The following is a 216,518-nucleotide window of genomic DNA, read 5'->3' on the forward strand; positions in this document are numbered from 1 at the left end:
TGTACATGTTTAATTAGACTAAGGTGAAAATAACATACAAATAAAAATATTTATTTAATATTTAATTGGATATTCTATTCCGACTTTGTCAACCAGGTTTTAGATCATAGTGAATTCTTTGAAAAGTTATCGTCTCCAAAATGTTTTCCTTTGGAACGCCTACGACAACTGCATCAGGGACGGCTTCAACAGGGTTTTCCTTTGGCACACCTGCTACCGCAGCAAGTACGGGATTTTCCTTTGGCACCCCCACAGCGGCCCCGACAGCTCCAGCCACAGGGTTTGGTTTGGGGACTCCAACTGCGGCAGCAGCCACAAACCCAGCAGTAGCCTCTCCCGCCAGAGGATTTGGTTTTGGGACGCCCACAGGAGGAGGAGTAGCAGCCGCTTCAACAGCAGCGGCCACAGGTTTCTCTTTTGGAACACCACAGACGACTGCCGCCGCAGGGGTGGACCCCTGGATTTATGGGTGGAGGGCCGCCAGCTAAAGCTAAGACGCCCACAACTGCAGCAGGGATTCTGGGTACTCCCGTCCAAGCCCAAGGGACGACGTCTTCCTCCTTTTCCTTTAGTCTCGGTGGAACACCTACTGCTACATCAACGACAATGCCTCCAGCATCTACAGCAGCACCCTCTTCTGCCTTTAGCTTTGGTCTTCAGAGCGCCACACCCACAACCACAGCAACTGCTCCTGGGTTATCTTTTGGCGCTCCAGCTACCACGAAGCCTCCTGCATTTGGTGTAGCCTCGGCGGCAACCACAGCAGCTCCATCTGGATTTGGTATTACGACAGCATCAACAACGACGGCTCCAGCCGGATTTGGTATCACGACAGCATCAACAACGACGGCTCCAGCCGGATTTGGTATCACGACAGCATCAACAACGACGCCTACAGTCGGATTTGGTATTGCGACAGCGGCGACAACAACTCCCTCTTCAAAAAGAGGACTCTCATTTGGTACAACGGTCACAGCCACTACAGCTGCAGCATCTCCTTCTGGGTTCGCTTTTGGAACAACCCCCGCAACTACGGCTACTACAGGACTTAATTTTGGAAAACCCGCAATAAGTGCATCTTCCACAGCCCCTGGAACCACAACCTCTGCCTCCACGCTTGCAGCCACTGCCCCTAATGCAACTCTCTCGACGACCACAACGTAATTAAATACTTTTCCATTTTAATATCTAAACTAATGTACGTTTATCATGTTTAGGACTACAGCGGCTTCGGCAGCCAGTGTTTCTATGAATTATCGTCAGTTAGAGGAAGCGATCAATAAGTGGACCTTAGAGTTGGAGGAGCAAGAAAAGGTGTTTCTCAATCAAGCCACACAAGTCAATGCCTGGGATCGTCTCCTGATATCAAATGGAGAGAATATTGTCACTCTCAATGAGCAAGTAGAGAAAGTGAAGCTTGATCAACAAGTAAACATTATTTTTAAATTAAGACTTGTTAACTGATTAAAGTATATTTTTCTTCATATAGAGGTTGGAGCACGAATTAGATTTTATTAAAGGGCAACAAAGCGAATTAGAAGAAATTTTACGCCCACTGGAATCTTCATTAAACACATCTGATACGTCTGGGCCACCTCCAGACACTGAAAGAGAGCGAACATATCATTTGGCTGAAACAATGGATGCTCAACTCCAAAGGATGTCCGAGGATTTGAAAGAAATTATTGAGCATCTAAACTCTGCAAACCGTCATCAAGACTCAAATGATCCAATCGTACAAATTGGACGTGTTCTTAACGCACATATGGATTCTCTTCAATGGATTGATCAAAGTACTTCTCAAGTGCAAAGAAAATTAGATGAAGTTACGAAGATTTATGAGATTCGTAAGAAGGATAATGAGCGGACCACAGGGATTGTGAATTATTAAAAATATTATGTCGTTTCTCAAGTTTTAAATCATATACATACATTAGTATGAGAAATTAAAAGAATAAAAAGAAAATTTAAAAAATTATTCGCGTCTTTTTTTTTATTTTAAATAAAGCAAATGTGAACTCATTTATTAACTAAAGTCTGAAGGCATCCATTTGCAAATTCATACCTAATATTTAGAATCCAAATATATCTACATGTATATGTTTGACAATAAAACCTATGAGATAAATAGGTCAGCACTAATACCAAGCTCATGTTGGCTTTTTTTTGTTGTTCATGGGTTAAAAACCATAACCCACTCATATTCATAGAGGAATTTATGTTGTAGCATGTTACAATTAAATCTAAATTTTAATTTGTTAAAAAAAATACTCAATATCTATATATATATTAATTAAATAATCAAATCTACCCCATTTTTGTTACTTCAGTTTGAAATCCTTTTGGCTCAACATCAAAATTTTTTAAGTGATTTTATCCCTATAAGGTAAATTGTGATTAGGACTAGGTAATTGCCTATTGCTAAAAAAAAAGTAACTCTTCATACATACATATAGTCAATACTTTTTAATTTGTGTGTTATTGACTTGTTCGACTAAGAATTAATGAGAATGTCAGGCAACAATTCAACTGGACTAAAAATTCATAGCTCGTTGGCTGTTCTTGGCCCACATCACAAAACTGTGGAAGAGCTTCTTGATGGAAGCGGTGAGGTAGATGACGCCCCAAAAACATACATTCAAGGAAGGTGTCCTGAAATTATCACGAATGGAATGGAGGATATGCACGCTAAAGTTAGCGAATTTATGCTAGGATTTGAAAATCTTCAAAAGGGGAATAATATTTTGTTGAGTCAATGGGAAGATACATTGGAAGAGGTTGAAGTTTATAGTAAAAAGTTAAGAGCGATGAAAGAGACGTTGGATTGTAGAGTAACTCAGTTAAATTCCACTCTTAAAAAACGATAAACCATATACTTTCAACGAGACTCAAATGACATAAATTGCTTAATTTTTTGTAACTAAACACTTTGTATCCTAAACATATTGTATAAAATACATGAATACTACCAAGTTTTTATTTGTACTCGTAAATTTATAAAATAAGAGTTATTGTGTGTGTGTCCTTTATGGGGGGGCCTTTTGAACCTAGTAAGACTAAGATGGGGGTGCAGGGTCATTTAAAGAGGCTTATTCTAAAACACAAAAACTGTTTTTGTAGGTCAAGGAGACTAGATAGGGGGTTGATTTATAAATCAATATCTGACTGATCCTTAAAAAACAACTAAAGGGAGAAGGATTTTCAATGGAATATTACATTCGTAGATAAAATAAAGTTTGTTGAAATTTGTGTGGTGATTCGTTTGCATATGAATTTGACACATAATTGATGTTTATGAAATATCTGTCATACTCTGAATAATTTTTCCATTTTTTTTCTTTTTTTCATCAAACGTCAATTTTCAAATTTGCTGAACTTTCTGAAGATTTGGTCGGTATCGTCAACCAAGTGGTGGTAATTATTATATTAGCTTTCGGAAAAAATTAAAAACAGAATTTCTTTTTAGAGTATTATCATTTCTAAAATTCTCCAATATAGGCATTTCCAGTATAAAAAAAAGTTCTAGAGGATAATGTCAGTTCTCCTATATATATATTTGATACGAAATGACTCTCAATTGGTAGACTAATGCAAGGTTAATAGATAATACATTTCTATTAACCTTGGACTAATGTATATATATTTTGAACTTCCTATTTGTGTCCCTTAAATATGTATTTCATGATAATAAAATTATTTATATTTGATTATTTCGTAAAACTCATTTTATTCATATAATTTGTTCTAATCAAGGTTAATAGAAATACTAATCTAAATAATAATAGATATTGTAAATGATATAAGTGAAATGATTTGTTTGAAAAGTTTACCTCTCATTGGACGCGTAAGCTTTTTCTTCCACTTATAGATATTTTAGTATTTTTTGGTTACACAAGGAACATTGAAATGAGTATGGAATGAGTATGGAATGAAATCTTCTTTTGGCGTGCACCTTTTTTTTTACTAGAGTGCAAATTGATTTATCATTTTCATTTATCATATTAAAAAGTAAATGCTGTAAATTGAAACTTTAACTGACCATAAGTCATAACTTAACCTTTTTAAACTACTATAAATTAATTTTGTTTATTGAAAAGTTAACACATAATTTTAATTGAACTTAATTTTATAATGAAACAAATATACTATGTACAAGATAGAAATGGCACTGAAGAAAAAAAAGGAGCTATTCAATCTGACTTCAGCTTTAAAATTTTTTTATTATTAGAATAATTTTTTCAAGCACTTTTCCTTATTTTATTTACATGAAGATGGCTGTTTGCTTCAGGAACAATTTTTTTTTACAAACATATTAAATATTTTTGATGCAATTTAATTGAACATTACAGCATAAATATTTTTTAAACCATGCTTTAGTTTTATTAGAAGTAAAAAATCTTCGTGCACCTTTTATAAAAACCCTTCTTGGAGTAGCCATAGATAAAATAACATTTTTCCTTTCTTTATTTGAAAAAAATATGTTGTAACAGTTCATAGAGATGTCCTCCAAGAAGATAGATTACATCACTGGTCTTTTTTAGACCACCTCTATTAATTTCATTAACCAAGGAGTCTAATTCTTGATATTTTCCTAATTAATTCATTGAGAAAATAATATCTCCATCCAAAGATAAGAACCATAGAGAATGCATTTCTTTCTCTATGATAAGAACTTGGTCCCAATTTAACGTTTTAAAAATAGAATGGGTTATGAGCGGCTCCAGACCTTAAAGTACATCTAATTCCATGGCAGAATTGGAAGATATAAGGCGATAAATGTAGCAACATCTTCTTCACTTGTATAATTAGAATCTTTTGTATCGACTAAAATTGATGCAATTGATGATATTGATTTTAAAAGTAGGCTAACACGATTTTTTTTTTCAGCATAAAAAAACTATCGACAACTGATATACTATTTTCCACCAGCAAGTTGTCTATACCATCCAAAACGCCCTTTATTAGGTCCTAATTAATTTTACAAAGAAAAATAAACTTAACTTTATTTTTATTTAGTAAATATATAGCTAAATGGCTAGTCCTATGGATGTCAGAAAGATCAACATTATACTTTATGATTACCCTTGTGAGCTAATTTCAATCCCTGGCCTAGCTCCATGTAGTAGATTTGGCTCACATGCCCAAATTCGGCTTCAAGAATAATATCCTCATTTTAAAAAAAGATGGACATGATAATTTTCATCTTCTAATTTTTGAAGATATGTACCGAATCGAATAACATAAATATTTTTCTTTCGGAAGTGGAAAAAGGATTCAGTATATCTCTAGGAAAAGTTCAATTTCCTAGTTCATCCACAAATAATTTTCTGTTTGAGGCATAAGTATCCGTAATGGTTGTAACGGGTTCTAGACCAACTTTGGTAACAACTTCAAGAACTTTCATATAATATTGTTTTATAATGGAAGATTTAATATCTGTGATTGAAACCATAGCTACCATGCCCCTGTATTTCCCAAGTAAACTCTTCACCATAAAACAAAGTATGGTTTTAGAATAGTTTCCATTCCTACCACATCCAAAAAAAATGCCACCACTAAATTCAACTCTCTGTGAGGAATAGACTTCGTCTATTATTATAGACACATATGTACTTTTTTTTATTCATCCAATAATTTAACTCTAGATTTTAAATAATCAATTGTTGAGACTGACACTCCTTCTTGAACTGAGAACACACTTGTTATTCTTCTTATACGTGATTCAGATGGCAAGTAAGTAATTCCAGATTCTCTAATTTGATTATATAAAACTGGGCTTGTATTGTGCCAATGTATTGAAATTCTTAAAATTAGGAGAGTATCTTCGTCCTTTTGCACTAACAGAGTGAAGATGAAGTTGTTCTATAATAAAGCTGATATGATTTTTCGAATTAAAGTCTTGATGATGTACTGCTTCTTCCAATATCTCAATGGCACACTTTATGCTTCAAGCTAGTAAGTATTCATACTGTTTATTTTTTATATATGCTAAAATATTATTGATATCAGAATAACGGCCCAGACTCTTAGATGAACATATATGATTTACTTCGAGAATAATTATAGGATATAGAATTATTCCGTCTATCTCTATATTTATATTCTTTTCTTCCACCCATTCAATAAGGGTACAATGTATTGTCAAATCTTCTTTTTTGATAGATAATGCATCTTTTCAAAGACGCCTGCCCTGAATATGGTTTGGGTGCACCCCGTATCGATGAGGCCCCAGACCATCATACCCTCAGCTTTCAAAAGTATTTTTGGGATTAAAGCACCTTGTGCACCATTTGGGACTTTGCTGGAGCTGACAACGTCCCCAGTTCGTTTCTCTGCGCTGCACTGTTCCTTTCAGACTTCCAGCAGCTTTGCGACATTTACCCTCCTTCTCCTCGCAAGACATTCTCTGCGCAGATGAGGGCTATTGCACTCGAAACCTGTCAAAGGTTTTGCCCTTGCTAGTAGACAGATATCTGTAGTCCGTTTCTTGTAACTCAGGCATCGTATTTCGCTCATCAGAGCCCTTGTCCTCTCTGTTCGATGGGTTTCAGCCATCTGCAATTTTCCAGGTGTCTACTTCATCCTCGTGCTTACGTCTTGGGGAAGTCCCGAAATAATGACAAGCTGTACCAGTTTGGACGTGTCTGATAGACCCATTAGGTTCTTCGTCTTCGCTAGGAAGACCTCAATCGACTCTCTTGTACTACATTTTCCATCTGTAGTTGTATCCTAGGCGGAAAATGGGTTGTGCGAGAAAGGACCCTTGAGTACACGAAAGATTCCCCTTTCTCCTTCATAGTCAGTTGATCGTATACAGAAAATGGATACAGAAGTACCCCTCCTTGATTTATCACTTATTTATTAATTTTTAGATTTTGGGACTATATATAAAGCAATTCAAATACTTACAGGTTTGGGGATTAACTTTCCGTCTGGAAAGTTTTTCCAACCATCCACAGAGTCTGAAACTATGTTAACATAATTGGGCAATTTTAACTAAAAGTAAATCTGTACTTGATATCTTTGAATGTATAGTAGAAGGTTGTCGGTCTGAGACCGTCAACAAATAACTGTGCAAAAGATTCGAGATCTTCCTATTTAATTCCTCATGAGACGATGGTTGTTGGTCCAAGACCTTCAACAAATACCTACGCAAAAAATTCGACCCCTTTTTGCTAAATTTCAACAGAGGCAAGGGTTATCGGTCCGAGACCTTAAAAAAATAACAGCACAAAAGATCCGAGATCTTGTCGCTAAATACCGCCGAAGACGAGGGTTGTCGGGCCGATACCTTCAACAAATAACTAGAAAAATTGGAAGTTTGAGACCAGCGTTTTTCGTTAATATATAAGGATCCTTCCTTACCAGGTTAGCATTTCATTCTCAGACGGCTCCTTTAAACAGCCAATGATCGAGATCTTCATATTAACGAGCTCGAAATGTTAGCTGCCGAGAAAGTGTTAAGTTCGATTTCATATCACTCACATATATTAATAAATGTAGATAATACAACTTTTCTTTTGTATTTATATTTAAAAAAAAGGTGGTACTAATATGAAACACCTAAACTATATCGCAGCGAAAACGTGGAAACGCTTGATGAAAAGAGGAATTTGAGCAGATTTTATCTGAATCCCGTCAAAAAGTAACACGGAAGCAGACTTTCGATCAAGGGAGTCTCTTCTGACATGGGAGTTCGGGTTAAAGGAAGAAGTATTCAACCAAATAACACCCCATTGGTTCCAAGGTGGATTTCTTCGCGTCATAGGATTTGCACGAAATTTTAAATTGCGTATCTTGGATGAGACAATCAAGTGGATGCCTTAGATGCGTTCTCCATCACGTGGAAGAAGAAGGGTTACTTCATCCCTCCAGTTCCTACAGTTACAGGAGATATCGAGGGAGTCTCTAAGATTGGAGGTAGCTAAGGGAACTCCCTTGGGCCTAGAAACTCATAACCTTGTAGAATTTGGGATTCTGATTGCATGGTTTATTTAGAATGGGCCTTTATTAAATCAAGATGTCTATTCCAAAGCAATTAATATTATTTTTTCTGATTTCGTTCCTCAACTAAGAGGACTTACACATCGGTGTTTTAAACATTTTTATAAGTTTTATTTAGAAGACGGCTACTCTCTCTTTAACAGGTTAGGGAATATGGTATTGAATTACTTAGCATCACATCCCACGTCTTCCTATAGCGCCATTGCAACAACAAAAGCGGCTTTAGTAAAAATTAAATTAATGCCAGAGGTGTTATCAACAGATAAGTTGTTGACCAGATTCAGGTAAGGTTAATTCAATTTAAATCCTCCATTACCCAAATATCTAGATACACGGAATGTTAAAATGTTCTTTAATAAATTAAATGATTCAGGGTGTCTGGATAGTTTTATGAAATAAAATACTGACAAAAAAAAAAACCTTACTTACATAACTTTAGCCATTAAAGCTGGAGCTAGTTCTTTAACTTTCCTTAGTTCAAACTATAGAATAAATAGAGGTTAATCTATTTATTCCCCTTTTTGGGTCTGGAAAGATTCAAGTTTAGACAATATTAGAAATGGAATTAATTTCGCAATTTTTCTCAAACGAAAGACTAGATTCAGTGCGACATATCATTGAATATGTAAATAAGACTAGAATACAAAGATTAATTGTGTATGACTTTGATCCGGAATTGTCACCCCTTTGCAACTCAGGCGGCTAGCAGATGGTTGAGAGAGGTCCTACAAATGACAAGTATAAACATCGAAGCTTTTAAAGCTCATAACTTAAGAGCAGCTGTTAGAGCTTTAAAAAAAGCTCATAACAGTTTAGCTCAGAAATGTATTAAGCAAGGTTTATGGTGTGAGGAATTACGAGTTTTTCATTGGTTTTAAAATGTTCCTATAAAGAGATAGTTAATTTATAATTCATAGAATATTATTTTATTCTTTAGATGCTGATATTAAGATTCAAAGTTTACGACGTATCGCGAATGGATTTAGAAATATTTAGTAAAGTATACAATAATTGTGTTTCAATTTGTATTCCTTCTTTCCAACTGGTTTGGAGTAGAACAACATTGTAGGATTAAAAATGTATAGCTACGCCATGACATACAATAGTAGATATTAACTAAGTTTACGGTATTAATGTCATATTTTATTACTAGCGTACATTTGTCAATAGTCCTCCCACTATCTCTTCTACAAATCGTCATTATCTGTTCACTGTTCATAATTCAAAATTTTGTTCAGATTAACTGAATATTAATTTCAATGTCGTCAAATTCGTAGCTAGTATTTGTGAAATATACAGACACTATTCGCTTAGAATCAAGCAAACATTATTATAATTATGTTTACATACCTTCTGAGGATAGTTTTTATGGACAAGTTTTCGTGGACAAATAATGATTGATAATTAGAAAAGAGCCATTTCACCAGGTATAATACTTGTAGTACCAGTTACATCGAAACTCATTAATTAAATTGGCATAAATATGATTATTACTTAATAATATTTATTGAGTTTAACCAAGTTACATATAATAAATCTATTAGTATAATATTATTCTGCCATGTGTTAGTTATTTTCTCCAACGACTAATATTTTCATCTAGGACAAGTGTATATTATCATTTTTGGAGTTTAGATACCCGCTGTTATTGATAAAGCCTTTGTTTATTTTGTGATGATTTTTTGTTTATTATTATACTGTCATTTGGCCATTTTCTAATATCTGATAATGTACTATTGCATTAAAGAGATCATTATGAATTTGTACAAATATTAAATCAAGTGCTGGCAATATTGACATCAACGACACTGATAAAGATGTCAAGGAGTCGTATTTTACATATCAGAAAAAATATATAGCAAGGTCCATTATATATGTCACACAATATATTTTATTATACGTTATTTATCCAATGATGTGCACCACCATTTAAAAGAAAATTGATAAAATATGAATTATATAGATTGATTAGTTTCACCTTCTTTATTTAATTTATTACCCTTCAATTTATTTATCTCGTGTCTTCACTGTAAAAATGCGTATGGAAATTATGAATGATGATGAAACAAGGGCATGATTTTCTTCTTTCAATCAGTCAAATGACTTATCTTTAAAAATATATATATATAAGTCGAATTCAAGAGCAAACAGAGTTCATTTCTATATTAACAATTTTATTTGATAAGGATAATTCTTTTGTCAAATTCTTAATATTTTCTTCTTATTTACGACATATATCAAATAGAAGCACAATGTTACGAGTATATCGTAAATGGAGCTGTTCACAAATATTTTTTTACGACCAGCCGTAGAATTTCATTTATTGAGAGTTAAGTTCGAGTGAAGTCTCAAAAGTAAACTCCAATATAATACGACTCTAAGTCAAGCCAAGAGTTTTTAGGTACGTGAGTTAGGCAATTTCAAGCCTTGAGTCTTATTAAAATCTGAACCTTGTTGATCTGACGATAAATGCTAGTCGAGTTCCGAGACTTTCCTATTGAGTCCTAGTCAAATCTGAAATTTCTTTTTTCTAGTACAAAGTGAGTCCTCCAGGAGTTCGAAGTCCCAATTTAATAAGAATTGACTAAAACCCGTGTCCGAGTCTCGAATTCTGATAAGTGAGTTATAATTATAATTAATTGAGGAATAAATAAATTGAATAATCTTTTCTTCACTTCACACATATATATATATATATTGAATGTACTAAAGAAAAGAGCATGCATGCACTTTGAATAGGTTGCGTAACACATTCAAGTCTTGAAGTAAAATATGTCTTGTCACCTCTGATTTCCTGCTCCCTCCTTGGCCCGAGTAACGCCGGTCACCCTTTGCATGTATTTTTCATCAATCCTAGTGTATTAATTAATAAGATTATTTAAATAAACAAATCTACATATTATCCTGCTCATTTGTCAAGATGTCTACGCAATGACGTTTTATCTTATTTTTTGTTTAATTATTACTTTATCTTATAGTAAAATGTTCTTGTAAAAGTAAATATTATGTAGCTTTACCATATAAGTATACTGATTAGAGCTGTTACTTAAGACAGTGAGGGTGAAAATCATTTGATTGCCATACTACTCTTGTTCTAAGAGGTAGTGAATTAAAATATTATGCAAGATTAAGTATTGTACATTTATTTAGTGTTTGTGAGTCTTTTAAGTTTATACAAAAATTATATGGAAGATTGAAAGTAAGTAAAGCTACATCTTAAGCTCATAGATTTAATCCGTAAATTGAGGAAATTGCTATTCTATAAAATTATCGGTTTGTCAAAAAAAATAAAAAAAAATTACAAAAATGTCCAAATTCCTTCCAATTTTGTCTCTTCCAAAAAAATAAAAAATAATAATACTAATGACTAAAATATTTTATCAAAAAAGCATGTGAACTAAATTTAAATATATATGTAATTTAATAAGAAATGAAAATATATATATATATATATATGATGTGATAGTTAGCTTGCAAACACTTCAAGTTAAACTACTAAATATATTGTTGCTTTCTCAAATTGTATTTATAGACTGTGATTATTGCAACCTAATAAATTTTAGTCAACTCTTCTTTTGAAGGAATCATGGTGTTGAGTAGGGATATTGGATTGATTTTTCTATTTGTCATTTTCTCATCTCAAGTACATGGGGGGAAAGTCCTATTTTTTTTCCCTATTTTACCAAAATCCATGCTTATAACGTTCACTCCTCTCGCTGGTAAATTACGTGATAATGGGCACGAGGTCACAATTGTAGCTCCCTTCATCTCCGGGTTAAAAAATGTCACGGAAATTCAATGTGATAAAGAAGGCAGATTGAAGAGTTTAATGGATAAAATTTCAGAAATTAATCTCCAATCCGGTACGTACATATCTAAAGTCATAAATCTGTCATGTTTGTAATTATTTAACGACTTATTACATTAATGCAACAAACTTTAGGCAGTTACGCAATTTCCGGATTTTTTGAGGCCCCTTCCGTATTTTATAAAGTTGCTCATGATTGTATGAAGAGTAAGGAAATTCAAGCTCTCTTGGAGGACAAATCCACGGAATTTGATGCTGTTGTGAGCGCACCTATTTATGCGGACGCTGCAGGGATTTACTTAGCTCATAGATTTAAGGCTAGGTACTACTCTAGCAGTCAGTGGCGTCCTCAAAATTATTTATGTATATAGATGAAATTCCTTGTGTTGATGAATTTTTTGTAGAACTATCAAAAATTAAACTTCAAATATGAAATTTTTGGCAACAAAATTTTATAGATCCATAGCTATTTAAAAAAAGGAATTTTTTTCCCAAAAATTCAAAAATCTATAGCTGTTTGTTAAAAAAAAATTCAATTGAGTAATTCAAAATATTACATTTTTTCGAAAAAAATGTAAAAAATCCACAGCTATTCAGAAAAAAATTATTTTCTGTGATGCCCCTGAGCAGTATCAATTATTATACTACATTCTGAAACTTAGTCTGTGTCTTTTTTAGCTCTGTTATGTATCTTTCCATTCAAGCATCATTACCTACCTTGGATCATTTCATGAATCAACCTCATAACCCATCTTACATGCAGAGTATTTTTTCACCCTATCAAACCGATATGAATTTCATTCAAAGAACTGGAAATGTGTTTCTTTCGTATCTAACTAGATGTCTTTTCGAATGGGGTTTTATAGCTTATACCGAATCCTTATTGGATGATACTTTGCCGGAGCCAAAAGATATCTATCGACCAAAAATAATTGACTTAATGAAAAATACAAGGTAGTTGATATTATTTATGAGAGAGCCCCACTTGAATACCTATCCTTTTAAAAAAATCCATAGTTTGACTTTTCATTTTGGACATCCCTTACTTTTAGACGGGAACAAGGCCATAGCTCAAAATACCATTTACTTAGGCATGATGAATTGTCAGGAGCCGGATTTTAATAAAAACATGGATCCAGATATTAAAAAATTCATAGACGAAGCCGAATATGGTGTTGTATATGTTTCCTTTGGCACTTTTCTTCAGAGTTCACTAGTGAGTTACAAGTCGAAACACTGACCCAAAAACCCATGGTTCATTCATTTTTTAAATCTTTTTTTTTTCAAATACATTTGTTGATTACTTCAAAATGAAAAGATGTCTGAGGAGTATCGACAAATTTTTATCAAAGCATTCTCAAAGCTCAAACAAAGAGTAATTTGGAAATGGGAAACAGAGGTCATGGAAGATACTCCTACAAATTTACTTCTCAAAAAAGTGGCTTCCACAAAAGGAAATCCTTGCACATCCCAATTTAAAGTTGTTTGTTAGTCATGCGGGCCAATCCAGCTTTCAAGAGACTCTTTGCTTCCAAAAACCTGCAGTAAGTTTTGATTTTACGCACAATTAACTAAAATATCTACATATGTAAGCTATAAACCAGGGTGACCGATCTCACTTTTCTTTTGAGGTCTCGTGGGCATATTATTTTGAAAAATAGATTTATAAATGTTCAGTTTTAAATACTATCAACACAAACTATTGAAAATAGGGCATAAATAGTCAAAAGAAAGATTTCACAAAATCCAAAATTATCTATAAAAAAATATCAAGAATTACAAGTTATTAGTGTTGAATCGGTTGGATCTTTTTTACCGTTCAACGGTCCTACGTTCTTAACAAAAAAGAAAAAAGGTTATGATGAAACTTCTCCAACTGAATTAATGGAGTTAGTAACTACGTTATTTCAGCTGTTGTAGTTACCATAAAAGACCAATAAAACTGGCTCTAGGACTGATACATTTTATTAGGACCTGACTGATAGGATTGTACTCTTTTTAATTTTTTTTAGAACAATCCTATAGTACAATTTTATATAATTTATTCTTATACCTATTTATTAATTTCAAAGGAATTAAACAACTCCCTCCCCTAAAACTAATGTTGTGTAGACTCCAGTCAAAAAATTAGAAATGAACAAAAAGGAAATTTTTGAGGAGTTGTATAATTTATCACATTTACTCATGATAAGGACAATTTCTACGATCTTTTTTTTTTTTAACTTTCAAAACATATGAAAATAAGACCCATTTCATCTTTTTATCATGAAATATCCCAAATTATCGACAGCAACAGCTGTCTTTTGCTCAGAATATTATCAATTTTCCGAGGGATATCCTATTTTTGGGCATGAGAAATAAGATAGCGCATACTCAGATGAATTTTGACTGCGCTCACTATTCATAAAATACTAGAAACATGTAAGCGAAGGCTCAAACGCTACAAAGGGGCAGAATAATTGAGAAATTACTTCATAACAATATACAGTATGTCCAAAAATTGATGGTGGTTTAAAAAAAAAATAATTATGAAATAACCAAAACAAGTGATTTTTTGGGCGAAAAACTTTATTTACTTCCCAATATGAGGACCTTTCAGCTTAATAAATATTTTTATGCGTTTTGACATCCCTTTATACAGATTATTTAAAGTATCTGGTGAAATTTTTTCCCAAGCTTTTGTCAGTTTAAAAAAAAAATCATCCTTTGAAGTTGCTGGCGCATTTTCATTGAGTTCCCTCTGGACCAAGGCTCACAAATTTCCAATAGGAGACAAATCAGGACTGTTTGCAGGCAAGGTGCCTTTGCCCCAGAAATAATCCAAGTTTTTTGAACACTACTTTTGTGCCTTTTTGGAGTTGTAAAATGGCTCTAGATGTGTCAGACAACATTTTCCTCTTCAAAGGATGTCCAGTTTTTGTAAGCTATGAGACAAAGCTTACATCAGAGACTTGTTGAGGATTTCCGTTACTTAGTACTCGGTAGTCTCAGTTTGATTTCGTGGAATCAGATGAAGATCTGACACTGCCTGCTGGCTGATAACGGCCCAAACCTGAAATTTCATTTTATTCCGATCAAAAATATTTTTTTTTAAACTATAAGAAGGATATTTTTAATACCGCCATCAATTTTTAGACTTACTGTATATTCATAAGACCATTTGTCATATTTTTATAAAAAAATACCAATTTATTACTTTCAAATATTCTTCTTAATGTATATGTTTGACTGTTTGCATCTAATAATTACTTTTTCCCCCATATAAATATGACAAATGGCCTTATAAACTTATGTTATGTCATTGTTGTAATTTCTAGGTCCTTCTTTCCACTTTGTAGTGGATGGGCTTGAGCCTTCGCTGACTGGTTTCTAGTATTATATGCTCTATGTGAGGAACATTCGTACATCTTATTTTATATTAGATAGGAAGGTGCCACTCTCTGTTGCACATTTGGAATAATTGACAAATAGCCAAAAAATATAATATCGATCGAATTTTGAAATAAAATTCTGGGGGACCAAGTAAAAATTTAATTTGTCATTAGTATTGTCATTATTTGTTGAGGTTGAGTGATTACAACCGAAATGACTAAAAAAAGTATTTAGCCGACATATGATTTTTTCAATTGAATAAATTGTCTCACAATTTTGATTCGAGTCCAAAATTAAACAATCCAAGTCGAGTGGACAATTTGTCTATTCAACATAACACTACCTAAAAACCGATATGAAACCAACTCAAAAGAGAACGCTTGAGTCAAATGACCTCCGTTTTGGAGAACTAAAATATGTTCACCCTATTATAATATAGGTACTTTGTTTTCATATTAATAATATCCTACCTCGCCATTCCTCAGCTCTTTATACCCGTACAAGGTGATCAAAGACAAAATGCGTATGAAGGCGTTAAAAAAGGAATGGGACTCGTTATTCCGTATCAAGAATTAAGGGAGGACAACTTCTTATCCTCCATGGAGTCACTCCTACAGAACTCAAATTATACTCAAAATGCTCAGCACTGGGGTATTATAGTTATAGATACATACATAGTATAGTATAGTAACACTTAATGCTATTTCTTTTTAAATCCATTCCATAGGCGCTTTAGTCATGGATCAAATCAATCGACCTTTGGATCGCGCAGTTTGGTGGATGGAGTATGTCATAAGACATAAGCCCTGTCATCACTTTGTACAGCCATTCCACAAGTTGAATTTTATTCAAAGAAACCTAATCGATGTCTATGGATTTTTGACATTGATTTTAGGATTGATCATCTACGTGAATTTCAAGATAATTCAATGTTGTATTCACCGTTGCTCACGTCGAAGACAAAAGAGTGTCAATACTAAAGTTAAAGCACAATAAAGAGGAAATATCATGTCCTCAGTCTATAATAATAAGGAAATGTTCTCCACATTTATGTAGTTTCTCGTTTGAAAACCCTTTGCCATTCTTAGTGCTCGATTCTATACATATACACATACCTTTAAATATTTTCAAAAATAAATTATTTTAATCATAGAGACTGTATTTATGTTTTGCACAGATATAATTTTTTATTCTTTTAAAAACAAAAATAACTATCAGAAAATAAGAAAGAAAATGGGGAAAAAGGTTATTTGAAAGAAGGTTACTGTCATTTTCAAGAACATAAATAAAATTAGGTACATAGAGGAACTTGCTTGTAAATGCTTCAATAATAGATTAATATTGTATACCATGCAAAGAATCAATTTAAATTTCAAAGTAAATCAAGGGTGTCCCAGGTTTATATATACATATGTATATATATTTTGCAAGGGAGGAGGGGCTGGCTTTTTCGATTTTTTTTTTGAAAAAGGAAAAAAATTTCAAAAATCCATAGCTATTCACAAATAATTAAAAAAATATGTAGTAATTCAGAAAAAAATGATATTTTTAATTTTAAAATAAATTAAAATTAAATTGAATATATTAAATTTTCAGGGAAAAAATTTCAAAAATCAATAGATTTTGACAAAAATTTCAAAAATCCTCAGCTTTCACAAAAAATTAAATTTTTTTGGAAAAAAAATTCAAAATTTAATTTATAAGTATTACATTTTTCAAATATTTTTTTTTTGTTCTACTTCATAATTTACCCGAATGAAGAAATTTTTTTCTAGTAGACAGCAAAAATTCCTTAATTTGGGAGTTGGCTCTATGGGGCTTCTTTCCACACGTCGTGTTATAATGCATCGTATATAGGGCATTAAATCATGTTCATTTTTGGTATGTAGAAATAAGAAACTGAAAATATTTAAGAAGAGATCAGCTTAGCTGTCGTGACGTTTCATTAGATTAGCTACAAGGAGATAAGGTACAGAAGGGTTGACCCCCCCCCCGATTAAACTGATATAACTTAGAACACTGATTTTTTTTGTTAGTCTGCCCGTCCCTACTGGGTTTGGAGGCCTTCCGTATCTTATGGGGTGAAATCTTCCGTGGCAGGCTCTCGGACAATAATAGAGGAAGGACATAAACAAAAATCTTATTCCGTATCTTGCAGGATCATAGATAGCGATGTCGATCCTTAATTATACTCCAAGTCCAACGAGGATCCTCAAGATTACTCTTCGTATTTTCACGCATTAGTGATTAGGGTAGAGTAGGGTCAAATGAGATCTTGCATTGGAGGCTTGTCCTAAGAAACTTAGCTAACTTTTTCTAATGTTCCATGTTTCTATGTAATTGTTGCATGTCTTATCTATCAATTTCATATAGATAACATTCCTTAGTAATTGGAAAATAATCTAGAAAAATTTCAATTAAAAAAATTGACGGTATGTTTGGGTCAAATAGGTGTATATCTAATACACCTATTATCGTTTATAATCGTTTATAACTAAAATAAACAAGATTGTGCCCTTAACGGTCTGCAGTTCAAGTGGTTACGGTTCTTGAACCGCTAGATCCGGAGCCGACAATGTCGAATCGAGACTGCAGTCGAGACTGCAATGTATTACTTATCAGTCTCGGTTCCTGTGCTTTTTTTCCCATATAGAAAATAATATATATTCATAAAAAATATATTAGCTTTAATCAATAAGACCATTTTCTGAGTTTTTTTGTGCAATTGCAGAAGGCCGTTTTCCAACGATTTTTTGTATATTGCCAGTGTGATAAAGTTTTATCTGAGTTCCAAATAGTTAAGGGTTTCTTATGGATATGGAAAAGGTGTTTTAGGCACCAGACAGTGTAAATACAAGAGGGAAGGTGTGGTCTAGATTATGGATCCAGGTCTTCTACTAAGCTTGTCAGGGCCCTATAATATGGTAACTATAACATTTCTTAAGCCAGTGTTTCCCAAACTTCACTATGTAAAACTCCCCCTGCACTAATACATTTTAAACTGAGGTCCCCATTATACAAGTTTACAGGCCCCTGTGGGAACTTGGGATACTACACACTCTGCGTATAAGGTAGCCGCTGCCCTGTTTGTATGGAATATCATTTCTTGGGCCCCAATTTTTTAGTGACGCCCCTTGTTTTAAGTGCTTGTACCAACCTGATCATGCATTAAAAAGAACTGAGAACGAACACCGGAAATTGGTTTTTGGAATTTTTGGAATTATAAAAGTCCAAAAATTAAACTTGAAATATGATATTTTTAGAAAAAAATATCAAAAATCCATAGGTATTCTCACAATTTAGGAATTTATTTAAAAAATCTATAGCTTTTCACAACAGCTGTATACATAAAACCATTATTACTATTTTTGTACCTCGGTTTTTAACATACATATATCAAATACAATATTCTTCAATATTATCATAAAATCTTAAGGGAACGTTGTTTTTACTTCTACTTTTGCAGTTATGTAATTTATTTCCACACTTGATAGTAGCCGGTATACAAATGCAGAAGGCTCAACTTAAAATTTGAAAAAAACAAACAAAAAAACTCAATCAGCTAGTTCATTATTCTAGTTATATGAGCAAACTCGAATAAAAACTGATGGGATGTCTCCATTGACTGTTTACAAAAGAAACATGTTCTCTCTCTCTAGGTTCTACCATATATACTACCCAAAGTTAGTAAATTGGTAACCACTCCGTACTTGATCCAAAATAATAAATTGTCTGTCAGCCCTCTGATTATCTCGCCGACCGAGACAATAAAGACAACCCTATCTTTCTTCTTCTTTATTTGATCTAAAAATTGATTTCTTTTTGATTTGTCCACTAAAAGCATAATCAGCCTATTGTTTCCTATTGATGGCCGGTATCTCCCTATTTTAATATTGTTTTGTTCACACATTAAGATCTTAAGAATTAACGTGTCTTCTAGAGACTCACACGTACACATGTGTCTTATATAATAAAGCTTCCTATCGACTCCTCATTTTAATCAATTCCATTTAACAGGTAATAGTTTATGGTGCAGTCGAAAATCAAGTGGGTCTGGTTAGATCTGTGATGGATTTGATGTCGTTTGAGTAATTTTTTTTTATTATAGAGCACTACATGCTAAGTTTTTCAACGCAACTTTTAAAAAAATAGCTTTGACACAACCTATTTTCATCATTTCTCTTATCTTTGCTTTTTTACTCATACTCTGAAGCTGAACATAATTCCTACTGATCCGAGTAAATCGATAAATATGTTGAGGGGTCACTTCGATAAACAGCTTTATGGATACCTTTAGTTTAAACTAATTTCAATGACTCGAAAGAAGAAGTACAGTTCAATGAGAAAACAGAAGATTTCAGGCTTCAATGGAAACGTTATAATACTGCTTAAATGTGTATATTCTCGATGGAGGATATTACAAGTGAGGGTTTCAATAGTTGAATTTGCTTCATTAAAATACTGAAATAGAGTTCTGCGACGCATTACTCAATAAAGATTAATTTCATATTAAAGAAGATCATTCAATATTTGATGATAAAGCATTACTGGATAAAAGTAATCACAAATCTGTTAGTGAATCTCGTATGGGCAATACATTAAAGCCAAAGGAGATTCCTCAGAGGTTGTTCACTCTTGAAGAATTCAATTTGTGGACAGACAAATTTTTTGCTCATTATAATCATAATGAGAAGCATCTTTCCGGACAAAATGCTATAGTGAAGCGACAACTTTTTAACAATTTGATTGAACCTAATTTGATTAGTGATCTTCAAACAAGAGATGATTTCACAGATAAATGATCAATTTGAGAAAATGGTGGATGCTTAGAGAAGCTTCTAGAAATATTTCTTCAAGATAACCCTCTTTTTTGTCGTTGTTATCATTATCAACGTTATAGACATAAACACGGACAAAAAAATTCCGAGTGTTCGGCTGTAAAGTTGTCAAAGATCAGAGAACGTGAACTTGATAAAATCAATAGAGAATATATTCTTTTACTGGAATTGATTCGATGCCTTGCAGGCGATAATTTCAGAGCTGAATTTTTAAAACAAAAGGATTTGACTGTATACGACTTTGTTTCCATTGCGAAAAAGATGCCAAACTGCTGTATCGGCTTCCAAATCAATTGGATTAGATTGAGTCCCAATAGCCAAGACTGCAGGTTCTTCCTACAAAACGGCAAGAATAAATTATTAAAAGACCAAGAATAAGGAGTAACAAAATGGATCAAGAAAGTGCTGCGGATGTTGTAGTTATGGGATCTGTCAAAGAAGAAGATGCCCTGCATTTGGGAAGAAATGTACAAAGTGTTGATGATTTAATCATCTGGTCAAAGTTTGTGGCATGCTTGCCAAGGAGAAAAGTGCTCGTTCTAAGAGTAAGAATCGTCAATGTGGGAACTATTGCTACTGGAACACCACAAATAAACTTGTAAGGATCAACAAAGTGCCTTCTGATTCTCAAAATATTGCGAGATATTATTGCCATGAATGTTGTTAGGACTTATTGAATGCTAATCGAACTCAATGATAAAAAACGAATTTTTGCTGCAAATAACAGCTCTTTAAATTGTGTTAGGACCTTAACATTTCAAATTAATCAACTCTTGCAAGTTATCTGTCTCGACGTCTCTAAATAATGAGATACTACTCGGATGGTAGATACTTCGAAGTTTAAGGGGGATTCCAAAGAGTTTTCTGTGCACCCCAAAGGTTTTCCTTAAAGCTATTGGAGTTGATAAAGATGTTACATCCCAACCTAGAGAGAGAATCCGTGAAGCTACTGATACTTTTAAAATTGGGATTGAACATGAAGCTAAAGGACAACTCAAGGTTATGAAAGGTTGTCCTATGAAAATTCATCTGAAACCAGTTCCAATCAAATCATTACACGTTTACCATGCTCGCAAAACTCCACATGCATTTAAAGGTGCTTCATAAATAGCAAGTTGGAAGGAAAGAGTGGTGTTCTCCGATATCCTTCGATCCAAAAAATAAAGGCAAGCTAAGGAAAGTGATATACCTTGTCGAACTTAACAAATATTTTGTTTATCCTACACATCCATTTCCTGCTCCCATGTACATAATTGTATCTATTCCTTCTGATACAAAGTGTTTTGCTGTATTTAACTGTTTACATGGCTTTGACAAATTCTCCTAGATGAAGAATCAAAATCTTTAACTACTTTTATTACTGAATTTGGCAGGTATCGTTAAAATCGAGCTCTTATGGGCTTCGCCAGTAGTGGGGATGAATTCTGTAGTGGAACTGATAAGGTACTATCAGGCATAGGAGGTGCCAAAAAAATTAGTTGATAACATTCTCATATTTGGAAGAGTCTCTGATGAACTTCTTTCAAGGATTTGTAATGTTTTTGCTAGATGTGAAATTTGGGTCATTGTATTATCAAAAGAAGTTTCAACTTTGTGAAACTTTGAAATTTGCTGAATATATTCTTTCGCCAGAGGGTACAATACCTGATCCAACTAAAGTTAGTGCTATCAAGAATAAATAAATACTGGCTATGGTTCCTCTTCAAGGTATTTTATCTAAAAAGAATGCGTTTTTGTGGACTGATGAGCAAGATCGAGCAATGGAATAAGTCAAAAATGTTCATATTAATCCTAATGGGACTGTTCTTAGTCATTTTAATCCAAGTTTACCCCTTCAGCTATTGACTGATGCATCTTGTACTAACTTTGGTTATATGATTCTTTAGCAAAGTTCAAATAATTTATATAAAAATAACAAATTTAATCGAATAATCACTTGCGGTTCACCATTTTTAAGTACTGTTAATTTTTTTTTGTGCTGTTATCGAACTGGAGTGACTTGCTAATCAATAGCACACACTCTTTCTCGTGCTCCTGTTTTTCAACCAAAAGATAATTCTGATATACTTATCCGTTTTACAAAACTACTAACAGAACAACTGGATCCTGCTCTCAAATCAATAACTGATGCCGCATATCAAAATGTTATTCAAGTGTTGAAGGACTGTAAAGACTTGAATAGTTAACCGAATAATCATAGTGTTCTGAATTACTGATGGCAATGGGATGAATTATCTATCGATGAAGATTATGGTCTTCTCCTTCATCACTCAAGAATTTTTCTCCTCACTGAAGCGAGAAAAAGGGTTTTACAAATACTACAATTGCAGCAGACGGAAATAGAAAAAAACCTTTAGGAATCTACGACAACTTTACTTTTGGCTGAATATGAAAAATGATATCGAATTGTTTCATTTTGTCTTGAATGTGTCACAAACACTTGAGCCACAAATTCAAACAATTTCTTCTCGCCCGTTTGAATATGTCTCTTTTGACTTAGGGAAACAGGATGGGGCTAATTATCTAATTCTCGCAGATCGATACTCTGGATGGCTATCTCTGCTCTAGAAGATTGGTTTTTAGATTATGGGAAGCCTCTTAATATAAGGTCTCGTGGAAGGGATGGAATCAAGTCAAAAAAAATATCAAAACGTAATGAAAGTTTGTACGTGGATTCTCATAATGGGAGAAGTTATATACGAAATAGAAAAATTCTTACGTACATTACCTAGTCAATCAAAAGGTAAAGTTACTTTTAATAACAATAATCAGTTTCTGTTTTATTAACTTAAAATTCATTTATATATGTTTTTTTATCACCTGTAAATTTGGGGGAAGTGATGGGATCTCCCTATTTTATTAATGTTTTATTTACACGTTAAGATCTGATGAATTAGTTATCTTCTAGAGACTCATGCTTACTAGACCTATTCAAATTATAACTTTTTTTTCAAAACCTTTTAATATTTGACTTTTTCCCGTTTTCCAAGGTCTATAAAAACTAAATATATCATTCATTTAAATATTGGGCTGCAGATATGCCTGCCGCATGGGCCTTGATAATTTATTGTTGGTGGCTCAAGAAACAAAAAATTGTTATTAACCCTTTATTTGTGTTATTATCTTGATGTACACAAAAATAGAATATAATAAAATAAAATACATTTTTTCCTTGAACAAAGCTAATAACTATATACAAAAAAACAATGGAATATAACATTCTAGAATTACATAGACTCTTAATGGTTTAAATTAGATTTCTTGAAACTAATATATTTATTTCTGTGGTATTCCACAACTTGCAGCAAACAGTTTCTCTGCTCTTGGTCGGTGGTAATCCTAGTTGCAAAGTCACTTATGAGTTTTACAACTCTTTCAGCAACATCATTGGTCACTTTTACTTACTTTACAAACTCCCATGCTGCTCTATAGTTTTCATTATTTTCCCATGTACGAATCGGTGTAATAAGCCAGTTACTTTTCAATCCAAAGGCGTCAAAAGAAAATGTCACTTAGGTCCTACCAAGTCTGTGAGAAAGTTAGCTTGAGTGACGACTGGAAACACCGGCTTATCTTTTCAATAACACTCAGGCTTTTCAATTTTTGATAGCTTGATTTCCAGGTTTTGTTTTATAGGCGTTGTCATGCTCTCATGTGATCTTAGTAAGGTGAATACACTAATTCCTAAGTCATATACCAACCATGATTTCTTATTTTCTTCAGAACAGAGATTGCGAGTTCATTATCATTATGTTGATAGTGAAGCATGTTTTTAATCAATTGTAAATCGTGGGTAGGAGTATCCGCGGCAAAATTTACTGTTATCTAGTGTTTTTTATAAAATAAAGCCAGATATTTATTTATTATCTCTATTTAATGATGGCGTCCTTTTTGTATTTTAGTCCACTTGAAAATATTAACATTTTCATACCATATATATTATTGGTCATGAAACAGGCTTGATAAATTGTACTGGACTTGGCCCAATGAACACCTCGACTAGGTTTCTTACGGAGAACAATGCTAATTCTATGAAAACTGCCCTTGGAGATGTCTTTTCTAGAAATTTTTTTATGGCATTAGTTGTTTTTTCTTCATGGGGTCCAAATCTTTTTCAACATTGATAAAATTCTTGGATTGTCCTTATCTAACATGGACTAAATTTCTTTTAATTTACTAAACATTGTATTGTTGGGACGCTGACTCTTCCCAGAAATAGCCTCCCATGGTCCTCCAATTATCACCTCTGATATATTATGTCTGCAAGCGAAGTAGAAAACTGTTCTCCCAAGTTTGTCTTACATCATTATTGCTGCACCTTTCTTGATACCACTATTGCTAGCTGTTGTGTCAAATCCTACATCAACAAATAATAAGTGTGGAACGACGTAGCTCAATGGACAACGTGCTGGGCAGAATTTATTCTCTTGAACTCAATGTGTGTAGGTTCGTGCCCTTGTCGTTCCTATAGATGGAAAGAAATGTAATATAATTTTATATGGACTTCAAAGAAGATTCCAAGGTCAGATGGAGTAAATGTAATACTATGATGTTTAATTATACTTATCAGTGCAAATCTATCTGACCTGATGTGCTAAATGAGTTCGTAAGCACTTCAGTGAACCTACTTTTATTTTTTTTAAAGCAAAGTTTGTCTGTACGTCCCAGCAATCCCAGGTACTTCCGTTTGTATATAATATTAAATAACCTTTATTTTATGCGATTAAACCTCTGGATTTCCTTTTATATTTTCTTGAGTATTTTAACATCACAAGGATAAATTTACAAAAAATTGATTTTTCATTCTTGTACATAGTATACCTCATTCACAAAACAATACGAAATTCATCAAATAATTTTCCTTTTATTATGAAATTGATTTCTATTTTAGTAAATGTAGAATCCACATTGAATCAAAAAAAAAAAAAAGGAGTAGTCAATGGTAATATAATAGTAGGCGATTAAACTTTATTTCCCATAGGTTACTCTAAGCCTCGGTTACAGCAACTCGACTTAAATTTAAGTCAGTCTAACTGTTATGACGTCATATTTTCTATTTTTGATTAATGTTGAATCCTGTAGAGCATTGGTTTCTTGGTCCTTATTTGTTTGATCTAGTTCAGTCTTAGGACCAGTCTTATGAGTTGTTAGGAGTATTGGTCCTTGGAACCGGTCTTTAAATGTGGGTCCTTGAAATTTTCATAAAAATATCTACATATTCCACCCTTTCTTAGACCCATTAACCCTTTATGCAATCCCACTTGGCATCAAGGATATGATTGAATATCATTATAAATAGGTTAATAGCTATACAGTTTGGAACTGGTCCTTAGGCCAGTCGATTATTTGGATTTTCATAAAAATATTGATATTTATTCAGCCAAATAAGATAATACCTTATAGAAAAAATAATTATGCATTTTTTGCTTGATTTCAATGCTTTATAAGAAGTGTTACAATCATCCGATTTAAGCCAAGTATGCCTTGTTCTGTTCAATTACTTGTTGCTAACGATTATCCAACTTAATAATGCCCTTTTTGTAGAAACCCTTGTCCCTATTAGTAGAAAAAATATGATAATTTTTTTTCACAGGCTCTATTGAGGATACATTCATACCCCCAAGCGCGTTGGCCATTAATAGGAACACTCAGTGCCAGGTACTGACTGTAAGGTAGATGCATAAGAGCTTCCCATACAAGCTTCAGACCTTCTTTGCGTCATGAGAGATGTGTGTGGCCTGGCGTTGTCTTGATGAAACACGATTCCTCTCCTATTCATCAATCTTGACCGCTTCTGTTCGATCGCCAACCCCAAAAGGTGGAGTTTTTCACAGTAGAGGCAGAGTTGAGCGTTTGGCCATAGGGTTCAGCTCATAATAGATGATTCCTTTCGAATTCCACCAAGCATATAGCAACACCTTCCTGGCAGGCAATCCGGGTTTGCCATAGTCTGTACCCTTCGTTGGCTTTCGACTTGGATATCTGTTGCTTGACATTAACGTAAGTGATCCATTTGTCATCACTAGTCACAATCCGCTTGGGAAATGTAAGATAATAAGAATGTAAAATATGGCAAATTTCTTCCTTTGAGACCTCCATACTCGACGCATGATAATTCACGACTAAACCGTTCAAGCCCATTAATATCGGATCGAATACTACAATCATGACCCATGCACCTGATATGACGTATTGCGCCAGTACCTAAGAAGTTGAAACAAATACAAAAATATAAGTTCTTACAACGTGGTGTCAAGAAGGAATATGTTAAAAGACAACTTTTTTAGTGAAAATAAAGAACTATAATTTCAAATGATGGAAAATATCGCTGTTTCTGTTATGTTGTTTCCTTTTTGGACAAAATGGTCCCACAATGATTCATACAACCAGAAACACAATTTCAACTCATCAATAGACCAAATTCTTCCATGTTATATCGCCCAAGATTAATACAAATAAAAGGTTAACCATAATATTAATCGGGCTTGGCATAATTTTCAATTTGATGTATCGTAACGACTGCTGGGTAAAAAAGACAAATATTGACGTCATAGAGTATAACAACGGTATATTAATAGCATATAAGTACAAGGAAGACGATTATAAATTATATGATTAACTCATTGACATCACTATTAAAAAATATGGTGAAAGTCAAATATCAGTCAGAAAAGTATTATGGTATTTATAACCTTGTATTTCTATGAACCTTGGCATTGCATTCAGATTTGTGGAATGAATTATAATACTCAATAATTTTATTTACACTTTAAAATCTTTAAATAGTTTAAAGGGATTAATTTTTACTATCTTATGTGGAGTTTGCCACAACTCTAAAGGGATAATTAATTTGTTGGTCAATTTTGACGATAATTCGTTGAAGAATACAAATGTTAAGTTAAGAAAATATACAAAAATCTAATTTTATTTTCTGCCTTGCTTTGGAAAATAATTGAATAAAAATTAAGGGAATTTTGGATGTTGTAATGAGAGCGTAGTTAAATTTAGGCGCCTTTGTGAGAAAATGTACATTTAAACGTCTATATATCTAGAATGAATAAACTACCTTATTGCTCTCAAACTTTCTCAATTATCACTATGTTCTATTGGTGCTTAATTAAGAGTTATATAAGAGCAAAACATGTATCTATATTAATAAAGCAAAGTCTGTATGATCATAACGGGGGGAGCAAAAGTCCTGCTACCATTTTGATTGCCTATAAAATTTTTCAAGGAAAAGATAAATAAGTGTGGTTTTCATAAAAAGTTTAATGGTTTTTTTTTTTGTTATGATTGGAAAATTATATTTCCTAAATGGTTACTGGGATCCGAAAATAGAAAAGAGAAATCTTCAATTTTACGAGGCAATCTTAGGATTGCATTACTGTACTCAACTCGTTGATCATGATCCCTCAGTAGCAATTTATGCACTAATTGAATTTTGTACGGGAACGTTTTAAATCCTTTTTCAAAATTGCGTGCAGAAATGTGTAACTGGGAAACACATCTCCGAATGGATGTTTCTGGAGACTCTGCAACACTGCCGCGTACCAGAACCACATTTTCAGCGTTACGAGACGTCCTTTGTCTTCCAGAATGAGGTTTGTCTGCTGTTGTACCGTACTGTTGAAAATACATTATTATCCAATGCTTCCCTTTCCATAGTTATCAGATTTTCATGGTTTTTAAACAGATACCTATTTCATCTGTTCTTATGTATTACGTCTATTGTCGAGTTCGAGTCAAAAAACCACATCGTTCAACCATAAGTTCTAAGAGCCCAATAAAAGAAGAGAATTGGACAATCTGCGAACTTGTCGTTTTGTTAAAAAAAATCCATTTCAAAATCCTGCTACAGGAAATAATACCAACATTCAGGTTCACTATTAAATGATAAAAATCTTCTTGTAAATTTTAGGCTAGATAGTAGAAATCGTGCCAAGTCCGCCTCCAAGTTGTTCCTTGCTTCTTTTTAATGATGGAATGTATGATTGATAAAATAACATTTTCTACCATCTTTTTTCCTCCTTAGTCGAATGCTCTCCCATTATCGGAGACGAAGTAGCTTTATATAATATCAATGGAATTACTTGTGTATTATGTATATAAGTCGATACTTTTTTGTAATTTAAAATTTCTCCACTCTGCTAATTTTTTATAGGTCAAACTGTTAAGGAAGTTAAGTTTCTTAACGTTACTCTGTATCTGCCCCACTTAATTGATAGAACTTCTAAACTTTCTCGTATTATGTAACCTCAAACTTCAGTGTAAGATATCGGAGTCCACTTACAAATTGATAGTATTACCGTTTTATACTGATTGACTGCAAGGACGGACTTTGTCTAAGCAACCCAAGAGACTTTCAACCCTTTTAATAAGCTGTTTCTCCAATTTAGCATCTACCATAAGAGTCATATCATCAGGATACATATCAATTATTTTCCTACTGATCCTAGTTGAATAACAAATCCGCCATGTTTCCCTTTGATAATATTACTGAGTTCTTCAATTGCTGCAACGAAAAATAAAGGAGAAATCGGGCATCCTTCTCGGCAACTTAGTTCCAATTCAATTGATTTACACTTCAACCCACCTATAGATATTGTCGAAGCTCCATTAAAAAATTAAGCTCTAATCGGATAATAAAATTTCTTACGGAAGATTTTTATAACAGTCTTCATACTAAAAATGTGCCTGATGTAGTCAAAATCTTTTGAAAAATCAATAGCTATACCTGCGACATACATTTGACGTCCATTTACCGATTCTATTGCCGCCTGAATGTTCTAGGAAACATCAGTGATTCTCCTCCCACGAAGAAAACCTTTTGCTCTGGACCGGACTTCATGTTTAAAAATGACTCAATTTACTGCCTAAAACTCCAACAATAATTATATATGATTCATTAAGCACAGTTATGGTTCTCCAATGACTGAAGTCCGTTCCATTACCTTTTTTTTTTTGGAGTAAGATCAATTCTTTCCTTAGTTGGAAGACGGCCGTGTTCCTCCATAAATTTACCAATACACTTTAAATAAGGCACAATTACATTCTTCACCACGACTTAAAATTCTCCAATTATTCCATCAGGTCCACTAGCTTTATCAGATTTAAATTTCTAGTCTATTAAATTTCCAATAATGTCTTCGAAGAAGATTGCTCCCTGTGTCTCCTTATAGGGGGGAAGTTTTTCTATCCCCTCCTACAATATTTTGAACGCACTCATGAAAATAGTTCAAGATATCCTCCTTTTTTACCAGTCTTTTTCCATCCACCATTACTAACTAAACTCCTGTTGTTGGTGCAACAAATTTTCTTCCCAGCTTTTTAGCCGAAGACTAAACTTACATTACTTTTCAATTTTCCTTTTCTTCTCTTCATCAGCTATAAGATGAATTCTAAAAGTATTGATTGTACCTAACGCATATTCATTGACAGAAGGAGAACCGTGTATCATAATAACGTCCAAGTTATCATTGAATTTTCTGTTTGTTTCTTTTTTTTCGTTTGAGAAAATTTCTGGTAGTGACTTGAATAGTATTACTAAGTCGCAAAGCTATCCTCGAAGCAGATAATGTGTGATCAAAATGTATTGTCAGCCTTCGTTGAAGACTTTGTTGAAAATATTCATCCTCCAGTGAAGTATTTTGAATTGTTTCGTTTTATAATCATGCGTGAAATCCTATTGTAAGATCTTGTGGCCAGATGGGAGCTCTGGGAGGTATTTTGCGATCCTTGTATTATCAATAAAACTAGATAAAGTCAAAACTAAATCTATTCTTACAGTTTGTTTCCTGTTCTCTATGAAATCTTTTCATTCGGTGAAATTTTCCTTAATAGATCAACCATATTCGTCTCTAACATTAACTTCTTCAAAATTTTCAAATTTGGACTACTAAACTTATTTAAATCCACATTTATATCACCAACAATAGCAATAGGATTTACCTTATAAAATTTATAGTTTGAAAAAATGTCGACTCTCTCTCACTCGGACCATACGCGTTGATTAAAAAGAATTCTGGTAAACACCAGTAGTTTAGATCTAATGTCATTCACTTTTTCCGTAAAATTCTTGGACACAAATTGAACAATCTTGAAACCAAAGTAAGGATCCTACGTTTTACACCAGAGTCAGTGTAGAAAGACTAAGGAGGCAAGAAGTACATGTTTTTCTATATGAAAGGAAACTAGGGTCTTACGCAGGCTGCTATATATATATTTCTGCCCTAATAATGAAAATGGGAATATTTATCATCAAACATGGTTTTATTGTTTTTCAAAATATTCTCCAGCATGATTCTTTTGCATGCGCTCAAACCAATTGTCAATGCTCTTTTTCCACTCCGATTGAGACACCTCCAAAACATACGCATAGATTCATGATTCATCACCTGTGACGTTCTTAAAAACGTCTTTGAAGCACCTGGAACGTATTTTTCAACATCTCTTTGCACTAATCGACACGAGCCTTCTTTTGAGCGATTGTCAAATGGTGCGGAATTCAACGAGAACAAATCTTTTTTACGGCCAGGCGTATATATAGTATCGAACGTATGCTGGTGGAAGAAATGCCAAAGGATGCCTCTATCTCACGGTATGTCACATGACGATCTTGTATTATCACTTCATGCACGGCAGTAATTTTCTCTGGTACAACGGCCGTTTTTGGACGACTTTCACGGAATTATCATGATAATCCACGTCGAAAGTTGTGAAAAATGATCGCACGAAAATGTTTACGACTTAATTCCATTCTTTTGCCAAATTAATTTTTTCAAGTATCCATAAACAATATAAATGATGGTTGTACGTCAAAACTTTCTGAGTACGAATATGCTATAAAAATGTCAAACTTACTAAAGGAATTGTCCAATTGCATCTGGCAACATTTAATTTAGCCTAGGTCATAAATATATATAGCAACCTACGTCATGTCTTGCAGACAGATAATATCTGGATTTAAGGTCAATGGTCTTTTCACATACAAGTATCAATATTCGCATTTACAAAGTGGTCGGTACATAGAAAAGCCTGTCTCTCCTGTATAACTATTATTCAGATAAACTATTCTCTTTTGATATCTTCTCGAGGACTGGAAGATCATTTGGCAATATTTGGAGCATTCTGGGGTCTACGAATAGGAGAAGGCTTCTCACACACATCTTGACGTTTCCTTAACACCACTTGCCAATCAGACGAACAGATTATGAGGCTTCTGAAGAAAAGCCTCTCTCCTCGTTCAACCTATTCCTATCATTTTGTCCATCAATATAATCCTCTCCTGAGAAGGGGATTGATGATATTTCGTAAATTTCAGTCCTTTCCTTTGAAGTAGATCTTTTGAACTTTCTCGTCACTGCTTTTTAGTTCATTTGTATTATGACCTTCATCATTTTCTTGTAGAACTTCCTTTTCTAGAATTTTTAGGTAATCCGACCAGCCTTTAGCAAAATGACCCTTTTCATAACATTTTGCACATATCTTAGGTTGACCTAAATAACTGATTCTGGTTTTGAAACCTTTGAATGGAAGAAATACTGGTAATGAACAAATAAGGATTATGTGTTGAGCGAAATTATCATTATTTAAACCCTTTAATCTCCCTTCATGAAAAACACATGGTTTTGAGCGATTGATAATAGTTCCATATTCCTCTAGTAATAAATTAATTTCTTCATTTTCATCATCTTCATATGGAGAGTGAATTATAACTTTCTTTTCAAAAATAATGGGATTTCCAGAAAAATATTTCATCTACTACGTGAGCAAAGGCAATGCCAATGTTCAAATCTTTGTTAATAAAAATAATATTTATAGCACCAGGACAAACATGGAAACCATTAAGTATAGAAACATCAAGTGAAAGAGTCCCAATGATTAGGTGTTTTACTTCTTCATACGTTGGATGGATGCTTAAGTGAACGATCACCATCAATCGTCTTAAAGGGCTATTATGATCTTGCTTTTCATAGCCTTTGCGGCTAGATTTTTTTTCAACGCATTTAGATAATTATATTGTGGTTGAGACACACTTGAAGATTAATTCACTTTCAGCTATTAATTTCAGAATAAATTAGCTGGCATAATTATAAGCAAAGGTAAAAATCCAGTGTGGAATGAACATGTTAAAAAAAGAAACCAAAAATCAATATGGTAACCCTAGCGACTTGAAGAATGTTTTGAAGGAGATAAATAATCATGCCCATGACGTTTCATTAGACCAGCTACAACCAGCTGTGACAAGAGAGGTAGGAAAAAAAAGGGTATAAACATGGACAACCCCTAGTATTAATTCGATTTCGATCCCCAATTCTACTTTGAGTCCAAAAGTCTTTTATGAGCACATATGAATGTTCAAACAGATTTTGTATACATGTAGGAAAGGATTTTCACTACTCAGGAATAACATAATTATGACAACTGCTAAGAAAACTAAAAGTCGTCCTTTAATCTACCAATTACAAATAACAGGCCTGTTAAAAAAACACACCCGATTTACACGTATGTTTATAAGTAAAGTTAAAATCCATTGTAGAATGGGTATGTTCAAAAAAGAAACCGAAAATCAACATGGTAACCCTGACAATTTGAAGAATGCCTTTAAGGGTTGAAAGAATAATGCTCATGACATCCCATTAGATCAGTTGTGACAAGTGAGGAAGGAAACAGGATATAAACAATGAAATTCGCTAGTATTTATTCGATTTCGATCTCCAATTCTACTCTGAGTCCAACAAGGATTTACAATTATATCTCTGTTACAAATCCTCAGAGTTACGTTCCGTCTTTTATGAGCACACACGAACGTTCAATCAGGTTTTGAATATGGTTGAATTTATTTAGGAAAGTATGTTCACTACTCAGGAATTAAATAATAATGACAAATGCTAAGGAAAAGAAAATTAGTTCTTTATACTACCCTTTACAAATTAAAGGCCAGCTAAAAAACACACCCGATTTACGTGTATGGTTATAAGGAATCACTAAAACAAATCTGTTTCTCCCGTAATTCAAGAGGAAACAAATAAAATAATATCTTCGCTTCTGAGGTACATGTAAGGGGGCTCTTTCCTTATTTCTTATAACAACAAACAAACAAACACATTGTTTAATATGTGTACACTATGACTTATGAGTGAACAAACAACAACATCAATAAACAACGTGTATTATCTCAGGTGTAGAGTCAAAAGAAGAAAAAAAAAATCTTATTCAAGGATATCCTTATTTCTGCTCTTAAAAAACAAATAATATACGATCTTACTAGAATTCTTGAAGAACACTGTATCCTATGATATCACAAAACCCCAGAATGTCAATTATTTCCAGATTAAACTATGATTATTTCACGGAGAAATAAGTAACACGTCCCCTCTCTTAAGGTTGATTCATTATTAGGCAGTTCCCTCTCAAAAAACTTAGAATCAACATATTTCTTACGGTTAGTTCTAGTTTTTCTTTAAGGTAAAAATTGCTCACCCTATCATCTGCGTAAATAAATAGTAATACATTTACCTGTAATTATAAAGAACCGAAATTTGCCTAAAATATTAAATACTTACATTAATTTACTACTGGTAACTTAAATAATTAATTGTAATTAAATGAAGTCAATAATATATACATGTGTTGCACAATTTCATGCTTACTAACCCTTTACTTGATCAAAAAAAATCCTAATTCGTGTCTTTGAATAAATTTTTGTGTGCACTTTAACACGAACTTTGTAAAACTTTTGAATATTTTTTGTCTTCACATTATGACTCTTGAGTATGGATATATTTCCTGTTTCTTTTTTATGAAGATCTTGGCCGATTTTAGTTACATTTTTTGAAGCATTAAAATTTTGGGCTCGAACAAGGATGCGAAATGGTGTTCCGGCTATAATTGAATTATTTTCGAAGACTTGCTTGATAATTTATATAAACCCTTATTTTTAGTGCTTTTTTTGACTGTGGGACTTGATAGTTGTAGAGTTATTTCCATTCTTGGAACAAAAATCTTATTTTTCCCCATTCAAAACATTCTATGTAGGTCTTGCTAGAAGACAAAGGATAAAAAGTAATATCATAGCCTTTGTTGTATTATTTACAGATATTCCCTTTTTTGATATTCATTTACAGTTTACAGTTTATTTAAAGGATATTCTTTATGTTTAGTTCCTGTTAAGTTTATATTGAAGATGTTGAATTTTTGCTGACAGATATATATATATATATGCTGCTACTAAATTGACACAATTAGAACATGGGACATATTTTAAAACTTTGATCTTAGAGACTTCTTGGATAAAAAATTCTGATGAGATAGGCCTTTGAACTTTATGATCAAGGTAAAGATCATCTGACTTATTTGGTGACCAATGAATTGCAGTATACGAATTCTCTAACAATAGAATTATTTGCTTTCTTGGAAGTTCTTCTGCGTCCCCATTTGGCTCATTGGAATTTTGTTTGTTATTTATTTTCGAATGTTCAAATAAAGTATACTTTATGTTCAAAAAGCCACCGAACTGAGTCTAAAGCAAATATTTCAATTACGAAAAATTATAAAAATTATTCAAATGAATTGAAGTCAATGATTATTTTCTTCATTTTAACACATTTCATAATTGCAAGCATTTGGCCATTTTCTTCCTCTTCTTGTATAGTTTCAATCCTCTTATATGATCTATTTATAAGATGATCTGCACTCTGAGTCTCTTCCTTGCAGATATTGCAGAGTGCACTTGTGTTCTTCCATTTACTGAGATGAGCGGGAAATGGTCCATGTCCTGTGTAGGCTTGAACAAGTAGCTTCAGGCATTCATGTCGAAGTTTAACTGGTTTTGATCTGGGCTCTTTCATCATCACATGTGTATGTTTCATGCTCTGATTGTTTTTAAAACGACTACGCCACATTTTGTAAAAGAAGTCATCAAATGTTTTCTTAATATAACTGGGAGGTATACCAACACACTCACGGTTCCACTTTTTGCAAGATAGTCAGCGAGTTTATTACCTGCGATGTCATTGTGACCTCTGCACCATTCAATGAATATTTCTTTATTTTCTTCCCTAAGGTTGATGGTTTCTTTACACTTTTTGACTTCATCACTTGCGATAAGTGGATTTATTAGAGCGGTAACTGCTGATTGAGAGTCAGTTGTGATCATAACTTTCTTCGATGTTTTTTCTTGTTTTAGAAGGTCTTCTACTGATTGCTTTATGGAGAAAATCTTACCTACGAAGACGGATGCTTCTTTATTCAAAGTTACCATCGAGTGATGATTTACAACATCTCCTTGATAATGGCCCATCCAGCACCTGTATTGCCTTTTTCATCCTTTGATCCGTCTGTGTATATGATTATTTACGGATTATCAAGCTTAGGGTTATCCATCCAAATTAGCTTTCCATTAATGTAATCACTATTTTGTTTATGTGAGCTTGGTTGAGTATTTTGTCACAGGAAAAGCGGTGTCCACGACGTTTTGGAAGGATGTCAATGCCGTTCCAGGTATCCAGTAAGAAATATCTTGTTCTTTATCTTGATTTTGTTGCTTGTCTTATTATATAAAGATCAAGAGGGACTATTCCCATAACTTATTCCATCCCCGCTGTCGGAGTGGACCGAAGTGTGTGGGTCATTGCAAGAAGTGCTTTTCTTTGAATGCCAATTAAAATGTTTACTACACTCTTTTTTGCTATAATAGGTCATATAAGGTTTCCGCAGGAAACTACTGGTCTTATCATCGCTTCATGGAACCATAAAACTTTGTCTGAGGTTAACCCCCACTTTTGACCAATGACTACTTTGGCCATTTTCCAGAGACAACCACATTTAGCAGCTTTTTCTTTTAGGTGTTCCGTCCAAGAAAGTCCTTGATCAAATATAACACCACGGTATTTTATTTGTGATGAAAAATTTATGAGTTTTATGAATTTATGGCCTGTTATGCCACTTGAAATATTTTAATAGATCGTAAAACCTATCAAGTTAAATTCCATGAAAAATTGCTGCTTAGAACCTAGTAAGTCCTAGATCAAATATAACACCAAGGTATTCTATTTGAGATGAAGAATTTATGAATTTCCCACCCATTTCTAGTCGTGGGAAGTATTTAGATTGCAGTTTATCTACCTTTGAGGAAACAACTGATTTAGATTTGTCTGGATTAAAGGTCAAACCATTCCTTCTTCCCCGTTTTAGAACAGTATTGATCGCTTCTTGCATTTTGCTAACGAGGGTACGCGGATGCTTTCCACTCATTAGTAGAAGGATGTCATCGGCATAGCCAATGACATGCCTTGACTCCGTTTTTATTAAATTTTGTAGGTAGGGTGTCCATGATCATGTTCCATATCATAGGTGAAAGCACACATCCTTGGGGACTACCCCGTGTTGGGTTTATGGTAACTTTTTGTCCCTTAAGTTCAGCCGTCACTGTTCACATTTTAAGGACTTCTCTGTATCAAGATCTGATACTATCTGGTATTCCCATTTTTTCCATTGCACATTCCACTTGATTGAATTGAAAACAGTCAAATGCACCAATACAAACAAAGCTGTCTGCGAGTGTACATTGATTTTGATAGATCGATTCCTCAATGGTATCCGTAACCTGTGACAAAGCCGATTTTGGCAAAAATAAAACCTTCATTTCTCTCCAGCTGTGGGGTATGTAACCTGTACTGAGAATCGCTTTATAAAGTTTCTAAATATATTTAATTATTTAATCGCCTACCTGATGTAGGATAATTGGCTTTAGTCGTCTGGTCCAGAGCTCTTTTAAGCCTCAAAGGATCTAAATGATTCTCGTACTTTGTTATTGTCCACAAAGTCAATATTTAAGGCGGTGGATCGCAATGGGCTTACATTTATTGAATTGATTTTACATCCTTGGAAATGGGTTATTTCAAGAGATTCAGTTAGCGATTTAGCGTATCCCTGTTCGGTTCTAAGTATGCCAATTGATTCAGAGATTGGTTTTTGAATTCTAGTAAGTCTTGAAATGTCTTTTGGGCCTTTTGTACGGCTACGAAAATACCTCCAGGAGTATTTTTGCTCTTTTCTGAGTGCTACACGATATTCAGTTTTGGCCATCAGATACTCTTCTCTCTGAGAGAATTTTTATTACCTTATTCCATTCTACAAAGGAAATGTGTCCGCCGTGCCTTCCAACGATTATGACTTCATTCGACAATTTTGTTTGTCCTTTATGCCTTTTTCAGGTTCTTGGGGGTTTTGAGGTCTCCTTGGAGTGACTCTCTCTCCCTCGTTTTGCCCCTTGACACGTTTCATGTTGCTCATTAACTACTTTGGTTTGCATTGTGAGTGTTTTTCTTTTTTCATTTTTGGAGGGCTTTTCACCTTCCATTTTGGGGCTCTTTTTGGGATCCCAATTTGATTGTTTATTAGTGTTTAGTTGAACAACTTTAATAGAAAAAAGTTCCGCTAAGTTATACTTATGATGAAACACTCTTTACGAGGTAAAGAGGAAGGACAGAGAAACAAAATAAAAATAAAGAACTTGTCTTTAGTGAGTATCCAGTTTTCAATCTGCAAAAATTCGACCCACGACGCCTTAAGAAAGATCCTTGTGCTGATGCTGGAACATTCTTACAACAATGTTTAATTGAATAAACAGGTCAAAAATCACAATAACCTTTTAAAAAATTAAATTCCTAAGACAATACATTGACGTATGTTCACTGTACGAAAGTAAGAAGGTAACTTCCCTTAAAGAAAGTTGGCCGTGGAAAATTACCCTAGGGAAAACTGCCCTGGACAAAATTGGTATTTATGAAAACTACCTGTATTTTGTTCAAACTTCATGATATTATTTAACATAAATATCTAAGCATATTTGTTTGTTCCCTCCTCAAGGGAGTACCTTCAAGTGTGAGTAATATTATTGCAATACAATTTCCTTTGCAATTTTTTAAATTCAATCCAATCTCCTAAGAAATGGATCGAGAGGATTGATGTGACTGGGGAGGCGGAAAAAGCTAAGACACAATTGAAATATGGCTGAATATCATACGCCCTTGGATTGTCCCGGGGATACTTTGGGATTGCTAAAAACCACCGCCAATACCTCCAAGGAAGCCTTCTAATACCAAAAAATAGCTGAGGTTGATGATGGGTTCGTTCTTGAGAACGTTCCCGACACCACAAGTACTCGTACCGATTCGTGCCAACGTTAGAAAAGCCGTTGCGCTGCGGCCATTTTCGAACTTAGGATACATTTTACTTGACAATCAAAAAACTTAACAAATAATATCATCACAACACAATCGTCATAAAATAAACATTAGAAAATATACACGTACTGTTAATTAATAATTTGGTAGAATTTTTTTTTGAAAAAATGGTTGAAATTAAAATAGGTGAATTTTTTTATTAAAAATTCCAAAAAAAACAAGCCCTACCCAAAATATAATCATACGGACGCCCTTGTTGCCTCTTAACCTTTCCTTCATAGAGATATCTAAGTATCACACAAAATTAAACTGTATTTTGATGTCCGCTGTCGATTTTTCTGTTTCTTTTCCCATGATAAATGTTCTGAACAACGTTGATTAGTCAAATGCAAATTCAAGGGTTGAGCAATTTCCATCAGTTAAATTGAATAATAAATTTAAAAATGGAAATAATTGTCAAACTAAAAATGACTGAATTTGGCGAGTTTTTTGTTTTCCTTTTGATGGAAATGTTGTACGATACAATAAAAATAACAACGACCACTATGATCCGTACTATAATTTTCCTTATTTCATTAGTTAATTTATCTTTGTAATAAATTAAAAAGATTAAGAGTATTAAAAAAAATATATATATTTTTCTCCCTATGTAATATCGTTTCTTTCAATTTTTTATATATTTTTCGAGGCATGTTTACGATTATATAAGTACATTAATAGACATGAAGCACAAACCAAACCAAAAAAAAAAAAAAGCATAAGAGATAGTCAGCAACACCAAGGATGGTTTTTTATTTATTTAAAAAACCATTAGTGTAATTGTTGTTTATTTCAATATAAACATACACCTTCCTTGCACGTAGGTAAACTTTCAAAATACCTTTGTTGATCTAAGTAGTTATACATATGCATATAAAAAATAAAATAAAAAACTGCAAAAATATGCTCATAAATTTAATAATTTTATTACTTATTTATGACAGCAATTGAATGCAAATAGTTTCTTTTACTTTTATTATTTCATTGTGTTCCAACTAAAATGAAAGAGGTGAATGGGTATTGTTTTATGGTATACAGTTAAAGTTGTAAAACTTAAGCATTTTCGGTATATATATATAACCAAAAATTAAACTAATAACCCTAACAATTTAAAGAATGTTTAAGATTGTAACAGCTTAGCTGTTATGAAGTTTTATTTGATTAGCTGCTAGTAGCTATTAGAGGAAGGAACTAAAGACAAATCCCACACTGTATCAATCAAGGACATAGGTACAAATTAATCTATGATCAATTAAAAACGATCCTAATATCGATCCTCAATTCTACTTTGAGTCCAACTCCGCAAAGAAATCCTTAGTGTGACTCCGTCATTTATATCCAAACGTGCATTGTATTTAAATGTTTCTTTCACAATAATGAAAGAATAGCGATAACAACTGTAAAAAAAAAAAACTGTTCAGGCTGTCAACAACAAAATAACTTGTCCGCTAAAAATTACCTAGGACTTTTAATTCTTTCCTCCCATATGTGTTTCTCATACCCCGTTAGGATAAACATGAATAAAAAAAGTGTACCTCAAACATGTTGAATCATCCCCTCCCCCAATCAAAACGACAAGGAATGGGGCATTTAGAGAGTTGAAGACAATAAAATTGTAATATTCATCTACAAAAATCTTTTTGAAAAAGAGGTATGCCTATTTCATCAAATCTGCAATATAATATTATCTGGACCACACTAATAGGAAGAAGTTGCTGTTTAAAGTATATGGAGGTATATGAATAGAATTTCAAAAAATGTGATCACAAACTTTTTGTAGTTGGAAATTTGAGGAGTGCTTTTTATTACCTTTACTTATGTTTTATTGATGAGAGAAGATCTAAGAACAAAGTAATCGTTTGTGTGTGTTTTTATAAACGACTAAAAGTAAAACTGTATATCTTCATTGGGTTCAGAGCTGAATTGAGGAAACGTCATGAAAGCTAAGCTGCTCTCCTAAGAAAAAAAAATCTTCAAATTGAACCAAATTGTTACCAGATTAATTTTCAGTTTCTTCAGGCTTTGTTTTTACTACTCCATGTATGAAATAGGGAAAGAGGCTGAGGAAGAATAAAAACAACCACAAACTTTCATAAACACAAACAAAATAAAAAGTCTGATTAAATGAAGTGGAAAAACGATACCTACAAATAAATAGAAAAAAATATCAATATCAATTCGGGAAATGATGTTACAAACTAAATTTCATATATAAATATATTTATTTTACTGCTCTAGAGTTTAGAAACAGTAATAAATACTTTACATCACTGAAAGATAATCGTTGTATCTCTGAACCTTTTCTTTCAAAAAAAAGAAGATATGACTTAAATTAAGTGGTAGTTGGCCAGTGTCCTCCTTTTTTTAATTCTCTTTTGGAGACTATTTAATGGTAGATATATTCATAGTTCAAGCTCAACAAATCAGAGACCAGAAGACTAATTAACATTTCGTTATCACATTAACAATTAAGTTTGCATGATATTACGGTGCAAAATATCCGTTGGATGAAAAAATGTCTTAAAAGACATATATTATGGAGAATGGCTAGGGATGTTAATGCTCGAAATCCGTGTGTGCCTAAATTAAGTTTGATAGACAGCATATCTGCTGACAGAGATCTCTAATCGCCGATACGATTGAATTTTCAAAAAAAGGAGGAACAAAGCTATCAACCAAGTTGAAAAACTTTGCTTGTTAGCTTGAGTAGATTACTTTTCTCATTAATTCTTTTTTTTGTGACACAACATGTCGCTATTTAATGACGCAGATAACGTCACTTTATCATTTCCCCTCATGACGTATGCATTTTTTTCTTCCCTTCCTAGAACTCACCTCGTTAATTCAACTAAAATGGTGCATTTATGAAATGTGTATAGTGGTGATAATTTCAAGTATACTCAACACCCTTAACGGACAAAAAAGTTTTTGTCCAGGCTACTTTATTTGGGGTGTAGCTTCAGTGAAGAATAATAAGTAGTAGGCCTAACATTTTGTAGTTTACAATTATAAAAAAAAATCAACAGTTTTCACATCTCTATACTACATAATTCGTTTTCGGGCCAATACCTTTAATATTGAATGTAGAAAGATAGAATATTATCTCTCTGGTCATTAGTGGTAGCCTGATCCGACATTAATAGGGGGGAGCAATGTGTAAATATCAACACTTAATCTTACTATGACCAAGAATTTGAGGAATTAAGAGTGAGGCAAGAACCATATTTCCGTTGCCACCAAATGCTGTAAGATTAACAAAAAAGTCTGGTAATTTTTTTGATCTTGATCTAAAAAATGTGGCCGGATTTAGCAATAGGCCATTATCAGATTATCATACACTTATTTATGCAATATTTGAAAGATTGGTCTTAGTAGGTGCACAAAACAGATTTTAGTACTAGCCAATGGGACCGGCTGAGTGATATACAGTGTACATATGTATTTATTAGGGGGGGTGAGGGAGGTAAAGGAATGCCGCGAGACATGGACAAAAAATGAAGGTAGATGAATTAAATTCATGTGGCCTCCTTATGTCTTGCATTCAATATTCTGTCCACGTACATTTAAAAATAAAAACGACATTTTTTATTTTTATACAGTCCCATCCTTGAATACTGAATACAAAGGATTATATTTCGATTTATGGTTATGTGTACTTGTATATAGATATACATACGTATATGTCTTCTTTTATGACCATAGAGCTTCGAAGCAAGAATAAGAACAATAAAACTACAAGGCAAAGGCCTAAAAGCTTCCATTAATCGCCTTGTCATTAAATATATTGTGCCTATACATATAATCAGTAGTACTACAAATAATTTACAATGGTAAATAAATATTCTACTATCTAGCTCCTTTAATCTCATTTGTACAATCGGGAATCCATTTTGTTTTATCTCAATAGGTGGGAAATTTATTTAGTAACGAATAAAGTAAAATATATTTCCTAAAATTGGAGATCTTTCAACTAGAAAAGAATAATAACTACCAAGCTTTTAACTAATAAAAAATATCAAATTTATTTTTGCAAATAAACAAGCAAATTTTCCCATTGATTTGAATTGCAACTGATGCAAATAGTACAACTATGAGTTACTCCATAATAATTTTTTAACAAAAAAGAAATATTTTACACCCAATGTTACAGATTTGGATGTAATTAAAACAAGGGTTAGATATGTAATATCTTATTAATAAAGCAAAGTTTATCTGTATGAATGTATGAAAAACAACCAAAGAGTGAACTGTGTATAATACTCCCTGATGTATATCATAAACCTATTTTGATCTAAGAAATACCCGGTAAATATATTGGCGGATTTAAATGGTCATCGAGCTTAAAATAGAATGCCACTTCCCGAATGTCAAGCTCTTGTACGTCTATGGACTCGACTACAACACACTATATTACATTCAAATGAGTTTTTATTTAAAAGTACATCGTCATCGTCTCCATTCTTGTTGTAATTTAACAGATACTTTAGTATTTATGTGATATCATTAGCCATATATTTACTGGATTAACGAAAATGTAAGCAATTATCAAGCAAACAACTATAATGAAATGTTTATATATTTATTCATCATACATATTAATATTTTAAATTAAATATTTTAAAGATATCAGATACCGACTATTTATTCAAGAGTATTTTGGTCTTGTATCAATTTGATTTCTTTGACTTCCTTATTGCTAAATCTTTGAAGATATTAAATTAAACCTTCTAGGAACAGTGTTGTATTCTAATTTCCTTCAGATTCTCACTGTATTCTTGGGTGTTTAAATGCTCCTTCTGCAAATTGATCAGAACATAATACAAAATGAAAGGGTGGCCTTTTATGTATTTATTCGGATTCTCAGTCAAAACTATTTTTTCCCCCCGTCATTTATTTCACACCAATGCCAATGGTAAATTGATTTAGCTAGAAAAATAAAGTACATACATTAATAATGAACTCACACAATAAATTAATTAAAGTTTGTTAAAACAAATAAAAACCACATTAGGAATAATAAAATAGTTGTAAATACAATTCATAGACTTGAGGTTTCGTAAATTTATAACAAATACAGAAAAATGAGACTTGTCGATTGACAATCTGTAATCCCAACTGGGGAAAGTATATTCAAATCTGATCACATATTAAAAAGTTGAACAATCAACTTCTTTACTTTGGCCGATGTTGGCAGTAACAACGGCCGCCTCCCTCAAACAGCAGTTCATTAAAGCAGACTGAAGATTTTAATCTACCACTGCCTTGGTATACCAAACTGGTAATAAAAATTCATTATCCCTTCCATGGTGTAGAACCATGCCTTTTTAAAATCAGGCAATTACGGCCTTAGAATTTTGAATTGTATGAATGTACAAATTTTTAGTTTCCACACGGTACATAAAGAACCAGGAGCTTTCTTGCTTTAATCATTTAGAGGGCTTAGCCGCAGAAATGATCAACACCGTTATACAATTACTTATATTGGTAGGTTCATTTTATATATATGTTACGAGGAATTAGGAAACTCGGGCATTTTGCACAATAATCGTTGGAGTGGGCAATGTGCAAAATGCCACAGCAACCTATAAAATTTCCAATATTCATTTATTACATAGGTTGCGCCATTTTAAGGTAAAATGATTCTGGATAATTTGTTTGTTAAAAAATTCTTGCAAGCAGTTTGATCATTAACGATTTGATTATGATACAATTTCATGATAAGTAATTTGATAATCGTGTGCACTTTACTTGAAATTTTAATTGTATTCAAACAATCAAACTATTGTATAATAAGAAATTGTCGTCACGAGGGACCCCATTATATTTTGCAAGATATACTTCGCCCATCAGGTTTTGAAGGTGGGCAGCTAGTCCCTAAGGGGATCAAAACTAATCGCAGGTGCTATCCTGAGTATTAAAGACCCCTTATAATATAGTATAATACACCCGCCCACGGGTTATGCTTCGGAAACCCTCCTCCCAAAAAGGAGCAAGCGAAACCAGTGTTGGGAAGGATTTATTACGTTAGATATGATTGAGTCATCTTTCTTAAGAATGGAGGTTTTGTTTGGAGAAACTTGTGTCTCATCTGTTTTACAGAATGCACATTCATGAAGAAATATAATTATTACAACAAGCAACATGTTTTATCTACAGCTTTCATTCTTTTAACAATAACTACTAATTCAATAAATTAAAAATTTAGAATGAATAAAAAAAATATATATGCATAAATAATAAAGTAAAATCTCCATTCTCCATTGACTATAATATCCGAATGAATCATTATTTCATCCCTCTTCAAGGTCTTGGAACCGATTACGAACTGGAAATTAGTGTATATCGTACAAAAAACAAAAAAAAAATCCCTTTTTGTTGATCATTGTGCTTCATCTTGCCAACAAATCCTAAATACTATCAAGTAAGAGATGCTACTATTATTCCTAAACCAGTGGTTCTCAAACTTTAAAATTGGCATACCACTCAGATGCAGTGTGATGTGATTTTTACAGGAAATTTTATATATTTAAAAAACTCTATTTTTACAAATTCTTTGTTAAGGGGAATTTCGGATCTTTTATTTTTATTTGGTGCCTCTTTCACAATTTATTATTTCTTTTCTTTTTTATAAAATAAAGTTCAATTTCTTTTTTTGACTTTTTTGAGACGAGTTAAAGTTAAAGGACTTTTTCAAAAAATGGTGTTAATATTTTTTGAAAAACATGTCAATCCTTTTTTTTTATTGAACTTCTTTTATAAAAGGCAGCTCAAGAAAATACTTAAAAAAAACAACAACAATTTTTAAATACCTTTTACCTTCTAACTTCCCCCAATTTGGCCAAAAAAACTCCATCCATTTTTGGTGCCCTTTGAATTATTCTTTGCTGAGGAAAGGGCCATGGATCCGGTGCCCCCTACCCCACCATATTTAAAATTAGAAATTACATGTTGTTAATAATCAACTTGTGAATGTTTTATATATCAGTCCGTCCCCATTTCCTCGTAATACTTATTGTGTACAAGAGTTTAAGAATTACTGTTCAAAACTATTCATTTCGTTCTTTGTATTAAATTATTATGTATTCTATTATTATTATTTTTTTATTAGGGAATTGAATTTAATGGATAATTCATGTACATTAGATTGTTTTTATAACTTTTATTTTGCTTCAAATTGTTGAAAGAAGATATTCCTAAAATTTTACTTTTTTAAAAAATATGAAAAAATTATAAGTTTGAATTGCTGCGTTGTGACGTCGAAAGAGAGATAATCAATAATACGTCATATCTCATACTAAATGCTGTATTTGAGGAAACAAAAAGATGGAGCAAGGAGTCTACACGCCTTCAAAAAAGATATTTATCTTTTTTTTTTTTGTGTTGAATTTTCAATAATGTCATATTTACGCTCTTGGACTGAATAAATCAATATTCACTCAGAAAAAAATATAAAAGTAAATACGAAATAAGAACTATATCGATCAATGTTTATATGTTGCGCAGGGCCCTAAAAGTTCATATTTTACAATTTTATATATTATATATTCCATTATTCAAGATTGATTCTATCTTATTGTAGTATCACCACTAACTACAAAGACTATGAGCAAAGGAAGAATAATTTATACGCAATAATAAGTATTACGCAATATAATTATTAAATGAAGAGAAATTGAAAAAAAGATGACCTCCTCATAAATATGCAAAACATTTAATGCATATATCAAACGTCGTGAAATAAGAAGATAATAACTTTTAATTTTTAATAGGCTTAAAATAGGAGATCTGATTCCTTCAACGAATATACATCCTATATTATCAGGGGCGTCCGCAGAATTATATATATATATAATTTTTTTTTTTTTTTTTTTTTGGGGGAGAAAGACTTTGTTTTTAAAACTTTTTTTCAATAAAAACAAATTTTTATTCTTTTTAAATTAAATACACGAGCATTGATGTATTAAAAACCCTAACTATTTTCTTATAACAATATTTTATAGAAGGCTATACTAAAATTATAAAATTGTTGGACTTATAGCAGGAAATACTATTTTTTCGATTATTTTGGTCAACTATCTTTTTGTTTGTGGTCCGCTGTTGCGACGTCAAAGTTTTTGATCTCTATGGTTTGTACACTTATTTGTTTATTATGAGAAGCTAGTTGATCTGCACCATGTTCATGTTTGTTTGTTTTCTCAGTGTTCCTGTCTTATTAATAAATATATAAATTCTCATTCAATTATTATTATTGAAATAATAATAATTTTCTTGTCAATGTAAGCAAAAAGTTGCGCAATCTAGAATCATGGGATATAAATATATTTATTGAACATTTATTTATTTAATATATTTATCGATTTGACATGAATAAAATATTGACAAGAAAATAATTCATTTATTTTTCTTTCTGACTTTCTGATTTGGTTCTATGTTTTTTTATATATTTTCAATTCTTTATATCCTACTAAACCATATATATATGTCAGTTGATTGAAGGTCGATTATATATTTATTTTACTGCTTAACTGACCTGAACTTACTTACATACTTCCACGTCTTTATTGCAGATATATAATAGTGTGTATAGGTGGGCACTTTGGAGAGCTACTTGAACGCACTTGGTGGATTTTCCCAGAAAGCTGTTGCTACTGAACTTGGGGTTAGTTTAAGGTCCTTTCAGAGATTGTGGGCAGCTCAAAAGGGAGGAGAGAGCCAAGAAGACAAGCCAACAATTCCAGGTCGTCCACTTTAATATCCCCAATTGCCAAGCAAGTCGTTTCATTGAGTCTTGGCAAAAGCGCCCATCCACAAGAAAAATATCAGCTATGCTGACTGCAAAGGGTTACCAGGTGTCTAAAGAGACTGTGAGAAAATATTTAAAGACATCTGTTGGTGCTAAGGCCTACAAGCAGGCTCCCAAGCCCATATTGAGAGACAAGATGAAGAAAAAGAGGATTGTCTTAGCCAAGAACAGGCTTGGAGGGACTCTGGATGACTGGAAACATATTTTCTGTTCAGATGAAAGCTTCTTTCAAATCATAGGCTCAAACAATTTGCAAAACGTTTTGTGTATGGGCCTAGAAAAAGGATGATATCCCGTACGTGTCAACTGTGAAGTACCCTCTAAAATTCATGGGTTGGGAGCTTTTGGGGCTCTGGGAGTGAGCGATTTTCATGTAGTGGACTGCAAAAAGAATATTGAGAGTGGCTACTATTAGACTAAGATTTTTGAGGAGTTTACTCTGCCTCCCATGACTTGTTCGAACTCCAGGGGAACAATTCTGTCCCGAAAAATTGTTCCAGCCTTCCAAGGCTATCTTCATACAAGGACAATGCCCATCATCTGCTCCAAATTCTACTCAAAAATGGTATTTTGAGCATCTACCTGGCTTTGGGGAGAAATACCAATGGTCTGAGAACAGTGTAGACTTGAATTCAATCGAAAGTCAGAGGGATATCATGAAAGATAAGGGTAAGAGTCTGCCCCCATGTACATCAAAAGAAAAGCTAATCAAACAGGTTAAATCTGTATAGGAAACTTTGGATCCTAAAGTCCTGGAGAATTTTGCTACCGACATGCACAGGAGGATGAAGGAAGTACTCAATTAATGTAACACCTTTCCATGTTTTGTTGTGAATGAAATACACTGCTTTTTCCAACCCGACAATCTTTAATTGGCACCCTCTATTTAAAAAAAAAGTCTCTGAATATGTTACTGCATTACTTATGATGTCATTTTGTTTTGGGCGAAAATACACTGGACACTTTCTGGACACCAAAAAGGACTCTATACCAAACTATCCTTACGTAGAGTTTAAATATGGATTATGCAATGATTCAACGATCATCTTGACATTACAATTTTTAATTCCCCTTCTATTTGCATCCCTTTGAAAGATCAATAATTGGGCGGCTGTCAAACAATTACTTTTAACACCTTTAAAAGTCAGCAATGTAAAATATATTTGAAATGGGATCCCTGGTAAATGAATATTTGTATACTTTGGTTTATACTTTTTGGTTATATTTTTAAATGTTGTTCACTATACAAAACGTCACTAATAGTACATATATCATTTATTCTATGAATAGGCATGATTTCAAGCTTATTCACAGAATCTTTTACAAAGATGATTGCCTAAAAACTTGGAACCTCGTCGTAACTTCATACATTTTTATCACTATTATCAATGATCCAGGATCTAATATCAATAGTCAATACTTTAACTTAAACTTCATCACTATACAGTGTTACACGTGTCTAAAACTTATTAAAATGCATAGTTATTAAATATAGGTTCATTATTTAAATGTAATTAATGATTATGAATTATGATATGTTTTCTCCTCCAGAAAGAAAAATGATGATGACAGTTTTTGTAGTATTATATGGAATGACAAGTAAATAAAGCTGATCCCGCTTATTAGGACGTATAATATGTATCATTGGATATTTGTATACAAAAGAGTACACGATTCGTCTGTTTTAGGTGTCTCTTTTCTAGTGAAATTAAGGATGGGACTTTTGCTACATTATCATACTGTTTTCAGAGTGTATGTATAAATTCCCTTGCATCTTCAGTATCCGCAAGTCTATTGCTCCTTGAATGCTAAACGAAATTTTGTTTCCTTCTGTTGATCTCAATACCCCATACTTTTTTATTCCCTCTTTACAATTTCAAAGGAGTCTTAACATGGCTAAGAAAGGTTAAGCCCCTAGCTCTAGCTTCTGTTTCGATACATCAATCTCTTCTGCTATTTGTCCATCATGTAGAGGGTAATTCTGAGCCCAGCCTTGAATAAATTCCAATTTATTAACAAATATCAATTCTTGATGACAATTAATAATGTGTATGCTCAAAGTAGTTTTTACCTTCTGTACAATAGTAAAATTAAAATATTTTTATCATCTCCTTTAAAATTAAAGTTGTCTACTGCCTCTTTTAACCCCGCTTTTGTTCAGCTTAAAATTCAAATCACCATCCATGATTGGACACTACAATTGTGTAAATTCTTTATTATTTATACCACAAGCAATTGCTCTTTTTGAACTAATATTATCTTGCAAAAGATAATGTTTATTAGGTTTCCTGAGATTTCTAATGTGATTTCTAATCAAATATCATCATTTGCACATTTTTTACTTATTTTGACCAGCTTCTATAGTAAAAGCCTTTAAAGGCTGATTTATAGTTAGCCCAAGTAATATATCAAAATATTATGTGTGTAAAAGGAAACAAATACGGTAAAAATATAAAGATTTACAAAGAAAAGCACAGAGAATATGTATCAAAAACAAAAAAAAAAAAAAAATTGTAAAATGCAAATAATATGTAATATAAAAAAAGAGTTAACTATAAATTGTATGAGGTTACTTTCATTTCTCTGATGAAATCATAGAGTTATGGAATTTTAGAAATGAGCCTATCTATAATATAACTATGCTTATTTTTGGGAGGTAGATGGTTTTATGATCAGAAAGTCTCCTTTCCTGGAAGAAGTAGCCATTGTTTAGTATCTAGGGTGGGAAGATCAGTTGTTTCTCTTTTGATTTAAAATTCTACAGAGCGAAAGTAAATCTTTCATGGCACGTCTATGGTATAAAGTGATGAGACCAAGTGATTGATTTGATTTTACATTTCGACATAAATTTTGACCAAGTTTATGGCCGTCAAGAGCACACCAACAAGATTCAAGATCTCAGATCCGTACATTAAGATTGAAAGGACATCAATCCTGACAATTTGAAGAATGTTTTGAAGGAGAACAGCTTTGCCCTTATGACGTTTTGTCAGATCAGCTACAATCAGCTGTGAGAAGGGAGGAGGGGGAGAAGGCAATACACATAATGATAAAGAACAATCCTCAAATGGCCTACAAGAAAAAAAAAATGCGTGCGTTCTGGGTCATATTTTATACAACTCTATATAGTATAATTGTAAATCAGCAAAGATATTTATAAGAAACTACAAAATATGTAGTAGGTTTTTTTTTTTCATAGATACTTTTCTAAAATAATTTCGTGTTTTTTTTTATTTGTTTCTGTGATATTTACCTTTGTCAACAAATATGTAAGCATTGCATTGCATGTCATAAAGGCATAGCATGAACTACCACAAACCACTCATGGAATCCCTACCTTGCAATTACCACACCTTTCGTCTAATGCGTCTCAAATATTTATTATACTCGTCGCTGTTGTTAATACCATGGCATGTCTAAGGGCTTTTGAGCATGCTATTATAATATGCACTAGACTAGCTTAAAAATGTATTGTTGCAAATGTTAATTATGACCTGGCCAACTGATATTATTTTCTCATATCTATTATGCAAATTTTGAGAGATTAAGAGTCATTTTTTTAACTTATGTTCCGATAAGCAATGCTGTAAAACACATAATGAGCTGCCGTTTGGCCAATAAAAACATTGTCCTAGTCTCTAACATGAGTACACACTACAAGAATAGGATTGAGATCGCAGCACTCCTTCACGTGGGATTGTCCCAGCCATTTGGGAGCAGACTGGGGACTCAAGGAAGATAATTTAAAATGATCTCATACGGTTGACGATTGGAGAGGACCTGAGACACTCTCCAGGAGTAGGTAGGAAACCCTCCGTGTCTGTCAACCACCTAAAGTCGACTTTCAAGACAAAGCCGAATTCTTCCAAAGCTATAAAAAGGCAAGAAGAAAGTCTCAGCAGGAGTATTTTGCAGCATGTGTTGATAGAACAGTAGAGATTAGTCCTTGTGGAGCGTGTAAAGAAAGATCCTGAACCACCTCAAGGGAACCTGTGGACTCATTGCGATCGTTTTTGATGAGAAAGCTTTTATTTTTGAACTTCACTGATTATGTTAGGTCTGGTTGCATCCAACTGGAAGGCCATAAATCCCGTGTGGTTCCCTTTAGGATAAAGGCGGAAGGCTGATGAGTACGTCAAAATTCTGGATACCAAAGTTCTCCCATGGATAAAATCCAGTGTTGGTAATTCTCCCGGGGAGCAACTGCTACACCGCTTAGAAAATTCAAGAGTGGCTCCAGGGCAAAATGCACTTCTGAGCAATGGTCTTTTAGCCGCTGTAGAGCCCAGACCTCAACTATACTATTCTATCTAGGTGTAAGTGGAGTGTAGGGCCCACAGAAGACACCACAAGAGCACCGTCGCCCTGAAGACCTCCATCAACAAGATGGTTTTAATTAATAATTAATAGAGAATAAACTTGTTTACTAATTCACCCAGGATCCTGCCATTGGCTTAATATTTTGTGTACTAAAATGGGTAAATAATAACGGTTGGCCCGGTTTAGTCATTGAATGGATAACTTAGTTAATATATATACGACAAGAACCAATGCCTGAGTATGAAATGTATTAATTTTACATTAATATTCATATAAAAATCTCTTTTGAGTTCATAATACATATAGTCAGCTGTTTTTACTCTTAGAAGAGTCAACTCATGAATACAACAAAATGAAAATACATTGATTTTTTATTATTTCAAAAAGCTAGTTATGATCACGATTAGTTTTTGATGAGTTGACTCTTGTATGAATTAAAGCAGCTGATTCTACGTATTATTAGCATAAAAAGGGTCTTTCATAGCATTTTGATTTTTATGACAATTTCTTTCAATCAAGGGCCTTCTTTTAGAATTCGCGGCTTTTGATAATTAGTCATTGATCAAATTATCAATTCAATGCAAATGATGATTACCTTTTATACCCTAAATAATAATGAACAGTTGGCAAGAAGAAAAATACAGAAGGCTCGATACCATACGCCAATTAAAATTTAGAATTTATATAAATAAATAATTGCAGTATATTGTTTCTTCTCTCGCAACACCTTATGATGTGAGACTAAAATAAATGGCCGTCTACATAGAAGCAAGCTAGAATGATTATTCAAAAAATTGAGCGAGGATTAGATTTGTATCCTTCGACGAATTATCTTCAATGTCTATATACAAATTATTCTTATTATCCTATCGGAGGTGCCGCAAATTGCCCCCTTAAAGTATCCAAAATGAATCGTCACAATAAGTAATAAGAAATTGAATGATTTCATTTGAAAGGGTGTATGTATATCAGAGTAAGTACCTTTAATCAAATAAATATTATAATCTTGTTGTTTCTTGACAAGAAAACTATTTATAACAGGAATCCAGGACGAGCTAGAGAAAGAGGAGGAACGTGGAGGAATATGATGATGATATATTTATAAGGAACACGTATATATTATCTTAAATACATAATATAGATTACTCTGACAACATAGATAATGTCAGGCTATTTACGCCATAAGATGGACGCGTAGTACTTTACATATAGATATAGAACATATCAAATAATAATAAGAACAAGGAGAAGAGGGGAAGGAGGAAGGACAGAAGAAGAATATACCACAATCTACATATATCTAAAATTCTTGGGGATCTTAAATCATCCAACAAATTGGAATAATTAGCCTATAATTGACTCAAACAGATATATCAAATATTGGGCTGTATGTATGTCAAGAAATATATTGGGGATTTCTCCTTTCTTGATTTTTGTTCAAGATTGTTTTAATACTGATGCACCACAAGATTAAAATCACGTATCATAATTCGAATTAAAATAATTACTATAAATATATGGGGTGGTCCAGATAAATCGTGAAAAGGCTTATAACGAACAAAAAAGATGGGGTAGACTCATATTTTTTTTAGCTATCTGAAAGCTACATTTAATGACATGCAATCATTAAATAATGAGACCTCTCTTGATAACCTCGACCACGCGACGCTAGAAGCTTTGGTAGGTCCAGGCGACTTCGTACGGATCCAGAATTGTCATTGTACTGGTTCTGCAGTTTTAATTTACAATAACTGGATGGATGGAACAGCCCATAGAAGAAATTACAGCTTCCAACAAGACAGTGCACCGGCCCACAAGCCCTAAAAAGTGCAGGGTATATTGGCCACGAAATGTCCTCACTTTTGAAAGTCAGATTTTTGGCCTGCAAGCAGCTCAGATCATGTGATTTCTATTTCTGGGGGACGGTAGAATATGAGGTCTTTGCCTAGTATAATTCGTCTGTGGAGGCCCTGAAGAAGTCCATTAACCGTACTAGACCTGCACGAGGTTCCCCGGGCATGCCAAAGCCTCTGGCGCTATGTGGTTGAAGTTTTCAAGTGAGACGGATCTCATTAATAATTACTTCATGCCATTCAATGTAGCTTTCAAATAATAATTATGGTGCATTTAGTTCGTACATTATAGGCCCTTGATGATTTTCCCAATTTATCTGGAGAACCCTGTATATATACAAAAGTCAAAATACAGGTCTTCTAGTTGGTAAAAGGAGTGAAAAGAAAAATATTGCCATGAGTTCTTCATACTTCTTCTCTGCAACCTCCCTTCTTCTCCTGGCTATTTTTATATTTAGAACAACATTTTAAAAAGCACGCCGTAAACTCTCTCGTCCGTAGATAGATATATTTTTTTAATAACTTATTTACTTATTAATGGATTGATTGTTGTAGTTTCTCTAACTGGATTTGACAAAGTTTATTTATATTTTTGATTGTTTTTATAACTTTTCAAAATACTCTAGGTAGGACGATATTATTGTCCATGTATTTTAAAAAGAAGACAGCTTTATTGATGAGTGAACACGCAATGCTAAGGCTCTTCTTTTTACGGGACTTTTTTAGTAGTAGTAGTAGTTGTAAGAGCAAAAGGGAAAGAAAAGGAAAAGGTCTTTCCAAGAAAGGTTTTACCTCAAGAAAAAGAAAAAGAAGGGGGAAGGAAAGAAAAAGAAAAAAAACCGCACAGTTGAATTTTGAATCTCATTCTGAAAACAAACATTAAAAAAAAAAAAGAAGGAAAATTGTCAACATTTTTTCCTTTCGGCGGCTACTTTTAATTCACATTTTTACAAAATCCTCATTAATTGAATGTGTTGAAGTTGAGTGATTTGGTTTTTTCATCATTTTTAGACGATTTTTGTCGTTTTTTTTTTTAATTTTTAAGTTTTAACATGGACATCAAATAGTGAATAAACCCATCGACAATTTCTATAAAAATAAAAGGTAAAAAAAAAAAAAAACACACACACAAAATATATTTTTTAATGATTTGTCAGTTTCATTTTTTTAAATGGACCCTAGCTTTTCCAAGATTTTTGTCTTTTTTTAAATATACATATTTATTTTTAGATTTAAAAAGGAAAAGAATAAGTCTGCCAATTTTTTTAATGTATTTTTTTCAAATGTACGTTTTTACAGTTATTTTTAATATTGTATTATCGCATTTTGATGGTTTTTTTATATCTAAAATGCACATTTATTTATTGTCTTTCTTACTTAGTAGGTATATGAAAATGTCATGGAGACCCTCTTTAGAATTTACACCCCTCCCCCCCTTTTGCTCACAATATAAACGAATTTATGCCTAGAAAAATAAAACAAAAACCCTGATTTTTAGAGTTGCACTTTGTTTTGCTTTTTTTTTGTAACTTAACTAAAGTTAATACGCAAGAAATTCTGTCCAGTAGTTTCAATAGAATTCATCATCAAACTACTGAGTTTTTTCAACCATAGGCAATAAATCATACAAATGGCGTAGATAGAATATACAGTATACACAAATATATACATATATTGTATCTCATTCAGTGAGAATATCTTTGTAAACAGTCCTATGGAGGATACATTTGAATAAGAAAGGGATTCGAAAAGAACTAGCGTCGATTTTATGTGGGATGAGAGGACTTTGCAGAAAGTGACTTGGCTTACCGTTCTTTTTTAGTTTATCAGAAAAAAATGAACAAAGTGAAATAAAAGATATCGACTCTTTTTAAATTTAAAAACATGGATATTTTTAACCCATTCATCGTTTACTGACCAGGCTCCGTATATTCTACTATCCGCCCAACAAAATACCCTTTATATAAACAATACATTAAAAACTGCGGGAAAATTTATCTTCCCAAGAAAATTAGTCATTTCTTCCAAATCTAAAGACCTACAGTGCCAAATCCTTCTTCATTTAAAAGAACCCAAATAGTTATTTCAAATGATTGCAAATTAGATGGGATCAGGATAAGGTTTATGTTCTATGTTTATTGGATTCAAAATTCCATTGCACAATATACTAGGATCTAGCTATAATTTTGGTATAATTGCACCATTCTCGGCTACTGGGGTATGTCAACGATGGCACTTGAGCTAAAAAAGTATTTTTCCCCTAATACAATTAAAACGCCCCGAGCTTTATTGCGACTGAGTCCTTTTTTTAACGCCACAAGTTTTTCAACTTTTATAAAAGGCTCCTACCAATGTCTTTAGCCTTGTAAATGTCCTTAACTTTGAGACCATTGGGAATGAAAACTGCAACACGTGGATTTTTTATTTCCATTTTGTTCGTAAAATACCTAAGTTAATTCCGATTTCCACGTCAACCTCCTCAGTGAAAGCCTTGTTATGATTATATTCGATGAATTATGACTTAAATAGTTAGATTCAACGCAACTTTTGATAAATGGTGTTTAATGACTCATAGGGTTTTCAAAAAATCGTCAATTTTCTAAGGGAAGTAAGTTTTCATCGTTTTTTAACCCCCCTAGTAATTGTGAGTTCTTTTGTGTATATTTTGGTCCTTATTAAACTGTTTTTGATGATGAGACTATAATTGACAGAGATTATAAATCAATACCAAAGGTCGAAGTCTCTTTCTCAACATAGTCCAGAGATTGTTAAGCTGTCGTGGTGGACTCCCTAAAGGGAAAGTCATCTAGAAACTATCTTCATAAAATGTAATAGGGCTATTCAGAGACGTCTGCACGAATATAGTATATATATATATATTTTTAAGGTCTTAGAATATCGACCAAAAACTTTAAAACTTCAATTTTTCTGAAAAAAAAAATGAAGAATACATTCATGGAATTTTCAGTCTATTCACAGAGGTTGTATATTTAGTTTAGGGGTAATATTCAAATTTCCTCAATGCTCTAAGTGGTTTGGAAAATTATGCATATCTAATATTCGAGTATCGTTTGAAAAGTATGGGCAAATTCCGAGAGATGCCATTGTTGTTTTAGTTAGTCACATATCTTGGAAGAAAACACTCCAACTTCAGCCAGATCGGCCCATTTTTTTCTGTTGGCATTCGTTTACATCGAGGAAGCGGAGTGATTTTCAAAAAAATGGATAAAAAGTTTTTTTGTTTGTGAATTAAATATTACTTTATGAAAGGAAACTAAAAAGAAGCTTAATAAACATTATGGGGACTCTAGACCTTAAATTATATTATTACTTAGTAGTGTCCACGGGACACAAGTGAAATTGAACTTTCTGGACAGCCTGCTGAGGTTACTACTCCAGAAATCATTGATAAAATTTATGATATGGTGATGTATGACAGAAGAGTTCTTGTCATGTTGACATCTCGACTTGAAAACCTATTTCCATTAATTTTGCAACCCCAATCGCTGAGGTGTGAGCTGATGCATTGTCGTAATGAAAAAGTAATTTTTTTGTTGGACAATCGTAAGGATTTTTCTTGTAGCTCAGTTTTCAAAGGATCCAATACTGATGAATAATATGCACCTGTAATAGGTTACCCTTTTCCCGATAGTCGATGAGGATTATTCCTTGCGAAACCCTAATACATTTGCCATAATTCTCCATTCAAACGAATGCCAAACAGAAAAAAATAGACCAATCTGGCTGAAAGTTGATGGTTGTTCTTCCAAGAGATGTTACTAACTAAACATAATATCCATAGCGCCATCTCTCGGACTTTGCACGGACTTTTTAAACGACTCTCATATTTGTACAAATATTAATCACATGGTCGACGTTTCGTCTTTGTTTTTAGTTCAAGATGGAAAAAGAGCGGTGTTTTATTTTTTGGAGGATTGCTTTTCTGGAAGGATTATATTCCGAACCTAAATAGCTTGTTCCTCCCTCCCAAGTGTCTCGTACACATGGGTCTTACTGAATGTATGTATTTAAAACTCTACTATTAGGTACCATTCTTATAATATCCTTCTAGAAATAATAAAATGAAGAAGGGAAGATAGGTAAACTAAGAGCCATTAATAAAAATAAAATGAAGAATAAATGGTTCTTTTAAACAAAAAAAAATCAATTAATATATGTATTTATATTCATGGATCACCATAAAACAAGTAAATAAATATGTACAAAGTACATAAAGATTCAGTTTGGAGGAAAGGGGAGGGGGTGTTTAGGTAGGGAATGACACTTTGTGTCCTTGTGTTTTCATAGCATCATCAGTACAAATCCTAAGAAATAAATTATCTTTTGTTTATGGGAGTTTAATGGGTTGTATACGAAATGTTATTCATGTGAAAATAATAATTTATAGGACACACACTTCTCGCCCCCTCTTCTTTTTTTTTCTTTTCTCTTAAGAGTCCATGATAATCATCGCTAGGTGTAGTAGCATTTGATAGGTACTTTCTACAAACAGTTAGCCCTCGGATTACGAGTGATTTGGACATGTTGAAGACTGAATGATGATGGAGTTTCTAGTTGATGGCCTCTATTTAGTCTCACACTTCTAAAAAGGCTCATCACCCTTACTTTAGACAAGAAATTGAACACAACAACATTTTTGCCACTTGTGACTATGATTTTGAGACCTTTTGTAGTTTTTAGAATTGCTCTAAAAAAGAAGGACTATCGGCAAGCGTTGAACACTTCAAAATCTTGTCAATATCTGTATACGACTTTGTATGTTATAAAGAAGATAAATACTTATGTTCTAAGGTTCAAATGTCATCTGCAGACAGGCTATTCCCCACAAGGTTAGCATGATAGACAAGGTCTTGGCGGTAAAAAAGGCAACAGTTACTAGAATGATGTCACTGGAGATTAAAGTGTGGAATATATTTGGAATGAAATGATGTGGAATGTTGATAAGGAATGTATTAAACAAAATATTCCTCTTGGAAGATTTGGTACCTTTCAACACATTTTTCCAACTCATAATACTAAAAATTGAAACTTTATTCCAATTAAATCTGGCACTCTCAATGTGTCTTGTGTATTTTTACCCCAAACAATGTGAGGTTTCTCATGAGAGACGAGAGAATAGTCTTATGTGGGAATATCCGAAAATATATTCGAACTACTGAGTGTATTATAACACAGCAAAATACATTGCTCTACGGGTAAGTATGTACTCTGGGGGAAAATAGGATGGAAATTGGGGCTATTACTACAAAAAATAGGCCAAATGAATTAAAAAAGATTTGTAATAAATGATTAATAATTCAATATTGTATGTTTGCAAAGATTATGATAAACTAAACTAATATATATTTCCTTTCTGTCCAATTTGAAATGGAAACGAAATTACATAAATGAACTAAAGTTAACTCGCTAATATATCCAATAAAATTATAATCAAGAATTAATTCCATTGATATTTAGCTAACTTAAATTACAACTACAACAAATTATCAATTATACTTAAAGCCTAATACCCTTAAATTATAATTTAAGAACATTAGCATATCTCCAGTGCCAGTTGTCAGTCTATTTCTTTTGAAAGAATAGATGGATTTGCCAACAGTGAAGAGTATTTCACTCTCAACTGAAGAAGGAGGTGGTGCACAGAGTTACTTTTTTACTAGGAAGGTCATTTGTGGGAAACTGGATTGATTAATTTTCCACCACAAATTTGTCCATCTCAAGCTTTATTTGAGCATTGATTTTCTCATTTTCTTTTACTTGAATATTTTTTCCCTATTTCATTAAAAGTCTGACTTTCTTTTTCATCTTTTTTAGAATACTTTTCTTTAATTTCTACAATCCATAAAAAAAGTTATGATTTACATTTTTCCCTAGATTAATATCATCATATGCAGAGATATTTCAAGTTTCTTTACCGTCTGAAATATCCCTTTTTTGGCGAGTACCTAGCTCTTTTTTCCTGGATGATATAACCTTTTCAACAATCAACTACCAAATTGTTTTCTTCTCACTGTTCTTGGTTAGAAGTGTTATCGAGAAATGTACATTTATATTGCGGATCTAGATATGTGTCATTAATTTGATTCTTATCATTAAAATAAGAATCAAATGTAGTTTTAACTGAGGCTTTCCATACAAATAATATAAATTCAAGCCCAGCCTAGAGAATTTCAAAGAAATAACAAATTGTTTTAATATTTGGAATACTTATTGAAGCTGTTCCAACGAAAACTTTCCATAGGCAAATTTTCCAAAGGCGAGCTATCTTAGATCCTATGAGACAACATGCATCACATTTACAAAACTTATTCCCCTTAAAAAAAACAATTGCTGCACGTACTGCATCTGTTAAGAACACGTTGGTTCACGTTCAGTTTATGTTAAATCGGTATCTTCTTAGTTTTTGAGCATTTTTGTATCTTAAATTACTTTGAAAATTAAAAAGATTTCCCAATTATTTCATTATATTGTAACAGGTCTAGGAGTCCCTGTTTGCTTTTCTGTTTTTTAGGCCTTAATATATAGACATTCCTTCCCTATTCTTATTATTTTCGTTTTTTTAACATAATTGAGAGTGTGATTTCTTTACATGCTTAGAGTCCCTCTTCTTCGACAACTATACACATATATAAGCATTGATCTAGCTATGAGCTCGTTATGGCTAATGAATAACACTTTTTCCACAAGGGTGTTGTTCATAATTTAGGATATGTCTGTGGATTGTACATTGAGGGGATCCTGTTGCTCTATTCATAAACATTTGTACATCGGTTTTATTTAATATCAGTAATACAATCTATAGGTTTTAAATTGAATATTTCCCCCTATTCTGATAATTGATTGATGATGACAGTTTATATATAGCTTGTAGGGACATATAGATAGCATAGTTTGTAATATACTTTGATGATTGTAATATTTTATGATTTCATTTCATCCTGCATTTCTAATTAGTTTAACAAATATTTAACACCAAAATATTGAGTTTATTTAATATCTTTTTTTTTACTACCATCTAATTCAAAAATCGGCAAACACGGATTCAGGATACAAAGATGGGATTTTAGTAGCCATCTAATTTTATTTGCGAGTGGATTAATTTTACATATGTGTATATAAGTACGTCATCCTTTTTTCTCAACGTATGTAAATCATTTTCTCTTCCCTACACACAATGTAGGAATGTTAACAAAAAATCATAATTTGGTATTTTTTAAATAATAACTGTTATAAAATTTTAGCTGAAAATGCAATGATGCAAAAATTACCTTAGCTGGTTGGATATAAATGGAGCTATTGTAATTTTTTTGGCAAATAATTAAAAACATATCCCCCACGTTTGTCAAATTTTCATGAGTATTTGTTTTCCTTAGCCTATTTGAATACTAGATGGCGCATCGAATTTCAAAACATCATCATAACAAACATAAAAATGCATGTTTATTAATACTAAATAATTTATCTTGCAGTTGATATTAGATTATTGCATTTCAGTATACCGAGATGAAATTTTGCCTCTTGATAGATAAAAGACTATAGTTTACCTCAAATATATTTAAATATTCTTCAAATCAACCAAAGAGACTCGGAACTCGGAAAAAATAAAACGTATCGGGTACAAGATTTTGAAAACGGGTCGTTTTGTCGGGTCGGGCAATGGTGACATTATGACTATTGCAGTTCAGTATAGCATGATAAAATTTGGTCACTTAATAGATGAAAGACTATAGTTTCTTTAGATATATTCAAATCAACCTTCAGGGCTCGGAAGTTGAAAAATATAAACATATTCGAATAAATAATAAAACATTCTCTGAATAACTAGTTTGAAAAAGAATCATATGGTGGAGCTATTTAATCCGACTGTGGATTCTTTTTTCATACTTACACAATGAAGCCGACAGATCCACTCACGGAGTTGAACTGTTAATTGTTAGAGTTGCATAAAATATAAATAGCCGAAAAATGACAACGAAAATGTACATATTAATCCTGACAATCTGAATGAAGTTTTAGAGTAGAGCAGACGTATTGCATAATTTTTTTAATGCTCCTTTAATTGGTCAGATGGAGTTGCATTGATTAAGTATAAGTAAACCTAAAAGTATTACAATTACTCAATCTGTCCTAGGAATTGTAGTATCGTTAATGTAGGAGGGCGTTCTGAAAAGTTTCGTACCTTAACGTAAAGATGGCAGCACACGTATCTTAGCCTAGCCACATATATTTAGCATCTCTTGAGACATTTTAGAGGCACAGTTGTTATGCAAAATCGAGTATCGAGCTGTCATTAAATATTGGTTTTCAAAGTGTAACCTTAAATTGATTCAAACAATAGCAGATAAACAAAGGCTTGTTGTGTTAAAATTTGACGCATCAAAGTCAATCCAACTCGGAGTAATTGAGTCAAAAATAAAAAGTGTCTCATGAAAAGTTAATTTGCAGAGAAAAACTCGGATGACTATTTGGATGCGTTACGGTTATAGGAGCAAGAACCATTTGCTGGCAGATGTTTTTAGATTTACATCTTCATATGGATGTAAATTTTACACACATTTCAAGGTGTGTTTTTAAGTTAGGGCTTCCGAAGGGAAGGGATTCCATAAGGGAGCAATTTCAGTTGAAGTGTGCGAAAAGATTTTCAACAAGTATATTTATAGAAAAATTGTAGGGAAGGATACGCAAATCAAAAGTTTGAAAAACACTGGTAAAAGTAAATATTTTATAAAGTTTCTAGATACTAAAAACATTACTAGGTGGGTATTGAAACTTGAACACTTACTCATTTAATAATTAATTACATAAGCTTGAGGTATTAAAATGAATTCTTATTTCGATATATTATAGCACTTACAATTAATTAGAAAAGCAAAACAATTTTGAGGTCTTTAGCTTTCGTACAAGTCGAGAAAATGACACTCTAACATGATTGCCAAATGTTCATTCGTACACTCCAAGCAGTTAGGTGTCTTCTGGACCACCAGCTACAGCGTCAGCAAGTTCGAAATATTGGAGAGGAAGAACGGCTCTGTCAAAAAGGCCAAACTGGACTCGGAGTAATAGGTTAGGGTAATATCCCAATCAAATCCACTCAAGTCGATGAGGGCCCTTGCAAGAGTCTCAGGGTTTCACTACAGACTGTCCAGAGAGTTATCATAAAAGTGTGTGGAAAAAACATTGTGAAGGTGAGACCACTTTTAACACCAACAATGAAAGAAACCCATGTCCTCCGTTTCAAGACACTCTCAAATTCTTTAGAACTGTTTTTTTTTTTTTTGCACTTTTGGCCTCCCTACAACCCTGATGCCAAACACCTTTGACTACACTCTTTGGGTGCATTCGAGGAGAAGCCCTGCAGTGACCTCATTCATTCATTCAGCGAGCACTGCATCATATTAGAAGATGAATACATATGCAGTAGGTGCCAGGCCTTCCGCCACTGCCTGGAAGCTATCATTGCCGCTAAGGGCGACTACATTAACGTTTAAGAGAGCTCAGACACACATCCATTTATAGAATTAATTTTGTTGAAATTCTATTGTTCATTAATCAGTTATATCTTGTTGAAGTTTAAAATCAAAGTAGTCAGCTTTTAATGGACCACATGGTATCCAGTATCACATTAATACACTTAAGGAATCCTAAGTGATGAACACTCCAAGAATCTGTCTACAAATCTTTGAGCACCAGTTCAAGTAGAGTAGTAAGCTTTTATATTTTGAGTCTGAATTTGTAGTTTTATAAGAATTAAGTGTGAATCAAAGAAGAGTCTCCCGCCTTGCGCTGTTCTATTTTTCTTTTCTTTTGATAACTCAAAAAAGTCCTCACGAATGAAAAGGAAAGTGTGATGTGTGGGTAAAAATGCTTGGGGTACAATATATAATATGTTGCAGAGAGGTTGAGTATGTTTTAAGACTGTAAAATGAAATGATCGTATGTCAAATGCTCCCCTTTCTTTTCTTCATTGTTACTTATAGGTATATGAATGTATTTTCATAATATTCTCATTTGAAAATTTACATAAGAAAAGACAGAAGGATGAGTTGTGCCCTACAGAAGAGGGAGAAAAGGGGGCGAGGTGAGGTGGGGGGAGGGAAAAAGAATCTCAACATAATCATCCTTGTTAGTCATTCTTTTTTTTTTTTTTTTTTTGTGAAATATGTACATTGACACAATCAATCCCGGAAAAATCGATTTTTCTTCTTTCTAAACAAAGAGAAAGGTAGGAATTATTAGTTTGTTATATGTATAGATACAAATGCACATATACTTATTATGTAGGTATATAAACACACTATGTACTCAGAGCCCTTCTTTGTTAAGATATATTTGTAGTAGTCGTATATTATACATATGCATTGCCAACCCCTTAATTCTCCCCTTTCGTCCGCCATGTTCATTAATAAAAATGAAAAAAAAAAAAAGGAGAATTAACAAGTACATTATTCATATACGCACTATTCCTCCTTTTTCTTCTTCCCCTCCTTCTTTTTTCTCCCTTTTTATTTTATTTATTCATTTCAATTTTAAATTTCCCGCCATTTTTACCTCTTCCTCTTTAACTCACTGTGACAAAAATGAACTCTGTATTTTGTTGTGATTCTTCAATTATTCAGCTTCTTTTCCCTCGATCCGTTTCCAGAACGTTGATCGGTTGAATACGATTGAGCTCTTGTTAAGGGGTTGTGGCCAATTCCCGACAATTTTTGAATAATTGTTTCATAGTTTGGAAGGATTGGCTAACTAACAACTGAGTTTTGGCATGTTTCTATATTATTTAGGAATGGTTAAGAGATATAGCATAGGGTGCGACGTGTCAACTGTAGATATTTCTGCTCTTTTTCTAAAATATTCTCTTCGTTCAACAAGTCTTAGCCTTACTCCGCAACATATTTCACTGTGTTTTTATGAGTACACACGAATTCTCAATCAGGTTTGGCATATAATTGAATGTACTAAAAAAAGGAAGTTGAATAATAAGAACAACAGCTGAGGAATAAAATTCATTCTTCAGATTACCAATTCAAAAAAATGGGGGAACTATAAAAAACACTGGATGGGCATCTAACAATCATGTTCCAATGGTTTTGGGCCTTTGTATTGTAGGGAGAAAGGTTGAGAGATACACTAAAGATGACAAGGTGTTCTCCTCTTCTGCTTCCCTTCCCTTTCCCTCCCCCTCCTTCCTTCTTTTTTTAAATAATAATTTCCATATTTCACAAATTTATTTAATTTTAAATTTCCCGCTGTTTTCCCTTGTTCTTTTTTTTTTTTGCTCTAGACAACAGAAACAAAACATACAATGTATTGTTCCTAGTATCTACATATGTTTTTTTCCTGGCATGCAAGGAAAAATGCTGTTTCTTGTATGTTAATATTTATTTTTTTAATTACAAAAGTTTTTTTGTTTTTTTTTTTGTAAAAAAAAGTATTTTTAACAACATAGAAAATAAAATAAGGACAATTAAGAAAGTTATGTTCTTTTTCTTTTTATTATTATCAATGCAGGTTTTGCCCCCTATCTGACGAAGTATGTCTATATAAATTTATACATATATATGAATGTACAATCTACTTAAAGTTAATGAAGTGACTCCTCAAAACTTAGGGTTTTTGTTTTTTGTGTTTCTTTTGGTTGTTTGTGTATTTTTGAATGATTCTGCTTAATCGACAGGATTTACTATGCACCTTGTTCACTCATTCCTCTTCTGCTTTAGAACGCTCTAATCATTTGAAGCAAGTACGTTTATACAGGGTGTGGATTTTATGTGCAGAAAATTTAAGGAAACTGTTTATAACAATGAATTTCCCGAAATAATTTCAGCAATTCACAAATCTTTTGCTCTTACCCCTATGAAGACCTATAGTTAAGTCAATCAGTATAACCAACCAACTCCATCTTCAACCACGACCTCCAACCTGGCCCTGAATCTGGCACAAACTTGATGAGGAAATCCTTATCCATGCGGCCACTGCCTCGAAAAAGTAAGCCTCCAAGGAGTCAACTGTGTTATACCCACATTTATTAGACTCTCTTTCCATGATGGGGCATCTAGTACTCTTAGGGGTTCAGATCCGCAAAGCTAGGGAACATATTTCCTTGTCCTGCAAGGCCTTAAGGAAGTGCATTTTTTTGCTTTCAAAACAATCATGGGTCTTTCTTGCATTTATATTTATATGATTTACTATGTAGAGATATAAAAATATGAACTATTATTTTTGTAGAACGATAATCGAATATTTTTCGAAGGATAATCAGCCTAGACAAATAATTTTAGAAAGAATGTAGACGTTACTCTAAATTCAAACAAGTCAGATCACATTTAGTCGTTCTTTTATCTTTGTGACGAAGAAAATAATAGTAAGTTTCCTTCTAATTCATCTCATTGTGATGATCTGTTGACACACTAAGGGCATCATCACAAAAAGAAGGACTATAAATTAAACAAAAAATGTGTTTTTGTACGAAATCACAATAGGATAATAACTTTTTCCTTTATCTCAACCTTTTATTCAAATTATCTGAAATATTAAATTCTATATTTGCAGATCGAATATTATAAATTGAGAAAAATATCAATATTCTTTTGACATATTTACTAATTGTGTTGTATCGTCTCTTAATTCAAGACTAATGAATGGTTCTGTCTAATCTATGTAATCAGTCTTTTAAATGGTCCTAAACTTCAAAGCACTCTCTGGCATTATTATAGAAAAATTGAGGGGAATTATCCAATCGAATTTGTGCAATAAAACATTTAGTATTTCTTATAGTTTTTCATGGTTAGTTGAGATAGGATGATGATGATGTCACTGGTTCATTTAACAAAAATTGTTTCATATTTTACGTCTTATTTGGTCGTGTTCTTAAGATTTAAATTGGGACTATATAATCTTGGGATTGATAAATTCCTAATATCTCTAGATATATATAAGATTGGAAATCCTTAGCATTTTTTATCGTACAAGTTTTTGCTGTTCTTGGCAACTTGAACTGTGTAATTAACTAAAGCTTTTGTTGGTATTGTTTCATTTTTGAAGAGTTACCATCTAATTATTAAGTGTAACTATAACTATGTGTCTTGATAAATAGCCAAGAGTAAGGCTTATGATTTTTGGGAGAGTTATACGTGTAAGTTACTTTTGTACTCGGGATATAGTTAAAGATTTGAAACGGAGTCACTCCTGCTTATGTCCTTACTTGATACGAATTAGAACCTGTAATTATTTCCTTCATCTTACTGCTACTTGCAACTAGTTTAATGAAACGTCATAACAGCTAAGCTTTTCTTCTTTAAAACATTTTTCAAACAGTCTGGGTTATCATATTTATTTTCTTTTTTTTACATACCCAAAATGCTTATGATTTACAATCCTAGGTATATGATAATTAATTAAAAAGGTTAAAAAGACTAATCCAAGTTATTTAATTAGTTGCTCGAATATATATGATCAATAGGATCAAAAAAGTGTTAGAAAGAACATTGTGATGATGGAGAGTCCACTTTTGACAACAGCAATGAAAGAAACCTATATCTTCCGTTGAATTTTGAATGAGTCTTTTGAGTTCTTTCTTGATACTTTTGGCCTCCATACATCCCTGATGTCAACATTTTGGGTGCTCTCCATGTAAAGTCCAGAGGGTTGAGGCTGCCAGGAGATGATGGCCTAAAAGTCCAAGGTCTGCAAATTTTTAATTAGGATAGGCCTGATTCTTTGCGTTTGCAGGGAGCTCCATCTTGCTGCCACAAATAATTCCCATTGGGGATATTGACCTTCAACTAGGGCAAGGCATGTTACCTAGGCACCATGATAGAGGGATGATTCTTTGTGTGGCTAATCCTCCGACCTCTCCATAACTCTTAACAATACAGCGATCCTTCCTACGGTTGGAAAGCTTGTCTACTATGAAGTTCTTCTTGTCGGAGAATAAATTGAGTTTGAAGGTGAGTGGCAATGATTTTCTGACTTTTTTAAAGTGAACTCATTTTTCAAGCTATATGAACAAAAAATGGTGAATAGAAATAAAAATATCAATTCTCTATTTACTTTCTTTAAAAAAGGGTTGCCAGATATCCAAAAATAACGTAAAAGTAATTTTTTTAAGGCCATCCTGTACAATCACAACAACTCCACAATAGGACCACAGCGTTATTCTAGTAAATGACGTGAATTTTTTTTTACCCTCTGTGGATTTGGCTTCTACTCTTATTCCTCATATACGAGGAGTTTTTTTTTTTGTCTAATCCAAACCTCTACTTTCAAAAGAAAAAATAAAGTATCTTCCAGACAATAAATTTATGTAAGCACTATTTAGTAGAGAGTATGTTCAAATAATCCACTCCTGGATATATTATGGCGTAATTGGCTAATTATAATTCATAAGTTTTCTGCTCTTTTTCTAATTCTTTTTAAAGAAAAGGTAGAGATTTGGGAGCCCCCCCGAATGTTTGGGGGAAAAGTAGCTGAGCTTGTTATGACGTTTAATTAGATAAGCCACATGAAATCAGCACAAATATTACTGTGTATCTATTCTATGTCGAACCTCAATTCTACTATGAGTTCAACAGAGACTGACACTTATTAATCCCTAACAGCAACTCAGCTTTACTTTTCGTCATTCATGATAACATACAGCCGTGGTCACATTTTATACTTAGATCTTCTCTCCTCAAGAATGTAGATATTCAATTCCACTATGCGTCTAATTTCTGTAACTCGCCAACCAATCTTCAATTGTTGTGTTTCAGTCCTTATTTTTTTTGTTCCGTCCCATATTAGGACAAGTCCTTAGGATAGTTGATCTCCCTAGAAATTGTGATGAATATTTAACCAAAATAAGATATATGAGACATATATTAAGATCATTGTACATATCTAGCAAAAATATTGATGCTTTCATGTTAATGGAATATAATATGAACAATGAACGTACAATAGTTATTTTTCATTTTATATTTTATTTTATTATTAAACTGAATAATTGAAAAAAGACAACGATAACGTCACGAGGGATCGATTTTACCTTTACTTTCTTTAAGGACCAACAAGTGGTACTGGACTGGATGTAACCAGAGTGGACTGGATCAAGGCCCTCAGTCCGAAATGAGGACTGACACAACACTAAATCCTTAAACACATGTTAGTTACTTAGATGTTTTCTTTTATAGAATAAAATGATGAGGACTACAGATTTGAATTTTTTTTGAACACTACTCAGATTGTCAATTAGAATTATTTACTCGCGAATGAATGCTTAAATTTACAACTCTATAGGTGTACGTATAATTTATTTCCTTAGTAGAATACGCAAACGGAACAAGGAAAATGTATCCAGAAGGATAGGAATTTTCTGGGGTTGAATCACAAAAATTAAAATGACAATGTAGGGCTTTTAAAATAATCCTTTTATAGAAGGATTATTCTATGAGTTTCCATCATATTACAATTGAATTGTACCTTTACACAATAGGTAAAAAAATTTCTACCCCTCTCTCACTTTCTATCATCAATGCGTCAAAAAGAGAAAAGATATTTAGTTACCCTATAAGACAAACAGGGTGAGGATTTTAAATCCGGAAAATTTAATGTTATTACCATTTTTGAAATTTTTTTCATAAAAAATTTAATTTTTTATCAATAGCTGTAGATTTTGGAATTTTTTTGTGAACTTAACAATATATTTAATCCTGCGGACGCCCCTTCATATTGCATATAAGATAACAGTGATGTATAGGTACAAATGTAGAAATGTATGTAATTAAAAGTGTTGGCAATTGGATTGTAGGAGTTTAGCTTGTTTTTGTTTATTTAGCTCAACAGCAGCAATACTCCTTGGGCCTCAACCAGACACAGACCTTGATGAGGAACTAATTGTCTTTGATACTCATTGCCTCAAGAGTTGAAGCCTGTAAGTAGTCTACAGTGCAGGTTTATCGGATTTTCTCTCTTCTGGACGCTCCACACATAGTATTACAAAGGGTTTAAATCCGCAAAGAGACCACATGTCCTTTGCTCAAAACATAAAGGTCTAAAAAAAGTTTGTTTTCCCGGAAATATTACCCAATTTGAACGGTAACAAAATAATGACGGCACGGGGTTCATATTCGGAGGATATCTAAAGGATTTTATTTTTTCTCGTATACAGTTTTGCCAGCTAAATATGATGAGCACACTTGTATAAACATATATTTTAGGGTGCCGAGATATTGAGGTCTAAACTTGTTCCAGATTGAAAATTCCTACCCTGTATAATCACCGAATCTTACATTACCCTAAAAAATGCAGTTGACTGAAAGGGGAAGGAGAGAGAGAGAGAGAGAGAGAAAGGAAGTGAAAAGGTCGTGATTTGAGTCCTTTGAGATAGATTTTTGTTTTGTATTTAATCCTGACCTTGTAACCCTTTTTTCCAAAAAAAAAAAAACAACAACTTATTTCTACAACAATTTCCTCCTCCCCCCTCTCCTTCTTTCCCTTCCCTCTTTAATGAGCTCCTAAATGTATGTACGTACATTATATCGTTATTGATATACAAATTGGTTCGTTCGTTCGTGAGTTAGTGAGCAGTTTTAAAGATAGGAATTCTCTTTTCATGGTTTTTATTGTATTTTTGTGAGGTCAAATAATAATAATAACTGCTAAAAAAAATCTAACTAAAAAAACAATGCAGCCCAGCTAATAAATAAAATGAATAAAAAAAATTGGCATCCGACCGTTTTCATAACCCCCTTATAAATAGATTGGATTCTTCCCCCTAAAAAAACCACCCAGTTAAATCATTGCATGGATAATAAAATAAGTAACCTTATTTAGAAATTTATGATGTGATTGTCAACCAATGATGATTCTACTTATCCTTCACTTATCAGTGTTCTAAACCATGATTGATTGTGATCCATTCCCAATAAGGATTAACTAAAAATTCCATATTTGTGAATAACGAAGCATGAGCGTCCTTTACTTAAATTAGTTTGTGGCGTCATCTTACGTAAGAATATAGGGTTTTCCAATCCTATGTTGAATAACCCGCTATTTCGGTAGATGTCACTTTTGAAACTCTAATTTGTTTACATTACACGGATACAATCTACGTCCTTAATAAAAATGGAACAATATACGCTTCAATAATGCATTGAAATGGTTAAAGTTCACTGTAAAAATGGACAAAACCTAGAAGAGACGGTTCATAAAACTAAAACATTTTGGGTCGTCATGAAGCGGTTTGTCGGACATCAATACAGAAATTAATGGGAAAATTCGAGCAGTTGGGAGAGGTTAGTGATGTAAAAATAAAATAAGGTCTGCAATAAACGGTGATAACAGTGGAGTGTCGTCTCTTATCGTCAAGAGAAGAATGGAGAGACTGGAACTGAAAGAAATGGTTAAGGTATTAAATCCAAGAACAATATTAAAAAATTACTTAACAGATTCCCATCAAAAATTGTTAACATACAAATTGGCCCCCTCTTCTTCATTTACGAATAAATCAAAACAAATGGTTGGGTCTAGAATGTGCTCTTTTTGTAAAGAAAACATGGAGGCCTCATTCCATTTGTTTTATTTTTGCTCAAAAGTGGCTCCAGTTAAAATAGTAGTCTGTATCATCCGTGAAATGTATGCCCAAGAACCCAGCACTTTAGATAGGCTCATAGCAACGTCTTCGAAGTACAAACAGAGGCTGAAGATTGAATGTATTATCTATAAAGTTCAGGGGATAATATATGGGGTTAAAAATAAAATGTCGCCTAGTCCACCAAAGATAAAAGAGTATGTTCTCCACTCAATGGAGATACTAGAAGCCATCTCTGTCCAGTCAGAGATTACAAGAAAATGATGAACCGTGTATAAAGCTTACAAACAGACCTGGGAATCCTCAATATGAGAGGGACTCGGGATGGCTAGTTCCTCTGTTATTAATTATCATAAGTAAACAAGATTCCCGCGATGTGACTTCAAAAAAGAGAGGGGAAAACTTAAGGAAAGAAAAAAAAAAAAGAGAGGAAATAGAATTACTTCAGTACAAAGTTTTTTGACGGGAGAGCAAAGGGGGAAAGATAATTATGAAATAATATGTTTCTTTTTTTATCTGTGATAAATTTGTAATAATATCAGAATTTGCATAAAATTTGTGGCTATTGCTATTGAATTTACATAAACTATAACATAAAATGTAAATATTTTAAGAATGTTTCATTGTATATTACGGGAAAAGTTTCCGGACTGTGTTATCTCTCGAAGAGGTCATCACAATTGACCACTGAGATCTTCTGATTTAATACCTTGTGACTTCTTCCTTTGGGGTCACTTCTAAGATAAGGTGGTCTACACCAACGGCCCAGCATCGATTCAAGAGCTCCAAGATAGAATTCGTGAAGCTATTAATGGCATACAACAATCATTTTGGGATTTGGTCATGAAAAATGTAATAAAAGGGATACGGTCCAGTAAGTGTATCTGTAGCGGCCATTTGAATGAAATTGTTTTCCATTATTAATGGTATACTTTTTTCTTTACATTGAAATAAACATCCGATCATTTATCTCCAAAATATCAAAATAGCACATCTTATAGCAACCCTTAAAGACAACTTTCGTAATGATAATATTTTTTACTATAGGTCAATTCAAATTGGTGCGCAAGAAAAATAGATAAATAAGGAATACCCTTTTTAATACATTTTGTTGCGCCCCCAAACACGGCGTTACTTTACTAATATAAAAATAACCTATCTATTATGTTGTCAGCTGTGGATTCCCTCGTCGGACTTGATACGTTATGGCTATTTCATAATTAATTTTATTTTATATATAAACGTAGTAATAATTTTACTCTATTAATGATCCGTTCCCAAAAGAACAGGAGTACAATTCAGCCAAAAAGTTATCCTTTATCCTGTTCAGAACAGTGTCCACTGTCAAAATCTTCTTGTTGGAGATTGACTTGTGCACGGAGAAGATCACACACCCTCTGCCGTCTTCCTTGTTGCTCGAACATTTGATCGCACATTAACAAAATAAACATCAAATTGTATCTTTTTGTCAGTTTTTTGATTGGCGCCAAGTCCAAAATGGCCATATTTTTAGAAGTGAGGCTAGACGGCCTCAAAGAGGATTCTATTTTTTGAGTCCTAGCCCTGTAGTGTTGATATATTTATTAAATTTAATAAAGACATTGGTCAACAAACCATGAAAAAAGACCAAATACCTATATGAAATACATTTGCATTTCAAAGGGAATCAGTAAAACCGTCAAGAAGTGGGCTGGAGCATGATGTCATTATGATAGGTCTGCGGGTCACATGTCAAGTGAAACATCCATACTTTCTTCATTTACCTTTTTATCTCCATTTTGCATCTTGTATCATTAATGAGGGTTTCTAGGACATTTTGGCGAACGCACCTTTACTACTTTGCTGACCACTACTTTTATGATGATCCGTATTGTAATACTAAGTATTATGATTTCCATTTATGTTGTTCCAATTTGAAAAGAGAAAATGTTTAATCATTTGCCCCAAATTGCAATGATGATTAAGTGTTCAATTATAAAATTATCACCTCTGATTATATGTATCATTTTCCAGATGGTTTTGTCATAGTACAAGAAACTTACACACTATAAAGGAAGCGCAAGTCATTTAGAAAGGAAATACAAAACTATTCAGCAAAGGAACCCAAACAGCAGACAGCAGATAGCAGTATATGTACCCTGTATATTTTTGTTTTAACAAGCTAACACCGTAATTTATTCGACGATTATCATAACTTTGTTGAAACCGATTCTAATAGGGATTCTAGTCAACTGTTGAAGCATCTTCATAATGAAAAGAATCAATAAATTATTATTTATTGATTAACGCTTAATGATTACCATTCGTGGTTAACAGTAACCATTGTATCTATTAAAGTGGAAAAAATGAATGGAAATCATAATTACATATTATTGCAGTATGAATCATCATCAATATATAGGGTATAAATAATTTATGTGTGTGTCTGATGTACGTCCTGCTTAAAAAAAATAATGATAAAATAATTATATTCATATAAAATCTGGGTTACGTACGTCGGGCTATTTTGATCAGACCAGATTCCTGAGCTCTGGAGGGCAAGTTTGTTTATTCACAAAAAGTATTATTTCTTTCATAAAACAAGATTGATTCCTCGTGTTTCAAAGTTATTGAACAAGTTATGGGTTGTCGATTCCAAAATGGACCAAAAAAATACAAAAAACGATTTATTGCGCTAACAAAAAAAGGGAGAACGTATATTAAATACGTATTCAAAAGGGGAAAAAAGGAAGAAGAGGATTAGTGAGTTAGTTTTAGTAAATATTTTCATTATGGAGGAAGAAGGAACATCTTACATAATCATTGTATTTATTACAAGAATCCCTTTTAACTTTTGGTGCGAATAGTTTCTATTTTCATTTATAAGATAATAGTTCCTCATTAAGTTAGCAATAATAATGACAATGAATGAATCACAAGGTCAAACGGTTGGAATAATTGCTATATATTTACAAATACCAGCATTTTCACTTGGTCAATTAGATGTTGCCTTTTCAAGAGTGTCAAAAGGGGGAGGGGAGTAGGTTTGATTATATGTATTTACATCAAATGGACAGAAAACAACAAAAAAAAGTTGTATACAAGGAGGTTTTATGATAAAAATTTACCTATTATATAATTATAGCTTATTGTAGAGCGTTTTAGGTTAGAACTTTAACATTTGAAAATTAAATATAATAAAAAAATATGCTTTTTATTTGGCTATCTTTGAGTTAGAATGTTCGCACAAGTATTTATATTTGATTTTTTTTAAAGGAAAAATGTCCTTTCAGTAAAAATTCATTTGGTAAATATCCGTGCACAAGTAATGAGACCCTTACAACCAGGAAGTTGTACACCTTATACATTAATAAATGCAATTTTATCTGTATGAATGTATAAAAACAGTAGCAAGGTCTTTAAAATTCTATAAAATTTAGGGGAAAAAATGAATGTTTCTTTACATGAGGCATCGTAACGAGCTAATGCAATCCCAGGCTCATTAAATCATAATAAAAAAATTCAGGCTGTTATTATAAATCATTGTTCTTGAGGAGAGAATGTCTAAGTATTGAGTAATTACGTGTGAGTTTACCCATGAAACACGAAGAATAACAGTAATGATTTATTGGGGAATTAACTTCTATATCATGAGCAAAATTTGTATGTTCGACGACACCCAATAACTCTAGGCAATACCGAGTACTTTGCTATTAGCCGTCTATTTTTGCCATTATTATCTTTTTTAATATAAAAAGGTTGTAAGGTTAACAACGTGCTTGATATAGAGCCAATTTCTTCCTACAGGAAGAGCTTTATTATTTTATAGTTGTTAGGTTTAACCATGTACTTAGTATATTATATGGTTAACCATTTGAATTATTATTAAAAATAGGGAGGTTCAAAGTCACAAAACTTCTCATAGACAGATATATATATATACTTTATATATAAATAAGTAGATATAAATTCCACCAACTTCTTCACAATTTATTTATTTTTCTTCTCTTTTTTAATACTTCCGTTTGTGTGTATACCTTACCTACATAAAAACGTATGTACGGAGTCTTCTAATAATATAATATAAATGGAAAATAGCGAAAATAAAAAAGATTTATAATATTGACTTCCTTTGCCACACTAGAGAAGGAAAGAAAGGAAGAGAGAAAGAGAGAGAAACGCTTTGAAAAAGCCTTCAATAAATCTCCTTTGTAACATACAAACACACTTGATGAACTATGTACAACATATACCTACATAACTATTCATGAACATGACTAAAAGGTTGCGTGATCGCCAATACTCTATTATTATACATATTAATGATTGGAAAATAAAGTTGAATGAAAGAGAAATGGAGAGAGTTTCTATGTATTTCTGTTTTTATTTCGTGATAAACGAGCGTCATAACTCATAGTGACGTTCTATATCTAATATATACCTATATATAGGTATATATTTTGCGAAAATGGATATTGAATTTATTTATATAAATATATTGATCTACTTCTTCTCACTTTTTTTTGGAGCTGAAATATAACAAGTGGAATTCGGAGGTTGTAGTCAGTGAATGATTTGAATCATTTTAGAGCTACTTCTTTCTAACCGCCAACACGATTTAAAGAAAGGATTTTCTTCTAAAATATTCATCCGATTTCAATAAAAACTCAATTCAAATCATAGTTGAATCAATTTTTTATTATTATGATTCTATAAAACCACCTTGTGTGTCAATAAAGACCTATATTCGAACTCAGAAACGGGAACATGCCTCGATGACAGTTTTATTTGTCATAAATAACGAAATTCCTCCCGGATCCTGGATCCATTTGTTCGGATTATGTGTTGCAGGTGGATCTGTTGCTGTTTTTCTCGACCGGAACCCACTTATAGGAGTCTATTGGAGTGATGTCCGGTGAGCTTGGAGGATAAACACTGTGTACAACAATGTCAAAAAAGCCTTACTTCCTTTTTTTTTATGCAAAAAGTTGAGCTCTTTGCATATTATATGATTTGTATCGCAAATTAAATACAAAAAACCACCTCCTGATCAGCATTTAAGAACAGTTGAGATTTAGGGCAATGGCCTTCATCGATTTGGAATGCTCGCTATCAATGATTTTTTCCAAATTTGAAATGAAATCCAGATCGCTGTAGAGGGATTACCTCATCTTGTGATTAGCCAGGGTCGTCATCAAGATTACATACTTGTTTTGGAGGGGGGAAGGGATTCTTTTTTGAAAAATGAATAAATACTAAATTTTGAGCAAAGAAATATCCCAATTTGAAGCTTTTTTCATGAAATTCAAGTCAAAAATGGCTTAAAAGACCATATTTTCGGAAAAAACTCCAAATTTCGTGTATTTAATTAGAAATTCATCTTTTTATCATCAAATATAGCATTTTGAGGACGTATAAAGGCGTTTGAGCAAAGAAATATCGCAATTTGAAGCTTTTTTCATGAAATTCAAGTCAAAAATGGCTTAAAATGACCATATTTTCCGAAAAAAGTCCATGGAAATTTTTAAAAACCAATAGTATTTCATAGAAACGTTTATTTTTTTTTGGAAAACTAATTTAAAAAATTAACTTTTTGGAAAAATATTTTGAAAAATTATATCAAATTTTTTGAATAAAAAATTCAAATATTAAATTATCTAGTAAAAAGAAAGCATTCCCTAATTTAGGAAGAGATACGGTCCCTTACACCCACCCCTGCAGATGCCCCTCTAAGCAGATTTGCTGTTGAATCTTGATCACCTCCAGACTCACTTTAAGAAGTTTACAATCTCAACCTTATAACCAACCTAAACCTTGTAACAAGGACACAGCCTTTTCCACGATTGTGGAATAAATACTTTATTAATCGATGCCATTTTTTCAAACTGACGGCAAACACTTTTGTTATGTCTCAATTTTAGAAATCTTTACAAGAGACAGAGTATTCACATAACATTATTAAAATAAAATAAACATTCACAGAAGAAAGGTAGATAAAAAAACATAAAAACAAACATTAATAAATTGTTCTAGAGTTTTAATATTCTTAAAAAACAATGATCCTTTATAAAAATAAGCTTTTAATTTCAATATATAACGTTCTGATTCAGACGGTTTGAACCTCACTATGTCCAAGGCAAATTGTCACAAGTGGATCTTAGTATTTTTTTCATCCAGACAGGTTTAGAATATATATTCTTTGGCCACCCTAATAGGGTGTCTATTATAGTTTTTCCGTATTCTAATTTCACTAGCCAATATACAAGAGCTGGGTACCGCTTGGCGCCTCTTATTAACAGATATAAAAGCTTTTCCTATGAGGAGCTATTGTTTGTGGCGGCATCACGGGTCTATATAATATTTTACTCCCGCGTTTCCCTCTCCAAATCCGCTGAATCTTCCTGTATGCTTGAAGAAGAGCTTTTTTCGTAATTTGAGAGGACGATGTCAACTGGAAAACCTCTCTACAGAATTCTCCCAGCCGTAACCGAGGATTCTGAAAGTCCACCAATATTATTGTTGGATAATGTTGTAACTAACAAAATCCACATAAGGCCTCCTTTTAAAGAGATATATCCTTTCCATTCAACATCTTGAGTTTTTGTGTAATCAAAGAATATGTTTTTGAAATATAGGTTGTTGGCACACATTTTAATTGTTTAATGGACATAAGAAGGACATCTGAGTGGGGCACAAGACTCATTGGAATGGTCATGAAGACTATTTATATTGTAAATCAAAAGTTGAAAGAAACATTTGAAAAAAAAAAAATATTTGCATAGAGCACTTAATCATTCCTTTTTTTATACATTATACTTCAATTGGTCTGATGAAATTGCACTGATTAAGTATAAATAAACATAAAACTATTACAATGATTCCATCTGATATACTAATTGTTGTAGAGGTCCCATATACATTCATAATCTATATTTCCTTCTATAGGAGCGAGCTAGAATCGAACATGGATTTCAAGATAATAATTTCTTTCCAGCGCGTTGTCCCCTATGCTACGTACCTCCATTCATGCAGTTTTTCTTCACTAAAATTTCAATTGTTGGGAGAAGTCAAAGTGACCGCCACCCTATAGCCCAGATATAATCCTCTTATATTCCTGCTCACTGCATGTTGAGATGAAGGCATCTAGAGAATATAAAGGAAGTGTACAATCAATCAAGGCAATTGCTGACCAGGTGCGGATTGTAATGGATTCGGACTACGTTCATAAGTCCTGTGTTTTCCCCGTATAAGGAATACTCTCAAAGAAACAGCAGAGGATGATAGTATTAAATAGAGAAATAGCTGACAGATTTAGAAATAGTTTTATAGAAAATATGTTATTTTTGTAACATATTATAAATCTATTATAAGAAATATATAAAGCCTTCATGAATAATATGCAAACTCTGTACATTTTCAGTTTCAAACTCAATATGTACATCATTCATGACATAATTGGAAAGGAAAGAAAGAAACAGGAAAACAAAATGGCGGTTCTTTGACAAGAAAATAATTCTATTATTATGATTATGATTTTTTCCATGAGTTTTTTTCTAATGTAGGAACGAGTGAAAAAAAAAGTATTGAATCATCAGTTTCCTCTTTTTTTGTGTGTGTGTGTGTTTGTTTGTAGATGATTTCATACTAATAGTAGAAGAGGTCTTTTGTGTGCCTATCTGTGCCTGACGACGTGTTTTTTTTGTGTGTGTGTGTTCCTTTTGCATTATGTCATCATCATTGATAAATTTATCTATGACCTGAAATATTGAATGAGAGTATGTTTGTTAAAGTATTTATACTTTAACATACCCCCCCCACCCCACCAACGACTGCTCTTTAAAATAAAGAAAAGATCTCATAGCTATAGGTATGTTAACCTCCTTTCTCTCTGAGTCCTCTCTCTCTCAACCTCATGAAATTCATGAGTTTCTCTACATATATTATCTAGGTATATTTGTTTCAGGAAGAAATGGACCCCCATTGATTTATGTCCTTATTCTTCTCCTCTGAGGAAGGGGATGAAAGGTCATTAATAGGGTGTTGAATACATACATAATAGTGTTACAAGATTGTCCGGAAATTATGGATCGGTTTAATACATTTTTTTTATCGATCTAATGTAGCATAAGAAAACTAAATAAAATTTATTATCTGCTACATTAGATCGATAAAAAAAATGTATTAAACCGATCCATAATTTCCGGACAATCTTGCAACACTATTATGTATGTATTCTACACCCTATTAATGACCTTTCATCCAAGAAAATCTTGAAAGACTTTTTACGAACGAGCTAGATGGGGTAAAACTACAGTTTTATAACTATTTGGATCTATGTTTAGTACATTGAATTATTCATAATAATATGCATCTCTCTTCATAATCTTGGCTCTACACTCTAAAGACTAAAGTACTCATGAGTCATCCCAATTTGTTAGAAAAAAATTCTCAAACTCTTATTATTCTTCTTCAGTTCTTGAGGAGAAAACATGTCATATGAATTGATATAAGTATTGAGTAGCTACGTGTGAATGTGCTCATGAAAAAAGCACAGTAACTCTCAAGATTTCTGGAGAAGTTATCTTCTATAGTATTATATCAAAAGTTGTCTTTTAGTTAGTTCTAGTATGCCATCCATAACGTCTCATAGCCAGCTATATTTGAATAAATATTAATGGCGTTGTCTTCTATATGATTGGATGAGCCTGGGAGTACGTTGTCAAACCTCATTTAAACTCACATACATTTTTCCAAATTTTATATAAAATACTTTCTTTTTCTTTTCTCTTTGAGTATGAGTTAAAGGCCTATATATGTATAACACCTGCAAGATTTTAGCAATATGACTACGTTGTTATTTCTTAGACCAAAACTTCATTTTTTAACATCCATCCATATATTCATTCAAACTTTGTTGCTCCCTCTAGTATTTTTCATTTTATTGAAAAATAGCATTTCAAAGAACGACGTAGCTCAGTGGACAACATGGTCGTGCGAACGTTTATTCTAGAACTCAATGTGCGCAGATTTGCTCCTTAATCGTTTCTAGAGCAAGAAATATACGCTATGTATAGTTAAGTAAATCCTGTGAATTTTGTAGCTTGTCCTTTTTTTTTCTTTTTGATTTGGTAATCTGAAGAATGAATTTTATTTTCCTTAGCACTAGTGTTGGTTAGGTCCATTATCAGTCCATCACGCGATTGAATCTCTCGGTTGGTCCAAAAAATGAATCAATAATCAATCCAATCCTAGTCATGTGACTCGGTCCTGCATTTGTTTGCGAACTGAAGACGGAGACCACAAAAAATAAGTTTTTAAAATTACGTAAAAAAGTAGGTATGCCTACTTTTAAAAAAAAATAGCAATAAAATGAATTATCAATATTCATATATATTATTTGAAAAAAGTATGTGACGTGACATGTTTTCTGTTTCTAATTTTTATAGGTTTAAACCACAGTCCATCGACTTACTCAGTTTCGACTGATGGATAATTGATACGGTTCATTAAGTCCAGACCAACCCTACACTACTTCGTACGCCTCATGATTATTTAATTCCCGAGTTGTGAACATCCTTTCTTATATATGTAGATTCAATTATATTCAAAACCTAATTGAACATTTGTATGTACTTATACAAGACGGAGAGTAATCTTGTGGATTTGTTACAGAGCTATAGACTGAAATTGGGGATCGACATCCGAGTAATTTTATCAAATGTGCTTATTTATTTCCTTTCTTTTTCCTCCCTTGTCACAGCTGATTGTAGCTGATCTACTCCAAAACATTCTTCTAATTGTCGGGGTTACTATGTTTATTTTTGGTTCCTTTTTTTAATCACAGGATTTTCATCACTGTTCCTGTGATCAAAGACCATTCTTTGGTCCGATAGAGTAAATGTCATACTATAATGTTTACTTATACTGAATCACCACAACTCCACTTGACCATTTAAAGGATCATAATACCTAAAAACAAAATTTGCATCGACAGTCAAAGACCCTATAAAAATGGCCCTACTAAATTTCTATAAGAAATCACATAAGAGCTATGACTAGCCTGTTAAAAAACAAAACAATTATTGACACGTGATTTTTTAACACTAATTTAATACAAATTACATACATTGATAGATGTATCTAAAAAGTAGCATAAATGTGTAATGCTTTGTTTAAACAAATGATTTTAAAACAAATAACATTCTTTCTGGACTCTAAAAGAGACTGATGATTTATGTACATATTTAGATTTGATTTCCATTCTCATTGAGAGAAAGAGAGGGAAGGGGGGAAGACAAATATTTAAAGAAAATAAAAATTTAGGAATTGATTGAATTTAACAAAGAGTAAAAAATCCTTATTTAAATATTGTACTTCTACATAATATGTACATACATTTCTTGAATATTTTCCCTTGCTTTATACATATATAGAGAAAGGGGAGAAGGGGGGAGAGTGACCATTTCTTGATTGTTCAAACAACAATTATGCATCAATGTTCCTTCCTTCATTAGCTGCTTTCTTGGAAGGCATATTCACATTCTTAATGAATCTTCATTTCATTAGGTACCAATCAAGGAAAATCAGGGGCGTCAACAAGGATGTGCTGAAGGTTGTTGTCCCCCCCAAATTAAGGAAATTTGGTTATTTACTAAAAAAGTTTATTATTTGAAATTAAACTTCTAAAATTTTTTTCCAAAAAACAATTTTTTGAATTGTTTTCCAAGAAAATTAATTTGTTGAGAATAACTAGATTTTGATATTTCTTACGAAAAATTTAATTTTTTGTTAACAACTGTGCATTTTTAAAATTTTTTTTCTGTTTTTAGAATATCTACGGATTTTTGAATTTTTTTTTCTAAAAATTTCAGTTTTTTATGCAAAAATTCGCAAAATGTCTATGCATATAGGGATGTTGTAATTAATAATTAATATTGAGGAATGAAACCAAAGAATGTAAAAGGCTATACCATCAACATGTTGAAGTAAATGAAGGATTTAAAGTTAGAGACAATTCCTCTTCACAATTGATCCAACATATTATCAGGATGATAAAACATATTCATTTTGACATGGAAGAGTCTCAATGAAATATAGGATCGTATTGGAAATGATGATTCCACTTTTTGGAATGGACGATAGGAGCAAACAAGACACGATAATAACACCTCATCTTTACAAAGTTGATTATTTCCCGAGGTTCCATGAGTTGAAGTGGAGCGATTTGGACTCCGAAAGACTCCATAGATACTTGGCTAGAGTTAGAATCCGAGTTGAGATTTAACAGTGAATCGGATATTGGAGGCATCCATGGAATACATGGTATCATATCACAGAACTGGGTCCATTATATTATTTTCAGAGACGGAGTTGGAAACACAGACACGATCCTTAATAAATTATTTTAATTATTAATACGACAAAAGGAGGAATGATTCTTCTTTTTTTTTCTAATTTCTTCTTCTAATTTGTGAACCGTGCGTCTATTCCTCCCTCTATTCGTTCTCATAAAATAATATGAGCTCCTTCATCTCAAGTATTTCCAAATAATCAAGGATTCCCCTGCGTACAAGAGCAGGTACGTTGTATTTTGAATTTTATCCGCCCAAGAGATAAATATTCAAACAGCATTTGCACTCCTATGTATATTTATCTCATATATTTTGCTATTTCATGGTGTCTGAAATTAAGAAACATGATTCGAATAACGTCCGAAATTATAATTTTGATTCTAAACTTGTCCGAATTTATGAACTTTGGGCATCTTTTGATAGTGTTTTTAAATCTTTATTCGATACTTTAATGAAAATATTTGGATACAAAACTTCTTACTAACATATTTATCAATGTATTTATTTAAAAAATCTCAAATATAACACACGATGTCTATATAAAGTATATGAACATAAACACCTCTTCAATGTGTCCTACCATGCGTAATTTACCCTCTGCTTTTCTATAATATTTGTAATCGAAATTTGAAAAAAAAAAAAAAAAATCGTATCGGTCTATTGATAAAATTATTCATATTTTCAGTGTATTGCAAAGTAATACTAACGGATATTATATATATTTAGTTATATAATTGATTATATAAGGGGTTATACATTTATGACGTCCGGAAAAAGAACAATTCTTGACATATTTGATATACAAAAATTATTTCCTACATCAAATTTGAAATATTATAGAAATAATGATTTAAAAAATGTAGATATGTAATATTAGGTTGGAAAAAATATTTTCGTATTTCTTGCAATATTTTTAATTAAGTATATCTTGTTCATTATTGGTTAAATCATATCACAAAATAAAGCCTTATAAAGGTGTGAGCGTATACTACAAATGCTTTTTGGACAGTATTGCACCTAGTCGGTTCAGTTGTGACTTATTTTGCGTCGAAAAATGAAGGTCTCAAAGGTAGAAATTTGCCTTATTTCACATTTTTACATGAAAGTGAATTTTTTCCCCTGCTCAATTCTGCCCTCTACTGTGAACAAATATACCGTTTGAAGCTGGAGATAGAACAGAAGTGGCCAGCATTGGTGAATGGGAGATAACAAGACACCATCAAAATAATGGCAGACTGTATAATCTTTAATGACGCGCCAGAAGATCCAGGCGCTTGGAAGGGAAGTTCTTATGCATACACCGTACGGTCCAGAAATGGCACCATGTGACTCTTCCTGTCGATGGGCAAAGCCCTTGGCGGTACAAATTAGGCACTATAGAGGTATGTAAAAATTTGTTTTACAAGTTTTTTACTAAAGCTCAAAATACGAAATAACTTTGTCCCCAACCTATTATTTTTTTAAACTCCAGGCCGAATACTTGATATCTTCTGGTGTCCTTTAGTTTTAATCCATGAACTAAGTTATTAAATAACAAATAATAGTTATATTTCGGGCCTTTTTCCTTTCTCCTTTTGAAGGGGAAAAAAAAGGTGGAAAGAGCCAATAAAGATAACATCATGTTCAAAAATATTTATTTATCATTTTGTAAAATAAATGCCAAAGTAAATATAGTTTACAAGTAACCGGATACGTTGTTATTATACTTATTACTTTGTTTTTGCTATTATTTTTAGGCAATTCAATAAAAAATTATAATGAGTAGTACATCAAATTTATTTGTCAGTTATTTGATTAAATTAATTCCCTAGCTGACATTATACAAATGTAGAGGTACGCTGTTCCCTTTATGGTAGCACGCAACCTTTTTTTTTCCAAAAATATAAAGGACAATTGGCCCAAAATCAGGTGGTAGTTGTTTGAATTGTTCATACCTTATTATAATTCAACCAATCGGAAACCTTCATACCATAATCGGGGAAAAAAGAGCAGAAAAATCTTCAACTGACTACAAAATACTAAGATACATTTTTGTGCAGGCGGAGTAATGCCGTCGAGGATCTTGTAAATGTAAAAGTATGGCAATTTACGGTCTGTACTTAAAAAACAACAACAAAACACAGTCTATTCCTTATTTTAATTAAAAATAAATAAAATTTGTATAAGGATCATGAGAGATTTATTAATGTATTAACGAAATACGGGCTTTAGATATCCCAATTTTCATGGCATATGTGATGATGACCGACCTTGCTCATTGCTTATTTCTGTTGTAATATTTATTATATATAAACACATTTTACGTAGTAGCCAAGGAAAACAGAAGGTTTCAAGCCTATTATATTTCCAAATATAGAACACAAGTGCACTGTTGTGGTGATTTTTGTGAAACACGATATAGATATTAGCAATGCTACACTCTCAAAGATTACAGGAATCTACAGGAGAAAGGTTGTATTGTTGAGGAAGGCCCTGTTGAAGACCTTGCAGTTATCACGAGGAAGTAGGTGAACAATCACATCAGGAGATCGTCCAGACCAAGGGATTCATCAGCAAGGTACATGAGATGATTTTATGCAGACCCAGACGGTCTTTTGAAGTCATGGAACAAGTCCAAAAGACCAATAAGATGAAGATTAAGTGATGTTTACATGAAGATCTGTGGTGCAAATCTTATAGGATGACTACAGACTAGCTTCTCACTGAAAAGGGCGAGTACAGGTGTCGTGTCAATGCAACCAAGATTCTCAATTAAGTCAAGAATCCCAAGAAACGAGATATCCTCTTGTTCGTCTCTGATGAAAAAAAAAAGCATCAACTTTTGTTCAGATCAGGTTCATATTGCTCAAAACCATCGCTGGATACCTACATGTGTGCGCGTCTAAAACTGAACACACACTCTGAAATTTTTAAAAATAGTTAAATAATTATATAATTTTTAAGGTGGTTGACGAATTAATTTATTTAACATGAAAGATGAGAGTCTTAGACACATGCCTATTCAATATGGCCGCCCATGTTCTCCACTACCAACTCCAGCATGCACCGGAACTTGCTGCATGACTTGGCGATGAAGCTCTGGTCGAGGTTGGCTCAGGCATTCTTGAGGGAAGACTTCAGCAGGTCCTTGGACTTGTATTGGACTCCCGACGGCATTCTCTTTAAACACCCAAACACTGCAAAGTCAAGCGGGGAACAATCAGACGAGCGAGGCCTTTTTCTTAAGCTTGTTAAAAAGAATCTTCGACCTTGCGAGGCGTTTTTCCTTGTCTACAGGCTGAGGGCTTGACAAGCGGTTCTCTTGTAGACCTTAAGGCCAAGATTTTTCCTAACTAGCCGGTCCATGGTCCTTCTACTGACGTTAAACTCCCTGGAGAGGGCGCTGACGGTGACCTTGCCTCTCTTGCCCTGGACAGACTTTTTCACAGAAGCAATCACGAATATGTGCATGGTGTTAAAACAATTTAGATGTCCCAAAAGTTATGATTACAAACTTCTCATAATACTCTCATGTTTTTTGGAGTTGTTTCAATCAAGGGCGATATCATAACACCACTGAAAGGCTTGAGGAGCAATGCTTGGGTCTAGATGGAGGGCAACAGGACTCTGCCCCATGCCACACCTCCAAAACGACTCCGGAAGTTATACTCAGATCCCCCATGTTTTTATTCCGCACTCAATTAAAAGAGATAAATAAATTTGGGAAAGAGAAGTGATGAGTTAATCCTGATAATAATGAAGAAAAATGAAGCCAATAGAAAAATAAAAGAAAGGGGTGAAATAACAAAAATATCTAAAGAAACTTCTTTTCTTCTTCTCTTTTACGAGTATTAGTAGTACTGACCCTTATTAAGATGACAGCTATTAGAACATTGTTATCCAAGACAAATAACTATAAAAGAAGAAAAAGAAAGATAACGATTATAATCTCATTTCAACGCCTACACTTTTTCTTTTTATTATCTTATCCACTACCATTAAATGAGTTACATTTATTGTATATGGATATAATAAAACATAAAATCCTGGATCGAAGAACAACGATATATGAATTTAAGGAAGGATTCTATTATTTTCCTTTCCTTTTAATTAAGGAAGGAAGGAAGAAAAATATAGAAACATGGCGTCTTAAATCCATCAATTAATGGGAGCAGAAAAATAAATAAATTTTATTTATATCATTTCATGGATTCATGGCTTCGTTTTGCGCATTTTCTCATTTATTGTGTAATTACTGCTGATGTTGGCTATATTGGGGGCCTATACAACTAAGTTTTATTTAAGTAAACCCCCTCTATCAATCAGATGAAGGAAATTGGTGAACCTTGTGCTTGGATGTCCAAATGGGACAGAATAAACTTCATCTTTTATTGTCTATCAGAAATCCATTTCTGTAACGTAGGCATTCCAAACAGGGGCCCTGCCTTTCATTGTCTAGGTCAGTGTTTATAAAAGTGGTTGCCGAATTACACTGGAGTTCCCCATGACCATGTCAGAGGTAACGTCCAAAAAATTCGTATTTTGATATCCAATTAAAAAAAAAATGAATAAATAAAATTTAACATTTAATAAATGTTAAATATAAATATTTGAATACATAAATACCTTCTTTTTACTTATGAAAGTGTATAATTTGTCTCAATTATCCATTCTCAAAAGGCTATGTGGGTTAGTTGAGTGCAGTGCATCTTATTGTTATGTTATTCAGCCACGGAGATACATTTGACATCAGAAAGATTAAGGAATAAGCAACAACGTTGCTTAAATCGTTTTTTAACACTAAGTCTCTCAAAAACTGGGCATGATTGACTTTGAACTTGAGCTTCTGTTCACTTAATGCACTCTATTTGAGTTGTCCTAGTCTTGTGGTTGGGTTTCTGTGTTTCTGTATCACTTAAACGGTCAAACAATTTTGTGAAGCATATGTGTTTTTAAAGGTTAAAGTTATTATTATTTAGAGTTCCTATTATACTTTTAGGGGTGTCCGCAGGAGCTGTAGCCCCCCCCCCGCCCTCCAAATAAAGGAATTTTGCTTCTTACTATAATTTTCTTTTCAAAAGATTTTTTTTTTCAATATCTATGAATTTTTTCATTTTTTTAGTACATTTTTAATCATATTTTACACAAGGGTACCTTCAGATGTTACATGTACACTTTTGAAAGATGATTGACTGAAAAAAGTAGGGGAAAAGCTGGTCTAGATCATTAAAGATTTAAAATAAAAAATATATATATTGGTCACTTTTCTCGCTATGGGACTTTTTAAGTAGAAATAATTAAAATTGTTTTATTGTTTATTCCATTAGTTGTTATAATTGTTCTTTAATTCTTGAAAAAAGACAATCTAAGTATAAAATAATCACAATTGAGCAATGTAGCTGAGTGGACAACGGGGATAAATATTCTCTTGAAATTAACGTGTGTAGGTTCAACGCTCGGTAGCTCCTAGAAAAGAAAATATGCTTTATGTTCCGTATGGGTCATAATGTCTAGTGAGTGGGTATCACTCAGTGATAAATAGAATTCAATCCTCTTCAAAAGAATTTAAAAAATAAAACCAATACTTTATTAGTGTTTATTATTTCTCTGTTCCATATCTATAAAAAAACGACTCCTTTGGCTGGAAGAGAATAATCCAATCTAGGCCTAAAGGGCTTGCATACTTTTCGGATATACTCTTTCGATTTGTTTTCCCATTCCTTTGCAATGGAGGACTGTTGATATTGTGCTGATAGCTCCAGCTTCCACGTGCTGCAATATACTCAAGTCAAGTGGATTCAGATAACATTAACCATAGATATTTACTCTGTTTTCAATAAACATGGCAGGAGAAATTTTTCCTTCAGATCCAACAAAACCTAATATCACGACAAAGTCATTTTGTTTCGACTTTGCTACATAAACTAATTCTGGTGGAGCAATCTTGGCCGATGGGCTTGGTTGCTGATTTTTTTTTTTAAAGAGTAAGAAAAAAAAATTTTTTTTTTTGATATTAAAACTTTTGGAGAAAAATATCAAAAATTAGACTTCAAATATCAAATTTTTTAAACAAAAACTTTAAAATCCAAGTTATTTACAAAAAAACTTCAAATATAAGATCTCAAATATGAAAATTCTTGAAAAATATATTCAAAAATCAGCAGTTATTTAAAAAAATAGAATTTTTGGAAAAACATTTCAAATATGTCCTTTATTTACCAAAGAAAACTTTCAAAAAAAAATTACCTTTTTTTTTTTGCGTAAAATTTTTTATCCTGATCAAATATATCTAGTAAAAAGCAATAAGTCTTCAATTGGAAGGGGGGGGGATACAACCCCTCCAGCCCACCCCCTGAGGACACATCTGTAACTATGTACAATGTAGATATAATCAATCATACAACATGTATTTTTTTTTTTTTTTGTAGCAAGGCCATTTAAGTATTTTGGTACATGAATTATATGAGAGGGGAGGTGGGGGGTAGAGAAATTCAATTAAAAGTGTCTATTTGATATATAGGCACACCAGTACGTTTTTCTACCATTTTGTGTGTGTCCGTTCTAGCATTAATTATTATTAAATATAATAATGACATGATGAGTGGACAAAAAAAACAAAAAACTTTTTCATTGTTTATATTTTTAAATATCCCTTCCGCAAAGAGAAATGGAGGAACTTTTTATTATTATTAGTTTGTAAGGTAGAGTAAATTATATGGTTAGAGAGAGAGAGAGAGGAGCAGAAAGTCTTAAGACCTTGGAATTTTTTTCTGTGTGTGTGTGTGTTTCTTCAGCACGCATAATTCATGGTGCATGATTCATGGTAGATGCCTCACGAAATGTTACTACTACCATATACCAACATAGATTAAAACAACAAGGGAGCGTACACATATTATGTATATTCAAGCTTTCTAAAATCCAAATATACAAACATATCTACATATTTTCCCCATGGAAGGGGTAGCGACACATTTTTATAAGAACCTTTTATGATATTTATTTGACATTTTTTTTAGTGTGTACCAACTTATAAATACTAGTACCTAGATACGGAGTGGTCCATTAAAATCTGAACACTGAATTTTAAACTTCAACAAGATTTAATTCATTAATTAGAAATTGAATGCCAATTAAATTAATATTATGTATAAATGTCTGTCCCAGCTCTCTCAATCAGTGAACTAGCTACACTTAGTGACAATGATGGCTTCCAGACGGCGGCAGAAGGCCTTGCACCCACTGTGGTTATAATACTTTGTCATAGCGTCCCAGTACTGGTTAAAAGGGGGTTTGAGGGCATCGTTATTTGGATGACAGATACTAAGGGCCTCCCCAATGACATACACCCAAAAGTTGTAGTCGAGGGGGTCGGCAATCGGGGGGGTTTGGAGGCCAAAAGTCTAAAAAAGTGTCTTGTAGCGGAGAAAATGGGGTTTTGTCATTGTTGGTGTCAAAAATGGACTCTTAACCTTCACAAAGCTCTTTCCATCGATATTCTTTGTTAGCTCTCTAAACAGTCTGGTGTGTAATCCCAAGATCTCTTGTATGGAACCTCATGGACTTGAAGGGAATGACAGGGGCTATTTTTTTTACTCCTCCGGATCCAGTTTTGGACTTGTTGGTAGAGCCATTATTCCTCTCTAACGTTTTAGACTTGGTAGCGGTGTAGACTGTGGTCTTGGAGACACCTACTGCTTGGAGTGCGCAAATGGAAATTCGCTGATCAAGTTCAAGTGTCATTTTCTCGACTTATACGTAAGCTAGAGAGCTCAACTTTGTTTCGTTTTGTAACGAATTGTTTATGCTTTAATATATTGCCGAAATATGAATTAATTCCAATCACTCAACCTCCATTAATCTTTGAATTAGTGAGTATCTAGAAATTTAATAGACCAACTAATATATAATGATAAAATGACGTTTATTTTTGGGAGAAGGGCATTGTAGATGGGGTTTTATTAGATTACAACACTCAACTATGGGCGGAAGGAAATCCAAACAAATCCCTCTTCATATATTTGCAAAGACATGGGCAGGAAAAACAACAATGTTGTTCTTCAAATCTAAAATTAGTCCATCAGGGACTAACACTTGTAACTCTCCAACAAATGATGTTTGTTACTCTATATCATCATTCATGAACAGGGATTGACAGAATAACTTCCTTTATTATTATGCCTGATAATCAGGTTTCTTCTGGGGGCGAGATTCTAAAGTTTTCTTGATGAGTTGCTATCATGTATTGGAATAGTGAGAAACGTTTGTTTGCTGTTGAAAATAAATATTGACAAAAAAATGGTTTAATATAATATTTTATAAAATTAAACAAACTGCAATTTAGCTCCTGAGTTTTTATAGCAGCATTAATGAAAATAAATTGATTGCTTCAATTTCTAATATACAAAAAAATATTTTTTTATAAATTTCCAGAATTTGAAATTTGAACACGAATAATTCCGCGGATAATGATGATAGAAAACTAAAACTGATGTCAAAGATTTTGAATTAGTGCAATTTGTTCTAATTGTGTAATTTGTAACCGGATGCATTCTGAAAAACCAACATTTTGAAGACTTTTTTTTCAATACTTCTTTAATTGGTCAGAGCGAATTGCTTTGATTAAGTATAAGTAAACAGTATATTACCTATTACAATTACTCCATTTGACGTAGGAAACTTCTTTGATGTCCATATATATTTTTTCTCTAGGAACGACCGGGGTATGAACTTAGACACATTGAGTTTAAGAGAATAATTTATCCTGGTCGCGTAGTCCATTGAGCTACGTCGTTCCATAAATCTTTGCAAAATCCCTTATATGTGATCACCTAATCAAATAACCATTCAAAGTTAGAAATGTTTTCAATTCATTTTTGTAACTTTTGTCAATGATAAACATTCCTATAAAGTATTTTACTGTAAAAATGAAATAAACACTAGGTATTCAAATAATAAAGTTCGGCGTATGGTTAATTGTGGACGCCACTTATCTTATATGATTTTTAAAAACTGCGTAATGTGGAGCTTGTCAGGAGGGGTAGAAATAAATGAACGAGGACATTGGCAAAAATTATTTCAATCTTGCTTCTCAATTTTACTGCTGAATTCAGCAAGAACTTACTATTATAACACTGTAACAAATTCTCTAGTTTACTCTCTGTCTTTTATGAGCACAAGCGAATATTTAATCAAGTTTTGAAGATAATTAAATTTATTTAGAAAAGGAAATACACTACTCAGAAATTAAATAGTAATGACAACTGCTTTCTTCAGATTACCAATTCAAAAACAAAAAAACTGGCCAGGTAAAAGATTTACATAATTGTTAGTATTCCTTTTATTATGATGCAAGGCAAAAAAGTATCAAGGCAAAACGCTGCGAGGCTAATTAGTAGAAATTATAACCAAGAGAAGGCGAAAATGTCATAAATCAAAAGGTTTACAAGTCGAAAACGTCACAAGGGAGACAAGTTCTGCGCAATGTTTTAGGCGAATCCGCATAGAATCATGAAAATCGTGTGTATAATGGACATGTGAAAAAAGAAACCAAAAATTAACCTGGTAATCCTGAAAATATGAAAAATTCTTTGGAGGACAACAGCTACAATACGCTGTGACAAGAGAGGAAAAAGAAAGGAAAATAATAAGTATATTTGCTAAAATTATTCCGATGTGGATCCCCAATTCTACTCTGAGCCCAACAAGGACCTACAATTATAACTCTGCTACAAATCAGCAAAGTTTCTTTCTGTCTTTTATGTGCACACACGTATCTTCAATCATGTTTTAAAAGAAGGTAGAAAGGAAAGTTCACTACTCATAAATTAAATAATAATGACAACTGCTAAGGAAATGAAAATGCATTCTTCAAATGACCAATTTCCAGAAAAAGGGTGATCTAAAAAATTCACCGGACTTTGATTACTAATAATGAATGCTAGCAGCTTATAAAGGAAATAAAAAACTCTGTTCAAGTTGCGTCCATAGTCGAAGAAAAACATAAGATAACAGGGCATGTAAAGGGCAGTTCTATTGCGTGAAGCTGTGAAGTTTGGCATCCCGTAGGGATAGTATTTTGCCTCAACTGTCATAAATATGTTAATTATAAAGGCATATTTTTTACCTCCGGACCTAAACATTATTCAGTCAAACAACTTAAACTTGATCCACAGATTATAAACCATTTACAATATTATGATATAACCAAACTTATAGACATTCTTCTAAGAAACACATCACATTTAGAAGGGACTTAATGAGGAGTAGATTTATACATGAATACTTTTTATGAAAACTACACATCATTTTGCACACATTATACGAATATAATATGCAAATATATATGTATGTACACATAAAAGATAAATAAATCTTCCAATAAGACAAATATTTATAAATGTACACATGTAAGCTGTCCTAGGGAAGGAAAGAAAGGGAAAAAGAAGATATTTAATATTGTAGATCTCCACATATATCTAGTGGATATTTTGCCTCACTTTAACATATATATTATGTATATATGTACGTAAATATGCAAAATAAGGGCTTACACTATTTGGTAAATTCCTTTATCCAATTAAAATCCCATATTATAGAGTTGTTCGTTATCTCACAGTTGCGAGTCCGCAATGAAATTTGACAGAAATCAATTTGAACTCATTTATAATAGATGTGCTATATCACTCCAGAGAGTGGGATGTAAGGAGGAGGGGGTAGGATTACCTAATATATTATATCAAATAAAGAAACAAACATGGGCAGAGTGTGAAGAGAACTATAATATTAAATAAGATGATTTTTTTTTTTGGAAAAGTGTTTTTTTTTTCTTCCCCTTTTCCTCACATACATAAATCTTTATTTATTGTATCTTTATAAATCCATGGATGGATCTTATCTTTTCCTTCGTTTTTCCCTTTTTCTTCAACTCTTTTCCATTTTCTCCGTTGTTCTTGTAGTATTAATATTAATATTCCTTCTTTTTCTTTTTGACGAAATTCATTTTTATATCTTTACATTTATAATTGTAAAAATATGATCAACACTTATAGAACTCAAAGTTTCTGATTTTGTGGTCTAAAGAGTGCTTAAAAAAATATTATAGAGCATGACGGCGAATATATATTGTATAAAATATTTTGATGCTTATTTTTGTGGAGGAATGATTGCCAGGGTTGATGAAGATTTTAACACTTAAATTACCCTAAATACAAAGTAACATACCAAATATGGAAGATTAAGAACGGATAATCTTTAGGAGGTATCGATGGGAATTTTTTGATAGCTTTGACAAAAGAACCTTAATTGTTAAAGTTTGCCAATGTCGTCAAAGTTTCTTTAATTGTTGAACATATATTTACTTAATGGTAGGGATATTTAGAATTTAATTAGAATAATATTTTGTTAGAGTTGAAAAGATCAGCATTCAAAAGGTAATAATAATATATCTCTCAAAATAGTACTAATATTTTCTGAAGAGAGAGGTGTAACTCAAAATTTTTGAAGAGCACATAGAATTTTCATACTAATTCGCAACCTCTTTCCAAAAAGAGTATGACAATAAGAAGTTCAATTGGTTGTTTGAACTATTTTTACGTAGGGTTGGTCACAGTTTAACAAGTTATAATTCTATTTTAATCAATCAATGTAGTTTAGAATACTCCCAGGAGCCACAAAATCATATAATCGATAGCAAACATTGATTTAGATAGAAAATGGTGAGAGGGGTTCTAGGATTGAATTAATAGTCCGTCTTTTTTAACCCTGTGCGACCTCTCTTTTTCATTTGAAGAATTTTACTAGGGATTAACCACATGTACACTGTAAAATATCAAAGTTCTATGTGCAGAGTTTAAAAATATTCTCTCATCCATGTGTACTTTTTTCGTTGTTGCCAATCTGAGCTGTGTTATTTTAATTTCCAAATTTTTCATTCTTGTTATTTAATTATTGATGATATAGTACTGAGTGTAAAGTAATCACTAACAAGTGTGCTCATACCGAGGGATCCATTAAAATCTGAACAATTTGAATTTGAAACTTCTACAAGATATAATTTATTTAATTTAACCATATAATTTCAACCAAATCAATACTATACATAGGTGTGTATCTGAGCTCTCTTAATCATTAATGTAGCTGTCCTTAGAGGCAATGATGGCTTACGTGCGGTGGTGGAAGTCCTCGCAACAGGGGTGTAGGGGGGCTAAAAGTGAAAAAAAAAAAAAAAAGTTCAAAAGAACTGAAAGTGCTTTGCATCGGAGGAGATGGGTTTCATTCATTGCTGGTGTCAAAAGTGGCCTCTCCACCCTCACAAGACTCCTTCCACCCACTTTTTTTGATAGTTTTCTTGAGAATCTGGTGTGAAATCGCGATATCTCTTGTACAGTGCCTCATGGACTTGACAGTATTGGCTGGAGGTGCTTTCTTTAACGTCTTTGGCTTCAGTTTTGCCTTCTTTAGAGAGCTCTTCGTTCTTTTCAACGTTCTGGACTTGCTGAGGGTGTAGAACAATGCACTGGAGACGCCCAACTTCTTGGAATGACCGAAGGGAAATTCTTCATTGATTATGTTCAAGTATAATTTTCTCGACTTTTACGCAAACTAGAAAGCTCAGATTAGTTTTCTTTTATAACTAATTGTTTATGGTTTAATAATTTGGAATATAAATTAATTTCAATCACCCAAACTCATTAAATATTGAAAAAGTAAGTGTTTGGATTTCAATGGACCACCCGGTAAATAATCTATAGTAAAACTCAAAATTTTGGTTTGAAGTTAAAAGTATAAGTCCTTACAGGACTCAGAGTGGAACTTTTGCAAGACACGATTTGTGTCTATTTCCTTTTGTTAGAGCTGATTGGAGTTAATCTAGTAATTGTCATGAGAACTAATCTGCTCTCCTTCCAAACCGTCTTCATACTGTCAAAGCCACTTTTTTAACATTAATTTTCAACTCTATGGATGCTACCTTTAAGGTATTCAGTCCAACATGGATCTGGTCTAAATATACTTATGTTCTAACTTTTGTAAATCAGTGCAACAAAGTTTTCTTTATTGAATCTTGCAACTTTTCTTCCAAAAGAGAGATAATATGGTCATATTATATTGTATTATCATGAAAAATATAATATTTTTTGCAAGATATGTGCAATAACCCTAATAACTATTTGATTTATCTTCTTTACCTTATTAAACCTTCACTATTTTTATTAAAAAATTCCAAGGATCGACAGTTAAGGACTTGTCCTAAGACTAAACTGGACCGAATAATTCAGGACCGACATAATTAGTAAGCCAATTCTTCCGATTTCTTTATATTTTTTTAGTTATTTTAAAGTAGGTAATTGTTCAGAGCTTAATAAGAGCTCATTCTCATTCAACCAATCAAGTTGTTCTTTAGAACACTGTTGGAGGGGCTGACAATAAAATAGGGTGTGTTAGTGAGGTAAGTAAGTCCGTGTGGATGGAATGAAGAGGAGGGGATATTTCATGGCATAAAGCTAACAGAACCTTGACTCCCCTCTCCATTGATAAATTAGTGTGCTTACTTAGTAAATAAATAAAATACTACATCTCGATTCTGTCAATAAAAAAAAAGGAGAGATGAAAGAGAGAGAGAGAGACGATGTTTGTAAGTAAGAAAGTAAAAACAGAGAGTGAGGACGTCAATCCCTTCCTTACTTTTCTTTACTGACAAAGTTACTACATCTGGTAATATTACTACATACTTTTACTGTATATACCCCCAAGAACCACATAAAGAATAGCTACGTGAGGAAAATACTAACAACTTTTATTATTTTATGAGTTTACTCTACTGGACACGTAGTTGATATTTTTTATATAAGTATTTCTTTTTACAAACTGGACGAATTGATCCATTCCTTCTTCCTTCGCATGAATTGATTAGGCTTCTTCTTTTTCTTTTATTCCCCCCTCTCTTCCCATGATCAATGTACTACACGATGCTCAAACGGGGCTAGTGTTGTCCTTCATTAGGACCAAAGACCGGGGTCTAGTCCAGTTCCACTTGTTGTCCTCGATCCTTCGTAACGTAATTGAGAGTGTTTTTCCTTTTTCTAGTTATCCCTTTATATAATACATAATATAAATTTTACAACTAATTAAAAATATAATAGGTTTGTAATATATTGAATTATAACAAAAGAATCAACACTTTTGTCAAAATATCTGCAATACTCTCAATGCATATATCTTATTGTGCTTAATAAACTGTGAATTTTGTACAATACGCAGTTATACTAATTTTGAGCATTTTGGACATATTCAATAAAATAGAAACGGATTCTCAACGTATTGAACATTTTTTGAAACATACCTTATATGTGTGCAAAAGGTATAACTGGATATGTAGGAAAGATAATTTGTCCATGGAGCAAGAGCGAAAATCTGTTTTCGTGGTTTTTAAACTTTTAAATCATGGTTCATCGTCAAAACCGCGGCAGTTTAGATGAAAATATCATTTAAAATCGATGGAAAAAATATATGTATTAAGACCAACCCATGGGAAATTAGTCTTGGACTGTGCCTTAACAACAGCTCCTTCCATGCCCAACAAGGTGAAAGAAATACAACAGAATAAAAAACACACAAACAAACAACTAGAAATAAAAAAGTTCCAGCTTTGAATAAGAAAAATAAACTTTTTTTTTATCCGTTTTTCCTACATTCACAAATAAATAAATAAATCATCATATACCTTCTTCGTAAAAAGAAAGAGAGAGATAATCAAATATATAATGTGTACGTATGTATGTTTGTACTCATATATAACTGCTCTAATTGAATAAGAGCCCATGGAAGAAGGAGAAATTTAGATTTTGAACAGTTATAATATAAATACTTAGCTAGTATCAAAACAACAAGAAAAAGTTGATAATAAATCAAAGTCACATGACTTTATACATAACACAATAATATTATATACCGGAGTAGTATTCTTCATAATATGTATATGTTTTTGTAATAATATATATACAATATTATAAAAGTAGGAATACACCTTTACAAGGGTTTTGACGTCATTGATAGATTTAGAGCTAGGTAAAGCCTCACACCAAGTAGCAAAACGCGACTGTTAGCCTGAGGATATACAATGATGCAGTGTTTTAACACTTTTTCACAAGATGTCGCTTTTCATATGACGACACTCTGTCATTTTTCTTACTATTGGCGTAGAATGGAATGTAATAAAGATGGATGACTGATTTATGAAGCACGTCTAGCTCACACTATAAAATTGCTCTGGGGAAAGAAGAAATTATTTTTTCCCTTGATTTTTCCTTTTTTAAATTTTCAACCAATGAGAAGAGGCCGGAGTTTTTAATTATGCATCTATGATTTTTAATTGTTATTTAAGATAAATTATTGTCAGATGCGGCAAAAGCTAGATTATCATGTAATCGAGCTTCCTAGAATTTTCAATTTGATGTATTGTACCGACTGCTGGGCGAGAGAGGGAGATTTCGACAAAATTCACATAAGGGCAAAATTAAGAACTGGGACTACGTTGTGGGCCAAGAGAGAGAAGTTTGCTATCCTCGGAGTATAATATTATATCTTAATTACATTTTACAATATATATATATATTATTACTAATTGATTATTATTATTACGATAATAATACCTATTCACTATTCCGGAAAAAGTATAATGTATTCGCGCAATGAAACTGTCAGTTGTGCAATTGCCATTTGTGATTCTCCTAACAACATAATTTATCATCATTTTCCAAAGGATTCTTCAAGGAGGAAAAAATGGGAAAGTGCTTGTCGAAAAGACCCTAGAAGTTGTGAGAATTATTTTGATCAAAATGCTTATAAAAGGGATGTAAAAGGTGAACTGCTGGGACTACTTATAAAAAGAAAATTGAAAGAAGATACTATCCCTTCCTCAGGTCTCATACCTGGAAAAGGATTTGAGAAAGCTTCAAAGAAAACGAAATGAATTAAGAGAGTGGAGCATTTTGAAGAAGATTCTAATGAAATATATTTGGAGACATTAGACAAATCATCTCAACCACTTGTGTTTAAAAAGGTCAACGCATCTAATCAAGCATGTGTATCGCAGATTATACAAATTAGTAGGGCTTCTAATAGCAGAAAATATCCACTTATTCTAGAACTTGATTCACTAAGGAAACAGAATGCAGGTTTACACGAAAAAGTGAAAATCCTTCAATCGGAATATAGATTATTAAAATCAAAATCTAAACTTAAGGTAGCGACGAAAGGGAAAAGAGATTTACTAAATCTCAATGTAAACTCATTATCAGTGGGAAGAGGGTTGGAAAATGGAATGTGGAGGATTTTGTTAATGCACAGATACTGAAGTCTCTTTCCTCAAAAGCCTACCGTTGCATTCAATCCAGTGGCCTATCTCTGGTTCCTTGTGTAACACCCCTTAAACGGTGGATCCGAAATTTAAGAACAGCTCCTGGAATAGAATCAAATATTATTCAAATTATCGCTTAACAAATCAAATCCAAAGAAACTCTACATGGAAGCTTAGCTGTCTTGTGCTTTGATGAGATGAATCTCCTGACCAAAATCAAAAAAGAACTTTGGATGTGCCTATGGAGTAAATTTGGATATACAAAAGGATAATCTCCAAAGGGCGAAAAACTGCTCATTTCATTAGTTAAAAAATAGAGACGGAAGCTATATATATATTTTTTTAGGCTCATTATCTAATTTTAAACAATAAACTTTCGAAATGTGAGTGCCTGTGCTCTAGCTAAGTATAAAAACATTGTCAAGCAATTCCTCAGAAATTGGATGGGCAACATTTTTTCCGAAGTAATAGAGTTCTTTTTTTAACACAACTATAATGCTATTGGGTGCAAAGTTTTCTTCTTGTGTCAAATCTACAAACAGCCAATATAAGAACTGATTGACTGTGGATTAATCAGGTCTATTTCAAAAAAGAATAATAAAATTTTTTGTTTTAAGATACTTCAGTTGAATTAAATCACTACATAAAAATGCATATTATGATTTTTTTTAAATTCATGATCCCTAGTATGTTGCACTTTATCACAATGACCTATTCTTTAATGCCGGGAGTGACGAAGTAACACAATCTTTTGTTGGATTGAACTCCACACACTCTCCAAGGAGTCTTTATCTAGTATCTTCTATTTGATGAAGAATGCTTATGATAAGCTATAGCCATCCTAACAAATGACAGTCAATACAAATAACTTATAAGTAATTACAATATATACAGATTGAATATATTGTTCTTGGATTGAATTATAGAATTGATGATGACAAGGCTAAAGAGTTAACACAGAATAGCTAATAAGTAATCAACCTTCAGTTTAATTTTCCTAATGGATTGATGTGAAATCTGAAAATCTTCTTCGTTCCTGTAGTCCACTATGGCAAAGTGATCCTCTTGAGAAACTGAGACTTAGCTTCATATGTTTCACTACGACGTGGAATATCCTTAATGGGCTTGAATGTCTTTTAATAAAATGAAGACCTTGTTAAATTGTATAATCAAGAATGTCGATGTTTCTTTTTTTATACAATGGAAAATATAAACAAAACACGCAATCCCTCATACACTATGATGTCACTATTAAAAGCGGAGTGGAAGTCAAACATCAGTCGTAAACACATTATGGTATAACCTTGTCTTTCTATTAACCTTGAGAGGTGGGAACTTGTACACCATAGTTTAATATAAAATATACATTTTTACATTAATTATATATGAAAAATAACGCAGAATAAACATCATAATCTTTGAAGTAGAACAAACCAATTATTGGGTTAAAAAACTTCATTTTATAAAATCTTCTCTATTTTTTGCAAAGCCCATCTTCCGGACTTGGAGTGAGTATCTTTTTGAAAAAGTAAAATATACTATATAATATCATAACTTCTACTTATATCTCCAAATAATAACAAAACAGTATCGATAGCAAAGAAAAAAAGTTTCTATTCACCAATACATTTTTCAACTATTGATCACGTGGGTCCTCGTTTCGCTACTTGGTTCAGTGGGTTAGAGCTAACTAGTCAACATTTCAAGATGAAGGAAGAGGAGAAAGAGTATTTGTATATATGCCGGCGTACTGGAAGCCAGCGTTGCACTTATATTATACATGGATTTGCCATTTTTGTATGGAAAAAAGCACGAGGAGAAGGGGAAACATATGGTACTTCTGAATGAAGATCCTTATTAATACCAACTTCCTATCATATGATTTTGGGAACAAAATAAATTATTACTATAAAGAGTCGAGCCTTCCACGTTTAATATAGCATTAGTCCAGGGGAAATATTAAAATGATATATAAATCCTATATATACATATACTATTATGCATTTTTAAAGCAACTTACATCAAAGACAGGGAATAAATCTTACTTGAGAGGGTGAATATGAATTTGAATATAATTATGAGATTTTCCATGTGGATTTACGTTAATGTTCTCTTCATTTTTTCTACTCAAATCTCGTTTTTTTTTATACTCAGTGTCTAATATATTATTATCAAATATACTTTTGTTGTTCGTTTATACCAATTAAGATACCTTATAAAACCAATTTATAATTATGGCATACGAAAGTTGTATAAATGTAACTTTTATTACCTCTCTTACCCGTTTCGACTTCTTAAAATATCCTCCCACACACAAAGTTGTTTATGTGTAGTTAAAAAAGTTACCTATCCTTCATCTCAATTTTATGAACAAGAGAGATGGTACGCCCATTTCAGAGCAAAATTTAAATTGGGTTTGATTTTCCTATACATGAAATAAATAAATAATAATTGCAATCAGTTATTAATTCATAGTTTATCTTTGATACGATATCGAAAAAAAAAAAAGGAATTAAATACTCAGAATAAATGAAAAACGTCAAACTTTAAAAATATAAAATGTTAATAAACTTTAATGAAAACAAGGCAACCCTAGAAATTAAGGGATTATAAATAAAATGTCGTATTTTTTTTCTTCAAATACTATATAAGTGAGAATGAGTTATGGGCTAAATCTAACCGTTCAGCAGGCTGCAATGTTGCCCACTATCTACAGGTTGGACATTTTGAACTAAATTATCAAATTGCTCGCAATGAAATATTATTCTTATGAAATTCTTAATGATCAATTTATTTGCAATAAATTGTTTAATAATCAATTTACTCAAAATCATTCTGACAATGTAAATAAAGTTAAAATCCCCGTTATCCACTTTAGTGGAAATTTTATAGATTCCCCGAGCACTTTGCCCACTCTAACGGGTATTTTGTGAAATACCCGATTTTCTACATTGCCTGTTACATATGCACACTGTTGTCTTGGATTTATCCAATTCTTGACAGTTTATTTCTATATATTATATAGGCACGCCCATATTAAAAAATGCGGCAAAAATTTCTTAAGACTGGGAAATTTTAAATCAGATAAAACAACAAAAAAATATGTGTTATAATACACAATATGTATAATACATATAGAGATTTTTCATATGACGTCAGCATTGTTGATGCCCGTCATTTTTGTTGTCTAAACAACCAAATTTTATAGGAATACAAAGGTTTTATTCGTAAATATTAAAGTAAATAGTATAGCTTTGGGTGTGCAAATGAGAATTATAAATAAAAATCGTGAATGAGTGGAACTAATTTCCGAAAAGAATTATTCATCATTCCTCTGAATATGTAGTTAAAGCTACGATTTGGAGGTGTAGATTAAAATAAAGGAAGGTATATAGAATTATCTATTAACAATGAAGAATAGTTATTAATATTGAAATAAGAACTGTTCTTACTAAGATTAATTTTTTTTTTAGTAATTATCTAAAAAATAACAGCTTCATTTTGTAATAAACCGTCCATGCATATATTTAGACTGTACCTTAATGATAAAAATTGGGGATTTATTATCGCAGGGGTAGTCTTTATTTAGCATTTTATTTCTCTAAACAAAAAACAAAACAAAAAATAACCCAATAAATAAATTTCTCCATAATTCTAAAATAAATGACAAATCTAATTTAATTATATCCTAACAACTAATAATAGAAAGATTCTTGCAGCCTCTCATCCCTCAATGAGCGAAAGAGACACAAAATACCTTTAACGATACTTGAATATATAAATTTTAAGTAATAATGAGTAACATAGCATTGAGTAGGAAGTGTAATATTTTAACTTAAAAAACAGTGTTTGGTTTATTTTAGTATATAATTATGGGAAAGATATCTATTGCACCAAGTTTTTGTAATAAATAAAGACCAACTAAGTTCGAAAGTATGGAAATTAGCTCCGAGAACATAATAAAACCATATTTGTATATGTTTCCTAACGATGAGTCACTAAGACAACTTTAGATTCAATCCGTACGAAGCCAAAATTAGGAACCTTCAAATAATGTGAACTTCATTTTATCTCCTCTGATTATTAACTTGAACCCGAGGATACTAAAAAAATTCCGTCCTAAAGATCCTAACATAGTCAAAAAAGTATTGTAAAAAGATGCAACACCATACCAGTTTTGGAAATCTTCCTCTTTATTACTCTAAATCAATTCCAACACTTAGATCCCAAACTTATCTTTCTTCATCTCGGGCCCTAAGCAAATATATTTTTTTTAATGACATAACGAACTTTGAGATTATTGACACAGTATCTTCCTTATAATAATTTTACATGAAGCTTGATCGACCTTGTTTAACCAAAGAAATTAATGAATATTTTACAATCCTACATTGGAGAATGTAACTATGGGATTTAGTAGCTAAGTTGATTTTAAATTGTCGATTTAAATTTGGTTTTAAGGATTTAAAAATTTAGAGTACTTTTCCCCCTAAGCATTTAAGATTTTGTAATTTTAGATACAAAAATAATGAACTTCCATTTCATTTCCTTATTTGCATATTTTTACCAACAGTTGTATTCAAAAATGCGACGTAGTTCTGAATATACAAGCTTACTTCAATTCATCATTGTGTTTTTCAATTTAATATTGAATGATTCAAAATTTATTGAAGATATTGATCATGTAAAAATATCTTTACATATTAAGGGAAAAAGTTTAATGTTAATTCGTTTGTATATAAAAATGATGAAAAACGGCAAACTCTTTCCAATCAAACTCAACAAGTGGACTTACTCGTCCATCTGATATGATAGTTTTATTTTGCCCTTATGCAATTCAAATATTTATGGAAGTTTAAAAAAATAAGTCAATCTTAAAAGACATCACTTCTTCATAATGTTAAAAATAAATATTATTATTTTTTTAATAAAAATATTAGCAGATGACCCTTATGCTTTTGACATTCTGGAATCAGAATGTGATGATAATCATATCTTTTACTAAAATATGCCTCTTATTAGAAGTAAAATATTTAATTGCATGCCCAACATTTTTGTTCCAGAGGTTAATAATAATATACATAAAAATAAGAAGAATGCAACAGAAACATGAAATAGAAAGAATCAAATAGAATAAAAAAATTAAAAAGGGTATTAATAATAAATGAACAATTTATATTAAAAGAGCAGAATATCTTGAATTTTCGTAATTATTTTATCAAGAAATATTATACCAATAATAAAATTAAAGAAAAATATATTATGGGAAACATTTATTTGAATCTGTAGTAAATTTGTTGTGTGGTGATCCTGGGTCTTGATAACGGTAAAAAGGTAACTCTAAAAGCATGAAAAATATTTTGGAGGAGTGAAGAAATAATGCTCATGACATTTTGTTAGATCAGCTACAATCAGCTGTGACAATAGAGGAAGGAAAAAAGGATGTAAACAAGGCTGATGACGTTTATTAGATTATCACTCCGTATTAAATAATGACTAATCACAAAGGCAGAAATTAATCCCTTAATTATTTTTTGAGTCTATCACGTACCTACACTTATAATTCTTCTACAAATCATCAGTGTTACTCTTTTTCATAGAAAAAATGCATAGACACTTTAGATTTAGATGTACACTTCTCAATAATTGAATAATAAACATAACAGCTTTGGGGGGAAAAAAATAAAAAACACTATTTTTTTATTGCAAAGTAGAAAGCAATCTTGCACACTTTTATTTCTTAATTTCTACAACTCTAGATTGTAGAGAAGGATGTTTAAGCGATTCAGCTTGTAAAAAAATTGATTAAATCAATTTAATACGATGATAACCAAAGATAATAAATAATTTATCATATAAAATATGAATTTAAATTGAAAATCAATCACAGTTAATTTAAAAAAAAATAAAGTTTTATAAATATTAGGTCTAGTCACGGTGAGCTTTCCTGTGATATATAATTTTCATGAAAATGTGAAAAACCTGTCACAGGGCAAGCTGTTTTCTATGTTTCCTTTCTTTTTTAATGCTGGCATTATTCAGGGGCGTCGTTAGAATCTTTGGAATATATCTAACATTATTATTATTTTTTTTAAATCCATAGCTATTCACAAAAAAGTTCAAAATTTCATAACTATTCGCAAAAGATTTAATTTTTTAGGAAATAAAATTTAAAAATTCATAGCTATTGCCAAAAAATTTAAAAAATCTATAGCTTATAGAAAAAAAATTAAAAATTTATAAGCAAAACTTTAGAAACTAAATTCTGAATTTTATATTTTTATTTATCAAAAAATTTCCAGTGTTACACTTCGTCATTTATGAGTACATGCAATTTATACTTAGATGTTCTCTCATCAATAATTACAGAATAACAATGTGTGGCTTGGAAAATAAATAACAAGCCTTCAATTAGCCACCTAATTATTTTTTTTCAGACGAGTTAATACTTAAAATTACAAATCTCGTGATATGTATAAATGATATTATTTTTTTTAGGGTGGGTAGACTCCTGCCAACATAGCATACATATATCAAGCCAACAGCTGTTATTTACCCATACCTATTTTGAAAATTTTGAGAGGTTCAAAGTCATTTTTACAATGCTCCGATGAACAATGTTGTAGAACATGTAAATACCTGTCGATTGCTTAAAAAATATGCCCTAATCACCACCATGGCACACAGTATGGGAAGAGAATTGAGATTGCAGCGCTCTTTCGCACGGAATTGTCCCAGAATATAATCTGGAAGCAGACTGGGGCCTCGAGAAAGAGGATTTACAATGTTTCCATGCGGTTGAAGTTCAGGTAGTACCTCCGAAACTCTACAAGAACAGGCATACAACTCTCCGTATCCGCCAACCGCCTGAAGTCGGCCTTTATGGAAAAACCAAATTGCTCATTTGCTGAGATGGCCAGAAAGATGAAAAAGCCCCACTAGCTGTGTCCAGGGCTCTAAAAAAGCGGCGTGTTTGTGTATTCAAATGGGTAAATGATAATAGTTGGCCCGGTATATTTCAATTATAAATATAATCAACAGCCTATTATCTAGAGCATTGGATCCCAATGGGGCTTATATTGCCCCCATAGAAGATAAACACTGTTTACAAGATATTTGCTGATGAGACGATGATGGTTTGTAGGCGTCATACTATATCTTACTACTCATAGGAAAATTTGTAATTATCTGCAGAGGAACCATTTATCTATTCAATAGGACGAGTCTACTTTATCCAGTTATCAAGAGTTTTTTTTGGCATATGATCGTTTTGTTAGGGATGAAGAAATTCGTGAAGAGCGGCTCCTTTCGGTAATTTTGACAAAAAATACTCAAGTTGAAAACTGTATTCCATGTTTTGAAATAGCTGTTTACACAAAAATAGATCCCTTAATAAAATGTTATAGCATCATTGGAGTTATCCCCGGCAATATTTAGCCCTAATGCGGGTTTATTAGCCATTTAAACGAAATATACCAAGGGTGTTTATAATTCATTAAGTCATTCACCCATAACATCAATAGCCAAATTTTTGAGTTCCAGAATCTATTAAATTATTCACATATGCTTCAAATATGATTGGAAAAAAAATATTTATTCGCAGATGTGTGTGTCATGAAAATGAATATTTTAATAAATTACCAATCCATACTGAAGTGTGATAGGCCGTCAAAAGGCTTACGTTTGAAAATATTGCATCTATTTTTTGAATTTTTTTTAGAGTTTATGACTACTAAAGATCCCATTTGGAAAATAAACTGAATCAAATGGAAACAGATATTGCTGATTTAACTGATCTGTATGTTATATTTATTGAAGTTAACTTGCAGTTAAAAGGAGGTGGTCTGAATTTGAGGATTTATTATGGAGTTAAAGTGTTAGGCCATGAAAGACTCTGAGTCAAATTGAGAATAGACATCTCCGTAATTCCTTTCTATTTCGATACGGAGTGGGATTAGTGTGTATTTCCTTCAAGGTTAAGCGTTAACTTAAAAAAAAAAGATGAATTACAATTTTGTGTTTGGTGAAGCCCATAACATGTGTTATATGTTACAGCGTTCCAATATAGAAGTAAAAAACAAATATAACATTTAATAGTTTTTCTTCAATTATTACTACGACCAATGTAAAAAAACAAAGCAGGCGGATAAAAAAATGGTTTGTTTATGGGCCCAATATAGTATCGAATGCAACAGCAAACCGTGTTTCCCAACGACTCCGTTCCTGTCATATGGATGCCCAAAATGTCGATAAAATAATTGAAATCGTCGAGTTGGATCGGGATGTGAGCACTTATTTTATTACCCAGGAAAAATCGCTCAGAACTTTTTAATCACCTATTATATGAAATACAAATATTGAACATATATATATAGCAAACAATAATCATGTTTTCATTATCATACAATATAATACAAACTTATGTAGATTCTTTTTAGATAATTATATAATTTATTCTATGAAATAACAGAATAATTAAAATAAGAGGAACACTCCTCAATGACGTCAATAGGGATCGATTTTCCTTCTTCAAGTACTAAAAAAGTGAGACTGTACTGGACCACCGTCCTTGATCCTGACTAATGACAACACAACAATAGCTATCGTCCCTTGAACGTTCTTTTTCCCTATCTAAACTCTTACTTTTCAGTATTGATTGATAAATGTATGGCATTATTACTTATCTAAGTACTCTTCCTATTCAAATTGATCCTCCACCCTTGAATAATGAATAAATAACTTGATAAAATGTGATGTGTGTACTTATGTAGCGTATTTATGTATATTTAAAAAGTTGAAATATGTAGTTTCAAGTACCCTTGAATTCATTCTTTCAACTCCTTGAAAGAGAAGAGGAGGAAGGGTGAGGGGGGAGTTCTATGGAATGTACCGCTCATGAGTATTGAAGATGAAACAACGGCAATCTATGGAGTGGAAAAGTAAAGAAAGTTTTTTTAACATAACACAAAACACAACCAAATATTTATATATACCTTTTATATAAGTATATAAATATGTTACTCTAAAGTTTTAACCAACATTTCAAATGCCAAAAAAAAAAACTTATTTAGAGGAGTAGAGAAACACCTAAATAAAATACAAGAATACTAACAAAACAAGTTTTATTTTTTTGGGTGAAAAAAAAACAAAAACAGAGTTAAATTTGTTCGTTTTTTTTTTTCAACGATTGAGTGGAAATACATGTATATATAGAGTTGTATCAAATATGACCTAAGCACGTGCAATATTATTTTCTGGTTATTAATCAAAATACATAGTTTTTATTTATTTTCAAATACTGTTATCATTATTCTTTTATTCTTGATGCCATATCATCTAAGTTTAAAGTAATAACTAGTGCGTGTGCTCATGAATGACTGAGAGTAACAATGATTATCTCCTCGGGAGTTATACCGAGTGGTCCATTAAAATCGGAACATTTTGAATTTTACAAAATTATAAAATTTATTCAATCAATATTTCAATCAGTAAGTGATCATATTTTAATGGGCAGCTAGGTAAGTGTAAGGCCGTATTGGACTCAAGTACAATTAAGAACCGAAATAGGAGTAATTCCAACTGATATATCCTTTCTAAGGTGCCTTAATATTTTTATTTATTTCCTTCCTCTCACAGCTCCTTGCAACTGATCTAATCAATCGTCATAAGAGATACGCTGTTCTCCGGTTTCCTTATTTTATATAGGTCATGTGAATATTTGTATCTATGGTTCTGTTAAATAGGTACAATAGGAAAAAGATATTCAATATGTTGCTACCTTCTATGTACTTAAAATGGTCAGCTATTTATTTTTCAATACACTTATATTTTCTACTTAAATTGATTAATTAATTAGTGATTATTTCATCTATTAATAAATATAGAATAATCCCACCCTAGAGGAGAATGAAAAATTTGGCAAAACTGCCAATTATATTGCCGGGTCGTTTTTCCTTCTTTTGTTGGGGAAAAGGTTGAAAGAGGGGGTTATGCAAAGCAAGATTCTGCCTTGACCTACGGATATAATATTTTATCTGGAATAAAAAAAAAATTATATCTAAATGAAGACAAGTTTCACAATTGGACAGAATTGGCTATGTAGTATATCTACCTAAGAGGTTGAGAGATACAATTTCTATGTGAAAAATATAAACATATTTTTAAATATGTTTTCTTCATGTGCTTTCTAATATATTTTGGATTGCTACTTAAGTATGGTTTGCAGAGAGGTTTTTTAAATCAGATGATTGTAACGCTTCGTTACAATCATCTGATTTAAACCAATTATGCCCCGTTCAATTTGATAACTTGTGGCAATAAGAATCCAACTTCATAATGCCCTTCTCGTTGAAGCCCTTGTCCCTATTGGCAAAAACTCTGACAACCAATTTTCACAGGCCTCAATTGAAACCAAATTTGTAGACCAAGGGCGTTGGACAAATATGGGAACAAATAGTAGTCACTTGGTGCTCGATCCAAAATGTAGAATGAATGCATAGGAACTTCCCATCCGACCTCCTGGAGCTTCTGACACATCATCAAGCATATGTGCAGCCTAACGTTGTCTTGAAGATGTCTTGTTGTCTCCTATTCACCAATACTGGCCTCTTTTATTCGATTGCTAGCTTCAAACGTCAAATTGTTCATAGTAGAAGCAGAATTGAGCGGATTTTTTGTATCAGCCCGCATAAATAATACATTTTTGATTTTATAGACATTTTAACGACAGGCCTATCATTTACCTCAACGATACCTTAAGGAAATTTATCAAACCACTCTTGTACAACACGAACCGAAAGAATATTGGCCGTCTAAACATCAAAAATTTTATTGTTATCTTTTGACGAGTTTTTCCCTTTCAGGTAGTAAAAATGTAAATTTCTTCCTATGAGATCCTCCATACTCGATGCACGATAATTGACGACTGAACAGATGAAGCAAAATACCTTTACAACGCTATATGTAGTTATTAAAAAAAGAGCGTGAAATTCTATATTACCTTATCCCCAATTTTTTTTTACAGCCCATTCGGCATACCTTTATTTATAGTTCTGACAAAAACAAACATTTTAAATTAATATTTAATTATCCTTACACATATCTTACAAGGGTAAAATAAAGAACAATAACAGGAAAAACGACACTTAAAATCACAGCTCTTTCTATTTCTTCGACACAAATATCAAAATTACTAATTAGAAATTTGCCAAACCGTCGAGTTACTAATTTACTACACCTTCCAAATTTGTTGAAATGGGTTTCTTGTTACATATGCAAGAATGAACTATTACCTGCACTTTCCTAATAATAGCTTTCACCTTAGAAGCCCTTGGATTTTTTTCAATATTTATCGAATGACTAATTTTTTTAATGACCAATTTTCAAAAAAAGACATCTAAGTGAGGAAATTGTCAGGATCACTATCTTTATTTTTGGTTTTTGTCTATTAAATGCCAAAAATGCTTATTATTTACATGTCTGTAAATCTATTAGTGATGGGACGATTCTAAAAAAATCCCAATGACAATACCAATTACTTAAGACTTTACATGCTCAAGGTTAAAAAATACAATTTTGCTATCGAGGACGTCCACAGAATTTATTTTGTATATGTATACATATATTTTTTTAAATCCCAAAATAAAAGATTTTTTGGAAAAAATATTTATATTATATAATTAAATATTTAATTTTTTTCAAAAATCAATTGAAATAAATTTCAAAAATTAAATTTTCGGAAAAAAGAAATCAAATATTACATTTTTTGAGAGGAAATTTTTAAAAAATACAAAGTCATTCATATAAAATTAAACTCTTTGAAAAAAAAAGTTCAAATATTAAATTTTCTAATAAAAAGCAAAAATTCTTCTTTTTTTTTTTTTTTTTTTGGGGGCTTTCATGACTTAGGAAAGTTATAAACAGTTATTTACCAGTAATAAATAATAATTGGAATCACAAGTTAAACATTATTTTCTTGATCCCGATTAAAAATATACATATAAAAAAAACCCCCACTGTATTCCGATTAATCGTCCCATCACAAAAATATATATATAATAATTTACACTACTGTATATCTATATGTACAAAAAGGATGCTCCCTATTGTAGGATTTCGATTTGTGATCTTTTAAACCGACATACGCCTATTTTATATAAATATCTATATTTATTTAGTTCCTGTAAGATTATATAAATGAAGATTCTGTTGTACATACTTAAATGGGTAGGATGGAGGGGGAAAACTTATAATTCAATTTGTTGATTGCTTCTAATACTTATACCTTTCTTTTTTAAGCAAAACAAAAAAACAAAAAAAAAGTAAATTAATGGGCTGCGCATATATTAACATATATGTGAAGACAAAATTAAATCAAAATAAAGTTAGCTATAATCACCAAAGGGGAAGGGGGCCTGATCCCCAATTTTTTTAACTGTAGTATATAATCTTTATCCGTCTTTCAATGGTAGTTAGTTCAGGTTTAGTGGTGAATTTTTTTAGCACCCGTTATTTTTAGAATTAGTAATCTGAAAAAAAAAAAAAATATTTTCCTAAGTTGTTCACATAAATTTTTAACTCCTTAGTAGTGAACTTTCCTTTCTACTTACTTTTAAAACATGATTGAAGATTCGTGTGTGCTCATAAAAGAGAGAAAGTACCTTTGCTGATTTGTTGCAGAGGTATACATAATTGTAGGTCCTTGTTGGACTCAGAGTAGAATTGGGGATCCACATCGGAATAATTCTTTCCAGCGTTATTGTTTATTTCTTTCTTTGTCTCTTCCCTCGTAAAAGTTGATTGTAGCTGATCTAATAAATCTTCATGACAGCTAATCTGCTTTCCTCTAAACCATTCTTCTAATTACCAGGGGTACCATGTTGATTTCTGCTTTTTTTTAACTTTCCCAAAATACGTGCAATTTTTATTACTATCCATAGTCCCTACAGCCAGGCCCTACCAATACAAATCTGTGAATACAGAAGTAGAACAGAGCTTTGGATAGTTGGCACAAAATTCCTTTTCAGCATAGTAATTAGCTACTACAAGTGATATTTAAATCTAAGTTGTTGTTTCTCATATTATTTTTTTCAAAGTTTATAAATTTCAAATTTTAGCAAAAATTCATATCGTAACTAATACTCTAGGACTTAAATTACAATATCAATTTGCATGCTGACTCACCTCTAAAGTATATTATTCACTTTATTAATAAACATTAAGATACTTTGTGTACTGTAAATGTATTGGTGTAAGACTAAATACAGACATTTACTTGCATTTAGTGTTAAACATATTGTAAGGCTCTCACCGAATTACATTTTAAAATATGTGGCTTCAGGACTCCCTCAGCCAAAAAGGAAAATGTTTACCGTTTGTCCTTTATTAATCGCTATGTTTTAGTTTTTTCTTTACACCCATCCCATCTTTACAAATTATACGAGGCCAAGCTTCACCAAAAATTAGCTCTTTCATAACATACTGCTTAAGCTTTGTATAAAATATACACAATTATTAAGGAGTCGTAGGCGTGGTTTGTCGTATTTCTTTCTATACTGGTTCAAGTATCGGGTCAGGTATATGTAAAGAGAGGATTTGTTTTTTTGTACGGAAGGGAACTAGAGACAACATTTTTTTTTAATATGAATGCAGCAAGATAAGCAAAATATGACCCAAGAAATAAATTTACTTCAATTGAGATATATTGAGACTTACTCTGGGCAGTTGGACTTTATAATGTGACACAAAATACTTAACTTCTACTAATTTATATTAAAATAATCCGAAATGACAGTTGATTAATGTATCGATCATCCATGGAATATTATTCAATGACTGACATATCTTCATTCCAAGTACTGTAAATCTTTTATTTAAAATTATGCATCTAATTTTTTGGTGTCTACTTGTTCTCAACATATAAAAAAAGAAGGATTAATGAATCAAGTGGGAAAAAGAAGGAAAACGTTGAAGGAAGACGTTGATAGACATGTATCTAGAGTTCCATGACATATCAATGTAAACAAATTATCACCTAGAATACTGAAAGGTATAAAATTGTGTACTTGGGGGTATGAATATGTTTTGACTCGCGTCAATATTAGAGATGGAATATTTGTTGAGAAACATTACAGTTTAATTCTGCTCGTGCTCTTCATTCGAGGGTGTCTGAATGAGTAAACATGTTTGAGCTACTCGTAAGTTTTTATTTATTCATTATTACTATTTTAACGGGAAGGTCTCATCTTTCCTAAGAGTCTCTTAGTGTCAGACTTGTTAAAATGTATTCCTATTTTTCAATAAAAAAAAAAGGAATGCTTCAATTTCAATGAATTTTAAACTAGACTTAGTACTCAACATTGACCCGAGTAATTAGGGATCGGCTAAAAGACAATTTTTAATTTAATAAATTGAAGATATCTCCCCAATTCAATTTTCAGTGTTACTCTACTCTTTTTTTCATTAGCTCACTCACCTCTAAATACTTTAATACTTTTATTAATTCATAATGCAAAGATCAATGAGAAAATGATGACTCATGAGTACTTTAGTCTCTAGAGCACTCACTAAAAAACACTATACTACATATAAAACGCCTGCCAACATTAATTATTTTTTATATACCCGCGTTTATATTTTACTCAAATCTTAACATCAGTTGCAATATGACTTTATAATATGCATAAGAAAGCGATAGAAAAAACAAAGAGTGTTGCATATTCATTTGTATTAGATCAAAAATATGTATATAAACCACATAAGGGAGCACTATATACAGGGAGCAATGTATACACGTTCAATGCTATGTGCAATATTGCACTAATTCTAAATATGTATTGTTATTTCTTAGATCAAAAAATGTATATGATATTGAGCAGTATTTACAGTGTACCCTGGTGCTGTTTTGTATATATTCATGCAGATAGACAAATTTTGTTTCATTAATATACTGCTCAATACTTATATCAATTCCGAGGAAATGAAAAACCCCACTAAATACAAAGATAGGTAAAAGTATGTATGTTTACATACACAGATAAAACAGAATTTATAATTTGAAAATATATCTACGTTATATATATATGTATAAACGGCTTGTAATAAAATAAAGTCAATCGTTTTGTGTCTATAGATTGCTTCCATTTCTCCATGTTGTACATATTTGAGCTTTTCATGATTTTATATTTCCCTTTTTTTTCTTTATAGAGATGAGATTCGTGGAATATCACCTTCCAACACCTTTCAAACCATTAGACTCTACTTATACAATTCATTTGACTCATGTGACTGAATAAAACGTACTACCTACAGATTAATTTGTGCATTCTTTGAAGAAAAAAACAACTCAACTAATCATAAAGTCAGTTTCCCAAAAATTAGTTTACCATTGAACATTGAGCAAGAAAAAAGGATTTTAGACAGTCTATATTTATTCTTTTATATTTTATTTGCTACACTTTTTCTGCTCTGCTCTTCTATCAACCCCAAACACATACCTGGAACATATATAACTCTTTTACTTAATGGGTAAAATTTAAAATTCCTTGTATATATATATATATATGTACATATCCAAGAAGTAATAGTACCTTTGGGCATTGCACGAAGAGAGCATTAGAATATAAATAAGAGCAGCAAATCCTACTACCCACTATCATCGTCATGAAACAAACGACTGAGGTCTACCCCCTCCTTATCTTGTGCTGCGACAAAAGGGATTCATATGTGATGATGAATCAACGGATTTGAAAATAAAGAGAGATTGCCAAGACTAAAGACCACTAACAACACAACTATGAGTCATCAACTCTATACCACATCATCAGAACAACAGATCCATGAAGGTTCTCGAGAGGAGCGGCTATGTGCCTTTGGAGCCGTTCCTGCTCTCGGAGGAGGAGTTCCTCTTCCGCCCCATGGGACTTGGAAGAGAAAGCAGATACGCTCATCTCTTCCCATTGTCGAAGGAGATGTTGAAGAAGAGCTCTATGGACAAGATAAATCGGAGGAAATGTCCTCCTCTTCTAATACGGTGGGTGCAAATGACTGGCATCAACTTGGGAATAAGTACGGTGAGTTTTTAGGTTATTTGTTTTGCGTATATACACTACATATAATTATATATAAATACTTTTTCAGTTCAATTGAGAGATGAATCTCTTCCCTCAAGCCCAGATCATCATGGAAGCTCCCTCTCAAATGCCTGTGGAGGACGCTTCAACTGTGTCTCATCTAATCTCTCACATCAAAACTCAGGCTCCAACTCCACGATCACAACGGCTGTCACCTCATCCCTTCTTCTCCCTCCACCTCCTCCACATACAACCCTTCTCTCTGGCCACCATTCAGTCCCTGAACAGCTCACCATAGAAGAACCGCCTCCGGGCTACGATGAGGACCCTCATCATTCCATGCATCCGCATTCTCTTTCAGAAGATGTGGGCTCAGGCGGACGAGAAAGAAGGGGATTTCTATGCTCTCCGAGTCTCATGGTCAAAATATCAAAACTCAACGTTCGCTCCGGACTTTACAAAGTTGCAGGGGAGTTTGGACTTCGGGAGAACGTCTACTATGGACTCATTTTTGTCTGCATGACGCTCATTGTTATTTTCTGCTTCTTAGTCATCAATCGCACCACAGCACACATTGGATTCGGGGGATTTGGGTCTGGTGGGAGCCTGGGCTCAGGATCTAGTCAGCTGCACGCTATTTTTGACGTGGGTAAGTAGTGTGAGAGAAATATTGACTATAAATTGTGCCATATGTATGACAAGCTCTCAAGTTTTGAAATTTAGTAAGGCGTGATGTGATGTTTAATCTTACTAAGCTTTGTCATGTGTGTTATGACGTCATTTTACCGGGCTCTCAAAAGTAAATAAGTTCTCACTAAGAATAGTGCAGGGGAAAAAATAGTTATTGGCTTCAGATCAAATATTTCACAGTGACCTTATCTAGGGGGTTGTTGGCTTTCATTTGAAATATTGTGATTCCAAAAAGATATTTTGAACTACTTTTATCATTAATTAGGCCTGAGAAATGCAATGTTTAGCGTGAGATTGATTGGATATGTATAACCCACACGCTTATTGTGAGAGACTTTGATAGTCCTGAACTTTTTGTCTGTGTGCATAAAAATAGTTGGTCCGATTTAACTTTATCCATCTTTTCTTTTCTATCCCCCCCCCCCTCTCTACTTAATATGCATGCCTAATTTTCGTTTTTTGTTACTTTCCGACATATTGTATTTACATAATAATATTCTAAATACTCCCACTGGAACCATGAAAAAGAAAGGAAGAGCAAAAAGCAAGCCTCATCTCCCTTTTAAAATGAAATTACTTGTAAAATTCGCAATTTTGTGTGAACAAAATATGTTTATAATACTTTAAATAAATAAAGATGAAAAAAAAAGACGAGTCTTTGAGAGTTAAACTCCCGGAGGAGGTTGATTTAAATATAAAAAAACACAACCTCACAGTTTTGTGTGTACACTGTATGTATGTACCTGTTTAAATCTGAAAATGAAATAATGCCCTACGACAAGGGAGGAGTCTTCCATTTAACATTATAATATATGTATATAATATGTTGTATACTCAAAAAGATTGAGGTATAAATTAATTACTTTTATCCGAGGTGGTTAAATAAGGAGATTAAAATGAGTATGAACATGGTATGTGCATATATCAAGGCATACCCAATGATGAATGATCCTTCTATTTATTTCTACTCCAGCAACAACAAATAACCTACTTATAAATAGATAGAAATGAAAGAAATTGATACTAAATAACGGGCACATTAAGGTGTAATGGAGAAAAGAGAGAGAGAAAGAAAGTAGGCTTCTTTATTTATTTACAAATAATAATACATAGAGTATCTACCCAAATGGAAATGGATCTAAATCCTCCCCAGAGGGCAGCACGTATCTTTATTTATTACACTCCGCTCTATGAAAAATATAGCACGTTATATAATGAAGTCATCAATGGAATGAGTTGAGGGGAATGCCAAAGGATGAAGAATGAGGTTCATTAAGTTGATGGAGTAAGGCTCTGCTCGTTTATTGGATACCCTTTAGTTAGGAGATGTATTGCCTTCTTTGGACTCTCTACACATGTACATTCACTGCTGTCTACTTGATTCATTTTGATGAATTGGACGCATTCATATGAGTTCAAGAGGGGGGGGAGGAATCCTTTTCTAAATACATGGATCTCCGTCTTTCTCTCGCTTTCCTTTGTGTTACTATTAATTTTAATCGAATAGAAACATGTGATTAGTATATGCTCGTAAACTGCAAAATATGAATGGGCGGTTATACTAATTGGGAGCATTTTGGACTTGTTAAACAAAAAAAATATCAAAAATCTACATGGTAACCATGACAACTAGAGAAAATCAGCTAACATCAGCTGTGACAAGGGAGGAGTGGAGAAGAAAACAAACAAGAACATTGGCAATCATTAATCCCATATCGATTCCCAATTCGTTCTTAGTCCATCATGGGCTTACAATTAAAACTCCACAACAAACCCTCAAGGTTACTTGACGTCTTTTATGAGAACACACGAATGTTCAATCAGGTTTTAAATATAATTGAATTTATTTATGAAAGGATTTTCCCTACTCAGGAATTCAATAATAATAACCCATCGCTAAAAGCACCAATCACTAATGAATATCGGCTAAATAGCAAATATCTTAAACGGAAATATATATATATGGGTAAGAGCAAAGTCTGAATGCTCTTAAGTTCTTAATTAATCATCCACAAATTAAGACGTATGAGCGAGAAAATATCCCTATAGTTTCTAGTTTTTTCTGCAAGCAGATAGGTCGTCACTCAAAAGTTGTCAAATATTTTATGACATTTTCTTAAGCCTGGTTATTAAGCTTACCTCAGTTTAGAAAAAAGTATGCCAATCCCTAAGTATGCCTATAGTTGGAAGCGTCACAGACTTAAGTATAAAGTGGGGTTGCAAATTTACGGCAAATGCTTTTTGTGGGCCACCCAAAAGCTTCTATGAAATATACTATTTAAAGCTAAAGTTCCCCAATTAAAGTAGGTTTAAACTGTTAAACAAATAAAACATATCCAAAACTTTATTGGTCCACCTAACATTTCCTTCTCTAAATTTAGGAAACGAAGAAATAAATATATCTGAAATTAGTGGGTAGGTAGGACTGTTACTTATTAGACCTACGTTTCTCCAACTTTTTTCAGTTAGGGCACCTTTACCATGGTTTGAGGATTTCATACTGCTTGTGTATATCACAAAGGGAGAGGGCATGATGTATCCCCCAGTAGTAATGAAATCCTATTTGAGGTCATTGTCATTTTATATCCTCTTTTTAGCCTTATGAGTATACTATATTACTCCAATTCCTTATCCATCATGTTCAGTTTTAGTGTTACTCTTCTGTTTAGAAAAAAATCTATGTTGCCACTGTTTGTTCCTTGGTCTTTGTGAAATCAAATGTACTTTTTCTGTTAAATAATAAAATTATATGTTGCGCACTGCAGGGATGTTGAACCTGGTGAGCTATTAACATGACACGTTTTTGATACTTTGATACGTTTTTTACTTGATACATATTTTTACAGTTAATTTTATATATTTACTTATTTAAAATGAACTTAAATGTATTTGTATATAAAATGTTCGATTTTTTTATTAGATATCAAAATACTTAATTTTTTGACCACTTTGAGAAACAATGATAGTGTCCAGTATTGCTCGGAGGTACTAAGCGAGGTCTACAGACAAACATTGACTAAAAATGTAGAAGATAACTACCCATCAAATTTTCAGTGTTACTCATCGTTTATTATGAACACAGTTACTCAATAAATGGATGTTTTCTCCTCAAGAAGGAAAGCAGAATACTAACAGCTTATGAAGATACAGTTTATATGACGTTATGACCCTTGATCCAGGGACTAGTTTAGTATTTAGAACACAACATTGCAGATCCTTAGCTACAACCCCTCGATGCTATATTCAAAAAGCCTGCAAAAATTTTCAATATGAATAAATAGCACATTATTATTTATTAAATAAAAATGACTGTTTTTCTTTCCAATATTCGGATAAACTTTACTTTATTAATAAAGATTATTGACATTCTATTAACAGTAGGGAACTAATTGGGTTTGAACAAAGTAAAAAAAGTCTTATTTGTAAGGTGGCGTCTCGGTACTCAGTAATAAACAAAGATAACTTAATATCTTGAATATTCTGTTTCAATCTTATAGCCACACAAAGTCACCAAAAAATCTTGGCTGTGTAAAAAAACTACGATTATGTTTTACAATACTTATGCCCGATTGGAGTTCAATCAATCAATTCAAATCATTACCAATCAAAATCAATAGCTGATACACATGGTTTTACTTTATGAAGTTCAAATACCCATACTAGTATCACTCGTTAATACCTACTTAATGAATGTGTAATTTTAATGGAATAAAATGAGATGATAACATCAATTTATGGTTGGTAATTAAAATAACTAATCATGTAATTAAAATAAGCGTCATTGGACAAAGAAGGGGAAACTTACACACCATGATTATCAGAGCTAGATGACTAGAGTCCGGGCTTTGACTTAAATAATTTTTTCAAGCAGCTTGGACTCACAATCATGTGGACTCAGACTTGACTTATTATTTTATTCGCAATCCTATGTATTTAGAATTGTTTTTATTTTGTCTTTAACTTCAAAGTTGCATGGGAATAGTAATCGTTTCAACATAGTTTTTCCGTGCGAAATTTAGTATTGCCTAAATTCCAATATTATTCACCTTGACATACATGTACAAGGTCTAACATAGCTATTTAAGGATAATAATTATAGGGTGGTTCAGGTAAATCAAAACCTTACTTAAATTACATCCTAAACAATAAGAAAAGCATCTTACTCGGTTATTTAAATTTTAAAGTAAGAGGTTGATCATTGGCTTTAAATTAATTGCAAAACTTTTAATTTAAAATAATTATTACGATGGAGAAGACGCGGAAGAACACTCTCATCGAATTTGCATGCGCAGGACACACCCATGGTAGATCAAAGAGTATCCAATGAGCACAGTCTATGATATCTACAACCTCTGGTAGGAGGAAGGGATATATTAAACAATCCCATAAGTCTCGGAGGGATAAAAACACATCCCAAATTTCTCGTAGGCCTGAGACGGTCCATGAAGGTATCTCTTGAAACTCTGATTAACAATTTTTCCGAGTAAGCCGTGCAACAGTCTACAAAAGACATATCATTATAGAAAAAATGAAGGCCACCCAAACTGTCCACAGACAATACAATTTTGAAGTCCCATGGTAACCGAACATAATTTATCCGGATCAGAGACAATGGACCGATCCCACATCAACAATTTGAAAGAGAAAATTAAACCTGAACAAAAAAACGTGGATAATTTTTTAAATTGAAAACTTTTTATTTAACCTAGGCCCTGATTAGAGACGCGAGTCTTAGCTTTTGAATATTTGATTTTGAGATCAAGTCTGGTCGTAAGTTTCTAAATATGAACACAAGTTCATGTAGAGTCATAAGTCTGTTAATTTTTTTTAGCAATATCCTACAATGTTTATGTAGTCAGTACCAAAATTGTTTCTAAAATTGAATTAGCTCATTTTTATAAATTAACAGTCATAGCTGCCCCCAACGGATCTAAAAAACCGCCATTACAGTTAAGCTAGTCTTCACCCATCACTTTTTGAATCTTCAGGGTTATCATGGCATTTGTTTTACATACATACATTCATTTCATACTCGGTTTTATATAAAAAAAAGTTAATAATCTATAATATCAATATAGAAATTTGAAGATGGTGTCTAAAACTTCATTACTAATTTTATCTTTACCATTATTTTTGAAGAAAATATTAATTTTCAAAGTTGAAAAGAAAAAATCATTCCTTACTACAAACATGGGTTAATACTTTTATTTCTCAAGAATTACCAAGAAAAAATGTATTTATGTACAAATTGTTATTAGTAAGTGTATTATAAGTATATTGAGTGGTCCATTAAAATCTGAATACTTTGAATTTTAAACTTCAACAATTTATTAATTAACTATATCATTTAAACAAAATCCATACTATAAATTGATGTTTGTCTGAGCTCTCTTAATCATTAATGTAGCCACCCCTAGCAGTGACGATGGCTTCCAGTCTGCGGAAGAAGACATGGGACCCACTGCAGATGTATTCCTCTTTCATGGCGTCCCAGTGTTGGCTGAGAGAGGCTTTGAGGGCTGCAATGTTTGGATGGCGAACACTGCAGGCCTTCCCCTGGATATCAACTCAGAATGTGTAGTCAAGGGGGTCGACATCAGTGATGTAAGGGAGGTTATAGTGTCAAAAAGTGTTCAAAATAACTCAAAGAGACTCGTTCAAAAGAGTCTTGCCACGAAGGAGATGGGTTACTTTCATTGCTCTTGACAAAAAAAGGGCTCTTTAGTACCCTTACCTACCTTTACTTACTCTTTCTACCTACTTTTTATTGTTTTCTGGACAATCTAGTGTGAAAAACCGAGATCTCTTGCATGAGCCCTAACGAACTTGAGAGGATTACCCTGGACTGTTTTCTTTAACTCCTCCGGATCCAGTTTGGCCATTTCTATAGAACTCTTCTTTTTCTCTAGTGTTTCTGACTTTCAGACGGCGTAGACGGTTGTCCTGGAGACACTCAACTACTTAGACTGCGCAAATGCAAATACGTCTATCACATTCAAGTACCATTTTCTCGAATTGTTGTACGTAAGTTAGAGAGCTAAGGTTTTTTTTTGTAACTAATTATTTATGCTTAAGTGTATCAAATATGAATATTATTTTAATATCTCAATCTTAATTTATTACTAAATTATAAAGTGTTCAGATTTCAATGTACCACCCGGTACAAGAAGAAGGGTGTATGACTTTAGTGGGTAGTGTTGTGGTCGTCCTTATTTAGTCCTATATGGTTCGGTCTCGTTCCGGTCCAGTTCAGTCCTGTATATCAGTGCTAAAAATAATAAGGTTCTGTTTTTGATGGCAGTCCGATTGATTACCTCGATCCCAGGACTGATAGTACCAGTCCAAATACTGTACTGGAGCGAATAAATGAACACTGACACAATAATACAATTGGGGAAAGAAAGGAAAACACAACGACGTTGATAGACTTCAGTGAATCTAATAAACCCTCATGAAAGCTAAGCTTATCTTCACCCAAACATTTTTTCAAATACCATATGCCATTTTTTTTTACATATCGACTGGTCATATTTGATACAGCTCTTCAAAATACTACTGGCTTGAAGCTCTCAAAATTTCATTTTTTGAGTAAGTCTTCCATTTTTTTTAAGGCAAAAGTTTCTAATAGGATATTTTTTAAATTGTTTTCTTCCCCCCCTCTGTTTGTAAGTAAGTATGTTTGTAGAACATCCCTGAGTTTGTATGTTCTACTGCACCTTATACCTATATACAAAAGTATTTTTATTTATCGTTCCCCTGAAGGTGATTTCTTTTAAAGCCAAGAAAGAAAGTAGAATAGAAGGATATGAAAATGCAGAATCATCACCTTTGTTTTAAGAACACAGAGATAGGTACAAAAAAACAAAAAAAAAAAACATTACAAGGAATATATGAGAATACCATGTTTTGTATGTGTGTGTCTATATGGGTTTCCTCCTTCCATGTCTTATAGTGTCCGATACATAACATTGTATTTATATATTATTGCTTTAATGGTATTAATGGTCTCCCCCCCTCCTTTTTCTTATTTTTGGTTATTATAAATGGTGAAAAGAAGAAGAAATATCTACAAATGAAAATAAAGGATGGACGCCGCTTTTTAACAATATATTATTATATTTATATAAATCTATGTTACTTCTATTTACCCATAAACACACACACACATATATATAAATATATACACGAGTAAAACTGCCTGTTGTTGTAAATCATAGTTTTTATACATACAGAGAGAGAGAGGCGGGGGGGGGTTACATGCTACAATTCATAATTATACCCACCCAACTAATTCATACAGATTGGAGCATGACTACATAGCTAAAAAATAAGGATTTTATTGAATCAAGAACCGACAACTCAAAATCAATTTGGGATATATTTCAATACAATATTTAGCTATATTTTGTATTCAATATACTTTCCTGCAAAAACATGACATGCTGGTGAATAGATTGACAATGAAGGTCGTTTCCATAGTGTACCACACTGCTATAATGGAAGCTTAGAGCGAATCCATATTTGAATGAGAAGTGAGGCAGATATTCTTCTCCCAGATATATCTTACTTAAAAGTCCTGAGCCTTTTATTTAAGGATGGAGGAGAGCCTCATGAAGGCATGACATAAATCTATTGGACTCTTGGTGTTGTAGAGAGTCTGGATAGAGATTTGAAAAATCTCTAGAGTATTCTCAGCACTGACACTCGCGTGGAAAGAGATATTGGACGCGATACTTTCTTTGTTCTTGCTCTGATATATATATATTATAGAGATGAGATCAAAACAAAAATTGTTTATTTTTGTTTTAGGTGTCGTTTGGTTGCGTAATGAAACATTGTCATTAAAAATAACGGGGATAAAATTGTAATTAAATGCTACTCCTAATTTTTGGCCCCTATCTGTCTTTAATGTATATATGCAGGTTGAATATTATAGAGCAAATTACCAAAATATCCTTTAATGTCCTCTTTTTGTTCTCAACAATATGGTGAAGACGCCCATCTTATCACTACCTTACAGCTTGTACTTAAAAATGCCTTTCAAATTTTTCCCAACACAACTGCCATTAGGGAGTCCTTGCTGAGCCTGGAATCGGTATTGCCTTTCTTTTGACCATAACCTTCATTAAAAGTTAAGAAGATTAAGATTTGGGGAGGGAAGGAGGCAAAAACTACTCAAAATGATCCTTGCACCATTATTACACTCCATTGGCAGTTTAAGCTGGGGCTCCATAAAGCTGTTGCATTATTTATACACATACTACTCATAAATGAATAACTTTAAATCATATAGTTTATTAGTTCAAAATTTCTGAATAATAGTTTGTGCACAATAATGCCAATGTTAATAGAAATACGAGGTTATACCATAACACTTTCCGCCTGATATTTGAGTTCCACCCCATTTTTTAATAGTGATGTCAAAGAGTGTAAGGGTCGTTCGCTGGGCGTGGGCTGGAGGGGCTGTAGCCTTGTTAATTTTTTTATTAATACACTGAAATTTTTTCTAATTTTTCAAGTTAGTTTTTTCGTTACAAAATACTCACCCCCAGTAATAGATTTTCTCTCCAAAAACTTCAGTAGTATCATATGCCTTGCTCCTGCCCTTTCCTCACAAACTCTGCAAAATGCCCATCCCTAGCTATAAGTAAAGATGGGTCATTCCACGTAAAGTGTACACACTTTTTTTTTGCAATTTACGCCATGATCATCTCTGATTTTGATGATTTTTAGTGAGCTGGCTTTTCTATATCAAATAAGAGAGTGTGTGAAATATTAAGGTTCTGTGACTTACCTGGACCGTTCTAGGGTCGCTCAAAGTCGGGCCTAATGCGTTGGACCAGTGTTGTTTAGAAAGCCATAATTCCGCTCAATGTGACTCGATTTTAAAACAAATTACGTCAAAAGATGTACAAGAACACAAACTTTAACTTATATTCAATCACGAGCTTATTTTAATCAAAAATATAAGTTTGGGGCTCTGGCGCAGCCTTCAAGATGGCGCCCCTGCCTAGCAGCAGACCCGATTTTTTTTAAATTTTCGTAGAACATGTATTATATGTTTTCAAAGATAGTCAAAATTCAGAATGGGATCTTAATGGGATCCCTTCCAACAAGAGCATTATTTAGAGTATATATAGCCGCTTTAGAGTATATTGGTATTATTATTCTATATTTAAACTCGTAATATATATAACATACATATTTTCTGTTGATTAATAAAATAAAATAGGGTTCTTATTTAAGTCTAATATAATTGAATATTTATATATTTTATCAAATAACAATATGATTGAGTCAATCATTTTCATTTTAAACTTAAATTATAAAACATATTCAACTTTTGACTCCTATGATTCACTATACAAGCGAACTTTGAGTGATCGGTCTAATTCGGGAATAAATGAATGAAGTTTTTGTGCACCATAAATGGTTTTTGCAAAACCAAACCTTTCTTTTAAAATAGTCTTTTCTTTTTCGTAATCTTCTTCTGTCCAAAAATATATCTTCATATTTTCATATTATCCCTTTGCATACTTGAATAAATTATTCGGCTTTTTTAATTTGATTTTTATAAAGACGTCGGAGGCTCTCTATTGTAGCCGAAGTAACGAGGTATAATATAAGTAAACTAGTACTATTATGCAGCTGTCAGACGGCGTCTCTTTTTTTGCCGGCAGAAACGTTGTAGTATAAAAAATAGTAAGCTACTCCACCTATAAAAAAGATTGAATTTAAAGGGGATGAACAGTGTTGCACCCCTTTAAATTCAATCTTTTTTCTCTTTACTAGATTTTTATTTTGTGTTAGTATGAAAAAAATTTACTACTTGAATTTTTGTTTTACAAAAAATTTAATTTTGTGTAAATATCTATAGATTTTTGAATGTTTTTCCAAACAACATTCAGTAGAAGATATTTTTTCCAAAAAATTTAATTTTGAAAAGATTTCATAATTAAAGCACCTAGCCCCCCACAAAATATATATATATTTATAGTTCAGAAGCAAAACGTGCACTGTTAATAAATAATGCTAATTACATAATTCAAATAGAGGGTTTGTGATTTTTTCCAGCATATTCCGAATCTCCTGTCCTTTCTCTATAAGTAAACAATACTAAACATTTCTCAAATCTTTCATCATGAATGAGCAAGAAGCAAATAGGCAGAGGATCTCAGACCTTCTGGATACCAAAATTGGGGTAGCAGAGATTATGGACATAGTGAAGTGCTCCAGGAGCCTAATTTTCAAGGTGGCCAAGATAATAAAGAATAAATTATATCTTGTTGAAATTCAAAGTGTTCAGATTTAAATTGACCATTTTATAAAAAAAGCAAACATACCTTTTTGTCTGTTTGTCGACATCAAAAGCTCTAAAAATTCATGTTACTTCTTTTCTTGCTTAATATTTATGTAAATTATTTTCTTTTAGATCAAAATTGCGAACTTCTGATGGATCCAGTTCATGGTAAGGTACATCAAACGGGTCGTAATTTAGGGGATCGAGCTATTTACACTTGTACAAATGGATGGGAAATCGTGGGAGTAGAGGAGAGGGTCTGCCAATCCGACGGGCACTGGTCAAACGAGGAGCCATACTGCAAAAAACGAGGTATGTAATAATTATTAATTAGTGAGAGGGCATGAGCAAATTTACAAAACATTCATAATGCGCTAGTTGGTGCAGAAATCCCCTGAGTTAGAGTCTAAAAATAAATAAGCAAACAAACAGTTTACAATGTTTCCCATACCTCATAGTTTCTCTCCTTATCGAATCTTATTGACAATATTGATTTTGGAAAATGGAAAAAGGAAATTCATCGATCGTAACCTCTTGTAAGTCAAAGAAATAAACAAAGGAGAAGAAAAGTATACCAGTTGTGATCATAAACAAGTATTAATCCTTGGAGAACGAATGGGATCTCGACCCTTCTAATTAATATGTTTTATTTTGATAATTCCCACTTAATAAGATTGTAAAAGTAGTTTTAAGTTTGGATAATCCAAACGAGGTTGTGCCTTTGGTTCCAACCTATACATTTAGCATCAAAAGTACTGAGGCGTCGATCCATAGACTGGGAATGATCCTCCGGACCAGGGTTGACTCATACTCTTTGTGTCATGTACTATGAATTTCAATTTCCTGTTTTCAAAAATCATCGTTGTCCACAAAAATGAAATAGAAATATTACCGATTGGGCAAGGTTGTAAGCCGTACTCCAAAATACTAGTAAACTAATATTTCATAGCTATAAGAAAAAAAAAAAAAAGTTAGCATATCTTAAATGATGTTCGCTTATTTACGCAACATCGATCGAAAAAATAGAATGGCAATCACTAGAGATGAATGATTTAAGGGCCCAAAGATAATGAAATTGTTATTTTTCTCTACATAAATCCCATTGCTAACAACGAAAAAGAGGATTATAGGCCAGTAAACAATTTTAAAACACCTATCATAATTCTAAAGTATAATTTTCCACCTTCTATTGATAGGTGTGTTACCTTTTCCTTGTAGTTTTTTTATTTGAAATAAACAACAATGCTCATGTCCTATTGAATTGAATTGTAAGGGAAAGGGGGAGGGGGGAGCCTTTTTGGACTAAAATTCTTACAATAATAATAAGTTTGGAAGTTTGTGAATGATGTTATACCATGTAGTATATGAAAGCACAGGTTTTAAATGTATTTATCATCATTTAGGGTATTGTACTTTTGTTCGCAATAAATTTCGTAGTAGGTAATGCATATGAATGATGACTTTGATTGATCTTGATTCTTTACTAAGTTTGGGGTTTTTTGTAGTTGCATGACTTCTGCAGTTACTATTGCTTTTTTATTGATTGTCAAAAGTTGCACTTTCTTGATGATGAATGTTTTGTATTGTCAAATTCTTCCTTTATACTGTAGCTCTAGGTATGTCAAATATCTTATTCGAACAATTTGTCATAATTACTCACGGGGTGATCTCGATTGACTCTCTCAACCACAGATAAAGAAACACATAGAGTCGATAAGATGCGTGAATGATTAAGAGTAAACATAAAAGCTGACAAAAAAGGTATAATATGACGCCACATTTTATTATTTTTCTTATATTAATAATTAATTATAAGTAATCGACAATTACAACTAGATAAATGATATTTAACACTGATTGACTCTATTGTGTGGTAATAGAAAGTGAACCAATCAACGGCTTTCCTTTTGTTGACGTTGAAATGATTATACGTCTTTAATCCCCGAGATAAAATAATACAACGTGACCTCTACATAAGAGTTTAATACATTCCTTGTCGGAGTTACTAAGTCAAATCAATTTAACAATTGAATATGGCTCTTGCGTTCAATTGTCAACACTTGACCGGCTCGTATTTTGATAAAAATTCGTATGTTGGGGCACTCACTCGTATCTCAAGATGTTACTGTAAATTATCTTCTACACTTTGACTTAGCTAACGTGTACTCCTGTAGATGGAAGATTTTACTCTAGAGCAGCCTTACTATTTCGAAATGGCAATTGAAGTTTATTTGTCGTCTCTATGCTCCCAACCTTTCCTCCATAAAAAAAAAGGAAGAAAAAAAAGGCCCAAAATCAGTTGGTAGTTGTGAGCCACTCTTAAACTATTTTACATACTAAGAGAGTAATAATCCTGGCTGTGGAATTGTACCTAGAACATCTTTTAAAAAAATACCAGGCTATTTGTCATATATTCATCAATATGGATGATAATATCATGTGTTTCTTTTATTGTGAGGCTACTTATGTGAAGAAGAGATGCCTAAAGCAGGGGATACTCTATACAAAGAACGTGTAATCTTTTTTGTCTTTATTTTTTTACGAACTAAAGCCTATATAAGTAGAAAAAAAAATCCTTAATAAGTACATTGTACATAGATTATACAGAACCTTTAAAAACAGTTCAAGCATCAAGTTTCAGAATACAAATAATTTGTGATAGCTTATAGCTATCTTCATAGCGCATCTCTCAAACTTTTCTCTCTTTCAAAAACCTAAACAAAGAAAAGGCCTGCAAAATTACATTAAACAATTATTTGATAGCTTGAAAAGCCATGTATGTAAGTTGAATAACGCGTTGAAAACCCCAAAAAGGGCTATGAGGGTTGTTTACGTATATTTGTTTTTAAACAAAGTGACAGGGAGTGGCATTATCTTGTAATAAAATAATACAACTCCCTGAATGATAATAAAATTTAATCAAAAAAATATAGGTGTGTGCTACTCATATAAAATTCTGTCGAAATTCTTCTCAGTTTGCTGCATTCTTTTAAAGACCAAGCTACAGACTGGCACACCAACTTGTGGATGCCTCTCTCACCATTAATTGTTAGATACTCTTCACTTGATAAAAATGAAGTATTCGCTGCTTTTTTAAAAAGAGGTAAATTATTTAAGTGGAATAAATTATTATGTATAGATTGGTTGTAATAAAAGTAGCAAGAGTATTGTACAAATTCACAGGTGAACCAAGAATACATGGAAATTGTTGATGTAAAAATTAATTGGAAATATCATTCTGGTATTCTTTTCATGTTTGTCATGGGATAATGCTGTGATACACACCGTTATCAAAAGCAAATCAGATAAGTGACATCCTCCATGGTCTATACACTGAGTAAACTAATTTATAGTATTTGATATGCCCCTTACCAGAGTATTAGCCGAAATATTAGCAATTTATGCTCGGATGTTGACCTTCAAGTATTGTAGGCTCCTTGAAAAATTGACATAAACACAGGATTTAAAATATCTTCATAACTAATAATCGTAAGCGGTAAAATTGGAGAAACGGCTGGCCACTTCCAATCGTCCCTTATTGAAATGAGGGGCTCTATAAAGTGTTTATTAAAAAATTATTAATTCCCTTGAAGTGTAAGCCGTTGTTACGTCCTGTTGAAACCAAATATCCTCACGCTTCATTTAATCAATTCCGGGATTTTTTTTTTCATATATATTGTCAATATATATGGACATATTTCAGTCAATTATAGGTTTTGTATTCAAACTTCTATGATGATTTTAGATAACCTAGAAACTTTAGTTTAGAAGCTTTGTTTGATTAATGAGACTTGACAACATATGCTATTTTTTTACAATACACTTTTGCTAATTTAAGTGCAATTCATTTTTTGATAGAAATTTACGATAATTTAGTGAATATTATAAAAGTGAATAATACAACTGTAATCAACCCAACTTCGAGAAAAATCATTTTAGACTGTCTTTGTTTTTATGGGCTACATGTGTAGACAAAAATTTTATTGGATGAATAAATTTTTATTTTTATGGAATGTTATTTTAGAATTGAAGTATTTTGTTTGGGAGGTATTATCTATTATTTTGTTTTGCAAAAATACTTTCTGATACTAATGTGATTGGATCTCACTTCTTAATTTTATTTGTGAAGTGTGATTGGATAATAAAGGGTGCAAACTAAAATGAAAACGAAAGAAAAAAATGAAGGATTATTAAATTTATATTTAAGTAATTCACTTAGGAAACTTTTAATATACATTCAAGGGGATTTTTTTACTTTCAACAATAAGAAAAATCTTCATAAAGTTTCTATATAATATGACTTCTTGAATGAATTAAGGTTCTTTCTTCTTCTTAACTAAAATAAAACACATATTTACATATACAGCGTGCGCTAGTATAACTTCCTTTCTTTTCATGCGTGGTAATTAAGCTGTAGAAGTAGTTTGGTAAAAACATGGTTTTATTTTAGAGGTGAGATTATAAAGTTTTCTTGCTAATGCAGTCAGTTGCTATCAGAGGTTAGAATAGTAAAGAACGTGCGTTTGCCGTCGAAAATAAAGATTGCGAAGAAATGGCTTGAGATACAGTATGTTAGAAATTGATGTTCTCTTTTTCAAACACACATAAATGAAAGTAAATTAAACATTGTGTCATAATTTCATTTTTAATTTATCTCCCTTAAGTTTTATACATTTTTTAATGCGTTCGGGCATACAAGCAATTAAATTATCCAAAGTCTCATCTGAAATTTGTAACAGTAATTTATTGACCAGTTTTTCTTCTCACGACAAAAAATAAGACGACAAGACATTTATCGATTCATTCATGTGCTTGCAAACTGTTTTGTGTGACACTAATTGACTATTTGACGTCGATCTGGTCGCTAATTTCCTCAAGATTTGGGTTTTTTTCGTAAGACTTATGTTGATGGTTATTTTTTGCAACTCTCGAAAGTTTTTTTCTTCCTTCCACGTACACCCTTGTTCTCGAAGCTCTACCGGAAAGGTGATAGTTTTATTTCCTTCGAATGGTTCCGACTGAAACGCTAAGGTCCTGAGCGACCTCAACTTGCCTTTTCCCGGCCTAAAGTTGACCTAAGGCCTTGCTTCGGTTACTTTAGGAGTACTCCTTCACTATTCTGGGATATAATATTTTTTGATAGTAATGGGTAAATTAAAATTAAGAAAAAAATACATAAAAGTTGCTTCCTTACCTTAAATTTGGGTCGATACAGATTTTTAAGAGTCTCTAAGCCCAAGTGCTTTTGTTTTTATTTTTTCCCCTTTTCATTTTTGAACTTTTTTATGAGAAGCGGCAAAAAGGGACATCAATTTTCTGTGTTTGTGTGTCCTTTATGGGCGCCCACATCATTAGGCCTAAGAAACTGAACTTTTGCGTGGGCACTCAAAACAAAAAATGGGGGTTTTGAAGCTCAAGGAGACTAGATAGGAGGTTGAGTTATAAATCAAAAAGTAATTGGCGTCTCAAAAAACAACTATACGAAGGAAAACGTTTTTTAAATTTATTCTAAATCAAAAAAGTTATCGATAAAATAAGAAATCGGGGAAAATTGTACTTTCGTTTTTTTCAAGTGCCACAAAAAGGATTTTCAATGGAATATTGGATTCGGTGATCCAATAACATTTGTAAGGAAATTCATTTGCATGTAAATTTGACGCATAAAATTTGGGTTCCCCACTGAAATATCTATTATTTCCTAAATAATTGGAAAATAATTTAATTATCTTCCAATTTGTTTTATTAAATGTCAATTTTTAATTTTTGTTTGAAAAAATGCCACTAAACGATGCATTTTGGACATAAAACTTTAAAACCTTTAAAAACATTATATTACAATATATATATTGATACAAATAAATTAATGTAGGATAATGTTAGAGAGCTTAAATTGGTGCCATCCAATTTGCCGTAATAAAAAAAAAATTAAGTGGTTCAATTTGTTCAAATCGGGTTGTTAAAATCATATTTATTTTGGAAAACCCAGCTTTTTAAAGAACTTTTGAGAGTCGCAAATAACTTATTATACAATCAATAAATCGTCTATAACTATTACAGTAGATATGTTGCTTATAAAAATTTGCATATTTTTGACCTCAGACAGCGTTCCGAGGTCTTAAAAATGAAGAAATTAGCATTTTGATTAATTTTTGATCAGTAGTTAATCAATTTGAAAAGCTCATATTAAAATCTTAAATGAACTGTCAGCTTCTGACCAAATCAACTTATGATTGATCTAACAAGATGAGCCAAACAAATTCAGTTTAAACTTAGAATCTTTAGCTTAATACTTTAATTACGGGCAAAAACAAACTTATCTAAGTACGATCAGACCTAATATACTATAGACATAAAACAGGGTCTGAAAAGTACTGGGATTATTAATGAAAAGGCATTTTGCTTTTCTTTTTATTCTCTTTATGGAGCTCATAACACTTTTCAAGTCATTGTATTGCTTTAATGGTATTTTTTTCCATCAAGAATTAGTGGAAAATTTAAAAAAATATAATTGTTTGTGAGCCAGTGGTTTGGAAATTCAAAAAGCAGCATCACACTTAGTACAATATCTCACAAACTAAATAACAAATTGTGACAAAATTTTGAATGGTGTATTTTTAAGCTAGATACTAACTAAATTTTTTTTTTAGTATTTTACTTACTGTATACTATGAAACATATTTATTTGGATTTCTCTCCGGGGATCCTGCATTCCTGGGATTTCATACCTATGGGAAAGTTATTAATTATTTCTTAATATAAGCTTCATTTAGTAATACATATTTCATTTGTATTTAAACTATACATACTCATACCTTTTGAAGAATGACTCGCTATTAGGTTAATGCATTATGCATTGATAATAAATTATGCCAAAGAATGTACCAAAATGTTTCGAATGAGTGATCTTTACTGCAACAACAATAATATCTGTACAAAAGTGATACATGAAATGAAAAAAATGAGAATTGAGAATCGATAGAGTCGTTTCTGGGGCGTCCACAGGGTGTGGCTTGGAGGGGATGTAGCTCTCCCTAAATTAAGGATTTTTGTTTCTTTTTACAATAAAATTTAAGATTTGATTTTTTTTCTCCAAAAATTGAATTTTTGAAAATAAGTAGTGGATTTTTAATTTTTTTTTAATTAATTAAATTAATTTTAAAATTAGAAATTTAATTTATAAAATACTTTCAAAAAATTTAATTTATACAATCTTTTTCAAAAATTTGATTTATAAAATCTTTTAAAAAAAATTAAATTTTTTCCGAAAACTTAATATTTGAAATTTAATTTTAAAATATCTTTTTTTCAAAAATTTACAATATAAAATTTTGTTTCTCAATTTTTTTTCCAAGAAATTTAATTTCTCAATTTTTGTTTCAAAAATATTTAATTTTCAAAAAAATCCCCCCCCCAAAAAAAGTAATATATATATATAATTATGGGTACGCCCCTGGTTTTTATGTGACGACAGCATTGGTGATGTTGGCCATTTTGGAGGCTTAAACAACCAAGTTTTATAACAATCAACACCCTTTTGTTATTAACATGAATGAAAAAAGTAAACTTTTGGATATCAAAATGGCACCAACAAATAAACGCTCCTAAACTTTACCGTATATAAAAATATATCCCTTTAATCCTTAGTTTTATTATTTATCTAAACCTAATATCTGGTACATTACTATGCAACCTAATTTTTATGTTGTAGAATGTAGACAATAAATTAACTATTACAATGAAAAGAATAAAATATTTTTCCCTAATTATCCATCTTTTCTTGTTCCTAATCCATCAAAAAACAATTGCAAAAATTGAGACAATTCATAAGGATATTCAGTACATAGTACTTTGATATAATTCAAAGTACTATTCAACAAAAAACAGATCTTCGAACGCATGCTGGCTAATTTATTATTTAAGACATAGAACAAGAAAATGATATTTAAAATTTTCAATTGCAGTTAGTTTGTCCTTTAAATGTTTTTTTTTTTTAAATCACGTTTTGAGAGTATAATTTTGATTCCGACCTATATTTCGAAAATAAATATCTATATAGATGAAAATATAAAAAAAGAAAATATCCCAGCATTCTAAAAATAAAATATTTATTATGTTATCTTGAATGCAGATACAACAAAAATTATCTTAGCAAAATTAAGAAAATGAAGGATATATTTTTTTCATTTACATAATGCCTAAAATAAAAAAATAACTTTATATTATTTGCAGTCAAAAAAGTTTGATTTTTTATCAATTTCAATTTTCTAATAGACTATTGAAGAATTAAGCAATGTAAGATTGCGTGAAAATGTTTCCAAATGAAATATAATTAATTCAATTATTTTTCTAGTTATAAGACGTAATTAATATTTTAGTGGTAGAAAAAGTTCAAAAATGAAGTATAAATAAGTCGATTAGATTACTTACATTTAATCAATGTATACTAATCGAATACATTGGATATGAAATATATTTCAGTTGGGGTTAATCTTTCTGGGCCTCCAAAATATTAATTAATTTCTATAACATTTTACAATATAGTTGGGAATCAAAATTATAAACTAAAAATAGGATTCTTAAGAAAAGGCTTTAATGTCAAAATCTATCGCCCTTGAAAGTTTTAATAGTCATAAATAATAAATATGAGCTTGCCTTACGGGCGAAAATGTTGTTGCATCGGGATATAATTATTTAGCATAGACATCAAGTAGTATTCTATGTAGGTGTTAGAGACTTTATTATTCATAAACCCGTTTGAAGAAGTTTCATCACAATTGTATGGAAATTTGAGCATTTTATATAGTAAAAATATCAAATAATCATTAGTGGTAATACACCGCATTGCCTGGAGTTATTAGGCCTAGGCCAACATGATAATTTTATTTCAAGAACATAAGAGATAACTCCACATTTTTTTTCAAAAAAAAAATCAAAAACCTGCATATAATTCTACGTACGCCCTTGAGTTCTATCAACTTACTGAATACTCAAATTTTATTTAATGGAACATCCTTTTCGATTTAGGGAAACAAGAGGTGATGTTATTATAAATATTTGGTTTGCATGAAATGATTGAGACTGTCCCAATAAGGCAAGAAATTACATTGAAAGTTTAAACGAAGTACTAAATCATAGCACATATTCTCCTTCTACTCGGATTAATGATTCTTTAACTCCCACAACTGCCTAAAGAGGTCCTCCTCTTTCAATAACTTCATCATCTAGTGTTTATGGCGTAATGTTGTAGGAGATAGTTCAGCTTACGGAAGAGAAATCGGTCACAGAGATTGAGATCCAGGCTGTAAGGAATCTTTTGATCGTTTCCATCTTTCTCTGCTTTAAGAACTACCTAGTGTCGTTGGTTATTTGCGGACGTGCGTTGTTCCACATGAGAAGAAGTTCCTTCAGGTGAGATTTGTTATCCTTTAGGCTAGAAACCCCTTTCCTGTCGTCCGTTTAACAAGGATCTTGACTTGGGTGATATTGTGGGGGTGTCCTTGTCCCCTGGGACGTACTGATGAGAGACTTTTCTTAAGCTTAAAAGTGCCCTACCAGATCTCACCACCCCACTGAAAGATGGCTGCACGACTACACCAGGCATCAGGGTAAACAATGGTGAGGTCAGAGTGGATCGCAGACTGCTCAGTTTGTAGTGTATTAAAAAGATACGAGCAAAAATTGTGAGTCTGCATCTTGAGCGGCAAATAAAGTTAGTGAAGGAAGAGTAGATCTCCAGGCAGTTATGGCTAACTTTTGAATGTAATTTCTTGTCGTATTGGGGCACTCACAATCATTTGGGATCAACTTAATACTCAGGAGAGCAAATTTGTTTTATGAATAGAGATGACTCTCAAAGATTGTGGTACCTACAATTATGAGGTAATTTATGAAATCAGTTCAAATGTTCTATCGGTAAGACTAGCTACTAATTCTTCTTCAAATATATAAATAAATGCATAAATTTACTAATGGAATCCCAATATTTCCCGGGATCCTGTAGTTAAAAATGTATCCCGGGAAATGAGAATTACTAATATTTATATAAATATTTTTTAAGTAATATTTATCTACATATATTGTTAAATAAGAATATACATAATGTATATTAGATCAAAGAATATTTTACTAGAATACACAAAAAGCCTCCTCATTCTTGGCAAAAAATATAATAAAAATTATATAAAATTGTTATATAATAATGTTATACATAAAATATATTCATCTTGATTATTTCATTGAAAACATATTTAAAAGAAATATGTTTGAACATTGAACATAATAATAAAATTTAACATTACCCCCCCCTTTTACTTATACTACTATAAAGTCATAAGCCATACACGAGTACTTGCAAATTTATAGTAAGGCATTACTTGGATGTTGAGAGGATATCATGAAATCCATGAACTCATGAAACAGAAAATTAATATCAACCTATATAAATAAACATATACCATACAAACTTCATTGATGATCTAATCCTACTTTGAAACTTTTTCGATCAATTGTGATCGATTGAGACCTGATCCCTCTCCTCGTAATCCGACAATATATTCGTCGCTTTGTTGTTCATAGTTTATTTTGGACGTCATAATTTGTGTTGAGAACTCAGCAACAAAAATGTTTAAGGTTAAGTCAAATAGATTTTTTTATTGTTTGTTTTACACCTTTTACCTCATTATTATGAGTTGCAGAACCAATTTAAAACTGGAGAGGGGTAGTTTCAATAAAATAATGTCTTATATTCATGACAGCATGATCATACAGCTGTTATTATCTTTCAAAAAGTGAGGAGCCCTCTTGCTGAAGTGCCTGTGCTCATTAGTTACTTATCTACAATACTTTGTTAGTTGCATTGGTGCATTACTCTGTGATTATGTAGTTTCTTTTTAATTCAGGCCTATACCTACAAATTACTTGGGGTTGTATCAATACCCAGCTCTACTCTAATTTAAAATATCGAAAGGGATATCACAAATTTGTATTTAAGATTACCCAATTTCTTGTTTTTTTGTTTTACCAACATATGTGCAGCTACTCTTGACATACATTATGTTAAAGAAGTACCGGGAATTGTTAATATAAATGGCCCGAGCTGAGGAGATTTAAAAACTACTTTTTTTTTCTGGGTCGATAACACTGTCTTTTTGTATGATTCCAAGTTTGAGCGTGATCTGTAGACCAGTTAGCTTGCAACAGCTGGATAAGTCAGTCTTCCTCACTAGTGCTCCACGGTTTTTATAATCAACATAATTGTTGAACCAAGAGTTTCCCTTAAATTTTGTGTTACGAACAAAGTTTCATACGCCTACTTGTTTAAAATGTTAGAAAACGCTTTTCGTGAATCGGGTTTATCTAACAACCCGTGCATATGAATGGTACAAAGAGTTTAAGAAGGACCGTGAGATTGTTGAAGACAGCCTGCGTTCAGGACGACCTTTTTTTCCCCCGTATGACCTCTTTTTTTGTTCCCCAAACTTAAATTGTCACTCCAGAGAACCCATTTTGAGTCTATTGAATCCATTAAATAAAATTCGTGGAAGGAGCTAAAGGCCATGTCAAAAAGTGACTAAAAAAAAAGTTTCGAGGATTGGAACAAATGTTGGCGTATGTTTATTGCATCCGATGGAGATTACTTTGAAGTTGACAAAATAAAATTTAATCACTAAATGAGAAATTTGTGTGTTATTTAACCATTCCCAGTACTTTTTTGTTTGAAGGTAAAACATTAAACTATTACTGAATACTTAATCGATCAAATCTACTTAAATCTTAAAATAACCAATTAACTTATAGTTATATATTTATAAAACAAAAGAGGGTTAAGAATTGAAGGTAGTATTTGAGTTTGTAAAAAAATAATGTATTAATACGAAAAAAAGGACTCTGAGATTTTTTATTAAGAGCACAAGTCAGTGCTCAGGAATGGGTGGAGGCAACAACCGTAACCGTAGCTTATGTAACATTAATAGTGATTGGTTATTCAACCAAAACGTTAACATGCCCCGCTTTTCCAAAATTGCTACGATCCTGGTTCTGAATAATATACAAATACACTGTTTTGATAATTTCGACAATAACTGGTTGTAATAATTAAAAAATGTATTTGAGCTCAATTTTGAGGAGGTAATCCCTACCACTACATCAGAGACAGTCAACTATTTCCAGCAATAATTCTTCCAAATTTATCACAATAGGTTCCAAAGTGTTTGACATGTTGTTGATCTTCCTCTTTTTCCCATTTATTTTTACAAAATCTCTCTCTCTCTCTCTTTTGCTTCTGGTTATAATAACATCAGTCTCTATGTTCATTTTACGCTTCGTTTAATGACAAATCACATCATGAAATGAGACCATTATGATTAAATTATGCTTGCTTCTACATAAATGGTAGGAGCCTCACATTATAATACTACATGAGGGGAGGAAAATGGTGATACGGGTGTATAATCAGACGGAGTCTAGCCTCCTTTGATGTTCCCCTTCTTAAATAAACTGTGAATAATTTTTTTTAATATGATTCCCAGTGTGATCTTTGTTGACTCTCTCAACCTTGTCTCCAAAAATAGAGAGAGGAAAATATACATAACAATGTCAGAGTGGCAGGGAGGCAACATTTTATAGGCTGGCAAAAGCTTATGGCCCCCAATTAAAAAAAAAAAAAAAAAAATTAAAATCGATAAAACACTTCCTATCCGAATTGGTATATAGATATTAAAATCGTGACAACACTAATTTTGTTTGTATAAATATTGGTTGATTTGTAATATAAGTACATTGAACAACTCCTAGAGAAAAGTTTTTTAATTTATTTTCCCTTTATATGACAGGTCTTATTTTACTTTGTTTAATGTGTCACTTTGAATACACCTCCTTCTCTCCACGGCTGTTAATCATTGCTGGGGTTTAAGTCAGTCTATGTTATATTATTCTATAAACAATATCATATAATGAGTTTTCTCATTACCCGGGATAAAGTCTTTGAGAAGGATCCCGGTAAGTAAATTTTCAAATTGCGGAATCCTGTAGGTAAATAATATGTATTTATTTGAATATTTAAAAAGCAAGATTTGATTTTATGCTAGCTTTACCCAAAACTATAAAGCAAGTGGCGAAAAAAAGACCACGTGATCAATATTTTATAAAAGGAGTTATCCTAGAGATAATTTTTTGTCTGCAGTATATGAATTTGAATATTACTGCATCACCACCCATACAACCTCCATGAATTCGCACTTTTAATTGAATTTACAGTCTAAATTCTGCTATGAAGGAAGCTGCATACGTTATGAGGGGTAAATGGCAGAAAATGATTATGTGACGTCATCTGTATTGGTGTAATAAAAGCTACATCCTACGAGGGGGAAATAACTCAGGAAGTCAAGGAATCTACTCATGCTAACAAGTGGCATTCGTCTTGTTGTTAAAAAAGCTTTAGTCTCTCCTCATATATTCTCAAATCTCATTTTCTTCATTTTATCATTATCAGTGGCTTAATAGTGCACAAGTTGGTCCACTTTTTCAACTCCGTAAACTGATACCATCCTCGATAAAATAGATTAAGGAGTAAATGATGAAAAATATATTTTTGGTGAAGTTGGGAGATGTCAAAAATGTAGCGAACACGTGCCTAAAAGTTAACTTTGTATGCATTTATAATAACAATAATTATATAAAGCTTAACTTACTGGGTGGTTCATTGAAATCGGCACATTTACTAATTCAATAACTAATCAACGTTGGGTTATTGAAGTTCATTCATATTTTGATATATTAAATCATATTAAATTACTTACAAATCAAAATAAATTTGAGCTTCCTAGCTTATGTACAAGTCAAGAAAATGTCACTTGAACGTGATACACTAATTTCTATTCGTACACCCCAAGTAGTTGGGCGTCTCCAGGATCATAGTTTACACCGTCAGCAAGTCCGAAACGTTGGAAAAGAAGAAGGGCTTTGCACTAAGGGCGAACTGGAATTGGAGGAGTTAAGAAAACATCTCAGACCATTCCCCTCAGTTTATGACGGTCAATGTAAGAGATCTCGGAGTTTTACACTAGATTGTCCATATAGCTATAGAAAAAGGGGATGGAAAAGGCCTTGTGAGTGCAAAGAGGCCACTTTTGACACCAGCAATGAAAAATAACCATCTTCTCTGTTGCAAGACTCTTTTCAATGAGTCTCTTGATTCTTTTTTACCCTTTTGCCCCCCAACAGGTCTGATGCCAACCCTCTCAACTACATCTCTTGGGTGCATGTCGAGGGGAAGTCCTACAGTGTCCATCATCCAAATATCGAGGCCGAAAACCACTGTCAGCCAACACTGGGATGCCATGACTAAAGAGTACATCCGTTGCAGGTGACAGGCCAACCGAAGCCTGGAAGCCATCATTGCCGCTAAGGTTATCTATATTAATGATTAAGATAGCTCATACACACATCTATTTATAGTATTAATTTTGTTGAAATGATATTGTTAATTAGTTATCTTGTTGAAGCTTAAAATTCAAAGTGTATATATTTTAATTCACCACTGTGTAAGTACAGAACCCTGAGAAATTCTCGGATCTGGGAGAGAAACCCTAATATATAAGTACCTACAAATATTACAATTATGCTTTGATTTTTATGAAACGAAATTGTTTCTGGAAGGAAAAGAGAAAGTTCAAGGGAAGGAAATAAACAAATATTGCGCAGAATTAGTATAATAATTATTCATATTGTAATTTGAAAAGTTTTTTTTTTGTCCGCTTGGCTTGTTATCAAGGCATTGCAATCTATATAAATCATTTCTTAACATATTTTAGTATGATCCAAGTAACAATCTTATTCTGTGATTTGTATAAATATATTTTTTAATTTGATTACTGTGCTACCTATAATTAACTTAATTACTTGCTTTGTTAATGATTCGAATATAGGTAATTTATACATTGACAAGATTATTAGGTTAAGTTATTTAAATAAATATTATCGTACTCTGTCATATTTATTTTGACATTTATGTACAAGTAATATGCAGATGAGTTATAACTTGGTTAACTCTTCGTCTTTTAGGTAGTGTTAGGGCAAACCTTTAAGTCAAGGGGCTAAATGAAGACCACATCAGAATTATTATAAGTTGGAGGAGAAGTACATCCGTATTTTTCGTTTTATTTCAATCCTTTATAAGAATGGCTACAATCATCCGATTTTAGCCAAGTATGACCTGTTCTGTTCGATAACTTGTCGACAACAATAATATAACTTCATAACATGGCCTTTTCGTAGAAACCCTTCTCCCTATTGGCAAAAAACTCAGACAAACAATTTTCAAATATCTCTATTGAGGCCAACTTTTCCTCAATGGCACTATCAGAGGACTACAAGCTACATTAATGATGACGGAAGCTGAGACACTCATCTATTTATAGTTGGGAACCACTATTTTATACCACAAAAAAAAAAATATATATAGAGAGAGAGAGTTATACCTTAACATACGTCTTTAATTTGCTCATGTACGAAGCTCGTTAGTCAAAACAATTTATCTTATAATCAATCACTTTAAAATCTTGAAATGGCTTTTGCGTCCTGTTACCAACTCTTGATATCTCGAAAAGATATCGTAAATTGGGGTACTCATATCTACTGGTACGACTGTATGTTTTTATATTCTTTGACAAAGCAGCAGACTGAAATTTTTAATCTAATACATACAGCCTGATTATGACGAACCGCCAATTGAAATATCTATTTCGTCTCCATGTACTACGTGTTGTAAAAGTATTTTAACGCATCATCATCATAATATTGATTTCTTAACCCTGATTCTGCTGACATACAAAGAAACAAGATGTAGAGAAGCAAAATTATTGTTGGAAGGGTCTAGTTCGGAGTGGATGATCTTTAAAAACAGAACAGCATTTATAAGTATTATAATTGGCTTCTTTACCGGGCATATTCCCTTATAAAAACATCTAAAGAATATGGGAACGGTTGAAGAGGCATCATGTAGACTCTGTGGAGATACAATAGACACTCCAATTTAATATATATGCAGAATGTGATGTCCTGGAGAGTATAAGGAGGAAATATGGCCTACTCTTTTTTATATAAAAAAGAAATCTTATTTTCATGGATGCCCTTAACAAGACTGGCTATTTTAATGACATTTTTTAAATCGGTGCTATTATTTACTAGACTATTGTAGAGTCTTGTTTTGGTTTTGGTCATTTTGTTATAACAAACGTGATTTTAATAGATAAAGATCCCACCCTTAGGGGTATAAGTTATACGGGTTTCTGCATTTAATTAGCGTTTCCGTTGCCTATCCCATCAACGTATCCTTAAGGCTCGTAGAAATAGAAAATATGAAGCGTCCTTAATCACTAATAGGATCTCCATTGGGCTCGATAATACTTTCTAGGCTAGACTACAAAGTCATATAAACTTTATAAATATATTTCTTGTCCTTTTTTTTTCATCCTTTGTTGACAGATTACGTCAGGTCTTCAATAATACTATTACGTGTTTGGAAGTCTCTGGACAATATTTACCACCATTGTGGAGTAGTCCAATGGGTTAAGATTGGGCCTATGTGGAGGCCAAAGTTCTTTCGATCAAATCCTTATATTTTCTGGCATTCATTATTGCACAATATTTACACTACAAGACTTTTAAAACTGCTTTCAGTTTTGTAGATACATTTAGTCACCAATATGCTATTAATCAACAGCCTTTATCTAAGAAAATTGGTTCATTTTGTGCATCAACACCTAGTATCTTAGAATAAAGATGTGAATACAAGCTAGCGATTACTTTACCGATTTATTACCTTAATATTATTAAATGGCTTCCCATACCAGAAGAACAAATAAAATTAATACTATGGCTGGTACAATTCAATTCAAAAAATCAAAAAACGTTTGAAATTGAGTTTTCTGTACCTTTGAAACATGAAATATTTCTAAAAACATCTTAAATACTTAAGTTTGCTGCTTCAACATAATTGTTCGAGGTGAGAGGGCACCCAGACTATATCTACGCATGTTTAACCTAGGATCTCTTTGGATTTTCTTTAAATGTTTTTTTTTGTGGTCTCAGAATCAAGTTTGACTGTTCATTATGAGTAAAGACAATCTTAATAGCTTTTTTCTTTTCTAAGTGTAAAGCGCAGGATCCCTCAGCGATTCAATTATGTCAAGAATGTTTTTGTCTGCGTTGATGAAAGTAGCAACATGTAACCTTTTTACATCCATCTTTTTTTCTAAGTCAGCTACAAAAATGGCTTTGTTTTTAAGCTATATACATTTGCCCTGGTTTTTATTCAATCAAAAATGTCATAAAAGAGCATTAAATCTTTCAAAAATGTCATAAAAGATCATTAAATCTTTCAAAAATGTCATAAAAGATCATTAAATCTTTCAAAAATCCAATTCAATAAATTTTAAAATAATTTTTTAACCACATAGTGCTTATTTCTTTGTCTAGGGCTCAGACTTTTTTTATATAGAACTTGGTAATTTTTCTGGATTCTGGGAAATTTGTATCCAAATTATTAAATCTGACGTTATTGGCAAATAAAGAATGAAATATAAAGGTTTAGAAAACAAAGACAGTAAACAGTGTGCTTTTTGTACACAAATCCAAATACTATTTTATCTATATGACAAAACATCATTCGCTAGTGATTGGGAAATTCTATAATAGTGTTTACAAGAAAAAAATGGAATATAATGTTCCTTTATAAGATCATTCAAATACGTACCTACAAACTTTAGACGATGATTATACACTCAAGACATGTATAATTAAAGTACATACAATGAATTAATATTTAAGATAGTCACTAGGGTATTCTTCGGTGTTAAATCTATTTTTCAATTTTTCTTTTGAGATCCCATTTTTTCAGACTCTAAAATGAAAAGTTATTTTATTATGAATAATTTATTTGGTTTTTGAATGACCATTCTTAGAAAAGGCTAAGCCTTCTTACGGCATTTTTAATAAATTGTGTAGATATTTCATTTCATTAAGTTTTTTTAGAAAGTAATATTTTTACTTTTCTTGAGCAAAAAAGTTCAATCACATTTGTTCATTAATTTTTTCTGACTCAAATATGAAATTATATTTTTTAGGCTATATATTTATATTCTTTTCTTGTCATTAAATAAATAATCAAAATTTTCCGACTCAAATCCCAAATTAACCGAATATAATAATCTATGCGTTTCTCATAACTCTGATGCAATGGTCTTAGCTCCATTTATATTACGTGAGGAAAAATCACAAACAAAATTATACAAAAAATTATATGAAAGGGATTTCTTGAATTTCTGTCATTTTTTACTGCATACGAAAACAAAATGAATATAAAATTCAACTTTTAGTGTTTGATCGAATTTCTAAGACACACAACGTATAATAAGAAGGAGTTTAAACTTTTTGTTTGAATACCGTATTTATTAATTTGATACAGTGACTAGATAGTACACAGTTTGGTTTTATTGGAGCCCAAAATAGACGAATCAAAAAATATCTATAAATACATATTAACACACATAAGTTGAAGAGTAATAATCTGTAGGGCACTACATTTGGAGGGCTTATAACTGTTTTTATGTTTGTCCCAATTCATGAAAAAAGACATCCTGAACTTTTACTTATTTTTTCTTCATGACCTACATAAATGTTTTGTACTTCATTCAAGAGAAAGAGATACACTACATTATATTGCATGTCATAAAATATAAATAACTTTGATTTGATTTCTTTCCAGTGTTTTGTATGAATCCTCCTCTGGTACAACACGCAACCCATAATGGTCCTCCTGACACAAATCATTTCCAATTAGAAACGGTTCTCAAATATTCCTGCTATCCTGGATATCTAACTGTGGGATTTGCACATGCCAAATGCTTTTTATATAATGATACGGCTCAATGGTTCGGGCCAGACGTGACTTGCAAAGGTGATTATAATGTACCTATGTAGTAGAGCTCAATACATATGTACTCGGGGGTGAGTAAGAGGGGGTTAAAGAGGGATTACCAATGTGCTGCAATTTATTTTATGAAATATTCAAAGAACAATCCTCAAGCCTCAACATGAAGAGGTTTTGTGATTTAAAATGTTTCTTGTTTAGGGAAGAGAAAATGGCAGGTTAGTAATTCTTTATAAATTGTATATACACGCTCATGATAGATGTGATTATCCACACTAATGTGAGGGCTCCTGTCTTTTGAAAAGAGGAAAGAGAATAAAATATGTGTTCTTGAAACAATTACAGCGTCCTAGGATTAGAAAAAGAAATCAAAAATCGATTTTCTTTCTTATTTGTGATTTATTAATACATTTATTTGAGAGAATGAATTTATGATGGTGATGATGAGGATGATTAAAGAGATGTAACCTCGGCCCCCTACTCTCCTTATTTCTATATGATTACGTAGGGAAGACAATTGCAACCCTTTTTGTTCATGGCCTAATTACCCACACCTGCCCTACTATTAAGACAGATCTTAGTGTCCATAGGACCTATAAGATCTGTCAGTCTTTAGATTGTTTATTGAATCAAATAATATATATGAGATATGTATTAAGATTATTGTACATTTCTCGCAATAAATGTTATTATGGCAAAATAAAATATATTATTCCTAGTTATTTACATAATTTTTGTTATTATGTAACGGAATAATTAAAAAAAGGAAAAATAATCTCACTGACGTCTATTTTACCTTCTTTGGGGACCGAAAATGGGGACAGTAACTGATGGGACCGGATCAGATTGGAACTCGATCCTAAATAAAAACCGACATAACATTAACGTCGTAGGGCCCGTTACTAGGATTTTTCCTTTTGGGGAAAAATGCTTTTTGATAAATCTTTGATAGTTTTTTACTATCAACGTCAAATTTAATAATTAATTTTTTTTAAAAGGGACAAAATAAAATATTCACCAGATTTCAGGAAACAAGATATCTTTAGAAAATACAATTAAAAACTTGAAAAAGATTCCCTCACTAAAATTTTGATGTCAAATTTGTTGAAAAAAACTTCTTTTCGTCACAACTTTAAAATTAAGAGTATTGTTGTCAAATATATCTTTCAAAAGATTATTTAATAAACTTTGGATTTGTACAAAGATCATTTGTGAAATTTATTTTAAGCAAATAGTGACTTGCTAAAATTGTGTATATAAAACATTTTGCCTTTCTTAAAAATTAAGTGATTACAGATAACATTTTGTAAAATTGTCAAAAGCCCTCGCCCCACCCCTCTCCCGCAAAGGAAAAATTCTAATAACATACCTGCAATTACCCATGTTGATTAGAATCAACCATGCTAAAATTAAATGAATATTACCTTATGTTTCCTATTGATATATTTAAAAATTACACAAGTCAGTAGTTTTTACACAAATCACATGTGAATAAAACCCGTAGCTATAGCAACTGCCCACGTAGTCAGGAAGGTTGCAAGATATTAAAATAGTACTTGAGCTACAAATTAATAAAGATATAAAAAGCTATATATTTCATGATGTTGAGTCATTACTAAGAGATAATCAAATTTACATTATATATTGGGATAAATTTACTCTTATAAACATATTGAAGGCCTACAAACATACTTGCTGTGAAGCGTAAATACATAGGCTTACAAAGATGAGTAATCCATGCGGGGATAATTGCAACATTAGTTGCAACTGATAGCAAAAAAAAACAATGATTCAAATGGTATTTGTTATTTTATGAAAATTAACAAACCGGCAATTTCATTACAAAAAAACAAAATACTTTAAGCTCTAAAAATCAGTTTTTATCAAAAATCTTAATGAAAAGTTGACAAATTGGATTAGTTTAAGTAAAAAAATTTTATTACCTATGTTAGACAATTATATTGCAATTTTTTTTTTTTCCCAAAAAAGGGACTGTTGCAATGACTCCCCTATATTTATTTTATACTCCAAAATAGAAAAAGAAGTGTCTTGCAGCTTTTACCAACATCTATGACATGGTCATTAGACCTCTTATGTTATAATTAATACCCCAATGTACATTAACTTATTAGTATAGTTAATGGTTAGTTTGTAGAATACTCTTTTTTAATTGAGAAGAGTGGATATAGCGGATTAATTAATTTGTTAATTAAATCCATTAATTATTAATACATTTGCTTTAATTAAAGAGCCTTTCAATTTTCCCAAATGACCAAGGCTCTTTTTCTTTGATGAAAAGTGTCTCCAAATTTCAATTTATGTTGCCAGAAATAAGAAATGCGACCTCTAGGGTGTCTACATTTTTAGTAATTGTACAAAAATTAAGAAAGTATTACTCCTCAATTAGGTAGATTTTAGTCTAAAAAACAAACTTCATGCCACTAAAATATTTTTTTTTGAACTTTTAGTTAATTAATTCCTTTCACTTTTAATTATAAGTTAATTTTCTGAGTTAAGTGCACCAATTTATCAGCGCTATTAATAGAAAAAAGACGTCACATATTGATGTGTTCATAATCACGCAACTTTTCATTGTTTAAGAGTTGATAAATAATGTAAGGGTCACTGATCCAGTTTTAAATAAGAAAAAGGATAATATAAAATGCGCTAAATCAGAAAATAATTTGTATAAATAAAAATATTATTATTACAATCATATTAAAAAATATTATGCTACAAAAATATCAAGATTGTAAGCTATTCAGTTCAGAAATTCAACGTTTGCATTTGAAAAACAATTTTTAAGAAGTTTATTTTATCGTATTTACAATTATTTTAGAATTGAGTATTTCTAAAACGAATAAATGTGATAATAAAAAAAATGACAAGTGGATTTATTAATAAAGGTAATGGCATTTTTTTTTATTAGTTACAAGTCGTTAATGAGTAACTGAGGTAGATATCAATTATTACTGGTGACAACTCCTTACTGAGATGTTTTCTCTTCAAGAATAAAAAATAATTAATACACAAATGAATAAATAATATGAAAGGGGAAAAAGTAATTTCGTATTTTTTGCTTTATTTCAATGACTTATAACAAGTGTTACAATCATCTGATTTATACCAAGTATGACCTGTTCTATTTAATAACTTGTTGCCAACAAGAAGGCTGCTTCATAATGCTTTCTTGTAGAATCCCTTGCCCCATTGGCAAAAAAATTGGACAACAATTTTTAAAAGGCCACTATTGAGGCCAAATTTGTACCCCCATGCGTGTTGTTCATAGACAAAAACTGACAGTAGTCACTTGGTGCTTGGTCAAGACTGTAGAATGGATGTATAAGAACTTCCCATCCGAGTACGGGGAGATTCTGGCGCATCATCAAAGATATGTGTGGCATTGTCTTGATGATGTCTCGTTGTCTCCTATTCACCAATACTGGCTGCTTCTGTCCGATCCCTTGCTTCAAACGGTCGATTTATTCAAAGTAGAGGGAAGTATTTAGGAGGAGAAAAGATGCTCGAACGACTGTTGTGCAAAACGAACCGTAAGAGTATCGGTTCGTATACATTGCAAATTTTCTTGATTGCGTTCAATTCATTTATCCCTTTCAAGTAATAAAAATAGAAAATATGGCTAATGTCTTTTTTTTCAGATCTAAAGATTTGACGATCCACTGAACTTGCAATACAGTCCCAAAAGTGTTTGTAGTATACATTCATTCTTTTACAATACTTCATCCCATTACGCGATGTGAACAACAATGGAAAAGATATACTTAGTTTTTTAAAAAAAGGCGGGAAATACATAATTACTTTTTCCTCAACCTAATACCTTTTCCCTGTCTTTTTTTTTAGCATGACGGCAGGATATATTTTTTATAACTCTATTTATCAACATACCACATACTGTTCTTTTAAATTCACGCTCACTTGGATTTCACCCATTTTTACACCTCAGCATTATTGTACGCAACAAAAAAAAAAGGTCCACTTTTTAGACTAAAATTGACGTCTCTAAATGATTAAAAATACATATTTTACAAAATATGTATTTGCAAAGGAATTTTGACATTTTTGCATGCCATTATGAAGGACAAATGCAAAACATATTATAATTGCAATTATTTTTTCATCATAATTAATTACTCTTTCTTCAAAAATATGGAGAAAGCATTTATAAACATAGAAGTGTATGCAACTTCTTCTAAACTAATATATATATGAGGGTTTCTTATTTCCAGGGAATTTGTCATTGAGCGGGATCCTGGAACTTTTTTTAGTAATCCCGTTATAAGAAAATATTTTAATTTTTATGTTTTTTTTTAATATAAAGAAAAAATAATACATATAACCTTATATTCTCAATGATCTATTCCGTCTTGGGGGCTCAAAGTTGATATTATTACTACATAAGAATGAACAAATTCCCAATAAACCTCGATAAAACTCCATTATTTAGATTTATGAAAAAAAAACCAAAAAACAATTTCATTAAATTCTACTCAATATCCACGATAAAAAGGGATTTATGAGTTAAATCAAAATAGTTGTAATATAATTCCTAAAAAGGATTTTTGAAGGATCACACGGTGCTATTTCACTAACGCAAGAATACCAGATGTATTTTGTTGTCAGCCCTGAATTCCCTCCTCTGACTTCATACGTCATAAAAATTGTATATAAATAATATGTCAATGATAGTCTGGGAGTACTTAAAAAATAAATAACAGTTGGTATGATTGACTTATTTGGCTAACGACCAGATGATTTCGGGCTTTTTTCTAGTTTTTTTTTTGTAAAAAAGGTTGAGTGATATAATAAAGGTAACGAGAAAAGTAGGATAGTTGGAAAAAATATGTAATTCTTTCTATTATAATAAATGACTTTTCTCTTTAATACAGAAATAAGATTGAATAATGATATTATAACAGATTTTTAGTAGGGCCCCGATTAATAAAAAATAAGGTAATGGAGAGATAATACTTTAATAGACAGTAAAGTTTAAGTCTTTCTATTCGCTGTTACCATTTTAACATCCAATAGTACACTATTGTTCTAAATATTGATGAAAAAAGGATTTTCGATATAATAAAACTAGGCTGTGAAGGAGTCAAAAAAAGGACGACATCAAAAATTGTGACGTCACGTGCAAACGCACCGGAGTGAATGGGTGTGTTTTTTATAGACAACAGGTCTCACATTTTAGAATTAAAAACTTAAATAGAATGTGATAAACCAGTAACTTTTTGATGGATCTGGGGCTTGTATAACGATAAAATACGCAATCACACCAGAAAAATATGTCAACTGCCCATCACTATAATAATGAAATACAGGATTTTCTAGGAATTTTGTGTATGTGTACAGGTTGTACGCAAAGGTGGGCTGGAGGGGCTGTAGCCTCCTCCCAAAATTAAGGAGTTTTTGCTTTTTATTCCAAATTTATTATTTGAAATTTTTGTTCCAAAAATTTAATTTTCTAAAATTATTAAAGAAAAAAAAATTTGAAATTTTTTCAACAAAATTTAAGTTTTTGAGAATAGTTACGGATTGCTGAAAATTTGTTTCCAAAACATTTAATTTTTAGTGAATAGCTGTGAATTTTGAAATTTTTTCAATCAAAAAATATATTATTTGAAATTTTTTTGTTAATAAATTAATTTTTGAAGTTTGTTTCCAAAAATTTCAAAAATTGTTGTAAATAGCTATGAATTTTCAATTTTTTTGTAAAACATTAAATATTTGAAACAATTTTTGAAAAAAAAAATTAATATTTGTAATTGATATGTAAAAAATTTAATTTTTAAAATTTTTTGTAATAAAATTAATTTTTGAAATTTGTTTCCAAAAAATTAATTTTTTGTAATAAAATAAATTGTTCATTTTTTTTTAAACTTTTGGATTTGAAAAAAAAAAAAAAAAATATGATTCTATGGACACCTCTGTTGTAAAACTTGGGAAAACAGGATCTCGTTCATTTAGTTTCATTTATGGTTACATAACACTTTATTATATTTTATACTATTCCTAAAATTATGGTGTATGAATGTACCTATATATACATATATTTATATATGTATATGTATATAATTAGTAATAAATAATAAGGAATAACGCTCCACGAATGTGGAATGGAATGAGAAATGTGAATGGTTGTAGGATAGTACAAAAGGCATGCAAAGTATTTACTAGACGAAAAGAAAGGGCATTACTTTGGCATAATTAATATACATTCATATGCAAACATGGTTATAAATATATACGCACATGTACAAAATTTAAAACCACGTACAAATATGTGGTGTGTTAACAGTGAAATCGTACAATATTTTATAGACAAACTTTATTTCAATTATTGGTTAATATTCAAATTTGTGGCAGGAGATTATTGTAACTAAAGTATCAAACCTATTAAAAATTTATAACTTGAAGTTTCTTTTTTGAAATTGCTTATTTTTTGACTTCTTTTTCCGGCGTTCCAAATATTATTTTATGCTCAAAAATTGTACTGCAAGGGTCTTTTGAAAAGTCCATGCAAAGTTGGAGAAATGTTATGATCAAAGTTATGTTTGGTTAGTAACATCTTTGGAAGAATACACACCAACTTTCAGTCAGCTTGGTCTATTTCTTTCTGTTCGGCATTCGTTTGAATTGACGAAGTGGAGTGCTTTTCTAAAAATGGACGAATAAGAATTGCGTGGGTTGATTAACCATTACTTTATGAAAAGGCAAAACGCCTCAAAAAAAGAAGCTATATAAAATTTTTGGAGACTCTGCACCTTCAATTAGATGAGTTTATAAGTGGTTTCAAAATTATCCAAGTGGCAATATGGACACATGTGAAGCATAACATTCTGTTGAAGTTACGACTTTAGAAGTCATTAATAATATCCATGATAGGATTATGGATGACAGAAGAGTGAAAACAAGTGTTGTGGTCATCTCAAATTTGAACCCTATTTCTATTAATTTTGCGACCACAACTGCTAAAGCGTACGCTAATGGTGGGCGTCTTTCTTGCAACTTGGTTTTTAAATCGTCCAATAACGATGAATAATATGCACATGTAATAGATTTACCAATTTCCAGATAGTCAATGATGATTATTTCTTGCGAATCCAAAAGAAAGTCACCATTTTCTTTTTTTAGTCGATTCCTAAATTCAAACGAATGCCAAACAGAAAAAAAAAAAAACCGATCTGGGTGAAAGTTGGTCTGTGTTCTTTCAGGAGATACTACCAACATTAGCACTATCTCTCCGATTTTGCACGGACTTTTCGAACAACCTTCATAGGATAATGTTTGACGTATAGAATAATATTTGGAACACTGGAACAAGAAGCCAAAAAATAAGCAATTTCGACCCAAAAAATACTATTTTAAAAAAAATTATCTCTACTACGTCAAATTTAAATTGAGAGGCCTCGAACTTTGTCAAAGTCAGTTTTTAATTTTCCTCAGCAGAAAAAATTCTAGTGTAGTACAAAAAATATTCACCCAAAAACAGGAGAGGCTAAAATGGTTTTAAATTGTAAAGATCGTCAAAAAGTAAATTGAGGTTGATTGACAGATATGACTAGTTTGTTTCTTATCTTCATCTTTTACTTGGATATACAAATATATTTAATTATAGGTAGGTATACTGTATACCCGTATATGTTATAAATAATGGATTTGAGGCTCTGTCATGTTGAATTTACTCTTTTTTGATGCTGCTAATGGTATTAGGTTATGTATAACAGTATATGATGTAACAAAAAAGAATAAAATATCTACAAGGTTATCTCTTTAAATTAGAAGAGTCATTTTTCATTTTACTAAAAAGTAGGAAAATATATACTTAGATATTTATAATAATATATACTCAATTTTATTTTATTTCAAGGAGCTTCTTAATATATCTATTATTACGAGTATATAATCTTTATCCATTAAAGCTATTGATATTATATCTGATATCCGATTGGAGTACAACTCAACTCTACTAAAACTGACAATTTCCTGAAAATTACGGAGGGTACGCTTAATAAGATTTCGTGCACGTCACACATTCTCTTTTTTTTCAAAATTGGGGAAAGCAACAGCAAAGCTGAAAGCAAAAATTAAATATATGGATACCACAATGTTATAGAGATTTTAATGGATCCAACCCCGATATCCTGAAGGGAAACTGATGGGAATGCTAATGATTTCAAGTTCATCAGTAGAATGCCCAAACTATAATTTTTGAGCTGCTTGCTTCTTTCATTTGACAGACATCTCGTGCTTGTAGTTATTTATAGTTATTTTTTTTTGTCTTAGAATAAGCCCACTTATATGATCACACAAATATCGGTACCCCTGTCTGAGCCTGACCAGGCTCAAAAGAGGCACCCATGCTTGGTATATTTCTATTTGTTCGCGCCTCTGTCGTTCCTAGAGAAGGAAATATACTTTAGGTATATGGACTTCAACGAAGATTCCTACGTTAGATGGAGTAAATCATTTTTTTACTGATATATATGGTTCCTATAGTCGATATAGCTTTTTCTCTGACGTTACATATGGTATAAATGTAATCAATCAAATTCAAAGCCATGCTGATGTAAATATACCTGCTAGAAATTTGACTCAGTTCTACTTTTAATTAAATATGCCTGCACTATATGAACATGAGCTAAAATAGTTTGCGGATGAATAACCTTTTTAAGATACTTGGGCTTTAATATTATGAAAAATATAAACATAGACTCTAAAATGTTGTATACATGTTGGACTCGTAACTGAGATCAAATACTTTTTTGCATGGTGTTCAATGAATATGTAATATTTATTTTTAAAGTAATGAATTCTGCATGTTAGCCATGGCTACATAACCAGGTCATAGGAGGCATGTATTAGTGCCTGCATTTTGAGACTCGACTTAGACTCAAAGTTAAAAAGTTCAAACTTGAATAATAGGACTCCAAACATTACTTATTGCAAACTATTATTACTATTTACGCGTCACTTTATCCTTTCATTTGTTTGAATTTAAATGATGACTTGAGTCAGTAGAGTTAAGATGACTTAAGCTTTATTAGTAGGGGGGTGTCTGCAGGATAATTTGTTTTAGATTTTGTACCAAAAAAATTCTAAAAATGAAAGTTTTGGAAAAAAAATTTAAAAATTAAATTCCCAATATTAAATTTTTTTAGAAAAAAATTTCAAATATTAAATATTTTCGAAAAATATTTCAAAAATCCACAGTTATTCACAAAAAATTAACTTTTTCAAAAATATTACAAAAATTTTCAGCTATTCACAAAAAATTATATTTTTTTGGAAAAAATATAGAAAATCGATAGTTATTCTCAAAAATTAAATATTTTTGTCAAAAGATTAAAAAATATACAGTTGTTTCCAAAAATTAAATGTCAAATTCAAAAATTTAGAACTGTTCTAAAAAGTTAAAGTTTGTGAAAGAACAAAATTTAGAGCTATTCACAGAAATTTATTTTTTTGGAAAAAAAATTATAAAATTGAATAAAATATCAAATATTAAATTTTTGAAAAAAAATAAACTATTAAACATTCTAGTAAAGAGCAAAAATTCCTTTTGGAGGGGGGGGGGGGCAAGAGACCCTCTAGCCCACCTCCTGCGGGCACACTGATTAAGGTGTATTTATCAATTTATGAGCCCATTGTCAAAACAATGACCACATGAGCATTTTTTTCCAAAATATGTTGGCCGAGGATATTTATAACTAACAACGGAGTTTCTATAGATTCACAATTCTGCAAATAGTAAAAATTGCTTGAAACTGATAAAGTGACGTCATCCATGATATTTAAAAAGAGGTATTGATAGGCGTGAGGAGATTTCAAATAGCAAGGACATCTCATCAAGCAAACAGGCTCCTTTCCTTAATTTGTTTTGATGCTTTGCAATAGATCCATGAGGAAAATACGATCGTTTCTAATTTTTTAAATTAGTTAAAAGACTCCAAATTGACCTCAACTCGCATGAAATGAGTTTTGAACAACTCTGGCATGTATAATATTTGGTTGGGGAAAAAGTAATTTCGTATTTTTGCTTTATTTCAATGCTTTATATGAGGCGTTAAAATCATCGAATTTGAGGTAACTATGCCCTTAGGGGTTGATAACTTGTTGCCCACGAGAATCCGATTTCATTATACCCTTCTCGTATAAGAACTTGTTCCTATTGGCCAAAATTTTCACAGGCCTCTATTGAGGCCAAATTTGAACCCCCCTACCGTATTGACCATAGACAAGAATAGATTGTAATCACTTGCTGCCTAGTCCAGAGTGTAGGACATACTTATTTAAAAAAAAGGGTGGTAAATACAAAATCAACTTTACATCAAGCTAAAAACTAAAATTCCATTGTTTTATTTTCCTTTACTTTTACAAGAAATAATATGCTGCCCTTAAATCTCATAGATCACAAACACTAATTTGCTTTTCTTCGTTTCAGCAATCAAATGCAGTGAGCCGGAGGAAGTGCTCAACGGAGACGTGGATCGTAAATGTCAAACTTTTGGTTGTCGTATCTCATATCAATGTCGTGCAGGATATGAACTGCAAGGACGGCAACATCGATACTGTCAAGCAGATGGCTCATGGAGTCCACGAATGCTTCCGCAATGTGTTCGTAAGTAAATGATTATATATATATATTGTTTAACCTTCTGTGACTCCCCTTCAAATCCTGACACGAGAACTTCCCTTGCGTGCATGGATATCCTAACCTTAAATTTGAAATTTTAGTAATATGAATCATGAATTCATTTATCTAAAATAGAAGTTGGAGAATATATTTTTTAATCTGTAGATTGTAGATAAGAGATTAGACAAGTCATCAAAAAAATTTCCTCTGATTAATATGGTGTGTTGTAATCGTGTAAGATTGATTTCAACTTAAAAACATGGGAAATACCTTTAGAACACAATATTTAGTCTTCACTTTACGACAAACTATAATTTTTGTCATTATAATCTAAAAGTAGGAATTAATTGGACTTCAAAAGAAAGGATCAATTGTGATACGAGCAAGGCATTTTTTGCAATTCAGAAACATATCTTTTGAATCAGAAAAAAAAATAGCTTCAAATTATATTTCCGGTGTTTCCCTTTTACCGAGTGGTCCATTAAAATCGGAAATTTGTTGATCACGTTCAAGCTTCCTTTTTTTTAAATTGTACATGAGCTGAAGAGCTTAGCTTTGTTTTGTTTTCTAACTAATTGTTTATGTCTTAACATTTCTAAATATAAATTAATTTCAATCACTCAACATTGATTAATGATAGAATTATTAAGTATTCAGACTTCAATGAACCACCCGGTATAAGAAGAAGGATCTATGACTCAAGTGAGTAAAAAAACGGTAAGGAAAATGACATTGATAGACTTTTTTTCTGCAAAACAAAGATATTTCAGTTTCAGGGCGGATAAATAATTTAAACACCCCCAGATAAGACAATTATGTTAAAATAAAATAAAAGAGGAAATGGGAGGAGGAGACATGTTTAAGCCATAATAATAATCATAATTTGTAATATAAAAAACACTATAATTTTCTAATTTCCTTTGGCCCACCCAAATGTGTGTTTTAATATCATTTATGCAAACTATACATTGTAAGCTACTATTAAACAACAACCATGAGACAAGCACGAAGGAGGGAGGAGTTGTAAAGTGAAGGGGGGGGGGGAGTACCCCTACTCTTCTAATAGCTTACATACATTTGCTGTATATATGTAGATATATATATGATTACTTCATGGTATTTATGTATATAAACCGAAGTAACTACATAATAATACCATGAACGAACAAAAATATATAACTAAATTTGTTTTTGTCAAATTGACTTTGTAATATGTACTTCTACTAATAATAGTTATAACTTATAACATTAAAAAAAGTTTTAAATATTATGTGATATGTTCATGAGGGGGGACGGGAGGAAGAAGAAGAAACTTATTTTTCTTCTAAACGGATTTAAGATGTTGAAGACTTTGAAGTTATTCCCCCTTTCTCTCTCTCTTTCCTTCTTAATTTATGTATATTTACAAAGGTGTATCATGAATAAAGTTGTATAACGTATGATCTGTCGGTATGCTAAAAAAACTAGTGATGAAAATCGTGTGTATTTTGGAGAAGTTTAAAAAAATGAAACCGAAAATCAATGATGGTTGTTCTAACAATTTGAAAAATGCTTGGAAAGAGAGCAGTTTCCTGTCATGAGGTTTCATTAGAGCAGCTTAAAAGAGCTGTGACGAGAGAAGAAGTGAAGAATTAAATAAACTTGGAGTCGAGCATCCTAGCTGTCATGACGTTCTAACAGATGTTGATCCTCCATTCTACTCTGATTCAACAAATACTCACACTTATAACTCCCAAACAAATCATCATTGAACAAACTCACTTTATATTTAGATGTTCCCTCCTCAAAAATGACAAAATAAGGATAATAGGATAGTAAAATAAATAAAATCATTTTGGCAAATAGATAGAATCCAGCACCCGTTTTAAGTCATATTTTATACACTTCGAATCATGAACACAAAATATCCAGAAATTAATACCTCTCAAAAGATATTTATGGAGTATAGATTTTTCTGTATTTTAGACGAAAGATTTCCGTTTGAATTAAACCTTTTTTATTTTGTTATATAGGGCAATTTTTAAACCAATACTAAGTTTATATCTGCTAAAAATATTAAAGTTTAACTTGAGAATAAATATATTTGTATAAAATCAACTTCCTGTCTTCCAGAGCACAATAAGCTTTGGTGCCTTCTAATATTTGCATAAGCAGGAAGTCGGAGAGAAATTTATTATTATAGAATTTTCTTTTCTTTTTAAATGCAACTTTGAAATTTTTGCGTTCATGATAGCCCTTTAAGTGTACATTTGTCGATGAATAAATGTTCTAGTACTACAATTCGGTTCAAAAAATTGTATTCTGATCCAAACCGTTCTCACTTTTTAATCATCTAATTTGATTGCTGTGCCGAACCGAAGAACATAATTGATCTCACAGCGTTTTCTCAATAATATAAAAAGTTCTATTGATATTGAATGATTTAATTCAAATTAAGAATTGCTAATAAATTCTTAGTAATTCTAACAAATAATTATTGATTAAAATTTTCATATTTGGGAACAATTTGAATGTTTCTAAATGTAATTTTTGCCTTTTCTTCTGCCAGTTGGCAAGTTGCAATAAAACTAACTAACTCCATCAAAATTTTACGCTCAATTTTATATTTGTTCTAATTGGATTAAGTTTGATTCGTCAAATCACCTATAATTGGCAAATTCACAAATTGCGTAGAGTTAGTGCCAAATAAATTTTGAAGAATAATTAAGGCGAGAAAATGATCCCAATTTTGGGGCAAATATCCTCCCTATTATATAAAATCTGTCAATTTCTCATTGTTATGTAATGATAATCAATTTAGGCTACTTGAAATGCAATTTTTTATGCTTTCAAAATGTTAATAGAAATAATTTGTTGATAGTTATTAACGGTTCTATTTCGTACAAAAATACATTTATGCAAGGTTAATACAAATAGAAGGTCTTGCAATCATGCGATTGAGCTTGCCTGAAATTTCAATTTGATGTACCGTACCGACTGCTAGAGAAGACGAACAGATATTGACCTCATAGATTATAACACCGGTACTCCAACAGTAGCAGTCAAACAGTTATACCCTTTGACGTTACTTGCGTGGTGGAAGTCAAACATCAGTCGGAAAAGTGTAATGATATAATCTTGTATTTCTTTTAACTTTGATATTCTTTCTAGTATTAAATGCTGTTAATGTACTCTTGTTATACTCCACGACGTCAAAATTTGTTTGTCTTTCCCAGCAGTTGGTACAATATATCAAATAACAAATTCTGACGGAATAGATTGCTTGCACGTTGGTCTAATCTTGTATTTCTATAAGCCTTGCATATATGTAAACCACTCTTAATTTTGAGAAAACATATTTTAGGTTGTCTTTACGTTGACGGGTCACATATTTCTATATATATATTTTTTTTTAAATGGAAATTTCTTTAAATTGTATATTAACTAAATTATATTTATTACACGCATAAAAATATTCGAAAAAAAAAGGACGGACCCGTTCTACTAAATTGTAATATTTGTAACAATCTCTTTTATATTTCAGCTATACAGTGTCCATTACCTCAAAATCCAATAAACGGTCGAGCCGTCTATGCCTCCGTCTCCTACAATTCTCTCATATCCTATGAGTGCAACTATGGGTACATGCTCATTGGAGATTCTGTAAGAAGATGTGAACGAAATAAGCAATGGACAGGAACTGAGCCGCATTGTAAAGGTAATAATAAAACCAGTCAGGTTCATTTTTTGGGAAGTTCCCCAATATATATTAGTTTTGGGGAAAAGTAACTTTGCATTTTCCCCTTAATTTCAATGTTATTTAAAAAGTGTCACAATCATACAATTTCAGTCAAGTATGCTCTATTCTTTTCAATAACTTGTTGCTAACGAGAAACTGACTTCATATATCCCTCCTCGTAGAAGGTTTAGTCCCTATAGACAAAAAAAACTCGAACAACCAATTTCCACAGGGCTCTATTGAGGCAAAATTTGAACCCCCAAGCAGGTTGGTCATAGTCTGAAACAGGTAGTAGCCACTTGGCATTAGGTCTGGAATATATCGGCCTCGTATACATTGTAAAATTGTCTGGGTCGCTTTCAACATGTTTTTCCCCTTCAGGTAGTAAAAATATAAAAAATGGCGAATTTCTAGCAACAAGATGCCTCTATTTTTCCTCAAGGCCAACTAAAAAGTCAACAAGGATGTTTACTTCAAGGTCCTGAAGTATCATGACTTGCCACGGTTGAAAAGTACGTTCTCCAGGGACAACTACGTGTTGACACAAGACAGCGCCCAGGCACACACCCAAGGAGGTGCAACATTTCAGTAGGGAGAGCATGGCTGCCTATTGGTCGGCAGAATTCTTGCCTTCGTCCTCACCTGACGTGAACCTCCTGAACTTAGCTGTTTGGTGCATCTTGGAGGGCAAAACGAACAAGACTTCTGACCCGAGTGTCGATGCCCTTAAAGCAGTGATCACGGAGGAACGGAACAACTTGTCCTCGGACTTCATCAATGCTTGCTGTGTTTCTGTTCGTCTTCGTATTGAATCCATCATTGAGAATGGAGCGGGACATAAGGAATAAAAAGTGTCGAAAATTGTGAGCTGTAAAAACGGGAGTCACTTATGAAATGTATCTGTATATACTAAAAAGTAATTTGAAATGAATTTAAAAATAAATTTTAAATTTAAAAAATGTTGGAGCTAGACCACGACTTCTACATAAAAAAAGAGAAAAAGGAAAAATCCTCATTCTTATGAATCACTGTGAAGTTAAAACCAAAGAAGGGAAGAAAATTAAACTTTATGTGGAGTTTTTACTTTGTGTTTATTATATGTGTAGTATTTTATATTGTAAAAAATTTGTATCTCACAGAAAGTTGACTATACATAAGTGTATTTTTCTTATTTCAAAATTTGACTATATTTGGACTTTTCCAAATAATATCCAGAGAGGGCGTTTGTTTGTATTTTTATAAAAATACTTCTAATCGTTTATATATATTTTTCCCAAATTACATGCCGTACAAGTCCCCCTATAAAACCGTCCCTTGGCATATGTATAGTCAAGAGTTAACAAAACGATTTATGAAATCCTTAAATCATAAAAAACTTTGTATTTTTCAAGATTTGGAGATGATAATCAGGGATGCCCTGTAATTAGTGTTGTATCTGTTTTCTAATCCGTCTCCCCCCTCCCCTTCAGTCTTCTTTTTATAGGTGTGATTAGTTTATCATTACCTACGAGCTATCCTTTTATTTTTCCTCACTCCTAGCTAGAAATTCAAGAATCTAAAATTGAACATAATTATGTTATAGCCGCACACCTCCCATTTTAAACTTAAAATATCTTGTCTCTTTGAAATGAGTTATGTTAAACAGCTCATAAGGTCATAGTTATTAACGGCTTAATTTATTTTAATGTTCATCTAATTGGTCAGATGGGGTTGCACTGATTAAGTATAAGTAAGTATTATAGTTACTCCGTCTGACCCAAGAATTGTCTTTGAAGTCCAAATGAATAAAGTATATTTCCTTATCTAGGAACGTCCAGGGCGTGAACCTACGCACGTTGAGTTCAAGTGAATAATTTATCCTCAGTGGGTTGTCCATTGAGCTAGATCGTTTCAGCTGTTGTATCTACCATAAAAGACCAATAAGTACGTGTCCAAGGACTGACAAAACTGCGGTCTTTTTAGTTTTTTTAAACGGATCCAACATAGACTGTAATAGATATTTGAATATATGTACAATATACATTTGTATAATATTATAAAAGGGGGTCTGGGATCTGAAATTTTATCTATGGCCTTGAGAAATCCCTTTTTATATATTATCCCCCTCTTCCCCCTTCTCACTCACTCACACACACCTCCTACTAACTAACTAACTACTACACTTTTTCTCATTTATTTTCTCCTCTATACGTGATTTCTTGAATAATTGGTGGTGGTTGTGTGTGTGTGTGTGAGAGAGAGGAGAAAATAAGAAAGAAATAATGAGGAAACTACTATTTACAGACATACTGGGTAATCTATGGACATCGATGTCCTTCAATCTTTGATATATACTACCATCTTTTTTATCTGGACATACATTTTACATACATTAATATAATTTCCTGTATTTATCAATAATGTATGTACTATAAAAGTTGAAACACTATGATTGATTGATTGAGTAGAGTATTCATTTGATGTAAATATGGTACCTATTAGGGATTCTTTCTCAGGATCCCACAAACAATTTCTTAAAATGTAAACTACCAGGCCGTGCAAAATTATTTACCGATGATGTAAATATACTTTTTAAGAGGTTTGGTGGCAACGAATCTGATTGTTTCGTATTGTTACTGTTGAAATAAACAAAAATCCTTCCTGTGAGAGCGTAACAGCTTCCACACGTGAGACCATGTCCAATCAGGAAACAAAGAGGATCGAAATTGCAGCCCTCCTCCGAGCGGGAGTGCCTCATAACAACATTAAGGAACAGGTTGGGGCCTCATTGAAGACAATTTACAACGTTTCCAAGCGCTTGGAGGCTGGGGGTGATCTCAAGCATTCCCCTGGGGCTGGCAGGAAGCCCACTGTCTCAACAAGGCAAGTAAAGGCAGTGTTCAAGAGGACTCCCAACAGGTCCATTGCCGACATGGCCAGAAAGATGGGAACGTCGACATCAACTGTTGAAAGGGCATTGAAAAGGGCTGGAGGAAAGTCCCTGGGGCGTACTCAATGCCCTCTGCTAACTGAACGTCAGTGAGAAGTCAGACTTTATTTTATTTTAACATGTTCTTATGTTGTTTAACCGTGTTTTCTTTTTTAAGCCCTGGACTTTTCAACCATGTGTTAATACATTTAATGAAACACTAAGCACTAGTGATGAATACTGTTATGCAGGCTCTTTTTATTTGGTATTGTCCAGTCTTAGGACCGGTCCTTAAATTTCCCCATAAATATGTCAATGATTTATTTTTGCAAATAAGATATATGAGAAAAGTATTAACAGGTGCGTCCGTAGGATTATATTCTATATAAATAAAACAATTTATGAGTTTTTTAGTGTCTGAGATGAACATCCCTCTTAGAAAAACATTGACAAAAACTCATTTATTTCAAAAACAAGACGGATACATATTTTAGACATAAATAAAAGTCTTTCAGAATTTTGAGTTACGAAAGAAGGGCTATATTTCATTCAGATTCCTGAGCTCTGGGGGGGCAAGTTTGTGTTTTTTCATAAAATAAGATCGATTCAACGTTTCTCAAATTGTTTTTTGAAGGGATCGGTTGTAGATTCGAAAATAAAACAAAAAAATAAAAAAATCCACAAAACGAATTATTATACTATTTGAAACAGGGAGGATGTATATTACATATGAATAAAAAAAATGGAATTATGCCTATGAGTACAGCACAGGAAGGAGTGGATTAGCAAGTTAATCTTAGTATCTATCTTCAATCTTCATTATGGGTGAAGAAGGAATAATGTCAATTAATCAAAATAAATGCTATGAAAATTACCAAAATCAGTACTTTCCAAATGTTATATTTTGATGAGGTTTGGCTATTGAAATTTACCTATTATATAATTATAGTAGATCGTTTTAGTATAGAATTTAAACATAAACCAGATAAATATAAATAAAATCTTTTTAATGGGCTATCTTTAAGATAGCGTGTTCATACTAGGATGATTTTTTTAAGAAAATTATTAATCATTATAAACATTGCATTGAAACATTGTTTGTGTATAAGAATTAGTTTTCTTGTTAAGGTGTGAAAAATTCTCAACAATAATTGAGTAACAATTTTAGAGTTGGAAAGAATGAGCTAACTTCCAATTTGGGCCTTTTTTTTCTGTTTCTTCTTGGAGGAAAGGTTCCGAGATTGATTTAGTGTACTCTTATTTTTATTGATTTTAGCAGTATTGATTACATATTGACTGAAGAATTACTCGGTTTAAAGTTTTAACAATTGATGAGTTATGCGGCATATCTCGCAAATAATTTTAATTATAAAAAGCAGGACGGATGGGCTTTAAAAAAAAAAGCTAGGTACTAAAGAAACAATTTATAACGAAACATGTTTTATAATCCTGACATTACTCGTGCACATAAGTACCTGTTCGAAAGGGTAAAGATTCAAAATTAGCCGGGAATACTGATACGTATGTTACAAAAACCGGTATTTGACAATACACAAGCATCCTAATACTATTTTTAAATTTTACCTACCGGTGCAATATTGTTAAGAGTACACTATCCCTAATGGAACTTCATGCTCCTTTTACAAATCGAATTCAACTGCTAGTTCTTGAACAGTGTACACTTAAAAAGTGTTCAAATTCAGACAATATGTATGTATATTCCCTTTTCTTATTCTTTCCATAGAAATCAACTGCGGAAGCCCCGGAATCCTACCAAATGGCTGGCTTGAAGGGACACGCACAACCCTTCACGCCGTTGTTACATTCCGCTGTCAAGAGGGAATGACGTTTGAAGGACCTTCCTACCGAACGATTTGCCAGGCAGATGGACGTTGGAGTCATCCACTGCCTCGATGTTTTGCTCCCTGTGTAGTTCCTCATATTAGTCACGGCTTTGTGGCGGATCGTGCATCTGGTTCCTCTGTTCCCCATACGAATACCATTGATGTTCAGTGTTTGTCCCAATTTCAAAAAACGCATGATGCAACGCCCATCTGCAAGAATGGAACTTGGTCTCGGGTCCCCAAATGCATTCCTGGTAAGTTGATGGAATTTATACATACTTTAAATGTTTTACTATTTTTTATTGGTGGTTAGCAAAGTGTCGAGAGCTTCCAGATGCTCCCCAGAATGGTATGGTGGTTGCTCCGAATTTGGAGCATGGAATGGTGGGCAAGTTTGAGTGTAGGGACGGATACATGCTCAAAGGGAACAATACGACTCAATGTTTCTTTGGCAATTGGACGGGAATGACACCCTGGTGCAAAGAAGGTAAGTAACGATCCAATTTCTCAATAAAAATTAATGAAATATCATCAATATCTACTAACAAATGATCCCCAGGAAAATTTGGTGTGTGTCCACATATTTATGTTCTGAAACCCTTTTCTTTTTGTATATGTGGTACGTCAACATATGACCGGTCTTTAAAAAAATGCCGATAGGGGAAATGTTTATTTTTGTTGTAGGATAACGTTATGTAAATTTTACGTCAAAACGTGGACTCTCCAGACTCTTGGCCTTCATAACTTCTCTCAGAAGTTGGTGTGGTGTCCTCATGTATGGGAACAATCCTAAGTAGCCCTTCATTGCCCTCATATTATTTTAGTAGCAGGAGAATGACTTTTACTGTTTCGAGATATTCGGAAAATTGGTACTTAAAAGGATCATGGGAGGCCTCATTATGTAGAGGAGGTGGTGAGTTCGTCTATTAAGAAATATTCAAGGTAAGGACACTCGATCCGTAGACTGAAAGATGAGGCTGGAGGGGATTAGATCGCATTATATGAGGCTCTACAACTTTGTTTTTGTACATCTATTGGCCACATCCGCCCCCAAAGCGACTGATGTATTTTCCATAAGTGACAAACTCTCAATCTCCTCTAGTTATTTCCTTGTTACACAAAGGTTGGGATAATTCTTGTTCCCGATGAAGGGGCTGTAGTCAAATTTTCCCAGTCTTTCCTGATCAGGGGGACATTTCAACCCAATATACTTTTTTTATAAGTAAGTATCCATGTACATAAAGAACTGATATATTACCTTGCTTAATGACTCATCCTTAATGACTTACTCCGCATGGAAAAAGAGAGAGCTTCAAGTATGTCATGGATCATTGATTTGCATATAAAAGTAGTACACTACTCTAGGTAAAGTTGAATAGAAATGTGGCTCAAATCAAAGGAGGTATTATTTTGTCTTTTTCCCTCATCAATCAAAACCTTCAAACTTCCACAATGTGTACCTAAATGTACAAAGCCTACAATCTCTAATCGGTGAAGAGGAGAGCTCACAATTGTAGCATATCCACCCTACATATTTACAACAACAATGAATTCCTCTGTACATTTATGTATTTCATTCCTTGGGACCTAATCATGTAAACAAATACATATTGATGAGTCAGAAACACATAGCAAGCCTCTCACAGCCTTTTCATCAATATACCGAGTGGGAACCCCAAACTGAATTTGCATTTAATTACGAGGTTTCATTATTCAGGAATGTTGAAGGGACTGTTAGAATCTTTATCTGAACTTCTTATACGATAAAGAAATCTGTTACAGATTTTTCATATCTGCCAAGAAGAAGCAAAACTTCTCCAGCAACAATATGGCTGACTTCTGGCCTACCTCCATGTTGCCCTCCTCCAGCCCAGGCATATTCCTATTACTTTACCGTTTAGAGTGTCTTGGAGAAGAATGTATCCTGTACCTCTCAACCAAACTTGGATTCTCTCTGAGCTCCTATTATGATAGTGGGGTACGCCGTGGGCATGATCTTCATAGTCAAGAGGTGTCGATCTGTTGGCCAACGTGTCGAGGGTCTTATTGCTTGTGAAGGACGACATATTGGATAAAAAACCCAAATTGGTTTTGAGCTGTCTTTTCTTGAGTGCATCAAAATCTACTTTTTGGTAATAGTTTAGTAATGATACATCAAGTATTAGGAACACACTCAGTTTATGATATATAGATATGCATATCAGAGTGTTATTTCACAGAACCTTTTTAATTCAACTTGCACTTGACTTAATTTACTAAATGTTGTTCTAGACTGTCTAAGTAAGCTGCAATATTGATGTTTTTTCGATTTTATTGAAGAAATAATCAATAGGGAAACTCCGTTGTTAATCTATTTATACTTAAATTGATTTATTTCCTTTTTCATATAATACAATTCAATATCACGGGATTTGTATAAATTTCACGTCTAAAGCTCGATAAAGTTCCGCTTAAATTTTTTTTAGTTAAAACCAATATTTCAGCTGAATTATACATTTTAGTTTGTAATTACTCCAAAGGAATCCATTTAAAGCTTATTTGGTTCTAGAGACCTTTCGCATGTGGGTTACTGGTTTTTTTCCCTAACCAAAAGCTGTACCAAACCTTTCAAAAAGTAAAAACACTTCAAAAATTCATAGAAACTATTATGTTGCCAAACCCCTGTATACTCTCGAGGATTCGAACAATTTTCACATCCCTAGTTATAAATATTAGTCCTTGGTGTATTCGGAGTAGAGTTAAGGATTAATATAGGAATATTTCCTAAATATGTCCTTGCTTTATACAGAGTGGGACTTGTGTTGACTCCCTTCAATTCAAAGCTGCTTATGAAATGGGATGACAACTAAACTATTCTACTCCAAAACATTCTGAAAATTATCGGGGTTACCATCAAGCTTAATAAATATACAAGGGAAGCTCTCCATATAATCGGGCTTGCTAGAAATTTCAATTTGATGTGTCGTACCGACTACTGTGCAAGAAAGACATATTTTTGACAAAACACGCAACCCCTCATACACTATAATCCCAATATTAAAAAGCGTGGTGGAAGTCAAACTTCCGTTGTAGACACATAATGGTATTGGGTTACCATAATCGCTTTCGGTTTATTCTTTTTTACGTATGGAAAATGCTTACAATCAACTTACGTCATGAGAGGAGAAGTGAACACAAGAGTATTTGGTGTGTTTAAATTAATTTCTCCTCTTAACTTGTACAAGGTGTAAATTAATGACAGAAAATGACTTTGTTGCAATGCTTTAAATTGATGGAACCTTCTTAAAAGGTATAATGAATCCATTGGAAATATGTATGTACATTCTACACTTGTTAAATCAATACTTTTTCTTACAAATATTTATTTATAATAATAATATTACTCCTTTCATAATAAATTTGAAAGTTCTTTATAAGATATTGGCAATTTTTTATTTATTGGTATTTGTTTTCGATTACCCAATTGGATAACCTTTATTATTAGAATGATTATTCTTTCTTTTTTTTCTTAAAAAAGAAAGAAAAGGAAAGAAAACAACCCAAAATAAGTATTTTTTAATGCTTACAGCATAACTCAAACGTACATTAAACTGTACCTTCTGTGGGAAAATATTTCAAAAACGTCCACAGAGTAGCACCCCAAATTAGGGAATTGTTATTTGTATTAGGAAAATTGAATATTTAAATTTTTTGTTCCGAAAAATTTAGTATTTTAATTTTTTCTTCCGAAAAATTTAGTATTTTAATTTTTTCTTCCAAAATTTTAATAATTTAAATTAGATTAATTTAAACAAATAAAAATATTAATTTTCTGTAAATAGCTATAGATTTTTGAAATTTTTCTGCAAAAAATTTAATATTTGAACTTTTTTTTTAACGTTCTTATCTAATTTTTATTTGGAACAGCTGTGAATTTTTGAAATTTTTTGAGTATAACTCTGACTTTTTGTTTTTCTTTTAATATTTGAATTTTTTGTTTGAAATTTTTTTCCTAAGAAATTAATTTTTTAATCAAAAACTGTTAATTTTTGATTTTTTTTCAAAATCTTTGAGTTTTTAAAAATATTATTCACAAACAATTAAATTTTTTGTGAATAATTTAAAAAAAAAGAGAAAAAAATATATATATGTAAATAATCCTGCGGTTGCCGTTGTATTTTTTTTCCCACTACGCTAGTAGTGCTTTGTATAAATATACTTAATGTTGACAATTTTTTGAGTTTTTTAGCTGCTCCGTTATTTTTTTGGAATGGGTAATCTGAAGAATCGTCATTATTATTTAATTCCTAAATAGTGAACTTCCTTCAATTACTACAGTCAATTTTATTTAAAAAAAACCTGAAACATTTGCGTGTACTCATAAACCTGAAGATTTGTTGCAGTATTATAATTGTAAGTTCTTTTTATACTAAGAGATGATTTTTTAATCGACATGGGATTAATTATTGCCAATGTCTATTTTTATTTCATTATCACCCTCCTCCCTTGTTCCAGCGAATTCTAGCTGATCTGATGAAACGTCATCATAGCTAAAGTACTCTCCCTCATATTTTTTTACCATACAATTTTTATAGCTAAATTATTGGTATTATAGTGGTACCCGAGTAAAAGTTTAAACTGGTGATAAACTTCACTAATATTAATAGAAGTACTTGTAACTCCCTACGTCATTAAGAAATGACCCACTAATGACGTAACCTCACCTTTCCAACTACTTTTTTTGAGTTAACATTTTTTTATTGCTCATTTAATTGTTTAGATGGAGTTGTACAGATTAAGTATTACTAAACATAATCGTATTACAGTTACACCATCTGACCTATGAATTGATTTTGAAGTCGTTCCATACTAAGTTGTGTTTCGAACCTATCCTCATTGGGTTCATGATAATATTTTCGCTCGAGTGCGTTATCCAAAAAATAGCAAATACCGTTACGTAGGCTTGTAAAATGTCTTTAACAACAACCGAAATTACGATATTTATAATTGTACCGGAATTAAGACAAAAATATAGGTGTCAAGGCCACACTACTCTACACAAAGACGTGATCTGAAGCCCCTAAATTGATTAAGGCAAGGTACACAGGGTATTTTGTAGCGATATGTCAAATAACAATAAATACAATAAGTACAGTTTTTGACTAATAACATCATAATTAGAACGGTACAAGAGGCTTGAAATGGGCCATGATGTTTTTTTTTAAACTGGGGGTTGGCTTAAATGGCTTGATGGGCTTGTGACCAAAGCCCTTTTTTTTATAATTGCCAGCAGAAAATACCTTTGTGCAGGGATAAAAAAATATTAAGGCAAAAACGGAACAGTCTAACGTTAATATATTAAGAAAACTTTATTTTATACTAATGTATTATTGCAAGAGGATCATTAGTGCATTTTACTCATGTCTAGGTTCTCTTTATTATTTTTTGCTAACCCTACTTGCTGACATGCATTAACAGTTTTCAATTCACGGTTCTTAATAAGGAGAGAAAGAAAGAGGTTGCGTGACTCTCTCACGTTCTTTTGTACGACAGTTTTTTCTCCTTTTCAAGTTAAATGTGCTTTGCTCTCAAAGTGCAAGTGGCTTGGGAGTAGAAGTGTCCGTTTGTATTTGAATAATGGCCTAAGCAAAGTGATTTATATACATATATGTAATGTAAAACAGTGTTTCTCAAACTTGTAATATAAGGGAGTAAGGGAGTGCGTTAATGAAATAACTGAAACTATGGGTGGGGGGGGAGGGGATTGAATAAACATTTTGGCTTTGTTATCGTTTTTGTATAAGAAAAAATAAGTATTTTGGAACATTTTTGTGCTGTGGAGCACAGTTTAAGAAATTTTTTATAAGACATGGGGCAGGTAGGGGTGGTCCCCCCATATATAGTGATTTTAGACAAAGATATGGACAGTAATTACTTTAATGTAGATTATTTATTCTACTCCGTGGCCAACAAGACTTGCACTTAGAAGTCCCAACAATCATCAGTGCTATTCACTGTCATTCATGAGCAAAGGCACTTTATATTTGGATGTTCTTTCTACAAGAACCAAAGAATAATGATAAAACTTTTGAAAAAAAAAAAAAAATGAAAATAATCTACAAATTGTCAATTTTCCAAATTTCACACGCGTGTAAAAGCTTAGAATGTACAACTCTAATGATATATTTCTTCTTTCTTCATATAGATTTCTAGCTAACTTCCTAGCCAAAAATTTTTGGAATGAGTAATCTGAAGAATGAATCTAATTTTCCACAGATGTAGTCATTCTTATTTAACTTTTGTGTATTGAACTTCCTTTCCTACTGTATTCAATTATATTCAAGACCTGATTGAACATTCGTGGATGCACATAAAAGACATAGTGTACATGAGGATTTCTTGCGGAGTTATAATTGTAGGTCCTTATCGGACTCAGAGTAGAATTTAGGATCCACATCAGAGTAATCTTTAGCAAATGTCCTTGTTTATTTCCATCTCCAACTTCACCCTCCACCTCGTCAATAGCTGTTTGTAGCTGATTTAAAGAAACGTTAAAATAAAGAAGCTGCTCCTCTCAAAAGCATTCTTTAAATTGTCAGGGCTATCATTTTGATTTTTGTATTTTTTTACATCCCAAAATCCTCCCGATTAGCATCTCTGAATATAATTACCAAAAAGTTTATTGAGAACGTTTGTATTTATAAATGTCTAATTTACATATATGAGAGTGATCACTATTTTTGAGATGTAATAGTATATTGTCAAATGGTCAGAGAAATCCTCAAAAAACCAAGGATGTCTGAAAGTTTTACTCACTAATCTTCTTTCAGTTTCATTTGAAAAATGCATAATCTTTGACAACGTGTGACTATTTCTTATTGAACTTCAAATCAAATTTGTTAGTATAAACGATATATTCTCGCAGGCTCATACTAAAATTGGCCAAAATCTTTACAATTTGTCGGATGAGTTTTGAAAGGAGATAGAGTGGAGCCCAAAACTATTTTTGCAATCAAGAGACATGCCACATACATGCTGGTTCATTTCAAAAATAGTTATCACTCAAGTATATATTATATACCCATTACATAAATATATTTGGATGTCATTTTCTATTTCCAAAAAGTAATTCACCTTTGGGAATTTAGTTTTCTAAAATACATAACTTATGTTTATATATGTTATATACATAAAACCATGTAAAACAGCAAAATAAAACTTTCTTTTTCTGTTGGTAGTATGAATATACTTAAATAACATGTATTCCTTTCCCTTCATGAGTAGGCAAAACCTTTTCTTTTTTGCCTAGTTAGACTTATACTACTTGTAATATTCAACTGTATAAATGGTTATTGCTAGAATTTATTTATTTCTTTAGACAAATTTAATTTCCCCCTTTTTCCCATTAAAATTTTTTCAGCAAAACGATAATTTTTGGCTGATAAATCCCTCCATCCCAGATGCCGTCATTATCTATGTCGAACATACACTCATTTATCCTTATTATTTCTTGGAGCAACATCTACATAAACAGTTGTATACTGTGGTCATTCCACACGGCGTTACTTTTATTATATCACGCAACCTTTTCCCCTAAAAAGAAACAGAAAAATAGGCCTAAAATCAGTTGGGAGTAAGCCAATTTTTCTCAACTATGGAACTATTGTTGAATGCCTGATGAGGATTTGTTGATACATTGCTTAAAAGGAACCTACTATAACAATAGTTCTAATGATTATGTTCTAGTAGCAAAAGGTTATCCGATATAGCTCGGGTCTAGGAGGGAGCGGGAAATCCCATTGACAATGGTAAATATTATTTCTTCTTAATGTTTATACCCCTTCGGCGCGGCGGGGCCGGACATTATAATAAATAATATATGTATTATTTTGAATTTAAAAAAATATGTGTTATAAACTTGTAATAGCATACCAACATATGTGTAAGAAAAAAATTGTCTAAATGAGATGTCCATGTTTATTTATTTTCAAAATCAAAATTCGCAAAGAAAATTGCGAAAGTACTTTTTCAAAAAAAAAAAAAGTATAAAAACAATTTATTAGCATTCTAAAGAGAAATACAAATTCAACAGGTTTTTTTTTTCATACATGCAAAGACTAAAATTTCCACAAACTTGATTTAATATACTTATCCCATATTCCATTGAAATTTCATTTTTTGGACCTGAAAAAAAATGAAAATAAAACAAAATTGCAATTTTTACCGATTTCTTATTTTGCCCAGAACTTTTTTGATTTGGAATAAACTGAGAAAATGTCCTTATTTGTATAGTTCAGATGCCACTCACTTATTTATTTATATTTCAACCCCCTATCTTTTCTCTTTGATCTCCAAAAAGAACTTTTGTTTGTATAAAATAAGTCCTCATTATATTATCCTTACCCAAAAAATTGGAACCCCTGTCTTAGCCGGACCTGTTTCAAAGGAGGTATCCATGCAAAATTTCGGCCTCCTATATCCAACGATGAGGGGCCCCATACAAGACACTCACACTCACAAACTCTATATGTTATATATATATATGATACATTTGGCTATGTATTGTTTTACATCAATAATTAGTAATGCTGTAATCTATATCAAAATCCTATTTAGCTTAGGTCTTAACTTTAATATCAACGTTCATAAAATTCGAAATTAGTAATGGTCTTATTTTGATTTTGGATCTCCTCCAAAAGTTTGAGAAATATAATATTTATGTCTAAGGATCTTAATCGATCCGGATAGGGGATATTTGAGTTAGATATTATGTTGAACGTTACGTTACGTTATGGATATGTCCTCTCTTTACTCTGAGCGAATCCAATATAATGTGATGACGGCTTAGCTCCTCTTCCCCCAAATATTTTTCCAAATTGTCACTTTCCTAGGCTGCAGTCTGATGAGGACGGATAACATATTGATCGGAGCTAAAAATTCACTATGTTGTCTTTGCATCACTTTTGAGGGGGTTTTTTTCTTTTACTTTGTGGATTCCAGGACTGTTCTCAAGCCTGGAAGTCTTGTTAATCTTGTTTAATCTTGGTAATGAGATCCTTAGGAGACGTTGCGTGATACCTTGTCCTAACTAATCCTCACATCAAGAAGCGCTGACAGACAATTTATTTCGCCCTCTGTCATAGTTGTCCTTGGGCTGAGGAGGATATTTTTTTCAAAAGAAATGTTTGGTTTTATTGCTCTACCTGTTGATATTTCCGAGGAAAATAAATAAATAATTTAGTTAATCAATGAAACCATTCCAAAGCTATAATATGTTTGCTGGTACACACTGTACTTGGTCAATTTAATCAAATTGAGGATGGACATCGTAGTAATTCCTGCCTATGCCTTTGTTTATTTTCTTCCTCCCCCCCCCCCCTCTCTTCATAGCTACTTTCGGTTGTTCTAAGAGCATTCGCCTTGAACATTATTGCCTTGTACGTGCCTGTCTTGTATGTATTCTCCTTGTAACCCTGGTTCACTGTGAGACGTTTTCGTCTTATCTAGTTTTTCTCTTGAAATGTCTTGCCTCGATACCTTTTTGCATTGATACTTTTTTGCATTGTATAATAAGAAAGAGAAAGCCACTTTTCTTTAGTTATATACATGGCTTTGTAGTGGAATTTTTACCATTGTATTTTAGCATTGAACGTTGTAATAACTTTATATAGTCGATTAATTGCAACTGATATACTAAAACAACAAATACAGAAGGGAAATATAATTATTTCACTAATTATTTATGTAAATAATATATACAAAAAAATGATTTAATGAAGAAACAATCATAAATATAAATACTGGATCTGAGTACTTTAATGCAAACACAGATCTAACTAAACATGTCAATCATTAATAAAGTGTTCGGTGATATATCTGCAATCCATCTACAAAAATCAAAAACAACGACCATAGAATATATCTTATGTTGATATAATAATAAGTATAATTATTGATATTTCACTACAGATCCCTCATTTCATCTTATTTTAGTCAGACGCTATTCTTTTTATTAGAAAAAACTTTGTGAGACGGTTGGAAAGATCGAGGTCCCAGATGGTATTGCCCGACCCCCCGAGTTTATAAATTCTTGCCCATCAGAGATATCTCGGGATGAGAAGAAAATCTTGATGTCTTAGGAAGGTTAATTGACCAATTGCATGATTTGCTTAGGTTCCAATGCAGATAAAATGTTAAATAACATTTAAAATATCCCTAATTTGTTGAAGTAAAGCAGAATGCCTGAAATCTTAATTTTCATAGAAGAGGTCCCCATTTTGATCTATAACTCTAGTACAATCTATGATGTAAGTAGATATTTCAATATATCTTCATGGCCTTTTGATGAAGAAATGGACTGCATATGAAGGATAGTGACTCTTTGCAACGTATGGTAGCAGGAGTATTGCATTATTCCTTACCAATGCCTTGCAGGCTATGAATTTATTAAACAAGCTAGAAAATCACAATTCTTCAGATCCTAATATGGTATTTAGATTTGATTTTTGCGTTAACTCCGTAACAAAAAATACCCTATATATTTTGTTGTCAACTGTCGATTCTGTTGTCTCGGTTGATACGTAAATGCTATCTCATAATTTCCTAAAAAAATATTGTCATTGGGGCTAATTACGAAGCACAGCAAAATAATTTTTTTTTTTTTGTGAATAAGTATGGATTTTTGAATTTTTTTTTCAAAAAATTAAATTTTTCAAAAATTTTCCTTAAAATTTAGTATTTAAAATTCAATATTCTCCCTCCCTAAAATAAAATAAATCTTGCAGACATTCTGATATAACATCATGACAACTAAACTCCCTATTCTCCCAAATATTCTTCAAATTGTCAGGGCTACCACGTTCATTTTCGGGTTTCTTCTTCGTTACATACCCAAATGATTAGGATTTACAACTCCATTTATTACACATTTATGACAAGGACATTTTTAGTATGGGGGTTCATTTTTTCGAGCCCATGATGGGTATAGAAAAAATAACTTCAGCCCAATCAACATTTAGTCTCGGATCGAGAATCAACACTATTTCACAACATATGTATTAACATAAGGCTACAAGTTTGTCTTTTTCTTTTCGTTATTTGAATCCATTTATTTATAGTTATATATAGGTATATATACTTAGGTATGAATGGGGGGAGAGGGAAGCTGCTGGGATAAATATCACCGGGAATTTATGGTGAAAAAAAGACAAAAAGGATTTATATTCATATATAGGTATAAATATATGTATGTATAAAGATCTTTTCCACTAACCATCGTGTACCTAAATAAATATATACTTATATATAGATATATAAAATGATTGTGAATTTATTGGATTTAGATCTGTTCGTATGATTGTAATATACCTATATATTATATTATATTATGTATACATATGTTTTTTGATTCTTGAGAGTCTTCTAGGTTGTCAAAACATTTGTATTCTATGAGGGATAGGTTATTTAGTGTGATTGCTATTTTTTTTAACACTCTGTTAGTAATTTTTTTAATGTTTCTTTAATTGATCAGATGGATTTGATCTCATTATTTATAGGTTAACATTGGCGTTTACAATTACTCCATCTTTTGGAAAACAATTTGAAAAAAGAATTTTTGTATGAAAAATGCAATTTTCAGACCAAAAAATTTCAAATAAAATTTTTGGTAAAAAAAAGTCAAAAATCCACAGTTATTCACAAAAAAAGGATTTTTTTTTCGAAAATACACTCAAAACTTTAATAAAAAAAAAAATTTCGGAATTTTTTTTCAAAAATCGATAGCTATTCACAAAACCTTAGAGTTATTTTTTGCTGGGAGGGGGTAATTTGGAGCCACTCCAGCCAACCTTTCCGTGCGGACGCCCCATATATGTATATACTATATGGAATTGTTTCATTGAAAAAACTACCTTCTAAAATTAGAAAAGGAAAACAGTTGTAGCGTGTGCTTTTCTTATTTTTGTTCATTATTTAATCGGTCGTGAGTGTCTGAACTTATCCTTCAGAACTCGGAATTGTCATTTATGCCTTCGCCTGGTACTTTTTTTTTTTCATTACAAACTAGTCAACTCTATATGGAGCATATTTTTTTCTTTTCGACTGAGATGTTCCCCACTGGCCACATGCTTGATAGCCTAAAGAAGTCCATAAAAAAAACCGCCACATCTCAATGGCTATTCATGCAGGAGGAGGTCTATCAGTGGGGAGATACTGGACAGGGCCATTAAAGATAACCTTGGCTTGAAGTCCTATATCTGGAGAAAGCTGTACCTTCTTACTAAGAAAATGAAGGACTCGGGGTTTCAAAGAAGTAACAAACTCTGCCAAATTTGTAAATTAAATCCAAGCATCATGAAACTGTTTATTTATGAGTCAAAATTCACCTGGGACACTCCCTATAGCCCAAATAATTACTGCTGGCTGGCAGAGGACAGAAGTAATGTTCCTCCTGTGATAAAAACCTGTCCTGTCCAAGATAATAATGTTTGGCTTGATCACCAGTGATGTCATACCAGCTCACTCAGAGAACGTGGATCTTCTTAAATGCCATGGCTTGAAGCCACATACCCTGTCATGCATTACTTCGACAGGCAGTTCCACCTCATTACGAAGCCTGATGAGTGATATTCCAACAACCCTTACCGTAACCTCTGTTATTTCTAGTTATGATCAGTGTTGAGAAGGAAAATAAAAGAACATCCCTATAGCTCCTTGAGATTCCTGAAGCTCTTTTTGAAGAGAAACATGTCCCGCTTCAACTAGAAAGTTGTAATAAAGGCCTGCAAATGGAAGCATGTGTTTATGGCCCTGGATAATTATACAAGGCTCATTTGGTGTTTTTTGGCAGTAATATTAATTTGATTTCTATTAGAACAAGTCCACGGGTTTTACCCAGACTCATCCTTCTATCATACATAGGAGGAGCATCCACAGGGGTTGGGGGGGAGAGGTCCCTACCCCAAACAAAGAAATGATTGCTTTTTACTAGATTTTTTTTAGACATTCGATCAAATTATGCATCAGAGCAAAAAAATTAATTTTTTGTGAATAATTATTTTTTTTAAATATATTTTTCTCAAAAGTTTAATATTTGAAATTATTTATCAAAAAATTTAATATTTGAAATTTTTTTCAGGGAAATGTATTTTTCTCTAAATGGCTTTAAATTTTTGAGATTTATTTCAAAGATGTTTAATTTTTTGTGAATAAGTATGGTTTTTTGAAAATTGTTTTCAAAAGCTTATTGTTTGAAATTTTTTTCCAAAAAAAATAATTTTCTATGAATAACTTTGGATTTTTGAAATTTTTTCCGAAAAAAATTAATTTTTATGAATAACTATGGTTTTTTGAATTTATTTTACTTCAAAAGCTTAATATTTGAAATTATTTATCAAAAAATTAAATATCTAAAAGTTTTTTCCATTAAAAAAAAATAATTTTCGGTCAATAGCTATGGATTTTCGAAATTTTTTCCAAAAATATTATATTTGAATTTTTTTCAAAAATATAATTTTCTGTGAATAAGTTTAGATTTTTGAAGTTTATTTAAAAAAAAAATTAATTTGTTTTTGAGTAGCTATGGATTTTTGAAAAAAAATCCAAAAATTTAGTTTTTGATAACTAGCTATAGATTTATTAAATTTTTCTCCAAAAACTTAATTTATGAAATTTTTAATCTTTTTGTTTTATTTCAAAAAATTCAAAAACCCAAGCCCCCAGTTCAAAAAACAACTACCCTGCAGATGATCCAGATTAGGATATAAAGACCAGGAGTAATCGAAGTGTAGGCTTTTGAATCGTTGTGGTGTTGATATTTAAAGAAGATTGGTTATTTATACGTTCACGAAGATTGTTTTATAGTTGAAATACGAGTATGTATTAAAGAAATAAAATAATAATAAGCCCAGAATTGATGGATCCATACAATGCATAATATATAAAAAAATCCTTGAGTGATAATTACTAATTAAGAAGTGCTTTCGAAACTGATTCTTTCTTTCAATCAATGGTAATGGTAGGAGGAGCAAAGTGGGACTGGAGTAGAGCGGAGGCTTTCCTTAGGTAGATATAGCAAGAAGAGGCCGTGGGGGGGGGGGTGAAGAAAATAAAATACGGTTTTATTATGATTGTTGTAGAGTTATTTTTAACTTTTTGTTATCTACACTGCAGTATTCGATATTTGAAGTATGTACAATAAAAAATAATAATGATACTTATTTTTTATGCAGTCACTTTTGAAAAAAGTAAAATGGTTTATAAAAATAAAGTAAAGATTGAATACATGTGTACAGGGTGTGTGGACGACAACATTACTCCATCAGCTGATGTTTGATCCGTCTGTTTTTGGTGTTAAAATTTTTCCCGGGTCATAGGCTTCAGTTATTGTTCACCACATGTAGCGATCGCATCATTTTACGTGCCCAACAAGAGTCATTATGTTCAATGAGAGAGATCGTAGGTGCGCTGCTATTCAGATTATGCTTAATGATCATATAAAATTAAGCAAAGCTGACATCTTTGGCCTTCTGTCAATGCCAGTTTGAACGGTCAGACTCTCGCCAGCTTGAACGGTCAGACTCTCGTCAGTTTGAACGGTCAGACTCTCAGGAAGCAGCTGGAGGAGTCATCGGACCCGATAGGCGTTGTTGACAGGAAGAAGAAGGAGGAGATGAGCACCAGGATTTTTCGGGACGTCCCCTTCATCAACAAGGTCAGGGACATCATCGACGAGGACCCCTACGTTCCATGAGAGTGAAAATTCAGTGACATAGAAGCAGTGCAGATCCAAAATGCCTGTTCTCGGTTTCGTAGCTGAATTGAGTGAGTTTTGGCCACAGACTACTACATTGAATAGATAGCTGCTCTATATCCTAATAAAGATATTTGTTTTTAAATCAATAAATATTATAAAATAAGCTTGTAGTGGTGTTTTTTTTTTTGAAGCGGCAGATTTTGTCCACGCACCCTGTATATAAATATTAGTTTTGCGATTTGCTACTGTTTGGGAAGTAAAAACATACTAATTTATTTTCTTATTTGGAGCGATCCAAACCTCTAAATACATAAAGTGACGAAACAATGACCAAGCCATAAATATTTGGCTATGTTTAGCTGACTATGAACAAATTCCTTTTCCCACCAGGGGCACTAAAGATCCTATGAGTATTATCATAGGTCAAAATTCAGTGTGGAATGGGCATGTTAAAAAAAGAAACCGAAAATGAACATGGTAACATTGGAGGAATGTTTCGGAGGCAAGCAGATTAGCTGTGATGAAGCTTTATTAGATCAGCTACAATCAACTTTTATGAGGGAAGAGACAAAGAAGGAAATAAACAATAACGTTGGCAAGAATTATTCCGATGTCGATCCCCAATTCTACTCTGATACTCAGAGCCCAACACTTATATCTCTGCAACAAATCCTCAGGGTTCTGCTCCGTCTTTTATGAGTACAGGCATTAGATAAAAATGACAGCTGCTAAGGAAAATAAAATTTGTTCTTTACACTATCAATTACAAATTAACGGGGCAACTAAAAAACACACCAGATTTGCTAAGTGTTTTTCAAAGTAAACATAATCACAGCTACATTCATCAAATTGTCAGGGTTACCATGTATACTATACAGTCAGGTCATATTTTCTACAGCTCTATGGATGCTGCGAGAAGAAAGCAGGTGCAAGATTTGTGATATTGTGATTTGAAGACATATACTTAAATTTTTTTTTTTGGTTTAGTAAACAAGCCTGCAATTGAAATCTAATTCCTTTGTTTCATTTTACAATATACTAATTATGGACAGTTTAACAAATGATATTCATAGAACTGATACTCAAACTCATACCACCTGTTCTTTTTCCTTCATTTTTAACTCAATTTCAAACTAACTAAATCCGTAACCCTACATATCTTTGACATTAGCTCTCCGTTATCTTAAGTGTCTGACCAACTAATTTCTGACTGGAGGGAGAACATTCTTATTTTTGCAATCAGAATATTCAGAGTGTACTGCCTAAAAAAGTACAAAAGCCTTTATTTTGAGGTTTTCACTGGCAACGTCCAAGGCTGGCTGCATATATTATAATTATAATAAAGTATACATACATACATATATGTACAAGTTTTTAAAGTCAATTTAAAGTCCAAGAGATGCTACTAATTAAACATAACCTCTAGTCCAGTAGTGCCATCCCTTAGACTTTGCACGGACTTTTCAAACGACCCTTATATATTTTAACTTTAATATGGATTGAAAACAGAAACTGTACCTTTTGAGATACAGGTTTACTAATTAGAAAGTAATTTAGTTATTTCTAGATCATTTTCTGTATAGGAATAAAATGTCTCGTAGGTACAAAAAAAAAAAAAAAAAAGAAGAAGATTTTCCTTGGAAGTCTAATGAATAATTTATTTATGATCACTATGATAAATAATAAAATTTGTCGTAAAGTGAAGATACACAACATTGTAATCAAAAAAGAGAACCTCAATATTTTCAAAATTATTTATTGTTTGAAAAATATTTGTGTATAATTATTTAGCTATAAAGAATTATTGTTATAATATGAAATGATATTTTTTGTAGGCCAAAAAAGTAAACATTTGGGAATTTAAAGGCCATTAAACTGTTGATTAATGTGAAAACAATCAAAAATAGACCATTTGAATCAATTTGTTATTTATTGATAATAACTTCTGGAATATTCAAGAAAAAACCATGAAAAACTAAATGTCGAATGAATGAAGATTCATCAGGTAGTTACATTGTTGGAAGCTGAACAAAAAATGCAACTTAGCAAGAAAATATTTATATTATTTTTTTTTGAAAAATGGATCTTTGACAAAACTCCAGAAAGCAATATAATGGAATCGACGTAGCTCATGGACAACGTGCTCGGGAGAAATTATTCACTTTAACTCAATGTGCATAGGTTTGCGTCCCAATCATTCTGAGAAAAAAATTATTATATTTTATGTTTATATACTTCACACGAAGTCACTTCATGGGGCGTTATTTGAGTTATATTTGCGAATTTCAAAACACACTTGACGTCATCAACAGCCTATCCAAAAAATAGTTAACACACACGTTTTAGATGAGACTGATAAAAACCATTTGTATAGTTGAACCGGAATAGAGACTAAATTAAATCGGTCCAAAAAAAAAAAAATAATAATTATAAGATTCATGGACCGGTCAAGAATATCTACAATGAATAGCAGAACATCTCTCACTCTAATTCATGCCTTTCAAAAAAAATAAAAAATCATCATTGCCTTGAATGTATTTCCATTAATTCTTTTGCAATGCCTCGTTAAATTAATGAAGCGAAAAATTAATAGCAAAACACACACGAAAAATATAAAAATAAATTAGTTTGATCCTTGACACTTACCTACATGACTAATGATCACTATTGTTGTAGTGCAGGGAAATATGTTGTTGTTCTAGGTCTAATCCATAGAGAAAAAAATTTAGAGAGAGAGCTGACAAAGATTTTTACTAACCTTCTGGGCTTAGTTAGGCAGACAGAGAATATATATTCTAGTCTTAAGAAGTTGAATACTGTTGTTGTGTTTGGTCTATTTTCAGAGATTATTATGCTGAATTCTTGATAAAAAAATCAATCTATTTATTTACTTTGAACATTCGACTTCAAATACATACAGGATTCTAAACTATTTTCCAGTCTCGAGAAGACACTCTGTGTCTGCTTTGGAAAAATACTATCTCTAAAACATACCATAATTAACAGCTGAGCTCAATAGAACAATCTTTTGCATCCTTGTTACTTAAATATTTTTCTTCTGCTCTATATGTAGTCTAATCTTACTGGTTTTATTTTTCATTATTTCTTTAGTCTTTTGTCCCTTTCCCGGCTTCGTGGAGAATGGGAAAATCCTTCTCGTAGGGAACATGGGTCTCTATGAATACCGCCCGTATGTTCGAAAAATACGTAATAATCGACAAATTATGTATCAGTGCAATCGGGGCTACGTACTCCTCAATGGACCCACTGGAGCAACATGCATTGATGGAACATGGAGTCCACCACAGCTTCCAAGGTAAGAAAGGCATTTATTTGCTGTTTTATGAGTAGGTAGAATCAAAGTGACGAAAATCTCCTGTTAGAGTGAGATGTTGGTTTTTTTGTTTGGATATACTACGTTAGTTTTAGAGAAAACGTTGCTACTTATTTTTGCCTGACAGAATTGTCCTTGTTTATTGAATTAAACAGATAAATTCATGGAGGTTGCATAGTTAGTTATAAAATTATACTCCCCAACTTTTGGCACTTCCTATCTTTTCTCTTAATAACTTATTATCAGAGGATTCAATTTTCTCATTCTTTTTTTTTTTTTTTTTTTTTTTGTGAAAGAGAGGAGAAGAAACTTCTTTAAAATTCTGTAATTATTTACTATAAGGCCTACAGGCTCTGCCAGTCTTAGGCATGAATATTGGGGCACTTGCCTCATCCGTGAGCATGCATACTATTTTTGATAAAAGAAAAAAAAACGTCTCGTAAAAAATCATTTTTATTAATTCTATTTTCTTAAAAAAACTGTCATTAAAGCATAGCACTGTCGTAAAAATATTAATCCAATTAATAAAGTAAATAAACATAACATTGCCACTTTGACAATGAAAAAAGCTCTGTATTTTATTGCTAAGAAAACAAGGAATCCAAATTATTCTCATGTAAAAGCAAGTCGAAATTTATATAGAATAAATAAAAAACATCAAAATTAAATTCGCATTTTGTTATTAAACAAAATGAGCCCGGCACAAATCGTTATACTAGACCCTACACCATCAGTTGGGAACCCTGTCAGTTGGGAACCCTGTTAAAGAGTAATTCAATGCATGTTTAGAGCTCTTAGCGAACTAAATAGCTACTCGCAGCCAATGCAATTTAGAAAAAAATGATCACTTAATTTTATAGAAGTTTTTCATAATAACATAACTAATTAGTATCCATGTTTTCATATTTTGTAGATGTCAGGAAGAGGCGCATGCCAAGAGTCGCTACTCACGTGAATCAATATTGCAAAACAGTACAGCGGCGACAACTCATCGCCATCGCCTTTATAATGAGGCTCACACTTTTAGTTATGCGGATGATTTGGAAGAGCCCCTGGTTTTACCCTAGGAGAGAACTTGTCCTCTTCTTTGAAGGATGATTTCAACTATGTATGTAACAAATACAATTTTGGTGCTGTTTAACGAATGCAATCCTAATACAATTACTTCTCCTTCTTATTCCTCTCTCCGACCTTTACCCAACCCTTTCTGGACTACCCTGAAAAACGCGTCATTACATTATTCAAATACAAAAACAATTAATTTGAAACGTTGTTTTAACATAGCTAGAGTAACAACGTTCGTTGTATATAAATGTTAGTACAGATGGAAGAAAAAAACATAAAAAAGTAATAACTCCTCTCTCTCTCTCCTCAAAATGGAGTGGCCTATACGCAGTGTTGCCAGATGGTTATTAAAAAAATTTGCTTTATCTTAAAATTAAGATTAGCTGTCAATTTAGTGGGGGAAGCTATGGGTTACCTAATGAGCATTAAATTAAAAAGTATATATATACAAAACTTCTAAAGTATGTAAAAATAAAAAAGTTAGAAAGAAGGCATTGTATAATATCATTTCAAGGAGTCATCATTGGACATTCCGATTTATTTTCTCAATTTCTGTACAAATAAAGACAAGAACTTTAAAATGTTTGAACCCAAAAATATGCCCAATAACTAATTAAAAAAAAAATTCTAATTTATATTCGATATAACCAATAAATGCTTCGAGTTTCTGCAAGTCTACAAGGTGCTCATTTGCACTACATAAAAAATCAAAGTCAGTAAACTTCTATGATCATATTATTAAAAATCAGATAGAAAAAAAAATTAGATAATTTTCCGCCACCCTGACGGATGAACCATTTTCGTCTAAATATAGCAGGAAATTAGTCAATCTAGCAACATTATGTGTATCTTTGTTCATCAAATTATTATCCCTAATTTTATTTGAGGCATTTATGAATTACTTATCCATCTGGCCTCCACAAATTATGAGAGTTATTCAATCAAATACCAAGATTTAAATTTGTACTTTGATGTTCGTGTTGGTTTTATTATGAAGTAAAAAAACACAGATATATATAAAATCCTTTTCTTTTTATATGTTGGTCCCTCAGATAGTATTCAAATGGGTCACTTTTGTATATTGCTTGATTCTACATACTTTAATGACACATGTCTTGAGTGATATAATCGTCTTCTAAATTAAATAGCAGTTCAATTTTTTTTAAAGTGTTTATATATGGGGGTTTGCACTCTTTCCTTGTAAATACTAATCTCTCCTGAACACCCATTCCCCCCCCCCACTTCCCAATCTGTTAAAACAAAGCATTATTACCTAATTAATTAATATATATCCATACATTAATGATGATCTTATGTAATTGTTAAACATTATGTATAATCAAGTCATATTATGTTATGTTAGCAAGGAAACATTTCTGGTGCTCAGAATTTATATAGTACAGACCGATGCTTTATCCAGCATTGGTGAACATCATAGTTGATAGATAAAGATTCTTTTTTTTATAATAAAGGGTCGTTTTTATGATTATTAATAATTGCCTTGTTAAAAAGGATTTAGGCTAAATTTGAGTTATTTTTTGATTTTGTTTCATTCTAAAGATTTTGCTAATATTCTGTTTTATGATATTTTAAGAATTGTTTTTATAAATATCTATCAGTATAATTTACATATTATATATATATATATATGAATAAGTTAAATATTAATTATTATTTGGCTTGTATAGGAAAAAACAATTAATGTTCGAGAATGATTATAGTTTTTGCTGTTTATTCGTTAATTTTTCCTTCAATATTATGTTTAATGTTTTGAGTCATGGGCTCAAAAATTTTATTGAGTTGTAAGAAGATGAAAAATTAACTTGTACTTTATTATTAATTATTACTATGATCTCAATAAAAAATTAATATGTTTGTCACATGAGTCTTGACTTATTTTACTTATGTGTACTGTATATAAAGAGTAAATCTTTTTTAAATGATATTCCTACATGAATACTAGTCTTATTTGGACACTTAACTATTTAGCATTTTTTTCTTTAAGATTGAAGTTTGTCTGTGAATTCTTCCTTTTTCTTTTCTTCCATTTTCCTGGAATCATGATTGGATCTGAATTATAAGGTACTATAACGGTTTCCAGAAGAGGACATTAAAGTCATGATTCACGAAGACGTCTCAATGAGCTTAGGACAAATAAAAACTTATAAAAAAATGGAATATTAAGAGATGTGAAAAAGCCTCGAATATCTTAATACATGTGCTGGATCATCTATTGGTTGATCACTAAATCCTCTTTATCCCCAAATAGTTGGATTAAATCAAATAGAGTGAATCGTTGAAGATAGTGTAATAGATTTTTCCATTTTCAGGGTCATATTTTTTTTCACCTATTCTATTTTCTTACGTGTCTTTTATCTCAAAGGCACAGGCCTCTAATTAAATAATTTAATCTTATTCAATAATATGACCTTTTTTTTTATTTCAGAAAAAAATACATGTTAACCTTCAAAATTTTCACGAAGTTGTAGCAAATATTTTCATAATGTTGACTACAGTTGTAAGTTAAACCAAAAATATCCAACTCAAATCCAATTATGAAGACAAACTCTTTTATAAACAAATTCCATACCGTTAATATTTCAATGGGTGTACATTCTAAGTCGCAAAAAGAAAGAATCTTCTAGATCAACTACTACATGTTTAGTCAATAGTTAAATACAAGCTCACCATAATTATATTTTTTTAACTGTGTTATTTCTCTTAATTTAAGTGATTCATTTATATTTATATTTCAACATTTCAGGTTGAAGTGACCAAAATATAACCAACAACCTCAAAGGAGGCTCACAAGTTTTTGATGTCAAACAAGGTCAAATCCATGAAGGATCATATACATTAATTGAAAAAAAATTGTTACGTAGTGGATATTACAAAATTATAAGATCAGAAGCCTTATTTTTCCTGTTCCTTGATCCTTCATCTGTGAAGGTCACATTTTCAATACCAATATTGAGCAATCTTCATTTGAAAATGTATTATGGAGATATTGAAGTGCATATAAACACTGTCAAAAATGTATGCCCTTGCTCAGTGCTAACATCTGTGAGTCAAGATTGTAACATGCTTCATTTTTAAAATGCTCCTTAATTACCCTGAAGAGGCAATAGAGAAGTGATGTTGTTGGAAAGCCTTGAATTAATCGAAGAATTTGACGGAAGGCATATTTCATTTATTGTGGGTTAGTTGAAACTTATACTTTTTTCGTCTCGTAAAAGACGATATCCTTCAAATCTACAAGCTTATAGCATTTTATGAAGAAATTGTAGACCTACTTACCCTGTATCAACAAGTAGTCAATAAGGATTTCTTTTACTTTCCCTCTAGTTCATATTTATAGCAACTTCCAATAGATTGATTGTCTTTGATTCTGGAATTTCATCTTGGACACAAAAGTATTTGAATCTATGTTTATCGAGTCTTTCGGACGTTATTGCTCGATGAACTGAACAATTACTTACGTAATAAAGTAGAACAACTTAGCTAGTGGACAATGCACTCGGAATAAATTATTTTGTTGAGCTCAGTGTTCGTAAGTTTAATTCATGGCCATTCCGATAGAAGAAAATATTCAATCTGTATATTGACTTCAATAACAATTCGTAAGTCTGATGAATGTTGACCTATAGGAACATTTTGCTTTCCTTTGTCTAGAAAATTTGTTTTTAGAGCCACATACAATTTTTGTAAAATTTATTCTGTATAGATTAAGCATTTCTGAGTTCTTTTTTGCCAATAATAATGTTATGACCTTTTGAGACAAAAATTACTATTAGATAATACAATTTTCAATCTCCTCATTGGCATGTATTCTTTGTCGACTTTCCTTGACATTTACTCTTCTGTTATATTATACACTCGATATAAGTTAATAGTATCTCCTCTAATATTTCGTATAAATAAGAAGCCTTCTTTCTGTACCTTTTTGAAACTGCTTCTCACACTTCCTTTCTAAATTCAAATAAGAATGGATGTTGTCTCGAATAGATTTTGGGAGGCTTTCTCCTACATGAAAGATTGATCAAATGCAATTCTGGATTTATTGGAAGATACATTATACTATTTTAATTCCATGATCCACATTGGAATTTTAAAAATTTTCTTGTCGGGGCAGCCCAAAATTCTAATTCCCTCCTTTTATGATCAGAAGATGGCTGAAATCAGATACAAGCTCTCTTCAAATACGAAAAAAGAGACGAAGATATTAGAGCATGATCTACCCAAGAGGAACAAAGATCCATCCTCATGAAATAAATCGCTCTCTATCCACTAATTTTAGTTCATGTATTAATTTCAGAAGGATAGAAGGCTACAGTAAGTATTTATGTTGTAAATATCTTCGTTTAAGTGACCAGTCAAGATAATAGGAAGTTAACAACTTCTTTTTATAATTGTATAAAAAGAAAATGACTTAAATTTAGGTTGGGAAAAAGTAATTTCGTATTTCCCGCAATATATTTGTATTAAATCTTGTTCCTTATTGGTCACATCGGATCATAGGAAAAAGTATTGCTATCATATGAATGTATACTAGAAACGTTTTGGGACAGTATTTTCGGTTCAGTTGAACGTCGAATACGGAGGTTTCAAAGGAAGAAATTCGTAATATTTTATGTTTTTATTACCTGAAATGAAAAAATGTGTCCAAAGTGAAGACGAAAATTTGCGATTTACAAACAACCGATACTCTTTTGGTTCACGTTTCATCAAAAGGGGTTTTAGCCATTTTCCGCGAGCTCAATTCTGCCTTCGACTGTAAACAACTTGAACATTTGAAGATGGCAATCGAACAGAAGCGGTCAGCATTGGTGAATAGGTGACAACTTGACATAATCAAGAGAACTCATGGCCGCACTCATCTTCCATGATGCGCCAGAGGATCCAAGAGCTGGGATGAGAACCCTAGAGTCAATATATGGCACCAAGTGACGACCATCTATTCCTGTTCATGGTCAATGCGCTTGGGGGTTCAAATTTGCCCTCAATAGAGACATGTAATGATTGATTGTCCGAGTTTTTTGCCAATAGGGAGAAGGGCTTCTACGAAAAAGGGCATTATTAATTTAGATTATCGTTGGTAAAAATTATCAAACAGAGGGAGGGATACTTGGGTTTAATCGGATGATTCTAACACTTCATATAAAGCATTGAAATAAAGCGAAAAACACGAGGAATTACCTTTTCCCCACCCTAATACATACGCTTTAATGTGATAAACTTCATGACTCCTTGTAGATTCTTTTATTTTGTCTTAATCACTTCTTGAGGGTTCATTGAGACACCTAATCTCCCCCTTCTTAAACAACATGTAATATCTGCACAAAAAAAATGTTTTACTCAGGCACAGTAGGACTCTTGAAAAGATCACAAACATATATTGAGTATACTTTAACAAAATTTCATTATATAATATCGTGTTTGAGGATTGAACCATTGTCAAAAAGAAATTGCACATTTTTTATATTTGTTTGACTTGTCAATTTTAAAACCTTTAAAAATGAACCCTTTCAAAATATGGGTCTTTAAAAATAATCATTTTCGTACTGAAGTCCTTTCCTTAAATGTTAACTTATTGGAAAAAATTCTACTTGGGTAAGTTACGCATCGTCGGACAAATCGAAGAAGTGTTTATGTTCATATACTTTATATAGACATCGTGCGTTATATTTGAGATATTTTAAATAAGTACATTTATATATGTTAGTAAGAAGTTTTGTATCAAAATATTTTTATTAAAATATCGAATAAAGAGGTTATTAAAGATTTCAAAATACCATCAAAAGATGCCCAAAATTCATAAATTCGGACATGTTTCAAATCAAAAAATTTAATTTCGGACGTTGTTCGAATCATGTTTCTTAATTTCAGACACCATGAAATAGCAAAATATATGAGATAAATATACATAGGAGTGCAAATGCTGTTTGAATATTTATCTCTTGGGTGTATAAAATTCAAAATACAACGTACCTACTCTTGTACGCAGGGGAATCCTTGATTATTTGGAAATACTTGAGATGAAGGAGCTCATATTATTTTATGAGAACGAATAGAGGAGGAACAGACACACGGTACATAAATTAGAAGAAGAAATTAGAAAAAGAAAAAGAATCATCATTCCTCCTTTTGTCGTATTAATAATTAAAATAATTTATTAAGGATCATCTTCTGTGTTTCCAACTCCGTCTCTGAAAAGAATATAATGGACCCAGTTTGTGAATATGATACCATGTATTCCATAAATACCTCCAATATCCGATTCACTGTTAAATCTCAACTCGGATTCTAACTCTAGCCAATTCTATAAGTCTTTCGAGTCAAATCGCTCCACTTCAACTCATGAAACCTCGGGGAATAATCAACTTTGTAAAGATGAGGTGTTATTATCGTGTCTTGTTTGCTCCTATCGTCCATTCCAAAAAGTGGAATCATCATTTCCAATACGATCCTATATTTCATTGAGACTCTTCCATGTCAAAATGAATATGTTTTATCATCCTGATAATATGTTGGATCAATTGTGAAGAGGAATTGTCTCTAACTTTAAATCCTTCATTTACTTCAACAATCAAGAGTTATCATTTATATTCCAATAGATGATGTTAAAGCCTTTTACATTCTTTGGTTTCATTTATCAATATTAATTATTAATTACAACATCACTATCTGCATAGACATTTTGTATTACCTTTCTACAAAATCCAAGTTATCCTCTTTGTTGAGAAAGGCTTCATCCCCTAACTTGGAAGATTCCTGTTCGATTTATTAATAAGCAAGGAAGTCTACCTCGCACCTCAATAACTCTTATGTATTTAAGAATACAAAACGGAGTTGAGCTCTTGCAGGATTAAGGATACAAAAAATTACAATTTGCCACTCTGTTATTGCTAAATTCAGTTTCTCATTGATTCAATGATTAAAGATTGTTTTTTTATTGTGTTATTAATCAATTAATTTAATATTATAATATACAATTCATAAAGGAATTAATTTGAGTTCTTAATGGATTAATTAGTTCGAATATATAGCCTTGATTGGGTAATAAACCATTCGGAAAGGTGGAACATAATATTGGATAAAGAATCTTCTACTGTCTAATATTTTCCCTCAATAAAAGGTATTCATCTAAATGACTTCAAGATTAAACTCCCCACATAGACAATGCTTCAAGGGGAATAGTCACGTTAATCCAGTTAAACTGAATGTTCGTATGAGCACCTGTTAGTGGATCCATAAGAACTATTTATGTTTGAAAACGAAATGTTGATAATTTCCCATGGCGAAGAGATGGAGTGAAGCGACTCGAACTCTGAAAGACTCCATCCAATACTTGCACTGTTCTACTTCGGAGAGAGATTATACCGTCAATCAAATATAGATTGGAGGTATCCATGGGATGAATGACATTATCTTACAGAAGTGTATCTGTTATATTCCTTTAAGACTGAGTTGGATGCACGGATATAAACGTAATCCCTTTTATTAATTATTATTATGATTGATGTGAGTTAAATATACCGTACGTCTCTTCCTTCTTTTCTTTTTTCTGATCAACATCTATTTAAATGATTTTCACTCTGGTATCTAGCTATTTATTTGACTATTTAGTGAGCTATTTGTTATTTTATTCAATTAAAAACACTGTCCGATAATATGAATTTGTCAATTATTTGGATCGTATTCTAAGACAGTAATTATTTCGCAAGTAATATGACAAAAATCCAGCAAATAAATAAAATACTATGGTCAAAGCTCCTATTGAACTCGAACATGGGAATTTTGCTCTAATATAACCAAATGAAGAGGAAATATTTTCATATTATCATACACCGTACAATATAGAAGTGTTGAATTTTAACTACAAATAATTAGAAGCACGAAATTTAAACTTTTGTTTCCCAAAAACGACACCATCAACCCATTAGAAATTTTACAAGATTATTTAAAAATATGTGATGATTACATAGCAATCTCTTTTGGCATCCTTGGTTGAAGTACTGAAGAACTGTTGCGACTTAACCGTTAATTGTCCGACAATTTGAAACGTCCGACGATGCATAACTTACCTTATATTATTTTTATCTTTATTCTATAAAACAAGATTCCTTACATTACTTTATCGTTTTTGATAGCTCTAAGTCTAAGTCATTTTTTTGGTCACGGATTCTTTGTTCTTGATCAAAAAAGTAGCACATGCTATGATTAGAAATTTATTAGAGATATTTTTTGTTTCTATAATATATATATATAAAGCCACACAGTAACCGAATTCCTTTAAATTATTTACAATTATTAAAAGACTTTAAATATTAAATATGAACAAAATGAATCATTTTGACCGTTCTTCCTTTACGGTGTTAGCACACACACGGGTTTTCTGTCCTTATCAAGGAAGCAATTCTCTCCATAATCACAAATAAGTTTAGTCTTTTCTTCCTCAGGACATGGGACTAAAATTGGTTCAGGAGTAGATTTTGGAACACACTCTGGTTGTGTATCTTTATTGATAATACATGTTTGATTTATGGGACAGTCCTTTGTAATAGTACCATTACAAAGTTTCCCTTGTGACATAAATGGGTAGATATCAGTTTTACAAAATAATTCTCCAGCTAGCCCTTCGCGACAAGTTTTACCCATTGCACATGTTATATAATGATTTTCTGTGCAAGGATAATCTTGTGCGTTAACTATGTAACTATCATCATAGTCATAATTGTAATCGTCATCCAGGGAGCCTGTGTTCTCCATATTCACTTTAGAATATGGGTGTCCCATTCTATATTGGTTCAATATATTAGCATGATAATCTGGATTATCCATATGACCTCCATCCTCTTTTGTAGAATTCTCATTTGAAACCTTCGGTGCTCCTTGGCCATCCATCTTATTATCCTCAAGTGAATCCTCTTCCGAATTATCCGTAGATGATTCAGTGGTTTCACCATTTGAATCTCTTTTTTTCATCGGATTTCCATTGGAGTCTGACTTATTGCCATTGGATTGCATGTGATTTGATGCAACTCCATTGAGTTCGGGAATATTGACAGTAGCCACAGTTCCATTAAGAATATTAAATATTGATATTGTGCTATTCCCATTGTAATCTGTTTTATTTATAGCATGATCAGAGGAATTAGTAAGAATGCCAGACTCCTGTGTGGAATTACTTAGTGCTCCAATCGATAATCCACTCGCAACTAAACACATAAAGACTAAAAGTTCCATCCCTGCTTTCATTATTCTGTTATTAATCTTTACTTGTCTACCGATTAATGTGAATGATTTTAAGGCAATGCCCCTTTTTATATAGTGACTCTACCGAGAGTAATTGACATACCAGTATAAATTACAAATATTTTATCAATTTGGCTATTTGTATGTTAATACGTTTCTATCCATCAAATATATGTTTACATGTTATAAAGCACGTATGAATATATTCATAAGAGTTGGGTGGGATGGGGTCAACTGGATCATGTCAAGTTCATAATCATTAATATAAATTTGTAAAATCATTATTTATTTATCATGCAAAAAATCATCATTCAAATGTATAAGTACATTTCAAATCATTGCAAAAAGCAAAGTACAGAAAACGGAGGATAGTTGTCACACATTTTGTGTTTGGATCAATTTCTCTAAGTTGGGTTGACACAAATTTTAACACAACATAAAATAATAGATTTTCCACTTTTTGAATTATTTTTAAAGATTATATTATAGAAAATTAAGGAATAATAAGATTTATATCATGGATTACTAATCAGTATAATAGATCAGAGAACTAAAGTAATATTACTAGCAAGGGGATAGTGAGTGTATTTGGGGTGTATAATTCAACTCCTATAAATTTGTATAAGCATATTGTAAAATTGTTACAGTTGAGTAGTTTGTAATGAAAAAACTACCTTTAAGAATTTGAAAGGAATTACGGTTTAATTGGTTTGCTCTTTCTTCTTTTTTTGTTCAATATTTAATAAGTCGTGGGCGTGTAAACATCTCCTTCTGAAAGAAGAATTTTCTCCTATCATGGGTGTAAAATGTTTATCAAATGCATAACAAAATAAATATTATTATAATATTTTCCCTCCACTAAAGTTATTTTAAATGTAGGAGGTCTTTAACGCTGTAATTCATTTTCTCCCTACAAAATCATATATCAGGTATTTGATATTAGCAAGGGGTTTAACTCAGTAATACGTAAATGTCTCGCTCCCGCCTTCTCTTTGCACTCTTACAAAAATTCCATCTCTGTTGATACATCACTGATGGGTATAATATATCAAAGAACTTAATTCACATTTCTAGGGATGAGTGCGTTTGGCATATAAAATTTAAATCTTTCTTTTAACTGTATTCTTGCACACGTAAAAATATAATCATTAGTTCAGGGCCCTGATGCTTAATGTGAATTGTATTTATAAAAAAGAATAATACATTGTGATGGGAGGATTAATCAGAATCAGAGAATCAGGTATTTGTGGAATCGGGAAAATAATGTTTAATTTGCAATTACGATTATTTATTACTGATATGAAACGATTAATTACTTTTCTAAGTTATGAAAAAAAAAATGAAAAAAAATGTTATATTAGAAAATTTAATTTTCCATTTTTTTTTTTTTTAAATTAATATTTGAAATGTAATTTAATTTTCCAAAAAATTTAACTTTATGTGATGACTGTTTATTTTCAAAATTTTCTTCGAAAAAATCGAATATTTGAATTTTTCTTTCAAAAAAAATTATATTAGAAATATAAATTTTGAAATTTTTCTGAATTTTTTTTTTTTTTAGAACTGAAAATTTTCGAAACTTTTTTCGGAAAAAAAATAAAAATTTGTAATTTTTTTTTATGAACAGTTGTGGATTTGAGATATTTTTCTTCAAAAAATATATTTTTTTGTGAATAATTCTGGATTTTTGAAAAAAAATTAAATATTTAATTGGTAAATTGAATTTTCTTTTGAAAAATTTTATTAAAAAAAAAATTTGTATTTTTTTTTTTAAATTCCAAAACCAAACACCCTCAAAATATAATTCTATCGACACCCCTGATACGACAGTTGCATTTTTACTAAAATTGCATCGGATTTGGCATTGGGATTTCTTAAGAATCATCCCATCACTATTCATAACCAATGGAGGGGAAATTGCAACAATTGTTGCAATTTCTCCTCCATTGCTCCTTTTGTCCTGAGAGTAACAAGGATGGGTGAGTTTGAAATTCTGATCCCGACCTGTCCAGTGTTGAAACCTTCCCTAGTCTCCCCTACATATAAATTAACAAATTATTGATTTGATTGACATATGTATGCATATATGAGGGCTGGGATTTTAGGAAGGAGGAGAATATTTGCAATTATATGGAATGATCATATTTAAATTCAATAAAATATTAATATAACTCATTGACTAATCAAATATTGTATTTATAATTCTATCAAAAATATGTCAAGGAATATACAAATCATGGCGGTTTCATTTCTCACATTGTTTTCTCTTTTATATATTGTAACCTTTCTTCTAAAAGAAACAGGAATAAGGCCCAAAATCAGTAAGTAGTTAGCCAATTCTTTCTAACTATAGAATTACTGGTAAATTGTTATATATAAATAAGTAGTGTATAAGATGAATGATTTTAAATGAAGTATTTCCAGTACTTGGGTTGATGATCATTTGAATGATGAAAGGAAATTTTTGTTGAGTGCAAATCTTCTCCCGATATCATTTATAGGTATATAGAGTGATCCATATGACTTAGGACAAATTCAATAGCCAAGAAAGTACAGAAACATTTATGTCTCGAAATATCTTTGTTATTCATTGCAATCAGCTTGAAATTTAATTCAAAATGAGTGACAGTTCATTCCTCATAGCCACCATTTGCGGCAACTACCGCTCTCAGACTCTTTGGAACAGTTTTACACGCTGTGCGGATAGTCTCTTAAGAAAATTTTTCCCTTGCCGATGCAATGGAGACCTTCTAGTTGTCGACACTCAAGTCACACTTATCTTGAGATCTAGGGAAGGAGGGGCCACATTTCCTTACTCCAACAGTGCTCGAAAGTAGTTTGGTAGCACTCTTCTACAGACTTTCCAGTAAGTGAATGTGCTCCATCCAGCTGGAAGCAGTATGCCCCTTCTCAATCCTGTTTCTGGATCCAGCGAATACTTGGTATTGTAATAAGTCTTGATAGACACGTTGATTGACCTTGATGCCCTCGGGAATGAGCGTTTTCTTCCCTGTATGAAGTGACGCCCGCCCAGAAAATGACAGAGGCCGGCTATTAGCTTCTGAACACGCTGAGTCTGTTTAAGGGAATGCCCGCCATGCTCCAACCCTGCACTCGGTAGGTTTGGCTGTTGTAAGCTAGCTCATTGTCGAATATCTTCTCGTCAGTTCGTACAAAAATTGAGTAATTATAGAAGTACTTTCGCCCGAGACAGCCTCTTGACCATTGTGACCTTGCTGAGAACGTGCCACTTTTGTAGAAGATATGGCTTCATCCTCAGATCTTCCCTGACCAGCCTACGTTCTCGAGGCTCACCAGTATCGTGACCCATTTTTCTCATGGAGTGCTTCTTTTTGCGAATAATATTCTGCCTCGTTACCTCAATCAACCTGAGTCTTATCATGGACCTCGTGCGACCACTCCTGGGCCTGTCATCAACACTCTCAGTCACCTTGTACCAATTGATTGTATGTTGGGTCGATGACTTGCACACATTAAGATCTCTGAGGGCCTCGATAATGAGCCATAAAACACAAAATGACAATCACACCATTCAAATAACATATGTTTGACCTTTAAACTACAACTAATTATAATTGCTTATTTTAGAAATAAAGAGATTAACCTTAATTTAAATATGATTCATAGACTGTGCAACTGATTATTATTTTGTTTTCTAATCAATTTAACTCTATTTAATTGCAGAACTTTATTTAACCCAGCTCGAAATCTTTTAGCAATTATTTATTAAATATTATATAAGATAATTAAAAGTTCAATGGGAAAAAAACAATAAAAATCAACATTATTGTAGGTAAATTTTTATTAGCTCTATATAAGATTTGTTTTTTTTTAACGTAAGCTTTGATCAGACACAATTTTTAGGAATCATAATTAGGATTTATCAAATGTTACAAAAATTCAATCAATTGCTAGTAATTTTGATTTTCATCTTGATAGTTCTTTCACCTCGAAATATTGCTCTGAAGTGTAATTATAATTTAAAAACTTGATTTTTAATAAAAGAAGCTATAAAGCCCTAATCTATGTTTGTTGAAGACTTTCGGTTTTTTTTTGTAAGCCAGCAAGTCATATTTTCAGCAAGTTCACAAACACGGCATAATATGTACTATGATAATCCAGTAATTTTTAATAGGCTGAAAATTACTAGGTTTTGATCAAGTAGGAATATTAAACTTAAGATCGGATATGTAAGTAAAGAAGTTGAAAAGGATGTAATTCTAGTTGAAGAGTTTGTTGGAATACCTATTTCATAGAGTACCTGTGAAAAACAAAAACTAAGGATTCTTCCAGAAAACTAGCCCGATATATTACAAAAATATTGATAGATAAAATCAGGCATGCTAAAAATAAAGAAAGTTGTGGATGATATAATTCCAACAGAAATTGGAAAATTATACATACACAATTAATTATTAGAAGGATACTCCGATGTTTTGGTTGATGGCAAGAATCAATTGAAAAAGATGATATGCTCACTGATATGTATATCATTAATGGAAGAAGCCAAACCTTTTAAATTGTACACAGCTAGAATAATACCATTTGCACAAAGAAAAAACACTAAAAGAGAGTTGGATGATATGTTTGAAAAAGGAATAATTGAAACATTAGGGTGCAAGCCCACAGAAGGGTTTCCGCCTCTTGTGTTGGTTGGAAAACCAAATGGAAGAATTCAATTAACCGTAGATCTTAGAAAACTTAATAAATATGTTAAAAGATATATACACCCAACGTAATCCAACAGACATAATTCCATGTACATATAAAAACTGTGAATAATTATTTTTCAAATTTTTGGAAAATACTTAAAGGGAAGAAAAGTCAAGAGCTGACAACTTTTATCACACCTTGAATAAGATTTAATTTTAAAAGATAGAAAATAGGGTTCAATGCTACTTTTGATGTTTTTAACTTGATGATGGATCAAGCTTATGGAGGTGTGGAAAATATGAAATAGTTGGTCATGACATATTGAATTAGGATGAAAACTTTAATGAGCATGTTTTAAGAGACTTATAAATTTGGGATAGAAGAAGAAAATATGAAATCTCCTTAAATAACGATAAATCTAAATTTGTACAAACCTAAGTTGAATTTATTCGATATATAGTAATAACAGATATGGAGTTTGGATGGATCCAAAGAAGACGGATTATTAAAATTTTCAGCTCTGAAGAACATCTCAGAGATGCAATCCTTCATGGGGATGATAAATCAAATGAGTGAATTTTCCAAAGACATTACAAAGTTATCTGCTACATTCAAATCATTATTGCGTAAAAATAGATAATTTCTATGAACAGTTGAACATCAAAGTACAATTGAATAAGTCCAAAACACTTTGGTTAGTTTAACTCGCAAATGCTATTTTGTAATAGGAGGACCTCTGATTTTAAAAACCGATGCTGCAAAGAAAAAAGGCGTGGGTTATTTACTTAAGCAAGAGGATGAGAAAGCAATGTTTGAATTTAATTGAAGCGTATTCCAGATAGTTGAGCCCTTCCAAAGAAAATTATGGAACAATGACACTGGAGATGATGGCAGTTTATAAGCTACTAAAAATTAAATGTTTACCTACAAGCTTTGAAGTATTTCATTATAAAGACCGATCATCATGCGATGGTAACTAATATGAAAACAATGGACGAAATTGAAACCCCTAGACAAAGAGAGATTAAAAAAAGAACCCAAATGAGATACAACCTTACAAATAAAAAGGAAGCCTTGAAAACACATAGGACAATCAGATGGACTATCTGGAAATCCCATATTGGGGTTTAAAAAAATTAAGATTTGTTGGAAGAATAAATTATCAAAGATGAACAAAATAGTACGCTCATAAGGACTGTTAGAGAAACTTTGAGTAATTCTGATGTAAAGGATAGGAGATTAGAAGAATTAAAACTAAAAATGAATTAGATTTAAAATATAAAAAACTTATTGATCAGGTAAAAAGTGGATTTGAAACAAATGATAAAGGTTTACTTGATAAGATAAAGCCTTTTTGGAGTATTTTAAACAAATTATCTATTTATGAAGATTTGATCTCTGCAGACAATAGAAAAACTGTTATTCCTGTTAAAGAAAGAAGGGAACTTCTTCAAAATTTACATGTAACACATCAAAATAGGCTCATAACTAAGCAATACCATTATATATTGGGCAGGAATAGACCAAGATATCGAAGATATGTTACGAAGTTGTAAGGAATGCCAAAAATATTACCAAGTTTATCATTAAAGCTAGAAATTGAAGGACCGAAACTTTCAAGAGCCTTTCAGACCTTTCTGAACAAAGGGGAAAACTTCCTAGTATATGTCAACATGTACTCTGAATTTCCTTCCATATATTATTGTAAATATGGTGCATATTCGATACATCTAGAATTGTAAAAACAGCTATAGAACGATATTTGATTGATTATGGGGTACTTGAACAATTACAATTGAGATTGAGGCACTAATTTTATATCCAAAAGAGTTTCGATAATTTTTAAAAATTGGGAAGTGGAGCGGATATGCTCATCACTAAATCAAATGGTTTTGTTAAAAGATTAGAATATTTAGTTAAAAAAACGATGAGATCTATATTACCAAGGAAATCGGATCTGGAAGAGGAAAAAAAAGATAACATCAAATATGGAAAGAAGAATGTAGAACCAAGTTTTCTGACTCCCATTGGAATAAGAAAACCTGTAATAATTCAAGATCATGATTCAAAGAGATGGATTCATCAATGTACCATATCAGCTGCACTGCAACATAACTTGGACCTCCTTCTTTGTTTGAAGCCAATTTCTATTTTGAGGTACTTCATATTGGGTATCCAACACATGTTGAAAAGTATTTGATACTGTCTCGTCATAGCATAAAGACGATGTTGTACAATCCTAAGTAAGATCGTGATATTTCTCTATAACTTTGTCAAATTTGGGACCAGGATCTTGATTTGTTTCAATTTTATTGTTGTCTATAAATTGTTGTACCAAATTAGTGAATGTAAGAAGATAGTTTGATTATATTTTTTAAATTAAAAACTTTATCTATATTATGTAACAACACTCTAGATTAATCTTAAGAAGAGGGAACTTGACCTTTGTTACAAATGCGTTCATAGTATTGTAAATCAACTTCTGCCTTTGCTTTTTTATGAGAATTTCAGTACAAAGAAGGAATATTATTTGGAATATATTAAATATTACTGGGTTCATTGCATATGAAGTGGAGGCCGTATATGAACCATAAGTTTTAGGATACCAGTCAGAATAATTTTGACTTTTCTTATTGACAGCTTTCACCATAGTTCAACCAGCTCTCGATTGCGATTCGGAAGGGACATATTGACTATTTTAGGGTGATAGACATCAATACATTATTTTGATAAATCAATGCTCAGAAGAACAATATCTGACACTTCGATATTTTATTTCAGCCTGGATTTATCACTTTTAGTTATTAAACTTTCAATTATAATGATTAAATATTATATTTAATTGAATAGATAATGAAAAAAAATAATGCTGTGGAACGCCTACCAAAAAAAAAAAAACACATTTATTGTTAAGTAGTAGAATACAGAAATGACCATTAAAACTATTAATTGCAATATGTTTGGCCTTTAAAGCCTTTTTTAACCACGATTTTAGAGTATAGTTGCGATTTAGAGACATACTTATTTCATGTGAAAAATTATGTACTTGAAAATTAAAGGTAATAACAATTGATAAAAACATTACAGTATTCGAAAGAAAAATTATTTATTTGTTATCTTGACTAAAGTTCCTACAAATGTGCCTAATCATACAAAAATCAAGTAAAATGAAACATCATATTTGGAAGCTAATATACTTTTCAATTGTTGTAAATTAAGTGAAGTAAAAAGTTCTGAGAGTTTTTTCGCTTTATTTTGAAAATAAAATTAACATTGTTAGGATGATAAGATTTAGCTGGTTTCGAACAGTTTTTAGCTAATTTTTGAGGTCCTGGGTAATGGAATAAGTGCTTATATGGTCCATATTACCAGAACGGAATTGTTGGAACCACTGGATTGCTTTCGCATTTGATACTGAATAGGGACCATTACAAGTACAGAAAAAAAAATAGACTGGGCGCTCTCCCTTTTCAGCTTGGTGGTTGTGATTCTGAAGATTGTATCAAATTTTCATTTTTTTTACTTCCATTGTGGAACGTTGCAACATGCAGTTGGCTTCATCAAACACAAACTGGAATTTCATTTTTTTAAACTGTAAAATTAACCTTTAAGCATACTTGAAGCTTTTGTTATGTAATGTATTAATTGTGAGATATAGCTCACTAAAGATATCTAGCGAAAAACGGTCAAAACTTTTTACTTAACCTAATATTATTGCTAAAACTAAAAAATAAACCTAGTATAACAACTTTGAAAAGATTTGCTGTCGAATAAAGTACCTTTTTAATTAATTTTTTCGGTTTAACAATTAATTTTCTAACGGTATGTTTATTAAATAACCAATGTCGAGTGAAAATTAAAAGTTAAACTGAGAAAATCAATCAAAATCCACCTTTTTTGATAGCATAAATTGAGGACTCCTTTTTAAGAGCAAGCATAGAGCACACTCACACATAATCACTTTAGACTTGGATTTTTTCTCCTCAAGAATGAAAAAATAACAACAATTGTTTAAGATAATAGAAAATTACCATGGGTAAGGTAGCTTAAAACCTTAAAACTCGTACGCTAAAAAAATACTAAGGATTTACAACCCTACGCAGACTCTTTTTGCTTCTTTTTTAAATTAAGCTCGTTGCTACATTGATATTTTTTTTGATCAAGTAGTAAAACTCAACAATTATGTAAAGGCAAACAACCAGACCGACAGACAAACTTTGTTTTATTAGTATAAATTCCTCACTAATTTGAAAATTCTATCATAACAGCAATCAACGACTATTATGTTTTTTAGTGATCTCTGTAAGAAGGAATGTCATTTCTCAGTGTTGCCATATTTTTATGACATTCTCATCTCAATTACGTCCATACTCACATGCCTTAATAACAAAATTAGCAGCATGAGTAAATGAAGTCACCCCTGGATGAATAATCTATTATAATAATAGCAATATTTCCTATAAATCTTTTCAGCTCACTTGTTAATGTTAGGCATGTTCTTTATAGTACTAATCCGTAGTTAAATTAGTACGGAAGTAGTTCCGTAGATTGAACTTTCCCAAGAAAATGCAATTCCATACTAATAATAACTCAATGTCTTTATAACTTTACAAAAATTTTATTGCCTCAGAAAATATTATGTTTGAGAATCCATGTTCAGTTGATGTTTCGAACACGTATTTGATTCTTTTTACCCAAATGTCTTCGCTTTTCTTAAGTCTTTTTATCTAACATAGTCTTACATTTTTCTAAAATACTTCTATGTCGACTGAACCCAGTCCCACCCATTAAGTACGTAAGTATATAAGACGTTTATTGGAGATACATTATCGTTTGTCTCCCCAGATAAGGTATTTTTTAGCCCAGTCTATTATCTTGACTGCATTTTTGGGAAACGGATGTTTTTCTCAAAAGATGGACAATTTTTGAAATGACAAGTTTGTCCCAGATTTGGAGTTTTTCTAATTTTGTAAAATATATTGATTACCTTTGTCACTTTCTCCACAATTTTAGATTAACCAAATTATTTATGAAGCAAAGTTTGTTGTTCTTAGTGTGAAGAATGAAGAGGCTCATTTTTTACTACCCAAAAAATAATCATCTTATATTAGAGTCACAAAAAAGATACGAGTCCGAAATTTTTGGAAAAATATTCTGGAATCCACCCTTCCAGAACCCAAAAGAAAAATCCTAGTACCGTCCCGACCTCTAGTTAAATCAGTTTGTAAGTAAATTTTTGCCTCATTTCAGTAAATATATTTTACAATTCCTTAGAATAGAATGAATAAAAAATACAAAATAATTTTTCGGGAAAGGGGAAAAAGATATAGGAAGGAAGGTCTTTTATAACATTTTGGTGCCATAAATAAATTTAAGAGGAAGAAGAATTGATGAGAAAACATGATATAAATCTACACGTTTGAGTGAGTCCTTAAGTCTAAGAAAATAAATTCATATTCTTTCGTAGAATGGATGATATATAGTGCTTGGAAAATGTTCCTAAGGAGTTAACTTATATTTGGACAGAGTGTTTGAGAGTGTATTCATATATTAATCAGAGCTCACAATACAAAATGAATCAACTATGGAATTAGAAATGAAGAATATATTTCTTACAATCTTCCAACCTGAACAATTATCTTTGTCTAAAAGAGTAGAGTTTTTAAATCTTTTGTTTTGATGTACACATATCATAATAGATGGGGGGAAAAGTAATTTTGTATTTTTTTGCTTTATAAGAAGTATTAAAATCATTAGATTTAAGCCAAGTATGCCTAGTTCTGTTTTATAAATTATGGACAACGAGAATCCAACTTCATAATGCCCTTCTGTAGAAGCCCTTGTCTCTATTGGAAAAAAACTTGGACAGCCAATTTTCACAGGCCTTTATTGAGGCCAAATTTTTACTTCCAATCGCATCGGCCATACACAAAAACAGGTATTAACCACTTGGTTCCAGGTCAGGACTGTTGATTAGATGCATAATAACTTCATTTCCAAGCTCCCAGAGCTTCTGGTGTCTCATCACATATGTATGTGGCCTGTTATTGTCTGGATGAAACATGGTTCCGCTCTTATTCGAGTTTCTTTTTGTACCCATCCTTCTACAAATGGTTCAAAACGGATACAAGATCGATAATCAGCTCCTAGGCGATGCTACGACTGCCACCATGACAGTCTATCCCAATATTTTTCATGATCTTATCAACATTTTCGATGACAGACCTGCTAGTGCATGTTGCATCATTCACCTCCACTCTACCGGAACAAAATCACTCGAACCACTGTTGTGCAACACGAACTGAAAGGGTATCAGCCCCGTATACATTATAAATTTTTATGGTCAATTTCGACGTGTTTTTGCCACTCATGAAGTAAAATTTAAAGTATGGTGAATTTCTTCTTTTGAGACCTCCATACTCGACGCACGATAATTCACGACTGAACAAACTAATCGTAATACTGTGCAAAAAGCAATTGTAGTATACACTCACAACTTCACAGCATCTTCTCGTATAATCCGATGCGACCAATAAGGAATAAGATATACTCAGTTAAATACGAAATGAAAGATTTCCTGACGAGCATTTAGGAATTCTCTTTTTTTTCCAAATTAATTCGTGACTTTATTTCTATTTTGCAGTACCTTTGTTGCATAAAATATAATATATCTTTCATTATTTAAAAACTCTAGTCAATTTCCTTTACAGCACAAAAAACGATATACAAATTGCATTTATGGATTTTTACTCAAATGTACGTCAAAGGAAGTGACATTTTTTAAGTTTAAAATGGGACAAATAGTTGGTATGACGCAAGAATGCGTACATTTTGGTTTGATCTTAGGTAACTATAGATTATTACAAACTTTTCAAAAACGAAGAAACTGTTCCATTCTGCCCGCTCTTCCACATTTGAGCAAATCAAAATTCTATTGTTTAGTTATCTTTGGGTCTATTCATACTTTTTTTTTTATCTCTGATGAAGTCAAAAAAAAAAAAATATATTTTGATACGGTACAAGAGAGATGATTGTGAATGTCTCGTAGGTATTTTTTGTTTGCCTCTAATCCACTCTTGGTAAATTATCCTAGTACTGAACACTCGTTTATTTCAATTGGTTCCTACTGGTGTGCAATCAAACAGTTTAATATTGGCCTGATGTTATCCAACTATTATCACCAAAGGTGTAAAGGATTAGGTGATGAAGTCCAATGCAAAAGTGTGACATCTTGAGTTGTAGATCGTTTTTTTTTTTTTGTTATTTTGTTTGTTTGTGTAAATCCTAAAACCCTAAAGAGAGCCCACAAATTGTATTTTCTCTTTTTCTTACTTCCATTTTGGAACTCCGTAACACATTACTGGCTTCACCAAACACAAACCTATAAGTGAAGTTGTTTTGAGTGTACCCTTAACCTTTAAGCAAACTTTTTCCTTGTTTTAATGCGATGTATCAATCATAAGATATTTCTAACTAAAGACATCTAGCAAAAAATTCTCAGAACTTTTGTCTCTTATTCACCAATGTTGGCCGCTTCTGTTCGATCCCCGGCTTGAAACGGTCGAGTAGAGGGCAAAATTGAACTGCGAAAAAATCGCTCTTATTGTGCAACATGAACCAAAGAGTTCATCGTATACATCGCAAATTTTCTTGGTCGCTTTCGACGTTCTTTCTGTTGCAGGTTGTAAAAATGTAAAATATGGATAATTTTTTTGTGTGAGACCTCTATACTCGACCGGCGATAATGAACGCCTGAACAAACCAATCGCAATATTGTTCAAATAGCGTTTGAAATATACACTAAAACCTTTACAACATTTTATTGGATGATCCGATGGGACCAATAATGAACATGATATACTTAGTTGGAAAAAAGGGGCTGGAAGTACGTAATCACTTTTTCCCCCAACATACTTGACCCTTAGGAAAATAAACAGAGACTACATATCAATTAACCAAAAAAGCTCACTTATTATTTATGTGTCAGGTAAATAATTTGTAACCAGTTACATGTAGACACAAAGATTCCGAGTTTAAAATATCATATATGTCTTTGGATCAGCATGCAATGTGACATTTCAGATGTCTCACATTTTTTTTTAAAGAGCTACACCGAGTCTAGAAATGTGCAAGGTTATAAATAAATACTTCAATTAAATAGTATTTATTATTCATCAACAGGATCTCAATATTTCTCGGTATCCTGTAATTTAAAGACAATTTTGTGGGAAATGTGTAAAGAAAAGTATAATCAAAATTAAATTAATTATATCGTCAAGGCTAAATAAATCGGATATCAAACTGTTTATATTGTATTTGGTAGATAGATCCTTCCAAACACAACAAAATTAGTTATCTCATTAAATATGTTTCTTTGCTTTTGATCTCTGTGAATTAAATAAATAGGAGGAAATAGTGAACATGAAAATTTTATACGGAGGGGGCATTATTTTATCATCTGTGATTCACTTAAAATTGTTGGCTACATAGTTCTCAATTTTGACCTTTTTCAATGAACAAAGTTCAATTGCCTCACCAAATTTGGAAACGATATGATCAATAAATTATAATTTAATTAGTGATATATGTAATAAAAATAAACTATACCAAAGTCTTTATCGTTTTGTTAGTTCTGCTAGACCCATTTGATTTATTTCGTTTAGCTGATATCTTGTCTGCAGAAAGAAGTTATTTTTATCGTTAAAGCCCAAAAGTCCTCACTCTCCACCAAGCTTGAAATTCACGAATAGTTTAATGATTTCCATAGGGATTCAGTGTTAAAACAACAATAACCCCCAATTGTGAATAAAGCCCTCAATTCTGCATTTTGATATGTACGGTCTTAATTTACTCAAGAAGAAGTCATTCCAAATATGATTTATTTTTGATAGGCGCCTTTGTTATATGGAATGAATCTCAGGAGATATATAACCTTTGGAATAATAACTGCATTCCTAACATTGACTTTGTCTAGGAGATTCAGCTGAAAGGATGATTAATTTTTTTTTTCAGATTTTCTATTTTTGAAATGACTTATGTCTCGTTTCTTTGAATAGTAGCCCCTACCCCTAAGACGACAATATTTAAGCCCAAAAAAGATGAGAATTACGAAACCTTCAGATGAGGAAAACTAACTCTGAATATTTCCTCTTCGGACGTAAGGACCTTCGTTTTGCCGAGATTCACTCTTAGGCCTGAGTCATTTTTAAATTTATCTAGTGTTTGGAAATTTGTAATTAGAGGGTGGGTTAAGCTCTGTGAAGTACCGCCAAGGATCAGTGTGAGGTTATCTGCGTACTAAAATGATTTTTTTGTCTTGTTTAAATATCTGATACCTATAATTTGGCCATTCCTCATTAATTCCTTTTGTAGGCTATTGGCTACCAGTAAGAAAAAGGAAGGGGACACACAATCTTCTTGTCTATAGCCTCTTGTATTGTATAACCAAGAGGATTAACTTCCATTCTCTTTTTTTTTTTTTTTTTTTTTTTTTTTTTTTTTTTGCAGGAAGTTCGACAAAGGACAGTGGCTATCATTTAAGCGAATCAGCAAAGAAATACATCTCTGATTAGTTGCCCAACCATATTACTGAGAAACTGAGTCAGACACTTTCTCAAAATATATCAAAGATACAGAAAAACCTTCACTGATGGAATCCTGGACAATGCAAGGGATATCTTTGGCTAGTCTCGTTTCCATAACTCTTTTCTGTTTACTCGGAATAATGTTTGGGTGTACTTTCGACAGTCTAAAATATAGTATGCCCGTCATTATTTTATATGAAGAGTATGTGGCCTGTGGTTACTTATATCTCAAAATATTTTCTTTCTTTAGGGAACAACACCATAGTTCCTGAACTAATTAAACCTGGAACACTCCCTTCATCAAAAATATCCTCGTGGGCACCCTCGAGGACTTAGTTAAGTTAGAAAAAACTTTCTTGTAAAATTTGATAGGAAGTCCTGGTAACCCCGGGGAATTATGGTTTTTGTATTTTTTTTGTAAGTGGATAAGTATTCTAAAATTTCACTGCAATTAATGGGCTTATCTATTCCCTAAAAATGTATCTTGGTTTTAATCGCAGGAGTAGAGTATTTATTTTTCCCTATAACTTGCTACCACTAGATTGAATTACTGTGTAACCAACTTTTGCAGAAATTGCACTTGGTGTGTCCATTGCATTCTTTGCATTGAGATAAATTTAAAAAAAATTGGGTTGCCAGTTTTGAGACAATCGTGAGATCGATGGATATTGAGCTGTTGGGTAACTTTTAAGTTTGCAATTTTCTACTTTGAGAGTATTTTTCTATCCCTTTAAATTTCCCTTTACCAGAGATATTGTTTTTAACTATCTCAGCTACTGTTCTTATCATATCACCCTTGTTTTTGTATTCCATTATTTTCTTCATTTTGTTATTACTTTTCTCTTCAAATTCCCCGAGCGCTTCGATTTCCGCCATGACCGATTTTATTTTCTTTGCCTCCTCCTTCCCAGCTAATTTAAAAAAAAAAGCTATGAAGAGTTTTCAATTTTTTCAGAATATATACCCATATCCTGCTTTTCTTTATAATAACTTATGTTAATATGTACTTTTACCTTTATTTTTTCTAACATTATGAGAGAAACATTAAATTTCCAAAAAAAAAAAAAAAATTATGTGGCAGCCTGATGCAAATTTGGATAAGATGGGGGAATGATCCGATAAATACGTATAATCAAGTCAGCCTATTATTGGATTTATTGAAGATGTCCGTGAAATGAAAATCATGTCTGGATTTGGAGAACATAGTTTTAGGGGGATATCATCCAGAAAATTGCTTGATATAACCTTTTTTCTAGATATTATGCATTTTTATATTTCTTGAACGGCTGTCATTGAACATATCCCTTTTTTTATTCCTTGTGATGTTAAGCTCCCCCAACAATATTATCTTGAGCTGTCCTGGCAAAAAACTAGTTTATTATTTTGCTAAAAAAGGATCACGAGTCCCCTATTTGGGTATTTAAGGCAAAAACTCTAGGTCAAGCTCCTATTAAATCTGTGTCGATAATTACATAATAACCCACAGGGTCTGCGTATACTGGAATTGGATTTAACCATCCCTCAGCAAACAATAAGACTCCACAGGATGAGAAGTTTTATACTGAGCTTTGGACATAAACGATTTATGAGTTTAGACAAATAAATTAGGCAGGGCATTGTCCAAGCGATTATCAACTTGAGCTAATTCGTTAGGGAGTATTGGAATATCTTCTTAGCACGAGGCAGGTTGGCTATGGAGTTAACGTTATAGGACATTGTGCTTGACATTTAATTTTTTTAAATACATATATATACCACAAAACACTAATATGAATGTATCACGGTCTAATGAATCTATGGGGATTTTTTAAGTTTTGGTCTTTCCTTTCATTGAGTTCGGGCTTGACTTTTTTGGGAGGGCATCAGTATTTCTAGAGCTGTTGTTGTTGATGCATAGGTCTTTTTTTTCAATTCGGTTCCCCTTAAAGGTACCTTTGACTGCCCGACTAAATTCGAGATAATTTCTCCGACTAGAGTTAAAAAAGAAAATGTTTTGACGTTTCTGTTAATTTTTAGTGATAGAGCAGATGCTTTAGGTTTCAAAGAATGAATTCCTAAAGATTTCTTATATTCGTTTTTTTTTTAAATTTAGAGAGAGCCTCCATGACTTTAACATTGCAGATAGTTTCGATATTTTTTTATATAAGTTATTTCATTGTTACAAGCTTGACCTCTTTACCAATAAGGTCAAATATCTGTGCTCATTTCGCTCTTGAACCAATGAAAAAAGTCTCCAAGAGCATCCAGCTTTCAAGAACAGAGAAATAGGACCCAGTAATCTACACTTTGAGGCCTATGGGAATTCATAATACTTACCCACCTTCCTAATTTTTAGAAATTTAATGATTAAATTACAATTTGAAAGAGTAAGGCAACAATGTTCCAGATGTTTAAAAGAGAAAAAAAGAAGTCCAAAATTAGTTTATATTATCAACATTCAATTTGAGGCCAACTTTATTTCGGTTTGGCTTTAAGTCTGAAATCGTGTATCAAAATTTCCATTCCTGAAATAAGTTCATACTTCGAAATATAAAGGACAATCAAGATTGTTTTTTTAAGACCGAATTTCGTCGACTTTAAAAAAATGATAACGGTCACAATTAAGTGTAGAATTTTCAGAGCAAAACTCGAAACTAATTATAGTTAGCCAATTTTTCCTATTGTATTATTAAAACTATTCAATCATTCTTGGAAGATACTCACAGCTGAGCAAGAACTTATTACAATTGAACCAATCAGCGTTGTTCAGAAATCTGAAATAGAAAAATTGGCAACTGACAAACATATGGATTATGAATTTTTATGCGTGTCTGGAAAGCCCGTGTTCGATGTCCTACAATTAAATGGAATAATTTCCTGGAAGAAAAATAGAAATCCATGGCTCAAAGAGTTTTTTTTTAATTTATCAATGAAGAAGATTCTTCAACTTATTCCTGTAAAATGGCCTATAGAAGGAGAAGATCAAAATACAATCAACCATTTCCAGACAAGAGAATAACTCGTCACAAGGTTAATACTACAAAATGATAAGATAATTACACTTTTTTTTATATGTTCAATTTTGTATTTACTTTAACATATGTACGTATAATAACTAAATAAATAACTCATAAATCAAAAGTTGTCTCCTCGCTGTCAAAAAGCTCAATTTAAACTCTGTAAAATGTTGTTGGCTAATTCACAGAAAATAACCATTAATGGAAATATGTATAACTGATATGTAAATATGTTTGTATATCTATAAATTTACTTTGCAATAATTTTTCAGGGTTAGGTGATGAATCCTAGACTTTTCTTTTATATGCTTGACATCTTAGTCCACTTTTCTTTTAGAGGAGTCCCTCATCCTTAACTTACGAGAGCAATACAGGATGAAGCCACAACACACTCGCAGAATTTTGTAGCTTACATAGATCCCAATACTAAGACAAAGTCCCAGAAATCCATACACATCCATCAATCGGATTTGGAAGTAGTTCAAGTGACTTGCAGGGGACTCTAAATGCTTGTTTGGCTTATGACGCATCACGTACTCCAACCACCAAATGGCTCGTTCCATGGGATGCTCCTTTTCATCCATGATGAGAGAACCTGAGATAGGCACAATGCTCGTTACTTTTATGTATCATTGAGATAGTACACACTCTGGAATTGTTATGTGAGAGATCTTACCCCAATATTCTACATTTCTCTTGTATATGGAATCGCTCAACATGGTCTTCAATGCAGAGGAAAAACTCTCTTGAGACAATTCCTTATAAGGGAGTACGAGGCCAATCCCTTTTCGAAATCCATCGTTGGAGTTAGTAAATTGATCACTTCGAATTGGCATAAAGAGCTGTATATATAAGAAGGAACTATTTAGCGAATTCATTATTGCATTTGATAACTCACTTGGATGACTCACCGCGGGTTTCTGAAAGCAAAGGATTTCCTGATAGCTTGCTTGTCCTCCATGAGTAATAAAGAGCCTCAAGTTTGGATGCGATAGAATTTCCTTTTGAGGAAGCCATTTTGACACATGTAGATTACTTGGAGCCTCTTCTAAGTACTCACTGTCCCATTTCCAAATAACAGTCTCTTTTAATCCAGATATAACATTGATAAAAATATCACGATCCTCTATTAGCATCTGTACTAATTTGAAAGAAATTAATTTTACTGTACTTAGTACGATGAAAAGGAAAAATAGAGAGGACCTGCCTCTGAGCTCTTTAAAAATGTTCCAAATGAGATAAAAATGACCCCATTCTTTGCATTGTCCATGATATTTCTCCACTTTGACTCCATTGTTTGCGTATAGTCTAAGGGATGACAGTTAAGCATTCCGATTTGTACGAAGTTGGGGACTGTGGGCCTATTTCCATCTAGTATTAGGGTATGTCCAAGACTCAGAGAGAGGCTGTGATAAAAATGTCAACTGAATTCAAGGAATAATTGTCCAATTACAACCGGAATTACCTCGGAGATTTAATCAATTCAGTAATTCTTGGCCGATTCTGAGGATTTTTATTTGGGAGAACCTCATCTAAAATATCTTCAATCATATGAATGCCCATCCAATTATTTAATAAGTAGTACAGCCAATGAAAAAGAACATTGATAACACGCTCACTAAAATTCAAATTTGTTCCATATTGGAGGGTAGGAAGGGGCATATACGACGGATTATGTGGTTGAAGCATGGCATCATCCATATCCGGAAGAGACATCATTTTTGTAAAATAAAGGACTAGACTAAAACCAGTAATAATGTGAATCAATGATCAGTCTTCTTATTCATCATTTAGGTTGATTTTACAGATATGTACCTTGCATTGAAGTGGTGAGCTAAGTAGACTCCGGCGATATTGATATAACTTGTATCCGAGATAACAGCATCAAACTCTGAAGTTGGATCCATAAGTAACTGACTCATTTTATCATTTGTTAAGGACTCTTTGATGATAGTTTCTAGTACTGGCATCATAATTTTATAGACTTGAAAAATGGATTCCCCTGCGAATGAATCAATTTAGCAATTATATAATAGAAGAATATCTGTAAGGATATCCTACTGACCTTTAAGTATTGTTTTTGAGGCTTTTTCTGATACTTTGGGAAAGAGTTCATCTTTATCGCAACTTATCTCTGATATGTTACTCAATCCTAAGACATAGGGAGACACGATCGTAACTTCGTGCCCACGGTTCCTCATTTCCTTTGCCAAGGGGACAAATGTCATTAAAACGGATTTGGACATCATGGGATAATAGAACATTAGTTTCTTACTCTCAATACCAGGACTCCATAAGAGCATCAAAGTAGTACAAACGATTACATAAGGATTCGTTGTCATTGTATCGTAATGTGTGGATGGATGAATTATAAGACCCCTAGATCCAAAGATATATATGTATAACTAATTGATAAATTTATTAATAAGACAGTATTGTTTTATATTCTACTTACATATATTATGTAAACGATTTTCAACAAACGAAGCACAATAGATAAGATAAAGAATTTTGTATTTGAAACGTTTACATATCTTCGAAAATAATATGTAGGGGAGACCGAGTATAGTTGTAACAATTTTTGTTTTTAGCCCCATTATTCTGAGCTGGTTTGTCTTAGACTTGCCATGTTTTAACATATGTTTTCTATTCCAAGAATCTATTTAAATTTCGTACAAGGAAGTAGTTTTGGCAAAAATAACGATTGAATACATAGAAATAAAAAAAAAAGAATAAAAATACTGAATGATGATTAAATAACTAGACTTTTCATTATTTTAACCTGTCATTGTAGATTAAGTTATATAATAATATATATATTATAATCTACTGATTTGTATTAAGGGCATATTTTGTATAATTTTTTATTAGGTTTTTAGAAAGGCATATTCAAAGAAATTGCAAGTTTGGAACACCCAAGATCAAGAACTGGATTCGAGTTCATTTATTATTCATCCGTGTCCTCATTCTTCAAGTCCAAGTCAAGTCGAGACCAGACTCAAGTTTGGATTAGCTCAAAGATTAAGTACCAATATATATATATATATGTGAGACCATGAACTATTATTTTTGAACAAAGCTGAATTGGATTCTATAAATAAATTGAGTATCGGTGTTTGAGTTTAAATTATCTAATTCATTAATTATTTTTCAGAATTTACAGTCTGGATGTCTCAATATCGCTCGTACACTTTAAAAATAACATTAATTTATGAATGGATTTTTTCATTTATTTCTTTAAAAAAAATTGGAAAAAATAAGTTGTGTAAAATTATTATTGAAAAAGTTAGAAACTTATTTGTTTACATAATAAAAGTATCTGTGGTTTTAGATATGGTTGTATTACAAGAAATAATTTATATCGATGTTGGTACGATTAGGGTCTTAACCTGCTTATCTGAGATCAAGTTCTTACTTAATATTATTCTATACTTTGACGCCATCATTCTGTTGATTAGCTATATTAATATAATCATGAGATCCCCGATTTCATCTTCATTTGTTAGCCATATCTCTGAGATCCGCCCTTCAGAACATGGAAATTTGTATTTCGCGATGTGGATGTGGAAGAAGGACAAGGAATTAAAAGATTCCTTGAAAATGGTTGTTTTACTTCTCCATTGAGTCATGAAGAATATGTGTTAAGATATTTTGCTACCCTGGATAGGATTATCAAAATACCAAATATCAAATTAAGGGACAGATAGTTTTCTGACAACTTTTTCTTTCCTTTTGGCTACGGGGAGATCTACAGTTCATTTTCCATTATAAGGCACATAATGTAACTTTGATACCACAAATACAGATTTAGCTACATCTTTTGATCCGGATCGAGAACTTCCAAATGAATCAGAAAATGATGTGTTTAAATCACGAGGAATAGAAAAGAAATGCTACTCATGTGATGGATGTAATTTGCTCAGTAAATATTTGAAAAAGGAGATAAAAAAATATGGATATTGTACACATTCAATAAAAAAGCATTACTAAAAATCGTGCAAGAAATTTATTTCTACAAAATAAAAGTCATAATCTATACAAGAAATTAGAAGATTATGATTGTTTGAGAGTTTTTCGTTGACTACCACCTGCATTCATAATAATTGGTTATGGATAAGAACACATTATAAAAGTATATGGTTATGTTTATGTTATACTTGTATAATTAATTATAGTTCTTAATAAACAAAATATTGATTATTGTTTCTTATTACATTTGTGAATAATTTTGTTTTAATGTTACTATATTGAGATGTAAATAAATAATTTTATTTTGTATTTTAGTCTAAAGCAATTTATTTATATGCATAAAAAGTCGTGGAAAAATTGGACTAACAATCCTTATGTCTTGCATTTAATTTTGTAAATAGAAACCAAACATGACCACTATTTACTTTTAAAATAGAGTCTAAATATGTACTTTATTAACTAATTGATAAAAATAATTATCTTTTTCAAGCAAACAGTTATATCAATATCAATCAATAGGGAATATAATAGTGCATAATAATAAATGTAGAAACTATCTTAAATAAAAGTACATCTGAATCTATAAAATTGATAACTTTTTCATTTCAAATTATAAGACTATCTACTCCTAATATTCCCAATCCTTCAGCATTGTGATCTTCTAATTTAATTAATATATATACTGCAATTATATGAAATTATGAAAAAAAATGTTTACAGTAAAGACCTCTCCTTGAATTTGGAGTGCCTCTTATTGGGTATATGTTGGGATAATATTCTGTAGAGAAAACGTAAAGATTTTTTTATTAAAAAAGGAAAAACAGTTGGTGTTATTGTTGTTTCTCCAATTATATTCATTCATTGATAGATCATCGAGGTGTTAACATCTCTCTCTCTCTCTCTCTGAATGAAGAATTGTCATTGATCTTTTCTGTAATTTTTTTAAAATGTACAATAAAATTATTTTGTTCAAACTTGATCTAACGTCTACTTAGTTTAAGTGGATCACTGTACTAAGTTGTCATATGTAGTGTTCAAATTTATAATTGTTAGAAAATAAGGAACCTGGTTTAAGTCCGTACTACGCGGTCAATATTTCCGTTTTCCTTACCTGCTCTTTGAATTCAATTTTGACTGTATTAATATTTGAATTTGATTATAATATTCTTTAGTCACTCATGATATTCATATTATCTTCTGTAAAGAAGATTCTATTAATGATTTTACTTGAGAACAACTTCACAACTGTAACCAATAATGAAATATTCAAATTTGGATTCTCTTTGATAATTATAGACTCATTTTGATTGAGATCACTGGTATCAACAACTTTAGTTGCAACTTTTTCTGTTTAAACTTATGAACTTTAAACTATGAATCAAAAAATTTAAAAAGTACAAAACAAATATACGTATTATTTGATAGAACTATACAACAAAATTCAGATCTTGGAATACCCACCAGCTGAAAACTACATTTATTATAGTTATTGAAGTCATAAAACATGAAGATGATCTTTTAAATTATCAATGGCAGTAGATTTGGCTTTAAAACTTTTTGGAATTATAATTTCGATTTAGACCCATATTTTGACATTAAATAACTATATACCTAGATGAAAATGAAGGCTTAAAAAAAACATTCCAATATTCAAGTTATCCTAAATACAGTTCCCAATAAATCGGTCTGCTTGTACAAAAAAAAGGGAAATGAAGGGTCTTATTTGGAAACTAATATCATTTTTATATTATTTTAAATTGCTTTATGAGATAGCTAGAGATGGGCTGTTTGGTCAAATAAATTACTGTTTTGAGATTAGAAAAGGAAAACAGTTGGTAGATTTTTCTTTTTCTTTCATTACTTATTAATATTTCTTGTACAACATCTCCATCTAATGAAGACTATAGTTTGCCACTTATCTGAATAATATTTAGTATAACTAATTTTATTAGTCAAATGCCTTAAAAGAGTTCCACCTCCGCCTGGATTGCATTTAATTTGATTCCCATCTATCCATTTCCCCTCAGAGTTCATATTTTTCTATTTGGATATCCTAGTAACACGCCTTCTGATTCTCTCTTTATGTTCTGTTCAAGGGATCTCCTGTCTGTGTGCTTCACTCGATTAATCTTATCTTCTGTAATGGAAGGATTGCTAATTGGGTAGATGCCCCTACCCTTTCAAGGTCTGTGATAGTGACTTCTGACCTCGTAAATATTCAAAAATACATTAATTCCTCCAAATCTTCTACGTAATAATCGTATACTGCTATAAAAACTAATGAGTTCCATAAAAAGACAGAATAATCCACTGAAAGCAAATTTGTCATATTCCATCCACTGCTTCTCCATTGAACTATTTACTTTGTCTTTTACTCTACGAAAAATATTTCATTTGTAAGAATTCTTCAGAATCTTTGAAGTATATAAAGCGGAAATAACTTATTTCAATCACAATTTCATTTATAAGGTGGATTTTGTGATGTATAATCTATATGGACAATTAATTACCTATATAACCTGGACCCTTGATTTCTTTATTTTTCATGTGTGCCTCTTTTGTCATTGAAAAATGAGTAGAAGATAATTTTAGACTTCTAAAGATAATGGGCCTCTCTTTTCTTAATAGTTTTGTCTGTATTGTCAATCCATATTCTATTCAGCTAATGCATATTTTCATTTTGTATATGTTATAATGTCACTTTTAATTTTCTTGAATATATTTGTTTTATTTCATATTAACAACTTCTATATCGTATCATTAATCCTTTTAAGTTTGTTTGATTCTCTGCTTATGACTTCTAGTTATAATGTAAATAATTGATTTATTTAATTGTATTTTTTTTTAAATTTACCCATACTTATTTAACTTACTATTATAAACATACGATATAATACTTTAATAAATTATCTTAATAATGTTCACAATTTCAATGTAACGATAAAGACATCATACATCAAACATTCTAGCCTCCAAAACAGTAACTTTAATTAATAGTACCATACATCTCCCTCCCGCTTTTTACACTCACTCACTCGATGCCATCCCTATTGATAGCTAGAGATGTACTTTTTGTAAGAGCGCAAGGAGAAGGCAGGAGCTAGACTTTTGGTAGAACTCAAATTTAATAGAAATACAAGGTTAGACCATAATGTAATAGGGCTTGCCATAATTTTCAATGTGATGTATATTACCGACTGTTGGGCAAGATCGGCTGATTTTGACCAAACACGTAACCACTCATAGTCCATGACGTCACTTTTGCAAGCAAAAATGACGTCATGTCTGAATTAAAATCTATGTTAATATCAAAT

General features: G+C 32.0%; 4 protein-coding genes across 6 annotated transcripts in view; 3 read left to right on the forward strand and 1 right to left on the reverse strand.

Annotated features, from left to right (window-relative positions):
- The window catches only part of LOC121114965 (uncharacterized), a 2,083-nt gene extending 105 nt beyond the window's left edge, over window positions 1-1,978 (forward strand). The window contains 5 exon segments of the mRNA XM_040709099.2: window positions 1-23; window positions 97-485; window positions 487-1,160; window positions 1,218-1,428; window positions 1,490-1,978. The exon segment at window positions 1-23 is cut by the window's left edge and continues 105 nt beyond it. Coding sequence (XP_040565033.2) covers window positions 141-485; window positions 487-1,160; window positions 1,218-1,428; window positions 1,490-1,891 — 1,632 coding nt within the window. The 5' untranslated portion in view covers window positions 1-23; window positions 97-140 and the 3' untranslated portion in view covers window positions 1,892-1,978.
- A 9,052-nt stretch (window positions 1,979-11,030) lies between these two features.
- Window positions 11,031-16,301, forward strand: LOC121114974 (UDP-glucosyltransferase 2-like). The gene is given in 9 exon segments (XM_071894122.1): window positions 11,031-11,203; window positions 11,586-11,867; window positions 11,948-12,134; window positions 12,491-12,766; window positions 12,830-13,028; window positions 13,131-13,244; window positions 13,246-13,356; window positions 15,670-15,835; window positions 15,912-16,301. Coding segments are annotated over 8 exon segments (1,599 nt in total). The 5' UTR covers window positions 11,031-11,203; window positions 11,586-11,590; the 3' UTR covers window positions 16,181-16,301.
- Window positions 16,302-53,955: 37,654 nt separating this feature from the next.
- LOC121114981 (protein lev-9) lies at window positions 53,956-183,488 on the forward strand. The gene is made up of 11 exons (XM_040709123.2): window positions 53,956-54,329; window positions 113,686-114,551; window positions 114,619-115,200; window positions 125,674-125,853; window positions 144,305-144,496; window positions 154,935-155,111; window positions 158,650-158,823; window positions 163,497-163,850; window positions 163,910-164,083; window positions 181,439-181,643; window positions 182,575-183,488. Exons 2-11 carry the CDS (start codon window positions 114,275-114,277, stop codon window positions 182,726-182,728), a joined length of 2,469 nt encoding a protein of 822 aa, XP_040565057.1. The 5' UTR covers window positions 53,956-54,329; window positions 113,686-114,274; the 3' UTR covers window positions 182,729-183,488.
- Window positions 183,489-209,280: 25,792 nt separating this feature from the next.
- Window positions 209,281-211,894, reverse strand: LOC121115003 (UDP-glucuronosyltransferase 2B15). 3 transcript variants are annotated; one of them, XM_071887452.1, is made up of 8 exons: window positions 211,691-211,894; window positions 211,301-211,614; window positions 211,051-211,237; window positions 210,701-210,976; window positions 210,443-210,641; window positions 210,147-210,371; window positions 209,912-210,077; window positions 209,281-209,830 (listed from the first exon to the last, which is right to left on the reverse strand). In XM_071887452.1, coding segments are annotated over exons 1-8 (1,647 nt in total). In that variant the 5' UTR covers window positions 211,693-211,894; the 3' UTR covers window positions 209,281-209,552. The 3 variants fall into 3 exon arrangements, with proteins under 3 accessions (XP_071743553.1, XP_040565087.1, XP_040565079.1); XM_040709153.2 differs by lacking the exon at window positions 211,691-211,894 and having other exon boundaries at window positions 211,301-211,439; window positions 211,511-211,637; XM_040709145.2 differs by lacking the exon at window positions 211,691-211,894 and having other exon boundaries at window positions 211,301-211,684.
- Between the last annotated feature and the right edge of the window lie 4,624 nt (window positions 211,895-216,518).

Source organism: Lepeophtheirus salmonis, chromosome 1 (assembly GCF_016086655.4).
Source record: "Lepeophtheirus salmonis chromosome 1, UVic_Lsal_1.4, whole genome shotgun sequence".
In the NCBI taxonomy this organism is placed as follows: Eukaryota; Metazoa; Arthropoda; class Copepoda; order Siphonostomatoida; family Caligidae; genus Lepeophtheirus; species Lepeophtheirus salmonis.

What these genes read in the sequence shown, in the direction of transcription:
- LOC121114981 (XM_040709123.2), top strand. Translation starts at nt 114,275, where the DNA reads ATGAGTCATCAACTCTATACCACATCATCAGAACAACAGATCCATGAA. An exon ending in GCCATACTGCAAAAAACGAG is followed by an intron (nt 125,854 to 144,304) that starts GTATGTAATAAT and finishes ATTTCTTTCCAG; the next exon opens with TGTTTTGTATGAATCCTCCT. An exon ending in AGTCCACCACAGCTTCCAAG is followed by an intron (nt 181,644 to 182,574) that starts GTAAGAAAGGCA and finishes CATATTTTGTAG; the next exon opens with ATGTCAGGAAGAGGCGCATG.
- LOC121115003 (XM_071887452.1), bottom strand. An exon ending in GCTCACCACTTCAATGCAAG is followed by an intron (nt 210,977 to 211,050) that starts GTACATATCTGT and finishes TACTGGTTTTAG; the next exon opens with TCTAGTCCTTTATTTTACAA. An exon ending in TTTGCTTTCAGAAACCCGCG is followed by an intron (nt 210,078 to 210,146) that starts GTGAGTCATCCA and finishes TTATATATACAG; the next exon opens with CTCTTTATGCCAATTCGAAG.